General features: G+C 45.8%; 2 protein-coding genes across 2 annotated transcripts; one reads left to right on the forward strand and one right to left on the reverse strand.

Moving 5' to 3' along the window:
- Positions 1-11,049: 11,049 nt before the first annotated feature.
- On the forward strand, positions 11,050-28,417 carry LOC144106269 (uncharacterized). Its single transcript, XM_077639031.1, has 6 exons — positions 11,050-11,250; positions 16,487-16,652; positions 18,760-18,901; positions 23,078-23,243; positions 25,350-25,477; positions 27,929-28,417. Exons 1-6 carry the CDS (start codon positions 11,050-11,052, stop codon positions 28,050-28,052), a joined length of 927 nt encoding a protein of 308 aa, XP_077495157.1. The 3' UTR covers positions 28,053-28,417.
- A 19,593-nt stretch (positions 28,418-48,010) lies between these two features.
- bma (SCY1-like protein bma) lies at positions 48,011-231,351 on the reverse strand. Its single transcript, XM_077640381.1, has 20 exons — positions 231,184-231,351; positions 193,510-193,818; positions 191,100-191,234; positions 143,945-144,105; positions 132,403-132,550; positions 120,801-120,947; positions 103,083-103,298; positions 101,012-101,128; positions 80,350-80,475; positions 74,883-75,059; positions 73,997-74,119; positions 72,435-72,548; positions 69,459-69,591; positions 68,118-68,236; positions 65,833-65,936; positions 64,475-64,528; positions 60,348-60,478; positions 60,022-60,239; positions 55,744-55,890; positions 48,011-48,431 (listed from the first exon to the last, which is right to left on the reverse strand). Exons 1-20 carry the CDS (start codon positions 231,349-231,351, stop codon positions 48,141-48,143), a joined length of 3,138 nt encoding a protein of 1,045 aa, XP_077496507.1. The 3' UTR covers positions 48,011-48,140.
- Positions 231,352-262,068: the final 30,717 nt, after the last annotated feature.

Raw genomic sequence — 262,068 nt, forward strand, 5'->3', positions numbered from 1 at the left:
TTTACACTTTTAAGGAAATATGCGATTACTACAAATCCACCCACCAAACTCTTCCCACTCCTTGCAAAGGGCTGGGGAAGGCCAACGAGCGGGTACTCCTGCGCCTGCTCACTAACACGATGCTGTGCCCGGCAACTCTAAAGCATTTCAATCCTCAATTCGACGGGCGGTGCTCACACTGTGGGGAGGTGTCGGACACCTACCACATGGTGTGGGCCTGCCAGCAAAACCTATCCCAAACCCTACCCGAGAGGACTGGGAGGCGACCCTGTCCGGCTGCTGCACCCTCCAGGCCCAAAGGGCCTTAACGCAGCGTGCCCGGGCTGCGGCAACCGCCAATGGGGTGCCTGACTAGGCATCCCCACCTAGTGGTTGTAAGGCCGTGACCCTTCAGGTCACGGACCCCAACACCTCTCTCTGTAATTAATAAATGTTTTTACCACCACCACCACCACCGCCGCAACACCATCATTTTTTCACCGGGATCTCGCCACTTCCACCCATGGTTTCGTTCGCCGCGATGCTGTCCGAGCACCGCTCATCCCGGCTTACGACGAACCATTCCGCGTCCTTCGCCGCACCCTAAAAACTTACACCCTCCTTCAGATAGACCGCGAAGAGACAGTCAGTATGAACTGCCTCTAGCCGGCCTACGCGGAGACCTCCATTGAGTGCCTCTCCGTGCCTCCTTACATTGGCTGTCCCCCGTCTGCGGTCTCCGACTCCCATCTTCTCCACCTGCGCCGCCGGCCCTCAGTGCGATTTCGACTTGGTCTAGGCGGGGGGCACTGTAGCGTCCTCATTTGGCTGCGCCTAGAGCACGGCCAAAACGTGCCCGCGCGAGAAAGAGAGTAAAGAAGGCGCGGGGCGGAGGGGGGGGGGGGGGGTGTGCTCAGGCACGTGAAGCCACGGCCGGCTGTTCTATTCTTGCCTGCATCCGAGTCAGCTGCTCGTTCTTTCGCTGCTAAGGCATAGGCCTACAACGTCATTTCACGGGTGGGGCAAACGCTTTCTGAGGGCGCAGAAATTCTGCACACGCTGATGAGGCAAGTAACGCTTTTGCCTTAATATCTCGTCTCCCCTATGCGCAGACCGGCTACGGCAGGAACGCATTCGGCAGTTCCGCTACGCGCGCGGCACATTAGCGAAGTGTCAATTCGGATTCCGAAGTTCTGCGCCAGCGAACACGCGCTCTAATTCCTCCGTGTTCGCACCCTCTCCCCCGTAGTCTTACTCGGCAGGAGGAGGTATCCGTGCGCCGGATTCGGGCAGGGGTGGTTTGACACCACCTGTCCGTCATCGGTGGCATGCAAAAGATCTGCCAGCAACTGACAGGGCCCTCATTGTGGCGCTGCACCGGGCATTTGTGATGGGCGGCACGTGTTGTGGACGTGCCCAGCGACTGGTGCCATTAGAGAACCGCTCCTCTGAGAGGTGGGACTCTGGTGCAACCGCGAACGTGACTATGTGAAGTGGACTATCAACAATATCCCTTCATAGGCAACCTCTGCGACTACCTCAGCGAAGCTGGTCTTCACTCCTTCTTTTAACTTTCTGTCTCCTGCATTCCATTCACCCTTTCTCAAATTATGCCTCATGGTACACTTTTCGAGAAAAAAATGTCAGAGTTCGGTCCGCATTCTATATTCACGAGCTTCCGTGTACTCCGCGCTCCAGTGCACGGCGCTTGGGCGGGTGGCACACGTGCATTCAAGCTCTCAAATGAAGGAGTGAATGAACGATTATTGACAAATTCCGGTAAGTCCTGACAGACGTGTGGGCATCCCTCCGTCAAGAATCCCTGGGGCCTTCGCTGCGTCCCGGACGCGTCGGACCAGGTTGAGCTGGCCCTCTGCGTCCTCGGCCCGCAGCTGGTCGTTCCACTGGGACTGCGAAGGGGAGGGATTCGAGAGAGCACTGCCAGGTTGCCGTGGCAGGCTCAGGCGGTCTGGTAGAGCGTGGTAGGCGCGGACAGACGTAAACGGAGCGCGCCACAAAAAGAACTGCTTGTCAGCGCCGCCTAGCCGAGTCAGACGAGAGCTCGAAATCGCCACGAGCATGTGCAGGCCCCCTACCGGTGCAACCGTCTCATTGCTCCTCTTGCCTCGCATTCGACCGGCGTTAGTGTCGCGCTGACGATAATCATAATCGGATGGTTGTGCCCTTTGTAGCCAGCGTGAATTTCGGAACGCACATACCGCGACCTTGATGCCGCAGAGCCCGCTGGGGCGACGCTGCCATTATGCCGTTTCAGCTGAGAAAGCTGTAGGCGCGTTTCTATTGCCAATAGCCGGTGTCCTTCGAACATTCAGTTGTCTCTGGGATTAATTTCCGTCTCGCTATCGACAAAATATACTCAAAACACTCGGTCTGCCTCAGTTTCGGGTTCATTTAATATATAGTTACCGTTGATTTTCGCCTTGCTCCTACAGGGCACCGATGCATGCTGCAGAAGCAATGCATGCTCACTGCGTGTCTGTCCTGCAACACATGGCTCCTGCATTGCAGCATGGCCAAGGAGGTCAGCTTAAAATAATACGAAACGGCCACTCTTTGCGCTTTTTGCAGCGTGATCCAGCGTCGCAAGGATAGTGACTGCTTCCAAAGATGCTGGATGCTGCGGCTGGGTTGCCACGCCTGTATTGTAAAACAGACCGATATCTTTATGTAACCGATAGCAGTTAAGTAATATAGCTCGCGAAGAAGAGTTAGGATCGCTGTCCGGTCTCTGTCGTGGCTCATTATCTGATTAGTGGGCGCACACGGGTACTTATATGGCGAATTTCGCACGCGAGGCACGAAACAGTGACGCACCGCTGCCGCGGCATTCACGTGAGGAAGTTAAACAGCGCTGATTATAGCCACCCTAAGATCCGAACGGGCACGCAAAAGTAATTGCCCGAGGTTTGCTCCACACATGACAGCGCGATATGCAGCGCGCTGTCTCTGAAGCGATAAGAGCTGGTTCCAGTATAGGGAGAGTGTGTTTCGCGGGAGACAGGCCGGGTGCATGTACCGGTGCTTCGTCGGCGCCTCGCAGAGCCAAGGCGAATCATCGGCGATACCTGTAGGAAATGTACGCCAAGTGTTTTGAGAGCGTGTTTGGTTGCTAGCGAGATGCATACGAGTCCCAGCGGCAGCAAAAGTCCGAAACACGCGTGTTATTTGCGGCGTAAACGCGCCTCCAGCTGTCTCGCACAAAGCGGCTTAATGGTAGAGCTATAGTGTACTAGATTAGGACCTAGTAAACTACAGGAGAAAAATCCCCGAGCAATCTGCCTTATCAATACAGCGGCCTGTGTATACCGAAATGCTCGCTGGCTACATAGCGAGGGACCACCCGATTATGATCCTAATCAGCACGACATAGACACCGGCCGAATGCGAGGCAAGCGGAGGAATGATAGGGTCGCGCCAGTAGGAGGCCTGCACATGCACGTGGCGATTTTAGGGCGAAAGCCTTTAGTGGCTCATACTCCCTGTCGAGATCCTGTCCGTCCGTTACAACGCCAACCGGAAGTCACGACAACGGACGTGACGTCAAATCATGCGTCACGCTCTTCAACTCGGCAAAAAATTGTTTGTGCACGAATGCATTCGAACCACCAACCTTCTGTTCGGCAGGCGAGCGCGCTAATGACTACGCTACTTCCTGCCAACGCATGCGTAGTTCACCTTGTCTAGGACGCTGGAGAGTTTGCGGAAAGGCGTCGAATCAGACGGATGCATCCCAAGCGACCTTCAGTGTTTCCAGCATTTATTTATTTATTTATTTATTTCAGAATACTGCAGACCACTGCTTGGCCCAAGCAGGAATGAATTTACATTGTTACATAACCAAAAGAATACAATTATACAATATTAGCACCACACGGATGCCAAAAGAATAAAACTAAACAGTTAGGATTCACAAAAAATTGCATACTTAACATCTTAACCACACATCAGTGACACAAGCAGCAACACTGCGCTGAAGACTTTCGCCTCACCGCACTTTAGGTCAACAAAGTGTCCCCCTGAATTTCCGAGCTTTCGTCTGGTTCGGCTAGGTGGCGCTGACACGCACTCCTTTTTTGTGCGGCGCGCTCCGTCTACTTCTGTCCGCGCCTACGTCCGCCACTGAAAGGGCAGTATGGATCTAGGGTTACGTTACAGCTGAAGTTCAAATTAGTGCGCAGCAATGTGCGGTTCGCACCTAATAACAACAGGAAGAGCTTGTTCCTTTAAAGCCCTGTACTTAAAGTTAAAGAAAGCACGCTTCTGCTGCAACTTAATGTAATAATACAGGACCAGAAACAAAACAGGGCGCAGTGGCTCAGTGGTTAGGGCACTCGGCTACTCATGCGGAGTACCCGGGTTCGAACCCGACCGAGGAGGCCGCGTTTCGATGGGGGCGAAACGCAAAAGGCGCCCTTGTGCTGTACGATGTCAGTGCACGATAAAGATCCTCAGATGTTCGGAATTATTTCTGGAGCCCTCCACTATGGCACCTCCTTCTTCCTTTCGTCTCTCGGTTCCTCCTTTATCCCTTCCTTTACGGTGCGGTTCAGGTGTCCGCCGACGTGTGAGGCACATACTGGCCATTTCCTCTTCATCAAATTCAAAGACCGGGGTCTTGACGCGACAATATCTTGTTCTGCCCTATTTCTTGAGCGCCCTAATGCGTGCGCCGAGGCTCACCACGCATGGGCGCGCAGGGCATACGAGAGCGAAGCAGTACCTAGGCGGCAACGACGAACCGCGCGCACTCCCCTTCAGTAGGGCCGTGCGGCAAACAAGGTAAATGGAGGCGCGCTCCTTCATACTGACAGTCAGCCACGAAACAGCTGAATGGCGCACTTGAAGATCATCAGTCATGTGACGTGCCCAGGAGAGAGTGTGGGCGAAGTTTTGTCGTCACCCGATGCACCCTCGCAGCAAGCGCCCGAAGGAGATAGCAGTGCCGAGGTGCGGCCCGACGGCCGCTTCTCTCGCTGGAGGCGTGGGCCACGTATTAAGGCGAAGAAAGCCTCTAATGGCTCATACTCGTGGCCACGACCCTGTCTGTCCGTTGTCACGCACTTCAGTAACTTGATAAGAAAAAAAATCTTTGTGAACGATGCGATTCTAACCACCACCCTTCCCTTCCGCAGCCGAGCGTGCTAACGACTACGCTACTTCCTGCCAACGCATATGCAGTTCGCCCTGTCTAGGAAACTGGAGAGTGTTTGCGGAAAGGCGTCGAATCTGACGGATGCCTACCAAACGCTCTCCACTGCATCTTCAGCATTTAAGATTCACAAACAATTGTGTACTTAACATCTTAAACACACACAAGTAGCCGCACCGCGCTGAAGACTTTCGCCTCACCGCACTTTAGTTCAACGAAGTGCCCCCCTGAAATTTTTTTGACCCCGACTGTACCTACAGCGTCCTTGAGGCAATATGGTAGGTTATTTTTATAAGTCAACAATTTATACACATCCCTATATTACAGGCCAAGGTTAAAAGGTGACATATGACAGAGGCCTTCGCCCTGAAGTGGGCGTAGTCAGGCTGCTGCTTTTCGTGATGATGATATTATAGGAAAAATTTTATGGCTGGGTTTGGCTTATTGTTCAACTTCCCAGAGCCACTGGGCTATTAGGGATGCCGTAGTGAAGGGCTCCGGAATCACCCGGGGTTCCTTATCGGGCACTGACATCGCACAGTACACGGGCCTCTTAGAATTGTGCCGCCGTCAACATTCGACCGCTGCGGCCGGAATCGAACCCGCGTCTTTCGCGCCTTCAGCCCAGCGCCATAGCCACTGCGCCACCGCGGCGGCTATATAAAAAGTGAAGGAACAGAAAAAGTGCAAGATTACAAAGTGTGGCAACCTGCACAAAAAAATCAATAGTATTGTATTGTATGGCATTTTACTTTATTGTATTGTGTTACATTATATGAACGAGTCCAGTAATATGAGTCCAGTATTAAACGTTAACCCCTTGAAGGCGTCACGATTACCAAGAAAGTTTTATAAAGAAAGTCTGCTAGCTGGTGCTGCCCCCCTACCCTCCAGGGGACGTGCCATGATTTCAATGTACAGACTTTAGCTGAGCACTATGCTATACGAATGGAGTGATTTATTTCTGTGATGCTAGGAGATCGCAATTATGCCACAACGTTTGGAAAAAGGGGGAACACGATATAGAACTGAAGAGATCTTTGCAGAGAGTCCGTCGGAAGGACGTGATTGTGCTTGAATTTATTTTATTCCAAAGTATTCCGTACCTAAACAGGAATTTACCAAAATTTTCTCTCCATAAATAAAAACCTCACCAGAAAATAACATTCTTCTTTGTCTTTCGTGGCCTAAAAGCCTGTTGACTTCTTTGTAAAAAATATCTTAACAGGCCCCTGAATCCCCATATTCTTGGCTCTTCAGGGACACGCCAGGTATTAGAACATTAATGAGAAGTGAATGCTTATTTCTGAGGCTGAACCATTAGTCGGCGATCTTGACATGGCGCAGTACACACTGGACTGCCTGGATAGAAGTCCTGCGTTTTGGAAAGAGTCATACACTGCGTTCACGCAGGCGTGAATTAAACTGTTTGCATTCATGACTGGCTTAATAATAATAATAATAATTGGTTTTTTGGGGAAAGTAAATGGCGCAGTATCTGTCTCATATATCGTTGGACACCTGAACCTCGCCGTAAGATAAAGGAGGGAGAGAAAGGTAGAAAGAGGTGCCGTAGTGGAGGGCTCCGGAATGATTTCGACCACCGGGGGATCTTTAACGTGCACTGACATCGCACAGCACACGGACATCTTAGCGTTTTGCCTCCATAAAAACGCAGCCGCCAATTGACCTGGCTGGCTTGCCAATCCACCTTTTTCATATTCTTGTGCTGCCACCTCGCGTACAACGCTGGAAGCTGATTGCAAGGGTACCGTGCGCCCAACCCGGCCGAACTGAGTGCCGCTGCGGAGCTCGTTTTGCTGGAATCTGTCAACGATGGCGTGTCCTGGGCAGCACCTGGTACCTGGAGGATTTCTAGGATTGACCGATGGCTGGGTGCGAAGTCCGAAGTAGGCTGCTGTGCCCACCGAAGAGCAAATTCTTCAGTATCTTCGATCATCCGGCATGCGATGCGAACGCCAGCTGAACAAGGGCCGCCGCTTCAGAGATGAAGGCTACATTCGGAACATAATGTTCAATGAAATATCCCCGATCAGTGAGGTTGGCGTTTTCCGCTGTGTATGCCTGCCATCCATTAAAAGGTGGATACTACATCGTGCACGCCGTAGCAGTGCTGAAAACAACTGGGGACAGGTTTTCACAAGCAATCGGTGTGCTCAAGCGCTGCCGAATAGCTAGACGAACAACAAAAGCACAAGCGTACTCGCAACATGGCAGCTATGCTAGAATTTCACTTTATTTTCCCACACTTTATTTTCCGCTTTATAGGTTAAACAAGCATGCGCGTCCATAAAGACGAGCGCAAGGGGCGCACATTGAGTCATTCAGGCGATACCACGCAGCGCTCTTCATCACGGATATGATGTCCGTCACGGATATGATGCCCATGTCCGTACACGCATAACGCACCTCCTTCTTCTGCCTCTTAATACATGGCACATACCGACACCGGGGGATTGGCCAGGGTGTAGTGGCATAAACAAGGAAATTTACATATGAGATTATGACAAAATTTTAGCACCATACGTGAATGCTCTCGTAGCTTCTTTTTCGTTGTCCGCTCCATCGCGCGTTCAAAGCGGCTCACAGCACTTGCCCATTCGGCCTTCTTGCTTGAGAAAGCAAAAAGCGTCGGAACGAAGTCTAAATGCCGCGGTGACATTCGAGGCCTTCCTGCCCATGAATAAAGCCTTCCGTGATAGACTACACATGCATTTAAACGCAGTACCTCGTCCGTACCTGTCACAAAGTGATTCTTGCACAGTCTAATTGGCGTGCTTGGCGGTGCCCAAGGGTGGCCACGATCGTCGAGCCGGCGAACTGCTTTTATCCACGCTTTGCGTCGAAGGCGGTCCCGGGAAGCGTTCGGAAAGTGAAAAAATCCGATTTTTCTTCTTTTTACATACTGGGCATTGCAGCCGTATGCAACACATGTCGTATGCATCGCCAAATGCGTCGCGCTGAACGCCCGACGGCTGCAGCAACGCACCCCGCTTAAGAAGCCGGTTTGTTTCACTTCCACGGCTGATATCGAGTGGAGCGCGCGACCCTTCCAATATGTTTCGCGACACCGCCGCCAGGGGATGGGCGCATGCGCAGTCGCGTCGTGAAAAAGGCGGATTGACCTTTTCATGCCATTTCCCTGAATAAAATGATAAGATTTGAACAGTTTCAATCCGGAGTGCCGGGGACACATGACGGAAGCGAGCAGTCACCGAAGCCAAGGAGTTGGGAATGTCTTTTTTTATTCTGTAGTTTTTCATCAATGAGATATTTAATAAAACCAGAGCAAAATATAACGACATGCCACCGGTGGAATCCGAACCAGCGACCTTCGAACTGCGAGCTCGGTGCTCTACCAATGGAGCTACGCCGACGGCTGTCCGATACTCTGCTTTCGGGGGGTATTTATGTGTAGTGTAAGCGAACCTTTAGAGTGTTCACTGGCGCCACAATCGTCTATAGCGTGGACGTAGTAGGTCGTGTACAGGTATTACCGCGAGTTTCACGACGCGAAATTCGGACACGAAATTGGGAGGCCGTTGGTCCGGATCTCACTTGCGGCACCCGGCTGTTTTTTCTTCGGCTTTTATTACTCTCCCATTGATTAGAAACTACAAATTAAAAAAAAACACAACAAAGACGTCCCATACACTCCTTCGTATCGGCGGCTGCTGGCTTTCGTCATGTGAGCCATAACCAGCACCTGGTTTCCCTTTACTTGTAGGCTTATCCAGGGACAGTTTTATCAAAATAAACATTTCTAAAGCATCATGCTTTGCGAGTGCAACTTATCTCTCCAGTGTCTTAATAAAGGAGCAAAGCTATTTGCGTGAACGCCCATTCAGGCCTCATCGAGAAAGGTTTACTGACACACAACAAAATGCAACGCTGCGATGTATGCCACAGGCAGATTTATAAAAGCCTCGAAAGATACACATTTTGCTACCCGCCGACTGAATAAAAAATAAATTGCTTACTGCCGGCAGGAGTTATATTCAAAGGAGTCAATTTCATGGAAGAGAATGCCGCAAACAATGTCATCCTTATCGCAGTTAGAAATTTGGAAAATTTCATCGGTCTGCAAGTGCCGCCCATGAGACTAGAGTGTTTGACCACCACACGGCACGATGACCCAAACTCGCTTTCATTCCACGAGGATCGCTGGCATCGCGTGCCAAGGCGTCGGCATATTTTCCCGCGCGATCGCCCGTCCCAATGGGATCGCCACTGACAGGCTTCTTTCAGGGCGACGTGAGTTGTTTTCACGCCAATGCACCTGACACCCACTTTGTTATTGAAAGGAGCTTCCGAACAAGCATTGTCCCTTGCGGGGTCCCCACCAAGACGGCGGTGGTGGTGGTGGAGAGAAGGACCCGGCCGCCGCTGCGGCCCAGCCAGTGGTTGTCCGGTCTCGAACAGGTTCTTTTTCTCGATCAATCGGCCCAGGGCCCGGCCCAGCCGGTCCGGGCCCCCGTGACGCACGCTCCATCGACGGCAGTAGCTCGGGCGAAAAACAACATATTGATTGTGCTCGTGTAGTTTCAGTTCCTCTCCTCTTTCATCCATTCAACCCTCCCCTCTTTCTTCCGTCCTCGCTCTCTCCATACGCTCCGTTCCCGTTAGCACGAGGCATAGCAGTTTCCATGGAAAACGATGATGCGTAGGGAACAACAAAACTTTGCAATCGACGACCCCCCCTCCCCTCGGTCTACGTTTTCTCCACCTCGCGAACCCACCGCTTGCATAGCGAGCCAGCGAGTGCGGGTCAGCGAATCGATGTCACCACCACCGCAGCGGTGAGGGCGCACTACCCTCGCAGACGCACTTAGTCGCGAGGAAAAGCGGTGGTTTCAGTTGAGACGCACGAACACTCGCACGCGCGCCTGCACGCTGGGGTGGTTTGTAGGGAAGGGAGAAACGACGACGGCCGGATTTTCCCCCAGAACGTCCATTAGGTTTCGCGCTAATGGCGAAACGGTCGGCCACGCAGACCTGCCACGTCAGCCCTCGCGAGGTGGTGGTTTGAAATTAGTGAAAGCCATGTCTTGAGAGCAGCACTGTAGTGGCACCTCAATTAGTCCGTATTCAAGCTAGGGTTAGTAGTACCTTGATTTTACCTATTCTAGGGTTTCAGTAGTGAATGAATAGGGTACTTAGATGACACCTAGAGCATATGATTTGAGGTAAAGCATATCGTGTGGTCATTTCTGTAGATCTGCTTTCAGGTTCACTTTTCTAATCTCAGCGGTTTAGAGCATCGTATTAAGGTCTCGTATTCTCCTCCACATGTTTCAAAGAAGCCTTCCGCAACCGGCCTAGAACGAATCCTAGTCTAAGACTGCGCAGTAGTTAGAAATCGAACAAGGATCCATAGAATTAAAAACAATACTGCTTTTGCCCTCAGCGAGGTCGTTGAGCTGCGCCAAGCTACGCTTGAAGTTACCTGCACGTTCTTGTCTAAAGGTCCTACCTGACTCTTTTGCTGGACTTTTTCAACGCCCAAAATTCTTATATTCCGCCAGTTGTTATCTACAGAGGTTGCAAGTTACGTGAAAACAATGCAGTTAGGACAAAGGAAGACTCATTAAGCTACTGTCTGTCGTAGGAACGATGCATTGCGTGATCTGTGTGCTCCACGGTAAATTACTCGAGGAAACTAAAATTGTTTAATTTATCTGAACACCTTTGGGCGGAGAGTGCCGCATAGGCTTTCTGCAACAAGTGTGCGCTCGCGAAACTTCTCGACCTGTGCGAAAGCACCGCATGTTTCGTGGTAGCGGCGACTGGAAGCTACTACGAGCCATCGTTAGTGAATCGTCGTCCTTGAAGAAGACTTTTGCGAAAGCTGACACTGGGGCCCACTCAGACTCCTGGGCATGGGCTGTGTGCCGTCCACACGTGTTTCGTCCAGTGTGCCCAGAGCGGAGAGTGTCATCGTTAAGGACACCGGTTCCATACCGACAACCCCGGTGCTGACAAACCCTGCCGGTGATGTTCAGGATAAAGAGGACGTATCTGACGGAGACCCGGCGGGACCGGAAGAAGTGCCAGAAGAGGAACCCAAGGAACTCTTTCAGGTAAGGACGCATGCTGTACATAGGGAAGACATAAGGCAGTTACAAGACACCCAAGCAAGTTGTTTCCGGTGGTTGGGCCAGTCGGCAGCCAGTTAGGTCACTTGATATCGAAAGAGAATTAAAACTTGCAATCGCTCTTGGTGCGCAGCTTGTAAATATGTGTTACCATGCGCTCCGTCCGATTAGCACGGGTCCCTATAAGTGGATGGATATGCATGTGTGGCTAGTAAAAATTAATCTATCACGTGACCACCTGCGTTTGCAAAACAAAGCGCTGCCCTTAACCATGCTGTGCACCGAGCCACGAACACTATGCTTCATGTGGTATCGCGCTTAAGATGCACTAAATCGATATTCAGTACGATTACTAAGCCCGCACAGGGATGCCCTCAGTTGAGGCGTTAGCAATATGCAGTGTGTTATGCAAAAACGTTTAGGCAATTTTTTGTATTAGAGTATCAGTTGTCCAAAGGCAGAGGCACATGCACTTTGTTTTGCTGGTTCAAAAGTGTTGTCCGATCCAAAAAAAATGTTCGATAAGCAGGCTCAGAATACGCTGATAACATTCTAAAGATTCAAACGATCGCATGAGTGTTCTCGCGCGCGAATGGTTTTTAACTGTGTAAGCGGATGCACCTATAGCGGAAAGTTCACTTTAATCACTCTATAGATGCTTGCTTTCCTTTAGTGTCACTTATAGCATGCTGTAAACCGGGACGTAGAGTCCGTTGGACCTCCAGTTCTGGTTATCTGGACTGTTTTGTCGGCGAAATTTGGAGCGTTCACCAGCAAAGTGGATATCGCGACAAGCCTCCGTACTGAAAGCAGCCCCTGAAGTAGCTCCCAGCTTGCTTGGGGCACTCTCGCGTAATGCTCAACAGTTGTTCTTAATCTTGCTCTTCTTCGAAGCTCACTGGATAAAGACGTACAACTTACCTACCTACCAACGCAGCGATGCATACAGTGCAGGCTATTCCTGGCCGCATACACACTGCGTCGCTGGTCACCGGTTCATCACGTGACTCACGTCGCGTTTTCATGCATGCTGTGCAGCCGGGAATGCTCAGCTGGGCGACAGCTAAGAATTTTAAAAGATCCTCGGGAAAGCACACATGCCAGGTTGTTTTTGCCCTCTGTTGGCGGTTTCAAGAACGGGGCTTCGCCAATGGTTCACTTATGGGCCACAACGCCCCTAAATAAAATTTAAGGGTGCCCATCGGTTGGCCACGATGCACAGGGGTTAAGTCTGTGAAAATCGCTTCCGCAATGAACGTGCTAAAGACAACTGTGCCCTTTATTTATATCCAGGTGCGCTCTGTTGTGCGAACGCAAAATTGGATCTGCGAAAATCTGGCGCGAATAATAATAATAATAATAATAATAATAATAATAATAATAATAATAATAATAATAATAATAATAATAATAATAATAATAATAATAATAATAATAATAATAATAATAATAATAATTGGTTTTGAGGGGAAAGGAAATGGCGCAGTATCTGTCTCATATATCGTTGGACACCTGAACCGCGCCGTAAGGGAAGGGATAAAGGAGGGAGTGAAAGCAGAAAGGAAGGAAGAGGTGCCGTAGTGGAGGGCTCCGGAATAATTTCGACCACCTGGGGATCTTTAACGTGCACTGAGATCGCACAGCACACGGGCGCATTAGCGTTTTTCCTCCATAAAAACGCAGCCGCCGCGGTCGGGTTCGAACCCGGGAACTCCGGATCAGTAGTCGAGCGCCCTAACCACTGAGCCACCGCGGCGGTTGGCGCGAATCTCTAGAAAGCATTTCTGCGCTAACACTTCCGAATTTTTCTCTTTTCCCGGGTGAAATACTTACAGCGAGAGGTGTGCTCTATTCGCGGTCTCCGCAAGAAAATGCAAATTACAACCCGAGCAATTGTCGGTTTTCGTACGCTTCCCTTCCCTAGCGCGTTATTACGCGTTAACGTAAGGAGCTCGTTCGGCTGAAAAACCGACATCGTCGTCCGTCGGAAAAAAAAAAAATTCGAGAAGTTTCAAATGAAGCTCACGAATTGGGGGAGGGTCCAAATGACGCAAAGATTGGCGAAGAAGTTTGTCTAATGCAGGTATTTAAAAATATAGAAGTAATTCTTAAAAATAAATTAGCCGGAACTGGGGCTCGAGCCCTCGCACTCTGCCTGCCAGGCGGGCACGCAACGCGTAGGCCACGAAGAGATTTTTTTTTCGGCATGGTATTTTTTACACGCGTTTGTACGCAGGAAAAAGCTACGGAAACTGGAAAGCAGAGTCATACGGGCACCTTCGCACTCGTAAGCACGAAACCACCAAAATAGAATGAAAGCAAACAAACAAAGAAATCGTTGCTGTGTCACATGCACTTTCACATTTCCTTTGCTTGGCCTCCCCGTGCACAAGACAGAGGAAAGGAAAGAAGGAGTTGGGAAGACTAGGTTTTGATCTCATCGCTGTTCGTACTAACACGGCAAAAATACATGGCCGTAGTCGGCTAATATTTTTTTACCCTGTCCATTGCCCTGGCAGCGAGCTTCCGTATTAACAAGATGGCAACGCATCAAGAAAGTTCATTCGCCGGTTAAACTGCCCATCATTCGAGTCGTCCACATTAACGGGCGTCGTATTAACGAAGCACGACTCCTGCCTGATGCCGAACCTCTTGCGATTCTTTCGTCACGTGACAAGTTAGCCCGGGCTCCAGTCTTACCGTGTGTATTGATATTTACGAGGTCAAGAGCTACGTACAACGATTCTATTCTCGAGACCAGACTATTTCGATTAGATCTCCGGCCATTGTTCATCCAAGGTGCATGTGGCGTCTGCTAAGGATTTCGTTCATCATGGTATTCGTGACGATCGTTGGCCTCTTTTCTGGTGATAAGAAATTGCCGTGCAGCGGAGTATTGTCAGGGCAAGGATGTAGCTCTCTACAATGTCGTGCCAAGTCCACCGATTCAAGTCAAAACAGCATCTCGCAGCCACGACACATTTAGTGCGTGGGGCCGACGCCAGTAATAATTATAGCAGACATAATCAATACTTATAAAATAGGCATAGCCGGGGTTTCCATTCCTTTTTGACCTCTTCCGGCAGAGTTATTCTTTTCAGCGCCGACATTGTCGGGATATTTTGAGATTAATATTATGATCCGCGGTGTGTTTGAAGCTTAAGTCGTTATTATCGGTAATTTAGGGATATGCGAAGCGGCTTCCACAGAGCTCAATAGGTGCGCCCGCACCTGACTACGCGGCAAGAATGGAGGCTTGCAAAAATCACTTGCCCTGTACAGTCATTTTGTGATGCTTAGTCAAAGCTACTGCGCTGCAAAAAGGAGCCAGTTTGGAAAAAAGAGCGCCAAGGGTAAAGTATCTAGGAAGGTCGAGAGATGCTGATTTATAGTTGCGGCCTCTGCTCCAACTCGTTCCACTTTTGAAGACAATAATTCGCTGTAACCGGCGCCAAAAAGAGCTTTATGAGGTTGCGACCACAACAAAGCCTGTTTTGATTGTCCCTCAACCATCCCACAACTAGCTTCGTGCGGGCGATAAAAATGCGGCTACTTCCACAGCCATGTTTGCGCGAAGAATCTAGAACCCCCAAAAGATGTGCGGCGTCTGGTGAAAAATTGAGCCTCGCCTAATAGCTATTACCCGTTGGCAATGCGCTAGAATCCCATCTTTTTCTGGGTTAATTCACAACAATTGATTGTAAAACATTTATTCGTCGGAAAGAGCTTGGTGCTAAGTTATCGCGTTTAGTGGTCGAGAGTACATAGCCCTTGACGACTTTTTCAGCCCACTCCGCCGGCATAATAACTTGCGTTCTGGGGTCAGAGATAGCCAGCACGGCCTCCCACCGCTCGAGAGAAGGAGCGGTAACTAGGTCACCCGGAGGTGGCTCTATTTTGCAGTCCCATAGGATATGATCGTAGTTTGCTCGTCAATGATAGTTTAAGTTCTCGGTTTAGATCTCCCGCCACTAAGTGTGATTTCTTGCACGCTCGTCAGATGGCGCTTCCATGCGCCTCTCAATTCGATAGCTATAGCGGTCACAATCTCGAGGAAAGCCGGTGTTCATCTGCGCCTTAAAAGAGCAGGCGGCCCACTTGCCAAGGGGTTGTGGTCACTCTGCGCTCCATGGCAGGTTGCCATTTTGATTCGTTTATTAGGGTTTAACGTCCCAAAGCGACTCAAGCTATGAGGGACACCGTAGTGAAGGGCTCCGGGAATTTAACCACCCGGGGTTCTTTAACGTGCACTGACATCGCACAGTACACGGGCCTCTAGAATTTCGCCTTCATAGAAATTCCGCCGCCGCGGCCTTGGTCGAACCCACGTCCTGGTAGCGATTTTGAAATTTCTTCCTACCAACCATACATTGCGCAGCAGCTCATTGGTTGATAGATAGGCAGCCTTCCGAAGAACTGTCGGAGTGAATGTAAGCCTTAAATAAACTCGGGAAGAGCAGCCCAAGACTTATGGCAGCTTGGAAAGAGTAATATGGCTATCAGAAACCCCACCCGTGGCTGCGTTCGCAACAGCCACCTGTCATTGCAGTGGCACATCATTTAACCACTGTACCACTGCTCCTGTAGTGTACAGCTTCCCGCGATCTATTATTCTATAGAAACTAAGGAGTACTTGCGTGGGAGAGATCTGTATTGGTATTGTATTGTACTCTTAAGGGTAAATTAAGCGTAGTCCAAGCTTTGTTGTTTTTTTTTTGCCGACGTAATTCCGGCCACTCGTTCAGACTTCGGCTCACACGTGCAAGTGCCTGAGTTCTCTTACTCTTGGGCTTATGTATGCGCGGATGGAAGCGTATGAAGGCAACGACATATTAAGCACAGCGCAAGAAGCTAGCAGCTTTTACTTGCGGGACTTTGGGGTCGGCGATTGCGCACTTGTCTAAAGCGACGGGCCGCGAAAGTAATGTGTTTGTCCCGTCACTGGTTCGAATTCCGCTCTTGGCTGTGAGGTTGTTAAAGTTTTTTTTATATTCCTTGGACGTCACACCTCCTCGAGCAACTAGTGATATTTATGGGGAACCAACACCACCGGGTTTTTCCTCCGATGAGGCTTTGAATGCTATCGCATCGTTATGCCACGTCTGCAGTGAAAGGGCTATGAAGTTTTCCAGCCATGTGTAGCTGCACGCATGTTCCTTCATTTCATGCCTGAAAATATTCACCTGTGTGGCCTCTCCGCTCCTCCTCCCCCTCCCTTCAGCGCACGGCAACTCCGAGGCCACAGACGGGACAGGAGCAGCAGACACAGAGCCCGGACTCAGGCGTGCACGAGCTGTACGATGAGTACGCCGACGTGGTCACTGAATTTTCGGCGCCAGAGAAAGTGCGTGCCGTCGAGCTGGACTTCAAGCCACTTCACAACATAGGTAAGCGGATCGAAGTGGCGGTCGAAATAGGTATACGTTCTCTACTCTGTCTCGGTGTCATGGCTGAGGTTGGAAACTCTCGAACAACGAAAAAAAAGGAAAAATAGTAAAGCTTTGTGGCGATTCTCGTGAATAAATTTTCGGTGTGCGAAACATATTGGTTCATGTTGATTCAGTAATGTGTCACTAGTGTTGTCGAATTACCTGCAGGAAAAAAAAGAAATGCGTTTGTTTATGTTAGTTTAATAAAGAGACCTTCATTCACTACGGAAATGTAGCGGAGTGCCACGTTCACATTTGGCTTGCGCAGTGTTAGGACGAAAGCGATGATTAGGCTGCGTAATCGTGACTGCACCGCGATTCATGTTGTTGCATGCCCCCAAACGATTTTTATTAAAAACGAATAAAAAGGTAGGTACTTCCACAGTCACGATCGAAGCCTCTGGGACGTTACTACTGGTTGTTCAAGTATGACGGGCAGATTCCGAAAGTTACCCTCAAGAACAAACCCTGTTTTTTACAGCCTAAACCGCGGTTTCGACTACTTCATGCATTCTCTCATTGAAACAACGTTCTGCACTTATGCAGATGCTAGAAGCACAGCTTTGTATGGACGGAAATTGTACGGAGAAAAGTTGCGGACGGAGTTGGGCGGAAATGCAGCCCTTAAAAGAGCGTAGACACCTAATTTTGGTGGCATGTTTTCTTCTTTACAATGATACGGCAGACTCTACTACGAATGAATCGCCATGTGATATTCGCCTACGACCGCCAAATAATTTATAATGTATTTTTTTTGTCATGCTGTTTTGGCTTCGGTTCCGACAGCCGAACGATGGCCGTGACGTCAAATAGCACTTCTGTGTCACGTGAGACATAAAAAAAACGTCCATATAATCGCGGCTTCATCGTTATAATTTACTGCAGTGGTGTAGTCAGCCTTCCTCAAGAGCCGGAATGACAGCGTTTGCAGAAGCAGCGATTATATTGCAGTCTTTTTATGTCTCACGTGACCTGTAAGCAAACGTTGACGTCAAAGTCCTCATTCGGGCTGTTGAATCCGAAACAGCACGAGAAAGAAATGAGATTATAAATTATTTAGTGGCCGTAGGAAAATACCAGGTGGTAATCCATGTATATAAAGCCTTACGCATCATTGCAAACAAAAAACACGCACCCAAAAGTTAGGTGTCTATACTCCTTTAAATGCATTCCTGCATTAAAAGCTATTGCAATGTAATCGCTATATTATATCGGCCCAAATATATTTAACTTTTGTGTCCTGATTTTCTGCCAGCTCCGAAGAGGAAAAAAGGGGAGTTGCATTCTGAAATACGTTTACGTCTCTACTGTGGTCTGGATATTTGTCAGAAAGACGAGAAACACGTGCCAGTTATAAAATCCCGCCAGGGAAAAAAAAAGGCGCCATAATTAATTTTCAAACTATTAAATCAGAAACCGCGTTGCAGCCGTTTCTAAACAGAGTTCTTCCCTAAACGCTTTGGAGTGAGTCATCATTATCATCATCATCCTGACTAAGCCCACTACAGGGCAAAGGTCTATCCCATGTCTCGCCAACCGTATGCCCGCAAACTTCTTAATCTCATCCGGCCACCTAACTTTCTGCTGCCACCTGCAACGCTTGCCTTCTCCTTGAATCCACTCCGTTACCGTTAAGGACCAGCGGTTACCTTGCCTTCACATTACATGCCCTGCCCAAGCCCATTTCATCCTCTTGATTTCGACTAGGATGCCATTAACCCGCGTTTGTTCCCTCACCCACTCTGCCCACTTCCGGCCTCTCAACGTTACACCTATTACTTTTCTTTCCATAGCTCGCGGCGTTGTCCTTAACTTGAGCTGCAGCCTTTTCGTTAGCCTCCACATTTCTTCCACGTAGGTGAGCACCGGTACGATGCAGCTGTCGTATATTTCTCTCTTGAGGGATGCTGGTAAACTGCCATTCATGATCTGAGAAAACCTGCCTTGCACTCCATTCCATTCTAATTCTGGGAAGCACACGTCCCCTTGTACATGGCATGACGTGACCCGTACCAACCCGGCGCGGCAGCTTTGTTCACTGGTGCAACTGCTTTTCTTCCGGCAGAGCTGGTCGTGGAAGGCAAGCAGTGTCCACGGCGCCTGAGTGGCAAGGAGCGGGAGAGACACGAGCAGCAGGCTATCCTGGAGAAGCTCAGGAACGAAGGCCTTGTCCTCCGGCCCGAGAGCAAGGCCTCCGGTGGACTAGCGTACGTACACGTTTCTGTCTCTTTGTTTAATACCCCTGCTACACGGGCGTTTCGAATGCCTTCGAACCGAATGTCATTCGGCTCGACTGTCGAACTTCCGCTGCTACACGAAGTTTTTCAACGGCATTCGGTTCAGGTGACTATCGAGTCGACGGAGCTCCGCGGGGACATTCCAGAATTTGGAATGCCTTCTAAACGCGAACACAGCCCGAACCGACCAATAGGCGTCGCTGCCACCCACAGCCGCGCGACTGCTTTCGGCTCTGTGGCTGCTCATCCCGATATCCGCTGCTCGCTTTTTCTTGCTGTTTGTTTAGCAAATTGCCCCTCTTCTGTCTAAGTGCTTGCAGATAATAGTACACCAATGAACATTTACCGCGTGAGCATGAAATTTCCCCAAGAGTGCGCCGACGAGGACGGTTGGTTGCACTCATACTGTTGTTTACATCGCTGCGTACGAACAGCTAGCGCTCGTTTGCATGACATAAAACGCATTCTGCGCTTGAGTTCTATTAAATAATCTCTTTTCATTTGTACCGGTTGTGTCCGTGCTTGTTAACGCAGTGCGACAATCTGTGGGAAGCCCCGATACGATCGCTCGCCTGAGAAACACTTGACAGCCAGGCTTCCGATATCGCGTACGACCGGCGCTTGTCGCTAATTGTCCCGGCTTCTTCCGGCGTGGCCAGTACTTTATTTTAACCTACTTTATCCAGAAGTATGATTGGGGACCATTCGTGCTATTTGAAACGCATAACTTGTTATCCACAAAATAGTAACGGCGACGAGTGCTGCTGGCCGTAAAGCAGTGCTCGGCGGTCTGCATGGGTAACACCGGGGCTTCCCGTTCATCGTATGCGCGCCCTGCGATATGAGCAATAGTTTATTTCAGATCACTGTTTTAAAAACTACACTCTTTGATCATTTACATTCGCTTAAACTTGTGAATTCGCTGTTCACAACCGCCGAATTCACAGACGTAACACTGCGGACTGGCTAGGCCTAGTCAACGCCGAAGGGAATGGAGTCGCCGTAGATTAAAATAATTTGGCAAGCGCTTATCGCTGGTGAGTGTTCAAGTGTGCCCATGTGAAATATACCCGCTCGTTTCACTTATTTTCAATACGGATAAGGTAGAAGCGCGAATATATTCACACCGTCTGCTCATCAGCGTGTTTTCCCTCAGCCGCCGGTATGCCGATGACATGAAGGGTGACGTCCGCCGATAGGATTCGTCGGTGTCGTTGGCCTAGAAAACTTGTGCCACTACAATCATATGCTGCTGTTGACCGTGACAGTGTCGTTGTCGCACCAGTGTGACCGCAGTGACCACCGCCATTGTCATCGTCGTTGTACACTGAAAGCGAGCTGAGCAAATTTCAAATGCGTTCGGAAAGTGTCGTGTAGCACCGCGGGAGTCCGAATGTCATTCCAAGTCTCGAATGCCATTCGACTCAGATGTCATTCGAACGTGCCCGTGTAGCACAGGTATAAGATAACGGAAGTGAGGTTGCAACATAGAAGTTTATGTGATCTTGCCTTTATTAACGTTTCATCTTGCGACGGAGGACAGCTTGTGGTAAATAAGACATTTAGGGCTAGTTGATTCCTTCAGTGTTTGGTTTCAACTCCGTGTTGGACGTGATCTTCCTTTTGTATTCTCATTTTTCGCGCGCAGTTCAAGCCAACGCTTTGGGTGACGGGTAAGCTAAGGGGCGAGGGGGTAAATATATCTACATGTATCCTCACGTTGCCTGTAATGAGCAAAAGATTGGTTAGGCAGCATGAATTACAATATATTTCTCGAGTCTATGTGTTCCTGATCCCTAGACTCATAGATTCCTGAACCATCGATTTTAGAACCGAACGAAGGAATTTCGCAGCAAAAAGCCCAACATTTTTTTTGTGGCCTTTGTCAATGCTCTGTTGTGTGGGCCTCTTCGCTTCCAGAAAAATGCAGCAACGTTTCAGGCCGCATATTTAGCTAAAGGCATGGGTGGCATTTGAGTTTCAATCAAAATTACAAACTTTGCAGTTACGTTACCTCCTGTAGTTCAAAGCTCTTTTATACAACGCAGTAAGCCTCGAATCTAATTGAGGGCGCCCCTTCTTTCCTCGTATTTCTTGAAAAGCTAATTGCGGGAAAGCACGATCAGTTCACTATTATTTAAGGACGCATAGAGATTGCAGAACCGTTTTTCAAAATTAGCGTTATAAAGCTGTGCATTGAATGCACACGGGCTCTCAAGGGGACATGATAAATAGGCCGCTCAGTGCACAAAAGGGAAAACGCGAACTCTAATTATCCTCAATCGATAGGCTACCGCGCTCCGTTGCGAAAGAAGAGCGCGAAAAAACACAAGGACGAGACGATAGGAAGACACATGACAAGCCGCTGACTGTCAACTGGTTTCATTCGCCATGGTACAGAATTCTAATACGCATGAGCGACTGGAATCGCAGGGAAATAAAGAAAAGGGAAAGGTTTACAAGCATACAAGAATAAACATGGCAAGCAATTATTCGCAATCATATTATTTTCAATTTCGCTATGAATCGTTGCAAGCTAGGCAACCTCGGGCTTCTTCCACCACAGTATAATGACAAAGGGGCGGTTTTACTGAAAGCGGAGCTTTTATCAACCAGAAAATGTTAAAAATGAAAAACAGGTGTCACCACCATCGAACATTTTTACAAGCAAACTGCGTGGCGTCAATATAGTTTGTTGGGCGCGGATACTTGACGCTAGTCTACAACGTCATTCAGCGCCGAATAATGACCTCAGAGTGCATGTTGGTCTCGACATAGAGAGTTTGAGTGCAGTAGCAGGAACTTTTTGTTCTTTTTTTATATCCAAAGTTAGCAGCAATTAAGGCGCATTTTGCTGCCGGATAAATATGAGGCTAGGCAAAAATGGCGTGAAAATCAATTTTTCATTGTGAATAAAACTGCGATGGAGTTGTCCTGGGTCTCTCGAAGTTTAGACCACGGGAAGAAGAAAAAGAATGAAAAAATTAAAGGGTGGCACAAGTAATTTACCTGCCATTAAGTTGAGTGCACTGGTATTGTACAACAGAATGGTGACAAATAAGCTAAAAAGTGAATTAAAAAGAGAAGAAAATGAATGACGCTAAAGACAAAATAAATAAATAGCTGAAATCAGCTAATCTAATCTCTTTCATATTTCACTTCCCGACATGCATAATGCCTGTGTTCCTCGATGCAAAACGAAAGCGCACATATGCGCTGCGCGTTTTCCTTTCTACATCTGGCTGCGGATAGAATCGTTTTCTGCTTTCTTTTACCGTTGTCACCAGTTCACTCTTTTCTGGGACCATCACAACTTTCTTAATCTCTTATGACTGATGCTCGTGGTTGTGGCTGCTATAACGTCATATTTGTATATTCATCAAGTCAGAAATAATTGTGCATGTGTTGGATGCTGTTGAGTATTTGTGCACCTCGGCTTTCATGTTTCATGGGTGTTTGCTGAACCTTATATAGTTGTGGTACTGCGTTTTCTTTTGCAAGTATATTTTGTAACGCGCCGATGCTCTGGTTCTAACTGTTGTTACCGCCATGACTGCGATTTTATCTTTTGTGGCTTGTTTGGAGAGAACAATTAAAAAAAAAACTTTCGGAACACTTAACGCACTTTCAGAATAAATTGTCATAGCATCAGTGCTCCTCATGGTTACGGCTCTGGCGTTTCTAGGCCTTGTATCTGGTTCTAACCGAATTTTTCCCGCCATTTTTTCTTGCTTCTCTTTCTTTTCTGCTCGTTCCTGCTTCTTGCGTCTTCTCTCTCTTGCTTATCGTTCTTCTTTCTTCCGTGGGCAAGATGTGATGACGTCGCAAGGTCACGTAACCTCTCTCGACCAATGAGAGAATTTCGGGGCGCACGCCGTCATATTTGCGGAATATGGACTCTAATGCTATCGCATCCAAATTAGTTGAAACACGTAGTTCATCGCACGAGGGATGGTGGCATTCGCTGCGACGTACGAAGGTTATGGGCGCTGCCATCTAATTCGTCACAAGCAAAAGATCAGCTTTGAAACAAAACTTTCAGTCTGAAGCATATTTGAGAAACAAGGTTAAAGCTGGAAAATATGCAACAGCTGAGAACTTGTATGCGTCGGGTGTTGAGTAGCTTGTACTTCATTGTTTGTGCAGGTTCGAGCTGGTGTCCGCAGAGAACGAAGAGAAGCCTTCGAAAGGGGGCAAAGGGCGGAAACTGCCTCCTCTGCTTCAGAAGAAGAAGAGGAGAGGGAAGGAGAAGGGCGGAGTCACCAAGGAAAGCATCCGCGACAAACTGGAGAAAGCTGAAGACCGACGCCGGGTGAGTGGCCATAATATACTCTAAAGCCCCTACATAAGCCCCTATTTTTTTTTAAGAAACCTTGTTGGGCACTTTTCCCTATTTGAGCGGAAATAAAGAAGACGTGATCGGGCATCAAGTTGCTTTGAGGAAGAAGATATTGGTCTGAGCGCGTGAGGCGGGGAGGAGGTAACGGATGCACCACTTGGTGCGGGAGGGAGTCACAGCGCGCCAATGAGATAAGGAAATCATCGGACATTAATTGACCATTGCAAGCGCAGCGCAGAGCTGAGTAGAGAACATTAGAAGACTTTTTATCCTTTACTTAGCGTAACTGGTTTGATGACGGTGATCAAACAATTTTGTGGGCTATTTCTTGTGTTTCTTGAATGCATCGTCGTACTGCGCGGCTCTCTGGAATGTATATTTTTGCATCCTTGAAAACTATGTTATACCAGTGCCGCTTTGGTTCCTAACGCCATTTTCAGTGGTTGTTTACTGCGAAAGCAGTGCTACTATACCCTCCCGCTCCTCCCCCACCCCCGACCTGGAATTTGGTGTCTACTGAAGTGAAGCCTCAAGCCCAAGAGAGGACCTCCACCTCAGCTCTGCAAAAACACCACCCGGCAATCACTTTTCTAATTCACTCCAGTAGCTTGGAAGCTGCACACCCTCACACCGCCATCTTCGATCCATTGCGCACCCTACCCCGCCCAACTTACCTCTTCACAAGCGCCACCCATCCACCCCCTGCCCACTCCCCAACTCTACATTGCAGAAGCGACACCACCCATTAGCCAAACTACCTCCACCATTCAGAAGGCCTCCACCCACTAGAAGGCATAGTAGCATTTTAACAAAAAATTACCAAAGAAACTAAGCTATTGCTTAGTTAAACTGTCCGACTAGAGCCGTCATTGGTCGCTAATATGACGTAGCGGCTGCTTAAGGCCGATTCAGACGGCGAACCGTTGGCCGGCAGCCCAAGTGCCACGCGACGTCCCACTTCCGATCCGTCTAATGCACTCCTGGCCAACAATGTCGATATTCTAGCAGGGCGAATGACCGCGGGTATGCCTTATCCGCTGATCACCAAGTCGAAAAATCACTTATAAATGGTTTAGACATGGACGCACCCTTTCTTCCTACGAGGGGCAGGCAGAAAGAAGCCTTATAGAACGAACGTGGAGCGTCACGTAACGCCTGGTCCGCGGGAAAACAGTCTGTTGTGTGAATCAGTCGTCTGCACTGACGCCTCCTTCACTCTTACTGCTGAGTGGCCTTCCTCTTTCAAACCCCGTCCGAGATCGCAGTTCATGGCTCGCCTCCCCTGGCGTAGAAGGCTTGGTCTATGTGTGTGCGTGTGTGCATGTGTTTGATAATTTTCCACTGATCCAAAGATTCAAGTCGTCGTGCTTATTAAGGGCAGAGGAGGAAGGTTGGGTGGGTGTTATCCCCTCTGGAGAATAGCAGTGTGTGAGGTGTCAGCACACCCAGAGCACCTGGGAGATTGCAGCGGATCTGGGCAACTTTCGGGCAGCTTCTGGGCCTTCCTACGGTGGGTGCACCTCCAGGAACTTGCCAAATTTTACGCATCACGCTTGAGCGAAGGCCCAGGGTGGGCTCCGTATAACGGCTGTCGCCGTACAAGCGACGGCGAAATCGAATTCAAAGGCGCAATGCCCTCCAGAAGCATAAGTCACCTGCCTTCCCACCCACTTATTTAGGGCAACCCAACCACCTGCTTATCCACCGCCACCCTTAACCCATCTAGGCCCCCTTTCACACTCCCAAAAAATTTTGTTGCCTAGGATGAGAGTTGAAGCATTCAGTAAAGTAAAAGTATCAAAGTAATCATCGACTGTAAGTCCAACTGCTTTCCCAGAATTGTTACATCAGATGTCTGAGCGTCCAATAACTTCTCCCTCTGAAGTGACGGCCTTGTTGTAGCCAGAAGGTCCTTAATATGTTGCACAATTTGCTCGCGCTAATGAACAAATCCGCAACATTGTGGACAGCGCTCTCATTGTGCATGCTTTTGTTAAGAGGGATGGAGCAAGATCGCAAACTTCGAAAGAAGTACTGTCTTGAACTAAACCACTGTTCTTTCCATTCTAATTATTCCAGCAACAAGTTGAAGAAAAAGTAAGAAAGGCCAAGGCTTTCCTCGAAGAAACAGCTGTCCCGAAGAAACCAGCAGAGGAAGAGCCGGTGACCAAGCACTCTGTGAAAATGGCTTCCAAGACAGAGACCAGGTGAATGGAAGAGTGCGCATGGGTGGAACCCGCCGAGTGGGGTTTTCGCCTTGTCGGGAATTAGCGAGCACGCTAATTCTCAAAATGCCACTACGGGGTATAACCTAGTCCTTCACCGCAAAACAAATGAAAATGCTCTCCCCTGCTTGACAAAACCTGCATCATCAAGAAATATTTCAACCAGCATGCTCGAGAAATCTGGCAAGCTTTTATCATCAATAAGAAAGGTCACAGTTGTGTCAGTGCGCCGTCTATCACATTACTTTCAAAAGAAATCGCTTTTCTTGGGAATCAGTCCTGATACTCGCCAGCCGCCTCCCTGATGTGCCTTTACCCGTGTTGGTGTTCTTCTTGTCCGTTTTCACCAGATCATCTCCTTTTTTGTGTCGTTTTATCGCCCCCTTTTTTCTCCTTTTGAAATGAGCACGTGCCATTCGTCCCGCCACTTACTCTCATTTCATCCTTGATACCCGCCTGTAGCAGTTTAAAATTTTTTACCCTTGTTATCGTTTTTATTCTTTGTTTTCTCCCAGTCACCATAATAATGTTAATAATAATAACGTCACCTTTTTGCCGGTTCACCTCTTGTTGAGTTTCCTTTGTCGTGAGCTGAGCACGTCGCTTTTTTCGCGCAGCAAGTTGATGCTGCTGTTCTTGATTGCGGGGTTGGGGTATGCACACATATCTGTATCTGTGAAATAAACGCCAGTTTCTAGTCAGCGCCTGTGCTGCGCTCTCGCTTCGTCATGTGTTAGCGCTGTTCCCAACAGTATCGCTTTAAATTGAGGAACAACGAGCGAACTGTCAAAGCTGTCGCCATTGTCAATATCAGCGCCGAACAAGTCTAAGAGAGTGTTTGGTATGACCATTGCGTAGCTTTGTGCATTACATTAGACAGCCATGATTGATATTGGTAGTGTATTGTCATAGATTGCACTGAGCAATATCAATCAAGGTGTGTGAGGATTTACCTGCGGCTGGCAAGACGAACAGCGTACTCCGGTTTTAACCATTCCCACAGAAATCCTGTAAATAGATTTGTAGTCTTCGTCCCGATATACCTTAAAACAGGCATAATGCTACAAAATTTTTTAATGACATCATTTGCCATTTGTTGCTATCGGCACCGCCGAGTTGTTCCGTTATTTGTAGGTGCAAGTCAGCCTTATAGAAAGTTCGTTTAGGACAACTTCACTCTGCTCGTCCATCGTCCACGGCGTGTCAATATATTCAAGTGATGGTGTGGTGAATATCGTATATGTTGCGAAAACGCAGTGCTAGTTTTTTTTTGTTTAATTGTTCACTGCCTACAGACAAGATATTTTGCTGCCAGGAATTTTCCTTAGGGACACTGCATCGATGTTGACGCAGTTGCTGGTATTTGATCTAACAGCACTCTGACTGATTGCCTAATGTGTAAACACTCTTCAAAAGGCTTTCGCTTAAGAATGGTTGCCAATGAAATCTTGTACTCACTCCTCTCCTCCGCTTTGTAAAACACTCTCGTTAATATGAACGTGGCCAACAGTTATGAAATCAAGAAAAGCATAAGGGAGGGTTTCTTTAGTAAATTTGTGATGTTGAATCACGAAAAATTAGTAGTGCATAATAATTTCTTACCTCAAAAACAACTTGTCACAAAGTGAAAGGAACTAAACACATCCCGGCAGCAACATATGTAGGAATTTTTTTCTGCATTCTAATAAATTCTTTCTTTATGTGAGAAATTGTTGTACAGTTCCGCGTTTTCATGAATCAACGTTAAAAAGTAAAGAAAAGAAATATTCTCCTATGTTTATGTGGTTTCGAGGACTTCCTCTGTATGTACGCCATAACAAGCCCCTCATTTCCCTGTCTTGCCAGTCAGCACTCTCATGAAGGCCTTTAGGGATGCTATGGATAACAAAATCGTCATTACTGCCGCATTGCTTAAAGGACTGGTTCACGTGTTCTGAAGGCAATAAGAACTGGGCCTTTCCGTAGCTGACAGCGCTACAGCTATCAATTTTGCTTCTTTCCGAGGAAACATGTAGCCCGACCAAGACGGGGACAGGTGGGACACTTGTGCGCAGCGCTAACTTCCACGCTATCAACCAGTGCTCGAAGTTACCGCTACGTACTATTGGGGTGAAAAGTATAACTGAACCCCCCTCCCTCCAAGTTCTGAACCTTCCCTCACTGCATATGAGCGCCGCCTGGCAATGCTGTCCTGGTGTCAAGACCAACGCAGTTTAATCTCGACCTCGATAGTAGATATGTCCTATCTGTCCCTATCTTGGTCACTCGACGTATTTATTCGTATTATGCGCCACCAAACCAGGTGTCTACCCTTTCGCTTCAAAAAAAGAACGAAAAATACTTATTCGCGCTCTTATCGCAGCTATCATGTTACTCCATCAAGTGACTCTCCATGATTCCTAATATTTGTTTATCGGCCTTTCGCCCTAACAGGGAGAAGAGACTCGAGCAGATGGTGCTGAAGCTGCGCGCCAAGGAAGAGCACGCCGAACGGGTTAGGAGAAGGAAGCTCCTGCGACAAGCGACCATACAGGACTCCATGGAGATACCGGCCTAGCATTGGGGCCACGCGCGATGCATCATATTCGGGCAGTCCGCTCAGCATGTCATGAAAAAAAAAGACAGTGCGGTTGAAGAAAGCCTGTGTATTCGCATGAGAATACAACCGCCAGAAAAGACCAACTTTCAAAGCGAAGCGCTGAAGAGCTTCCTGAGAGAGGGAGGTCATGTGAATTGAGCGCTCATTTTGTGTAATTTACCTCGCGTGTTCTGTCTTTAGCGTTGGTAACGTAATTCATAAGGGCATTACCAAATCGTACCGTAGCAATGACGTAGCTTCATTACCCTCTATGGGAATCCATCTTAAGAAACAAATGCGGTCAAGTGCAGTTAGCGTTTGGATACCATCAAGATCTGGCCGTTGAAAAGCTCGCATCTTTTGGTTTGATTTGGTTTTATGGGGTTTAGCGTCCAAAAGCGACTCAGGTCATGACAGACGCCATAGTGGAGGGCTCACGGTAATTTCGCCCACCTGGGGTCCTTTAACGTACACTGACATAGCACAGTGCACAGGCCTCTAGCACCCTATCTCCTGAGCCAGCGCAGCGGCTTGCTGCTTATGTTGTGGTGTTACAACACTGGAAATTAAGATTCAGAAAAGCTGAATACTGAATATGAAGAAGGCGTTATGACCGGCGCTGGCTTTTAATAAAAAAAGACTCTTGCTGATAGATTTGTTTTCATTATGGTCAGTGGGCCTTTTTGATAAATTAGGGCTCTTGCTGAAAGAGTTTATTATATCTTGGGCGGGGAATACAAACGGCAAGGGATTGCAAAAAAAAAAGGCGACCAGAACAATCTGGCTAATGAAGCTTAATAGCTTGATAAGAAGGGACTGGCTCTGACATTACGACTAATAAATAGCGTATCGTGATGTAATGTTTCTTTCACACTGTAAAGGTTTCAGTTGCCAATGAGCGTACGTGAATATACACAACCCAATAGAGCCGTCGTCCCCTGAATGCACAGGCGAGCATTTAGACATAGGTTTTTTCTACCAGGGCATACCGAGGAAAGGAACAATGTTGTGGGTTGTGCTGCCGTCGTTGTTGATATACCAGCCAGTTTTGAAGGGCCAGCCGCAGTAGTATTTCTTGTATAGTCTATGAATAAATTTATAGGAAACCGCCTGTGTGAAAGACTTTAACTGGAACGCCTTGTGTGTGTGTGCCTTCATGTGTGCACGTTCCTTTTTTTTTTTGCGATTTCCTCTCTGTCATCTTTCTAACCCCTATCCCCCATCCTCAGTGTAGGGTAGCAAACCGGAGACTCACATCTGGTTAACCTCCCTGCGTTTCCTTTTCATTCTCTCTCTCTCTCTCTCTCTATAGGAAACGGCATTACGCGCATGTCGCACAGGCATCTCATCTCCCTAAAGAGGAATAAAAACTTCGTTATGTTACGTTAATGAAGAGTAGTATGGTGGACTTCTATCTTCAGTCGCACTTGTCTCCAGACTGCAAGTAGACGCGAGGTCTGCCTTCTTAGTAGTCTGTATGAGAGGACCTTTGACTAGCCTTCTTTAGTCTATATGAAATGACATTTGACTAGCCTTCTTTAGTCTGTATGAGAGGACCTTTGACTAGCCTTCTTTAGTCAAGGAAGCCCTGGTGGATGAAAACCCGATCAGGGATACGTGGTGGACAAAGAGGCTGGATAGTGTTGCCAGCACGTACTTGCCATAGTCGCAGCTAAGCGTTGCTTTGGCCTGATGCAATCAATCAATCAAAACAACTTCAAGAAAGCCATCGGTATCGAAATACATACATTTAAACCTTAGGGGCTTGTAGTGAGTAGCCCGTCATGTACAGTACTCACGGATTGAAATAGGACATTCGGAGCGCTAGCCTTGCAGTGCCACGCAGGCATGTGGTAAACCACAGGCCGGCTGATTGGCTACTGGAAGGAACAATTCTGCTTTGTAGATGTTCTCCCTCTCACGCCATACCACAATGCACCACCTTGGTTCCATGAGCGTCTACGGGCGGCGCTCCATGAAGCGACGGCCACGCGCTCCGAATGTCCTATTTCAATCCGTGAGTACTGTACTTTTCTTTTTGCGACCCTGCTTCATAGTGCAACATTCTTGCTTCGGTCGTAGCATCCCGTAGAGTAAGGCACGTTCCTCTTTTGACGCCATAGAATTTTTAAAGCGATAGCTTAAGGTTCCCATTCAGCGGAATATGTGGCATCCCTTTGGCAGCGTCCGGCGTTGTTGTGTCATGAAACCCCGGATTGGTCGAAAAGGTATGACGTCACACGTGGAGCGGCGAAGTTCGCAAGGTGATTAAAAGTTTACATAAGTTGTGATTACAAGGTCCCAACATGAGTCATTACAGCATGCAAGTATATAAAGTAGATCACTCGCGCAGAAAAGAAAATTGGAGTAATTAATGCACAATCGAACCCCTGAGCTCGAGGTCACACCAGCCCGTTTGTACGGCTTCGTTAAAGTGGGGTTTTATGTGTGTGCCGTGTGGCCTTTCAGGTACTGTGGTAGCTTACAACTTTATGCTAATGCGTACGTGTGTGATTATAGAGGATTTAACGGAGTTGTGATCCAAGGAGTAGCAAAGTGCATATTGGCAAGGGGTGAGGGTACTCGAGCGACTGCATGCATATGTCACGTGACATTGGCGTCTCTCATAATCTGGTAAGATTAGTAAAGCACGTGATCGGGTAGTATGCTAATGAGATCCAGTAGAGCCGCTGACGGGACCGATTAACGCTATCGCGTCATACCCATAAAGCCGGAGGTTAAGTCTCCACCGAATTTCGTTTTGTTACATACGCATATGTACGAAATTTTAATTGAAAATTCACAGGAAACACTGTTTTCAAAAGGAACAAAGGAAAACGGAGGTGATCACTTACTTGTGTCAGCTTGGTGCCTGGACTTGCGAAGCCTGCCACATAGCGCCACGCATGTGGGTATGCTAGGCATTGAAGCAGCTTCGGCAAGGTTCACAGCATAGGAAGAAACTGGGACGCAGAGCAGCTCTTTTCCAAACCTTTTTACTCAACAGCTGGATTCATAGTAGGCGCATGGACACTCGAGAATGCCTGTTACACACATGTATACTTTGAAAACACTGCCAAACAATGGAGGCGGTTCAATTTTGTCGGCCGAATCGGGGTTGAACGTTTCGGGTATTGTGACAAAACACACAAGTCAAGAAAGATAGAAAAAAAAACTGGAAACATCTCGAGGTTTACATACGTTGATAAGCAGCCTGGGTGGGAGACCGGAAGTAAAGGCGAAAAACACACATATTTGTGAACATCTGCAAGAAGCTTGAAGAGAGCAGGTGACAACGCATTCGAGTGATTATTCGCGGATATTGCCAACGTTCTGAAGAAGCAAAGGTGTACAGATGACAAACGGTATCTCGGAAACAAGCGTCCGGGAAAACAGAAACACCCACGATACATACGGTCCTACGCAAGAGCATGTGTTTATGCATGTATACCTGTGTATATTATCACCAGCTCGGCGGCCACAGCTATCAGATAATCTGCGTGTGTGTACGACAGGAAACAAAAACTCAACGAATGATGGCATGGCGTCTTCAGTTTTTTTTTTCTTCATCATGCGGCTGCACGCAAGGCTATGTACACAGAAACTACCGGAGAGGCAGATAAGATAGAGAGATGTTGAGAGTGAGCGCGGGCGATTCGGTATTTGTTTAACATGTATAAGAAAGGTCTCTCAACGGCACTTGCGACACTCAAGAGTTTCGGTTTAGTTTATCGGAAGTAGACTAAACGGGTCCGGGTAAAGAGATATAGACGAAGAGTAGCAGGAGCAGTGTGACGGCTCTACAGAGGCTGTCCCAGAGACATCGTTGTAGGCATATTTACTGAGAGGTCCACAGTGATTATCGAGCGTTAATGAAGCTAGAAATGATACAGGCTAATTGTTAAAGCTTTCTTTCAACAGACACGCGAGCCAATTTCCGAGTGAGTGGAACAGTCGCCGAGTCCTAATTGAGGTTATTATAGTGGCTTTTTTTTTGGCGTCCACATCTTCAGGTAAGAAAAGCAGAATGAAGAAAATGTATTCGTTTTTTTCGTGCCATGCCCTGAATGAGTGTGCTCAACTCTTCCAGTTGCGTTAGCGTGTATTCTGCAAGAAGCCTGTGAAAAAACAACTAGACACGCTATTGCATTTCCCGATAAAACTGGACTAAATGCAAGAGGACATTAACAAGAAGTGCTACAAGGGCAAAAGAAAAAAAAATATGTAGGCATCGTTTGCTTGCATGTGGAGCAAAAAATAAAAAAAAACTCCTTCTTGATGAGCAAGAAAATAACGTCGATGCACAAAGGCAAATGACGAAAATACAGGTGTTTGAATTGTACTGCATTTTAAACGCTGCTGCGTCCGCCTCGTGTGGAAAAGCCGCCCCTTGATTGAGCGCTCAAGGGCGAACGACTTCAATCAATTAAGTTTGTGGTTTGCGTTTTATCGAAAGAAAAATGAAAGCCGTGGCCTGAAATTGGGATTTATTGCTAGTGTGAAGTAAGTTATGTTTGCAAAGTTATGAAATTATCATTCTCAGCCCCTTAATTAAAACAATATTTGTCATCGGAGATTAAGTTACATAAAATTTAATGCTTCCCGAATGCAGCAATTTGAGTGTGAATTACTTATTTCAGAGAAAAATTTATCTTTACACGGTTTCATCCGATTCACGCACACTCCGTCGAACTGACGTGTTCGCTCGACGCAACTTGAAAAAGGGGCACTGGTGGTTGCAAAATGTTAGGCGTCGATTGGAAGAAAAAAAAAAACGCCAGAGGAGACGCGATAATAGAAGGAAAAATATTGGAGATGATCAAAAGGCGCATACGCACTTCTTCATATGCCTTGTGTCTTCTGGTGTGTCCCCTAGCACTTACAAGCTCAGCACGTGTAACCAAATTCGCCTAATCTCCGCATTACTGAGCTTGAAGAAATTCCTAAATTTAACGGTTCACTGCCCATCCCTCGTTATTATAAGAGCAAATATTAATCGCGCATCTCTTGCCTCGTACACTTACCTGTTACGGGTTCACTAATTCCTCATCTCCACCGTGGTGTCAGGGCACTAACATGTTACAATTTCGACTATTTTAGAGCCCCTGCCATGCATTGGAACAATGTCTCTGGGTAGCCAGCCTCCGTAGGGCGCCGATAGGTAGACCCGGTATAATAATCTAGCGCGGCTAGCCCCCAGGCCAAGCGGATCACAGTTGGCGGAACCACAACATGACAGAAGGGCGCGGGCCTAGAGGGGGCGCACCATTACGCGTGATATGCCCTAGAGCGACAGTGGCGGTACAGTATAGGCTAGAACTGTCGACGCGAGAAGAAAAAAAAAACACAAAACAGCGGAAAAGCAAGGCGCTAGATAAAACCGTATCAAGGTGAATAGCGACAACAACAAATCCGGACGCCTTGCTTTTCAAGAGGAGGGCACATTGCATGGTTTTCCAGTTCTGGGTCCAAGGGCGACACGCACACTCACACACAGCGGCGTGCCGAACCACGGTGGGAAATGAATGTTCCTTCAGGACCACTATGCGGAAGTGAGAGAGAGTTCTTTGAGCAGAGGGTATATAGGTGGCGCTCGCTCGCCTTGCTGGGGCCTTATCGTTCTTCCCTACTCCCAGTTCATTATCTCTCCATTCCCTCTCCTCTCGTCTTGACGCAGAGGGCGCTCGTGGCGTTGCGGAGAGACGTCTCTTCTACACTTTCCTTGTTTCGACGTCCTCCTGCTTCTTTCTGTATTCTGTCTCAGCGTACCGTCAGTCTCTTGCCAGCTGCGTTCGGCGTGGACTGTTGCATCGCACACGTTGAACACGCAAGGTCAGTGCGGCGAGCTCCGCGGGGATGTAGGTTACACTGGTGCAGCGAGTCTGGAAACGAGGGCTGCTTCAAGTGGGGGACTTCGGCTATGACGCGGTGCGAAGAGCGGCGGCTTTGGCTTGCGTTTTTTTATACATCTGCTTCTTGCTGCTGCAGTGATGAAGTCACGTGACGTGTCTTCGTCAAAGGAGAGTGAGTGCGTAGACACACGTGCCCAAACCAACAGGCTTGAGAACATTTGTCGCGTACGTACGCGGGTTCGGAGCGTGTTTTGGAGGGCTGCAGGTTGCGCTTGACATCGCGGGCACAATTTGGTTCGCGGTGTGTTACGGCATTTCGACGAGGTTTGTATTGAAAACGGGAGCGAGCTCAGACATCGATTCCATTCGCACGATCAATGCACAAACTAACAGCAAAAGAGCCATAGATTCCAGGGGCCATTCGACAGCAGAGATACATAGCACTTACACATAGCTTACTGCGTGACAAGTGCGCAGATTTTTTTTTACGAGTAGCGACAAAGGGTGCCGGTTTTTTAATAACACACTCCACAAGGACGTGAAAATTCATACGCCTGTATGCGCCAGTTTCTCCGAGTGCGGCACACAGCTTTCTAGGAGATACCTTCAAAGACGTAGTCTAACGTGTCACTAATACCATGACTGCAAACATTACGAGTAGTAGAAAACTGATTAGTATGGACAGATAACCCTTTTACTCCATCTGTCATAAAATTATGGCAAAATTACACAGAAAATGTTTTACTAACGTCACAAGTTGCTGCGTTTATGAGCAATGCCCTTAATTTTGCAGGGCCGCTTTCAGGTTTGAAGCCTCTGAGATTGGTTTTATTCTTTTCAAATGAACCAGGCTATTACCTCTTTTTTCTGAGTAGGAGAAACAATCCTACCAGCGTATAGCGAACGTGGAGAATTCCATTATGAATGGTGCTTGCAGGGCTTGCGAACTGCATAGTGACGTCAGCAGAGTTCAGCTTCAATGTTACGTCGCGACGTCACCAGAATTATTGTCCGAAGAGAATAGTCAGCGAAATATCTCCTTCTTGTCTAATGACCCCTGGATCGGCACACAGGATAGACATTTGCTAAGGAAAGTAAGTACATGGGAATCGCTCGACAGCAGCACAATTCGTATGAAACTTTACCGCCACGGAATATGCGAACGAACGCTTAACATAGCGGCATAATTACGTTTAGCTCATTTCTGTGTATCGAATGCATGCATACAGGGACAGTCACAGTCTTTCCTGATGAACTAAACACAAGTATTGCATTTGAGAACAATAACAATTTGTGCCCAGAGTTTCATGATCTTGCGTCGCGAACGGAACCGTTCGACAGGAGCGTTTAGCTCGCCGAGAAAGCGATATCATAGCACGCATTCGACAGACGCTAAATAGGTTTGTTCTCCAGGATTGAAGGCCATTGCAACAAAACTCAAGCAAGCGGAGGAGCGACACTCAGAGTGATCATGATGCAAGCACAAATGGAGCAGTACAATTTATATTATAGCGATATTTCTTCGGGCAAAGACCTTCAGCACGCGTTCGTTCCACGCAATGCCTGAATTAAACGATGGGAACTGCAGGGATTAGGCCACAGGGTTGCGGAATGTAGAGTATGCAGGTTACACAATTCACTCAGTCGACAATGTAGCAGCACGCAAGAGGCAAGCGCTGGTAACATCACCAAGGAAACAGTTGTGCGTAGGCGGATCACAGGACGTCAGTGACTTCATACGCACAAGTAATGCACGGGGTGTTGACATTGTGTTCTGTTACCATTTCAGACATGTACGCGGTGTCGTGCACCGTGTCCAGGCAATCATCACGACAAGGTGCAGAAGACGCTTACGAGAGTGCATCGGGATTTGAAGAGTTTACACACAACTGACACTTCAGTGTACACTGAAATCGGTTTTTGTAGTCATCACAGCTGTACAGAGAAGAGCTTAGATATTTCATCTAGTGACGAGTGAAAACAACACAAGGAATGGGAACAAAATATTTTAAGCTCCGTGGTGGAAGCTCGTGCTTGCTAAGAGCAACAAACCGCACAGTAGCAAGGCCAAGGAGCATGATGACGTAACTGCACGAGTGAGATGCCTGTCTAAACAATCCCTTGTAGTTATTGTGCGTTAAAAGTTTTCTTTGTTTTTGTATTGTAGAAAGATCGCCTAGGGTAAGGACGAAACATATGAAACAGGAGATCTCGCTGAGCAGCGATAGGAAGCTGCCTTTATGCAATAACTATTGGTGAAAGTTAAGAAACAACTAGCAATGCTAGGCTAATGACAACTTAAATCAGAGAGTAACATGTCGTTAAACACGAATAATTGTCCAGCCACTTAACACATTTTAGAGCTCGCGATCCGTATTAGTAGCTGCCTGTATGGTCATGCTGTTTGCTCAAAGAAAAATTTCTGGAATACCTTAATTAACTTTATTAATTAACTTGATTGATATTAAGCTCATTTTCTGCAATGACAACCTATCCTTGAGGTGTCTATTGTGTGATTGCGTGAAGTGTAACTTTCATAACGAAAATCTGTGTTTGTCTCAGAATATTGTTAACGGACATTAACCAAGCTGCGTATTAAGTTTTAAGATCAAGAAATTAATTAGGCGAAGTTATTATTAAATAAATTTTTCATATGAGTGGCATCATCATTAATCTTTGCACAGTCGAATAGAAGTGACTTCTTTTCGTCTTCTATACTGCCTGGTCGCAGATACGCAATCACATAGTGTGTAAGTTAATTAAGCAGGAGTGAGTACGGCTGTTAGTGAGCTTCGCTCATGCAAGTTCCTTGCCTTGTTTCTTGTGCAGTTTGTTTTCCATGAAAACGTTACCCAATAAGTGCAATAAAGTGTTGACAGCTCGGGTGATTTCTGTAAAAGTAGACGATAACCATAGCAACTGTAGTCAGAGGTACAAAGGTCGTCTACACACGAAACAACGGATATAAAAAGAAAGAACAAATACAATCGAAACCACGATAAACCCCTCTACAGGCAGTTGGCGATTGCGCAGGGCAAGGTACCAACTGTGAAAGTAACTGTACTTGCAGAAAGCATTAGCACGAGGAAAGGCTCATTTTCGGTGGTGGGCCTTTCGCATGAAGTTCTTTTCTGGCAAAAAAATACGCCTCGAGTCTGCAACTAAAGCTTAAACTTTAAGCACAGCAGATTCTGCACTTGGTCGGTGGCTATTTTCGCGAAGATTACTCACATAAAATAGATGCTCTCGTTCGCACACGGCTCATGCTGATGGTCCTCTCCGCTGCCTGTCGGGAAAGGCTGCAGAGTAATTCGTGGTCTAAATCACATCAATTTCCACTGCATATTTTCAGCTGCAACCATCTTTGAATCAGTTTTTAAAGATATATTGTGAAAGTTCATGGCTTGAATTCTGTGGTATGCTACCCTCCACGCTTCCTCTTGAAAGTGAGAGTCAAGTTACGAATTTTGCAGGAAAGCTGAAATATTGTCTTAAATTTCCACGCGCCGGCTGTTTTCGCTACGCAACTGAATTTCTCCACTACTTTCATGAACATTTTTTCTTGTTTTGCAGCTACCACACAAGTTAGGATTGCACACAATCCTGTTTTCCCAATCAGAATCAGTTAATTCGCATGGAAAAGAAACTATAACTCGAAAAAATTCATACCGAAGAAGGTTCTTTAGTCAGTGACTGTACTGGAACTTCCGAAGGGATAATGAAGTCCACCTTCCAGCGGACTTGTTGAAAACAGATGGTATCTCAAAATGAACGAGGGAAGATGTTTACAGTCACCTGAGAGACCTTGCCCTGCACATCGCCAACTCATGCCACGTACACCACCAGAGAGTGTGATAGATGCTTCTGCAGCGCGCCGAAAGGAGTCGCTGCTTTCGCGTTAAGATGATATGCATATTGAAGTTCCTGGTTTTTCAGTGCGTTCACGCATGCGCGCTAAAGCAGCCCTGGGTGGAACAACACAGGACAGGCTCTGGGAGCGAGGCTTGGAGGAAGAGAACACCGAGAAGTGGTGCCACGTGCCTTGAAGCTTAAAGCTCTTATCGGTTACCCTTCAATTCGCTTCAGTATATCCACACATTGCTTTTTCCACACCGCACAAGGTACCCATATAGAAGGCTGTGGTGTCGTTCCAGTGTTCTGCATCTTAGACCACGTCAGTCACGAAACAGCTGCGTCGTATAGGCTGATAACGTGTGAGCGTGCTTATCAATTACACCGGGCCAAACATACATGACAGAAGTCAACAGCCCCCGTCATGTATACCATAACGAGCACCTCTTTTCTCTTCAATGGTATGCGTACCGGGCCAAAGGGACATTTGAGGTTCAAATAATGAAAAAATGAATACAAAGAATCGAAGCCTATTCGTTAAAATTGAATCCATGTGCCGGATGCACTACCTAAAAATGTCTTAACCTCTAACAAACAATTTTTTTCTTCAAATATGGTACCAAAACGGCGATTTATTACCCGTGCTGCCATCTATCGGCAAACAAAAATATGCTTTGGCCGAGCCGTACTCCCATGGCCGGTTTATAACGAGCCTGACTTGTCGAAGTGCGCTAGGCGGTTATGCAGAGTTTGGCAGCAAGAGGCAGCGCGAAAATAATAATAATAAAAAACGTTACTAGGCTAATGTTTGTCAAATGAAACCTTAACAGTGTTTTGAATGCTGAAGTTTGGGTCTGGTACCAAGTGATGTTTTCTTCCTCTCCAAAGCGATGAGTAGAGCGCGGTCAACGCTTCCCTGTTCATACGCTTTCGCTTAGGTCGCGCGCGGTGGTGACAACAGGGATGGAGAACGGAACATGGGGGCCATATCACACGCGTAACAGGGGCCGATCAAACACAGTCATCCACGTGCGGCGAAACACACAAATTAGAATGACAACGCGTTCACACGTGTGGCCGAAATCGTCGCACGGTCGTCCCAGACAAAGTACATGCGTGCCTCTAGTTACAGCACTAGATCCAATGGCTGAACCACCTTGACAGCCGCAGCAATAGACACCGGCCTTCTTACTGGAAGGTTTGAAGTGAACTGAGAAGCGAAATGGATTTTTTTCTGCGCTTTTTGAGCAGCTCAGATCTTTACTGGCAACTGCGATGCATTGGTGGATACGTTATCGGATACAAAGAACTCGTCGCAATGTACTGCGGACGAAAATGCCGCACGTGTGAACGTGATAAAGCATACACAAGATTTCACAAGGACAGCCGCATCGCGGCTGTTCATATTAATGTGTGCGTGGTGGGGGTTACACAGAATTGAGAACACACACTGGCCACACGACACATGAGTCAGAAACAGATCGTATCGTACATGAAGTGCTCTGTACCCGAAGGTGTGCATGCGACAGCAGTTTGACGTCGACTCGACGCGGACACAACTGGTGAACAACAGTACACAAGTCAGATATGGGTGCTTGGTGATGCGTCCTCCAACCGAAAGAAACTCAGAAATAATGCGGCCTCAGGCGAGGCTGTACACGCGAAATCAGCAAATCCAGCAACGAATCCAGCATATCCAGAATTTTAGCATCACAGGCAACTGAGCATGCACAAAACGAATCCTGATACCTGGAGACATGGTGAGCGGAACGCAAGGGACTCGGCTTCATTTCATCCCGATGTGGATGGCTTTGACTCCGAACGCAGTTCACGAACGCCAAAGAACTTGAGAGACACAATATATGGAAAGGATAACAATAGGAGTCATAAATGTTTTTATATTTGGCATAGCAAGCCTTTCTGAGCTCAGTGCTGTGTTAATAATAAGCGTTTAAACTCGATATGGAGGTTTATTACGTAAATATAGGCTCAAACCACAACGCAAGGTGGCGGGACGCTGATATGTAGGATGCGGGGAAGCGTTAAGTCACAATGAATCGCTTTATGCGAACACTGGAGGGCGCAAAGAAAGGGCTTGGCGTTCAGAGCCGGTGCATAGATTACGTTTCTTGATCGAGGTAACTTGGAGAGACGGTGCACAACAATAGATTTTGCTTGCAGTTGTAATCATTATTATGTATGATGAGATACATAATTTGCGTTTATAAGAAGTAGATATCAAGAGCAAAGTTTTTATGCCTCTAGATGAATTAGCAGTGAACGCTATATCGTATCAGCATTACGAGTTCTATATTGTTCGCACATTCAAGACGAATTGCTCCCTGCGACCGATATGGTGTAAGTGATATGAACGCAGCTGAGATTTTCGCTGCGTAATCGAAAAAAGACTAAATGTTCGCATAGAAGGCCCGTTATTTTTGTGAGTACAGAACGATGGGCCATTTCACGAACGTACTCTGTAATTAATTAAAGCCTCGCTCATGCTTTTTTAGAATGAAGATATTTTGAAAATACGCGCGAGTGGATATGCGCATAGATATGGTGTCACTTGAGGATTTGTACATACACTGATAAGCCCACGCTGCAAAGAATACGCTAAGGGCACATGTCTTTGTGCTTTAAGACATTACCCAGCAGGTGTCTGGTAATTGGCGCGCTGAAAATTAGTCGCTGGCTTATAAAGGGAATAAAATTAAAGAACGCTGATTATAAGCAACTGCTTACCAATGTAAGTAAGTTATGACGTCGCCAGTTTGGAAAAACTTGATCGTAACAAATCTCTCAGCTCCCAGTCTGCTGTCGAACATATCTAAGAGCGGTTACTTTTGCTGCTTTGAGGCCGAGGTGGGGGAGGGGGGGAGTGAAAATGTTTAAAGAAATTTTCCCTTGGCACAGCACAGGGGCAAGAAAAACAAAACCAATTGCTTTGCACACAACGTTCAAGATTCCGCATCAAAATATCTCTTTAGATTGGAGAGATGTGAAACATCGATGAGGACTGAACAGGATTTGCACATCGGCTCTCTCAGTATTCGAAGTATGGGAAAGGGAACTGTCTTTTTTTTTTTTGGAAAGGCTTAAACATTTCCGAGTAATAGCGCACCTGAGACACTGGGATCTAACGGCCATCGTTAACAGAAACATCGAAAACACACGCAAAGCGGACTGTAACAAGAAATCTCGCATCAGCGCAGGTAGAGTGCGGATGCATGTACACAGACACATCAACGGCGAGCGCAAAACAGTGGTTCAACATCACAATCGCGTCAACAGGGCATTTTAACAGCAACTATAACAGCGTCTGTAACAGCGTCTATACAAATGATGGATACTAAGGCGGAGTAAAGCCCGTGGTTTTTCACGTCTTATCATATTTATTTCTTCCATCTTATGGCTGCTTTAGTTGCGTGATGTGCTGAAGGTGTTGGCAGAAAGAACGAAACACTCGTACTGCAGACATACCCTTAGTTTATGCTCTTAATTATGTTTAGTCAGCTTATGCTCAAGGATCGCGAAATTGCGACAGTTTCAGTGCGACCTCCGATGCTTCTAGCGAACTGAATGGCATTTGGTTTCCTTACAGGCATTCGTCTTATATTATTTCACTCCTTGCCAGTTGTCTTGAGTAGTGCTTTAGAAGCTACAAACGGTCTTGAACTAATCCGAAACGCAAAATATTTCCTTTATGAGTTTATTCGTGCTTTACCATCTGCTTGCATTTATTTAGCGGCATCTTCAGGGTTATCAGTGGAAGAGACTGACCACTGCCTTGCCGAGGCGAAGTTTAGGCAGTAAGCTGAAAAATATAAAAATATGCAAACCAAAAAAGCGCCTTTATAGATGAGAAAAAGTAGAGTAGCGCGTGTTAAAGGTATGATACTCCATCTCCAAGAAGTCACAACTGAGCCTTACTTCTAAGGCGTCTGTAGATTTGATGCTCCAAGTGCAAAGTTGTAAGTTGGTGAAGCGTTGGAGTCTTAAGTTCTTTAACTCAGTTTATTCGACCAAACTCGACTTTTCTGTTTGGTGGGAATGCCTCGATAAAACATGTCCTACCGTACAAATACGCGTCTGTCATCAAAGTAGTCACTAAACACCGAGGTCTCCGTTATTTTGCTTGTTTTCTTGAAGAGCGCACATGATAGTCTAGCGGCACGAGTGTTTCGTCTGTCTGAAAAAAAAAACGACTTTACAGTGACATCAGGATGAGGGAAACAATGTGACAGCGAGAAGAGTTATAAGCAGTAGAGTGGAAGGCATGAAGCCACAGTACCGCCGGATAATGCAGTGAATGCGGAAAGCTTGAGAAACTCGAGAAATTGAAGGGTTGCTTACTGGATTGTCAGACAAAACGTGCTCTGGCGTGCAACACCTATTCGCGGATGATAAATAAAGATAAAAATAAAGCGACGTATCGTTATCACCGCGATTTCAGTTTACGAGGACATCTGGCGGGCGGGGCTTCGACAATCCTTTCAGCACTATGACCGCAAGTGGCCAATTCTCGGCGTGGTATTTGCAGGCAATGCATTGTGGACAAGCCCTATGCTATGGTTCATGTTGCCGTGGCATTGGGTGCTTCTGTGTTCTAAATCATCTCGGTTATGTTTATTTTATAACGGAATAAGCGCAATACTTACGGATACATCTGACAGAGATTCTATACAGTCGCTTTAATATCCTGACAAATTTAGTGTACAGTTCACAAAGGCGTGCGAATAAATTTGGTCGTATATGCTGGCAGGAGCCTCGCAGAGCAGAGCACGAGTTATTGGACAGCACACGTGAAAGAATTGCAGAAAGTTAGGATAAGAGTAGAATATCCGAAAATACGATCATTTTTCCTTAAATAGCTCACGATTAAACTTAGCCTCAGCAATGTTAAGCTCAAAGGCAAACAGAAATTAACCAGACAAACAAATGAAATTTGAACTAGTGGTTCTCACACTGCACCTTTGATATATATATATATATATATATATATATATATATATATATATATATATATATATATATATATATAACTGGTGCTTCATATGCTGGTGATTACGCTCTGAGAACAAACATCTTTTCATGCTGTTCGAATAAATTCTAAAGGAATTCTTTCTACTCCTCGTAAAAACTTGCAACAGAATAAATATACAAGCGTGCGCAAAAAAGGACTAGGTTGACTATGAAACGACTATTGATATATTTTTGAGGCGTAGGCCATCAGATATAATTTTCAATATGTGTACGCTGAGAATTCGGTCACTGCGGTTTTGGTGCTTACAAGAACAAGAACGCCATGACGAGATAACGCCGAGCACTCCTCGCACAATGAAACCTTGCTCGTGAGCAACGCCGTACGCCTCATCAGGAAAGAAAAAAAAATCTCATCGCGCTCTCATGCTAAGTACTATGCTAACGCGCTTGCATAGACCTTGACAGTGGTTGCACAACATGAATAGGGAGACTAGGGAGATGCGAGAGCTGACTCTGACAATCGGAAAAAGTATTGTTTGCGTGTGGCCGCGGCTGACAAAAACCGCACGACGGATGCCGGCCTTTCAGCTCTACGAGGGATAGCACAGACATCGCAAGAAGTCACACACGTTCGCGGGACACAAGCTCGGGTTCCTTACACGCCCATGCTCATTACACAAAGGAATTGCTAAAACATAATCCTATTCTTTCCGCGAATTCTGAGTAGAAGTTTACAATTAGCATGCGTGTGTTGAAACACCGTTTGTCAGGACTTTAGAGACAGAAAAACAGCCGGCTTTGCCACATTGTTGTTCTTAATCTACTCAACGCGGGTCGGTTTAAAGGTTTGCCTGTTTCTCCTTGGCTTTGGTTACATGTGGAACAGCGCTGCTGGTGCTATGTGGGCGACACGTTGCCTTCGAGTGCACTGAGCCAGGGTTGGCTCTTGTTAGGGTCAACACTGTGGGTGTCGTAGACGTAGCGTGGACTTCCACCGCGCGCCTACGGAAAATGCTTGCGTTAAGTTCGATGATCGTCAAACCTGTGTAGCTTACGTCTAGGAATCAGCCGCCTTGTCGTTGCATTTAGAGCCTCAAGTCGCACATTAAGCAGGGCTCCTTGGTCATACCAGCTTCGAAATAGACTAGCAGACTGAGGCGCTACCTAGATGCTCAAATAAAACCTATGCCATCCGCCACCACATATTCTAGAAACGCTGAAGTGTATTACTTGTTTCAACATTTACTTCATCCGTGCTACTATTATATCAACGTATTTGATTACACCGTCTGTTTCACTTATCTTGCTGCCAGGCGCCGCCACGGTTATCAACAATCTCAGAGTCTGCAACTTGTACACAGTTTGTTTCACTGCCTACAGGCGGCGCGACAGTCTATTAGCCTGCGACTTTTGGCCCAATCAGGGTGCCGCATTTGAATAGGAGGACGCTGTGGGGACCGCGTCACCGCATTCATCCAACATTATACGCAGATACATGTTCTTGGTGTGGCGAAATTCCCACATCCATGCACATTACATGGACTTGTTCAGTTAAACCGAACCACTTAAAGCCACACAACGCGGCTCTGGAGCCGTGGGAGGTGACGCTGGCCAGCGGCACCCTGGAAGACCAGGAGGCGCTAGTCGCCATCGCCAAAGCGTCGGCGGAAGCCACTGGAGTCTTGCACTGAGGACCCCCCCCCCCCACCCCCCCCCCCCCCCCACACACACACACTCCGCTCCGGTATCCTTTTTTTACAATTAAATGTTTATTCTCTCTCTCTATCTCTGTGGGAAATTTCGTAGCTAGTATGGTTAAAGAGCCCTGAAAGGAAAGACGACAAAGAAACGCGATCAGTAACGGTTGCGATGTGCCCAGCGAAAAACAGCAGATTTCAGACCTACAGCTGCTTGGACTGCGGTTTGTTGAAGAGAGCCTGATAGGTGACGTACATTCGTGGACCAGTGAGAGGTCCCGTGCAAGAGTGTATGACTGTGGAGAATTAAACGGCTAAGGAATGCTTTCTGGAGCCGGTTGGAGCATCCTCCAATAATGTGAGAAGTGGTGCCCAAATGCCGGGATCACGAAAGCGTCACGCATTAGTGTGCTCACCAGCAACCGTATCATGAATTCCCCGTTAAAACCAGACGTATATATTTACACATACAAAACAAAATACGTCAGAAGAAAGAGCAGACCGAGCCAAAATTTCTGCAATAAATGTCCATTACACCCGGTTTCAGCAAAAAGAAAAGTCCTTTGACAAGGCCGTTTTGGATTCCCAACATGTATCCGGCTCCCATGGAGTAATAGAATTCAGAGTTGCTGGTTCGAGCACCTCACTCGCTTAGTTCTTTAATCCCGCCGTTTGAGCTATATTTTTTCCTTTCACACCTTTAGTGCTAGGAGGAATATATTACCGTGTCAACACTCTCCGCGGATATAAATACCCTGCAAAACTGTTTAAAGCGTTCCGTACACTTTGCCTTATACTTTCCACAAGAAGGACACAAGTGTAAATGTAGGATAAATTATGCAGATCGATTCATAGCACACCTGGAGGAATACTGGAACCGAATTATTAACAACCCTGTTTCTCGAAATTCTATGTAATTAGCTGTTATACAGAGCATGATTGTGTGTTTTTAGAAAAGTGTTAGTATTGCGAAACACACCTCCAAAAAACAAAAAAAAATGTTGGCAAGCAACAGGATTTGCAAATAATGTAAGACGAGCCGCAGTTTGCATATGAAGAAACATTATCAGTGATAGTCGCAAATGACGAAAAAAAAACACTAAATTAATGCTTTCCGTACTGAGTGGCTACTAGAGCGGTATTTCGACTTTTTTGCTCTGCTTGAAGAGGAGAGTGCTAAACCGAATGAAATCATGACAGGAAAACGGAACAAATTGCTAATAAGCTGTTCACCGAGTTCATTGCCGAACTTATGGGGAACCGTTTAAAAAGTGAATAACTACAGTTTCTTTTTCTGTAGAAACTTCCGGCGCTATTTCCTGCCTATTAAGCAGAAGAAAGCCGCCATCAGAAATAATAATTGTGCTCTAATAGCACTGACAGAGAATTCATAATTGTCTGAGTGCTACGCTATCGAACACAATAAAAAAAGTAAAAGACGTCGTTTTCTTTTCAAACTACCATTTTCGTGGCACTTCGAAAAGAAACGCTTGTACTTCCCACTAAGAACGCCTTTTTCGGAATAGTTTAATACTGACACTGCGTCATCACGGTGGTGGTTACGCTGGCTGAAAGGCAATTATCTATGTTTAGTTTTTAGTTTACATATGGGTAAGTGGTAGTCGTCAAGCAATTCTATTCGGCCTTATACTATCTATGGGTGTCCCTTGCCAGTCGGATTTTAAGAATGGGATTCCTTGTCTTATAAAACAATCGTACTCTTTGAGCAACATACGAATGCAGTCTCAGCCGCTACCACATGAATGGCCGTGTGACAGGGACAGCTTACAACGATAAGGAGCTGTTTTGTTTTCTTGTCGCAGCGTTAACTACTGAATGTGGAGTCGCTATCAAAGACGTGCAGAAATACTTTTCCTGTTGAGAGCTGTTACCAAGTTGTGCTTGAATTTAACACAAACGTAGTATAGCAGTGTCATTGCATTAATTACAGATTTGATCGCCTCACTTGGCAGGTTTACACATACAAAGACATCTTGTTGCCTTCGGGTAGGTGTTCGGCTAATGCAGGCGTGGTGCTGCCATCTGTCAGTAAGAAAGTCAACCTTTCGTGAGAAAAAGAAAGCGAATTAGGCAACAACTTTACACCTTTTTTTTCGATCGACAGGTGGCGCTTTAGTAAGAAGATGCCTGCCGGTGCACCGAGGCACGCTAAATGTGCGCGATTCCATGCATTTAGGTCTGACATCGCTTAAACCGAGGTATACTTCTGTTTCCTTTTCAAAAATGGCACTAAGTATTACAAGCAAATATGTTATTAAACCGAAGCTACCATTAAGCGATACTTCGTGGAAGCTTAGCGTAAAAGTAAGCGTCGCTCTGCAAGAAGTATTTGTGCCACGCTACGATAGGTGACGCCACATTTCCTAGACAATCACCGCCTGTAAACAAGGCGTCCCTGTGCCCGCGTTCAAAATCTAGGCGAAGGAAGTACATATGCGCAACTGGTTGTTCTGGGATGTACAGTGGTACCTTACGAGTAAAGCAAGTCATTTTCTGCAAAACATTAAACGCTAATGTGGTAGGAAGGACCCTGCGAGCTTTTTCCGCCGCTGTAGTCATTGTGGTAACGAACGTATCCTTAGTGAAAGTAGCGTTCATTTTCTCACGAAATTTCAGACGCAGAATGTCGCACTTAAGCTAATATTAGGAACAGTAGGAGAAGTAAACACATGGCGGCCACAGTCATTAAAAATTTCTAGCCACTGGCGCACGAGATTACACACGTAGCACCCGCTACTTTGCGTGCACACTGGGAATTTGTGAAACCCGCAGATATGCGGTGTCACAAGGGCCGACATACATACGACACTCACATCACTGCAACGCGTTCTGTCACATACGACTCAATATTACGACGAGAGTATCACGGGAGAATATCACACGTATGACAACGTTGTGAGGAGAGCCAATGCCAGTACCCATATTCGCTCGAACGCGAGTTCGCTTCGCACGTGACAGTTTGCGAAGCGATTACATTTATTTACGCCGCAACGCAAGCCCAACGCCAGCCCGGTAGTTGACCGCGGTTATTCCTCGAACAGCTCATAATTCAGAGCACTTCCAGATGCGCAAGGCTCAATGCGACATCTGTTAAAGAAAGGTCAAGAAACCAGGGGCCGTTCACCCGTATGTGATAAGCTCATAACCGAAGCTTATCCTCACCTATGTCGCAAATGTAGTCGTATGCGTTAAAATTTACAGAAGCTAAACTGAAACGCGTGACAGGCATTTGTTAGTCAGGGCAAGACACTGACGAATACCTTTCTGACATCGGTTGCCTGTCCGTGTTCCGGTTTCCTGAAAGCGAATTTAGGCTTACTGATGATACAAGCCGAAGTCGAGAACTCATTGCTCGAGTTTTGTGTGGGCAAACGGCCTCATTGTCCATGCTGTGAATCTATAAGCACCGCCTTTGGACTGACAATACATGCTGCGCTGAAAACACTTAGGCGCATTTTTGTTTTTTGCTTACACACAGCGAGTTACACGCTGGAAAAAGCATTCCGTTCTCATCGCTGTTTAACAAACGCACCAGGTGAGGCTTGCACAGCGGAGGGCCTGGCTACACGAGAACAACCGCTGATTGACATAAAGTGTCCACAGATGGCGCTGTTCTTCGACACGCTGGTGGCGCCGCTCTCGTGTTTCCTGGGCGGAGCTCACGCCTGCGTGGCGTTGCTGACGGCTGCCGGAGAGGGTATCCTGGGCTGCGGCAGAAGTCGCCTCGAGGTTCGAGGCGAGGGTGACCGGGACGCGGCCGGCGTCCTGGGCGGCGAAGACCGCAGCGACGGAGACCGCGACGACGCCGACCTCGACGACGCCGGGGACCTCGGCGAAAGGGACCGCGGCGACAGCGGAGACCTGGGCGACAGCGATCGCGGCGAGAGGGGCGACCTCGGCGAGTGGTGCGCGGTCGGAGACGTGGCCCTTTGCGGCGGCACTGGCAGATGCTGAGCGAGAGAGATAACGGAGATAGAGAGAGAGGGAGGACGGCCAGGAAAGGAGGTGGCGGTGGTGAGGAGGAAGAAGAAGAGGGTGACAGAGAGCGCAGATAGATCGGCATCGAGCTTTTTTCTCTTTTTTTTGTGCTTTTTTTTCTTCGCAATCTCGACGGCTCGGGATGCTGTCCTGTGTCCCCTTGTCTGCGTGCTCTTCCGAACCCTGGCCTGGGCGCGGATGCCCGCGGCTTCATGACGCGAGCTATTTGCTGGAAAACAGCTGCGACTGTGTTGGAGGAGGGGGAGAGCGGGAGTTGAGGAAGAGAGAGAAAGAGAGAAAAAAGAGAGGAAAGGAGCTGCGGCGGATCTGCTCCAGCAACGATTTTCTATATTGAGAGCGATACGAGCGAAGGGAGTGTGTACAGTACCAGGCTCAGTGCGGTTGCTTTGGTTAATATATATCTTTTTAGCTGTACACATTGGGTCGAATAGTCATTCTCCTCTCTCTATGGAACAGGGGACAACATCGATGCAGGCGTTGGGGGGTCGGGAGGCAAGCCTTTGGTATATTCCAAGAAGCGCCCTAGATCTTCTCTTTTTTTTTTTTTTGAAGATGGCTTGATGTAAGCCAATATAGAAGGGATCGAATTCCTGATGCCTAATTATTACGCCTTTCTTGATGCTGAAGCGTCAGGTGCCTGCAAAGCTTACTAATGGAGCTGTTCTCGCACACCGGCTGAAGGTTTTACTGGTCCCGTTAGTTGTTTTACTGTTAAATAATCAAACTACATAGTTTTGAGGAAAATTTCACCTGTATCTAAGAGGACTTCGTCCTAAAGCCTTTGGACGAAAGGCGTTAGGTATGAATTATTTCTAGCCTTTTTCATGCTATCAATTTTGTGCACCCCATACCTGCACGTTTCTAATGCGAACAACCTGAAACTTGAAATGAATGTTTTGCACACAATTGCGGCCTGATTTATAGCAATTTGAGATGGGACGCTCCAGTCGGCAGCATATCTACGAAGCTACACCTGATTAAGCTGCTGCGTGTGACGAATAGCCCTTAAATGTGCACTTAGATTCGGTACTTTTGCTTTCAGTGGTCTTGAAACTCATCCTGCAAGGGTTTATAACTCGGTAGTTAGGAATATTCTTATATGCTGGTAAATAAAGTTTGTTAGCGGTAGGAAAGATTCATGTTGGATGTTCATCTTTAAGATTCATGAACATACAGTGTCTCGTGATATCACGGCAAATTCAGGTGATGCATGATATGAGAGTAGCATTCATTTAAGCTTCCTTTGTTTAAAAAACAAGTGATGGCGCTGCACTGCAATAGGCAATTCGACATGGTAGTCCTCAGTTTAACAAGATTAAAGACCGAAAAATTACTCTTAGGGCCTGCCAACGATTCAAGTTTAACAAGATTAAAGACTGAAAAATTACTCTTGGTGCTGCCAGCATTTCAAGTTCAGGTTAAAAGCTGTATTTGTTTGTCACCTCTTGCCAGAACAATTTTTTTTGTAAATTTATGGGACAATTTTCTTCAATATTGAAGCACTGTGATAACCTTTCCGCTAGCGTATGGCCTATTTATAAGACTTTCAAAGTCATGATAAGCATTTTGAAACGTGAGGTGATTATTAACAGTCCTGAGTAGTGGGGTATCCTTGTAAAATAGAATAATAGTGGCCCCAGCGCCATTTGGAAACATTTATAGTTCGACTTCTTTGTTTTAGATTGCAGGCAACTTTACTTCGAAGAGAAGGCGAAGTGTGCCGATATATATCTAGATGGTGTGTTTCGCTCGACAGAAAGTGAAATTTTGCAGAAAAGCTCGTGCACATGCGGGACGATTGCAACCAATGCACTCACTTCAACGGTGAGCTCGAAAATGATGTACGAATTGCTTTCGATAACGTCAACACTTCCCTAAAAAAAACTGTGCAGATCAGCAAGATATAGGAAAAAGTATTTTGTGTACTGGAGAAGAAAAAGGTTAAAAAAAACTTCTCTCTCTTCATGTACACTCTAAAAATCTCCAGCGTCGTCTTAGTTGACCAAAATGTCTGGAGCGGGAAGTTCAAAAGATTTTCCAGAAGTTGTGATGTGCATATGAAATTCGATAGTACTCAATAAAAAGTCATACAGAACGCAACGCCGATCACTTGAATGCGTAAAAAATAATGACCATATATAATGGCACGTTATAAAATTTTGCAGTGTCTCCGAATATATTTTTTCTACGTTTGCTTGAAACCGGTTTATTTCACACGACTGAGCCCAAAAAAGAAAGGCCAGCCTAGCGTTTATTGCCCTGACGGTAAAAAAAAGAAAAAATCTGTGAAGCTATAAAACAAAAATAAAAAAATAGATGTAGCTCGGCATGTCAAAAATGCGACATGGTTGTGTTGGACAAACGTAATTTTTTGCGAATGTTTCTAATGGCGCTTTTTAGAGTGTAGCGTGCTTTCAGAGCAAGAAAACACAAGACAGCACAGAAGGAGCAAGATTACTGCATCTACGCACAGCCAGTTCGCATTCAGCCCAGAGTTGGAACACAGCTTCTCTCCGCGCAAGACGCGCACGTCTCCATGTTGCAAATTAAAGGGAATAACTTTCTCTATTTGATGCCCTTAACCTGTAGTTGGATCGTGGCATACCTGCCTTTTACTAACAGCAACATGACCTTGTTAACTTTGCTGCACAAACAGCCTACCACAAGAGGTTGAAACGGGCCGACATTGATGACAGAAATCTTCAGAGAAGCACTCGTACAACTTTAACAAATTTATCTCAGCAATGCTTGAGATGGCTTTAGTTGGTAACTGCACCCCTCACCACATTTACTGTTGAGCGACTTCACACAACAGAAAACCAACACTAACTCAGCGAGCGCAAATAGCAAGTGCTGATTAAAGCAGCTCAACCTAGTCGAAAATAATGACAGAACCCTTTCAAGAATTTTTTTGGTCGTTTTGTCGTAATGACAGACTTTTATGTAGCCTAGTAGTACTATTTTGCTGTCTGCAGCTTTGTAGCACTTTTCTGTGGTAACTTCACAAAATCCTTGTCGTTACAAAACCTTCTGTTGCTACTAGAAGTTCTTTGGCAGAAACAGCTCAAAGAGCCTGTTGTGACCACAGAATATTTTCTGTTGCGTTTTTTTTTTACTGGAAACTTTGAGTTTTGAAAGGTAGGTGCGATGACGTCGTCATGAAATTGAAAGAAAGGTCCGCGTTTTTGAGATTAGAGTTGAGCTGCTGAAATAAAGGTGCTAAAAAAGTTGCGTTTGTTGTGCGCGCAACGTTGCTTTTGATGTCCTATTTTGTCGAGTAGTTCTGCCTTCAGTAACCGGTTTTCGTCACTCATAAAAAACTGACAGGTATCGGTCAAGATGTAAACAGCAGGTTTCGACGCCACCGCTAAGAAGGTCAGTTAGGGATATACCTACTTAAAACTAAAAACTAAACACGTTTATTATGGAGCACAAAACGGGACAACACAGTTACAAGACAGACAGAGGTACGAACTAACGTAATTTGCAAACTTTAGATAAGTCTTGACCACTGTACATCATCACTGACAGCCAGAGAAGCAAAAAAGAAGACCAGGATGGGTAAAAATTCACACAACTGGCAACAAACGTTCTGTACATCTCCCAAGACATTTCCCATGCGTACCTCCAGCTATCATTTTGGTGAATTCTGTCAAATAGTTTTATCTACCCATAAATGAAATAAAAAGTGCATTAAACGTCCTCCACCACCTGCTGTGATTGCCATGTGGCGCTGATAGCAATTCTCCTTTCTTCTATTTAGACCCGTTAAAGGGACGAGGACAGCATCATGAAATCAATGTTATTCGTGAAAATTGATAATCTGACACTTTCTGTTTATGCGGATGTTTGTCTGGCAGCAAGAAAATGGTTTTATGGTAGGAAAAAGTCAGTTTAAAAATCTTGCCGTAGGTCGACTGAAACTCGTGACATCATTACCGAAAAGTGCGGGCTGTCACCGTTTTGAAGAAAACGGTGATGCAGCGGAGCGCTAAAATAGGCGTCGCCGCACGCATTTTTCATGCAGAAACGGTCTATAGAGAGTATATAGACTTCTTATAGACTCTATTGTCTTCCTGTAGGCATTTCTTTTTGTCTATTCATAGTCTATAGGATGTCTATAGAAATGTCTATGGCCAAAAATCTATAGTTTGTCTATAGACTGTCTATAGGATTTGTATTGCCTATAGAATGTATTCTAGGGTTTATCTATAGAGAATCTATAGACTTTATAGATAGAAGTCTGTGGACTGTCAAAAAATTTTTGTAAGGGCTTACTTGCAAAATCGACCTGTGTTGTGACGACACCTGTAGTATATCCTTTTTTCACGTTTCGTTGAAAGTGATCTTTTTATTAAAACGTGGTACCCTACCGATAGCGACCCGATTTATTTGGTCCTGAGTGTCCCTTTACAACTTACATTTTGAAACTACACTAAAAAACCCGTCCATCGTTTTGTGCTCCAAGACAGTGCGTTTAGAGCTAAGCACGATCATTAGGGTATCTCAGAAATTTCAAGCAAAGGCGTACAGGGAACTCTGCACGTCGAAACCCCCCCCTACCTTCCCTCATTCTTCATACCTTCATTTTTTTTTTTGAGTTCCGCAGTGAAAATTGCGCTACGTAAGATCAACCACATCGCCCATTCGCCCTTACGCTTTGGAAGAGGGCTCAAAATCGGGATGAGGCCTTTTTATGATTCGGGCGCGCCTTAGTTACCAATATGCGACTGTCCAAAAGAAGACATAATTAGGCAAAAATGTATGTTTTAATGTTTCAATTCATTTCTCCAATAGGAGTCAGCTAGGTTACGAAAAGCAGTTTTTTGTACAGATTCTTGCGTTCTATGTACATGACTATAGAAAATGAAACACTCAGTAAACTTTTCTACTCAATTTTTCTGTCTCTGTGCAGCATTATTTATTTAACTTAAGCCGATAGGCGTTATTATAAGCAGAAAAAGTAAGGTCATCCTCAAAAGGTAAACTACGTGTTTTCAATGTGGCTTCGCCAGTGGTGAGAGGTTCGCCATATCTCTAGCGACGGAGACTACATCTAAGGAGCGACTTGCAAGCGGTGCGATGCGTGGCACGGGGGAACGTGTGAGTGCCCGGCTATGCGTGGAGAGAACAGTGTTCTAACTTCGACAGAAACAGACAGCGACATCGAGGGCAAGGCCAACAGCAAGTACAACGCCTCTCGAGACAACGCCCACTACGACACAGTTGTCTACGGGTTGGCCGCAAACAGCACAGAGAAAGCAAGCGGTCAAGCGTGCCTTAGCTCGAGAAAACGTTCAGTTATAAGCAATTCCCCCCAAAACGTGCAGATAAATATAATGATGAAATAGATAAGAAGAACATTCGAATAGCATATGCAGTACTGTTCTTTGCATAATCTTGCAATTAAAGCAGTCTATATCCTTGATATAAATATTCTTTTACATGGTGTACATATTGTACAATAAAAGGAGGGGCAATAGATAGCTGCGGCTTTCAATAAAATATAGTTCTCTGTATGGCACGCGTGCTGTGCTTCGCTCTAAGGAAAGCATTGTGGTTATAAGTTAGTAGGATATTTATTTTACCGGCGTGTATTATTGCCATGTGGAAGGACAAATGGTACTGAAACGTTTTACTTACGCCGTGCAAGGATATCCGCACTTATGCAACAAAACATCTGCAACGAGACATTCCTTAAGTCGTACTTGAGATGTTCAGTCTTCTGGACCAAGGACGTAGGGAAGTTCCACACTATTTGCTAGTACCTGTTAAAGGCTGTTTTAACGTGGCAGGCTTAAACATCAGACTCGTTTACATACAACAAAGGAAAGTACAGAAAAAGCGCATTGAGAAAAGGCGCGCTGATCTAACTGAAAAGACAGCCCTTGCTACAATAGACATATTTTTATTCCTTTCGGAAATCGTTTCCGCACCTGCATTCTAAGCATCGTCGTTGCTCTTTTACTAGCACCACAAGGAAAGCTGTCAGCCCACTAGGTTTCTGCGCATGCAAATACACCGGTGAGGGAAAAAGCGTTTTGGCCCCTGCGCATTTAGCTATTCGTAAGCCCACTGAAGGACAAATAGCTGCAGCCAAAATGTTAGGCACAGGGCAAGCACACAATGACACACGTTTCCAAGCCGGACATGTGAAGTAGACCAGTGATGGGAATCATGCACTGTAAAATGCACGCCATGCAAAGGACATGGTCGGAACGCCCCGGCAGGATTCGCGCCAAAAGCACTGCCTGTGGTCTGACTTGTAACATGTAGAGTAGCAGGCAGGTGTAACAATGAATGTTGAATTGCACGCTGGCTGCCAGCGAGCGAATGATTAAATCTTCAGAGCCTCTCGCTAAGATTTAGCATTGCAGCAGCAAGGTTAATATCGCAGCTGAGTTCCCTGAAAGTGGCCTCCCAAGTAAGGTTCGAGCAAGACAATGCTGGGTAAAGCCAGGCAGGTGAGCTTGCAGCTGCACGTTACGTAAAGCAAACAATAAATTTGTTTATGCAATGGGTGTAGAGAATCTCTCTGCAAGAACAAGTAAATTAATTGAGAGGATAGTTAAATTTGACGCACCGATTCAAGAAACGTGGCCTTGTGACAAAGCAAAACATTAAGGAAGACAGAGGACTGCACTTGAAAGCAATATAGTCTGCTGATGGAAAACAGTGTAGTTCAGAATTTGATGCAGGTAAGATAGTGCTTCTGTAACAAAGTTTTTTAGTCAGTAAGACAGGTGCAATTTTTCGAGCACATGTCTCAGTTTACTTATACACGGAAGGCAAATTACCTCTGTGTCGAGTTCCTTAATCATGCGAGTTATCGGTAATTCGATACTTATCAGGCAAAACTTAAGCTCCTCGTATCGCATTGTTTTATTTCTTAGATTTGAAACCACAAAAGAGTCAGCAGTAGCCACAGGAAGGCAACACAAGCTGTCTTAAGTGATGCTTGCACTGTTACATGCCTAAGAACTCAAGCGATACTAGCAGGATTTTGCAGATTTTACGTCGGTTTCAAAAACCGCGTGTTCGTGCGCTACCAGGTTCCAAGCTGACAGTGGAAATGGCAGAACGCAGTTCCTGCCGAGGCGTTTCAAGGCGTGGGCGGGTGCCACACACACACAACACACGTTGTCAGCGGGAGGGGCGAGACAGTTGAGCGAAACCAGCAGTGTGAATAAGCACCACCAGGCGGGGGTAGAGACGCAGAGAGAGCGAAAGAGAGACGACGGATGACACGCTCCGTGTACGTACAACTCCAGAGCCAATTTGCTGCAGGAAGCTGGATGCCTGGTTGGCGGCGTTGGGCAGTCCCGCTGCGCCGCACACTGCAGCGGCGGAGTACCGCCTTACGTTGGCTCTGCTCGAGCTGAAGAAGTCCACGCCCAGGTTGGGGCTCGCCTGCGGCCAAAGGGGGGCAGCGGTAAACACCCAGCAGCCATCTCTTAAATCCGTGGCCTAGTTCACTCTGCGTCGCAGTTAGCGTTAAAGTTAAATCCTTATTTCGGTATGGAAATTCAAGTAGGTTACCGAAGGCAAAGTGCTACAGAAGTGCGAAGAAGCCTACCTTGCATTTCGGGACGGCGATATGCATCAACGCAGCATAATAAGTGTCAGAAATAACAAATATAGAGCAGTTTCAAAAGTTCTGAAGCCTCCTTATTACTCCTGGGCAGTGCCAGGGGGGGTCCTGGAATACCTTTTCTAGCGATTCATATATCTAGAATGTAAGCAGAACTTCCCTCGTCACATTTTAAGTGGTTTAGGGTTGCAGGGCCTTTACGAGACGTTTCTTGCATGGCCATGTACACTACTCGTTTGTATTTAAAGCTTTTAGCAAGAATTGTGCATATTACGTAGGCGAAGGGGTAGTTACAGCCTGGCGCGTCCATTTTGAAAGTACATGGAACAAGTAGAAGAATAAACAACATTGCTCTTCTGAATGTTTTGCAAAACTGAATACTAGCTGATAGTGTAGTAGGCGGATTGCATAAAAGAGTGTAAGGAAAGAAAAAAAAACATCAGAAAAGCAGTGCGCCTCTAACACTAGCAACATAAGAGCAGGGGCTTGTGCTTCTATTTATCTTTAATTATCTCAGTTCTGAAAATCTCAGTTCTGAAGAAACTCTAAAGGAGTTTAAAATATTGCGGAATAAGCTAAACGCTGAGCTTCGGAGAGCCAAATCTTTATACTATGAGCAGTTATTTGCAGACTGCGCTCGACAACGCCCGGATGCTGCATGGAAAGCAATAAACACTGTTTTGGGTCGTAAAAGTAAAAGTTCCCTTCCGGATGTTTTAACACATGAAGGTGTTGAATTGAGCGGTAAAGCGCTTGCGGATTACCTTAACAATTATTTTGTGAGTATTGGAAACCCTTGTGACTATCCTCCAGATACAACTGGAATCTCCACTAGTACAATGAAAACAATATACCTTCAGCCTACTGATGAGCAGGAGATTTATAACACTTTCATGTTGCTCCGAAACAGTAAGGCGCTTGATATTGAAAACATTCAAATCATGCCGATAAAGTATGTATTGACCTTACTTACATCCGTACTTGCTTACATATTTAATTTAATACTGGATTCGGGCGTCTTTCCTGAAAAAATGAAATGTGCCAGGGTTTCTGTAATCTTCAAGGGCGGCGACCCAAACTTGGCAACAAACTATCGCCCAATTTCAGTCCTCCCTGTATTTTCTAAGGCACTAGAAAAAATCATTTTTGCTCGTATAACTAACTTCTTTAACAAAGAAAACATAATAACAAATGCACAGTTCGGTTTTAGGAAGGATAGATCGACGGAAACTGCTTTAGTAACATTAAAAGAAAATATTTTACGAAACATAGAAAGTAATTTGTTCTCGTTGGCTGTTTTTATAGATTTCAGCAAGGCTTTTGACTGTCTGGACCATAACATTCTTCTATCCAAAATACAAGCTTACGGGATCCGCGGCACGTGTCTAGCTTTGCTGAAGTGCTACCTCAGCAACAGGTTTCAGAGAGTGTTTGTCAAAAACTGCAGCTCATCCCTTTTTCCGATAAAGAGTGGCGTACCCCAGGGAAGTGTGTTAGGTCCGCTGTTGTTCAATACATACGTTAATGACTTGGTGAATATTGATAATACAGTAAAACTAGTGATATATGCTGATGATAGTACTATTCTTATTTCTGGCCCAAATGCTGATGGTTTAATCATGCAATGTAATGAATTTTTAGCTAAGCTATCCACATGGTCCAAGTTAAACAGACTTCAAATCAATTGCACTAAAACTAAAGCTATTATATTCCGCGCTAAAAACAAATTAGTTGAAATAAATCACACTATAACCTATGAGCACCAAGAAATTGAAATCGTTGACAACCATAAAATATTAGGTGTACATTTTTCCTCACATCTAACCTGGGATGCTCACATTGATCACCTTTGTAAAAAACTTTCCTCGATTACAGGAGTTATATCGCGCTGTCGTACTGTACTTCCACCCAAGATAAAACTTCAAGTATATCATGCTTTTTTTAACTCTCATTTAAGATACTGCAGTCTAGTTTGGTGCACAACCACAAAAACCAATTTAAATAAACTCCTGGTTTTACAGAAAAAAATCATCCGTTACATAGCAAATATTGAGCCCATGGAAACTACAAAGGGTGCATTTGAATCATTCAATATCATAAGTGTAGACAAGTTGTATGAATTTCGCCTATTACAGTCAATCTACTTTTCCTCCCCTGAAGTTACTAACCTTCTAAAGTCCTTGGCATCCTTTGAGCGACGAAATATTAGCGTGCAAACAAGAAATGTTGATGCGTGGGCAGTTCCTCATTTTCGTACATTTTATAAATATCAGTCACTTACCCATAACCTCCCTACAATACTAAACAAATATAGACACACAGTGGGCTTGAACAAAAAACAATTACATTCCTGTTTTGTGCAGTTGTGATCCATTAATTTTTGTTTGTTGTTTCCGCGTATGTGCTTTTCAGTTGTTTTATTTTGGTTTCAGTTCATTACTGGTAGATTTATGTGATTGACATCATTATTACCTGTCACAGTAACTGTTTTATTTCCCTATTACTGTCTACCTATGTACTATTCATCTATTATGTTTCTATTCTTTACGCTGCTGCCTTGTAATGGTCTCTTGGGCCTCGTCAAGCTTTTGTGTAGCTTTTAGCCCAAGAGACCATCCAGTTGTCTTCTGGAAAATAAAGATGTATGTATGTATGTATGTATGTATGTATGTATGTATGTATGTATGTATGTATGTATGTATGTATGTATGTATGTATGTATGTATGTATGTATGTATGTATGTATGTATGTATGTATGTATGTATGTATGTATGTATGTATGTATGTATGTATGTATGTATGTATGTATGTATGTATGTATGTATGTATGTATGTATGTATGTATGTATGTATGTATGTATGTATGTATGTATGTATGTATGTATGTATGTATGTATGTATGTATGTATGTATGTATGTATGTATGTATGTATGTATGTATGTATGTATGTATGTATGTATGTATGTATGTATGTATGTATGTATGTATGTATGTATGTATGTATGTATGTATGTATGTATGTATGTATGTATGTAGAACCTGGTTTTTAAACTAAAAAAAATGTACAAAGGCGGACGAAAGAAGACAAACAAAAGCTCAAGACGCTACACTGAGCGCCCTGTACTCTGTAAACTTATTAGGCTGAGTGTTCCTTTAGTGAGCTTCATATTTTTTTTTTGGTGCTGCTAAGCAAAAAGAACTTCAATCATGTGAGCCTCGCCAATTAAAGTGGAAACTAGACCCAGACGAGGAAGAGCAGGCGCCAAGCTGCGATGAGTGTAATTATCGCAGTTAAAAATGAAAATTGGTTTTTAGGGAAAGGAAATGGCACAGTATCTGTCCCAGATATTGCCGGACACCTGAACTGCGCCTTAAGGGAAGGGATAAAGGAAGGAGTGAAAGAAGAAAGGAAGAAAGAGGTGCCGTAGTGTAGGGCTCCGGAATAATTTAGACCACCTGGGGATCTTTAACGTGCACTGACATCGCACAGCACACGGGCGTCTTAGCGTTTTTCCTCCATAAAAACACAGCCGATGCGATCGGGTTCCAACCCGGCAACTCCGGATCAGTAGCCGAGCGCCTTAACCACTGAGCCACTACGGCGGTTTTATTTTCCATCCGACAGCTCAGAAAACAATTCCGAACAAGGAAAGACGCAGTAGCTTTCCCAAGCTCGGAGCACACCTCAGGCGCTCCGTGAGAGAAAAGATGAAGGAGGGACTTTAAAAAGGAAGACAAAAAGAGACACCGATGTGCAGGGCTCTGGATCAGTTTCGACCATATCCCTAATGATACGGTTCAGGTCCCGACCTAATATGAGACAGTTCCCGCGGCGCTCATTTCTCGTAACTTCCTGCTCGTCCTCGCCATCTGCTGGAATTGAATCGAATACTTATCCATAGAGGCCAGAGGAAAGCAAAGAGGAAAGAGAAGTGCAGGGAAGCGTACCATCTTGGGCGAACTGAAGAATCCCGAAAAACGCGAGTCCTGCGTCCCGACACTGGAATGCCTGCGAACGGGGAGGCCCCCCGGGGTATAGCTGACGGTGCCCTCGGGCGAACAGGGGGCCACCAGGATCCTCGGGGGCTGGATCGTGTTGTCCGAGTGCCTCCGCCCTGGGAGCGTGGCCTGCACGCGCAGCAGGTTCGAGTCTGGCGACGACGAAGCTGCGAGAGAAAGGTTGGAAACTACGTGTGGCCGATGAAATGCCGATGCTTGGCCACACAACTGGCCGACGAAACGCCGATGAATGACCGAGGTATATAATGATGTACCTGAACTGCAGGTCCTGCGTACGACGTCGTCCATGCTGATGGACGTTCGCCGGGACTCGAGGCGGAGAGATGGTGGGCGGTGTGGATATCCTGTTGGCTGCTCCATGTTGTATTGCATCTGCACAGGAAGCCTGCGAACAGGCCCAGGTTCGTACGGGGACACAAATTACCACGGGGAAGGCACAGATACGGTTGGGCTTATTAACATCTACAACTCGTACATAACTTTTTGATGCGGCTCTGGAAGCGCAGGTCGCTAACACGCTTCTGTCACTTTTTAGTGTTACTGCCGGAAACGATAACTTTGTATCTTCGTATTGCCATAATAATTATATATGCTAAGTCAAAGGTAAAATGAAAACAGTCATACTTGATGTTTCTCTACGTATTTAGCTCTGTGGTATTGTTGATGTGTTTGCCGGCATTGATGGACGCTGAGTGGAGTGCGCACCTGATATCCCATGACAATTACGTGTTATTTAAAAAAAATAAAGGCAGTATCAAAGGCAGTGCGTGATTCAAATTGTGGTCAACATATGCACTGATACTTCAGATCGCGACGGGTGTTCATTATATGAAGCATCAATGCAAACGCTAGAACAGTTCTGGTGATACAGGAGGCAACTTAGAGGGGCGCGTTTAAAAGGCCAAACAAATGGTGAGTAGAAATATTTTTTAAACAGCCATACCTCTAACTTTATTCAGTAAGCTATACGGTTGGGGAGTAAACATGTTAGTATAGATTAAAAAAAAACTGAGTTTGGAATGTATATATTAAAGAGAAACTCAAGTCAACTACAGCCAATTACTGTTTTCATTAAAATTGATTACCTTGGTCTTTTGGCTATGTTATTTGTAATTGCTATTTGTTTTTTTTTGGCTCTCGATAGAGGTTGGTTTAATATTATTCTCAGTGCCCGTTTAAAGAATCGCTTAATGAGCTCAAATTTTTCTCTCCGCATTTACATAGATCATCATCTCCAGACGCTTGTACACACTGCAGGCCAAAACCCTGTCGCGTTGTCATCTGCTTAACCCTGTACTGTGGCAGCTGCAGCCAAATTCGTATCTCCATGTTCAGTAATTTCAAGACGATAGCAACGGTAAGAACAATACACATCACTGATAATCCGTGCATAAGGCTCGGAACGCACTCGCTACATTCTCATTTCATCAAACAGGCCAATGCGCAGTGTAGCTGGAAAGAAAGCATTTCGCTGGCAAAGCATTTGTAGCCGGGAGCAAGCTTCCCGAAAAGCAGTCAGGCTAAGGGCTAAGCGGAATGCACCACGATGCAGAAACAGTGCACTCATCTATTGCGGCCACAGGAAGCACGTGCAAAAAAACTGGAGAGTCAGCGCATAGCGCGGGATCTTTGCAGATGCTCTCGGTCCTTCGCCAAGCTTGGGGCAGAATGTAAGCAGCTCTAAAATGGCCATGCTAGAAGCAGCCAACCGCGAAGAAGAAGCTTTAGCTAGCGTAACGAATGCGGATACAAGATGCGATCAGATTACTCCTTAGGGTGGTTTTAGGCATAGGGAACGCGACATGAAACACTGGCGTCGTTTACATTTAGTTGGCCCTCTACGAACGAAACAGCAGTACGGAAGTCGCCGTATAGAGGGAATGGCAAGCGAATAATGCTTTTCCCTTTATCACTGTCTAAAGCCGTAAAGAAGAAAAGCGGATTTTGCACTTGCCTGTTTAAAAAGAACTATGATATCGGGGCATAATTTTACGAATTGGAAAAACAGCGCAATCAAAGACGAGACACAAGAGAAGCACAAAACACCAGCGCTGACTAACAACCAAATGGTTTATTGCTACAGGTGAGGCAGCATATAAATGAAATGGCACGAGTAACAACACAAAATAAGCATGAGAGAAAGATACCGCACAACCACACAACTTGACTAAAAAAAGGGGCACGTCACTGATTAAGATACGCAAGTTCCTTTGATAGTAGATTTATCGATGGGCTGCTGATACAGGTGTTACCGAGCTTTCTTGCGTATCTTAATCAGTGACGTGCCCCTTTTTTTAGTCAAGTTGTGTGGTTGTGCGGTATCTTGCTCTCATGCTTATTTTGTGTTGTTACTCGTGCCATTTCATTTATATGCTACCTCACCTGTAGCAATAAACCATTTGGTTGTTAGTCAGCGCTTGTGTTTTGTGCTTCTCTTGTGTCTCGTCTTTGATTGCGCTGTTTTTCCCATTCGTAAAACATGTACCAACCAGCCCGTATTTGCCCTCTTCTGGGGCATAATCATGGCATCTACCCGCCACTTGCTTACAGTTAGTGATCTCAAGTTAGTGAGACAAGAATAACGGCTATTCCGAGTTGTTTTCTTTCCTTTTGAAATTGCTCATTTCATATATTTTGCAACTTTATCGCTGTGAACTGTACTGGTGACATGACCGTTGTGGCATTCGCAGTAGTCCGGACTTGTTTTGAAACGAGGGTGCATGAACGCCTACCGTGATTGTGATTTCTGGTGCCATGCTCAGGGTCCATTTGTGGAGGATTGAATCTACAACGTGGGGATTCCTTTGGGTGCCGTAGTGCAGCCTTAATATCAACAATTCACGAACTGTTTCCTTCAAAGCGTTACCACACGCCCTAGTGAAAGCCGATATGAATTAACTTACATTCTTCTCCGAATGACGCTGAAGCCGGAATGATGCCACGTTTCAAATATTCCCAGTCGAAAAAAAAAAACAACGACCAAACTGTGTGAAAAATACGACACAATGGTGTAGTTTTTGGTGCAGCACATTTCTGTAGTATGCTGCTTTGTAGTGCTTTTGTGTAGCAAGTGCGCAAAATTTTGTTGTGAATACAAAATTTCCTGTTGCAAGTTCACGGGCATGGACATTACGGAATATTTGTTGTGGCGACAGAAAACTTTCTGCTGTGTTTTTTGAGTGGGGTGAAACAAAACATGCGTTGACGTCACTTCTTTCTAAGTCCAGACCACAAAATATGCTGCTGTCACAACAAATTTTCTGTAATGTTTTTGCCCACGGTCTTGTAAAAACAACAGAAATTTCTGTACGAACAACAACCGAATTTTTTGTTGTTACTAAAGAAAAAACCTTCAGATCTTTAAATTACAGAAATATAGTAAAAAAACAACAACGGTAATACAGATACTTATTAAAAAGAACATAAAGATTTGTCGGGCGAAAAGAAAAAAAATTTCGTTGAATTTTTGACACAATTCTGTCATTTTTTTTTCAACTGGGTTGTCCCTTGTGCGGTAGTGTGGAACTATTTTGTAAACGATGAACGAATGAGCCCAAGTGCCTACTTACATTAAGTAAAACCTTAATCTAGAAAATGCTTGCTCAATGTTTTGAAACAGCATAAGTCTCGCTTTTACGTAGAGCGAATGAGCAGAGAAGCCTAACGTGCGAATGGATGAGACCTAAACTGTCGCTAACACTCAGAAAAACTCCTTAACGCAATATGACGCGCGCAACATCTCTGCGGTTAATCCTTTCCCGAGTTTATCCTTCGGTGCAGGTGCAGAGGAGTGCACATGGTAGCATGCAAACGTCGTTAAGACCTCTATTAAGTAAATAGTGGCATTGCCCACGTGTAAACCGTGCCTCGTGACGAGCCGTCAATTGTAAAGTCCAAAAAAGAACAGGCGGCTTCATATCAGCAAGAGCAAATAAAAAAATAGCAAGAAAGAGTAAAAAAAAGATGGAATCAAAAAGGAAAACATTTGCATTGTATCAACCCCGAGCACGGGCTGAATTACTTTATCGTGAATTCCCCCCTCTCCTCAAGAAAGCGGAAAGTGCGTGCTAGAACAAAAAAAAATATGTGGCCGAGTCTTCTTGTCCAATGGGCACAAAAATTATTTGGACGTCCTATGGACGTCTAGGATGTCCATGGGACGTCCAAGGGAGTTTCAATGCCCATTGGGTTGCAATGCGCCAATGCATAAGAACTACGGTCAGGCGGCGTCCGGGGCGTTCCACTACAAAGTCCGGCAAAGCGCATAGCGGGGCGCGGTCAGGCTACGGGGGAGCGGCGAGCATTCGGGCGGGGGATGATGGGAAAGCCTTCTACTGGGCGCGGCTGTTGCGACGGCGGGCACTGGTCGCTCGGTACACACCTATCCGGCGGGCTCACGACCCGGTGCTGTTGCGCTTCGTCCGGTGTCGCTGCGCTGTTGTTTGGGGAAGAAACAACGCCGTTGCACAACCACTCATCACAGCCGTCGCTTTGTTTGCATTCCTGCATTTTTTTTGCATTACTGTTGCTGTTCGCGCTATAGCCATTGTATCTAACGCCTCCACATTTCTTGCTCTCTTCCTCAGCGACGTCAGCATTTGAAATGTTTGAAATGTTTTTTTTCTACAAGTTGCTATACATTTATGATTACTGCTGTTCTTTTCGTGCCTAATACGTACATTGTGGTGTTTTTCATTTTCGTTATGCCTAATCGTTTTCTTTAAACATATAATTTGTATCATATTGTTTTTATCGCCTGCTTCTTTATTTACTCTCTGGTGCTTAGTTATTTTTCCATGTTATACCTAGCCTGTTTATTGTACCTTTTCTTGTTAATGATGTTCCTTGTACATGCTTTTTACACTAACGCCCCCCTATGTAATACCACCGAAGGAGGGCATGTAGGGGTACGCTGAATAATAAAAAAATAAATATCTTAAGGGATCAATTGAAATCAGACATGAGTGAGCTCATTATTATTTTTTTTTTTTGCGAGAAAACTTTCTGCGCTGCGCCTCGTTAATACGGTGCAGCGTCATTAAGACTAGATTTTTTAAAGTCCATGCAATTGCTAGATGTGGTACAGTTGGCCATCAAGGGCATACACGGAAGCATCTGCTAATCGGGGAACGGAATCACAACAAAACTACTCGCAGGTATGAACGCTCCGCTATTGGCCAGTACAGTGCATGCGTTTACGAGTTGTGAATGGCTTTTAAGTGCGAACAGCTCAGTCTCTTTGGATCTCTATTGGCTGATGTCGCATCTCTTCTGCAATTAGCACAAACATAGTTTACCACAGCCTAGTGATAAGACCTTGATTCAATGCATAGGGCATGCGTAACAGCCCGCAGTTTAGAGCGATTCGCATTTATGGGGAATCTATACATATTTGGCATGGTGTTAAAAGACTAACCAGAAAAAACCTGCGGCAGCCGAGTGAGGAAGGGTATGTTAAGTTACCGTTCGTCAGAAACTGTATGCGGCGATCACCAAAGCTGTATCCATTCGATGAATTCAGCAGCCAGTTCATGATCGTAAGTTGCTATTACTCTCACGGTTCCTTGTCGAGTTGTTACCGAGATCTCAACAATCCGTCCGTGTGTTACCGTCAACTTTTCACAGAGGCCTGTGCCGGTGATTGTTTAGGCATCAACGGTGACCATCGCCTTCAGATGCTGCTATGAAAGCCTTATTTATGATATTGCGAATGGAAAGTAATCCGACGAAGGCACTTACATGTCCGTCGAAGGTATCGACAGCTTTTCCAACTTGAGCTTGTTTCGCTGGCTTTTAGAGACGTGCTCTAGCATTTCTTGCAGCAACTCTATAAGGCTGGTGAACTGAAAGCGGAAACAATCAGATGTTACGAAGTGCTCTTTGGGCATCACGATGAGAAGCAAGAAATTCTCGTAGCTTGATTGGACGCCCAAACCTCTCTTTTAAAGCACAGGCTGTTGCTTATTGCAAACGAAGATTTTGAGAATAGCACCCGAAAGATGCTGCATGTACGGGTCACCCGTGAGGGTCAGTGAAAAGAAAAAAAAAATAGAAGGATTGATACATATGCTTCGTTTTCTGAAACCATGGGGACTGTCCGGAAGAGATGCTTATTGTGATTAAAATATGTGAAAGGCATCCCCACAGCAACTGCCAGGAAACGATGCAATACGGTAATCCCCGTGTTTATCACCTTCATAATCAGCCAAAGCACATCCCATGCGGGAGCCTTATCTTCTATTGATCTCTTAACTTAGCTCCATGTGGCAGTAGCCGCTGCCACCGTATTGCAGCAAAGTTCCCAAACTAATCACCCCCCCCCCCCCCCCCCGCCTTCCCCACTCCCCATACTCTCGGGTACCTTCAGTTAGGTTTTCCTGCCACTGGAATTCTTTCTGCTGCCATCATTGACCAATGCTTATCTTTTCTCTATCGAAGACCATTTTCTTCGCTTAATTTCTACTAGAATACTGTCAACTCAAGTTTGCTCCCTCTCCCCAGTTGCCTTTCATCTTTCGTGGTTACTCCTGTCATTTTCCTTTGCATCGACTGCTGCTCAGTTCCAAGATTTGTTCCAAGCTTTTCCACCCGCCACGGTGGCTGAATGAATTTGGAGCTCTGCGTTTGATCCGAAGGTCGCGGGATCGCATCCGGACCACGGTAGGCCCACTTCGATGGAGGCCAAATGCAGGAACACCCGTGTGCCGCAATGTTAACGAATGTAAAACAAACCCTTGTGATCTAAATAAATCCGGCGCACTCCACTACCTCAAAGCTCATCAGTGGCTTCAGGACGCTAAGACCTTCAAACCATACCAGTTATTCAATTCCCTTTGTTAGTACCCATGCGGTTATATAGTATAGTAACGTTCGTTTCGTACGGAAGCAAGTGTACCACTTAGTCATGCAACAGGTACCTTCGCCTTGGTTTACAAATCCAATCTCCACGCTGATTTATTAATGCGAAAGAATTACTAGGCTATGTCCCGTGTTTCGTCTCCGCAAAACTTGTCCGCAGAATTACGTCGTTCTGTGAAGATAAATGTGCAAAAGTTTGATTGTGTTAGATAGGGCGTGATGAGATGTTGCTGTGGGAAAATTTTGATTGATGAGTTGAAATTAGTTAATTAAACATGAAAATTGAACTTAGACGTCACAATAGCCACGGACGTCGACATAACGCCTCGACGTAACCCGATGACATCATAAACGCGTACTGGCGTCGCGGAAAAATATTAGCAGCGGCTTAGATCGGCTATGCCAGGATATATATGTAGCGTGAGCTACGCTGAGCCGCTGAGCATCAATTGCTGCTGATAAGCAATCTCGCTCTCCTTCTCTGTGGCTATACTACACTGGCTATATGTGTACTCCCCCTGATACCTCTTCGGATGCGCACAAAATGAGAGGCGCTATCAAGCGGCTCCGGCGCAGCATCTGACTTGGCTACTGCGCAACGGAGGCGCACAGCTGGTCAAGCGCCGGTGCCAGTGCGTCTGCCGCGGCTATGACGTCACTCCTTTGGAATGCGCAGACCGGCGAGGCACGCGCGGCGGCGGCGGAGCGTGCGCCAGCTGTGCGTCTTGTGACGTCACTGCACCTTGCGCATGCGCAGCACGGCTCTCCAGGAGCCACGCGAAACTGCTCAACCTCGGCTAGTGTAGCTCACGCTACAAAAAACCTGCTTTCTAGAAACTTCCATGACGCTACATCCGCTAACGTCGCTACATGTCTATACATACAACCAACGCAATGCTTTCTCATTTCTCCAGTGCGAGTCACCGCAGTGATCTCAAAGTTTTATTTGTAGTATACACACATCAACTCGATGACATCGTTCCTAAATTGGATTGTGGCCGGCATTCGACTAGACGCTGAGCTTAAGCATGTAGAACGGGAGAGCGCTATGGAGGCTCTTTCTGTGTCGTCAGACGTTCTTCGTGGCGCCCCGATCACGCAAGCTTTCCGGTAGCGCCTAAGACGAAGCGCATCGACACGTGCGTGTAGCACAATGCAACGCCTACCTGGTCGAGTTTCAGGGCCGGGCTGACTACAACGGGTATCAGGGCTGGCATCACTTTGGTGGCGAGAAGGTTGACCGTTAGTCCGTATCGTTTGTCGCTCAGCATGTGCTTGTAGATCCCTGCGCACAAATGGCATTCACTTATTGCTTACACATGACGCGGGAGCGGTAGAAACTAGCGTGCATGATTTCTGGGCGCACATTGCACACCGCAATGTAGTAGCACTGTACCTCACGCAGTTCAGTTCAGCAGTCTTTTGACATCGCTGTAGACAACGCCTCGACCGTGTGATGGCCACAAATTGCACGGGGATTGACAGGACCTTATAATATTTTTAGTAGGTCTATGGATATTGTATTAAAGAAATAAGGGCACTGCGGATAGAATCGGGGGTTAAGATATGCCGGAGAAGACAGATGGATGCGAACGACATGGGTGAGTACATATCGAGTGCCTTGTTCAATCCTTTCTTCAGTTTGCTTGGAGTTTTCGCTGTTTCTTCGATTGTGCATTTAATTCACTTACTGGTGGCGTGTTTTTTACCACTCTAAGCATGAGCTAGGCTACATGGGAGTAAAAAGTGAGTACACTGATCTTGAGAGCACTACCTATTAAGGGCACGGTGCACTGCCCGAACCCTCTCTGGGGTAGATATTAATCACTAAAAACACTAATACTTACGGTTTGCAAAGGAAAAAATTCCCTGTTCAAAACAAGCAAACTAATAGCAGTTACGAAGATTATAACCGCCGTTTCAATCTCCTCTATTTACTAGACTTAAGCACTCCGATGCCGCGCATTAAAACCTCCTCTCATTACTATCTGCATCAAGTTTCTATGATTTGCTGGGACATATGCCTCCATTGACTGGAGTAAGCATTCCGTTTATTCAATAATCAAAATCCTCTCCTAGGCTTGCACAGCATACCTGACCCCTAAACGTGAGGGCGCTATAGGACAGCTTACTATCTTTTTACTCCTATATACCTTAATTCGTGTTCAGAATGTAGTCCCTCGAACTTGTCTGCAGGGAATGCAGTTCATATGTTTTCCGAAGACACTGCGCGAGACTCTTCTTGCTCTGTTTCATGGTGATCAGAGTTTGTGGAGAACATGGTGCAGCAACTTACCTGCCATTGTAGCATCCTGACGGCTGAAGCAACATGTCTACGGAAATCGCTAACACAAATATATCTATTCGCTTCATTATGTTTGCATGCCATCTGGATTCCTTGGCCTACAAGCCCGGCCGCTCACTCGAAGCTTAGGCAGCAGAGCGGGCATGTAAGTTAAGTGTTTGCGGTGCCAGAGAGAGTTCTCGGTGCGTGCGTGAATACGTACGGACGACCGGCATGAGTATGGCCGGGTCCTGGAGCTTGGCCTTGCCCAACATAGGTAGGACTTCATCCAAGATGTCAGTCTTCTCGAGCTTGTCAATTATCTTTTCGATGCAGGTCAGTGCATTGGCCTGCACCTGTTGGTTTCGGGAGAAAAAAAAAAAGGTAGACAAGGAATAATAATCGCCTTTCCGCCACAGTGCGGAGTACGTTTTCAGGAAACCATGCTTGTAAGCACCAGAGTTTGCACATATGTCGTTCGTATAAGCGCAGGAAAGTTCAGTACTAACGCTAAATAAGCACAGTTGGTGCAAGTTAGAGGAAAATTATTTATTTAAGCATGAAGAAAACGGGCCTTTTTCAAGTTATGTGAAACGGTAATGACAACACGCGGTGACCTTCGTTGGTCGACGAAACGGGAGTGATTTCTACTGATACGTTTTTGAGTAGGTGGTGATAAAATGTGGAAGAATTCGACGTATTTTGTCAAAAATTCTCTCTCACTCCATGCACTCACATCATAAAGATCAAAGAGACGTTAGAAATGCTGTGCAATAATCACTTTTTGTCGCCCATCATAGCAGACAAGAAATTAATTAATAAGTAAGAAGTATGAAATAACGCTGTGTGCCAGATTTGAAGTTTGTGGTCTGCTCAAGCGGTAGACGCTGTTGCCATGCCCTTCAAAGGCAGGACGCTAGTACTGCTTATTTGCACAAGTCAGGACTTGTGCAAACATGACCAAGATGTTATTAACGGAAGTCACAGCATTATAGAGATTTAGCACAGCGCACACGAAGCAGCGTAGACGCCTACGTGACCTACAGGGTGCCAAATGCGCATGGGCGGTGGTTAGCGGGAGGTATACAATGTTTTGGCAATGCACGTGTTTAGCCTACAGACGGATGGTTCAGCATTCGTGCAAGCTAGGACGTATTCAATGTTCTTAAACTCTCTAATGTTGCAGAGCTAACGTGACGTCAACGGCCAGGCAACCGCCTACACATCACACACGAAACCAGCATCGTCGGGAATGGTTCGTCATTTCGTAAGAAATAATGACGGTGGCGCTATTTATGGTTCCAGTTTTCCGAAAACTCTGCGATGCGTTTCTTTTGAATGTGCTTACGTAAAAAAATAGCGTCTCGATGTGGAATGGCCGATGAGAGTTATGCCTTTTTAATAACGTGTTTCTTTTAAATAGGCCCTCAATCCAGTGGGAAGAGAGCGTTAAAGGTCACATTCGAAACACGCTCCCCAAAGACGCCGCGACTCCGACTCTAAGCTTTTATCTCCTCCCTAGAGCTCTCTGTAACCGCTGTTCCTGAGCTTGCGACGAGGCAACATTATTCTTTTAAGCTACTTGTGTAACGTCAGGAAGCAATTTCCTTACGTAACAACTGAAAGACACCGTATCCAACGAAGCGACAGGGAGAGAAAAAAAACAAAAAAAGAATAGACCATCGCGCATAGAGCTACTTAGTATAAAATGCGTTCATGTTTTTTTCTTTTTTTTTTCGACACGTGTATTTCTTGAAACTGCGCCGCTCTCCTGCCTTGCGTAAGCCTTGGTTACGAAAAGCGATTACAGCTGCTCAGCCGACCGCAGGCTTACCGGGCGCACCTATGCGCTTTTAAAGAGTAAGACAGAACTTTTCCTGAAATGTAGATATGTTTATATGTTAGGGAAAAAAATCGTCTATTAAGGCCCTCTTCGCGCCATTTGTTGGCCGGTGTTTCTCGTAAGCGTTGGTTTCTTTTTTTCTTTTGTTCCTTTCCCTTTTTATCTTTTTATCAAGTACCCATTTTCTACTTCGTTTCTGTCTACTTGCAAGCCACACTTCCTTGTGGTTAAGCTCCATGACATCTCTTTTGATCCGTGCTCACTTGCTTTCGTTGCAACTGCTATTTTTTATGGCGTCAACCTCAACCGGAAGCTTTCAGTCCCGGTTGTTATTATTAACTTTATCTACCATCACTTTGCCAAAACACGCTAACTCACTTGTAGAGACTTATGTAAAGCGGCATGTGAGAATTTGTGCAAATCCTCGCCCTTTTTGCGTTAAAGTTGAAATTTTTTACTCTTCATTACGCGGGTTCTCATTTGAAACAGTCCAACAATTTGCACAAGTAAATTGCTCCTACAGTACAGACCGCCTGACTGTAAAACCGTGGCACAAACCTGGCGGCCACCACCCGTTCGACGATGTGCAACTTAAAATGTTCAAACAGTGCACAATGCTGGGTACTCGTGTATTAACTGGAGTGACCAATGGTAGAACTCTTACTTTACGGTTAACTTAGACTGACACTTCCCACCAGATCAAGCCTTATAGCGTTGCATTTAAGATGCCACAGGGGCCTAAAACTTGGGTAAAAACCTAATGATAACGCCAAATGGTTAGAACACCATGATTGAGGTTCACGCTCATCCAATCAACGCGCTTAATCTACGAAAAAAAACAGCAGCGGACATAAAGAACTGCTCGAAAATTCTCTGCAAACGCAAAGCTGTAGCACTCCCCGCCGCGGTGGCTCAGTGGTTAGGGCGCTCGGCTACTGATCCGGAGTTCCTGGATTCGAACCCGACCGCGGCGGCTGCGTTTTTACGGAGGAAAAACGCTAAGGCGCCCGTGTGCTGTGCGATGTCAGTGCACGTTAAAGATCCCCAGGTGGTCGAAATTATTCCGGAGCCCTCCACTACGGCACCTCCTTCTTCCTTTCTTTTTTCACTCCCTCCTTTATCCCTTCCCTTACGGCTCGGTTCAGGTGTCCAACGATATATGAGACAGATACTGCGCCATTTTCTTCCCCCGCCCCCCCAAAAAACAATTATTATTAAAGCTGTAGCACTAGAAATTGGTCGATCAATGACGCAGGACTCAGAAACAAAATTCCAAGAAGCACAAACATGCGTGCAGGTAGCAATTTCTGTTCTGACGAACGACATGCCAGAAATTTGTTACAAGAGTAATCTTACCTTGACTCCAGAGTTGTTCTCAAAGACTTGCTTCGTCCTCGGCAGCACCATTTTCCGTACGGCGCTTTCTTCCAGATAATCAGCGATTTGCGCTATCGCATGCATCGCTGCACACTGATAACAGGTGTGGGCAGAAGAGCAAGCAAAAAAAGCTCATGAGACTATGGCCGCGCATTGTAACTATGGAGGAACTTCGTAAATAAAGCCTAGAGGGCTGGGAAGACCCGTGGTTGTAACCTAGAATATCCCTGAAGAATTAGACAAAAAGTATTTGAGCATCCGTTTCAGTGTTTTGAAAGACGCCCACGGTCCTAGTAATCATGAAGATGAGCTGAAAACTTCAGTCCACAGTGTTAATATTTAAATACAAACAATTTTGTACCGGAAGTTTTTGGTCTCGTTCCGACGCCAGAGTTGGCGACGGCGTCGCTGGCAAGCACTAGTTTCTGCTGAAAACAAGCACTGTGTTTGGTGACGTCACAATAATTATAGGCTACTGCACATTGACGCCACCCGATTTGGGTAGAAATGCCGAGGGGCTTCTCATAAAACATTCAAATTCATATCATATTATGCTCCACTAAACGCCTGCTAATGAAACTTACTAGAAGACATCGCCTTACATCCAAGAAACAAATAATATTATTTGTTGGCTTCCTAAATTTTGTGTCTGCCCTCCTTTAAGTATCGCTTACGAACAAATCTTGGATAATTATTTCTGGAACAGTAATTGTGATACTTATGAATGCACAGAAATGTCTCCAAGATTAGTGATGGATTACTCCGAACTTAAAAAAAAGCTTACGATTTCATAAAACGAGTTTGCGCTTTTATTCACACAACGATCGGAAGTAACATTTAGCATTCTCTGTAGAATGCTAAAGGTTGTATATAGGTCGCTCGCATGCCGTTTAAAGCTGTCGCGAAGCATAGTGGTTGGTGTACTTGAGAAATTTATGACCTTTATATCGGTCTCTACTTAGGCTTACTAGCTTACATACACACATACACTGAGAGATAAGCGAAAATGCCATCTGTTATGACTGTCCGAGAAGGCTGAGGCCATTCCGTTGTCCACATGCATTGAAGGGCCGAATTAAAGTTGGAACTTTCACTTAGATCAATCATTTGTCTTTACAGTCGCTGAGAGGCATGGATATACAATAACCCTTACTTGAAGACAATGGTAAGATTATGAAGAACCGTCTCAAGCTGTGATAGTATACACAATTATCTTGTCTGATTTTTAGGTCATATAAACGCGAAGGAACTGTGAGTACGGCATGCTTTGGGAGACCTAGGGTCAGCCTTTCGTTACAGGTCAGTAGCAGTATGTACCCCATTACAAAGACATCACTCGGCATTCAAGAGAAATTTAATATCATAGTGATAAACGCCCGTTAAAGGCTGGGAAATGCTCTTGGACGCTCAGAAATGCATTCGCATGAGCAATTTTTCATAACCGGAAATCGATACCCCAACTTCGAAGTGGGGTATCGATTCCCGTGATCCACACGCTTAGAAGCTGCATCTTCACGGTGATGGTCCTTTGCGCTGCGTACCTGAATTTGCGGTGTGGTTGAATCAAACGAGTTGTATAGCATTGGAAGAACGTCCGCCTTGATGTCCGTCTTGGGGGTCTTCTTCATCAGGACGTCGAGATTTTCCAGTAGCGTTACCGTCGCCTGCGAGAGCAAGGGTTTCGCAACCAGATGTGGTGATTGAACACTCCAAACAGAAAGGTGTAAAAAAGGAGCAAAGCGTCCTCCAGTGCACACCCTTTCATAAAAGGTTCTGCGCTAGAGGAGAGCTTACTCCCTTTTTACTCCCATATAGGTGTACTGGTGTTTCGAGTGAACAATTGCCGTAACAGCCACTCGTGGCTGGGAATACTCTGTCGAATCTTTTGCTGATAAGCTGGTTCTTGCAATAATGATGGTTTTACTATGCCTGCCTGCTAATATTGTTTATACGGCAGCGATTGCAGCATTTCCACCGGGCCGCTTATACCCATAGCGCTATGTTCAATATCATATATAACTGCTACTACCATAGATTTTGCTACTATCAAAATTAAGCTAAAAACGCTACAAGAAGCATCCCTTATAGATTTCTTCAAGTGTGGCTAGTGTGGGTTAGAGGCGCCTAGCCTGAAAGGAATTGTGTCGTTCACAGCTTCATGCCCGCTAGAGCAATGCTGCATGAGCAGGTGGAAGAAGGGAATTAGGAAGGTTACAGGCCCGCTAGATCCTGCCATAGTACTTTTATCTTGGCCCTGATAAGTGAACATTCCTTTCAGCCACGAAACCCGTTTAGTAATCATTGCATTGTACTCGACGACATTACTGTCCCAGACTGGTGGGCTCAACACAGGAGAGACCTGGATAGAGGAGGGGGCAATAGGACGAGGAAATAAAGCAGATAAAAGAAGACAGGGGAGTCCGGCACCTGCACAGACTTGGGCATGCCGAAGACGCTTCGGAAGATGGGCAGGATGATGGTCTGGTACTCGTCCACCGTGCTCTCCTCGATGATGAACAGCAGCGGCTGCAGCGCCGCCGCCAGCACCTCGGGCGACTGGAGCTCCATCTTGAGAGAGGGTAGCACGTGCTGCCACCACAGTTTCTGCGAGGCGCCAAGAGCTCAACTTTCCCTACCAGCTATCCTCTACTTTCACATGTCAGCAACACAAATCAGGCTGTGTTGAGCAAATAAAACGAAGAGGAGTGGGATAGAAATAGTGCCGTAGTTTACTTTATACAGTCCGCACGAGGTGTAAAGTCCGCGGGGATCATGTTCTGCTAGACACCCCGCAAAAGCGAAGTGTGGAACCAGCGCATATAAATAAATGTCTGTCCATGCACAGGTCAATTTTCACGATACTTCGTAATAGAATAAGCCGTATATACATAGCGCAATTTTTGGTGGAATGAAAAAAATAATGCTGTGTTTTGCGCACAAATCCACAGTCCGCTAAACGCTAAATTTAAGCTCTTCAGTATGCGTCGTCCGTCGTGTGTATGCCGAAAATAAGATAGCTCACTATCATCAGTGTCGTCATGGTCATCATCATCATCATTATCGTCGTCGTCGAAAGCAGCCGCACGACCAAGAACGCCACCATTATCATTTTCATAGGCGAATATTTATTTGATTCTAAAAAAAAAACACTACCAAGAAAGCGCTCTTCGGTGAATCAGTGACTTTGACGGGCAGCTACTGATCCCCAAGTCATGGTTTCTAACCAGCCCACGGCGGCCGTATTTCGATTGAGGAAAAATACAAAAACGCCTGTCTGGTTTGCGATGCTAGCGCCCGTTAAAGAATTCCAGACGGTCTGAATGAACCCTGAGCCCTCTACTACTGCGTCACTCATAGCCCGAGCGCCACTTCGAGACGTCCAATCCTAAAATTTATTTCATTTTTTATTTTTATTCAGTGAGAAGGAACTATCTTCGATTGCTGGCGCTTAGGGTGATGAAAGCGTCCTTAAACCAGCCGTTCACAAAATATCTTGATGACAACAGTGCAACTTCTTGCGTATAAAGGACATTCGTTGTTCCATTTCACAATGTACTCTGGCTACAGAGCACCCCACCGTAGTTCTTTTCCTGCTTCTAGACTACTATGGCGCCCGAACTGTCACAACTACTCACATCGCTTCTCTTTATCTGAAGAATTCCTTCCCAACACCAAATCGTTAGTATTGGATGTCGCGCCGGAACATCTCGCGACAAAGTAACTTTCTCCGGGGACAGAAGGAAATTCTGATATGTACCAGATGCGAAAAAAAGGAAGCAAAAATTACAAAAAAAAAGCCTTTACGGTCTGGTGCATGGAAGAGCTGTCACCTTGTCACATTGCGAGACATGTCAATGAGCGCATGTGTTTCCCTGACCGAGCTTTTTTGTTTATTCGGAATAGGTAAACACATTTAGTCTGGAAACGGACTGGAAAGTAAGAAGATTATTTTATCCGCTGGAAAAACAGAGGAGCGCCAAATACAAACACGGAGGAACTCGTCCCGTTCCCTCACTACGTCCGTTCTCGTACGTTGCTCTCCTGTATCTTTCCTGAATATGCACCAAGAAGTTCAGAACAAGTATCGCTCTACTTTTCCTCTTTGCTTTCACGAATTTCCGGCATAACTCTGTCTTTAGGCTCTAAAAATACCCCTGTGGTATTTATTTACTTCATGCGCACTGTTGGGTAAATATCCGCCTGTCAACAAATGTATGGGTGATTTTTTTTTTCCCAACCTTCAAAAGACTCGGGAGAGGGAATATAATTTGGGGAACTTGGCGCTAACAGAAAACGACCATTGCCTTGAAACATGAAACCATGGTTCCAAAGAAAAGTATCCGTTAACACCGCTTGCAAGCTTAAACTGACTAACAGCAGAGGTAAACTTCATTCAGTTATTGTGCATGCAACTTGTAAAGAAAGCTGAAGGCCATAAACGTTGCTCGGATGCAGATTATATGTGTCAGCGAAATGGGATACAACAGGAAATATGCTATAAATACAGTGCTCACTCAGAGGAGCGATGAAGTCGGAAATTAGAAGCGAGATGCTATATAGTGCAATTTTGACTAATGCGAGTAGGGGGACGGGGCTGTACGGAGACCTTAAAGGACGTTCTTGATTGTAGGTGGCACTGCTCGTGATGAAGGGTTTTTGCAGAAATAATGCCCCTGGATCTCAATAAGCCTACCTTACTAGTAAATTGTTTCGACTGATAGTTTATTGAAACAAACGGTTGTCATTAAGTATTTTTGGCAGGAAGAATGGAGGAAAAAGAAAGTTAAGTAAATATTAATGAGGCTGTCTCGAGTTTACATTTTACCAAAAATTCATACGCAGAATGAAAGGAAATAAGTTAATGGTGTTTTCCAGCACTTTTAGTAATTTGCCTAATGATATACAGTTCCCTCAGGTTCTAAAGCTCAACAACTTACAGAGGTAATTCTGCTCTTTTATCACTGCTGAGTTATAGCACTACATGTAGGATAATTTTGCTTGCGATATTTTGCGGTATCCTGGTTTCTCTGCAAGTTCGCGTTAAGCGTTGCTGTCAGGCGTTGGTTCATCAGCCAACAAAATTCTTAAAAATGCAGCATCTCTATATTTCTTACAGATATGAATGTATAACTATTACTATTAATATTACACACTGAAATCTTGTGAATAATTTTTAACCTTACCAGCAGATTTTTTTTTCGTAGCTTTCACGAATTTGTTCTGAAACGACCTGCAGAAATTCCTTGATCTCTCAGGAACCGCATGTCAAGTTTTACGTGGTACCACGTACTTGATAGAAGGCTTTCTACCAGATGTTTCTCTTAAGACTGCCATTCGATTTTAAGATATGCTTTTGGGGGTATCAACAAGGCTCCTTCGGCATGACAACACATGTGTTGGTGGGCACCAGAAAACGTGAGATCGTGTTATATAGTTATCTGGTTAACTTATATATGATAGTTTAACTTTATAACTCTAATAGTTAGGTGACTGGTCGGAATTAGAGATTTGTAGCATGGCTTTAGTAGTACTGCCTAATAACCACAATAATTCGTTTTTGGGGAAAGGAAATGGAGCAGTATCTGTCTCATATATCGTTGGACACCTGAACCGCGCCGTAAGGTAAGGGATAAAGGAGGGAGTGAAAGAGGAAAGGAAGAAAGAGGTGCCGTAGTGGAGGGCTCCGGAATAATTTCGACCACCTGGGGATCTTTAACGTGCACTGACATCGCACAGCACGCGGGCGCCTTAGCGTTTTGCCTCCATAAAAACGCAGCCGCCGCGGTCGGGTTCGAACCCAGGAACTCCGGATCAGTAGCCGAGCGCCCTAACCACTGAGCCACCGGGGCGGGTGTTAATACCTATATCAACGTTTAGAAATTCGAAAACGCGATTACCCTCGGCGCTGCGGTTTAACAGGATTTGATCAGCTCGCGCCCAAAGCCGCGCTCTATCGCAAAGCGTGCTATCTTTAGCACGCGCAAAGCAACGTCCCCAAGGCACGTCACTCCGTGACGCACGTGTCACTTGACGTGCTCTATTCCGCGTGGGTGTGCCATTATAGTGCGGTGTAGAGGAGCGAGCAGCGACGGTCACCACCACGTGGGTGGCACAGAAAAGGTCACATGACACGTACGCCACTGAGTGACGTGCGCCAGGGATGTTGAAGGGGCCAAGAAAAACCTGGAAAACCTGCGCGCAAGCCCTATGCCACATCAAAAATGAACCAGGTCTTGGCGATGTATGAATTAAAATGAGCCAAATTCAGCCTTCTTTGCCAGCTTGAGCTTTAAAAGGTAGCACTGTTTCGAGCGCGGATTCATTTATTCCTTTCCCAGTGCTACCGTCCCATCGAGTGCCAAGGATATGAAGAGGTCGGCGAAAGATCTGAAATCAGAGATGAAGGATAATAAAGGGATCGTTAGCCCCGTCACCGATATAGCAAGGATACGCCTCGGCTACTGTGATCGTTAAAGTGTCTAGGTGTTTAGTTGGAAGTGGCTTTTTCAGTTCACTATCACAAGCGAAATAGCGGAGGCAGAGAAGAAACGAGCATACAAGCCGTTGTCCTGTAATACTGCGTCCTGCACACGCCAGCCATTTCGCTGTTACTCAATGAATTGAGAATGCAACAGTGAAGTGAAATATATTACCGGGCGTCCTTCCATTATGAAATGAGGTACTTATTTCCATGGTCATTCAAAGAGAAACGCATAAATTCAGGCAGTGACTAGACGCGCATATCGAGAAATAAAAACTACGCTTCAGTTTCTGCATGAAATTATTGTTCCGCGTTCCTGAGTGGCATCTTTTTTTTGTGGGCTTCATGTCGTTCTGAATTTAATGCATCGTTTTATTTCTATCACTTTTGTTGTCGTTTCTCTCAATACCCAGTGAACATTACATTGACACTTTGTTTTCACTTCTTCAATTGTAATATTAAGAACTGGTTCTTGTTTGTTGCCTTTGTGCTTTCTTATTTTGTGACTGGCCTCGTACTACTGACTGTTGTAATGTGTCATGAATGTTCCCCGCCCTCCTCACCATTATTTATTGCCCCAGGCTTAGGGCGTCGAAATGTAATTAAGTGATGAGGATTGTAAGCATTCTAGATAACATACATTCTGGCTAGTTCACTTTTCTGCTGTCGAGGAGTGAATGATGGATAAAAAGCTATCTTGCAAGTCTTCATAAAAGATGCTTGCTTTTCACATTTACTTGCTTATGTTGTAGCACAGAAGTGCCCCTGATTACACGGATTTGAAGTTGTAGTTCTTTTTCCGCCGTATACACAGAGTAATATGTTTAAGTATTATTTTCATAAACAAATTTGGAAAACAACTGTAGAAGAAAATTTCTGAACCAAACTAGGTCCGATCTAGACCTTCAAATCTAAAAGAGTCGAATACAAAGTTTACGTGCTGATATTGACTGAACTATTCGCGCATTTTTCATTACATCGCAGTGAAGAATTGCTTCAACTAACATGTAAAGCATATCATATAACAGAGTGGGTAGCTCTGAGGTTTATTTCGGATAACAGTTTCGCGTTTTTCTCGGTATGAATTGATTAAAAGAAAACTTTTGTGTTTTCATCAACAGTGATAGCGTTTTTTGAGTTCTAATAGCTGATAAAGTATTACTAATGTCCGACTACAAATTTCTAATCAGCAACGAGGCGCCTATCGTAATATTTCAAAAGTTAACTGTCAGAAATTACTTCGCCGGTTTACAAGATAACTTGACTCGCCTATTTTCTGATGTCCGCCAACACCGGTCATCTTGATACCTCAAAAGCCTGTTTTTCAAGATTAGTGGCGGGCTTTCCTGGAACACCTGGTACATCGCAAAAGTGTTCTTTTTAGGTGAAGAAGTGTCCGGTAGAGGCTCTCACCTTGGGAATATTAGGCAGCGCCGTCTTGAGGTTGTGGTAGAAGTGCGACTTGTGCGTCGAGTCCTTCATTTGGATGACGTCCAGGTACTGGAGGCCATGCACAGCAGGGTCCATGAAGTATTTGATCTGCGCACGTGGCCGGGTGCGCCAAAAAAAGAAAGAATTCGAAGAATCATTGGATTTGATTGGTTTAGATAACATCTGCTCTAGATAACATCTGGTTTAGATAACATCTGGTTTAGATAACAGAGTTTTTCCTATGCAGGGCCTGCGCACTCGAGTTGGATGTTATTTTTCATGTATTGCAGGAAAACTTTCAAAACGCAGGTTGTGCAGGATTGTGCGGTCTTTTATAATAGCCCCAGCTTGACTGGTCGCATCGTACTCAATGCATTTGTTTGTTTCTGCCGATTCGAAAAATGCTTAGTACAACTGTGGTGTGGTGAAGGAACGGATCGCTTGCTCTCTATTGGTAGTTTATTTCTCTATTTAGTGTTAGCCTTGAGCCAAAAGCGTGGCTCGCTTGGTAGCCAGCAAATTCTAAAGAAATTTAACCTTCTAACTCATGTGGGACGTAGTGAGTAGAAGAAACTTTGAGCCAATTGTTTACCTTTAGAGTGAAACGTCAATATATTTGTTGCGGTACGGTATGGTACGGTATGGTACGGTATGGTACGGTATGGTACGGTATGGTACGGTATGGTACGGTATGGTACGTTATGGTATGATCAGTGCTTAAAGTGTCCCTAGATCGATGGGGGTCTTTAGTAATTCGAGCACAGGGGAGAGTGAGATAAAGAGGGAGAGAGAGAAAGCGGCTGCGGGCTGGTTTTACCCATCGGTTTATACAAAGTTGAGAAATCATTTTGAAAGGTAACTGTTCGCTCAATTTATGACACAGGCCTGAATCAAGCAATACCCACGCTTTGTTGTGTAGCCTCGAAGCTGAGTGGCCAGAACTGGACTTACTCTAGGTGTGAGGGCACAGGTTTTTTTCTTCCAGAACGTTGTACAGTGCAGCCGACTTTTTATTTTTCTCAGTCTCGTGTTTCAGGAAAAGTGTTCATGATTCTTACTAAAATGACGGTGAAATTTTCAAAACGACAGAGAAGAAATGCTTGACCGCCACTGACAAGAAGTATAGAAAATAGTTGCCTGCTCCGGATTCATGCGGTCTCTGCATTATAGCAAGGGGGGGGGGGGGGGGGGTCTAGATGCCTTGTCAGTACTGACAGGGGGTCTGCGACCCCCCTGATTTTAAGCCCTGGGTACTATATGGTGTGCTATGGTATGGTATGGTATGGTATGGTATGGTAAATATGGTTTAACGTCCCAAAGTTGCACACAAGCTATGAGAGACGTTGTTGTGGAGTTCACCATTGACGGCGCCAGTTTCCAAGTGGTATGAGGGGAACACGGTTAAACAGCTCTGACCTTGTCTAGCATTCCGATCCGAACTTCTAGTTGTTTTATTTATTTTTACACTCAGGGCCTGTACAGGCATTACAGAGTGCTCATGTTGACTGTCAGGACACTTCGGGCGTTGTTTGAAATATTCAACTCTGCTCTTTCGATCAAACAATTCTTCAATTTCCAATCAGTAGTATTTATCTGCCGTGGTGGCTTTTATATGTTTCGAACGTCCTCGCAGTATTCGATGTACACGAGTGTCAGTTAAGCTGAATGCCATTAAACACCCCACGTCACACAAAATATTGTCAGGTGAGTCGATACGTAGTGGCCCCAATCACTTTGAAACGCGTGACAGTGTGTGCCAGCAGTAAGCAGACGTGCCAATTAATTTCCAGTGGCTGCGATGTGGCTTAGGGCCTACAGTACCTGACCCACCGCGGTGTCTCAGTGGTTAGGGCACTCGGCTACTGATCCAGAGTTCCCGGGTTCGAACCCGACTGCTGCGGCCGCGTTTCGATGGAGGCGAAACTCAAAGGCGCCCGTGTGCTGTGCGATGTCAGTGCACGTTAAAGATCCCCAGGTGGTTGAAATTATTCCGGAGCCCTCCACTACGCACCTCTTTCCTTCCTTCAGTTCCTCCTGTATCCCTTCCCTTACGGCGCGGTACATGTGTCCAACGATATATGAGACAGATGCTGCACCATTTCCATTCCCCAAAAATCAATTTTCACTGTCATTTTCCTATATTACCTAGACGAGCATTTACGCCAAATTTTTGGTTGCGTGCTTTCATCTTTGTAATGGTGCTTAAGATATCAGTATACATGGATCACCACATGGTATTCTCCTACGACTGCTAAATAATTTATAATCAAATTTTTTTATAATGCAGTTTCAGTTTCCTCAGCTGCGACATCTGCGACACAGATGCGAGCGATGGCTGCGATGACTATATAGGTCGCGCGATTCCGTAGAGATTCCTATACGGACATGCGTATAGTGTGTCCTTATAGGTCGCGCGAAGCATGAAGAGAGCTTCGCTGGCCACTGAATTGAACCACTGTCATCACCTCAGCCGAAAATCCCGCGTTCTTATTGATGGCCTCTGGTGGAGTGGCACAGACCCACAGCAGGGAATTGGCCACAGTTTGTTGTAAATTGAAACAAAACACACTGACATAATTGAGATAATTTGTAGGCATTGTTTAAATTTTTAGTTGATGATTATGATGATGACGTCCTTAGGCTTTGAAAGTATTTGTTTGAATGTTGTCGTCTTCACCAACTTTCATCCGTATGCAATAGGCCCAGAACACACCGCTATGTGCCATTCCACTTGAGGCCAACAAAAACACACCGCTATCGGTCTACCCTTCTACACCGGGCCCTGAACCGGAACCGAAGTGGAAACTGAAGCAACCGAAGTGCGAGCATGCTTGATTCGCATTTGGTCTAACGAGGCTATATCGTCCGTCATTTTTCTTGCCTAGAACGCTAAAGTCAGCATGCCTCAAGAGTCGATGGTGGTAGCAACTTTAATTCTAAGCAAATAATAAAAGATCTTCAGGGGTGAGTTCTGATTGGGCTGGGGGCATTCTCACAAATACTGTATGAGCCGGATTGACAAAGAATGAATCAGCAGAGACTACATTGCAGTTTTCCCACGCCTAACGTCACCTATACGTATCTTTGCTGTCACAGTGCCGTTGAAATCGAAACAGCATGAGAAAAAAAATTTGACTAAAAATTATTTAGCGGTCACAGTAACGTCTTACGAACTACCGCAAATGAGGAAATATGCAACCATAATTAGGTATCTACACTGCTTCAACTATAGGTCTCAAGAAGATTAAAAGCTGCTGATTTACACGACAGAGGGCCATTGGTTTAGGAGGCTGTAAAGAAAAAGGAAGGAGCAAAGGCAAGGATAGAAGAAGAAAGCGAGGAGTAATGGATGACGTCGCCAGCAGGCCTCGGCTCTTGGACAGAGAAAAGGCAGTTCCTCCTCAAGAGGCGCCCATTTCCCCGCGCAGTAAAGACGCTGAACCTCAGCTGCTGTTCCTGCTTTCCGGCGCAGCAGCCACAGCGACGCTAGTCGCCGTCGCTTTGACCGTCAGCGTCTACCTCATCAACCGCCGGAGGAAAGACAACGACGAAACGAAGGGTGCCTTCTGCTGCCCGGCTCAGGCCGCGCAACTGTTCGCGTACGTCAACACCAGCTTCAAACCTTGCAAGAATTTGTTCGCACACGTGTGCTCCAACGCCATTAGGTACGGGACCTCCAAGCACCACGCCCAAGACTCCGAGCTCGTGCATGCGTTGGTCACGGGCCTCATTCGCAAAGGCGTGGAGACGCGCGATGCTGGACAGTTCCTCACGGCCTACTACAAGTCGTGCGTGGGCACCATTCCGCACCGTGAGCTCTTCCTGACTACCCTGGCATCCGCGTTGATCCGGAACGCAGTGGAAAGTCCAGGAAAGCTTGACACCAGAGGAGCATTACGCTACATGATCACGGCATCAGCTAAGTATAAACTCCTGTCGGCAATATTCGTCGCCTTCAGGCCATACACGTCAACCATATCGCTGAAGGTAATTCCCATATGCGGTATCAGTGGTGTGTTCTCCGACGCAGTAGCTGCTACGACCAAGGTCTTGAAGGAGTACGTAAACACGACAGAAGTCGCACAACAGGGCGTAGCCAGTTTACAACAAGATGTGTGCCTGTCTGGAGTCCGCGGTCACGACGCAACGTACACAATGCCGTCAAGACGTGATGCCTTCAACCGAGAAGTCTGGGACATAGGTGACCTCGAAGTGGGCCTCAGCTCCGTGGATTACTCCCTGCAAGACCTGAGATCCGTCGAGGTAACGAAAGTACAGCCAATCCGGCTGATTCACGATCTTATCGCCGCAGTGAAGAAAGTCCCCAATGGCTTTGCCGCTGCGACGATGACTACGTTCCTCGTGTCGCACAGTGTGGCGCGAGCGGCGATGGGGTTCTACAGGGCTTACGGCACGTCTTCCCAGATACTCTTTCAGGTATGCACGAGGAGCGTGGCAGCCATGGGAAACGCCTGGTACAAGTTCACGTCAGAAGTATTCACCACCCGCTAAAAGGACGCCGAGGCTATTGCGATGTCCGCTTTCGTGAAAAGAGCCGTGTATTCAGACTGCCAGAAGAGCTCGCTCTTCGAGGCTGAAGACGCTGATCGGCTCAAAGCCGTCTTGAAAGATATGTCCCTGGTTATTCCACAGAACCTCAGTCGAGTCGTGGTGCCAAGACCATCACCCATTTTCGCGGAGAATCTGCTTAGAGGCCGTGCGTACAACATCGACGTTAACAGCGAGCGCATGCGAGGCGTGCGCGACCATAGTATCGTCACCTACGCCACCCTGAAATTTCTCGGGGAACAGCACTTGATAATTCCGGCTTCTATATACGGCTACATCTACACCGGCCCCGGCAATAACCAGCTTCCCAATGCCGCTGTTCTGGGCCAGCTATTGGCGGAGGGCCTCTGGCTCATGGTGCTCTACGGAATAGAGTGGAGACCACAGACGTCGGCCAACATTAACCGCTTCGCAGAGTGCTTCGTGCGCAACTATCTGGACGGAAACGACGCTTCCAGTCCAGAGGCTGTGGAAGCGTTGAGCATCAGGGCACTGGGCATGTGATCAGTCGCCAGGGCGCTTGAGCGGCCCGGATGGAACACTGTCAGGGTTGCCTGGAGTGCTTGGCGTCTATCTCATGCGCAGTTTTTCTACCTTTTCGGCACCCATCACCGCTGCCCGAGGGGATCCTCGCCTGCCGCAGTGAGCTACGTCAACACGCCGCTGACGTACGTCGACGACTTTACGAGGGCATTCCAGTGCACCCCTGGGACGCCGTTGACTAAGGCTCACCAATGTCTTCTCAAAGACGAGTCGCTCGCATCTTAAGGTATAGCGCTGCTTTCCGGAATGCCTAGCTTTCCTGTACAGTAGCCTATGTGTGTGTGTATGTGAGCTTCTCAGGAGGACATTTATTTCTGATGGAGTGGTGGCAAAGGCTATCGACGCCACCGGCGGCGTACTTTCCATGTTCTGGAACAGGCGTACATCTCTGGAAACTTTTTCGCAGAATCATATAACACTGCAGGATCGTATATCGGGAGCTTAAAGGCAGGATATTTCGCGAATTGGTTTTTTCAAGCATCCTGCTTTTGAAAATATATGTGTACGGTAATTTAGGGAAGTGATAGTTCCTTGATGAAAAAAAACGAATTTGGTTATCCAATCAGACCTGGATGTGTGTGCCCGTAATAAGGGGAATTTGTGATATTTGTTTATTCCATGTTACACATCACGAGCCAGGAGCGTCCATTGCGTACAACTACTGCACCCTAGACTATTCTGGAACGAAGTGTGTCTACGAGTGTACAAGCCCTGGTCACACGGACTGCGAATCAAACTTCGAATCAAAGGGGACGTTAATTGTTGGCGCACAATTTATGAACATTTATTTTTAACCTGACAGCCAAAATATTTACAGTAGCGGCTTTAATACGTCGAGTGAGAACATTTCTTTTCCTTTCCCTTCGTAAGCTTTGAAAACATTTGATTTTCCACGCCATATCTGATGATCCCCTCTGCACCCTGCATATCCAGAGATCTGTACTTCCCATATATACTCCTACTTAATATGCTTTCTTTAGGCGCCGTTATAAAATACACATACGACATGGTATTTAGTTTCGTAACTCAGTGCGTATGTTTTTTTGCTTGAAAATGATTTACATTTGCTGCTGGGAGCATAACGTTAATATTTATTCATCCCTCTGTGCGCCGAGGTCATTTGTATACCGACTTCAAGTCTTGCTGTGTCTAAGACATGTATTGTTTTCGGGCGAAATGGTGGATTCACTGTTTCCGCTTGAATCCACTCCGCGCGGAAACATCCACCGACAGATGGAAACATGAGAGAACTCCTGTTTTGTCCTTTTACGTAATCTTCTGTTCCTATCTTTTGTTTTCGAGAGGCAGGGTGAATTCAATGCTGCTCTTCACCATTCGGTCAATGAAATCGGACTCGAGGGCGAGCTCGCTACGTGCATGGTCATCTAGCAGGTAGGCGGTGCGCATAGACAAACTGTCGGGCTCCTCTGAAGGTGTTATTTCGAGACGTCCTGGACTTGTCTGAGGACGCCGCCGTAGTTCAGGGCTTCCTGAAGGGCGGTAGGCCGATGCATAGCCCCCAGGTGCTATACAGTACCGAGGAGGCAATTGCGGCTGCGAATGCAGTGGTCAGTAGCTATTGTAAGCCAATTTGCATCTATGAGACCTTGTCTTGCATCCGTCGGTTCATCGACGTCCTCGGATTATGGAGTTTAGAGGAATATGTAATTCTCCGCGGTCTTCAGGGAGGACAGGCGCCCAAGCTGTTAATCAGGAGTCTGCTAAAAATGTGAAGTTACCGCCCACTGTGGACTGTATTAGGAGCATCACGGAGTTCAAATTCCATACTTTCGATGACCCCGAAGTCGATTTCAAAAATTTCAGGCTTTTAATGTGCGTTGCTACCTCTGTGCATCGTTTCGGGAATGAATAATAATAGCATCCCTTTGGCGAGTAACATTCTGTGCTCAGCCGACTGCAACGGTTTTCGAGGGACAGCGAAAAAAGAAAAAATTTACAGGGGCACAAAATACCTTCTGCGTTGACAATGCGACAGAATTCGAAGCTGTTGATGCCTTTACTGCAAGCGACGCCACTTAATCCAGCCAGTGGGAATTATGCAGTCTGGTGACGTCCTTCCCTCCAGCAAATCAGAGAACTTTATTGGCCATGACCACTTTTTTTCCCCAATGAGGCATCTAGTGCTATCAGATTAAAAGAAACGTACCAGCCGGGAAACGTAGTAGCCGAACACACTGAAAACCGAAGCGGGAGGAGGGAAATGAGCGATAGCACGTGAAAAAGTCGTATGCCGCTGTCTGCCAGATTTTTATCTCCTCATTTCGTGAAAGTCAACACACCTTCGAAATCGGCACTCGAGATCTTTCTGCGTGCCCCATACGCCGGAGCGGCTGTCAACAGAAGGGAGCGCGCGAATTCTTGCGCGCTGTCCCCGCTGCGACCGTTTTAATCCTACCCATTTCTCAACGCGGAAGACCAAAATAAAAAGTGGCAGGGTTCTAACGAAGTTAAAACACGCGAAAGCACGCGTTCAGTCTCTTTGGATCATGCCTTTGCTGTGCTGGGTCTTCGGCACGTCTGGCGACAGTATTAGACTCACGCTAAGCTCTGATCAAGGTTAAGCTGATCTGATCTATTCGCGCCGTAGATGGAAGCTGGCGAAGACGACTATGGGCAACGCACAGCGCGAGAGTGTGTTGCAGTTTAAAACGAGGCGTGATTGGCTGCGGCGACAGCATAGTGCTCTCGTGCAGTGGTTAGCGAAGCTGACCTGTTCGGGCCGCCACAGGTTCTAAACCTAGTAACGGCAATATTTACTTTATTTCTGCGTGGGGTGTAGTTATGCCAGGTTTTGCCAAGGTCACCTTGAAGGTCAAGGTTCACACAAACTCGGTCAGTCGGTTAGACTTCGTGAAGTAGGGCTTTCGCACTAAAACGGTGGAGACCCTGTGCAGGGTAGCAAACCGGCTTTTTTCTGGTTAACCTCCCTGCCCCTCCTCCTCCTCCTTCTCCTCCTTTTCCTCCCACGCCGTTGCTTTCGTTTCGTTTGCGGGCTTTCGGTGGCTTCCTCTTGCTTAACTGCGGCGATGCAACTTCAGCTGCAAGACAATTCACGCTGCCTGTAAGCGCACGATTCGTCGGGGTAGTCGGGGTACGTTGGAAGCTGCCCGATATTCTGGAGTGCGGTCAAGCTTTGATGGACATCACAAGGTGCCGGTATGGCCAGTGTGCCGCACCTGTGCCATGAGCACATGGTAAACGTGCCTCGAGACGTGTGAAGCCTCTGTAGTACTGGCTGCGGTCGACACTTGCAAAGTCACGCCAGGCCGACGCCTCTCAAAATTTATTCTGGCACTCGTTGCACGCCCACGAAGGCTCCCACGTTTACGATCCAACCTGTTTTTATTGCATGAAAATGTACAGAAGCTATAGTGGGGCCGGTCCGAAAGACTGTAGCAGCCAGAAAAACACAGGAGCTCGAAAAAAAAAACACATCTTGGTGCTATGCATTGGGAGGCGCTGGTCCCAAGGGGAGGCGCTGGTCCCGGGTTGCAACCCTAAAATAGGGTGAATTTTTTTTCAACGAAGAAGTTCCCGTGAAAGCTGTATAACTGTCCGTTGTAGCCTTATGGCTGTGCTCGGGTGGTAGCTTATGGGTAATTACTCTCTTATTATAATTATGCCCTTGGTCTAACCGTGTTTGTTTTGTATGAATTTTGTACAATTCAGTTCGACCTCTTCTGTCCTCTGCTTTCATGGTGACCGGGCTACGACGACCATAGGATAAAGCAAACCTCTGTAGTCAACTGCAGTCACAGAAGTTGGGCACTGAAAGCGAAAATCGCCCAACAAACGAAAACAATAAAATCTTCAATAATTAGGCTTAGTTAGCCGAAAGTACGCAGTCCGTGTCAGCGCGCTCAGCAAAGCCATTCCAGGACATTTGCTTTCTTCCTTCTTCTTATCTTCTCCAGATAGAACGGCAGGCAATCGAGCGTGTTCCCGAATAAGGCGTCTGTTTTCCCCAGAGCAAATGACGCACTAGCGGTGCCATCTAGCGCTAAGAGAGCGCATCCAATACAGTAGGCTTTTTCTCTCTTTCTCACTCACTCCGCTTCGATTAGAGGGAGACTCGCTCGGTGGCAGCCTTAACGGGCGGGAGCTCGACTGGTCCGGGATTACGACGTGTCCGTGACTTCCTCCAGCGTCCGGCCGCCGGGGGACACAAACAACCGACTCTGTCGCTGTACGACGAATCCCAGCGCCCCACGCTTTTGCCGCCCGTGGAGAATTACCGGATTGCTGCGGTAGTGCAGGCGTGCGTTTGTATAAGTACCGCATTTGCAAGAGCGTAGGTTGTGCCACGTGCTGGCTATGGCTGCCCTCATGCGGACGTACGCGGCAATCAATGTGTTCTTTTGAATCCTACTCCACAGCTGGGACGCAATTGTCCAACTTCGTTCCCACTTCGAGGAGTTGTTGATTGCATACGGTATCACCCTGGCGTGAGCGTAGCCAGCCTGGTTAGCTCTGTAGTTTGTTGAGCGGCGGTCACGGCATGTTGGTTGCTACAGGTTCGCGGACCGGACCCGTATGATTTATTTGTTTTAACTAGACAGGTAAGAACAGCTGGTTTAGTTCTCGTTTGTAGGGATGTGGTTGCGCTCACGCAGGTGCTAGGGGTAATTATATGCTTGCTTGAATCAAACTCCGCCTACTCAGTCGTCCTGAAACACACTTAAAGGGTGCACTAAAGAGGAATCTGAACACGTATTTTTACCGCGTGAACTCTATGTACACGTTCCGGACATTCTTAGAAAATTTGAATTATTTTACAGTGCGGCCGATTGCCCTAATTAAATCGAATTAAACGCACCGGCTACCGCCTTTTTTTTTTTTTGAACTCAGCGCTGTAGGTAGGAGGAGTCAACCAACGCGTCAGCCAGTCCCGTGGTGGCTTGCCTCTCTGCCATCGGCGGAGTGATACGTAAATCAAAGAGTCCACGTGTATTTTTATTTCCGTGGGCTTAATTTGCAGCTATATTGTCTGTGACAGAAACTGTTTATGCACTGAAACCTAAAAAAACAAAATAAAGTCATAGTGAAGCCGCCAATGGACTGGATGAAAGGCACTCCACGCGTTGGTTGACTCCGGCTATACCTACCGCGTTGAGTTCAAAAAAGGCGGGAGCCGGGACGTTTAATCCGGTTTACTTAGAGATATCGGCCGCACAGGCCAATAATTCGAAGTTTCTAAGCATGCCCGGAACGTGTAGATAGAGTTCCCGCGGTAAGAAGATGAGTTCAGATTCCTCTTCAGTTCACCTCTAAGTACTGCCTGACACCACAGTGGCCGCCCTTAACTTTTCGGACGTCTCCGTGTCAGAACCAAGAAATTCGGTTTTTCTGCGTGAGATTAAACTGTTTCAGCAAGTGACTTTGTTCTAGTTTTAAAAGGTACGTAATTAAAGTTGTAGCAGCTTTTTTCAAAACTCAAATTTTTCAGAGCGCAGTTCTAGGTGCCGTTCCTGCGTTCCCCGTTAACGTCGGCATAGTCGACGAAACACACCACCTGACAGGTGGCGTGTTACGGCGTTCTACGGCGTGTTGGGTTGCGTGATGACAGGTGGCGTGTAGGCAGGTGCCACGGCAAGAGCGGAGGAATGTATAACCGGATGGTGCCTACCACGGGAACACTCTGGAGGGTGGCTTCCAGCGTAACATGCCATCTGCTATCAGCACAGGGGGTGTCTAAAGAGCTGCGCTCAAATTTCGCATTACCGACCCCCGTAATCGTCAGCCAGTTCCTTTTTATCGCAGCAGCATAGCACTACCCAAGCTTGTTCCATCTACTGTAACTTGTATTCTCTGAATCCAACTGCTCATTGTTCCTTCCCCGTTTTCCTCGACCTTTACAAAAATTTCTTTAGACAGGCTGTAGACTGTCCATAGACTTCTCTCTATAACGTCTATGGAATCACTATAGAGAAACCCTAGAGAACTGTCTATAGGCAATACAATTCCTATAGACAGTCTATAGACAATCTATAGATTTATGGCCATACACATTTAATAGACGTTTGTCTATAGACAGTTCAGAGACTATGAATAGAGAAAAAGAAATATCTTTAATAGTCTATAAGAAGTTTATAGACTGTCTACAGACCATTTTTGTAAGAGGAGAGAGACAGTCGTAGCAGAGAGAGATAAAAAAAGTCCCTAATATATGTTTACCTTTGAAATATGGGCCATTCAGACACAATGTGCACTTAGAAGAGCGTTAACTGTGCACTAGTTGTGGTTTGAAAGCCGCTATTTATGGCATATTGAGAGCGCCAGCCGCACACACTTCTGACAAAGTAAACAGAGATGCTGTCGCTTTTAATGCGAGCTGGCTCGACTCGCAATTTAACATCGCTCACCTTTTCTTCTGATGGCATTCTCTGCCGGCGGAGTTTTCAACAAGTAATTTCGGAAGTGGAAGTTTCTCATTAAAGTTAAAGGGCACGCACGCATTTGTGAAGGGCTGTGCGAATGTCGCGGTATTACATCGAGACAACGTGTAGTAAAAACTGAAGGCGCTATCGCGTAAGATAACGCGTTTCATTGTTAGCTGTTAAGCTGGTGATGGTCATGTGCCCTTTGGCAATGGCAGTGTGCTGTGCATAACCTGAAGGTTTGGTGCACTGGTGTTTTAGTTTAATGTCCATGCCTACTGAGTGTTCATGAGTTAAGGTACACAAACTTCTCTTATTTCCTTTCCAATAATAGCGTACTGTTTTCAGTACCAGTGTGCCCTTCTCTCGACTGTCTCTAATGCATACATTTGTGTAGCGCCTAATTCCAGGAACATCTCAACATCATGTTTGGTCCCGGAAGTTCTGCATCTTCATGTTATGTAAACACTTGCTTGTGCCATTGTGACGATAATATACAGAATGATGAATTAAAGAATAGGTGGATAAATTAATAAACAAACAAATAAATAAATTAATGCACTGAAAAAAAAACATTACAATGAAAGAATATTGTTGGTCATGTGATTTTTATTACGTATTTAAAAAGGCCATGAGGCCTTTTTGAAAAACACGGGCATTTCAGCACATGACCCAGTCATGACTGAGTCACGTGCAGAACTGCCCGTCCTTTCCAAAGTTAAAAATGCGATGTGATTTCAGTGCGCACGTGAGACCAAACCCCGAGTGAAACATGGCGAAGCGGGCCTGTCAACTGAGCGCACTCTCCGCTTCGGTCAGACACAGGTGAAAGATAAGTGAAATCGAAATGTGCTCCAGCTATTGTCAGCTGCCGCAAACATACCAAGAGCACTGTCTCGGCTCCAGCGGCCTTTAACGCTATTGCGTTAAAAGTGTACTCTTAAAAGTAAGCTTTGTCACCATTGTTTCCGTGCAGATATACCTCTCAGTAGTTCATACCTGTTGTACTCCAAAATGCTCTATGCCTCATTATCGCACCATATCCTCCTTCTTTTGCTCCAGTACTCTTTCCGTGCTTTTGCGCCGGATGGCTTAGTCGAGCTAATATCTTCATCCTCCGACATGGCAGTGAGCGGACGCCTTGCAGTCGCAGAAATGCGGCAGCAGTCTGGACAAAAGTGCGACAGAAGCTGATAGAAATGGGGTCGGCTGGGCGCTGTGGGGGTTATCCGGGGGTTCCTAATGCCCCGTCCCGGGAGACCACTGCCAGCTCTAATGAGCGCCAGTCTCCTCAGCCGCCGGCGCCCACGCCAAGCAAATCGGCTACACACGTGGCGCTTGTAGGCGACTCCGGCTCCCGGAGATGGGTCGCGTCCGATGTCCACTACGGCCGCCAGTGCTGCTCGACGGCGCTGGTGAAAAACATTTCTTGCCAAACAAATGCAGAGCGGGGAAAACCCCCTCTTCCCCCCCCCCCCCCTCCCTCTCTTAGGCGACGGCTGACAGCGTCCGGTCTCGAGCTGCGAGCGACGGGTGTGACGCCCTTTGAAACAACGGCACGCTCTGTTTTCTTTTTCTTCTCCCCCTTTTTTTTCTCTTTCTGCCTCGCTTGTTTTTTTTTGTCTGCCGTTATAAGCTTTTCTTTTCTTTCTCTTCATATTATCTGTCCTCCACTCTGTTTTGATGATGATTATGATGACCTTAGGCTTAATGGCACAAGCCCATGGCGGGGGACTGGCCAGGGTGCATTGCTGATACAAACGCACTCATGGGCAGGGAGTGGAGTAATTGGGTAATTTTGTGTCGAATAGAGTCGATTTGGGATTAAACATGCAGATTAAAAAACTTAAAACGAAAAAAGCACAGAATTCTCATTCTAGTAGAGGACTCTACCTGATGCAATTATACATTCTTGAATGAAATCGCACACCCGGGTCAGGCCCTTGGCAATCACGTAAGGAAGAGCTCAGAAATAATTCGGACTGTCAGTGACTGAACGTACGAAAGAGCACTTAATTCGATGTAATTTAAAATTAAAGACCACCTGATTGGATTAATTACTTTTAATTAATTTATTGATTAATCATTCAATTCGTAAGCCGACTGAATGAAGGCACGAAGGAACAAAGGAACGAAGAAAAACGATAATCGAAAAAGCAATATTCGCCCACTGAGAAAATTGCAAAGGTTCTATCCCTCGAGGCGACCTTACGCCGCACTATTACACACGTTAACCCGAATAGCAGTACTTCCCCTCCGTACTGCGCCGGCGAATAGCTCACCTCCCGGACAACGGGAAAGCACGGGTTATGCCCGGAGGCACGCGGAGAGCGCGACGTGGAGGGCCAAGCGTCCAAGGGAGTGGAGGGGATCTTCCCGCATCCGCATCCGTCGCGGTGTAATTGTACGACGCATCGTCGCATAAATCGGGACAGCGCCGCCGGCGAAGGCAGTGATCCGCGCGGTGTACTTCCCCGTCTCCTCATCCCTCCCCCCCTTCGCATCGTGCGCGCAGTTTGAAAGCCGTATCACGGTCTTCGCCGCTGTATGTGCACGCTAGCGACTTCGTCTGTGTGTATGCCTGAGACGCCGATAGAGCGTGTTCTGCAAAGGTGCTTTGCTTGCGCCCCCCCCCCCCCCCCTTCCACCTCCTTTCTCCCCTCTCTATATACACGCACACTTCCACGCCGAAGTGAGGAGTCGGTCGGCTTAGCCCGTGTGCTCACCCGCGTGTGCAAAGCTGTACTGGGACAGACGCACTGCGCACGGCAATTAGTCGTCGCGATGGTGAGCTTTCTCAATGGCTATGCCGCTTGTTACTGTGGTCCCTGAGGCAGTTTATGAAATGGGGCGCCAACTACCTTCATGCGCCGACTCCCTCCAGCTATATTTGTTCATTTGCGCCCAGATTTTGTTCGCTGGCTCGATTTTTTTATCCCCGTTTAGAGGCCATGGCGAAGGCGGTTGCATGCAGAGATATTTTGAGGCTTCGTTCGCTACCAGGAATTGAACTTCACGCCACTGCTGTGATCAGGCTATTGAAACATCTCGTTCATGCCGGTTTATGCCTTAATGCGCACCTGATGCAGAGCTGAGCTACCCGCTTTCGTGGCCTGGTTAAGTTTAGCTCGATGCCCTCCACGCGACTAACGTCGAAGCGAGTAGGACTCGATAGTTATAGAGTTATTTGTTGCTGAAGTTATCAGTTTTTTATTGCGAAAAGGTATCAACAAATCCCGCGATGTTTTCTTGGAATACCCAGGCAAGCTAAGCGGTTGGTCTCGCATGATCACAAAGTTTGGCACTCGATAAACGCCTACAAATCTTTGGCTCAAATTATGATATTCTCAGAAAGAAGGCTTTTATAAATCCCCATTTCAGACTTTCTTAGGCTTTCTTAACCCGACCGCGGCGGCTACGTTTTTATGCAGGCAAAACGCTAACGTGCCCGTGTGCTGTGCGATGTCAGTGCACGTTAAAGATCCCCAGGTGGTCAAACTTATTCCGGAGCCCTCCACTATGGAACCTCTAATTCTTCCTTTCGTCTTTCACCCCCTCCTTTATCCCTTCCCTTAAGGCGCGGTTCAGGTGTCCGCCGATATACGAGACAGATACCGCGCCATTTTATTTCTCCAAAAACCAATTATTATAAGACTTTGTTAGCAGAACCAACGCGCTCTTTGATAGCTCTAATGTGGCTCGAGGAATCTTTTGGGCTGGAGTGCATTTTAATTATGGGTATAATTCAGGGAGTAAGGAAGTAATTTGCAGCTGTTTTTGTGCCTTCATCTGGAAGTTAATGAAAAAAACAACGGTTCCTTGATCGGCGGCTCTCCTCACAAAGTCTAAGTTTGAGCAGAGTGTACGAAGTTCTCTGTTTATTGTATTTCAACCTGAATCCCTAACTATTAATCTTTTCTCCATTAAAATTTAGCTGCGAGCGCAAATGCCCCTGTGTTTTATACTGCCTGCCATTCTTCCGTGCACTAAAAATAGCCTTTGCAGCCAACTAATTCAACTCGCGATCGTAGCTGAGTAGAAGGTGCTACGCTTTCGATTCGCGAATCCACACAAAATTTAAAATTTCATGATTATGGCTTTCACGTTAGGATGAGTTCGGGTATTTTTGCTTGGAAATATTGCGCACTGAAATTAGTTTTGTGTTGCTTGTAATTTAACAAGAGCAAGTTCTGCACAGTTTATTAATTTTTGGGAAGTCTACCAACCGACCATTTATTGCTAACATGCCAGACGAGACGAAGACAAGTTCTTTTGTCGAAACGCTGGCTAAGCATCCTGAGCCTTTCCCTTTCCTTGGCCACTTTGCTTGTGATGTAAGGTTTGTAGTTAGACGCTCCTTGCAGTCGTCATGACGTTTAAAATATGAATCGACCGCTCTATGACAAAGTTTGCATCAACCTATAGGATTGCAGCTCTGTCAAAGCTAGTGCCATTATATCAGTAAGTCAAGAGTCAGTTTCAAAAAGGCAATCCCACGTACGAACCCCTCGTAGTGATCGAACTCCCATCCTAACACACAATAATAAACAACTGACAAGGCACGTTTTGTCGCCTGGTCTGCTATTATTGCCACAGCTGAATGATCCTGCTAATGCTGAGTGGTCTTGCTGTCACTGCTCTTGCAGAGTACGCGTTACAAGTTTTGTAAGTAGTGTTTTCTTTTCTGGTTTTAAAATAATATTTTGCTGTTGTTGGCTAGTGATAGGTATTGTCCACGTGCTTAGCCGTAACGCTTCAGTATACTGTAAATAAACAAACAAGTAACTAATTAAAAGCTTCGCTCAACGATCAGCACGTTATATGACGCCAGTTTTGAGTGTTCTTCGGTGCAGCACCGTTCTAGGAACAGCGTCGCTTAGCGCGGAATGCGTCCACGCCGCGTCGTCACGGACATAACGAACGAGCGAGGAAAAGCAGAAAAATGCGCGACTGGACAAATTAATGGCGGAATTTATTGCTGCAGCGCCGCTGCTTGGCCGTCCCAGTTCATTCCCCATGGCTCAACTCAGCTTTAGCTCGGACAGAACCGTTTTGCCTTGCGTCGGATTCCAACATTTCTTTCTATCTCTCTCTTTCTCACCGAATTTCGCGCTTTTTCTCTTTTCATGAGAAAGGGAGGGATTCACTTGCTCGCGGGCGCTTCGTCCCCCTTTGCGAGCGGGCGACGGCGCTGCGTGCCGTCGAGCGTCGCGCGGGATGAATTATTGAGTCCCGTCCGCGCGCGACACAACAGCACGCCTGAAGCGGCTGCCCGATGACGTCGGCGTCGGAAGCGCGCGGGACGCCGTCGCGCGCTCATTAAAGGCGCGATGCTCTAATGATTTTGTTATAGCGTGGCGTGACGACTGCTGACTGCTCGTTACCGTCCGCGACGCCGCCACCCTGAAGCGTGTTTTGTGTGCCCAGCATCTGCTGCTGTTTTTGTTTGCCTGTTATTCTCTCCCTCTCTCTCCTCCTTCCTTCTCTCGTCTGCAGCCACTGACGTGAGCCCCGCCTTCGACGCTGCTCGCGTTCCTCTGCTGCCTCGCTAGAATTGTGCACACCGTTGTGAGGGCTGCCGGAGCCGCTGAAGTCGCTTTTTCGATGGCGGAATACGCGAACCGAGTCGGGTGTGTTCTGATATATACATTAGTGTACAGTGAATATGTAATCGATAAATAACCTCGGTAATAACCAGCCTGAACTCAGCATTACGTCAACGGCACCGCGGCGGCCGCGTTTTGATGGAGGCGAAACGCAAAAGCTGCCCGTGTGCTGTGCGACGTCAATGCACGTTAAAGACCTCCAGGTGGTTAAAATTATTCCGGAGACCACCACTACAGCACCACTTTCATCCTTTCTTCTTTCCTTCCCTCCTTTATCTCTTTCCTTATGGCGCGGTTCAGGTGTCCGCCGATATACGTGAGACAATTACTGCCTCGTTTCCTTTCCTGAAAACCAATTTTCATTTTCATTTTTACTTCAACCGCTTTTTACCCGAACCGGCTTCTTGTTTTTCTTTCTCTACACCACCGTGACAGGGGTGGAGCCTGGCATGCGAAATAAATGATGCCGGCATATATATAGGTTCGTGCTTGGAGAAGGCAGAGGTTTAAAATGTTACCCCGTTAAGTTCACTTTGTTAAGAACTGTGAATTAGAGAAAATCTAGCGCCAAAACCATGCAAACCACAAGGACGAACAACAATGAGACACAAGCGCTATTAGACATAGCGCTTGTGTCTCGTCGTCGTTCGTCCTTGTGGGTTGCATGGTTTTGGCGCTAGGTTTTCTCTAATTCAGTATGCACCAACTAGCCCAAAAAGAGGTGTTAACAAAAACTGTGAAGAGGCGACATATGTATGCTGTCTTCCTTCTCAGCGATATAGCAGCTGCGAGGTTGGTTTTTATCGTAACTGTTCGTCTCTCATGAATTGACAATATGAATGTATTATTAATCTCGAAATGATCAACGCCACAATAAGAAATATAGAAACATCTCCTACGCTCCTTGGCCACGGTGACTATTGGCTTCTGGCATGTATCTCATAACGAGTTCCTCTTTTTTCCTTCCCTTGTCTACTCAGACAGTAGGCTATTCGTCAACAGGAACAATTCGTGATCGCTCGGAGCATCAGCTGCACTGGATCTTTTAGAGTCGTGAGAAACCAGCTTAAAACTGTGACCAGCCAGCCATAAAGCAGCCGCCGCTAATAAGAACAGAGACGGAATAATACTGAACATAAGTACAAACCAATCTTACCCACTAACTACTCTAAAAAGCCGGCTGCTCGTCGTCTGACGCCACGCCCAGCGTCCACAACTGTGCACTGTTTTTTTCTGCGGGACGGAGCAAAGCTGTCTTGTTTGTGTTCTTATTTCTTCTACAATTGTGTGCTTGTCTGCATTGTTTACGCCCCGCTGCCGCCACCTCTGTGCGTCAGGCGTTGCATTTTGTTTCTTTTTTTTTATTCTGCAAGCGTGACAGTGGCGGCCTCGTCTGGTTTTTCCGCCAGCCATTTAGCGAAGCGCGCGTGCGCTGTGTTAATGAAACTGTGTCGGCTCCCTGGCGGGACAAATAGCAGAAGCCAACGGGCGATACGACTCTGCGCGTCTCTTTTTTAGCTTCTGCCGTGGCTACCGGCTCTAATAGCAGTCTCCACGAGAGCACAGTGGCGACGAGTGACTTTAATCGCGTCACGCTCTAACGTTGAAGCTGTTCGCTACATCGTCGTACTTTACCTGAGCAAAACTTTGGCTACAATGCGAGCGTACTCTGCTGCTTAAATTAAACGCGCGCGTGCCCAGTGAAATGGGAATACTAAAACGTAAAAGTTTGTGTCGACGGAGCCCGAAAAACAACATGGATTCATTTTTCATTTAATCTGTGACGTGCAGGAAGCGACAGATCATTGGGAATCAAAATAAATTGCACTGTGTGTGATGCACCATCAAGAAAAACTGCCTCTTTTCTGTCCTTAGGTTTTCGTCGCTTGTATTTGAGTTATTAATAATGTATGAGGAGTTTAACGTCCATAGGCGACACAAAGACTGCGACGGATGCCATAGTGGGAAGCTCCGGATTATTCAAGATCACTATGGGTTCTTGACCTTGTGCTCACATTGCACAGCACACGGGCGTATTTGTGTTTCGCCTCCGTCGCAATCTAGTCGCCGCAGCCTGGATTCGATCGCGAGCTCTTTGTGATCACTAACCGAACGCCACGCCAAGTGAGCCGCTGCGGTGAGTCAGTAGTTTGCTAGCTCCGGCATATTAGCACCATTCTTTCATCAGCTTGAGATTACGTCACGTGTCTAATTAGTTGTGCGGGTGGCGACACTGCACGAGCTGGTTGTATCGTGTGCCATAACAAGCTAGCAAGGTTACGTCCTTCGACTGCGTATCATTAGAGACATGTTAACATTTAAGTTCTGCGTTCTCTAAAATCAGCGGGCACTATTATTAGAGTGGGTGTGAATGACGATGATGACTGAGGAGAGGACGATGACGTTAATGATGATGACATTGGAGGCGACCATAATTGCTTATTAATGATGACGAGGCAGACGCGAACATTGCTATCATGGCCCGGTGAGACTCCTTTATATGCGAGCCTGTTTTTCAGCTGATGAGCATAATGGAAGGGAAAAGCTGCACATTTAATGCCGATCAGATGGAACCGCCAGAGCTACAGTGAATATTTTATGAGATTTTTGTTTTGAACTGCCGCGGAGCACAGTGAAGAGTGCATGAGATGGGACGATTCATTGAAGCGAACGCATCGCTCTTAACGCGGGGTAATTTTAATCTTTCCTGACCTTTAAGTGGATCGAAATGGCTGTCTTTGTTGCGATGCATAGAACTTATCCATTAGTGTATTCGTGAAATTCTATGAACTTTTTAGAACTTCATGTCAACTAAGGCAGTTATTTATTTAGTTGTCCGATAATTACCGTCATTACTCCTGAAATGTAATGTACATCGAAAGGTAGGGCGGATACAACAAAGTCATAATCCGATCTTCCTACCATAGTTCTGCAGGCAGGAACTTATTGTTCTGATGTCACAGTTGTGAATACATGAAACATCATACTGAATATCTTTACCGTGTTTAGGTGAACGAACGAGAGCGCAGGTGACGGTATTCTTTTGGATACGACCACAAAACAGTGCTATTAACGGACAAATAAGGGCGACACAGGCGTATCCAACAACTGGACAGTTACTGTGTAAAACACTGAATACGAACGAATTAGAAAGAAAAACACCCGCACAAACGAAGCAGAACGCTGTAATTTTTGTATGTGGCGTTATTATGCTAAAATCGTAACAGAATGAACAGCCACAAGGTAATAATTCTGTGCCGCGTCAGTGTGGCAGGTACATTTAACTCACCTCTGCCAGTAAAAACATGCTGAAATGATTTGAAATTATTCCAACAGCCCCAATAACCGGAATAGTTCGGAAATTCTGCAAAGTAATGATGGCTAGTAACGTTGCAGGTACTAAATCATGCTGCCATACTCCTGATAATCATAAGTGCGATTGTTGTGCGGATGGCAAAGGCTCTAGCTCGAAGTCAACTGATTTATCGGCCCTTACGAATCCTCCCGAGGAGGAAAAAGTGGGCTCACCATGGAGAAGTTCTGTGCGTTGGGCCTCCTCCTGGGGTCCACCTGCAGGAGTCCCTGCAGAGGCTCTTGGAGGTGGTGCGGCACCCGGTCTAACAGGTTGTGAAGGCTGCCTTCAAGCTGAGCACGCAAACACAAAACAAGAAGCAAGGATGGGTTAGCTGGTATAAGTACATGACTTAGATAACAGCGCAACAGATTCGGACGACACAGCTTCTGTATTGCGTTCTTCCAAATGGACTTTAAACTCCCATGGACGTCTTGCGGACATATAGGACATCCGCAGGACATCCAAGAGACTTCCAGTGCCCTTTGGGTTGCGTGTTGCCCGTGTTCGTGGCGCTCTAGCATTAATTACACAAAACATAAAGTTATGTGTGAGCGAAAACACCAGCAGTCTTGAGAAGCGAGACGCGCCTGTAATTAGTTTTCTATGCGAGGCCTCGCTATGGAGAGGCTTCCAGTGCGAGAGCACGTGATAGGCGTGAGTGAGTGTTCGTTTTTGCGATGTTTTTAAAACTTGCATGTGCTTATGCGACAAACGTGACAGGCGAAAACATAGCTGTTGGATTTCCTCGTTCTTTTCTAGCATGTCTTTTTCTGTTACGGCTGAAAACATCCACCGAACTATTCATGCATTAGGCAGGCAACGTTTCTGCTTAAGCTGCGCCACTTCTGCCACTTGTCCTTTCTTTCATTTTTCATTTTCTACATCTGAGCACTCTGTTAGTCCGCATGTTCCGTAAGGTGCACACTTTACTTTCACATTGTTCTGCCGTTGTTCCGGAAACGCATTCAATCCTCCAAAACCATATGAGCATTCCATATGCCGAAGACAGAGCTTGTTACCGTAAATGAACGGCGCACATCACTTGGTGTATAGGCATGCTTCTAATTAAAACTCTCGGGAACGTCAAAAATCATGTTCAGCTTTTCAAGTGCTTGTTACTTCTGTTTTTCATTCTTAAATTTTTTAACGTTTTTTCAGTGCTCATTACTGTTGTATTTTTCACTATTAATTTGTATCTTTGAGTGGAGAAAACAATTTCATCTGTACCGCGCTGTTTCCCCTGTGTACAGGTTGTATGGGGCCCTGAACCTAGTAAGGTGCAAGGAAGCACCTTTTGTTCGGGGTGCTTTAGTTTCTGTATGACGAAACTGAGAATAAACTTCAACTTTAACTTCTTCCTGCCTGACGTATATTTTAGTTACGTTAGTAGGAACTGGCGACCCACTTAGTGATAACATGGGTACGAGAGCCCACACAAATATTCCTAACGTGGAAGAGAGGACAATATACAATGGCTTTACACTGTAAGCTTACTGCAAGTAGTCCCCAAGAGTGATGCCCAAAGGGCCAATATACGTCGGGACCAGTATCCCCCCACCCCCCTTCATAGCAACAACCACCACCATCACAAGTGGCATAAGTTTGTGCTGCGCGATTTTCTACCGACGGTACCTGCACACCGTAATTTTCTGTGAGCCTGTGCATGCTGGCAGTAATTAAATTTAATCTTTTTGATGCGATAGCATTAGAGTCCACATTCTGCAGAAATGGCAGCATGTGTCAAAAATTTCATTGATTGGGCGAGAGAGGTCACGTGACCGCGTGACATCATCACAACCTGTCCATCGTGGCAGGTTAAAATCCGTCCAGTGCAATAGAAGGCCCCATGACCTTGTAACCTGATCACAACCTGCCTGCCTGCCTGCCGGCGTTGGTGGCAACCGGTCCACCGTATTGTGAGCAACCTTCCCACGGGGGCAGGTGGGTTTTAAACTAATGATTGGTAGAGAGAAGTTGCGTTACCTGGTGACGTCCTCAAAACCTACCCATGGAAGAAAGTAGAAATAGAAGCAAGAAAAATTGCGAGAAAACCCTGTTAGAACCAGTTCTTGGCTCCTGCTGCACAAAAATATAAAAAAGGGGGTCTCTAACGCTTTCGCATTCCACTCTTAAGGTGCCTTAAGAGTTCCCCAAATTTCATTTTGGCTGCTTCGCAGTTTCGAAAAATTCTCTAGCCACGCGTGCCAGTTTGCTTCTCTCGTACAGCGGGAGAGAGACTCGTACCACTTCTAGCTGCTTGTTGTAGGTGGTGGTGGAGAGGTTGCCCTCGATGATGGAGCGGCCGTTGTTGAAGAGCGCGCAGATGACCAGCCCCAGCGAGAACATGTCCGACAGGGGCGAGCAGCTCGAGGTGGCCTGCACCTCGGGCGCAGTGTAGTCCAGGTCCGGCTGACCCATCTTGGGCAGCTTGGATGTGAACGGCTGGCAGCTCACGGGACTCTGCGTTGTTTCAGTGCGAAAGCTCTACTTCACAACCAAAGCTGCAAAAGGCCGATTAATCGCTGAAGCCTCCAACAAATATTGCCGCGACCGGGATTCGAACACGCGGCGACGTGAACAGAGCACCTTCGGTGGCCACCGCATTGGAACATTATGCTGTTGCCACAGCTGATCGCCCCTCCTGTTAAACTGCAACACACTCTCCCACTGTGAATTGTTGTTGTTGTTGTCTTTGTGACATGGCAGATACCCACGACGGGGGATTGGCCAGGGTTCAGTGGGGAGACCCCATAGAATAGAGGTTTTCATCAACTTCCGTCTGGGGCACGAACACATCAGATCAACTTAACCTCGACCAGGGCTTAATCTGAGTCTAATATCGTCTCCAGACGTGCCGAAGACCCAGCAAAGCAAAACCATGAGCCATGCAGGCCAAAAACACATGCTTTATCACCTCTACTCGGTTTAAATACGTTAATATCCTACCATCTTTTTTTTTTTTTTCACGGCATTGGAAATATTCAACAACCGCGAACGCTTGCAGGCTTTCTATGAATAGGGTACGCAAGTGCCTCGTTTTGTGTGGCTGAGTCACGTGGGATTTTTAAGTTTAAATAGTACAGGCCCGTTGAAATGCGTGGCTCTACAGAAATCATTCGAGAGAAAAAAAATGACATTACTCTCCCTTCTAAATTACTCGCCAGTTCTGTCCGGTCAACGCTGCTGCCATGAGCATGCGTCAAACATGATTATTGTTCTCCGGAAGGCCATGCTTTCAGCCAGCTGGTGTTACATACTGAAAAGAATTTGGCGGAAAAGCATACACAAAGGACAATGGAGGAGACGCATATGACGGTTAACAAGCGCTTTTCAATTGTGTGTGTCTCCTTCCTTGTCCTTTGTCTCTGTTTTTGTGCCAAACTCCTGATGCATATTGTTCTTGTTCTTCAGCGAGAACTTTCTGGGGGACAAGCGGACTGATCTGAATTGATTGAAAACTACAAAAAGTACACAATCCTCTCTCGCGCTAACAAAAGTGAGTCATAGTAGTTGTTAAAGCCGCTGCAATTCAAAATTTCTGGAGGAAACAAGTGCCAGAAAGAAATTGAAGGGGACTGGACGTACATGAACTACTAAACAATGTTTCTTAAACAGAGGTCATAAAATAAGATAGCAGGTAATAGATCTTACACGAAACGAACTACTACTACTACTAATATTACTACAACCACTACTACTACTACCAACATCACCGCCACCACCACTACTACTACTACCGCCACCACCACTAGTACTACTACTACTACTACTACTACTACTACTACTGCTACTACTACTACTACTACTAACACCACCACTACTACTACTACCACCACCACTATTACTACTACTACCACCACTAATTCTACTACCACTACTACTAGTTCTACTACTACTACTACTACTGCTACTATCGCTGCTATTACTGTTACTATTATTGTAATTATTTATTACTGGACTACTTCTATACTTTCGCGAATACTAAGAACTACAGCTGAAATTACCGTAACTACACAACGTAAACCGCCCAAAAAACCTCCGTAGTGCAGCAATCACCGCTGAACACACGCAAAAAAAAAAGAAATGGCACACTTGTCACGCTTTTATTTAACGCAAGTGCCGTGCGTCTGCCCTCCGCCTCAACCCCGAGCCATTAGAGGCTCCGTGCGAGTGAAATCAGGCCCTGTTTGCTGGAAGGCGTTTAAAAGGCGGTTGGAAATTGCCCGCTGCTCAACGTCTCCGTTTCGCCGCCTGTTCCTGGAGCTCAGACGGGAGCGCTAGGGACGCGGAGGGCGTCGTTTTAATTGCGTGGAAAGACGCAGCGCCCCGCAGGACACGCAAGGAATGTCTGTCTTTGCGCAGCTCTTTCGGAGGTGGTTAGTGTGGTAGTTAAGCGCTTACGCAAACCGCGGCATTCTTAACTAAGGGACAATACAAGGAAATGCGTCAAGGCTCATTCCGGCCGGTTTAGCGACCAAACGTCTTCATTTCTTGAAGGCATTCCTTTCGTGTCTTCTTAAGTCACAGATCTGCGGATCAGTTTTAACTGCACCCACAGTCTACAGGTTCAGTGCACAGCATTGATGACAGCACGCTATTTTTTAATGTTGCTTGATTATGAGACATAAACTTCAAGGCTTTTTTGTCTATTTTGTCTGGTGTTTCTAACTTTTATATATTCCGGGTGTTTCAGAGAAAACTTTGAGTAATTTTCAAAAAAGAAAGGTGTTTCAGGTAAAAATATGGATTTCGCGGCTTGGTATTGCCACGGCTGACGGACACGCGAAGAGCGGTGAATCTTATTAACTAAGGAAGCTCGTTAACTAATTTTCAATATATAACTTTTTATCTATTAGATATCGGCACCTGGTTGCAATTAAAGACTTGTATCCGATCGTTAGTAACCACAATACCAGTTTTTAGAGTTTCGAAAACGGGATTACCCTAGGCGCTGTGGCTCGACAAAATTTGGCTATTTAGACTAGTTTCGTGCACTGGACGGGTTGCTATGCCTGCATGTTCTTCGAACGGGCATGCATTTTGGCACAATGTAGATAAAAATTTGTCGGGCCATAGTCCGAGAATAATCGCGTTTTCGAAATTATAAAACTAATGTACCAGTTACTAACAACCGGCTACAAATTTCTAATTGCACTCAGGCTCTTACTCTAATAGTTCAAAAGTTATTATCGGAAATTAGTTAACCAGCTTACTAGTTGAGATAGTCGAGATGATTCACCGGTTTTCTGGTATTCGCCAAATGTGGCAATACCATGCCGCAAAAACCATATATTGACCTCAAAAATTCTATTTTTGAAAATTACTTAAAATCTTCCCTGAAACATCAGGCCTGTGCATTGAATATTACATTAAATACAAAATGACATTCTGCTGTAAATATATTCATTTGTAGTTAGTATACGGGACTGCATGCAGCAGTATTAGCTGCAGAGTCTGCCAGATTATTTTTATCGATTGAGGGTAGCTTATCAGTGTATGCTTAACGAGCTGAACTCGTTAAGCTGCTAAAACAGCTATAGATAGGTTTGACTCGTGGACACGTGAGTTGTTTCAGAGGTGTAGTTTACCTTTTCTCAGTGAACTGTACGGCTTTTTTACGATCCTAAAATACTTCTCCAACGTACACTAATGCATGTGTACGTTTGATACTTGAATAAGTGTTCTTTTCACGGCCCCGAAGAAACTTAGCCCGCTGTGAAAGGCACTGTTTCAAAAATCGAGATGAATTTTGCTCCTGATTTGTCGAGTATAGGTAACGAAGTTGCTCTTGGTTGACTGGGCAGATCGCTGAAAGCAGAAAGGAAAAAAAAAGATGGTTTGTCCTTGACTGTTTAATCATGATAATTAAGCAATGGACGAAGCAACGAGGCAAAAAAACAAATCTCCGCTAACGGTGTAAAAACCCATGACACGCGTACGCGACGTGTCCAGTGGTTACCCAGGTAACTTGAGATGGACATTGGTCTCGCCGGAAAGTGCAATTAGTGCCACTAAATCTAATTAGAAACGCGTTTTTTCTTCTTCGGTATATTGCAGGATAATTAGTTGAAGAACGGACTGGTAAGATAGAGGGTTCTAATGAAGAAACTGGACTAAAATTGACTTACAAATTCAATGCTATTAGCATAATGAAGCTTTTAAAGAGAACATTGGATCGACAGTGCAGCCTCTAAAAGGACGTACGGAATGATATCTTTTTCTTCTAGAAATTAAACTCAATTTTGAACTTCAAAGTTGTCTTTTTGCTTGCCCTGTTTGATGTCGGGCGGTCAAGCTCCATCTCCGGTGAGGCACGGACAGCGAAACGATAGTCATAAAGGCAAGTGAGCATTTCTGAGGCCGTTCACTTCATTTGCTAATCCCTTCAGAGTACTCGACTGGAGTGAAAAACGCGTTTCAAGTCCTTTTCTATGTCTTCTGGAGACAATCATATTTCAAGCATCCCGAATTAACCAAGTAAAAACAAAACTCAGGGTTCCATTTAGTTACAGCGTGATCGCTAAGACTTAAAATTTTCAACTGCCGCTGTCTTGGTGTAATCTGAGCTGACTTTTTTTTTCTTTTAGAGGTGCAGGTTGTATGTCTGACTCCGCCACAAGTTTCACATTTCTGAAAAACCTAAATTTTCACCGCAACCCTTGACATATGGCTGCCAGGGTTAACCTCTTGCGAAAGCTTTTCGTAGAGTTTTAAAGGCCGACGGAACCCTCCCCGTGTTCAACGCCAATGAGTAGTTCGCGCGCAACGCTCGGCAACGGACGCGTAACCTCGAGGTCGCGCAAGTGTATTACATAAAAAGCGCTTCTGCGGTTAGACACTGAAAAGAAATGGTTTACACATTCGCGAAGCTCGACATTTCGCGTAGAGTTCTTAGTTTGCGAGTTTTACACCAAGAATATTTCACAATGCCTTTGTACGCTACCAGAGAACAGTTGTCTAATTTGCAGAGTCCCACGCGTGCCATGCGATCCGCAAAGAATGGACGGCGCGTCGCGTTTGCGGTTTTACGCCCCAGAAACACCTCTGCATAGCATGAGTTGCGTCAGGTTTTTAAGAGTTTTGAATTGAAAGTCACGGTTTTCTTAGCACCATGAGGACTATCCAGTGTTTTCTGTAGTACTTAACGTGGCGTTGCATAGCTTTATAACTATTGCCAGAGGCAGGCTGGAATGACTGCCAATAGTAGCAGTTCTACTAACTAACTATATATATATATACTACTCATCTGATCAACACCCACTAGTATCCCCACACGAAAATTGTTTCGAGCACTCTGTGGCTTCGTGAGCATTGCAGAGGGCTTATAGATTATCGAGATGAGTAGTGAGCTCAGAATAACCTTGTGGTGTCCGCTCAAATAACACTGGGTGAACAACGAGCTAAAGGTGACTCAAGCTGCTCCTCTACACCATATATTCTCGACTTATGATTGTACTCCTGCGTGGGTACCTAAAATCTGGCATCGTTTCAGTTCTGTGCACGTCTTGTCGTTATGTTCCCTTGTCTATTTTAAAGAAAATAGATTATTGATTGATTGATTGATTGATTGATTGAGTGATTGATTGATCTGATCAAGTGATTGACTGATTGACTCACAGGCTGATTCATTGAGTTATTGATTGCGTCTGCGGTGATTCAAACGATTTGTCACGTTCTGTCATCGTTAAAGCGCGAAGAGGCAGCTCGTGATGGTTTCTCTGAACGGGATGTAACGAGGTTCTCTGCAATACCTTGTTTCATCATAATCATCGTCAGCCTGACTACGCCCAAGCAGGACGAAGACCTCTCCCATGTCTCTCCAATTTACTCTCTGCTGTTCTTTGCCAGCTGCACCCACCGTATCCCCGCAAACTTCTTAATCTCATCCGAATACTCAACTTTCTGCCGACCCCTGCTACGCTTGCCTTCTCTTCGAATCCACTCCGTTAACCACAAGGACCAGTGATTATCTTGCCTTCGAATCACATGCCCTGTCCAAGCTCATTTCTTCCTCTTGATTTCGACAAGGATTTCATTAACCCGCGTTTGTTCCCTCACCCACTATGCCCGCCTCCGGTCTCTTAACATTACACCTATCATTTTTCTTTTTTATAGATCGCTGTGTTTTCCTCAACTTAATCGGAACCATTTTCGTTAGCCTCCACTTTTCTGCCCCATATGTGAGCACCGGTAAGATACAGCTATTTTACTATTTTACACTTTTCTCTTGAGGGATACTGGGAAACTGCTATTCATGATCTGAGAGAACTTCCCCCCCATTCTTATTCTTATAGTTATTCTCCTCTCATGATTCGGATCAGCGGTCACTGCCTGCCCTTAGTAGATGTGTATCCTTACGACTTCTCTTACCTCGTTTTCCTTACCTTGGAAAACGGTCAGTCAAGAGGGAGGTTTGCCGAATTCATGAATTATTTCAAGCCACTGAACTCGACATCAAACAATGAGAGTGGCAGCTGGCTATTGTGGTGGTCTGGGTTTTTGACTAGTTCACAGAAATGTGTCATGAACTCTAGTCCGTGTATACTTAATTGTAGCTTCTGTGAATCGATTTCCGCTGAGTAACCTCAAGGCTAATCCCGCCTGTACCTCAGAGCAGCCACAGCATCAAGCCCCGTATAGTCTCGAGCATGTTTCTTTTTTCTTTGTTGATGCCTGCTTCACGGTAGTGTTTGCAGCCTTTTAGGGGACAGTGAAGTGGACGCAACCATTGGCTTATTCCGTCACTGATGAACTCGAGTACCAGGTGTGTGAAGAAAAGAATAAGATACTTGGCCGCTATTACAGAACCGCGCGAAACCACTGCAAGATGTTAGCCTTGCAAAAGGTATGAAAGTATTGAGACAGAGAGTATCGAAAAGCTTGAAAAGAGGGCTAGTAGGAAACACGATTTCTATAAGTATCGTCGAAAGTTGGTCAATATTTTTTTTTCTTTCCAGAATGAACTGAGCAGAGCGATTCCTTCTCGCAGCGTGATGGTAGAATCAAACAAAAGAAGAGGAACGAGAGAGGCCTACGACGAAGCGGAGCCGACACAGAAAATCCGCTTCATCTTTTCGTCGGAAAAGCGCAGAAGCGTTCGCGTCACTGCGTAGGCCAGGAGGTGCGGCGAGGCAGCATCTTATCGGGGATCCCGTCAAAATATGAGAGAAGTCGGAGGTGTTCTAGGGTGGCTGTACTGTGCCGTAAAAGGGACAGAAAAAAAAAACGAGCAGGAGGAAAAGAGGTAGGAAAAGGGAAGAAATGTGGAAAGCACTCTCTGCGCACATCGACCTGCCTGCGGCGAGGGCGCTTTTCACGCATGTAGAGCCTGCATGCGGAGTGCCATTGAGCGCTCCTTGCATGCTTTGCCGCTGTTGATGCGGAAGTGAGCTAGCACCCTTCAGACCTCTTCCATTTTGCACACTGCAAACATGAATTACCCTATAAGCGAGTAAAATGGAGCAAACAGCCTTATATGCGCACTCCTTTCAAGAGTCTGGGTATGCTCCTGAAGTATACTTTGATCGCTAAATATACGAAATGCTGACTACTGGCAATAGAGATGTATTCCCGCTTGAAAGCACAGTATATTGATGCATTTATCAACGGAAGGAGACCTTTAAAGGCAGCGCTGGAGGTCTAAAGGGTAAGGATACAGAAAATTGAAACCATAAATAAAATATTGCTAGCTGCCAGAACTTTGTATGTTTTGAAGAGGAGATCTGTTTGCGTTGGTGGTGGTGGTAAACGTTAACTAATTTTCAGCCATATATTAGGGTATTCTTGAATTGGCTCTTGGCCTCGTGAAGTGGCCGGCAGTCGGTTACACCCGGCGACTTCCGAAGCCCAACAGCTGCTTTTGGTCAGCTGGGTAGGAGCTGGACACCGCGACCTCACATCGCTCGAGGTCGGTGAGTTGTCAATCTGATGGCGGCTGGAACTAGAAAAATATGTAGAGTATGTGTGATGGAAATCAGCTCTTGGTGCTCCGCATAGGGTGCAATCTGAAGAGAGCAGCCCTGGGTGCATTAGTGCTGAAAGGGCGGGGAAGAGAAAGGTGCTAGATTGTAGCTGACGTCACGTCACTTGCTCTAATTGAGTGAGTGATTTGTGAGGCAGAAGATAGTGGAGTCGTTGCTCCCCGTAGCGGAGTGAAATCTCGTGGTATGTGATCATTCGGTCACGCGTGCTCTCTGGCTCGGCAACTTGTCCTGCTCGGTTGACGTACGCTCGAGAGGTGTCATGGGGGGGGGGGGGGGGGGGAAGGGGGGGGGGGGGGGGGGGCTTCGTTGCCGGGATGGTCCGCGTGCGCGAGGGCCCATATGAGTTGAATGGGCCTTTGGCGGGAGAGGGGGGGGGGGATGCGTCTGCTTTTTGGCGAATAATAATAATAATAATTGGTTTTTAGTGGAAAGGAAATGGCGCAGTACCTGTCTCATATATCGTTGGACACCTGAACCGCGCCGTAAGGGAAAGGATAAAGGAGGGAGTGAAAGAAGAGAGGAACAAATAGGTCCGTAGTGGAGGGCTCCAGAATAATTTCAACCACCTGGGGATCTTTAACGTGCACTGACATCGCACAGGACACGGGCGCCTTAGCGTTTTTCCGCCATAAAAACGCAGCCGCCGCGGTCGGGTTCGAACCCGGGAACTCCGGATCAGTAGTCGAGCGTCCTAACCACTGAGCCACCGCGGCGGGTTTTGGCGAAGTTTCTGATCGCGGTTTTGGAGTGGTGAAGGAGATCACAAGGGCAATTGCAGCTACTACGGCTTCCAGCGATGTGTGCGTTAGAACCGATGCGGCTGCTAGAGGTGAAAGATTGTGGCCGATTGCGGAAATGGCAAAGGCCGGCTGAGTGGTGCATTCCGCGGCATCTACATAGACAGCCCCCGTGTGTTGGTTGCAACGTTTATGTAGTGCCTGAGTTCTTGCTGCGGGTCGTTGCCAACCATAAGTATTCGTTATTTTTAGTGACCCTGCCCCATTAAGGAATGCCCTAGGGGACCGTTTAATCCCTTTTTCCTTCCTTATAGGTTTACTCGTATTTAGAATTTAGCGAGTCTAGTTTCATGGACCCGCATCGGTGTGATCTGTAACCTGTCCCACTACAAAACAGTGCGCAGTATTAAATTAACGAGAACTTTTCTATGCACAAAGGTGTACGCGGTAATTGTTGAAATACTATGACGACGCGCACAATAACCGTCTTAGAATAAGTCTCCGACATTTCTCTCTCTCTGAAAAGAAACAAAGAAAACATCAAAGGAACTAATAAAATAAATAAAGCCTTGTTGATTTCATTTATGGGGTTTAACACCCCAAAGCGACTCAGGCTGTGAGCGACGCCGTATTGAAGGGCTCCGGAAATTTCGACCACCTGAGGTTCTTTAACGGCTCCACTACGGCACCTCTTTCTTCCTTTCTCCTCTCAGGCCCTCCTTTATCCCTCCCCTTACGGCGCGGTTCAGGTGTCCGCTGAGATTTGAGACAGATACTGCGCCATTTCTTTTCCCCTAAAAAAACAATTTTCGATAGTTTTATTTAACGTGCACTGACATCGCACAGCACACTTGCTTCTAGTATTTCGCGTCCATCGAAAATGGGACCGCCGCGCCCGGGATCAAACCTGCGCCTTTCTAGTCAGTTGCCGAGCGCCATAACCACTGAGCCACCGCGGCGGTCAACAAAACCGTGACTGTCTCGATATTGAGGTTGAGGTTGTTGTAAGTTGCGACTTTAGCGTTGCGGGGCTTAGACAACTGTAACAGCCGACCGCTTCTTGCATAGTTCTCTGACCTAGAAGTCCTCTGTCTCTACACCAAGAGGTACCCTGAAAAGTCTCAAGCTGCGCCTATCTAGCATGTGCTGACAAGTTCAGTGTATTGAAGGATTTTTAGAATAAGCTGAGAGGCACTTCCTCCAGACAGTCCGGTTAACACCCTGGGAGTATAAACTGTGTTTTTTTGAGGGAATCGTATGGCGCCCGTATACTCACTTCATAAAATTGAGCAGGGCTCGCCTCTCAGGTAATGGTGTAAATCTCCGCACAAAGCGCCGGAGTCGCACAGCGGAGCCTATTCTCGCACTGCATGATGTAAGGATCGATCGGTTCAGCCTGAGCAGCTCACAGCGAGCATAGCGGCCATAATAAGTGTTCACATTTCTAGTGTGTGACGTACAGCCTACGCGATCGCGGCGGACGACACAATTGCGGAGGACGGGCTTCAATAAACATCTGCCGAGTTGCGATGCGACAAGAGCAGATATAACGGAAACCGCAAGAGTTTCCCGTTTTTTCGGGCCCGTCTATCGATTCTCGAGCGTTGACGACAACCACCGTCGCGCAGTGGATCCTTTTTAAAGAGGCCCCGAAAAGACTAAAATCTGAAAGGAGCTCGCCCGATTCTATTGGTATATAAGACGCGCGTAGGACGGTGTCTTTCAAGAAATGCGTCATTGCACCGTCGTTGAAAAGGACGTTTTTGCGAGGAATGACTGGTGGGTGGAAACTGCGTCATGAACACGTGTGGTGCGGCAAGTAGCTTTTGGTATTTTGAAAGAGAGTCCATCCGTTTTGTACCGCTCGGCGAGCTAATTTACACGGGAGAGAGCCTGGCTGTTCCCCACTTTTTCACTAACAATTTAGTACTGAACTATTTCTAAACGGAGATTCATTTGTCTTGGAGACCAAACAGTCGCGCGTGCAAAGAGACATAGACATACAGGGAATGTGTTTCTCAGCAGGCGACATTTGAAAAACGCCTCATTTGTATCTGAAGTCTCGTTACTAGTCGATGTCTTTCTTGTTGGTTTTTAATGCTAGGATGTTGTCCCTTTGGTTATTATGATAACCAACGAAAGACACATTGATCTTACAAGCAATGCAGTTATCCGAGGTGATTTTTGTTATATTTTAGCAGATACCTTTTTAAAAATGTGTAAGAGATTCAGTGGCGCCGTCTTTACATGTAGATTGCAACAATAAGGCGGAAATTATATGCCTGATATGGACCAAGACCTAGCCGATCAGTGAACTAAAATTAGGTAATAAACTTTTTTTGATATTTTAGGCGGTAAGGTTATATTGAGTAATTGAGCGCCATCAGAATAGAAAGTGTGGCCTGTTTTGAATTTCTTTTTTTTTACATGGCAATGTGGTTCCAAATACCTAACGTCAAAAATATACATTTGAAAGTATGAAAGTTTCAAATTTGCATTTGAAGTTTGAGGTGACTTTCCCGCAATGCCTATTTATAAAAAAGGCGTCACTCGCATTTGTCTTGCATGAAATAAAGACCTAGTGTTTGTTTTTCATGATGTAAAAGAAGTTAGCTTTATTTCGGAGAGGATACCAGGCACAGCGACCCACATTTAGGATTATGCAATGCGGAAAAGTCAACTCAACGAGCTGTCAAACTCGAATTTTTGGCGTCCAATATTTCGAACCATGTTGATGATTCACGATGTTTAAAAATCAGGCACAACTTTGATTGGGACGACGTTCTATTTCGCATTATAATCTTAACCCATGAAATCTACTATAAAATGTTTATCAGTTAATTATAGTTCATTAATAATCATTTATTGAGGTCTAGCACTTACATAACGTTCACCTTTTTGCTGAAAAATCCGCCTGTACAGACCACACCAACGAATCTATCGGAGTTTTTGAAATAAATATCTCTAGATAAAAAATTTTTGCGACGGAAATGTTTCGTGAAAATATTTCCTTAAACTACAGCTTGTTAATCTGCTTATCATACCTCCTTTTCAATATTTATTTTTATCCGAATCTGTGCGGGCTTCCCATAAAAGTAAAGCTTAGTTGTACGCTGCACTTCCCGTCATAAGGGACGCCGTAGTGAAGGCTCCGGAAATTTCGACCACCTGGGGATCTTTAACGCTCACTGACATCGCACAGCACACGGGCCTCTAGAATTTCGCCTCCACCGAAATTCGACCACCGCGGCCGGGATCTAACCCGCGTCTTTCCGGTCAGAAGCCGAGTGCCATAACCGGCTAAGTACTGAGGCCTGAAATCTAGGGTTTTATAGACGACATGGATAAGAATTATCTGTTGGCAAATAATCGTACATGCACGAGACAAAACGAGACTGCCCTTTTCTTTTATGCGTGCTCTTTTATTGCCAATGTTCGTTTTAGACCTACTGAAGACGGTGGTATGAGAGAGTTATTTTTTCCTTATTGGTACCAAACGAGGGGACAATTTCAGAATGGTTAGAAAACTTCCGGCTTCAATTTTCGGCTTCAATTCTTGGCTTCAATTTTCGGCTTCAATTTTCGGCTTCACCTTTCGGCCTCAACTTTCGGCTTCAATTTCCAGCTTCAATTCTTGGCTTCAATTCTAGGCTTCAATTCTCGGCTTCAATTCTCGGCTTCAGTTTTCAGCTTCAGTTTTTCGCTTGAGTTTCTGCATAACCTACAGCTTCAATTGTGACATCCGCTTCGCAGGGTTTCGGGACGCTGGTCGCTTGAGTTTGGCAAGACTAGGACTATAAAGCAATCTGCATCTAAATGAACCTGATTAACAATTGAGAACATTCTAATTCTGAAGCGTTACAGCAGCGCACGAATACCAGAGCGCATAAGGTGTGCACCACACTCATTAGGTTCCACATGGCGGTGACGGCAACAATAAAAAAAAAAGCCGGGAAAACAAAGGCCTCGAGCGTCAACGGGCATCTTAAGCCCGTTTTAATACTGAGGTTTCCTCGTTTTCTATGCGAATGAACGCACTGCTTGTTGCCTGGATTGCATGTTTTGACATGGTGCTTCTCAAAGTGGGTTTAGTGTGTTTGTGTATCCGTGCGTTTGCCTGCGCCAGGCGCAAAACTCGGCAAGAACGGGTTTCGCTGCGCTGAACGACATCAGTGCCTAATGAAGACACAGCATGAATTCCTGCACCAGTCCTCTTCTCATAGTCTCCTCATCGCAACACAGCCCGTCTGAACTCGAGTGCATAATTTCGACGCCTCGGTTCTTTTACAGCGCCTTTCTACTTGCTCCTCTAAGCCACCTACTTTGCACAAAGCATAGCGCGAGAGAGCTCGAACGCTATTGCGTCATTGGTCTCGTCATAACCACGTCACTGTTAGCGAACATTTCCCCTCCAGTAAAAGCCTAATGATCCGATCGACTGCAGTGCTTGTGTGCTGTGCAATGTCAGGAACACCAGGTGTTCTAATTTAGTCTGAAGTGCTGATCCACAACAGCGCCTCTGTCTGTTCACCTCCTTTCAGCACCTTCTAGCCTTTTACGGCCATCACACCTTTCGCTGTGGCTCAGTGGTTAGTGTGCGCGGCTACTGAGCCGGAGTACCCGGGTTCGAACCCGGCCGCGGCGGCCGCATTTCGAAAGAGGTGACACGCAAAGGGCGCCCGTGTGCTGTGCGATGTCAGTGCACGTTAAAGATGTCCAGGTGGTCGAAATTGTTCCGGAGCCCTCCACTACAGCACCTCTTCTTCCTTTATTCTTTCATTCCCTCCTTTATCCCTTCCCTTACGGCGCGGTTCAGGTGTCCAACAATATGAGACAGATACTGCGGCATTTCCTTTCCCCATACACCAATTATTATTATTATATTATTTCTTCACTATGGTCGGCCACATCCGGTGCTGTGGCCTGGGTAGCCTTGAAGAGGACACTTGATCTATGCCATGAATTAGATAAGTAATTTGTGGTTTTTAAGAAAGGAAATGGCGTAGAAACTGTCTCACTTCTCAGTGGACACCTCAACCATGCCGCGAGGGAAGGGAGAAAAGCTGGAGTGAAAGAAGAAATTGAGAAAGAGGTCAACATGAAAAGAAAAAGCACACAGCGAAATTGGGAGGAGAGAAAGAAGCAACATTCCCGGCATGGTAGGAAGCGTGCAACATTGATTCCGACACGGAAGGCAGGAAACTAATAAGAGCATGTTTCAAAACTGCTCTGACGAAGTCAGTGCTCGTTAAAGATCCCAGGGTGGTTGAGATTATTCCGGAGCCCTCCACTGCGGCACCTAATAATAATTGGTTTTTTGGGGAAAGGAAATGGCGCAGTATGTGTCTCATATATCATTGGACACCTGAACAGCGCCATAAGGGAAGGGGAAAGGAGGGAGTGAAAGAAGACAAGGAAGAAAGAGGTGTCGTAGTGGAGGGCTCCGGAATAATTTCGACCACCTGGGGATCTTTAACGTGCACTGACATTGCAAAGCACACGGGCGCCTTAGCGTTATTCCTCCATAAAAACGCAGTCGCCTCGCCTCTTTCTGCCTTTCCTCTCTTAGTCCCTCCTTTATCCCTTCCCTTACGGAGCGGTGCAGTTGTCCGCCGATATGTGAGACAGGTACTGCGCCATTTCTTTTCCTGAAAACCCAAAACTAAATTTTCAGTTTTGACGAAGACGTCGTGACGGACACAACCTTCTGTCACGAAACTGGCCGGCCATTAACCGCTCGCTACCCATTGGCGGGAAAGAGACGACACATAAAGCGTCAAAAACAAAAAAATAGTGGTGGTTCGAATAACTCTTCAACATAATCTATTTCAACACAAAATGACTCTTAAAGCCTGTGCCTTACCAAATGGCTTATGCAAGCCTCAAGGTCTCCACGGAACCGCACTTAACAACGTGCTGGTAATGAGCGCCTTTCACCACAACCCTGAAAAATGCAGTCCTTTTATGCATATAGCATTCGTGTTTGTGGCGCAGTTCAACTTCTGGAGGTACTGAGTACGAATGAGCCAGATACCACGGTTGAGGTCATTCAGCAAGCTTTGAGATGGAGGCAGTGCATTAGGTGGAGGCGCTCTCAAAATCCTCCTAGAACTGTTCGAGGCCAGCATGGTGCTTGTGAGTGCTCGGCTATACTGTTACGGGGAAGAGTGCACTATGCACTGAAACCGGGGAGAAACTGTGCAGCGGGATAGAAGCCACAGATAGCGCCAGTAAATAAGAATCCTTTTTTCGCTGAAAGGCTCATAAGTAGCGAATGTCCGCGCGGCTCAAACCTTGTCGCGCGCTGTACAACTGGGATAACCAATGGCGCTCTTCGTAATTGGTCGCGTCTCTAGCCAATCATAGGCCGGTAGCACTACGCTAACAATTCCTGTGAACTAAGTATCCAGGCCTAGTAAGATTTGCAGTACCTCTCTAGGCGCGTTAAACGCAGAACTGCCTTCTGTTGGCTTGAATATGCGTGCTTACCAATTGCGATACAGATGGTACGATGGCTAAGAGAACGACCAACCACGAGGAAATGCTACCTAGTTTGAAACAGCTACAGATATCGCAGTTCATTCCATGAAGCTGGCTTGAAAAGACAAGAATATCTATCGGCCTGGTGTCATCTGTCACAATGCCGCTGTTTTCTGAAGTCCTTACAGAGATGGTCGTGCCGGGACGACAAGGAATCGCGAAACGCTAAAGAAAATGCTCTCCCTAGAACGAGAACCTTTAAGAGCAAGTTCTTGTTCGAGTAGCAAGCAAAAATTTTTGTTGTCGCGACGAGAAACGTTTTTTGTCGTGTTTTTCGCTGTCCCATGCCTGTAGCACGTAAACCTCGCGCAAAATTTGTTGAAGCCACCTGCTGCCTTCGTCATACTGCACTGATTTAAGTACGAGTTCTAAGCGTATTTCGGAGAATTCATTTAGGGCTTTCCGCATGGCGAAGTACAAAGTGGCGGTGTGGTTAAAGCTTGGCTGCCGCGATGAAACGTTTCGACAGAGGCTCCTAAAGAGCTCCCAAGAAACCTTTTAGTGGAATTCGTAAAAGGCTCCTCGCGCTTCGCTGCCGACCTGCGGTCTGGTTTCGTGGGCTTTGAATAAAGACTCCTTCGTGGGCAGGCCGAAATTTTTCTAACTCTCGCTTATGCAAAGTTTCGGCCCGTCATTCCCACCGGTTTCTTTGTAAGTGAGCGGCGTTTGGGCAAACTTAGGCTTTCTATCACAAACAGCCGAGCCTCGCTAAGTAGTTTCTTGCCTGAGTACCCAATTTAGTACGCTGAATCTAGTCACAAAGAAAACGAAATAAAATTTAAATTAACTGGTATACTGACTGATATTTATTAGTCTTCAGAACATTTTCGTTGAGAATTCAGGAACCAAAGGTAAAGCCTCCTTAAAATATTCGAAATATTCATCTAGAATGATGGTAACATTATCATTTACTTTTCGAACCTGAAAACAAAGGATTTGCGGTTTGCTGTAGAGGTTCATGTCACTTGCAGCTATTGCTGATAGCTCTTGAGTCTATTAATTTGCACTGCTTTCCATAATTCATCGGGCGGGCCGCGTTTCTAAACATGGCACGTCTTCCTTTATTATGTTGGCCGTTATGCACGCCTCGCTAAAGTATGCGGCTCTTGCCAAGAAAAACCTTCTACGTCATTCTTAGACGCCGCGGAAATTGAGGCCAGCGCACCTAACACGCAAAGAAACAAAAATTGAAAAAGAAATCAGCGCAGTTCCTTCGTTGGTGAAATATTACTGCCCAATGAAAAAAAAAGCCGATTATAAAATGTAATTCTCATGCGCGATAATACGTGAGACGTACCAGATGAATGCTTGTGGTTTAATGCGCGGTCTGACCAGTTGCAAAGAATGCCACAGCTTTACTAAAACGATTGTGCAAACTTTCATTTCCAGGTAGGCAGAGTGGATTGGGACGCAAAAGAAGAAAATAATCAACGTGGCTAAAGAAAAGAATTATAATTTTTTCTGACATTAGCTTCATGTTTCGCTAAAGTGGATCTCCACTTTCGGTCTTAAGTTTCTCAGCTCTACAAATGGTAAATATTGACTGCCTGGTTTTCACTTCGACACATCCACCCTTCTAATAAAGAATTCCCTTCTAAAGTCTATGCCCCCTGCACCCCTGGTCATGCTCTTGTTAAATCACTAAAATGTGTACTTTCACACTCAGACGAAGTCTGACTTTACCGGTAAAATCTTTTCTCAAAATCTCTACGCCGACTTGTTTGATGCTTTGCAAAAAGCGACCTTTTTTTTTTTACTTTGGCAGTTGGTTAACATGCATTCTAGATAGTAACAGGTCAATGCGAAAGGCAAAAAAAAATCGAGGAAAAGCGCTAAACTTGTCGTTCCTAGTGTGTCTTGTATCTTCACGTGCTGTTGTCACAATGCATGTTAACCATTTAGGAGAGCAGAAAGTTGGGCTAGTTGGTTGATATGCCTACGCAAGAAGTTGGCGCCGAACAACGAGGAGAAAGCGCTCGTCTTTGTTTGTCTCGCTTGTCCTCGTTGTTCCGCGCCAACTTCTTCAGTATGCATATCAACCAACTAGCCCAACTTTCTACTCTTATCATACCAGCCCGTATACATATTTCTCTCGCGCAAAAATAACGTGATAATAATTTATTACTATTTTGTAATTGTCCACTTACCCTGAGTGGGCTCGAACTGACCGCTGCAATTAGCTACATTTCAAATGAAGCAATTTATATTGTAATCACCCGGCATTGTGGCTCAGTGGTTAGGGCGCTCGGCTATTGATCCAGAGTTCCTGGGTCTGAACCCGACCACTGCGGTTGAGTTTCGATGGAGGCGAAACGCTAAGGCGCCCGTGTGCTGTGCGATGTCAGTGCACGTTAAAGATCCCCAGGTGGTCGAAGCTATTCCGGAGCCCTCCATTACGGCACCTCTTTCTTCCTTTCTTCTTTCACTCCCTGCTTTATCCCTTCCTTTACGGCGCGGTTCAGGTGTCCGCCGTTATGTGAGACGGATACTGCGCCATTTCCTTTGCCCAAAAACCAATTTATTTATTTATATTGTAATCGGTTGCTTCTTTTCTATAACGCGTAAAAGAGCGGTCTTGAACGACCTCATGTGTACAAGGTGGCCGTAAGTGTTCCGGAACATAATTTGCATAGTTTGACTGAGTAATGCACATTTTTCGAGGGACGAGGAACCACGTGCCAATGCACATTCGCCGCCCTCACCAGTAGGTCGGTGTCGCTGCACTTTTCAGTGAACTCCAGGCCAGCCAGCTTCCATGTTCCCCGCTTGTTGACGATCACCGACTGAGGACACAGGTTCCGATGAATGAGCTTGCACGAGTAGTGGAGGAACGACAGCGCCTCCGTCAGCTGCGCAGGCAGAGAACACAAGTAGACGCACTAGCAGCGGATTAAAGGAATCCAAAGAGCCAGACCACACTGCACGGTGATTGATCACTACAGATCACGCCATACTCAGTAGACAAGAAACCGAGTCGGTGAAAGCAAGAAAAGAAAAACGAAATGGTGTTTCCTAATGCTGATGAGCAGAATTTTATTGGGAAATAATTTCAGAACAAAATTTGATAGCAACTACACGAAAAGGCACATATATGCAGCCAGTGGGACCCAAACCTACGCGCTCCGCATGTCGCGTGCAGTGCTTTGCCTTCTTCTTTCGAAGGTACTCTTATTTTGTATTACGTGTGTGCATATATATATATATATATATTTCCCTTAACTTGGCTGCTAATATATATATATATATAAGACCGCACCGCGGTCGAAACGTTGATAAATAAAAGTGTCTTTGTAGAAGTGCCCACTTCTCTTATATATATATATATATATATATATATATATATATATATATATATATATATATATATATATATATATATATATATATATATATATATATATATATATATATATATATATTAGCAGACAAGTTAAGGGAAATGGGGGCTCGTTTTGACAAATACATGAAAGAAGCCAACAGTCACCGAAACCAAGGTGCATTGGGGAATGTTATCTTTTTTTTTAATTTATAGTGCGGATTAGTGGGAGACAAATACTTGAATTAAGCTTTGATTTTTAAAGAAAACTAGGTTCGTTTACACGCAATAAACATAAATACCCACGAGAGCAGCAGATTGGACAGCCGTCGCCGTAGCTCAGTTGGTAAGAGCACCGGACGCGATATTCGGAGGTCATGGGTTCGGATCCCACCGGCGGCATGGTTGTTCTTTCTGCTGCTTTATAACTAGTTTTCTTTAAAAATCAATGCTTAATTCAAGTATTTGTCTCCCACTAATCCGCACTATAAATTAAAGAAAAAGATAACATTCCCCAATGCACCTTGGTTTCGGTGACTGTTGGCTTCTTTCATGTATATATATATATATATATATATATATATATATATATATATATATAAAGGCTACAAACAGCCTGCACGCAGCCACGTCCACCAGCCGTATATATATATATATATATATATATATATATATATATATATATATATATATATATATATATATATATATATATATATATATATATATATATATATATATATATATATATATATATATATATATATATATATATATATATATATATATATATATAAAGGCTACAAACAGCCTGCACGCAGCCACGTCCACCAGCCGTTGATGTGAGAACACGTGGCTTCGACGCGAGCTGCCTACGGCTGTACGCCAGTTTTCCCAAACCGGGCTCAATCGCTCTATGCCTGGCGTTCAGGTGTCCTGGTATTGTGCGTATGGTTATACAGCACAGTTGTTTTGATCCTCACGTGGCAGAGGTGGATTTTAATAGCGAAAAAGAAATATGAGGACGAAGGAAAAACAAAGAAAGGCAAACAATCAAAAGTGTGCTCAAGCAGTTTGATCATAATGAAGTTAGAGTGAATGAAGTTACGCTGTCTCACCCGGAAAAGAGAAGTAACAAGGTGGGCGGAAAGATAAACAAGAAAAAAGCGACGCGTTCTGGATTTGCTCCAGTAAGGAACCACCGTGCTCAGGTTGCGAAGAGGCAACAAACACGTAACTCAGGCAAACAAGGGAGAAGAAAGAGCCACCAAAATATCGACAAGCAAAGAAAACGGCCTGATCAGGAACGGCAAGACTGAAGAGAGACAATGTTTAAGACGCGTCGCGCCATTTTTCTTTAGCGGCTCATTTAAATCTCATCTGGGATGCGAGGAGCTCGTCGCGCGCCGAGCGCCACTCCCCATGCACATCGCTCTATTCCAGAACAGATTTCAGCCAGGCACGTCACGCCTGATAGCAGAAATAACGAGAAGAGAAAAACACGACTGTTTTCGCGAAATGGGAGGAGGGGCATCAGGAACAGATGCGCTGCTGTCACGCCAAACTTTATTGCGAGTCCGGCTACAAAGCGGCGGATGGCTTACTTTACTCCACAGCCTTTGATCGGTTCTTTTATCAAACAGTCTCGTATTTTCCGTTATTCTTCTTGCGAATTTCTAAACAGCGGTGCCTGTGCATTATTTGACTCCCTAGTGTCAGGGTGGTGAGTCAGAAGCCGTTGGTTCAGTCTTTGCATTAAGCGTTTCTTTACTCAAGATTGATTTGGGATGTCTACGACATTCTTACCTTCCTGTGCTTTGAAATGAATGAATGAATGAATGAATGAAAGAATGAATGAATGAATGAATGAATGCAATAATGAATGAATTGACTCAACTTGCACTGTTTCTGACGTTTATTGCGCTATGCTTGTAACGCGAAGTATATTCAAAGGTGTGCATGCTCATACGAAATATATGATACTCCTTAAAAGGTTAGCGGACGGATGTCGTCGTGTGCGCCGGATTTAACGCGTGTATAATTCCTTTATAACTTGCCTATACCTCGTGTAGCGCTCATATCCCTAAAGCCTTGCTGAGGCTTTCTACATAGACCCCATTTTCAAGCCGTGCTTTCCACCATTGGTTTCGATGGGAGGGAATTGCTTAGCCAGGAAATCGTCATCGTGTTCTAAATAGTCGCTCCCGGAAAAGGTAAGCACAATATTTTATATATTTTACTCAGCCGCAAGGTGATAGTGAAGAATATTTGCCGTGCGATTCCATTAGCCGAAATTTTCGATTTCAATTTTCGATTTCCGATTCAGAAGGTGTTCACAAATACCAGCCAGTTGAAGTAAGTCCGTCGACAGACTTTCAATTCGAGCTAATCATTCAAAACCAGTTGCCTTAAAACGTTGTACAAAATTTGAAAGTACAGTTTTTCTCTGTTGCAGTGGTATCATGACAACGTTCGCCATGTGAACATCCTTCTGCGCATTTATGGGAGGTTAGGATCGTTGGCGTCTATGAAGAAGCGGCTAGAGCCTGCAGATGAAACGAAGAGGAGGAGGAGAAAACAATTTATTTAAATCCTGCTTTGGCCACTCCCTCGTAGTGGGTATGTGCCATGTTTATTTGAGGCCAACCAACAAACCACAAAGTACCAGTGAAAACAGTGCTTAGTCCGCTAACGCCCGTAGTTCATCCTGCGATCCCGACAGAAGCCAAGCACTCTAGGAGAAAGGGGAAGGCAAGGGAAATAAGGAGAGAGCATGGCAGGGTTACAGGAGTACAAAATGTGTTCTGCATCTGCTCCGATATCCAGACAGTTGAGGCAGTGAGCTCTGTCACGCCATCCAAAGTTGCTGAGGTATAAGGAGAGTGCTAGAGTTGAATCTTGAGAAGCACTTGTGCTTGTTTCGTGTTGAGCGACGGCTTGAGTTTAGGTAGGATTGTGCGGTTTTTTCTGATGTTCTGGTAGTGTTAAGCTATTTTCTGCTTGTATGTTTCGCAGTCTTCCGTTGTCATCAAATTTGGCGAGGTGATCAAGAGAAAGCGAATATCAGCACACAGAGCTGCGTGTAGTTGAGCAATATCTAGAACGCAAGCCCCTATTAGTTATCGCGAATATTTGATTGTATTTTCTTACTTCGCGCAGTTCATCACTGTTCATCAGGTTTGATGTTTCATCAGGTTTATAATAGGCTTGGAATAGTTTCTGTAATTAACTGCCGTTTTGGTCACGTTTCGGGTTAGGGAAATAGCCAGATCTAATAATGATGCGCGAATATTCTTGTGCAAGTAAACTGTCACAGATAGGAAACATATTCTAGACGTCCTTACAACCGCGTTTCTTCTCGTCAGACCGAGAGGCAAGCGTGCATTACTTTTACTTCAATAAAATTATTAACCAGAACATACTTTGTGAACTAGTCGACGGAAACTTTTGCCAACAGGAGGGGGGGGGGGGGGGGAGGGGGTATTAGGGACGATTCACAGATGCGCATTTAGCACACTGGAACCTTTGCCGTCGGACTCTTTAAGTTCTAATTCAAGATTGACGAAAAAAACACCAGTTCACCAGCTTTCCCGTACCGTTTCCGGAAATCTTTCACTTTCGCTGCGCGGAAGAGCTGTCACAATAGATCACTTCACAGCTCGCACGCTCTTCTCTGCTTCTTGTGCTGTCTTTTAACAGCGCAGCTCTCTCTTCGTTCCTAATGCCCCGAATAGTCATTTACGCTGCGGGCGTAAATCGTCTCACAGACCCTGGCACCAGCGCTCACCGCCAACGCTCCCTTAAATTGCATTCCACGAGTCATCCAAACACCCGCCTGACGTTCCAGCAATGGAGGAACTGGGGACGTATGGAACTTCGTCGAGATAACGAACAAATGGGAAGCGAGCGCAGAAGCAGGCCAAGAAGCGGCTCTGAGCCTCTCCCCCCCCCCCCCCCCCCCTCCGCCCTCCTTCTTGCAACGCGAGAAGAAAGGTGAGCCTTTTCGGCGCTCATTTAAACGCGCGCTCTCTTGCGTCCGCGTATCCCTCGGTTCCCCTTTTGTTGAATAAAGGTAACGCTTGAGGTGGCGATTCTGTTCATCGATTTTCCGGAGTCTTGCCTTGATCGAGGAAACAGGAAAGAGATTCCGTCAGCTCGAGCGTTGTGAGGTTTGGGGATCCGTGAGGAGCTTGGTGTTATTCACGCACAGGTGGACTTAACGACACAAGCTGCGAAGCCAACGTTCAGCCCTTAAGTTTGAAGAACACGGCGAGGTGATTGTTTCCACTTTCGGAGAAGCAAACAGCTGCTCCGCCGCTGGTGGTCAGGCGGGCTAAAGTGCTAAGAGAGCAAAAAAACTGGTTTGACGGCGTAAGTAATTAAGTCTTAAGCCAACAGATGGAGCGTGTGTCTCCTAGTTTCAAGAAACGTCTAGGAAAGTTGTGTGTATATTAAAGCGCAGTTTAGCAAAACACTTTGCTTTTTTCGCTCGCTTTTCCCAGCTGTCCAAACGTATAAACGCGAACTGCACAGTATACGTCAATTAAATTTAATGCAGCAACCAACAAACCATCCGAGAAATGGCAGAAGAGAATAACACTCCAAATTACCCCACTGTCCTTATGGTGGCTCTGTGATTAAAGGGACAGATTTATTTTTTTTGTTACTGCTTCAGTGCATTTTCGTACCTCATATAGTCTCTTTATGTTAGTTTGCTGACTTCGGTCTTGAGAATGTATAAAGAAATGTAATGTTTCGTTACGTCATTACGCCTGTAGTCATGTGAAAGCCATATCTTGTGTTGCAAAAACAAGTCTACAGTCAGAGAAACTTGTCTGCTACCAGACACACCGAGGGGTTTCTTGTGTGCTAGTGAAATGAGGGTGCTGCATAGAGCCACCCATAGCCGATAGTTGTTCGTACGCTTACAGTTCTATTAACGAGGTTACACGCGTTGTCACGTTGCAAAAACAAGCAATATTTTCGCAAGGTGACCGTAGCGAGGCACTCTGGCATTGGCTTACACTTTTGTTGTTTTTTTTTATTACAGAAGAAAAAAACCATTTCGTTTAGAAGAAGTCATGTTGTCAGGCCAGAATTGTGAAAAAAATCCTATATTTAGCAAAACACAAGTATTTATAATCTACTCCCTCTGCCTACGTGCACATGAAAGAAGAGACGCTGGGAATTGTCAGCCTTTTTTCACGTGCCTAATGGCTGCCGTGGCGAGTTTTTCACCATGGAAAAGATTAACAAACAGCCCTAAAAAGTAAAAAAAAAATTACTCACTTCTCGTGGACAACTAATAATGTGAATTTTCGCTAGTTAATCTATAGGTTCATTCTGAAAGCGAACGACCGAGTTAAATGCGGTATATAAGTTTCCAACTAGGTAACGGCGAATAAAAGAATTTTCTGAGCAGGAAAAGTTAAGGAATGCGTTTGAAAAAGCGCAAAAAACAGAATCACTCGTTGTGCACGGTCTGTCGAAGGCTTTAATAAAAGCGCGATTCAAACGTTTTGCACATTGCGTGCTGGTAGTTTCGCAATCGTTAGACAAGCGAATGTTAGCCTAAATTCCTTGCAAATGGATCAGTATGGCGGCGTCACGTCTTGAACATTAAAAAGACGACCACAGGGATCGACCACTGATTCGTATAATCGGCGTATCATTAATAAGGAAACCAGCTGTGGTGGCATCTGTTCTGCCAGATATATATATTTCAAGCAAAAAAAAAAGAACTCAGCCTACAACAACTTGATAGTGCACTAGCTTCGTATAAATATATTATTGGTTAGTCACCAGAATAATCACCCAAAAAGTATCGCGTCACGAAGCAAAAATACACACGCTGATAAATTCGACCTCGGCTGGTCGTCAGCAATTAACCAGAGAGAGAGAGAGAGACAGAGAAAATATAATTATTAAAGCAGTCTTGGGTTATCGAAGCCCACACTTAACAACAACGATCTCTTCCTAGCTAAATGAATAATGGCGGCGAACAAAACGAGACACAGTCATCGTGTGTAAGCAGCTTTGCATGTATGAGTAATAAGTAATTAACTGTGCACCAGCGAAATGTTAACCAGGAACAGTGTTCCCGCATTCACTAAAAATAAACATAACAATAGCCTCCTCACAACATCCCTGCCAAATCAGATTCCCCGTAACCAGTGTGCTGTTGTTACAGCTAAGGCTCGCAGCAGCTGGGCTCCAATATTTACGATCCATGGACCGGCACGTATGTTTGCTAATGTGATCGATGTGCAAAGGCAAAGCTTGTCGTTCTTTTATACGCTCATTTATAGCACCAGGCGCAAAGCCTGGGTGCGCATTGACGTACTCATTAATACAAACCGTGTGCCTAACGCGAAACGCTCAACAATCGATGCACCGTGCTCTCAGGAGAGACGAGCACGCGAAAGTATCCGGCGCGGATAATCTAATACTCAGCGCACTCTGAGCGCGTGGCACGCTTTGTTCGGACAGTGAGCCAGCGCGGATTAACTGGCCGGGGAACCGCGGCTGGGTACGGTTTCCAGTTGTGTTAAGCCCCACGGGACTGAACTGAATTAGATTTCAGGTATGCGCGCACGAGATTGAAGGGAATGCGAAGGTTGGCGACAATACCGGGCGGAAAAGGCTGTTATGTTGTTTGTCGGGGAGGAAGTGGTTTGTTTCCGCTTTTGAAACAAACTGCCAAACAAAAAGTCTAGGCAGTGTTTAGAAATCTAGACCTCGCTTTATCTGATCTAGGATCTAACGCACCAATAGCCTACTGTGCTCCGAACGGTAGGCTGGACCAGTCAGGCTAACCGACAATGTACTACGGATAAGGCCACGGCTAGACGCCCGCTTTTCTTATAAGTGCGACCACCCTGGTGAATGTGTGCTCTCATTACTTTACTCAAAATGTATAGCCGTCACAGTACTGCGTGCTTTATTTTTACCTGATGGAGTGTTCGCGTTCGTTTAACTGGCCTATGAGCGCGCATACTTAATCGCAGCTGAGTTCGACCTTGGCCGAGATTATTTTGGCGCCTGCCCGCTGCACCAGAAAGAGGGCGCTTTCAGGACCGACAAGTGCCGAGAGAATGCCCGTCCGTTTTGTTCCGCTTGGCACAGCGTTGTTCGGAGGACGTCCCGTTACCGTGCAAGCGTGACAATGAAGTGTGCCATTGTGTGCCTCTATCCAGAAGGGCACAAAAGCGCAAAGAAACTGAAATTAGCGCACGAGGCTTTGTTCTTTTTTTGGCCATGCTCTGTGCCCACGGTGCGCAGCGATTGAACGCCATTGGGATGCGATGTTAGAGGAGAAGAAGAAAATAGAATAAAAAAGAGCAAAGACAAACGCGGTAGAGGGGACACAATGAGAGGTTCCGGGCCATTCTGTGTAATGAATAAAAGCCCGGTTTTCCGGGTTGTGCGCCCGCGTTCATGGCAGAGGAAGAAGATTTGAGAAAAAGTCGGGGAATTTAAAGGCGTTTTCGTAGCTGCGGAGATGGGAAGTCTAAGCGAGAGTTTGGGGCGACATTGCCGTAACCTGTAAGCACATTACGAAAAAATCAGTTCAACTGAGAATGCAGGCCAGATTGCAATATCTGCAAAAAAAGAAGGGAGCAGCAAATTAGCTTGAAAATTATGTAGCTGTAATCTGCAACGCCTGGATGACTGAATCTCTCTTCATTCTTGCGGCTTTCATGGGTTCCTTGTGCAAGTTGGGACGATTTGACGGTATATTCATTTCGAAAAAAAAGTTCTAAAATTTCTACGTTGCTAACCCTGCTCCATTTGAGATCCCTGCAGCTTGCTTTAACGAAACATGCGCAAAAGTAGCCGCTATTCAACCCTCCCTCCTCCCCCAACTACCACGCCTGAATTGCTGCCGCAAGAAAACGAGGTTTTTCTTTTATGCAATAATACACAAAGTGCTTCGTCCGAAGAGTTCTTAAAAGCAATTCCAGATGCCAAAACACTATACCATTTGCATAAAACATACTTGGGCACCCATGTCAGCACTAATGCATGTTCTTGTATCCTAAATGAGGCACCGGACCTTCCGCCCCACCTTATTCCTCCTCTCCCCATTTTGTTGCGCGCTTGGGTCACACATCTAAGTTTGAGCCTTGATACAGAGCGCTTCTGTCGACGGGGAAAATTTACGATTACTTTTGATCATGAACTTCACTTTCTTGTGAAAACACACAAACTTGTGAAAAGAAAAAGAAGGAAAGAAAAATAAGGAACGAAAGAAGAAAGAAATGGAAAAGAAGAAACCTAGGAAGATAGAAAAAGATGGAATAGAACAAAGAAAGAATGAGACAAACAGAGAAAGAAAGAAATCATAGATCTGCTTAAATTCCACCATGCACCTCTCTTTAGAGCTGCGTTTATTCTCATGCGCTTTTTTAATGCAAAAGTGAGCTCTTTACAGAAGAAATCTTTTTTTCTATAAATCGAGAGTACAGGCACCACCAAATCCTCGCAGACGGGAAAAATTTTAGATTTATTCTAATAGTGAGATGTGTTGTCGAAAATTAGCATGGCACTGTGACGCGAATAATAATAATTGTTTTTTTGGGGAAGGGAATGGCGCAGTATCTGTCTCATATATCGTTGGACACCAGAACCGCGCCGTAAGGGAAGGGTAAAGGAGGGAGTGAAAGAAGAAAGGAAGAGAGAGGTGCCGTAGTGGAGGGCTCCGGAATAATTTTGACCACCTGGGGATCTTTAACGTGCACTGACATCGCACAGCACACGGGCGCCTTAGCGTTTTTCCTCCATAAATACGCAGCCGCCGCGATCGGGTTCGAACCCGGGAACTCCGGATCAGTAGTTGAGCGCCCTAACCACTTAGCCAACGCGGCGGGACGACGCGAATAACTGAAAAGAAAAAATTAGCATACGATTATGCTTTCTGGTAAGGCGAGTTTTGAGCGCAGCTGTTCCGGTTCGCCAACCGCAGGCGGCCGCATACAGAACACGGAGTGCCGAACGGAGGCTGCTCTGAGTTTCGACTTGGAACGCGCGAACAGCGTTCCTCCGCCAATGAGCCTCGCCGCGAGTGAACGGCCAGGGCTTTTACACTGCGCACTACTCTGGCGAGCGATGTTCACCTTACTAAGGCCGTCGTCGGCGACCAGACGACGGCACGCGCTACTCTGGTGTTGCGGGTCGCTGCTGAAGAACCTGCCTTCACGCTACCGCCGCACACTCCTCCTCTACTTTCTTCCTCGCGCTCTCTTCACTATCGTCGTCTTGTATCCTGTGCTGCACTCCGCGCTCGTTTCGAAAGAAAGAAAGAAAGAAAGAAAGAGAGAAAGAAAAAAGGAAAGAAAGGAAGAGAGAAAGGAGGAAAGGAAGAAAAAATGAAGGAAGGAAATTAAGGAAGAAAGAAAAGAAGAAAGAAAGAAAGAAAGGAAGAAAGAAAGAGAAAAGGAAAGAAAGGAAGAGAGAAAGGAGGAAAGAAAGAAAGAAGGAAAGGAAAGAAATTAAGGAAGAAAGAAGGAAGAAAGAAAGAAAGAAAGAAGGAGAGAAAGAAAGAAAGAAAGAAAGAAAAGAAGGAAGAAAGAAAGAAAGAAAGAAAGAGAGAAAGAAAGAGAGAAATAAATAAAGAAAGAAAGAAAAAGAAAATTTGCTTACAGCACAGAATGCGCCTCTCCTTTGAGTTGCGTTTTTTCTCGCGCACACTCTTAATGCAGGAGAGCAGCCTTTACAGAAAACATTTTTTTTCCTGTCCTATAAATCAGTGATCGTATTCCATAAATGCCAATCGTCGACTCGTCCACTTGGTCCGGTGTCACTGGTGACTCACACACGCCTGCGGCTTTCAAGCGTCCGTGAGAATCGACCCAACCATTAGGGGGTTCAAACACGCAATGTTTAGTTCGCTTCCCACACACGTTGGGAAGCCGCAGGTATATCTGAGTGAACAATGACAGACGACCAAATTGACGCGAAATGGACAATGGAAAATGTACAGCTTATAAAATACGGCCCCAGGAGTACGGGCACCACGACAGCCGCCATCGTCACCTAGGTGACCGCACTGAAAACTCAGGTAAATGAAGAAATATTCAAAACTACCCCTGCATATAAAAAACGCCGGATAATATAAAACACAAAGCGCAACACAGGATGGGTACTTTGGAATAACGTGCGGCTGGCTAGTGAACGCATTCCTCGAGTGGAAGGAGGTTTAATGCTGCGGTAGTCTTGAGATAACTACCCTGGGCATCATTACAAGACTAAATCTTTATCCTTATAGACTGTTGCGCCTACATAAAGTTGAGCAAAAACGACGTATCGACACCATTTCCTGTCTGGCCCCTTTGCATCAGTCTGATTCGCCCTATCCGCACCACCATAAAGAACAGTGGGTTTCACCATTTACAAGAACCAACTATGGCCGTCAAATAGTTAATTATCCGTTACCGCTCGCACTAAACAAGCTAACTGAAGCTAGCGATAGCTTTCCCGATATTACTCTCTCCTCTCTGCGAAATATTCTAGTTCATCTCAGTTACCACTATTACACCAACCGTTTTGTATGATGGATCTTCTACTCTTATTTGTTGTTTGATGCTTAGCCGCCTATTTTATTTCGTTCCTTATAATTCCTTGTATTTTTGTGTGAATGCGCACACTATGGTGTTTATTTTCTTGACTGTATACTATTGTATATTGAAGCTGACTGTTATCCTAAAAAAATTGTTTCTCGTCCATGTCACTGCCGCCTGAACAGGAAGTGATAACTATGTCAAGCGGAATGCCGCTTTTTTCTCCCCTCCTCAATCAAATTGCATTTGATCTGATGGAAATAAACTTATTATTATTATTATTATTATTATTATTATTATTATTATTATTATTATTATTATTATTATTATTATTATTATTAATTTTATTATCATTATTATTATCATCATTATTATTATTATTATTATTATTATTATTATTATTATTATGCTTGGAAGTCTCCCGCTTACCTGTAGGAGTCCATACTTGATCTCGATGTCTAGGAACTGGTAGTCCCTGACCTCCTGCGGTAAGCACTGCGGCAGGCGATCCTCGAGGCAGTTGAGGATGTTGGCCAAGCTGCCAAGCACTGGCTCCGTGGCGAAGGCAAGGGTCTCACTGGGGAAGAAGAGAACGAGAAGCACAAGAAGTCACACCAGGCTGGCAGCAAGACTTGACACCACAATGATGTACAGTTGTGAACAAACTGAGCTGAAGCGACAGAAGGGTTCCCGAAAACTATCGAATGGCGTGGTACAACAGAGAGAATAACATCTGCACGGGAGGGGATACAATTGCACCTAGATTACTACAATGGTACGTCTGAGATGAGACAAACGGTGACTTTTAGTGGCACTTTATTTGATCTTCGTTTGATCCATCATTAAGAGCTTTCTGCTTTCGAAGAATTTATGAAAAGGGTGTTTCTACCATCATGAATTATTTATGTATGTCAGTATCCTGTCAGGAGTGCAAGAAAATGCATGTGCTTTCCTTATGTTTTTCCGCATGGCTTCCGCATGACGCTGTACTATCGAAGAAATAGTCGCGCCGTTATCTCTTGCTCGGAACCTGCGCACCGGCCATTCTCTTCTGTGAACGCGATTGAGGCCAAGGCGCTAGCCAATCGTGAACCTTTAGCAATGAGTGCAGTCCCTACTTAAATTACACTGGCCGCTCTAAATTTCACAATTGTAGCTTTCACGGCAATAGCATCTTTCATGGTTTTTAAGAATGAAAGGGGACTGACCAAGCGCCCCCCCCCCCCCTCCCCAAAAAAATATAAACAAGGATAAGAAGCCAAAAAGAAGAACAATGAGGGCTGAATGCCGCTCCGACAAAACAACATATTTATCTCCGAGTAGACGAGGTATAAATGTGTTAGGTTAGCTGATCGTAGCAGGGTTTAGGAGATAATCAGGTGGGCAGATGAGATTATGAAGTTTAAGAATAGGAAAACCGAAGCTGGTAGATTACAAGGTTAATTAAAGGTCTTTGGGAAAAGCCTTTGTTCTGCAGTAGACGAACTTAGGCTGCTAAGGATGTTGATGAACAACTTTAACCATCTGTTTTCCTTCTCTTTATTTCTCTTCTGTCAGACTAGCAGCCTTCTGAATATAAGCTGTGTTAACCTTCGCCAGCCTTTGCTTTCGTTATGCATTCTCACTACTTTCCTTTCTGTCTAGCATTGGTTGCACTGCGGAGCTTGAAGCGATTATCAAAATGGAGCGCTGAATTCACAAAGCTATTCGCAAGTGAAGACGGCTTAAAACATACTGAATGTCGTGCGATGACTAGTCAAGTTCATCCGGCTACAAAATAGTACTTGAAAAGCGAATTCCGTATCCGTTTATTGCGTATTTTGTTCTCGAATGCAGCAAGCATTCAAGTGCAAAATTAGGTACCCAAGTGACGTAGAAAAGGCGAATGCACAAAAACATAATTAGAACCTCTAACCACCTTCAACCACCTCTGTCATGGAAACTGAGTTGCCGAATTTTTTAGGCCATCCTATATTGGCCTGCAAGCAATTTGCAATACAAGTAGTCACCACTTGGTTATGGCCGATCCCCCTTGTGGGTATGTGCCAATTTGTGCTGCAAACAACAACAACAACAACATAGAGATGAACCCGCCATCCTGGGCAAGTGCCAGCAGGCAAAGCAATAGGAGGGTGACTTTAGAGCGAGTAAGTCAGAACAATACCAGCAAAGCTACATTGAAAGAAAGAGGACAATTTAGGCGAGGAGGCAGATGCTAATACCCGAGACCAATGTAAAAGAAAACAAACTCTGAATGAGTTCAGCTCAATTTGCTGAGTTCGGGCAAGCGTCTAGCTTGATAAGCGGCGTGTCCAGTAAAGGCCCCCCACGGACGATCTAGACGACACGTGTCAGCCTCGAAGCCTACGCAAGTTTCTGAGGCGTGCAAGCCAATGGGCGAGAAGCAAGGAAGGGTCGATGACGTCAAACTGAACGTGCGCGTGGCCAGATCGTCAGCTGTCTTGACGTGCGCCGCCGCGTAAGTAGCAGCACAGGAGTGACGCCGCCGAGCGCTTCAATGAATGGCTTCAGTACGTTCCGCTAATTTTCAGGAACCGGACTGGCCCGTTCCAACAGACACCCTCTATTTGCCCCGCATCTCCACCGCGATGGTATTTACCCTTTTAAGGTCTTCCTACGCACTGCATCGGTGTCTTTCTTTTGCTGTCGTGATTAAGTATGTGGTTGCTTTTTAAAGCCTCAGCATCCCCTGGGCACTCCGAAGCAGAGGGTGGAAATTAGGACCTGCGTGCGGTTTCCCTGCGCTGGTTGCACTACAGCCGGAGGCTGAGCGATGAACAACGAGAATCCAAAAAAATAAGCTCCCTGCTTTCTAATAAATTATATTTCAGGTAAACAGTCGTTACACTGCTAATTTTTAAGATATTAATACTCTGATATACATCCCTCGGTTTCAGAGGCAGTTGAGGTTATTCATATGTGTGTCGTCCTGAGCCCCTTATGTCCCTATCCTTATCTGCAACATACATACATACATACATACATACATACATACATACATACATACATACATACATACATACATAAGAATAATGAAGTAGGGAAAAAGAAATTGCGTGAATGCGACAAATGACATTCCCCTTATATATATATATATATATATATATATATATATATATATATATATATATATATATATATATATATATATATATATATATATATATATAGTCAATGCACCGTATGGTAAGGTAAGTGATGTCAGACTTCATAAGAAAACCTGCTAATGAAACTTATGCATGCGTACACTAGTTGCCTTCAATTATCTGTTCTCCGTGAGGAGAAACGGAAACGTTTGTTAGTTTTTCTATTTAACCCCTTCCTAGTATGTGTGATTTCTCAACCGACTTTTCAAAGTTACGCTATCTTGAAGCGCAAGTTTGAAGGTTCTGAGCTTTTTCTCCAATCTATTGCGGTCTTAAGCACGCGCCAGTGGTATTTGGTGGCCTAACACAGAAACCGGCAAAACCGGGCAGCCCTAAAGCCCCGTTGGTTAGGGCTAACAAATCGAGTTAGCCCTAAACTACCGGACTTGCAGCGAGCAGGCATGCAGAATTGATCCGACAGGAGGCTAAGAGCGCCATATTCCATCAAGACAAGTGAGCGCATCTGAATAAAGAAAAAGAGAAAGGTGCACAGAGGGAAGGGAGAGAAAGATGTCGAAGAGAGAAGGAAGGAGTGCTTCGGAAATATGGTCGGCAGGTGGCGCAGGCACGTGCTTGCGGGTTCTACCAAGCCCCTGCTAGGAGAGCATGTATTTTTCTACATCTTCCGTCTATGGGAGAAGGACGGAGCAGCACTGGTAGACATCACGAGCGGCAGTGAGCAAGATCTTTCCATTCAGCTAACATTTTTCTTTTCCTTTTTCATCTCGACGTTGTCGGCGACGGTGGCAACGGTGGTGGTGGAGGGGTGCTCTCCAGATCTGAAGGGTGGTGGCGGCTTCAGTAAGGAACGGCCGCACCGGTGCGTGCGTTCGTGCGTTTCCTTGCAAGTGCGTGTGAGTTCGTACGCGTGTGCGGTCGAGAGAAATGCCTCGCAATAACCTCGCGCGTTCAAGGGAAACTCTTCTTCGGTGAGAACGGAGCCTCCGCTGCTCTGCGCACGGATCGACCTTTTTCCCTCTGGTTCTCTCTGTGCTTCTTCGCAGTATTTATCTTTTTTTGTGTGTGTTAGCCCTCGAAGAGCGCTTTTCTCTCATTCTGCTTGTTTTTTTTTTTTCACTCGACTGCCTGCTTCTCTTTCGGTGACGTTCGACCGCCGACGAGCACCTAGCGATTGAGAAATGGGCTCCTGCGCCCACTCCTCTCCCCTTCCATATTTTCCTTTTTTCCTTCTTTCCCATTTTCCCATCCTTCCCTTCCATGCGTCATCCTCCTCCCTTATACTCGTTGCCCGCCTCCTATGCTCTCTACTTACTGCCATTCATACACGCTATTCCTGCTTCGTGACCGTCTGTTATTTTTTTTTTTAGCCCGCTCTTTGCTTCGCCGTCTCCCGCCGATTCCGATTAATTTCGCCGCGAGGGTGCGCATCTGCTTGGCCTTTGTCTTCCAGACGTTCGATCTGTACACGTGTCCAATCTAAATTTCACTCCGGCGGTCGGAAAATATCAGTGCTCTTGAAGGGGAATCGAAATGTTTCTTTTAATAGCGGAGAGCGAAAGGAGGTTTGAGGCTGAATTCCTATTATTGGCGATTTGGTGATAGGGAGCTGTGCGACCCCTCTGTTGAATAGAAACGCTTGAATAACTTTTGCGCGGTAACGTCTTCGTGATTCGTTTTGCGTTTTGGATGAATCGGTTTCGAGACGTTTTCCTGTTGCTGCTCAACAGAATCAATCTTCTGTGAATTCTGGAACGGCTGTGCTATCCCAGAACATCATAGCACGAGTTATACTATAATGTAGTTAATCAGATGAAGCAGAGGGTAATTTGTTGCTGATCGATACGAAGAATGTCATTAATAAAGCAGGCGTACAAAGGCAAGGACTGACAGACGGCGAATAACACGAGTTGTGAAAGGCAGCTGTACGTAAATGCGTTTTTTTTTCGGTAAATTCCTGTCATACGTTAGCCAGCCCTTGAGTTAGTCCTGTGTCAGGTAACGTTAAGATTGCGTGGTATTTTTATAATATAAAACTAGAACTGAACAGTTTAGGGAGGATAAGAATGGGTGAAGCATGTAGTCCCGAAATCCATCAATCATGAACTTGTTTGATTTATTCGATACGGCCGCTCTGTTGTCTCCGTAGCAGAAAAGCGTGTTCATCCACGTTCGATTTTAGAATTTGATATTATTTTTTATTTCGAGCATTTAAGCCCAGATTCCGAGAAGTATGTATTACCAGCTCATCATGGACATGCTTTTCCGAATGTACATGTTTTTCCGGACGTTCACTCTTCCTTAGAATTATTATGCCGTATGCAGCGGTCGGCACCACTGTACACAAGTGATCTTTTTTTTACACATCTGCCGGTCTATGTTGATGTTCACGTTCAGATTTATTGATTGAATAAGTACACATATGCGACGCATGAAATTTAATTGCTACAGAAGTAGGTCCCAAAGTAAAAACTGTCAGGGGTCCTCCTGTTAGCAAGCGCCAGTATAGAATGCGTACAAGTATGGCAGATGACTGATACATTTAGGAAATCGTAGAGAATACAGAATGCGACAAGTAAACAATATGAAATAAGCATGTTGAATATTGAAAAAAAACGATAATTTTAAGACAATATGAAAAAAATACACTACTGTACACAAGCACAGAAGCCAAAAGCAGCCCACATAATATACATGGCTTGAGGAAATGGCAATGCTAGACAGTTAGCAAACAGGTGTTTTTTTTAAGGCAATTACAGACTGAATGCTTCCAAAGAGATGATTTGATAAATATGGGTAGCGATATCCCAAGTGTGATTGCAGAAAATAAAGCAGATTTTTATGTTTTTTTCAAGAAATATTAAGGTTAACATTGAAAAAATACGATGTCGAACAAATAGAGTTCATGATGCTATGATGACGAGCACGAAAGATCAAGAATTATAATTTTAGTTGCAGTGAACACTTGAAAGGCAAAATAATGAGTACAGGATAAATAGGAGAACTGTATAGTGTGTACGAAGATAAGGTGATTATTTAAACAGTTTACTTTTGAAGACGTCACAGAGATGACAGATGACAGTAATATGTGTTACCTCAAGATAATATACAGTAATTAAGGAATGACTATGAACGAAAACACATTAAAGTGCCCGAAGAACATTTTGCTGAAAGTAATACCGCGTTATAATCGGTACTCGTGTGCCAAATGCAGGTTTTTGGTAATTGTTTTAATGGGGAGGCTAAATTTGAGATGTGAAGCAACTCTCACGCCAAGGTCACATAATGTGTGTAGCCGGCTGTAAGTGAACACTTCAAGTCTCTCGGCAAACATCAAAAAGTCTAAGCTCCCTTTCTGTTCATCGACCAAAGAAACAAAAAGTTCACGGTGATAACTTTGGTTTTAATCTACGGCCAAAACATTCCAAAAAATCCTCCCACGTCATACGCGTGCGTGCAGAAGCTTGCTTGGGAGTAATGACCACTCATGACTCCCGCAGAGAAGACGGTCTGATCAGAGCATATTGACTAGCGCATACACAGACAGGGACCAAAGTAAGAGTAAGAGACAGGGCACACGCTAGACTTGCAACTGCAAGTCTAGCGTATGTCCTGTCTCAAACTTTTACTTTGGTCCCTGTCTGTGCATGCGCTAGTCAATATGTTTCACTGCTACAATCAACTAGCCCAAATGAAAGTCTTAGCATTTACTGATCAGAACAGCCAAGAACAAAGCTGTCATTCAATTACGTGTGAAAGAAACATTGTCTATCTGGCCGCATCCTACTGATCTTTAGTGGCCGCATCCTACTGATCTTTAGTAAGAAGCCGACGTATTCATGCTACACGAGTGTGGCGGTCGGACAACGACGCACCCCACAAACCTCTAAGCATATCGTAGGGAACGATGGTCGTTTATTTTACGTGCGTATAGCGCTGTGCATATATTAAGAAGCAAATTAGGCACCATCACGTGCTAATTGTTAAGTGCTTACAGCTACCGACTTAATCAGTCCAGAACATGTGGTTAGGGAAGATTCCACTGTCCGATTTAGGAAGAATACAGATTAAAAAATCTATTTCGTAAAATGACACGGCGTCTTGTCGTTTTTCACCCCTCCTGCTCTTGTTTCATGATCCTTAATCAACTGGATAACAGACAACTCACTGTCTGCTCCCGCTCTCTTACTTAGCCCCATACGAGGACAAGGAACAGCCTCAAAGATTTTAGAGCCCTAGGTTTTAGTAGGACGCGGTGTGGTGTATCAGCGTCCGAAGCCGTGTGTTTTTTATGACGTCAGCATCACATGGTGCACGGCTTGTAGGGGCGCCGTCGCTCCGCCACTCGCTAATATATCGGAGAACATTGGTGACGCGAAGCAGTACCGTAAATTTCGGTATGCAGCCTGCCGGCTATATTTGTTTCAAAGTTAAAATACTGGGCTTTGCATTTTATCTATGGGTGCAGGCTCTACAGCTTTTTTTTTTGTCAATATTACAGCATGCAGCCCAATACGATTAAATCTACCTGCTGCAGGCTATACAAAGGGTGCAGCCTATGTAACGGGTGCGGGAAATATAATGAAAGGTCGTTTTTTTTTTCAGCCAGAACTAAGCTCTGTGGACTAACACCAGGCGCTGGCAGTATACTGGAAATTCCGGCATTCGGAAGAAGAGAGTCCAAGCGCCGACTACCTGACGTTTCAAGTTGCACGCCTGTGAAGTGGGGCGAAGCCATCCACGGCAAGATAATCCTGACGTGCCAGCTTGCGATGCCGTCCAGATAAGGCAACGGTGGCAGAATCAGGATGTGCGTGTGACCGCCAAGCCGAGGCCGCTGGACTTAAGAGACAGGCGGACCAGGGTGGGCCTCACTAGGGTGCTTAGGTGTCAGCTCAGCGCCAACCCGTCCGACTACACTTGTAGGATGAGCGACACGATGTCAAAGGTGTTGGAGATATTAAAGGAAAGTGCACGCTTAGTAGCCTCGTTCTTTTCTAACCTAATAGGGCCGCGGGGCTCAAAACAGATAATCTCAATTTATTTTCAATCTTGCAATATAGATGGAGGGGTTGTAGAAAGCAAATACTCCTTGTAATATCTTTTATGGTGTCCTGGTTTTTTTTTTGCTTTTAAACGAATCTTTTTGGCGTCTTGAAACAGAAGCATATTAATGTTTGTTAAAATAACAGTTAAACTGTTAACTAGGCAGAACGTAAGACAGCTTTTGTCTTCCTTAAAGCGCGGGACGCGAGGACGCCTTGCTAAAACGTTCATCACACGGCTTGTTTCTCGAAATTGCGCAACCAATATTTTTTTGGACGCCTCACGTTCACGCTTCATAACAGGGGAAGCCGGGACTACAAACAAACGAAGTACTGACCTCATCACAGCCGCCATGCGTTCAAGGTCAAAATTCAGCGTCAACAGGTCGCATGAGTAGTAGCTCAAGAGCCCAGAATATAATGTTGCGTCGTGGTTACACACCTTCCAAACAAAATGGTTTAAAACAAGTTAACAGCGATAGCTCAATGCCATTCCTATATACCTTGTTTTTCGACAACCTGTAGTCGAGCGCCCCCGAGGACACTATTTTGCTCTCATATTAGGCGTGAAGGCACCGTCTTTTAATCCACTCTGAAACGTGTCTTAACGGCGACGTGTGCTGGAAATTCCGAAGCCCTCTACACCCTTCCGCGGGTCGTCATTACGCATTCTCAGGCTGTACCCTATTACTACCTCCCTCCTCCTTCTTCACCTATTCTCTCCCCCGTTGTCCTCAGCCAACACCTTTGTCTCTCGACCCGTTCTTGCCGCAACCCCGCTTCAGCCACGAGTCCATGGCCCTGCCAGCACCCGTTCCAGTTCCGAGACCAAATGAAGCTCCGTTTCTTTTCTTACTTCCCCATACATCTCTCTGCGCTCCTCGGGAAAATGACGTCCCGACAGAGAGCTTAGAAAATATATAAACGAAGGCGGGAAAAAGAATGCGATATGTGGAGAAAAATATGAACCATTGGGATGAAAGGAAGTGCATGCAGACGTTCCGCAAGGCTGCTGAGGGAAAGGAGAGCGTAATAAAGGATGACAGCGGCCGAGAAATGAAAGCCTCTCGACGCGGAACGGAAAGGGGTTTATCCAGGGAAGGTTGACGGGGAGGTGGGAAAGAGTCGTTCGATGGCAGCAAGGGAGAGAGAGACCAGGCAGTCATGGGGACGATGGGAAGGGAGCTATGAGGTAGGGGAGGGGACGCCGTGGGATTCGGGGGGCTGTTCAGACAGGACGAGGGAAAAATATGAGGGAAATGAGGGAAAGGCGGCCGTTCATTCCGCAATTACGGGGACGAAGACGGCAAAGAGAGGAAAAAAAAGAGAGAGAGAACTGGGCCAGTTCAGCCAGTGCAATAGTTCATCTCGCGCACTTATCTCCCATGCACGCGTATTGATATTCAAGAAGGGTGGACTTGGCTGAATCCTATGGCTCGCCCGGGGGCTGTACAGCTATGCCTTGTTTTTACGTGCATGCGCGACTCGATATGAAGAGCGAACAGAAAGAGCGAGCTAAGAAGAAATAATGCTCAGCTCCTCCGATCCCCGTGACGTTCTCGACGTTTATTGTGCCCGCCACAGGGCTTCTGAAATTGACGTCGCGGCGGCTGAGTTACAAAAGCAGGAAGAAGCGCAGACCATTGATCGAGAGCGGTGTGGTGCGAAAGGGTGAGCGTATAGTTTGTTCTTCGTTTAACTAAGAGAAATGAGAGCGGGCAACCAGGAAGACTTGCTGTTGCCCTCCAGCTGTATTCCTTATACGACTCACTATTCGCCTTTAACGTACCTTCAGCTTCCTCATTCAACGTCTTCCGCAGACTTGTGATTACTCTCCGCGAAGTAAGGAAAACTACTTTCGCGATAACGAAACTATGAGCGTTTCGAACAGTGTACACAATTTGTCTCTGGAAAAAGACAAGAACAGTTTTTTTCTTTCCGTAGGCGGATATTTTATGCTCGCCATTCCATTCTCATCCCAACCATATTTCTTCAACTCACTTCCCGATGTAATCAACCGAAAGGGATTGCTAAAAAATATGGCAGTTAAGCTTGTGACTTGACTCGAATAATTCAGTGAGAAGATGACGCCTGTGCTTGGTTTAGTCACACACGTTATCAAGTTTGCGGTCAGATTCACGCACGGTTGGGTCTGGTCGTCGGTCACGCTTTCGCCTCCTGTCAGGGGTACGAAACTTCGGCCAGTTTCGGTTTCGACTAATTCTGTGCACCTGGTGAGTGGAGAAGTCACGTTTAGAAACCAATAATTTCTTTACATGCAGCATACGTGTTTTACTTTAAACGAAGGCACTAAATTTCTAAAGTGAACTTAAGTTATTAAAGTGACATCTTTTCACTATTTTCGTTTACTATGGCGTCCTACGGAAGAAATACAGTTTATTATGCGATGATTCGGATGAAGCTTTTGTCTGCGTTATTCCGAGGAGCGACACACTACTATTACCCATTCGGCGAAACACCTCTATAGTTGCGCCTCGATGTGAAAGGACAAACCCGGGCTAATTAGCATTTGCGCCAAACCGCACTTATTCGCTCAGCTTGTGCCATCATTTTCTACCGAGAGAGTGCGCTCATTCCTACACTGTGTTGAGGCTTCCCGCAAGGTAAACACTGCTGCTAATATCTGGACTGCTTATTTTGTTGCTATGACGAAAAACATATTCCTTGCTCTTTGCAGTGCTGGATGTTCCCAGATTTTGCCCTTTGCCATTTGCATCTTTTCAGTCTGCTTAATAAGCACGCTGTGACAACCCGTGTCCGTTTGCCTGGATGTATCCGTTGACGCAAATATTCAGGCAATTCTGGTAAGTGCGCACATTTCACTACCAACAGGCAGGCGTGTAAAAATAATGTTTTTTTTTTCTTTTGCTGCGAAAAATTCGTGGTTCCATAGTGATCGAGCGCGGGGATGCGACCTGCCCTAGGTAGTTGCTATTTAGATAAGCTAACCGGAAGTGCACGAGGTGGTAGGGCAGCGCGAGGGCACATTAACCAGCAACGGCTTGCATGTGCAAGCTTCCAAGAAAGTATAATAAGCAAATCGTGTGAGCACACAAAATTTTCTAGTTGACGCCAGTTAAAAAAAAAACAACTTTTGCGGCTTTTCTTAGGATAGTTCGATTGATTGCCTTTATGCTCGCAGCGCTCCAAATTAGTTATTTACCGAACATTGCGGTCTCAAGTGCCGGGCTTGTGGTCCCATCAGTTAAAAAGGGGGTCACCGCAGAAATCAGGTAGTAGCATTATGTCTACTCCTCAATGAAGGCCGATTATTTTTTGACAGCGACAGCTGTTAAGGACATGTTTCCCGTTTATGCGGAGTTGGGGTCGTTGGCGTCATAACGCACGTTGATCAGAATGGAGGGACATCACGCATGATGCCATGGCCACCTTCCACACTGTTCGACCGGAGTGCCAATTACTGATTGGTCCAAATACTATTATCACTCGTGGCGTCAAAATGCGTTCTCTAGCGCGTATGCCCGCGGCTCTAATGCGAATGCAGTGGCACAAACGCAGCAGCCGTCCTACACCCGTACCCAGAGTTACCGAGCTCTTCGACAGGCACCGCATCTTGCACCATCACAGCCCACGCTGAAGCTCGCACTATCGCAATAGAAAACATCCGTTGTTTTTATGCGTAAGCATTACTTGGCTCATGCATGACGTCCACGGGAAGTGCGTTGTTGTTGTTTTCAGTATTGGCCCAATATAACGGACTTTTTTTTCACCTTAGGTTTTTTTTTTGTCTCCGGCGAGAGAAGTGAGCAGCACACTAACCTCGCCTCCTCGATGGGGTGGTAGATGGTGAGCAACTTCGGGTGCTTGAAGCGGTCCAGCTGCCTCACGCTGAAGCGGAGGATCTCGGTGACGGTCTCCTTGCGTTTGGGCTTGTGCAGCTTTTCGGCCACTCGCTTCTCGAACACGAACACCGACGCTTCCTGCATCAAGCGAGATGTTAGCGGACAAGTTATGGGCCAAGACGCTCAGTTTAAAGCGCGTCTATGGAGTTTAGATAGCGACAAGATTATATATATAATTCTATAATTGGTTTTTGGGGAAAGGAAATGGCGCAGTATCTGTCTCATATATCGTTGGACACCTGAACCGCGCCGTAAGGGAAGGGATAAAGGAGGGAGTGAAAGAAGAACGGAAGAGAGAGGCGCCATAGTGGAGGGTTCCGGAATAATTTCGACCACCTGGGGATGTTTAACGTGCACTGACATCGCACAGCACACGGGCGCCTTAGCGTCTTTCCTCCATAAAAACGCAGCCTCCGCGGTCGGGTTCGAACCCGGGAACTCCGGATCAGTAGCCGAGCGCCCTAACCACTGAGCCACCGCGGCGGGTACCCGGACTTTAAAATATACCCTTATAGTATTCCACTACCGTTACCACCACCATCATTCGCTAGCCATGCTTTCAGTTCTTCGAAGGTAAGGCGACCTTAGCTATAGCATGGTAACAGTAATTTGATATATTCTAATAAGAAAAATCTGTTTTTTAAACATCGTTGGCAATGACGAAGTTTCGAGTGCTTAGCGAATTGCTCCTACCCACGTCCTATTGGACCGCAGGTAAATGTCAAAGCATAATTTTTCTTGTCTCTTGAAGTGGGAAACCGACGTGAAGTGAAAATTTTCCCACTAGAGCTGTTTTGTGGTGGTGCCGGCCTAACAGCATGATAGATAAGATGTTCGGGTAATAATAACAAGTCGACAAGTTCAGGCACAAGTTCCAGTTCTATTTTTACCAAATAGCAAATACTGTACCAGTGTTCACGGTATTAGGGCGCATGAATTATTATCAGTAACCCACCTAACCCTCCTTCTCGAATGGCTCACTCGAATGGCTGGGCGCTGCCTACGGCAAACAATCATAGAGTGAAAACGGTACAGACGAAAAGTTATAGAGTGACCGTTTTTTCTGCTTTCAAAGAGGTTTACGGGGCTAGTGGTCATAGAAATGAGCTCAAAAACACTAGCGCGCAGAGTGAATAATTAACTACAAACGATTTTGTACCGTCAGTTTCCATCTAGGTCGGCCAGCGCAGAAGTACACATTGACGGCACTGCCAACCGGCCAACCTGGACTACCCCATTGTTGATGACGTACGCATCGTCGGCAACTGGTTGTGTCTGTGAACAATCACCGGGTTCGGTGACGTCACAGTAGGTAGTGCACGCGCATCTTGAAATCCCTGGTTGTGGTTGGAAACGCCAAGTGACTTTCGGAGAACACTGAAAATCATTATAAATTATGTTCCCCTCAACGCCTCTTACTGATCGAAACTTGTTATAAGGTTCTCTTTGCGCCCACTAAACAAAACGAATCGTTTGTTAGCAGTCAAAATTTTGTGCCAGTACCTATTAATTTATAAATTTCACAGGCGAACAGAAGCCGCTTTCTATAAACTCTAATTAGCTCTGATTCGCTGTAGGCTTGCTGTTTCAGAAAAAAATATGAACCTTTTCAAACTCAATTCATTCTTTTGTTCCAAAACAAATATTTTTTGCAAGAACAGTCGCTCCAGGTCTTGAAAAAAGCTTATTTGCTCTTTTTCTATGCAAACCAACAACACTCAAGTTATTTCACGGATATACAGTATTTTGCACAGTGTGTCAGAACGTTTCTAAATTGTAAAATAAAAGGATCAGTATTTGTGAGAAAAAAAACCGATGGCTTTTAAAATATCTTTTCGTTTCGACGATGCACATGGCGCTGAAAATCTACAGACAGCAATTTTATTAATAATGGCCAAATATGTACGCATTGAAGTGGCGGAAAACGCGTTACCGTGCTCTCTGTTTCCGAAGATATTTTCTGCGTTCGCTAGTTGGCATGAAAGTAAACCGTCTATTCCCATTATAAATAGTGACGAATTAAACTGAAAAAAAGGTGGAGTTTTAACGTAGTTAAACCGACGAGACGCGCAAAAGCGTGTGTTTAGCCTGACTGGCGCTCATGGTTTTGCTAAGACCCCTGGGAGGGGCATTACATAAGGGGGGGTGTGGAAGGGGCGGAACATCGAAAACAACAACGTAGGCCACTGTCAAACATTGTCACAATCAGTGATCTGCAGGATATATGCAAAACCTTTAAATGAGCATTAACAAAGCATGAAAACAGCAACAGTAAAGTAAACAGAGGCAAACAGAAGCAGGCAAGAATTTCTCCACATCATGTTTTAAAATAGGATGCCAGCAACTGCCGGAACTTTTATGGATCGCGTTCTATTACAATATGGTCTGGTAATGAATTCCATTCTTCAATTGCGAGAGGCAGGAATGACTAGTTAAATGCTTTTGAAGAGCCGTACAGACGTAGAATGCTCATGGAGTTGAAGAGACGGCGTGATGTTCGGAAAGGTGGAAGGAGAAGAGAATCCCGAAGCGAAGGAAAACAGAAGTATAGCTTATGAAATAATGACAAACGGGAGATTTGGCGTCTGTGCGTCAGGGGCTCAATGTCAAGCGATACTTTTATATTGGTAACATTGGAGTCGGTGTCGTAGTCGGATGAAATATATCGAGCTGCACGGTTTTGAATGACATCTGGGCTATCGATTAGGTAAGCCTGATGTGGATTCCAAAGGTTAAGCTGTTAAGCTGGTCTGATCTATTCGCGCCGCAGATGGAAGTTGATGAAGACGACGTTTTGCAATGCACAGTGCGAGAGTGTGCTGCAGAGAGTGTGTAGTGAGTGAAGACCTCCTGGCGCTTGCCGTTCCACAGGACATCGTTCGACCCAGTGGCGTTCGTCCTGTTCATCGCTGCCCCGACGGCTCTGCTCTGCTGGGAACGATCGGCTAAGTTTCGGGTGGCTGATTGTGGTATTTTCTCTCTGCTTCTTTGCGCGGTAAGGCAGTAAGCCCGGACTATGTCCACCCAGTCTTCCGGCCAGGGGAGTTCCCTCTGGTCGGCTTCTCTGTCAACTGATCTCCTACCGTTGGAAGCTTTTTTGCGCAGTGGTGTCGGCAGTATCCCTGTCGCGCTGGTGCCTAAGGATGGTGGTGCTATAAGGTTGAACAACCCTGGTGCTGTTCGGGCTGCTCTCCAGTCGACGACTTCTCATTATGAGTCAATCTCAGAGGTTCGCCAGTTTGGACGCGGTGGGATTCTGTGCAGATCGCCAGACCTCGCCTGTGTAAGAGATTTACTAAACTCCTCATCCTTTGCCTCCCTTCGGGTAAGTTCTTTCATCCCTTCTCATCTGGCGTGCACGAAAGGTATTGTACGAGGCGTAGACTCTTCCCTGTCTCCGGCAGAGACTCTTGAGCTTCTGTCGGCTGCAGGTGTTGCTGTGCACCGCTGTAGCCGGGATGTGAAGAACGTGCGGATGCCCACTGAATCAGTGATTGCTACCTTTGCCGGCACTTCCTGCCCATCTGAAATCAAGGCATGGCCTCTAATTTTTCGGGTAGACCCATTATCATCTCGGCCTCTGCAGTGTAACAACTGCTGGCGTTATGGACATAGCGCTGGCGGTTGCAAATCCAACTTGAGGTGTTGCAACTGTGGGGATGGTCATGCAACAAGCACCTGCACTGAGAAGAATGAGAAGTGTTGCCTTTGCGGTGGTGCGCACTCTGCAAACTACTCAAATTGTCCCTCTCGAGCTCAGGAAATTCAAATTCTGGAAATAATTGACAGGAAACGCTGTTCGCGCCGTGACGCTATTTCAGAGGTCAAAGAACGTGCCCGCGGTTATGCCGGTGTGACCGCTCGGCAAGGTGTCATGCTAGACTCAACGCTGTCCCAGGCAATTGCGGCTGCTGTGGAGGCTTCGATGTCTAAAATGGTAGAAAAGATTGTCGCAAGTGTGTCGGAGTGCTTTACAAATGTTCTGGCGACTCAGATTACACATGCCGTGCAGGCTAGTTTGGCACCTCTTTCCACAACAATTCCCTCCCCTCTTATCCGGTCTCAAATTCTAGTAGCATCACAACCCCAGGAACAAACTTCTGTCACTTCCGCTGTACCTACCTCGGGTACTTCGAGGGATGTTGATATAATGTATGATTCCGAGATGGTGGAGCCTGATGCGCGGCTTCTTAAGCGCAGTGGGTCCCCCATGTCTCATTCGTTGTCTTCTCAGGGCACCCAGCCCAAATCAAAGAAGAAGCAGCTTGGCACTAAACCCAAGGATACCATTTTGGAGCAGGCAGTTGCTGCTGCTAGACTTTCGCAACCATAGCGTCGTTGCGAGTTCTGCAGTGGAACTGTCGCTCTATTCTTTCCGCTTCCACAGATTTACACTGCCTTTCTACTCAGCTTAATCCGGATGTCATAATTCTGCAAGAAACGTGGCTTTCAACCGACAAACATTTTCATATCAAAAATTATCGGTCACTTCGCCTAGACCGCCAGTCAAGAGGCGGGGGTTTACTAACTTTAGTCTCTTCAAAATTTTGCCACAGGGCTGTGGTATCTTTTCAACAAATGTCTCCTGACTGTGAGATTTGGGCAATAGACTTTGTACTTCCTGGGTGCTCTCCATTTTCAATAGCAAATTGTTATTTCCCCAATAGAGTCCAGGATGTTAGACCTCTGGATTTTTTACTCGTAAACTGTAAAAACCCAGTTCTCGTGGCTGGGGACTTCAATTCTCACCATGTGTCTTGGGGTTTTAGGACTAATTCATGCGGCAAGCGCCTTTGGCACTGGGTTTCTGATCACAACCTGATGAGCTTAAATTCAGGATCGGCCACTTATCTTCGCTCACACACTCAATCTGTTTTAGATCTCACGTTCATTAGTCCTGGAATTGGCGTAAAGAATTGGTCGACAGTTGATAGCTGCACTTCAAGTGATCATGTACCTATTCATTTTGATATCATATGTCGTGTTACTCCGGCGTCTTCTCAGTTGCGGTCACATGTAAATTATGACAGATTTCAGACGGCGTTGCGCTCTGCCCTTGCTCCAGTGTCTAACATCGCCGAGGTCCACCAGTCAGCAAGCATATGTCTGGCTATTGAGGAAAGCCGTAAAAAGTCGTAGTTCCTGGTGAGGCCAATAAAAGGGAATTCTTCTAAATGGTGGAATGCGGACTGTACAACAGATTACAGGCGGAGGAAGGCAGCATGGAAAAAGCTTCTTCATAACCAATGTCCGAATAACTGGAGTGATTATAAATTTATTGCAGCCACCTTTAAACGCACAGTTTCTCGCGCAAAGGAAAAATATGGCTCAGAACACTTAGATTATCTTTCAAAGGCGGGCAACCGACGTGCACTATTCGGTTTTCTACGGTCTAGGAAACAGCTCATGTCCTCTCATAATTTTCAGTCATTAGTTATGTCACCTGTAGAAGCTATCCAGGCGGTTGAATTAATAGCCACAGGCCTGCAAAAGCGGTTCTCGTCTTTACTACCTATGCGACCATTGTTGTTTGCACCAGTCGTACCAAATCATAATGCCTCACAAGTAAATCTATCAGAGCTCTCACAAGTTGTCCAGAGATTGCCAGCTGCTGCTCCTGGCCCTGATGGTGTTACCACAAAGATGCTCAAGATTCTATTTGAAGAGTCTCCCAACTCCTTATTGCACCTAATAAACTACTCTCTCAAACACGCTTGGATACCATCTGAGTGGAAGCTGTCCAAGGTGATCCCTTTACTTAAAAATCAGGGTGGAGGCTATGAATTGGATAATATTAGGCCAATTTCTTTAACATCAAACGTGGTAAAGTTGATAGAAAGGTTGTTACTAATTCGGGTGTCAGCCATTCTGGACCGCAAAAGTATACTCAGCCCGTGCCAACTCGGTTTCCGGCCACGGTGTTCGATATGGAATGTACATGCTGATCTTGAGAGCAGAATTCTCCTTGCTCGTCGTCAACGCCTGGTCGCGGCTTTGGTTACGTTAGATGTCGCCAAAGCTTATGACAGTGTAGAACACTCCATCCTGATACATAAGCTACAGTCTCTTCAATTTCCAGATTAAATAGTTGCATGGATATCTGCATTTCTTCATAACAGGGAATTCTTTTGCGTCCATAACGGTGTTCACTCAGAGAGGTATAGACAAACGCGAGGTGTACCGCAAGGAGCTGTTCTTTCTCCTGTGCTCTTTAATATTCTGTTAAGCTCAATTCCTCTCCACCGCCATGTACGCACTTACGTCTATGCGGACGACATTGAGTTTTTTGCTGCTGCGCCGGATATACATTCTCTGTATGGTCTGTTGCAGTCATATTTGAATACACTTGAGCACTGGTTGAGCGCATTACACCTGAAGTTAAATGTTGGCAAGTGCGCTACTCTTGTTTTCCCTCTATTCACTCCTGTAGTGGTCTCTCTCACTTGCCAGTTAAAAATAAAACCGCAGGTTCAATCCCTAAAATACCTAGGGGTCATTTATGACAACAAACTCACCTGGCGACCTCACATTGACCATGTCGCGGCGAAAGGGGCTCGTGCCGTGGCATGTTACGGAGATTATGTCATCACCGGTACGGCATGCGCAGAGATGCGCTATTAATGATCTACATAATGTATGTCAGGCCAATTTTAGAATTTGGATCAGTGTTGTTTTCAGGCTCGGCTACATATAAACTTCGCCCTCTCGTCCTTTTAGAGAGGGAAGCACTTCGCATGTGCCTCGGCCTTCCAAAATTTGTGGCTATCAATGTGCTGTACCTTGAAGCCCGCATTCCGTCTATCTTATCACGACTTCAATTTTTAACTGTGCAAACTTACCTCAGGATCTATGAATCCTATTTCCACCGTTTCCAAAGCATTTTCTGTTCTCAGCCGACCTCCTTTTTTGGTGTCCCCTGGTCTCGTTTCAATTCCCCTCAGGTAGTGTTTGTGCAAAGATTACTTCAGCCTTTAGATGTAAACATTTATGATATACTTCCTGCGCTTCGGAATGGGCCCACTATACACATTGTTTTCGACGACATATTCCCAAAAAATGCAAAACTTTTGCCACCGAGTATTCTAAATGGCCTTCTAGAAGATCATCTGAGGACCCTACCAACCGATATAGCAATAGCCACTGATGCATCACAATGCAATGAAAAAGCAGGTGTGGGAATATTTTGCTCCCATTTAGACTGGTCCTTTTCTCTGCGCCTTCCAGATTTCACCCCTATTTTTCAAGCAGAGTTTCTAGCAGTTGTACTTGCTGTACGCAAGCTAGACCCCTCTATTACAGCAGTTGCAGTAATTACTGATTCTTTATCTTTGTGTTCGTCCCTCGCTGCACAGGTTGACGGTCCCATTTTATCAACTTTCTTATCCCTACTTCCTCCGCATTTGAGCCTTGTTCATTTAGTATGGGTTCCCGGCCACAGCAGTGTGACAGTAAATGAGATTGCTGATAATCTCGCAAAGGCTTCCCTCAGCGGCCCCGTGTTGCCAATCATCCCGGCTACAGCCTACATTACAGCATCTAATTTCGGCGACGTGCGTTTTTAAGCACGCAAGACACATCACTTTTAACATCGGCGGATTATGAGCACCTTAAATATTATTGGAACAGGAAAATTTGTTGCTCTCGGCAGCTTGAAGTATCACTGACGAGGCTGCGCTGCCGCATCCCCCCCTCTAAATTTCTATTTACACAAGTCGGGTTTGGCGCTCTCTCCCCTTTGTGCATTTTGCCGTGAGCCTGAATCTATTGAACATTTTTGGCTGTATTGTCGCCGATTCAGCTCACTGAGAAAAAGGTTGCTGGAGGAGCCCTTGCAGCATCTTGGCCTTAGTTTGAGCAGCCCGCTCTTGCTATCATTTGGCGCCGCCACATTTGGGTTCAGCCACAGATCTGTTTGCACCGCTGTTCAAAATTTCCTGATAGAATCTCACCGACTGCCTTGCTAAGTGTTCCAACCTTTTCTTTTCTATTAATTATTACATTTTGACTAAATCGTTAATATTTAATCACTCTCTTTATTATTATTCTTAAAATTTTAATATCAAAACACTCATCCCTTTTCTGTTCAAGACGAAAAATTCACCGGTGTTATGCTCCCACGTGCTTTTCCTTTTCGTTAACTGCGTTCAGGTGAATAGCCACCCGATTCTTGGCCGATCCCCCAGTGTGGGTATGTGCCATCTTTTGATAGGCTAACAACAACAACAACAACAGTTTAACACGAGGCGTTATAGGCTGCGGCGATAGCATAGTGCTCTCGTGCAGTGGCCAGCGCAGCTCATCTGTTCGCACTGCCGCGGGCTGGAGCCCCAATCACGACAATATTTGGTTTCTTTATTTGTTGGTTTGTTTATTCAAAGTCAAAACTTCACCAATGGCCCGGCGTTTGCTGCTTTGGTCGCGAAGGAGAGCTTTCGCTCTAGAAAAATTACTGCTTAGCGTAGGGCCCTGAGAGAAAGTTGAGTTCTCTATGTACAGTCTTTGTGAAAAATATACCGATCAAGGGGTTTGTTAACAAAATGTATAGCTTGGCACTAAAGAACATTTGACTGTTCCAAGTTTATGAGGGTTGAGGGATTAGGTTCCTCCCGCTTTCCTGAGGTTAGAGTCTCTGAGTATACAAGAGGAGCTACGCTACGGGGCTCAGAAGCAGACCCCGTGGTTTGTGTACTTTTGACAAAGACTGTACACAATAGTGTGCATAGGCCTCAAAAGGTTAATCTGCAGTACCGGGGATAGATGTCGCTGGTGTGATCGTCATTCATTTAATACCCGGCTGTACTACTTCCGATGAAACTAATTTTTCTTCCAGAGAACACCTTTCTGCGCCAAGGTGGGCGTGACGTGGTTGCGGTTGCTTTCGTAACCGGGCCGCCGTCACCCCAAGTCAAAGTGATGGCGTCTGGAGCGACAACAGTCCACGCCGGACAAAAAGAAATCCTCATTGTTGCCGGGGACAAATTGCGCGCGCAAATCTTCTTGGCGGGACACACGCTGTCGGCCGTCCATTAGGCGAGTGACTTCGTGCGGTGTCCCCGACCGTTTGTCTCGGCCGCTGCGCATTGGCCCGCGACCGAGCGAACCTCGATTGATGAGGACGCTCCATCCTGTGTCAACTCTTCTTGAAAGAGAAAGTAAAAAAAAAGTTGCCCCTCATTTTTCGGTCTCTCTTTGCGTGCTTTCCTCTTTGGTGCTTCGCGGTACAACGTTGTACTAGCGGGAGACCGATTTGCCAGCAGAAATGCAGTACCGCTTTGAAGACATATTGCATGCCACAGGGAAGGCTTTTTTCATCGGTACACTCATCCTGATTAGAACTTTCATTCTCCCACGATAGTACTTACCTTCTGTCAGCAGCATTGTTTGTATCTTTCTTAATAGTTGGTATTTATTTATTTTACCCTCAAGGCCTGGGGCATTACAGAGGGGAGTGGTTGAATGAGATAAATACAATGCAGAAAAGATAACGCGAAGCAGACAAATTAATGATCGACATATACAATGGTGGCTAATGCGGTTCTAAATAGAGTAACGTCTACAATGCTGGCAATGGATCCGGGAAGGTGGCTCCAGTCTTTGAATGTTCGAGGAATGAAGGAGTTGCTGCATGTTTTCGTCCTGAGTGAAGCAATTCCAACCTTGTGTGCGTGGTCAAGACGAGATGAGATGTACGAAGGCGAACGGATCAGTGCGCTATAAATCTTGGCACAAATATGAAAAATTTTATGGAATAAGCAAATTCGAGAAAATTTCCGACGAGAAGCTAATGAAGGAAGGTTTAAAATGCGTTTCATCGATGATATGCTAGCAGTACGATGGTAGTTATGCAGAATGAAACGAAGTGAGTTATGCTGGACAAGCTCCAGGGCATAGGATAGGTTAGCACAGCCAGGGTCCCAAATGGACGCAGCGTATTCTAGTTTGCTACGGATTAGTGTCTTGTACAGGAGAACTTTAAGTGAAGATAACCAAGCATGTGATTAGCATTGTTACTGAACACAATGATTTGGCCTAGACAGACCAAGATTAAGTCTTTTATTTATCAATGTCTTAGTGTAACATAGGCTGGGCAAATAACGATACGGGATGTTTACAGGCGTTGTTTTTGCTCTGCTCGTGTCACGCTGAAATTTTTAGAATTATGCTAAATTATCTCGCGCAGCAGCATGCTTCACTTAAGGAGCCTTTCGCCTATTTGGAAATTGAAGACCAAGTCCGTATCATATAACAAATTTCACTGGAAAGAATGTGACGCTGCGTTTATACGCCCTACCTGAACTACTTCACGACATGCGCATGAAGTGGGCTAGAAAAGGCTTGGGGTCTTCGAAAACAGTATTTCAGTATTGCGTACTTTGAAAAAAAAAAAACTAAATGAGGCGTTAAAAAAAAAAAGGTGGCTATATGGAGTTCGGTTTAATAATTCACGTTTTCACTACAGCTAGCTGGCACTTTCCACGACGAAATTAAAACGCAACAGAAGAGTGGTATAAATGATCGCTGACAGGTTGTGGTCATTTAAGCTTACACTACGGCAATTTCGTTCACTCGTTCTGATTACTCATTTTTAATTAAACACGACGGAATGACATAATCTGGGAAGGCCAAACAAGTTCGCAAGGGAGACAAGCGCAACCCCAGTGGCAAACAGCTTGCGAACTAAGTGGTGTGAAAGTAGTTAACTTGCTACTAGGTCAACAATTCTATCTTTTAATCGAAAGCCTGTCTTTCCAGAAGCACCAGCAAGTAAGTGTATTAAACTCGAGACCCCTTAATCTCCCAAGTTTAGTTATAATCTTAACAAAAATCGCCTCTGTGATAGAGAACACAAGCCCGAATTTGAATTGTGATAGTTTGCGTCGCGTTATTTACTTCAAACCAAAAGCCAGAATTATTACCGCAGAGTTATTGGCATTCACTTTACGTGTCACGGCAATTTTGTAGACGCCTTAATTTTACTTAGTTTTTCACCCCATAAAAAATTTTTTTACCTGCTGTGCTGCTGTTTTAACAATACTAACTTAACTTTTAGAGGAGCACACATACCACAGCTTAACTGGGCACAAGCGCAAAGCGTATCATACAAACTACAAAAAAAATATAAGACAGAGTTGGTTAAATTAAGGTATGGCTCAGAACAAAAGCTATACCTAAAAACTCCTGAGCCAATAAACAAGCAACACGTGCAAATTGATTGGAGAGAGCTACGATTACTCGCCGATTGGGTTATCTAATTTTCTTAAATTAGATTAGCATATTCTTAGTTTGTAGATCAAACCAGCACCTTTAGGAAACTGTCTTTTCAAACTCGTTGGTCTGAAAGAGTCGCTTTTGTTCTATTTTATTTCGCATAACCGCCACGTTATGCTCATAAGGGCGCAAAGAAAACAAACTTCCCCCAGAAAAGCAATAAAAATGAAAGACTTCGCGCCGCATGTTTACATTAGAAACCTCGCCTCCGTTCTCACTTTTCTGTTCGCGGTGCGCAAACACGCCTTCGCGCCATAATGCTCGCCGCCGCCCGACCTGATCAAGGCATTAAAGGAAGAGAACGGAATAAACAACAGGAAGCGCGCGCTATATGTTTCAAAGTTTGTGTACGTTAAACCAACCTTTGTTTCCTTTTCTCTTTCTTTACTTTCTGCCTTTGTGTGAGCCATCCTCTCCTTTAAAAGCGAGGCTTCTTTTCTGAAGCTCGAGTAGCAACTTTCTTGCTGCCGCCTCCACAGGCTGGGAAGTTCTCGTGCAAACAAGGGGAATTACGCTACGGGTGTTACTTCCATCGCGTTGAGGGCGCGATAATACAGCGACCGTGTTGTTTCGAGCGAAACTTTTATTCTTGGGATAGCGACGAAGGTTAATGCGAGAGCCACATTTTAAGCAACATCAGAATAAACAGAGGCGGATGAGACCGTTATTTCAAAAGAGTTGCGTCCACTCATACATCAGCTGCCTTCGAGATTAGAGGAAGAGAGTTTCAGAAAAAACAACGATCTTTTTTTTTTTTTCAGAAAAGAGGAGTTTCTGGCGGCTTTTTTGGTGCCATGCACTGTGTTCACTGAATTTCTTAATACACAAATATTGCATGCAGACCATCGTCAGAAGCATAAGGTATATTTTCCATTTTTTCTAGTGTACTGCAAAGTTACTACCACCTGCATAAGCTTAATAAACTTTTCAAGCGCTGTTCGTGCATACTTTCGCTATCGGTTACATTCTTCGGATAGAAATGTCTACAACGCAAAATGTCGCGAAAATTGGGTCCTAGTAAGATATTAAATAATTTGTCATTTAGCTGACCCACTTCGAAAGAGTACTTATTCTCAACACAAGTCGACTTCAGGAGAAAGCATGTGAACTTTCAAGGTTCATATTAGTTGGATTGTACATTTCACATCGAATATCATTGCGTACCTACCAGAATGTCATGAACGTTTCCTCTATGTTCGCTGCTTCCGGTATTTAAGTATTTTTTAATACGTATTTCTCTTAGTATTGTTTTACGCGTTGCATATTGCAATCACTCAGTTCAGCCCTTGGGCGCGACCGGGCAGCCACCAAACCACGTGACGTGACGTCACGACAGCCGGAGGAAAAGCTGGGCCCCAATTCGCGCGGTCGCGCGCGGCCGCAGCCACCACCTGACTCCCGCTCCTCCCGCTAGGGGCGCTGCGCTGGCGCGTGACGTCACGGAGGAAAAGCTTGGCCCCAACTGGCGCGGTCGCGCGCGGCCGCAGCCACCACCTGACTCCCGCTCCTCCCGCTAGGGGCTCTGCGCTATGATTGACGTCACGGCATATGTATAAAAGAGCTGAACTCCTTCGCCGGGACAGTCTTATACCTTTGTCACACGGGCACTTGTAAGAACTTAGAAATTAAGGTCCTTTGCCCCAAAGGCGCGTCACGCGCATCTACACGGCAAAGCGTCGAGACCTTTGCGATAAAGGTCCGTAGCAATAAAGGCGGCCGTCAGCGGCCTTAAAGTTGCTTAAAGGAGCAACCCAGACGGCAGCGCCAGCTAGCGAGCTCAAAGAATAAAAAATTGACGCAACATTTAGTCTTGAAACCGTAAAAAAATATCTAATTTATCTTATTTAATGGTTAATTTTGCGTTACAGTGCAGTTTACCCGTAGAGGAGGCTATGACTAAAGACATCCACACTGCTAAGAAAGGACTTGAACGCTTTTCAGCAGCCGCATCGACACGCACGTGCTTGCGCATCTTGCTTTGCTGTTTTTTCTTTGTTTGCTCTTTGTTGTGTGCGTGTTTTGAGTTTGCTTGTGTGCATAAAGACACAAGCAACAAAGCACGCTTCTCGAACACGACGAGGAGCCGAACGGAAAAGTGCGCCTACCGTGGTCGGACCGAGAATGATGAAAAAAAAAAGGAACTTTGTTTCAAAATATTCGTTTCTCACCGTCAGAACGCTCGTTTATTATCGTGATAGCTACTTTTTCCAACATAACCGAAAGCACTCTTAGCTGAAGTGCTACCGTCTGCTTTAATTTCATAATGTTACTAGCGCCGCTTCACACACAGCGGTGACTTTTGGCATTCACGGAGGCCGCGTTCTAGCTCCTTTGGATTTGCCGTGTAGCAGCGTCGCTGCTCCTTTTCGGTTTTCATCCTTTAGTGCAATAAGACAACTTTACGGCAAAGGCCGAGAAGAAGTCCCGTGTGACAGGGGTATTATACCCTGTCACACGGGCATTTCGAGGGCCCTCGAACCGATAGTCTATCGACTCAAAGGCGATCGAGCGCTGCTACACGGGCAGTTTCAATGGCGATCGAGTCAATAGCCTATCGAGTCAACGGAGCAGCACGGAACTCCATCGAAATATGCAACGCATTCTAAGCTTAACCAAGCTAAGCCTGGCCATTTTTTTATTGTTGACTGACCTAACTATAGCACAACTAAGTCAATAACTTAACAAACATATATTACCATACTCAGTAAAATTATTAGAAATGAGCACAGTCATAAACGCATTCAGCGCTCGAGTTTCTTCTGAAATAACAACTGCTTTAATAAGAGCTTGTTATCAAAGTTTGGGACAACGGACCACGAGATGCGAAACAAAAAAAATGATGATGACCTAACCTTGTTAGGCAAGGTATACGTAGCGTAAGCGCGGTGACATGTGGTTCGGAAGAGTTAATATATGAAAGGCGCGCATTCACTACATGCGTCTTTATTCAGTGTGGAACCTTGAGCCGTCGTGGCGGAGTGGCAGCGTCTCCGCCACAAACGTCAAAGGCCCTGGCTCGATTCCCAGCCTCGACACCAGGATTTTTTTTTATTCAGTGAGTGTGGGGAATTGACCACGTGGTCGGTCACGTGGTGCGGAGCAGCTGTCGGCGGCGCGGTGACGTGGCTGGTCACGTGGCTCGTCACGCGGTTGGTCACGTGACCAGACATTTGGTTAGTCACGTGGTGCGGTTTCCTGAGAATGCGCAGACCGGCGAGGCGCGCGCTGCGGCGGCTCTGGCTCGCCATCTGTGCGTCGTGTGACGTCACTGCACCTCGCGCATGCGCAGCACGGCTCTCCAGGAGCCACGCGAAACTGCTCAACCTCGGCCAGTGTAGCTTACGCTACAAAAGAAAATGCGAGGTGGCAGCTTGCGTACGAAGGTCCTACAAAAACATCGAAGAGCCTGGCAACAATGTGCAGTCACCTCGCACAACAATGTCGAAGAAAAACGAAAATTCGTTAGAAGTGTTTCTCCTTCGTCGCACTAACCTTCCCCGTTGTCTTTATGTTTCCATTTCACGACAGGTTTTTATTTTCTTTTTTCTCAGCTACGTTCCATGAGCGGCTTGAAGGCCGCACTTTTCCTCACACGTTTATAAACTCGATAATTTTATCACGGTAGCCTGTTTTCTTCGTTCAGAGATCGACCTACATGCGCCGTCGAACTAAAAGATAAGCGCGTTAAAGAAGCTATGGAGCACTGTTATCGCAATGCTAGCCGCGCACAACAGCAATTCGTTAGGGCCGATACCCTCCCCTGTAGTATTATCGCTTATCATCATTAAGCATGAGCTTCGATCGGTAACCAACCGGAAAACGCGGCTCAGAGAAGCGTGGAATGGGGTTTGCAGAGTGGTAATCTAAATATGGTATGCTGGAAAGTATATCGGAAGTGTTAATTGTTGGGCTGGTTGGTACTGTAGTTGGGACGACTCGTAGACAACAGCGTAACAGCTCTAGGCCAAACAAGATACACAGAAGGAAGCGCAGAAAGGACGAACAGAGCTCGTATCCTTGTCTTATGCAGTGTCGGTCATTGCCCGGCGCCTATTTGTAAGCGTTTTTATCATTCGCCTGACGTCACACTAACTATCAGTGTAACAGCCTTGCCGATGAGCAAGACCTAAATATAGTGGATTCATGGCATTGTAAATCAATGAAAGACGAAACAGTAAGATTGCATAGAACTTTGCACAGAATTATTATGCTATGCCAGCCAAAGACGAATTCTCGAATAACGCGAATGACTGTGTCCGGAATAATGCTCTGTAAATCCAGGTCGGTGGCTGCCTGTCGTCAGCTGTGCAGCTTCTCAAGTACTGCCCCGATTTGTATGGACACAGTGAGTGTGTAGACAGCCATGCTCCACGAAGCAGTAACGGAGCCTTCGTTAACCCGGGAAACTCGGGCGCAGGCTTCGATCTCTCCTGCGCCTCTGCCTTCCAGTTTCGTTAACGCTCTGCTCCCCGCGAACAGGGCTTCGATTACCGGTAGGAAAGTGAAAACTTTTAAATTGTTCTTTTTTCTTCTTCTTCCCGCTGCTGTGTTATCGTTATAACTGGATCTTTTCGAGGCGAGCCGTTCTACAACACGCTGTTTTATCTCAGAAGGCGCTCCAAGACCGCGCGGGTCTGCCTCTGGCACCTTGGAAGCTTAATCTTTCACTTCGTGAACGTAGAACATCGTGGCAGCTGCAGCGTAATTAGGGTTGGCTGCTTAAGACCGGTGGAGTCGATAAGTTTATCGTGGGAGAGCTTAATAAAAATCGCCCCCAGGAAAGTGTAAAGTTTCTCGATTTCTTCTGGAGTTATTTGTGTTCCCCGATTATTCGGTGATTTATTAAATAATTAGGGGTTGGATGTTTCGATTTAAGCCGATACAAAAACCTATATAAGTACACTGAGCTCAATTTTCGAAATTCCGTTTTAACTGAAAACGTAAATATCCTTGATATGATAGCTAGATAGCTAGCTATCGGGGAGTAGGAGTTTCACTGAGTGAAAAGAGAACAATAACAAAACGCGGAAGAGAGGGGGGGGGGGGGGGGAGTGAGACGGTGTACTGATGAATTATGTAGCACAGTTGTGCGTTTTGAGGTATCGCTTCGCAACATTGCCCGCCACTGCAAATTGGGAGGTTACATGCCTTGGCTAAACGTCGTCATCTATAGCGTCGTGCCAAACACTGTCATTTACTTGGTTGTAAGTTTTCTCCACTGTATATAATGACACTTGAAACCGTTCTCAGCGTCGAGAAAAAGAGTATAAATTTAGATGTCCCGACTTTTAAACGGCACTTCCATCACTGGCGTGAACACCAAGGCGACGTGATGCCCCATCCTTTCGCTCACCCGTGCGCAACAACCCAGTGGTAAGACGGCAACGCACATTTTAAGAATCGAGAACCATTTGCGTTTTCGTCTGAACTTTACATCATTTACTTCCGTTACCTTTTTAACTGGCGATAGCATTTCCTTCTGCAAGCGCGGCGATAAGGGTTTTACTTCCAATTTAATTTACATATTTCCTTAATTACTGCTAAACCGAAACCTCAGGCAAACAAACAGCCAAGATAAACTCAAAGCGAATTTACATTACACAGGAATGCCACATATATCACGAAATAAAATATCGATAATTACACAGTGGAAAATAATTTCAGCGTAAAAAAAGCGATAATCGCGTTCTGAAATGAACACTTTATAAAGACAGCTGAATTCTCAAAAATCCAAACTAAAAACTCCAACCCGTGCAAGTAATGAATGCTGCGCTATTCGTGAGCTCCCTACTTTTGAACTACACCTTGTAGATACACTCCTTTGATGTACTGCCTTATTTACCATGTTGATATAAGGCAAAAATTGTGATTGTGCTGTGTGGAGACGAAGCTGGAATAATAAATTTAAGATCAAAGGCCAGATTGCTTCAATATCAGTTGCATTCCAGTGCTGATCGGGTCTTCTCACTTCACGCACTACTGTCGAATCCACTTCAGTACACTCTCGGGCACTGCAGTTTGTGTGCTCCACTGAAAGGTTGAAAATAATACGAGAGAAAAATGCTTTCTAAGTATAGATAATTAAAAATAGTACGCTAGCCGGGCAAAAAAAAGAAAGGTAGGGTTTTAGCGTAGTTAGACCGAGTAGACGGGATAAAAAACGTGTTTAGCCTGGCTGGCTCATGGTTTTGCTGTGTCTGGTCGTCGGCACGTCTGACGACGACACTAGTCCTAGGTTAATCTCTGATCGAATTTAAGCTGATCACTGAAATTACATCCGGGAAGCTAGTGTCACGGAATAGTAGCAGAACTATTATGGCACTGTTCATCGTTCGTGGGACGGATTAAATTTTTATTTACTAATTATTTTATTTACAGAACACTGCAGGCCCTTCTGGGCCCTAGCAAGAGGGGCAATACAATGCAACACAAATATATAAAAAAACACCGAAATAAATTCGAAACACAAATCCAATAAGTTTGATGGCGTCAATCTTCTATTTCTTCAATGGAGTATATGTCACGTAGTGCTGTCAAAGATTAAGCATTCCATTCAGTTAAGGTGTGAGGGAAGAAGGAGTATTTAAATAGGTTAGCTCTGGCGGTGAATGGAGTTAGTAAATCAGAGTGGCGATGTATTGTTGGCCGTGGAGAGGAAAATGGCTTGACGTAGGGATCCGGGCACATTGACAACTTGTTATGTTTCAGAAGGAAAAGAAATGTTAATCTGAGAATTTTACGTCTTGCCTGCAATGTTTGAATCCGGTGTGCTCGCATTACGGCAGTAGGTCAGTCGGTTGAACGGTATTTTGAAAAGATGAATTGAATGGCCTTGCGCTGGATTGTTTCAAGTGCTTGAACATTATTTTTAGTAAATGGTCCCAGACGACGAAAGAGTATTCCAACTTGGGTCTGATTAATGATTAATATGCTAAAAATTTCAACTCTGCAGGAGCATTATTCAGTTTGTGCTTGAGGACGCAAAGTTTACGAAAACCCGATGCACATACGTTACTTATATGTTTATTCCAGCTTAGGTTATTAGTTATCGTCACGCCAAGACATTTATATTCAGTTACCTCCGAAAGTGGAAATGATGGAAGAGCGTAGGGGTACAATAGGCTGCACCTATAGTCACTTGCTCGCAACTCAGGCGGCGTTCTGCTGGTCTGCTCTGGCTCGTCTGCGAAGTTCGGTCACGTCTGCTGCAGCCATCTGCTTACGCGGCAGTCTTGACAAACGCAGACGTTGGCACACGTACTACGCAAGAAGGAAACGCGGGTAATCGACCTTCAACCCGACGGCGTCCGTTGTCAGTACGGAACTACCTTCCCTCCGACAAGAAGGAAGAATAACACAGAACTCTAGATTCACTTCTTCTTACATCGTTTGTGTCTGGTCATGCGCCGATGCCGTTGTCACGTGTTGCTGCGCAAGCTTTACGGACGATTGGAATTGCGGAACGGAGAACGGTGCATTTTTTTTTATCACCTGGCCTAATACCGTTCTTTATGTTCAGTGGGAGGCATTCATTCGCTTATTTATCGATTAAAAATATAGTAAAAGCTATCGCGTTATTAGAAGAATGAACGTATCAACGAACGTTAAAAAAAGCGTAGTACATATCGAAAAAACAACAACAGAAGCAACATAACACATCTGGACAGCATAAACTTGAAATAAAGAAGATTAAAGAGACCCTGAAGTTAACTAGAATGAGTTATAATTTCAAAGATGCGACCACATACACACAAAGATACAAAAACAAAAACAAAGCTGCTATAAGCTAGAAAAGACAAAAAAAACACGAAATACAGGTGGCGCCATCACCGACCGATTTCGGAAGTGAAATGCATGTGCCGACACCAATTTTTCTTCGCCGATCTCAGAGGCTACGCTACACCATTATTCACGTCGAAACGGTCGTAACCAATGCATTGCGCTGTAGAAGTCACCAGTTTGAATGCAGCGGAGGGAAAATTTTTAAGTTAATTTTCTCAGCAATCAAGGCATCTTTCGGTGTCGAACAAATGTCAACAAAGCCAGAAAAAGTCAAGAAATAAATTTTTACACATAAGAATAATTAAATAACCGAATAATTGATTATGTGTGCCATCAAAATCTGCCCATTACGGCTGGTAGCAACCTGGCCACAACGTTGTGATCAACCTGCACACCGTGGCACATGGAAATAAAATTTATGATTAGTCTAGAGAGGTCACGTGACCTTTGTGACGTCATCAAACCTTGCCCATCCGGTTGTGAGCAACCTAGATAGAAAACAAATATAAAAAATTAGAAAAATAGTGACATATACAAATTTTGCCGCAACAGAACAGCGAATACCTGCCACTGCCGCCAACAGTCTGAATAAGCCGGTGGGGAACGATGACTGGAAATAAACTTATGGGGACTTAAGCGTCCCCATAAGTTTTATAGCGGCTGTGGCTTTCTGCAACCGAGCTTGAGGTAGCGGACTATTTCCCGGGAGTTCCTTTACAAGTGGGGCTATTCGAAGACATTGGCTGTAGTGAACGGCTTCACTTACGGCTTGGTAAAAGCATGATCGCGCGGATTGAACACGTTCTCTGAATCAACACGAATTAAAACGGGACAATATTTTATTACGTTAGCCATCACAGGTAGAGCAAAAAATAGTACTAAAACGATAATTTTCTGCGGAACGACTTCTTCCGTTACGAGAATACATGAATAACACGAGCCGGAACCACACCGTTGCGATCGGCCCTTCGAGATTTACTCGTGCTAAATTCGATCACATCAACTAAGCACAATTTCGGGAGAATTTTTACACCGCTCACCTTACTTGAGCGACCTCCTTACTCACGTTGTTGCTGTTGCCTCAAATACGAGGCAACAACAACAACTTGAGCACATTTTTGAGCGCTTCGCACTCCAGAGCGCAGAAATTTTGTCAATTTTTCTCTTTCTTCACAGCAACCATTTTACACGTCTGGACGATACTGGAGACAGACATGCCGCCCATGGGCGACAGTTGAAACTTCGTTAAACAGAGAACACAGCATCGATTACTGCGCCAACTTAATCTTCGCATGGCCACCTCGTGACAGTTCTGTATTTTTATAGTTTTGTTCAAATCAGCATAACCTTCGAGATTTCTCACTACAGAGGTTTCTTTCTAATCTATGCCCAGCTTTCTCGGGCAAAAATTTTGAAAACTGGAATATTGCAAGACACTGTTAAGGAATTATTGAAGGCAATGGTCCATTGTTCGGACATGTAGCAAAAGTTTTTTTTTTTAAGTGTTTCCATGGATCGCATCGAACAGTTAAGACTGCCATAGAAAATCAAAAGGGAAACCTTTTGACGACAGTAAAAACGTGAATAGCACAAAAAAAATACAAGACTGCCGTCGGGTGATCGGCGGATATCTAGTGAAGTGTTTCGTTTTATTAAGTCAATTGCGTCCATAAACGGTTCCACACTCAAAAATACTTTTGTTCAGAATTGCTGGATACGAGAGTATTTGGGAAAATTTTATCGCGATGCTTATTACGAAACATTTTCTGAGCAAACGCCCGTATGCGCTTTAGAATGCACGGCAACGATAGCCCGCGAATAGACGCCCACGGGTGGCAGCCAAAAAGAGAAAGAGTCAGAGACGAAAAACAAAAAAAAAAGGCGGTGATTTTAACCAGAATTGGTTTTGTTAGGTTACACGTACTGCACCACGCGAAAGCAACTACTTGATGAGAAAGTCAAAGGGGAGAGAGAAGAAAGAAGTAAGCACGAGGGACGTCAATTATGCACGTGGGAGTGGCGCTTTGATAACCTGTCGCGCAAACACGGCGCCCTCAGGAAGCAGACCACTGGCGCCCCCTGGGGTGTCCCAAAATGAACACAGGGAGCAAAGGGGCGTTCAAAAGCGCAGAACCGCCTCTACTGCGAAAGAAGAAAGGCCTACAGGCGCCTGTTGCTGACAGCGGACGTCACGGCCGCGACGGGATGGGGGACGTCAACGACTTTGAAGGCGTCTCTGAAGCTTTGAAGGTGTCTGTGAACTGAAGCAAGGCGTTAATCGCTCTTTAAAACTTTTCTGTCTTTCTAGTTGCTAACAATAATAAAGTAGGAGCAGAGGAAGGCAGCGACACGACACAGGTAGAAAAGAAAGAAGAGGAATATTTTCTTGCGCAGTTAATTTATCTTCTCGTTTTCGCCATGCAACCCAGCCATCAGGCGGGACGAAATCAGGCCGCGTCTGGGTTTTAACGCGAGTTTTGTGGGACTGGACGAACAGCCGACGCGTCCTATACGCGGACGCCTCCCCATAATCCCAACACGAGGGATTCGTAACGGCAGTACTCAACACGTCCATCGACACCAGCCTCGTAAGCCACTATCTTCACCACGGGCGTCGCAGCCTTTGAGTAAGAGATGATCTCACAATGGCAGTCTGTTCTCGCCAGCTTGGACCCCGAGGTTCAGTCCAGGGCGAAGACGAGAGCGCAAGAGGTCGCCGACAGGCTACAACTGCCGGCCACCTGGAACGGCTGAAGAGGCGCCCAGTAGACCCGCCATTTGATCTGCTGCTAAATAAAGCTGTTTTTCTCTCTCTCTCTCTCTATCTCTTTCTCTCTCTATCTATCTATCTATCTATCTCTCTCTCTCTCTCTCATTGCACGCACTTCGTACCTTCCAAGACCTAGCCGGTGAAGGGAGCACGGTCGTCAGGGGTTCACGAAGGGACTGAAGGGCCTGTTAAGCCGGACCCGTGTACCCACACTCATCATGCCCTTCATACGCCCTTCCCATTCCTCACCTTCTCACCCGTCACATGCATCGCCCGGACTCCTAGACATGCTTCTCTCTATGGTAATGAGCGCGTACATGCGTTGGACCGAACACGTTCCCACTGGGTCCCGTTGGAAGACTTGGACAACCCAGACGGCGCGGATAATCCCTCGACTTCCCCTCCAAAACACAATTCCTACTCGGACGTTTTCTGTATCCATCGCTGAATCCGTCGCGCACTCCTGTCGCCGCACAATGGCCTGTAACTGCAAGAAGCCAGAGTGTCGCATGCTGGAGACGGGCTCTTACCCCAAACTGCACATCTGGCGCCATCTCTACACCATCCACTGTCCGCTACCTGCCATTTGCGATTTTAGTGTGTTCATTAGTGGAGGCCAACAGATGACGCCAGTTGGCGATTATCTACAGAAGTTGGGAATGAGTTTTAGCCAGTTTGGTGCAATTAGATTGACATAACAAAGAGCTACTAGCCATAAGAATGGGTTCACTCCGAAAGAAATGCTGACACGCTAGTTACTGTTTACCAAGTCTCCTGTAAGTTCTTGAGGAGAGGTTCACCAAGCTTTTAAGCCATAATGAGACGGATAATTTCACGACTGATCATCCTAGTCGTCTGTGTTCTTTTGCCTATGTCGAACAGCAAAATGTTCATTCTGATAAAGATTTCTAACTCACTTAAATATGAACAGTTCTGAGCTTCTCTTTCGTGAGTCCGGTTCGTGATTGAGTAAGGACTATCTCGCCATCTAACATGAGGGGGATGTCGTCACTTTGCCTATCATGATTAGCCGACACTAGTTGCTCATAATTGAACCAGTAATCCAGTGAATTTACTAGGGATAGGCTTTGTGAGGACGACTCTGAGATTTGCAGGGCACTATTGTTGCACAATGCCCCTGCTCTAAATGTCCCATCTCGGTTTAGTGAATTCCCCAAGGTATTCAAAACGAACGCGTTCCTGTCGAGAACCGCGATGTGAAACTAGGCCGTCTAATATTCATGCGACTTTGAGCCCATCTGCCCGATACAGGTAAGCACCAACGTGTTCTAAAGCAGTGCTGTTTGAAAGTCCGCGAAGCTCCGGCGAACGCAGCAGTGACGTCACAGAGTCAGCCCGAATCGAGAGCATGACTGTCATTCTCCCGGGGTCGAAATGGTCGTATCGCTAAGCAGGAGCCATGGGCCGGGATAGAGGAGCCTAATCGCAGCAACAATTAGGGGGTAATCATTCGCAGGCCCGGATAGGTAAGTCTTCGGGCTTCTTTCGCTCTCGGCTCCTGGTCATTAGGAGCGTCTCGAGCCCTGATCTGAATTCATGATGAAAGGAATGGGGCTGGGAGTGCAATGTTCGGACGTGGTTGTCTTTCTCAGAGGCGCTTCGCCAAAATTATTTTATGGTGGTTAGTGGTTAAGCATTAGGCGGAGACACAGGAGATCGAAATGAGGATTTAGAATGGTTGGCGCACTTTTGGCTTGTATGAGGTTATCGAAAACTACGTGGAGAGGGATACCTCTGACGACGATAAGCGCTGTCGCTCATAACACTTATCTGCTGTAATATGCGTAATTGTTCAAGTTCCCGGCAAGACTGATGTGGCCTCCAACGAGTGACATTCATTTAACGTCATTTTCCACGCAGCCTTCCAGAGGACGTCATGAAAACGTAATTTGCCAAGAGAAGCAATGATGGCTACTAGAGCACCACTTAAAAGAAAAAAAATTAAATACGCTCGACGGAAATGTTATATGTAATAGAAAGGGTGTCGCTATTGCCCAACCCTTAAAAAACTAGTAATGAAGCTTTACAGCCAATAAATGGGGCTTGAAACACCTTCTGAGGAGAGTACATAGCCTCGCTCAATAACTATATTTTGTTGCCATGAACACCTGAGCCAAAGAGTACACTTCTCCTAGCAGCAGAGAACACACAATCACGCACAGCATCAAGCCGCTTGTGAGCATTAATTAACGCGCTTATAAGATGCAGCGGAGAACAGATCTCTTGTATTCGGGACATACAAACATTCTCTCCCGTCCACTCATGTAAACTCCCTTGAGTGGCTGACGCTTGGCTCATGCCTCTTCACCTCCCCCCCCCCCCCCCGCCCCCCCCCCCCTCCCGTCAACGCCTCCCTGACAAGCTGTACACCTTTGCGAGAGTTGGCGCTGGTTGCTGAAAAGTAAAAGCAAAGGCAAACAAAAAGACGACAGCGGTAGCGGGGGCCACAGGGTGCGCACGGCTCGTACTCCGAAAAGTGCCTCCCTATGTGCAAAACTCGGCTGGCAGGTTGTAACGACGTCACAAGGTCACGTGATCTCTCTCGCCCAATTAGCGCGTTTCGTCACGTAGTATGGCGGAATTCGTTCCCGACGTGAACTACATTGCTATCGAAATAAAAGTTCTACGGAGTTTGGAAGACTACAAAAGGGTAGTTCTGTCCTTAGATTTTATTTCCTTAATTTGTTTTCGTTAGTCCCAAAATAATTTTTCTCCTTCGTTGTTTTCATGTCTCGAGCTATTTGTTACTGTTATAATTGACACTGCCAGCTCAGATGTTGCTGACGTTTTTTTTTCTTGCGGTAATCATACTCAATGAGTTCTTATTGATTCTTCCAACCCGGCCTCGTCGAGGTGTGATCGCTGCTGGCCGTCACACCTCAAGATTTCTCCCCTCAGCTATTGATGGTTATTCTTTCGCGTTGCGACAGAGAAGTGACGTTAGAAAAGTCTGCAGTCCGCGCTTTACTGGCATGCAGACAAAGGCGACGGAGACTTCCAGTTTTCGCTTACTCACGCATCTTCCACGCTAACGCAATGCCGCTGATGACGCACACAATAAATGATCGCGACAGCAATGACGCAACAAGATGTGCGTGCAACAGACCCATAAAATACATACACTGACGCCGCCTGCATCTGCCATGCGACTAGAGCAGCACCTTGAGCTAACGGTGCGTCTGACGCACACAAACTAGTGACCCTGCCCCGTGTACACCTTCTCCCCCTTTGCACGCGTGCAATGAGATAGAGGAGAAAGTTCGAGTAGAGCGCCGAAAGGACAGGGTAGTCCACAAACAACGAAGGATTGCGTCTGATTAGTTCCGTGCGCTGAGCCAATTACGACAGAAAACAATCGACGCGACGGTCATGGCGTGAGTCAATAATATGTGTCGTTCTGGCGATCGCGACACTTTGTGAAACCGGGAGACTCCACATCAGCGGACGCCAGCCAGGGCTTTCGCGGCACTGCACAGATTTCAGTGGCAGTAGAACCGGTGGAGAAGATCAAAGCGCACTAGAAAGCAACTTGCCCTGAGAGGAACACTGAACCACAAAATCTGCCGGGCAGCGTCAGCGGTAAAGAAGCAGATTGGTTAGCGGAGTCGACCGGAGAGTAACAGAAAAGAAAAGAGGGAATGAAAGCACAACCAGGAAAACAGAAGAGGTGAAAAAGAAGAAAGGAGACCAGAGGAGAGCTCAAGTGGCTGAAACTCGAGCGATCTCCCCGAAATAGCTCCTGCGCGTAGTCTTAAGCCTTAGACTGAGTCGAGGGGAAGCTGCCGCCGGAGTGGCCAGCTACATGGCGGCACAGCTGACCTTCTAATTGGCTGGGCACGTACGTTAGCGGCTCGCTAATGAGCGTGGCGGGCCAGTAGTGCGCAGCTTGTTTTGAAAGGCCGGGTTATTAGCATCAGTGTGCGGAGTGCGGCGGCGGCAATGAGAAGGACGGGCTCTCATTTGAGCTGCAGCGGTGGGGAAGAGGTTTCTCTTGCAGGTCGCCGTTTAATTCTTGATGTCCTCTTCCTTTGCTTGCCCTTCTGTCGATGGCGGCGTGTTTGAAAGTGCTTTTTTCTATCGCTGTTCTTTTTGGGGGAGACCCTGAGCGCGGTGCACTGCTGGCTCCTCGGTGTTCCCGACGCTCGGCTCAAATGACCCACATAGTCGAGGGCTGTTGTCTCCGTATTGTTCGTTGTTGCAGTCGTTGCTTCTAGATGGCGCTATCGCTGTTTCTTGCTCCGCAGCGCCATCTAGCATCAACAGAAGCGGCGACGTACGAACCGTGTGTTTCTGTTATGCATGGGTGAGCATAATAAGCATGAAATGAGTGCAGTGCGTAAAAGAAAACCTTCGTTCGGGCGCTCCTGTCTATGTGTATGTGGGAGCGGGTAAGCGGTTTTGCTCGGCAACCGCTGAATCGATTTGGACGGAATTCATTGTATTTGCGAGAACGTTCAAAACTATGATGTTTTTTGGAAGCAGGACATTTTGATTTGCGCCCAGGGTTTTGTGCACAGATTGTCGAAATTTGGAGGATATGAAAATTTATATCTTCGCTTTGTTTTTTACAACTCTACATCTCCGCAGAACAGCAGAGAAGTTAAAGGTTTGTAACAAAAATTTGAAAAAAACACCTAACGCGCCAAAAAATGACGCCCTACATTGGATTGTGCTCCCTTTATTTCCTATAGGCGAGACTTTCGCAGAACTCTAAGAGCTGAAATATTAATATCAGTCGTAGTGCAATAAGCGTGCTAGCTTGTTCAGTTTAAGCACTGTGTAATGTTACAGCTCAAGCGTTTTCGTTTGGTTCTGATTACGGAAGGGAAGAGTTGTGAAATGTAATTCTTCCAAAATGTCGCGTTTCGAAAAACTTCTGCCAGTCTTTTAGCGGCCTATAAGTACAGCAACTAAATCGACATTCCGCTTCTATCAGCCAGGTTAGTTTGAGATGAAAAATTACACCCTTCTCTGACACTCTGGTTTCGTCATCTGAAGAACGCTTGCAGACTTGCTTCCACAAATTATCGCCTTTTATCTTTCACCTAAGGTCCTAAGCATAAAGAAATTGGAACTAATGTGATGGAGTTGGAAGGAAACAATATTGAAACTTGGTGCTAAAAAGTAATGTTGAACCGCGGCCTTGCTCTTCGTCTTAGATGTTCGCAAAAGAGATTTGACAAACGCACTAAAAGAGGGCGCTGTTGGGAGGGAATAAGAAAACTGGCGACAACCTTTCTCTATGGTGAAAAAATTTCTGACGGTAATCTCCACATGCCTTTTTTACGGGGCACGCAAATGCTGACAAAATAAAAAACGAAACAATATAGACAAGCGCAGAAAGCCCGGAGATTCTGACGTTCGCATTTTGCTATCTCTGACAGTTAATTTATGGTCAACGTACCAAATATACCGCTTAAAATGACTTCCGCAGCTTTTTCACGAAGAGGCTTACAACACAATTCGCACACAAAGAAGAGATTTAAGATTTAATTTATCGGTAGCTTCTAAGTTTGTGAAAAAAGGGGGCTAAAATAACATGCTGCTTTCAAGCAAACAACAAGAAAAGAAACAAAAATGCCTTAATCTATAATCTTAGTTGGTGCAGAAAATCCGCTAGCCTGTCTCTACGCCTTAGCCGCACGAAGCGTTTGAATAACTGGGCCGCTCTTGAGAATTGAAAACGGCCTTTTTGGTTGTTTTGTACTGTTTTGTTTTGTTTTGAAAGAAAGTCACTATCTCATTCGTCGGCTTGTTCGCCGCATTCGAAACATTTTTAACCTGAAGCAAGAGTGATAAAGGGAGAATGAATGCGCGAAAAAAGGACGCAAAAAAAGCGAATTTGTGAGAAAAATGTTATGAAAGCAAGAATGGGCAAAAAGAACCTGACTCCATTTTTTCCCCCACAGAACCAGACCAAATAAATTGCGCCTGCCTTTACTTGAGTGGTGTATTCAAGTCAGCAACAAAAGACCATTTTACATCATAAGTGAAGACAGCAAATGGCTAGGAATATTTGGCACAAATAAATAATTGGTAATAAAACACGCTTAGAAAGCGTAGAAAATACGCGAAGTCAAGATGTTGCGCCGGCACAGAGTGCTATCAATCTTTTCTTCATCAGCCAGCCATGCTTGGTTGTAGTGCAAAATCTAGGGACAGCAGGAAAAAATATGGTAGAAAGCGAAATAAATGTGACAAATTTTGCTTCAGGACTAAAAAGCGCATAGGAGAAAATCATTTAAAAAATACAATTGAAGAGAATTAAATTGTCGGCACAGAATTAGGAGCGACGAGGAAAACTTGAAAATGCATAGGAGAGCAACGCAGCCTGGCTTCGGTGGCACGAAAAAAAAAAAAAGAAAGACCTCAAATCCCTGCATAGAATCGTGACAGTGGAAACAAGAAAGGTGGGAAAGCGCAAGTCTGAAGCGTAATTGAAAATTTCGTGGCGAAGCCTGGGCCTTCTCACTTTGTATAATTTTATTTTTGTTTTGATTTCTCTCCGAAGCACCTGAAGAAGGGCGGTTCTACACATTGTAGCAGCAGGTTGGATGAAGCGACCCAATTCCTTCCCGTTCTCCTAAACAGGTTTTTCGCGCTAAAGAGAAACAGTAGAAATTTACGATACAATCTTTCAATTTTGTTTCATTAAATTTTCATAGCCCAGAAGTTTCTGATCTTATAATCATCGAGTACCTGTGCGGGACCACCGGCGGGACGGCGAGCGTGTGCCGAGAGCACGCGGAGAGCAATCAAAATTTATAGACGCTGATTAACGTCCTCGTTTTAAAGCACCCCATGAATAAAAGCTAATATACAAACCCACGCTTGACACTAAAACTCTTGTATCATTTCTTCTGGGCTCTCCGTTTCGAGCGATTGATAGTTTCCTTAACGTTTATTTTAAGGAAATCTTCCTCGTGCCATGCGACGCACTGGCACCGCGATTCTAGATGTAAACCTTATTTTGTTGTTAATGTGCTGCTCTGAATTCATTAGCCTATATGCCTACACAGACACCACGGTTAATAATAATTGGTTTTTGGGGGAAAGGAAATGGCGCAGTATCTGTCTCATATATCGTTGGACACCTGAACCGCGCCGTAAGGTTAAGGGATAAGAGAGGGAGTGAAAGAAGAAAGGAAGAATTAGGTGCCGTAGTGGAGGGCTCCGGAATAATTTCGACCACCTGGGGATCTTTAACGTGCACTGACATCGCACAGCACACGGGCGCCTTAGCGTTTTGCCTCCATAAAAACGCAGCCGCCGCGGTCGGGTTCGAACCCGGGAACTACGGATCAGTAGCCGAGCGCCCTAACCACTGAACCACCGCGGCGGGGAACACCACGGTTACGCCAAATTGAGTTTCAAAGTGAGTTTCAATGCCTTCACCCGTGCGCGACAATGGTTTTGCAGAAGCGGTGGGTGGCGATGGCGCGGTGGTCACCCTCTCCCAGCCATCCTTTTTTTTTTCGGCTGCTGAAAGACTGGAGAATTATCGACTGCCATCGATTTTTTTGCGAAGCGCGCTTTCTCTTGTTCTCTACGTATGCCTCGGTCGTCAATCTATATACCGGCTCTTTTACTGACTCACTGTATTCTTCGGCCGACGCCTTAAGCGAGCGGCCCTCCGCAACACCCCAGTATCGCGGTCGGAACTTTGTCTCTATCGATTCATAATGGCAGGCGTGGAAGTTGTTTATAAGTCTGTAAAATGAGGGGCACCAAGGGTTGTTTCAATTTATTTCCCCCAATATTGTTTTTTTTTCTTCTGATTACACTAAAAAGTTTTCAGTATTTTGCAGAGGAAGGTACTGATATGAATTGGACGACGTTTTTGTATTTTTAGGCTTTAAGCAAGGCCGCAGATGTCCATCGATGTCAGTCCTATGTCTTTGGATTGCACTTCACTAGCCAGCCTCTGCTACCAACGCATAAATTTAGTATATTTATTACAGTGCTTCTCACGTCCACTATAGTAACAAAGCTAGCGTTATCTTCCTTGCCTACAATTCGCAGATAAAATTGTACAGTGTAATGAGATTCGAAATTTCAATCGGCTAGACAACGTTTCAACAAGAGCACTTCTTTTTCTGGAAACTTGCCCAGACAAAGACAAGTCCTCTTGCCGAAACGTCGGCTAGCGGATTAATGGCACATTCACAGTTGGGCATTCGACTTCAAGATGAGCGAAATCCGCTGTTGTGGCGTAGATTCGGCCGATAAATACTCTTGAAAGCGCGACTGGTCCGGAACCGATTTCTTCCGGAGGAAAACCGGTTGCTTGCCAAGAGCCAACAGGAACACGAGGGTAAGGTTGCGCTCGCCACCGCCCCATTCGCGTATCGTACAACTCCAAGTTCGAGCTGGTGACCTGGATCAAGTGTGAATGTCTTATAGTTCTATCATCATCATCATCATCATCATCATCATCATCATCATCATCATCATCATCATCATCATCATCATCATCATCATCATCATCACCACCACCACCACCAGCCTGGCTACGCCCACTGCAGGGCAAGGGCCTCTCCCATGTCTTTCCAATTAACCCTGTCCTTCTCCGGCTGCATCCACCCTATGCCCGCAAACTTCTTAATCTCGTCTGCCCACCTAACTTTCTGCCGCCCCCTGCTACGCTTGCATTCTCTTGGAATCCAGTCCTTTACCCTTAAGAACCAGCGCTTGTCTTGCCTTCGCATTACATGCCCTGCCCAAGCCCATTTCTTCCTCTTGATTTCGACTAGAATGTCAATTATCCGCGTTTGTTTCATCAACGCATAATTGCGGTGGCTGCAAATTTCGCTCGTTCTTAACACCGAATGCGCAAGTGTGAACGTACCATCACGTTTTCCTGCCGCCCCTCGTTCATTTAGTGTAGTCAAGCACACCGTCTTTTCTACCTTGTCTATGACGTGACTTAAAGCAGTCGGTTTTAAGTGCAGAAATGTTGACTTTATCCAAATAATTGAGCTCCGCAACACATTTCTTGTTCTGTAAGAAAGATCAGGGCGCCACGCACATGGCAGCAGAATTTCATTCCCTTCAGGCTGCCCTTTCTTCCAGAGAACAAAGAGGAAGAAACTTTATGCAACCAAGTGTAGAGAGCATGAATTCTAGCACATTGCTGGCATTTCCTTTCCTGACACAATTCTGACAAAGGTTATATTGAAGTTAATGACACGACGACGCGAAAGGAACAAGGAAGAGAGAGGCACAAGACCACAACAGGACAGGCGCCATCCTGACATCCTCTTGTGCCGTCCTGACATCAACTACAGCTATGAACCAACTAGCCCAAACCAAAGTACTTCTTGGGTATACTGAAACTTTCCTTCTGTTTTGGAGAAAAAACTTCTGAGAGTTGGTTAAGTGTAAAAAAATGTCTGCCTCACAGGATACAAGTTCATGGGACGAATTCCACAAGTGGCGATGGCCCTGTTGGTTTTCAGAGGCGTAAAAGCGCTCCTATTCAGAAGTGGCACCTTTCCAAGCGCTTCATCACTGAGAAAACCGAGAAACTTGCTTGTGTATGCTTGAACACAATAAAAAATAGCGTGGTCCTCCAAGGTACTGGGATTCAACAATCAGGCTCTCTGGAGGACGAAACGGTGGTCTGAATTTGCTATACTGTAACAGCGTGAGAGATGACAGAAAAGAAACAGGCAGGTCACCACAGGCTCTGCGTTGTCTTGCCTCTTTCTTGTGTGTCGTCTTTCACGCTCTTAGACAGAGTATGGTAAAATATACACCCAACATACCAAGAAGCGTTATGATGTTTTATTAGTTTTCCTAATCATTTTAGGCAAGAAAATTACCAGCGCAACCGGTAGCAGACAGGCGTATACGACACTGTTAGAATGAAGAGGTTTGGCTTAGTGGAAAACGCTCAAGGCCTTTGTCTGTTAGTCCGTTACGCGTGAGGTTGCACGATGCGTGAGGCACGAGCTGTGTGCTGAGGAAGTGTCACGTGATCGCGTACCTTGAGTGAGTACAATTCAGAGGCGGAAGCAGAACTAATAACAGCTCTCGCTGTCCTATCCGGCTCGGACCCGAGCGGCCAGAAATCGCTGATCGAGCGCCGCACCGGATCGCGTCAGCCGTCGGCGTCCTGGAATGAGAGCTCCGACCATCGTGGAGGGCTACTCTAAATAAATGTTTCTGCTCCCCCCATCCCCCCGAAACGCGCAGCGAAGCAAGGGATTAAGCAAGCGCTGAGAAGGAAGCGGATGAAAAAAAGAACTGACATCGTTTACGCTACATCTCGCTGGTTTCGCAACTTTCACAGAGCAACCGTTCTCAGTTATCTTTGAGCGCCTTCGATGCTCTCATCGGTGCGCTTATCTCTTCGCGGGCGCAATAAAAAAAAGGAGCCAACCAGTGGTAGCACTAATAAAAGGGCGCCCGCCTACTGAGCCGGAGTACAGGGGTTCGAACCCGGCGGTGGCGGTCCGCGTTTCGATGGAAGTGAAACACAAAAAAATTGGCGGTGCTTTAGCTCTGGTTAATTCTGGAGTGACGCGATAGCTACAGCTGGCCGAGTGGAACTTGCTCAGTCGAATTGAAAAGTCAGTCTTTCGCCGCTCCGTTTCGCTGGGCGTTCCTTCTTCATCTTCGTCCCACATGAGACGGCGCATGCTCACAACTGTTGCAGCTCGGTTTCGCCAGCGCGCAACGCCGCTGGCAGCAGCAGCTGCGCCGCACCACGTGACCAACCACGTGACCACGTGCGGTGGCGGCGCCGCCACGCCTTGGCTGCGCCGCCACCGCCACGGCGCCGCCACGCTGAAGGCTCGAAATGCTACCGTAATGTACCTATCGCTATAAAATGAGCCCGTGCGATGTGCGATGTCAATGCAGGTTCTTTAAAGATCCCCATGTGGTTGAAATTATTCCGAAGCCCTCCACTACGGCGGATATTTCTTGCTTTCTTCCTTCCCTCCCACCAACCGCCCTTCTATCACGGCGTGGTTGAGGTGTCAACCAAAAGGTGAGACAGTTACTGCGCCTTTGATTTTCTGATAATAAATCAAAGTAAAAGCTATCCTCTTCCTCGTTTAAGTTCCCTTTTAAGTTCCGGCAACCGGTAACAAGTGTTCCATCTCCCTCATGAAAACCGATAGGTCAGTAAATTGGCGCTGGTTCAGTCCGACATAACGCACCGCGAACAAGAAGAATAGAGAGCAGCAGAAAATCGCCATAGGCTCTACACTTATCCTGCGTTTTTCTCAGTGTTTAATACCGTATGATATACCTGTTGCATTCGAAACAGCTAGAAACTTTACGAAATCTGAGGAAATAGATTAAAGAGCGCTTCAGAGTCTCGCGAATAATCATCGTCGAAATCCCAACCAACACTATGCATTCCCAAAACGGACCCATTAGCACTGTACACTCTGGAACAGGCGACCAGATAATGATAAAACTTGCGACCATCATTTCTTTCTTTTCTTACATCTAATTCCTCGTTTTTAACCTAACTTGATCAGAACTGTTTCAAATGAGCGCGATTGCTTACTTATTATTATCTATTAGTGTTTTCTTCTCTCTTTAAAGCAATTATCCATGACTCTTTAGGGGGCAAGAGATTCGCTCTTATTCCTCATTCTTAATTGTTCCTCAGATTTACTTCTCATACAGCGGGCGGCGCTTTCGTTCAAGCGTTGGAAGGAATGCGCACACCTGAACACACGTAACGCAACTAGGGAGCACTCTCAGTAAGAGCAAGGCTGCAGCGGAGGAGGGAATGACAGAAAACTGAAAGAAACGGCAAAGCTGGGGGAGAGGCGGAGGCTAAAGGGAAAAGCGGAGTGGCGGCGGCGGCACACACACAGAGACAGCGGCGCCTATTTTTGTCCGTTGCCATGGCAACGGACCAGGTTGATCCTGAGCGCCGCCGCCGCCGAACCAAGGTGAGTTCCCGGGGAAGCGGCCCGGGCCTCTCCGCCGCGTGAGCCCAGCTCTGGCTCTTTTCCGCGCACGAGACGGAGGAACAGGTCTTCATCTCTCTCTCTCTCTCTCTTTTCTATCTCTCTCTTTCGGGGCAGCCCGCGGCGCGTTTGTCCGCGCTAGGAGAAAAGAAGCGAGCGTCCCTGTGTGCCTCGCTCTGCTGCTCAGACTAATCCCCCGCCGACATCATTGCTCTCATATCGACGTCTTGAGAACGTGCCCGATCAACAGACAGCCGAGGAAGAAGCGCTCAGCTGGGCCGGGTATGGGAACTTGCTCTCATCGCCGCTGAAACAAAAAGCAGTGTTCTTGCCTCCAAAAAAGCCACTCCTTTGTTGCGAAGGGCCTATTTGAGAAAGACTCCTCAGTATTTTCAGCTATAATTTTAAGCTCGCACAGATTTTTCAACTTCAACCTCAATACCAATGCTGTTGAGTACTATAGACAAATTATCTCAAGATGGTGTTGACGTGGTGCTTGGCCTCGTGTACTGTGCGGTCTTTGTCAAAAATATACAGCCGAAGGGGTCTGCTGTCAAGCTGTGTAGCGGGGCTCATTAGCACATTTCAGAGTCCTAAGCTTGGGAGGTTTGAGGACTTAAATTTCTCCTGCCTTCGTGAGATTTATATACACACTCTACACTCGCAGAGTCCACTGATAGCCACAGTGACCAATCTGACACATCCTTATCTCTGAGAGGGGAATGCAGAAATGCTCGTTTCTTATCGTGCAGACGACGATGCCGTCATAGCTGGAGTTGCGACGTATTGGAAATCTCGATTACGATTGCCATACAACTACCGCAGCCACAATGATGACGTATCCACCAGGAAGCCTCCTTAACTGCGCCATGACTGTGGAAGTCTGTAGCAGGATAAGGTTTCTAAAAGAGTGCACATTAGCAGCAGTGCTGCAATCGCTTTACAAGGACCCGCACACGTATAATTCAGAACTGTGAAGCAATTTCGAGGGGAAAAAGAACGCATCAAAGGCGGAGAAGCAGCATCTTCTGCTGCTGATGATGATGATAATGATGATGATAAATTTTTATGGCGCAAGGGCGTCTGTGGCCAAAGAGTACATGGCACAAGGTTGCTTCCTCTACTCAAGGTGGGATGAGAGACCCATTTCCCAAGCATTTCACCCTAAAGAAGCCGAGCAACAGGCAGGGGAAAGCTTGTACCCATTGTATCGCCGGTAGTTGCACTGCGGTACTGGGGATCGAACCCCGCACCACCGGCATGCGAGATGGATGCTCAGGCCACTAGGTCATCGCTGCGGTGTGAAGCAGAATCGGCAGACGACAAGTAATTCAGGAAATATTTGTTACACGGCAATGTGACCACGCCGGTACCTTCACACTGTGTAGTGCTTTGTGTACCAGCAGCACGGCTTTGCCTGGAGCTGGCTCAAGATTTGTACTTTCCAACCACTCCATCCCAAACAAGGATGGGAAATTGGGCTCGTCGGTGGCCGCTAATCGAATGAGACTGAATGAGTAGAGCTCACTTATTTAATGATCGAGTAGACAAAAAAGTGGAACTACTCAAGTTCTAGCTGAAATCAAGATAATGAAATGAAGTTGGGCAGGAGAAGGGATCGACAGCTGATGGCCCTTTAGGGTAAGTGAGTGAATTTCGTGGGAAAGAAAATCAAGCCAGGAGTGACAAAACGTAGACTTGGGAGATAAGATCTGGGACAATTTGAGGATAATACGTTGTCCGCGGCTGGCAGTAGATAGAAACGACTAGAGACCAGTGGAAGAGGCATTTCTACTACTGTGGATGTAGCCGGACTGATTTCCACGATGAAGACCATTGATTGCATAATTATTTGTGCTTTAAGATACCAAGGGGAGACGCAATTCTTCCACCGTTGGCCGTGGGCAGTTGCGTTCTGCTCACCATCTCTTAATCGCTTAATGGCCTTAGACAAGCTTTGTTCACTTCCGGCCAAAACTGCTGTTTTGCCTCTTGACAAGTCTGCCTCGTCCGACGTATTCTGGGACTGTTGCTGGGGTGTTTGACGAACTTAGCGGGTGAAACAGTTTCGTAGGCGCCATTCGATGCAACAGTTCGCATTAAGGGTTCTGGCGACTGCCCGTGCTTGTCAAACTTCGGACTGCCATGACTGCCCGCAAGGGAAGAAGTCTGATGTCAGCTGCTAAATGGAGGGGAGGCGGCGTGATTGTTAAACTCCATGTGTACATTCCCGTGTTTTGAGCAGTATTATATGACTGAAAAGTTGGGTTGACGTGCGGAAAGTTCGGTTGTCATTATTATGACATCACCGATCACCTCGCGCGCTTCCCCTCGAGAGTTTTAAGAATCTATTCCAGTTATTTCATGACATATACAAGAGGTGGCGTTGAGTTCGCAATGTGACCGATAAAGCTTGTTTTACTATAACTACGCAGTCCTTGTCATGGTTTAAATGCCTTGAGAGGCTTTGTTTGTAGCTTACAGCCGTAAATCTATACAACTATTTTGGCGTCTTTTTTGGTGTGAAGGTTTGGCATTAAAGGGGCTAAATCGCTGGAGGGGCTAAATCGCATTCCTCCCTTACAAGGACTTTTTAGACAGTCTATAGACTGTTCATAGATTTCTGCCTACAAAGTCTATAGACTCACTATAGAAAAACAGTAAAGAATAGTCTATAGGCAATACAAATCTCACAGATAGCCTATAGACAATCTAAAGATTTATGGCCATACACTTTTAGTAGACTTTTGTCTATAGACTATGAATAGAAAGAAAGAAATATCTCTAGGAAGGCAATAGAGTCTATAAGAAGCCTATAGACTGCCTATAAACCATTTTTGTAAGGGCTCAAACCCAGTCTTGAACATGCCAGCAGCTTAACATAGGCGTTACCTGCACACACGCTACCAGTATAAGATATTTCTCCCTAAACGATAGAGTACTGCGCAAGAATAGCTCCTTCGCGTAAAGAGCCGAAGTCACTTCAAGCAATTTTACTCAAATTTCGAAATTTGGAAAGGTTGGAAAGCGCTTTCTTTCTGAGCAGCTTTTTATGTTAGCTGATCAGCAGGTTTATTGCGCCCCCACAGAGCAAGCGCAAGCACGCGTTAGAATTAGAAAGTCCGTGGCTAACGATGAGGGCTGTCGTCGCACGCTCCGCTTCACACCACGATCCGCCGTCTATAAATGAGGGCGACACACTACATTGTGTTCTTCTTCTGTACCTTTTTTCTAATTTCGTGACCTGTGTTTTTTCTACTGTTTTAATACGATAGAAGTTCCTCATAAAAAAGTGTAATGATGCCTCTGTTCTTTAATATGCATTCTTTTCTATTTACTCTTATAAAAAAAAAGGACAGGATAACTGCCTCCAGCTGCTCGGTAAGAATTGATTAAGGGGATTTTTCCGGCTATGTATTATTAATCGACAGGGAAAGACGCAGTTATCCTCGAATAATTTTGATTTCGAAATTTTCCCGACCTTCAATTTAAACACCGGACATCATACCAAAAATCATTTCTTAATCACAGTCTGGCAGTGAATGAAGGTGTCGCTATCATCTGGGATAGGCGCAAAAACAAACAAAAAAACGTTCTCAACGAACCGCGATTTGCTTGCGAGATCGGGCGATAGTGGCGACAACTGCACTTCTGTTTTTTTACCTTTTCTAGCGTTTAGAAGCTACGTTTTCAGGGAAAGTGGCGCCTTTATCATTAAAACGCGGATATCTATCGATATAGGCTGACTACACTTTGTCCGAAATGCCCTTGAAATGTGAACATTTCGCTAACTTTTCCTTTGCTTCTCCTTTTCTTAGTGCAGCATTGTTGTCCAGACTGCCTTACCACTACTCATGCTATCAGAAGACGTATGCACCACAAAAAGGAGAGTGATAGCACAGGTTCACTTCCCGGAGGTGATCCTCGAAGCTGGTGAAGGCTGCGGCAACCAGCTGGCTTTTTTTGTAGATGATGGTAGCAGTGTTGTGTTTGGCAAAGAGGGTGCCTTCAACAAACGTAGGAGACCGGCGATGACATTGCATTCTTTCGAGTTTGATGTTAACTAGAGTTGTGTGTTCATGAGGTGGTAGCATTTTCTGTCGGCGAAAAAAAAAAAAAACTTTTGAGACAACAAACTTTGTTTTTCAGGAGTTCAAGACTTGCGAGATTTTTTTACCGGGAGAGTAAATAACTAATCCATAATTAGCTCCACCTCCACACCTTGTTCCCGTTATTTACTTGCTCACACCGATCAAGTTTTAAGTGTTCGCCGCATTCATTCATTGCCAAACCCACTAAAGCGAGGCTGAAGTTCCAAAAAAAGTTAAAGCCCCAGCAAATGCCACCGTAAGTTTAAAGCCCCGCGTGAATGCTCTTAAATCACTCGATTGTGTAAGTGCCGCGGCAAAGCGTGTGTGCAACGCAGTGCGCATTATCCTTTATTGTTGAAAACGTTTTGGGACAGCTCTAGGGCAGAACTGCTACGCAAACAAGCTAGTTCATTAACCAGTGCTTGTTATAACAGTACGCATCGTTAACCTCTCTCGGAAGCCTCTGTTATGGGAGGTTATTTCAGGCCCAGTTTAACGGGTTAAGCTCTCTGCGACGCAACTTTACTGAGTCGTACTTCCGGAATCAGCACAGTTCTGTGGATGTCGACAGGGTTGTTTAAAAATGCCTGCAATTTACCTTGTCACTTCAGTAATCTCACTAAGGGTGTATTAATCAAATATAGTGCGTAGTAGGAGGCTTTTTTTATTTCTAAAAAAATATTTTACCGAATTTACAAATACAAAATCGGCCTATATTATATGTAAGAGTTTTATGTGCAAAGTTCTACGACTTCATTGTTCCTGAAATATTCAGTCGTTCAATTCATTATCCAAACTGCAGGAACCTCTTCCCGCCAGTGAAAAAACTTCAGTGCACCGTAGTTTCATTTGTGTGGTGACGGCGACACATGCGGCTACAGCATGACTACCGCTGCTATGGGCCCTATTTTCGCTATAGGCGCACAGAGCCGCTATAACTAGTAAACTGAGTAAACAACTCGGATTTTGCAAATCGTCGCTGGGCTTATGCCAGCCCACTGCATCAAAACGCAGCCAAGATTATTCTCACCAGAAGTTATCTATGTGGCCTTCCTTCCATTTGTCCAGCGGATTCAATTTCATTTAATTACTCGACAAAGTAAATGAATTAAACTAAATCACGTTAAATAATAGTTATTTTCTGATAACTTTAAAATTTTATTTCTTACCACGATAGAATTAATAAAAAGGGTAGCAAAATGTAATTAAAAATAGCGCTCATTTACTATTCCTAACCGAGAGTTCTAGAATAGCGTATTCGCGCATACCAAGGCTAGGCGCAACCATACTGCGGGGAGTTACGCTGTATGTCTCATACACGCACTTCATGCAGCAGATGCAAGCAGAGAAACAGACTTCATCCATAGTGGCGCAACCTGGTTTTCAGAACCGGAATCATTTTTCTCAAAAACTGACGCTTATGGTTAGGCCTAGCTAGTAACACCAGACTCATATAACGTATTTATAATTGAGAGCAAATTTATCACTGGCACACTTTCTATAGGTGAGATGAGACGAAGCGGAAACCTCGTACACCATTTATAATTACAGCACTTAAAAACGCATTAACAACAACAAATTCACGCCAAAGCCAGGTATCCTGCTTCGAGACGCGCCGCCATATTGAAACGGTATCTTTTTTGTGTGGGCAAAAGCCACACACGGTAAATTCGCTTTAAAGCGAGCGTGCTTAAGGCATTATTTTCAATAGCGCTTGACGCATGCGCACTGCAAAAAACGTTATTTGATTGCGTGTGCTTTTTCGAATGCCCGCGTATACGCGCTGTGTTAAAACTGCCTCATGTTGTACAAGACCGGTTTAACGTACCTTAAGGGTAGTTTTTAAGACCGTTATTCTTTTGATATCGGTGCGGCTTGACCTGCCTCCTGTAACGGCGTTTAGCTCCATCTCATCCATCCCTTCCCTCACCCCTTTCCCATTGGCGTCGATGACAAGTGCACACACTCCCGAGAGCGCGCTAAGTCGATTAGGCGGTAGCCGATGCTCCTGGGGAAAAAAGAAGAAACATAGTCCCGTCATGGTTCCCCTGGTTCTCACACCAGTGGCGCATAAAATAAGCACAACTCTGTCACGGTACTCACGCCTACAAGGCCTCACTAACCGGCCTATATAGGGCCGCTCTTGTTCACCCATGCACAATGCTAGGAGGTGCGCGGTATGTACATTAACTAACTACTCTTTTTTGTTCTTTCATATAAATCTCGTTAGCCTTTATCCCCTTCCCTCGGCTTAGGTTGTCTAACCTCATTAAGTTGTGGCCAGCCACCTGTCTGTGCTTGTGGCATTATATGGCTCTCCATAGTCAGACCAAGCACGTAGGAAAAGGAGGCCACCTGCTTCATCGAAGGTAATCCTAGAAAACTTAGAGGTAGCGCGCATGAGAGAAGGTTTAGCAACGAAACCAAAGTCTGCGTGATAATTTCAGTGCCTGCATTGGGCGAACTAGCAGCTTTCTTTTTTCCCGCGTTCTGCATTAAAGCGGTTCTTAAGTCGTTTTGATGGTTACAATCCAATAAAAGAAATTTCTACAGGTTGCCTTTGTGAGCGTTCGAGTGAAATTCTGAAAGCTCTGCTTGGAATCCGTCAGTTACAAATAAGTTTTAAAAATTGCTGACTGGAACTGATTAGTGCAACACTTCACCGCGCTTCTCAGCCACACCTACCTCGATGACGTGAATGAGCAGTCTGGGCGAAATTTCTCATTGGGCGTGTTCAGTTGACGTGGGCGGGATGGGACGCGGAGGGTGAAGTACCAGCCTGTCTCCTTTATTTATTTCTTTTGAGCACACCAGAGTGTATGAGACGAGGAGGGAAAGGAAGTGCATCATTTGTGATCGTGATGAAGGTTCCGCGAGTGAAGATTCTAGAATTTGAAACATCTGTTGCTATAGGTAACTGCCAATCTAGATAACTAGATTAGTTCTGCATAAGCGTCCGCCTTGAGAGTCGTAGCCTAAAGCAGTCGTTTCACTACTTTTTGCGCATATCTGTAGCCGTCATGTAACATGTTGTTTCAGAAAGCGGATTTTGAAGTTACTCTTTTGAACGAAAAATATTACCGAACGAACATTCTGGAAGATACTCAATTGATGCATGATGCTCAACACATTTTTTTCATATTTACCGGGCAGTCTTTATTATTTAACCACGATTTAACCTGTGGCATAGAGAAAACTTCATCCTTGGCGCCTTCACTAGAAGAGCAACCCGCCGCGGAGGCTGAGTGGCTTTGGCGCTCAGCTACTGATCCCAAAGTCACGGGTTATATATTCCGACCACAGTTGAGTTGCCCCATGTCCATGGAAGCGAACTACAACAACGACGGTGTGTTATGTGATGTCAGTGAACGTTATAGAACCCCGGGCAGTCTGAATTCATCCGGAGCCCACGACTACAGCGCCCCTCATAGCTTGAGTCGCTTTGGAACGTTAAGACCCGACAACCCCCTGCAACACGCCTCAGCAAGTGACTGAACCGGATGCTCCACTAAGACGTCGAAATGTCCTTCTCTGTATTTGGGATAAGTGCTGTATTGCATTTGCTCTATTAGGCAAATAACTGGGGCTACATACTTCGGAATCCATTGTGGTTAACAGCGCTTAGACACAGGGACAGGGGACAGAAACAGAAAAGACGACGGCACAGGCGCTGAAGTTCAACTTTATTCCAGAACCTCCGAAACACTGCGTGTATACCCAGAACACAGGCGCCAACAGGCGGCGATTTTATGCACTCGTGGCAACTTCATCTCTGTTTGTCTATATGTCTTAGTTCCATGTTATCGGACCATGCAGTTCTTGAAAATTCTTTTTGTCAAACCGCTCCACTGTTTCACATGTTGGCGTTTTTTTAAAAGTGGCTTGCTTACAATTCTTTTTTCTCACCCTGTTCTGGTTTTATCCTTTCCTGTTCTATCCTTGGCTTTCTATTTCTAGTTTTTGTTGTTTTACCACTACTTGTCATATCACTTCTAGTTGCCACGAGTGCTTAAAATCCCCGCGTGTTTGCGCTTGTGTTTTGGGCATATATGCAGTGTCTCGGCGGTTCTCGAATAAAGTTGGAGTTCAGCGCCTGTGTCGTTGTCTTTTCTGCTTCTGTCCCCTGTCCGCGTGTCGAAGCGCTGTCAACCGCAATGGATCAGCACCAACTATAGCCTGACAGCTTGTCCTATTCAAGTTCTGATCCTTTGGAAGCTCGGCAATATGTGTCGGCTCTGGACGAGACAAGGGAAGGCAAAGAGGAGCGGTGGTGAGACGCGTGCGCCGGATGCCCGACTCACTTGGTACAGCCTGCGCCTCATCTCTTATAAAATCTAGAACGCGAGAAGCGCTGGTGCCGGGTACTATCAGGGCGCGGGATCATGAACGTTTGAATGTGACAGTACACAGCAGATTGAGAAATCGAGCAACTCCGCCGCCGTGTTGGGCAGTGCACTGGCATTACGGGACAACAATCACCGGCCGTGATGGCATTGAACTTCAAATTTTTTTTTTTTGCCGAATGCAAAAATTTGTGTGATAAAATTCACTGAGCACAATTTGCCTCATGTCAGCTATGCAGTGAGCCAAATTTAGGATTTTTACTCGGTAGACCTCAGCACAGAATTTACGGCTACATACTAAAAATTTGCACTTTTTTTAGTTTCAGAGTTTCCTTTTTCTATCCTGTAGGACTCCACAGATTTTAACCAAGTATTGCATGTTCCCGGTAGCCGATGAAGCGTTTTATATTCCTCAAAATTGCAGGTGATTTAGCGCGGTTAGGTCAAATTCTTATCAGCTAGCTCGGCTAGAACTTCACTTGTCACCTGGGTTTTGTGTTTCGAGGCTAGGATTTCTAGGTCAAGCGTGCTTCCAACAAATATCGGTGAAATCGGACTTGGGCTGCTCCAGAAGAATATGACGTTATAGCGTTAATGGGTCAATGCACATATATGTGGAATTGGTCACATTCTATGTTACATTCACAGTTTGGTGAGAGTCCGCATACCCCTCCTGGAGCAGCGGTTAAACAATGGGCCAATGCCCTGCGATGGCAGGTGCCGCCACCGATGGGGCTTGTGAGACACAGGTTATTGCATCCCGAAAAAAATTCAAAGTTACGTGGAGAGACTTGATACAAACACCGGCGAAACCTGAAGTTTAGGATTTTAGCGCTGGCACACTAAATAGAGGAAATGCAATGCCCACACTGCATGCCGAGTGTAAGCGTGTCAGAGGAAGGCACAGAGCACGGGATACCCCACCCCTTATTTTCACGGGAGAAAGGTAGCGTTAAAACCTTAATTGGATAGTCTATAGACTGTCCATTCATAGACTTTTCTCTATAAATTCCATAGCCTGTCTATAGACAAAGCCTTAATATTAGTCTATAGGCAATGCAAATTTCATGGACACTCTATGACAATCTATACATTTAAGCAGTGCACTTTGAGTAGACTTTTGTCTATAGACAGTCTATAGATTTTGAATAGAACAAAATAAATATTTACAGGAAAGCAGTATAGAGTCTAGAAATCCATAGACTATCTACAGACTACTTTTATAAGGGTCCGATTATCTCAGCCTAGACCGAAATTGCGCCTAGCAATGTCCAAACAAGGCAAGGAAGGCAAAAATGAAAAAAAAAAACACCAAGAAAGCTGCCAATAAAGCAGCAAATACGAGGTGGGAAAATAATATGTTTGTTCTCTAGCCGGCTACAGTTACGGATAGAAGATTCGGCGAACAAAATCGAGAAACAGGCGCGAGAAAAAAAAAAGCATCAAACTGACACCCGAAATAGGTGCATCAGAGAAGAGGGTCTCGCTTTATTGCCGTTCTTTGAACGAACACGGACACGGGAGGCCTTTCAGTCGGTCGGCGTCAACGCCAGGTGAACCTTAAGCAACTCCGCCTGTTACCTGGTCGAATTGCTCGGAAAGTTTGCCCACTTCAATGCCGACACGCCTGCTTTCTATCTTTGTAACTGCGTGGTCTGCGTGTCACAACTTTGTTTTTTTTTGCCTTTCACGAAGCGCGATCCCCCCACCTTCTACTAGTTTTTAGCAAGGGCCTGCTTTGTTTGGAATTTCGCCAGAGCAGGACTTTTCGAAACCAAATGCTTGAAATGAAGTGTCTTGCCCTTATTCCTTTGTTTCTGCTTTTTCTTCGTTCTTGCAGAAAGCTTCGATCTTCCTTGCTTTTACTTCAGGTAACCATAGCAGAAAACTTTTTACGGCCCTTCTTCGATGGCTTAAAGTGACTTGGGGGTATTGCAAAGTTAGGTAGGCATCGTCGTGCTGAAGATGCGTTGCAAAAAAGCGCACCTTTTTTTTCTGTCACCTTTGTCATTAATAACTAAAACGCTTGGCATTCTAGGCGTAGAAACTTTGCAGCGGCCGAATATATCAAAATATATGAGAAACCACATTTATATGTTTTAATGCAGTAACATACTTGTACCTAATGCCCATCGAAAATACAGGCAGTTTGCCTTCGCAATTTGTATTGGGCGTGATGGAATAGTTCTGTTTTTGTTTTATTTTTCTTCGTTACTGCCAGCAACATGAACCGTGAACTCCCGACTTTGACATTCTCAGCTTTAATACCAGAGCATTTTCGATGATTATATGCAAAAGAGATTAAATTATTAAAATGGAGTAATTCGCTTCTGGAGCCGAATTAATACATACACAGCTTTCTGTCTTACTTCAGCTCGTTCAACTATAACTTCGCCTTATAAATGATTACAAGCTGCATTATAGCGGTGTTCAGAAAATTAATATTCTCGCACTGGAAGTCACTGTAAGCAGGAACATAGAATAATTAAGCGCAAAAAAAGCCGAATCGTATGGCGAGGCGTCCTGACAACAAAATAGTTCAACTGCATTAGTGTGCTTATATTTCAGGCGTACTGTATGTAGCAGTCAGTGTCTCTATGGTAGCTACTAAGCTAAAACAGGCAGGAATAATAGAAGCATTCAGAGGACAAAGAGCGACAATGTCGTTCACGAGATTCATTGCTTGTGGGTAAAAGTTAATACCTTTATAATTCCTTAGTTATCAAGGTCAGTGTGAAAAACAAGAGCCGTACCGGCATAAGTGCTGAAAAATGCTTATTTTATTTATTCCATTGTTAAAATATTTTTCTTGAAACGAAAATGCCTCCTTGCAGTGCCTTGTCGTCAAGAGCAGCTGGGTCTGGGATAATGCAACGAATTTCTTAAAAATCTTTTCTATGTCAATATTCCCCAACACTCGTCATTACCTCGAGTGACGGCATACCCGTATGTTGTGTCTACCGGCGTGGCCAAACTTAAAAGTAGAGCGGAACTTAAATGCAAGCTTCTGTGTACTACACTGGAGCTGGTCTCGAAGCTTCGCAGCGAGCACACATTCTTGTTGAGGCAGCTTCGACTGTGCCCGTCTACATTCGACGTTGCCATCGGCCAACGCCGACTTTCTACGGGAGGAGTCGAGATAAATTATTTAACTGCACCACGCTGCAAACAGTCACGCCAGCGTGTGGTGATTTCAGTTCAGCTCGCTGTGCTACTCGGCTTCACCGACCTAACAGGAGAGTCGAAAGTCAAACTAAGCATCGCCCTTCTGGGCACCGCTGTCGTTAAGATGTTTTCCATTGGCCTGAAAGGTTCCTTATGTATACGAAGTAAAGGTATTCGAAACCAACATAGTCCGCGCACAACTTGATCAACTGAAGGAAGTTGCAAGCACGGAGCAGTGCAGAAGGAAGAAAGCCAAAACAAGTCAATGAAACTCGTTATATAAGTCTAAAAAAATAAACTACTGCTCTAACAGAAAAGGGCAAGAACGCGAAAGTTTACAACACTGAGCGGGCCCTGTCCACTTCCGTCTTGTTGTCCGCATCTGTCAGCACAGTGCAGTTTTTTCACAAGGTGGATTTGCAACAACCAGCTCAAGTTGACGCTGTACTGCCGTTCGAGAAGCCTTGAGAATGTATGCATGTTTCGGAGGTGTCCCACGTATGCCCAAAGCACGCTGAATATCCACGCAATAAATTTTTTTTATCTCCGTTTTGCTGTCGCTATGTTGGTGGCAAAAGAATGGCAAGTGTTCTGGGGGCTATTGGTTGAAGTGCTTTCGCGCTGCCTACAAATGATAACGTTTTGCAATGAATGTGTATAAGTAGGGAAATTTATGCGGCAATAAATTTTGATTTTTGATTACTTAAAAATAACTAACATATTGATTGACTAGTTGATTCTCATTAATTGATTGATCAATAAATTGGTTGGTTGGTTGATTTAGATTGATTGATTGATTGATTGTCTGACTGACTGACTGACTGACCGACCGATTGATTGATTGATTGATTGATTGATTGATTGATTGATAATGGAGGACAACAAACACAAGCCATATAATTTTACGTCCTGTGTCTACTGAACCTTACTTGAAGGGCAACTGCATAGGTTATAGAAATCGACGAGCTAAAAGGAGTTGAATGCGTGAAACTTGCATGTAAAGCATGCGAAGTTCATTCGGGATAGCATTTGAAATAGTGACGTAATCGCCGGTTAAAATCGCGACGGGCTTCAAGCTTCTCCGCGTCGCACCGCGCCAAGAAAAAGGGGGGGGGGGGGCATAATGACGTTATCGAAGGTGTCGGTACATTTTCAACGCACAAACGCTTGGTTTGAACGGGAAAAAAACCGGCGCCACTGAAGGTAAAGCCCGCCGAGCGTTGTTTGGCAGCATCCAACGAGGCATGGCGGGGTGTGGTTGACGGCAGCGGTGATTTGAGATCTTGCCTTCCGTGACGTCACACTCAATTTCCCCGCACTCCTTCGGTGCTGTGAGGAGAAGCCTAAAATTCAATCGTTCACAACGTCACTATTTTAAGTGCTAATGCAAAAACACTTGGCATACTTCACCTACAGCCTATATAGGTTTGAATCCTAAAATGCCGCGGAATTCTCAAAAAATGGTGCAGTTGCCCTTTAAGTAATGTTCAGAGCGACTGGTGCAGCAAGGATGGACGACACTTATGTAAACAAGACTCCCTTATATTATCACTGCACCCTGCAACGGTGAGTGTGCTGTCCATGTTGTTTAGGTGAGTAGCGCGCAACTCAGAAATAGAAAGCACTCATGGCGACCGAAATTACGCTGTTAGCTGCCCACAAATCTGCCGCATCCCAGCCAGGCGAGAGCACTCACCCTTTTGTCAGACTTGCGCTGCGCGTCGTAGATTTTCCATATGAGTTCGGGTCCCGCAGAAGCGGTCTGGCGGCCGATCTCGTAGAACTGGGATATGGGGTTTGCCTCCAGTGGCGTGGTAGGCCGGGCGCGTAGCTGGACGCATGGAGAACAAAATAAAAAAAATACATCACTACAAATGTCGCTTTAAAATGAAGGAGTATGCGTAGTGTACGTTCACATCTCAGAAACTGAAGACTCCTTATGTACACTCTTTTTTGTAATCCACCAAACGGGGTCTTAAAAGAATAAAATGAAATGAAACCGCTTTATGTTTTTACTCTGCACTATTTGTGCTACGGTCACACCTCTTCATACTACAACACGGCCATTGGACAGAAAAAAGTAACAGTAAATGCCCTGTACCGCATTTAGACTGAATGCACAAAATCTAACATGAAAATGTAAACCCGCTCCTTCAACGTGACATTGGCAGAGACCTGAAGAGGTCTCCTGAAAAGGTGAAGGTAGAGACTTTCTTCCTGGCCCTCCGGCCCTTTAGAACTTGACACGCGAACTTCGAAAAAGGATTGGTTGTGGTACCGGACAGTGTAGTAAAGTCATGTCCGAGTGCGCTCACGAATCATTTTCACCTGAATAGTTATGAAGGTGAGTACTGCAGGACGTGCCCGCAAATGTCACTGATGCATGAACACAAAAGCTGCTAAATTAGAACTTTAGTTTGAGCTTGGTCTTCATAAGTGAAGTGCGGCAGCCCGAGGAAACAAGGACAAACACGAAAGCAGCAACAGGACACGCACTGACGCACCTGTTCTGTGAGTTGTTTCATGCTCGTCCTCAATGCCCGTGCTTCCACTATCCGCTAACCGAAACTGTTGCCGCGAACTGCGGATTCAAGACTGTTGGCTCGAATTGCCGAGTCAGCAGTGTTATCGTGAATGCGGACTCAAGAGTGTTGCTGCGAAGGGCGGACTCTATAGGACTTAAACTAAATGCGGAAACGTGTGAGGGCCCCATGTAAGGACTCAACAGAGCTAACAGAAAATAATAATTTGTTTCTGAGCTAGTTGGTGGAGCATGACCAGAAATAGAGCCGACAAGTAAACACCACGCAGGAAGAAAGGACGTGCACGAGGCTGGCACGTCCTTTCTTCCTGTGTGGTGTTTACTTGTCGGCTGTATTGATGGTCAAGCTAACAGAAAGGTCTGGACTGAAGAGTGTTGTCTGCAAGTGTTGATTAAATAATGTGGCCAAAAGTATAGATGAATTTGTGTTGTTCCAAGAAGCAGACTCATTAGTGTTGCCCCAAAATGTGGTGCCAGCAGTGTTTACGCAATGTTCAGACTCAATGGTGCTGCCGAGAAATGCGGACTTGGCAGTTTTCTCGCAGAGTGCAGACCCAGTAGTGTTGCGCCAAACTGAGGACTCAGCATTGTTATCGCAGAGTGTATAATAGTGTTGCAGGGAAGTGCGGAATCAACAGTGTTTGGCAGAGGGCAGACTCAATCATGTTGCCGTGCAGTGCGAAATAATGAGCGGTGTTTTGGCAGAAGGTGGGCTCCAATAATGTTTCGACAAAGTGAGGACTCAGCAGTGTTTCGGCAAAGTCGGGACTCAGTAATGCTCCCAGCGAATCGCGGACTCGGAAGTTTTTTTTTTTTTGTAGAGTGCGGACCCTGTAGTCTCGCCAAGAAATGACGACTGTGTATGCATGACGACTGTGTATGCATAATGATGACTGTGTATGCATAATAGTGTTGCAGGGAGGTGTGGACTCAACAGTATATTCGTTAAGTCTGGCCTTCACCGTGTTGGCTGGAAGATTTACTCAGCAGTGCTGCCAGGATTAGCGGATGCAGAATTTTTCCTGTGAAGTGCGGACGCGAAAACTATTGCGCGACAATGTAGCCAGGCTGGTTTAGGAATGGATAACCGCATTGGAAATGGTGTTTAGCCGTGGGATGACCGCTGGATTTACAATGCATAACAGCGTTGGAAATGGTGTTTAGCCGTGGGATGACCGCTGGGTTTACAATGCATAACCGCTTTGGAAATGGTGTTTAGCCGAGGGCAGACCGTTGGGTTTACAGTGCATAACCGCATTAGAAATGGTGTTAAGCCGTAGGATGACCGCTAGGTTTACAATGCATAACCGCGTTGGAAATGGTGTTTAGCCGTAGGATTACCGCTGGGTTTACAATGCATAACCGCGTTGGAAATGGTGTTTAGCCGTAGGATGACCGCTGGGTTTACAATGCATAACCACGTTGGAAATGGTGTTTATCCGTAGGATGACCGCTGGGTTTACAATGCATAACCGCGTTAGAAATGGTGTTTAGCCGTAGGATGACCGCTGGGTTTACAATGCATAACCGCATTGGGAATGGTGTTTAGCCGTGTGATGCGCACCTTGTCTCCTCCGCCGGGGTTGACGAGTTCGGCGATGACCGAGCGTCGGCGTCCGCCCTTGGGGCTCACGGGCAGGCCGGCCACGGACAGCTTGCCCCGCTCCTCGGCGGCAAGGGAGGCCGGCAGCGTGGCCGGGGACGGAGCCAGGGCCGGCGGAGCCGAGGAGGCGGCGGCGGCCAGGCTGCCCACCCCCGCCAGCGTGCCCGCGCTGGGGGCAGCGGCCGACGGCGGCGAGCCGGCGGCGGCCGCAGCCGACGCCAGCTGCAGCACATGCGGCGAGCTGGGCGTCCTCGGGAATATGGTGGAGACCTTTTACGGGGCCCTGCACACATTGGGGGATGGGACGGAAACAAAGAGAAAAGGCGCGATGAAGAGTGAGCCTTCTGTTCGGTATTCAAGGAAAAGACAGAAGAAAGAAATTCATACATCTGTCCTATACTTCACGGTGCGCCTAAACAGCTAGGTGTGTTCCTTCGGACGGCCTTACAATACCAGGATACACGCTTAGCAGGAGAAAAAAAAAATGTTCTCAACTTTCACTTTCTGTTCCCGTCTAAATCAGCAACAAGGTTGGTGCGCCCGGCAACTATACTAAGCGACTTAACCGACATCAACGCCTTGCCTCTTAACGGAGGAAACCATAAACGTCTCGCTCACGATGCAAACGCGAAATCCGACAGTGAGTCCCGCTTTCCCTCGTCCAGGGTACTTTGCAGCGCTTTAAGACCCTTGCTTATTTAGACGCTGAAAAGCCAGGGATAACTAATAACGCGTCAGTTATGTTCCTCAATAACGCCGTTTGCGGCTTCTAACGTGCAGGAGATTCGCTGGCATGGAAGAGCTTGTTGTTTTTATTTCGGCGTCACAAAGGCAAAGGCGAAATATGCTTAGGTGCTTAGCCGCTCTCTGCCGCTGTTGGAATGGAATCGCAGCCGTCATGCGGTGGCGCCATCTCAACGGGAATATTGAAAACTGCGGCAGCGCTCAATGTCCGATAGGGTAGGGCGTCTCTTAGAGTCGTTGCCATGAAAGGCATTAGCTGGTAATGCGGAAGAACAGTATCCGAATGAATCAGCGTACTTTTTACAATGCTGCTGCTCATTAATAAAAAAAAAAACCGGTACTCTGACCTATTGTCCGGTTAGAGTTTCTAGAACGGAATTTATAGTAATCGCGAGAGTCGCTCTCTTTCTTGACCGGTCTAGTGATGAGAATCGTGATGAAGGTTCTCTTCCTTCCTGTCTTCTTTCACTCCCTCCTTTATCTCTTCCCTTACGGCGCGGTTCAGGTGTCCGCCTTGATGTGAGACTGATATTGCGTCATGTCCTTTCGCCAACAACCAATTTAATTTAATAGTAATTGCGAGAGTCGCTCTCTTGACCGGTCTAGTGAGGAGAATAATGATGAACGTCCCACTGCCTAATGTACAGCTGAACGTCAAATGTCGAAAAAAAAAACACGTCATATATGGCCACAAGTTGTAACCATTCACTGTGTGCGCAGCTTCAATGCCACCAGTACAATGCTGTGTTCAGACGCGATGCGTAAAATCTGTTTTCTTTAATCCTTTATTTTTTATTTTGCCCCACCCTCCACGCACAACATATTCGACGGCCTGAGGTTGCTTATAATGAGTCGGCAAAAAAAATGGAACACGAAAATGATTTCCTTTGCAGGACATCCTGCGGCAGATTCATCAGTTCTTTGTCTGAGGTCAAGTGGAGGACCGCGTTCAGGAAATACTCTGTTATGAAAGTTTGAAAACCGCTGTAAAAATAGTTGCTTTTGCGGAGCTCAGCTGACACACGCTTATCTCCTGTATACATTTCACTCTTAACGTACGGATAGTTGAATCGATCTCCTTTTGTTTTCCGACCGACTAACGTGCGTTAATGAGAGATCAAGGTATAAGGAGCAAATCTAAGCGCATCCTATTCGCCGTTGCACGGTTATCAAAAAGAACAAACTTTCGTCGAAAGTTAAGGGCCTCTGCAGAGAGATAAGAATCGAGCCAAGCAGTTATTATCGTGGATTAGGCTCAACAGATCGAAACATCAATCTCACGTACCAATGGCTTCACATTTAACAACTTAGACACTGCACTATAGAAGGCCGTTCTCTCTCAGCTTTACGCCACCACCGCCCACTCGAGAGACTTCAGGAAAAGCTGAGCTTGTTTCGTGGCTAAATTGAAAGCCTGGATTTTAGGGAGGATCTCAGTAAAGAGCAGACTTGTGCATTACAGTGTACAGACAATCAGATTGCGAGGAAATACAAAGTTAGGTAAAGAGGTTTAGAAGACGCCACTTACGACTAAACAAGGCCGCAACTAAGATCCTACAGAACATAATGTGCGCGCGATTTGAAAAATCTCGTTTAGTTTTGAAGAAAGCAGTAGCACAGAGGAAAGTATTTGGAGTTGCCGTTCCGAAACTTGACAGATACTTCTATGGAGTCGAATTCGATGCGGCGCTTTTGCTCTTACTTTGATTATTGAGTGGACTTGATATTTTTTTGTTTTTGGTGATATCCTTGAGAATCAGTTAGTGAGAATGTCCGCTAATATTTTCTCGAAAGCTGCACGCACTCTTGACATGCATAGAATCGGAGCATGCACAATAAAAAACTGAAAGGAGACCACAATGCTAAGTTATGCGCCTTGAATCGCTGGCGTGATGATCAGTTTCGCCAAAGTGAATATCTTGAGGTTCAAGTTTTCTAGACATTAGATCAGCACTCTGTTTCCTTATTAGGTATTTGGTTGCGGTGATGAATGCTGAATTAATGATTTCGTACCAAGCTGTGTAATATATGAAGAATCAAAAAATATTTTGATTGCCCACAGCATCGCTTCGTGATGCAAAGCCGATGAAGAGAGAATTATATGACGGATGAGGAAGTCATGATATATTTCCTGCGGATCATGCTAGAGAGGTAGGTCCGCAAACTAGGCTACGCCTCAGTTAAAACATTCGGCGAAATCTGATGCTGCTGTTGCTAAGTCGTTGCATGACCAAAGCCAGACAAACAGTGTGACAAAGAGCAAGCAGGATAAAGAAACCACAGCAACACCGTCCATACAACACAGCCAGAGCAGAGTCCTTCCATTTTCTACCGCCGCTTCCTCTCTTCTTCTTTCTTCTTTTCCAATAATTTTTCTTTCTTCGCCGCTTGGATTGGCTTATATTGGCTTGAAGCGTTGCCAAAAGTTGCGACGGGCTACATTAACACGGCAGGTCAATGTGGACCCTAAACAACGGCTCTCGACGCACAATACCTGACTACTTCGCACTACCGGGTATGCTCAAAAATATGTATTCTCAGCGAGAGCACTACCTTTTTCAATGTCTTCTTAGCCTCCCGAATCATGCTGTAAATGCCTTTGGCTCATGTGCAAGAACCGTCGGAAATGCGTCAAAATGCGGGAGTTTAGCCTTCGTGCCTCTAAAACTTTCTTTCGCTGCTCTTAGCCAACCATGCGAGACAACCTCGGCATCATCGTGCTTTCTTCGAAATGGCCTTCGCCTGTTTTATAATCTCTTTTCACAAACTGTCCGTAAATTTCCCATCGTCCGAGCGACTCTTGAACTTTCTCACCCCCTTTCACACGTATCACCTGTTTAAATCTGTCCGACTTGAATTTGCTGTGTAAAGGAAGCGTGCTCATGCGCTTGCGTGTGGGCTTACGAGTACACTCATTTACGCACACTCGTGCAGAGCCAGTACAGATCACCGCCTGCGCAAGAAAACGAAATCAAACAGCAAGCACGTAAAGAGAACGATCAACTAATGGTTCGAAATTAAAAAAAAGATCTGGTTGAGGAATGGGACGTCGCGACCCTAATTAGGTGACCGCTGTCCAGCAGAGAACACCATTGTTTTATGAGGAGCCGTTTAACACGGTCCATTGCCTCGCCAGAAGGCATTTTTGATGCGAGAAGGCGACTGCTCCAGTGAGCCTTAATTTCTATCTCGTCCACCGCACTTTATGCACCGAGTACTTAGGGGAAACAAAAAAATAAAACAAATGTTCTACGTTCTTCAGCGACTGGCCGCAAGCAAATCAGAGCTGCACGACGTCCACGCTAAATAAATAGATTTCAAAGAGCCGAACAATCTCAGGTATAAAATCTTGGACGTAGAAACCATAGATTTCTTTCCATTGATGGGGAAAAAAAGTTAAAGCTTTAAAAAGCGTGTAAAATAGTTTAAAAGAAGAGCATTTACGTCGACGAGTAAACTTTAATGCCTTATATATATAGCGGAGCCCTTGAATATTACAGTGTGTCATAGAGGTCCTAAGCTGCTAAATAGAGGGGCTAACACGTTTCACACCGAGTCTGAAATTTATCTGATGCACCCTGCGTGCTCACCGAAGTTCCAGAACGGCCGCTAACGAATATCGTGAGTAGGCTAAGAGAAAGGAAACAAACAATTACAGGACAAATTAGGTTCTCCCATGTGGCATGCGGAAAACGCTCGTTCAGATCACACCTGGGGGTTGCTACTTTCTTATTGTTTATCTCAATCTACTTGGAAATAAAAAGGGGGAATAAAAGCCACTTGGTAGTGCTATGTGAACAGCTTTCCAAACTGGGCTATTTGGTGTTTCGCTAGACACTAAGACAGTGCTTTAGTGTAAAAACAAAATTCAGGGGGGCACTTCGTAGGCCTAAAGTGCGGTGAGGAGAAAGCCTGTAGCGCTGTGTTACTACTTGTGTCACTGATGGGTGGTTAAGGTGTTAAATAGGTACACTATTATTTCTAAATCTTAAATGCTGGAGACACTGGAGGGCGCTTGGGAGGCATCCGTCTGATTGGACGCCTCTCCGCAAACACTCTCCAGCGTCCTAGACAAGGAGAACTACATATGCGTTGGCAGGAAGTAGAGTATTCGTTAGCACGCTCGGCTGTTGAACGGGAGGATGGTGGTTCGAATACCACCGTGCAGAAGTATTTTTTTATCGACTTGCTGGATGTAACGCCGGACGGACGGGACGCCATTAAAGTCTTTCGCCTTAAAATATAACACTGATATGTTATCGTTCTTACAACCAAGCCTTGTTAAGAGCGCAAGAGAGTAAATGCTATTTCTCTGATCATGGTTGCCGTGGGTGGCCGAACACGTCGCCTCCAACGTTATCTTACCTAACATAGCCTCTTTTAAATTTCACTGCACATTCTTTAAAATAAGGATAGCAGCAGTGTGGACTGACAACCTGGTTCTTAAATCAGGAGTCGGACTACGAAGGTTCATGAGAACGTGACGTAAGATCGCTTCGTGACTGGCTTGTAGCCGCAGCGACAACATTCCCGATTATCCTGGTGCGCGATGGTGGAGACGATAGGTAGCCATGAATAATTGGAGAAATCATCGCCCTTGAGTAATAATCTCCGGATATGATGGCGCAAGCGTTTGAGGCGTTCTAGGCTGGCGCGGCATAGAATCAGGTTTATGTGTTGACGCTGCGTCATTCGGAACGAGCTCTCACGTGACCTGGCAACATGAGGGGCAATCTTCTATTCTTGATTTTGTTATCTTTTATTGCATTGTTTTTTCTACAAGTAAGTGCTGTTGCTACCAACGCATCTCAAAATCTTTTTTTTTTCTTTTCCATGCTCTTGTTGGACTGCGCTAATGAGCTTGTTAGTTAGAAATTCGTGAGCGGAAACTTGAATAGTAGTAAATTAGGCGGAAACCATCGTCAAAGATAAAGAAGAGGTTCAATGAAACCAAATAACAAGTGCTAATAAAAAAAGGCACAAATCAGAGTTACTTAAACGGCTGCTCCCGCTGGCATAAAAGGAACATGAAAAACACAAAGCATTGAATTCACCGCGATGAATAAGCCTAACCTTGGCTGTCGAAAGACTAGGCGTCTTATTACTGGTCCAGGAAATATGAGCAACGAATAAGCGGAACTCAACAGAAAAGCCAGCTTCCATTAAGACCAGTGTCTGTTAACAGCAGTGAGTGTGAGAGTTTCCTTCTGGCTAGGTGGTTGGGGCCGCAGTGATGTTGCAGAAAAAGAAATGGGCACGTGAGTGAGGAATTTTCTGATTAAGCTTTCGCGCATAAACAAGTAAGAATTTTTGAACAGGAGCTGGTGAGCAAAGGAAAGCGACTGCCCCGAATTCCAAAAATAAAGGCTAATGGATGGATAGTGGTTAGAGTGTAGTTGCGGGGAAGTCTAGATTAGGTTTCAAGCGAAGGTTAAAGCGCCAGATTTATGTTTGCTAGGTTCTAAGAAAGGAATGGAGAAAAAAAATAACGCATGCTGCTTTCAACCTCACGGATTTCACATGTCTGCTACCAAAAACTACAATTATTCGGCAGGTTCTTTTGAAAGCAGCCATATATTTTGGGCTATCAAAAGAAAAGCAGAGTTCAGATAGATAAATGGGATCACTGCTGTGCTGAAGTGTGTTATTTTATCAGTTTCTGGAACAGGATCTAATATTCTTTGAAAGTCATCCATTCCATGAGAACCCGTTCTGTATTTTGTTAATCTGACAGCCCTATATTACACCACCTCTTTTGCGACGACCAAATATTAGCGAACTTTTTGTTTGAAGCGAAAAATACAAGTAAATGAATTAATACGGTTTCACTTGTTGTAGTACGAATTATGCGAGCTTAATTAAGAGGCACTCAGGCACTTTGACATTCACCGGAATCTCAGAATGTTGACGTATCTGCAGTCAGCACTTGCAGGCAACAGACTTCTGTGAGCAGGTGCTCAAATAGTTCTCAAACGAAGGTATCGTCAGTGCTCGTTACCTAGTGCTCTGATCTGCGTGTCAGAGCTTGAAACCTTCCTGAGTTAGCACGTCCTTACGCTTCAATGCTCCAGCGGGGACGCGCGTGAAACGACACGTCCTCGTTTTGCCAAGCCTGTAGATATTTGCTGGAAATTAAGTCAACGTCAGTCAGCTGCGGCGGCTCAAAATCACAACTGTTCTTGTTAAGTTGGTCGCTCATGATTTCTCCAAGGGCTACCATCTCAAGAAGCTAAGGAATACGGACTGAAGAAACGAGCAGACGGAGAGACCGCTGACTGAATAATATTATTTTTATCTTTTACAAATGACCGACATGTGCAGTTCCCGCTTCGGAGACTGATATTTTCGTCTTCAAAGTGTAGCGGGACGTCACTGATGCGATGTTATGCTACAGGTTGAAGATGAAAAGAACTGGTTGCATAGCGACCAGCCCCCGGAGTCTTTCTTTAAGAAAAAAAAGTCACTCAAAAGTCAGGACCTGTCCCGTCTTCGACTTCTCGTTCCTTCAGTCTCTGTAGGAAGAGGAAGGAGGGGAGAAGGAGGAGGAGGAGGAGGAGGAGGAGGAGGAACAGCTTCATTTGATGGGAGCGGCCTCACCTGCGGGCCGCTGGGCCCTGGACCCGACGCTGGCGGTGCTGACGATGCCGATGACGCCTGCGCTGTTGTCGCTCACGATGGGGCTGCTCCTTCGTCGCTTCGTGCGGGGACGGGGGCGGCCGCATAGGGGGTCTGTCGTCGGTCTCGCTCCTCACGAACGGCACGGCGTCGCTTGCTGCGCAAAACGGGAGACGGCGATGGCAGGAATTAGCGAAATACGACATTGCTGTTATCGCTATCACCCACACAAAGAATCACTACTGCATTGTCACGCTCGAGTTTGCCTATATAGGTACAGTCGGCACAAAATTTGACGAACCGTAAATAACAAAAGCTACACGCAAATTACACACGATCATTGCATTACTCCTTTCGTGTGGTAGACGTGGAAATGGGCGCGTAGAGGCACGAGCAAATATATTTGTTATTCTTATACCTCTGCTTAGCGCTTGTTTATCTTTATAATCGTCTTCTATTCGGCACAGAAAACACGACTGTTTCCTGTTATACTGTTTATGATGAAATCATAGCTTGAAGAAACGGCATAGGTACACAGAAATGTCATCGCATCCAGCTTCCACAGAATACGGCTGAAATGAAAATGTGCCTTAGTGTCCTTGGCACAAATATATATTATAGTCTCATGCCATGAACAGCACTAGTAAAGGGGCCCTGAAATGATTTTGATGATCATATGCTAATGGGACAGATCTGTATAGGTTGTATTTGTGAGCTAAGGGTCAGGTTTAAAAGCCCTGCGTGGACCGTATAATTTACAAATAATTACAAAGAAGTGCTGCTTGCAGCCGACAATGACGACAGCTGACTGCACGTTCTTAGCCGCCCTTCCCACCGTGACGCAGAGGGGGGGGGGGGGGGAATCTGGGCAAGCCTTCTTATTGGGCGTGCCCAAGTGACGTAGGGGCGATGGGACATGGCGAGGTACAGTTTTTATGTTATTTTAACCTGCCGACTTTGTGTGTATGAGTTAAGAGGAAAAAGGAGGAGCATCATTTTTAATCGCCGATATTTTCGATGCTATTCAAGCCAGCTTAAATATTTTTTGATGCAATGACTAGTCATAGAGTACTGATCGCTCGTGCTCTTCTCGTAACCTGAGTAGATATCTGTCCGCGCTCTGTTTGACAAAAATTCAAAGATATTTTTCGGCAGTACGTCCTGTTGCATATCGTTAAACGTTCTAAACGAATTTGTTCGATGCTCTGCACGGTACAATTGTTCCGATGTCTAGGTGATAATTCTGTGGAAACAGTACACCGTGGAAAGGCCGAAAACTTAGGGAAGATGTTGACAGAAGCAAGGAATATTCTTTATGTGTTTCCTTTTATGTTCTACTCTTTACGTTCAACGCAGCAGTACCGCATAAGGCCACCAAATACACAAGTAGACGTCGACACTAAGAAGTTGTTGATCCAAACACGTTGTTTACGTAAACGATTAGAGCGCCTTGCTCGCGTTGATATCGCTGACGAAAGAAGAAGGCGCCGACCAAAAGAAAAGATGGGATGACATTTCGCTACTTTAGTATTCTTTCGCATATGCACTTTATTGCTCTACTGCTTCGCATTGCGGAATACCAACTTAATCTATCTAACACAAATTTACAAAAAATGCGCTATGCATTTAAGGAACTCGAAGCACCAGGTATAAAGCCAGTTGAATGTTAATGCGCTCGTCGCTTTAAAGGCATTTATGAACACTTTCAACACTTTTTCACGCGAATCTTAAGAACCGGAGTAGTCAAAGCGTAATCACCACACACAATGCTTGCCTCCAAACATTACTACTCCAGCTTAAACAAACAAAACTGGCATCGCGCAAATCTTTCAAGCTTTAGAAACAAACATATATCCTTAACGAAAATCCCTAGTTAAACTTCCTGCAGGCGGCCGATCATTTTAACGGGCACCACAGACGGAACAAATCACCGTCTCCACGACGCACATCTGCTTCAGATGATTCCCGCCTTTCCGCAGACGAAGCTCTCCCGATCATTTCGCAGTGCAGTCACGTCCGTGGCGGAAACCAGACGTGTTCTCCGCTGCCCAGGCAAACAACTGGGACCGAGCGTGCGCCGGGATTTTCTCCGCGCTCGCTCGGTTTACTCAAAGACGGGAGGCACGAGGGAAACACGTAGAGCGTATTGGGGAGTTCTCGTGCGCACCTGACGTCGGGCGTATAATTGCGAGCTGTATCGCGTAGGAGCGAGTGCTCGGGCAGAAGACTTGTTGGTTTACACTGGAGGACTTTCGAATGGAGAGAGCGGGCATGTTTTGAGCGCTCCAAAAGACAAGGACCACGGGCAGGAAGCGAACGCAGGCGTTACGCAGAACGTGCACGACCGGTACCAACTAGCCCAGTTTTTCTTTTTATTAAAAGAAGAGAGACGCGAGATTTCCTTGGTTGGCTCGTGAAAGGCGAAAGCAGACCTTGTGTAACAATCGCTTCGCTGCATAATTCATTGCGAGAAAAACGAATTCCTAAAGTGAGGAACGGCAGAAACGGAAGCGTGAAGAACACGTGTCTGGCCTGTTGCTTCACACTGTACAAGAAAATGTCGTATAGCAGAAAGGCTTAACCTACTAGGACAATATGATACTCGTGTTGTATACGGCGGGCGAAGGCCGGGGAGCGGAGGGGGGGGGGGGGGGACGTTTACACCGGCAATATATTAAAAAAAAAGTTTCGTTGACACCACCGCTCCATCTGAGACATTCCCCCTCCCTCCCTTCCCTCTCTTCTTCTTTCTTACCCTCCCTTTCTTCTTTAAGAATAACTTTTGTTTATAGGTACCCAGACACTCTCAAAGTGCTTAGTTTTTGCTTTTTGTGGGTCTGTCCCACCACGTGTACGTGATTGTCACTTTCGCCTCTTTTGCAAATCGCGCGAACATTTTGTGTCGAAAGATCACCTTGCTGGTCCTGAAAAAGTTTTAATGATTTAGTCTCGAGTGACGAGTATCTTCTGTCGCTTTTATATTGAAGGTTTCAAACCAGAATAATCCAAACGTTTCTGTCTTAGCGAGCATTGGCTTCTTGGAAAAATCATGTTTTCCAAACGACTGCATTTATAGAGCCCTCAAGGCAGGATATAGAAAGTTCTAATTAGTAGAGGGCTGAAAGCGCAGCGCAGTTGTTATTCTGTGACTTAAATACCATTTGCACACCATGCATTCATTTAACAATTCAATACTTAAATTTATTTCTTATTTCGTGCCACTTACTTCTGCGGACTAGATGAAAGCGTCAGTATGGCGTGGCATTTGATTCAATGATGTTTACTCTCAATTGTAAGAATCTCTGGTGGGTGTGATGATGCATACTGCACTTAGAAGTAGATGGGTATTACTTTAATGGGACAGAAAATCTACAGATTGTTACATCTCATAGAAGTTCTACAAGACTCGATTCAAAGCTGGTCCCAGCAGTATTTGAACTAAAATATGCGAAGAAGTTTCCAGGTAAGCTGCAGAAATCACCAACAACAATCTCGAGATAGCGTCGCGGAAACATTTGAGCTTGGCACCATCTTTCCAGAAAAATCTGGTCGTGCTTTGTGCAGCAAGCAAGGTGGCAAGACAACGTGCAAGGTACAAAGAATGCGGCAAATGAAACATTAAAGACATCATAGCACAATATACACTGTGTTTAAAAAGCCATCGGAATTTTTTGACAATAATGCCAACCATAGAGACAGCATTGCGCGATGCGCTTTTTTTTTTTGCAGAAACGCACAGAAAAACACAAAATGTTTGCAATAGCAAAAAATTTAATTGCCTCATTTCTTACTGATAAGTGGCGCGGTAGCGCCACTGTGCAATCTGCTGACAAAACCCGGAAGCTAATCCACCAACTGTCGGTTGCAAAATTAACTATCTTAGAAATAATTTTTTTCATTATGCTTTTTAAACAATTTCATGTCCTTCTGCGTATGTTTTTGAAATCCGCATCACTCTGCTGGCTCTAGTTTTTTTGAATTACTGAATTATCACTTTTTTCGTGAGTTCCGGATTATCTGGTATATTGCTTGCTTTTGAATAAATTTCCAGCTGTATACGATAGCACGTGTGAGTCTCTTTTGCCTTGGTATACCCGTGCTTTGCAACCCTAATATGTCTTATCCACGCACCCAAACAACTGCTTCTGTCTTTCTTATTGTGTTTACACAATCCGTTAGAGGATTACCATTGAAAAGTCGTTCGTCCTCACTGTTATTTTCCCCGCGTCGATGTGAAGTAAGGTCGTCGGTAGATGAAATACCAAGCGAGTTCAAAGCAGGCTTGTTTCGCATCCAGACGGGTGTAATACCTTGATTCGCGCACTTCGAAATTCTGCGACATTTATCTGACGGTGCTATTAAAAGCTAATCAGCGTTTCACTGACCTAATAATATAAAACTAACTTTACAGTTCAATAGATGCCACAAGGTAATGCCCCATTGGGCAGCAATAGATAAAAACTCATTTTTCAGCTTCATGATAGGAGGTCTTAGGCTGGAGATAAGTTTTGGAGAGCAAGCGTGAAATAAGTTTTCATGTCTCCTGCTTAAAAAAGAAAACTAAGACGATATTGTATTCAAGGTGCTGAAGGTTCCCATTCTGGCGCAATGAAACACGGTACCAGCGTTCGTGGTGTCTACTCTTCCTTTGTTCCTTGTCCTTTCGCGCTGGCAGCGTGTTTCGTTGTGTAAAAAAACAGCAAATAGCCCAACTACGGGCTCTTAGTTCATATAAATAAATAAATAAATAAATAAATAAATAAATAAATAAATAAATAAATAAATAAATAAATCAATCAATCAATCAATCAATCAATCAATCAATCAATCAATCAATCATCAATTAAAGTTGAGCGCTGCAGCTGCGCAACAAGTTAATTTCTACTACACAATGCATGCCGTCTAGAGCTCACAGGTGCAGGCTGCGTTGAAAAGTGCGACAAACGCAGCGCATATAAAGCATTATGGCTGTGCTCTGCTGCACGAAACAACGATCTATCGTTTGGATTTATTTTCTTCTCCGCGATCTAATTTTTAGCTTTGAAATTGCTTGCAGCCCGTGCAGTGTTCTTATCTCTCCTATCTACAGAAACAACGCAGTAAAAAAAAATGCCGTTTTGTTCAGGGCTCTGCGCTCCATAAACTTTCGCAGCCGAGAGTGCTTTTACTTAACGAAGGGTAAAAAACAATGATGGCAGCAAAACTCACGAATTAATCTCAGCAAGTATCAAGTGCGCATACAAAATTCAATCGTGTCGAGTTTTAAATGCAGCAAGCACAGCACAAAATAAACTTGAGATGGAGTTCCTTGACGCGGTAGCCTTTCGTGAGGAGCGAATCCCTGACAAAACAGGGAGGTCTGCTTACACGGCGGGAGAGGCATACAGCGAAAGAGAGAAGGACCATTGAAACTCGGACAAGAACGTACGACCCAAACGGTTCGCCGGACTCTCAATATTCCGGCGGTGGGCTTGCAGCAACTGGTGACGTGAGAAGCATACCGTTTAGGGAAGTTCGAAAGAACGAGAAGAGAATCGGAGAGCATTTTCGGACTGCTCGATTTGCATGCAGTCAGCGACACATGTGTTGGCACTCTTTGCACATCTAAAGAGGGAGGGCCGGTCATCCCCTTCACAGCCTTCCCACTCAAAGCCAAAGCGTCTCTGCTGTACACGTTCTCCCAGTAAATGTGTGCGGCATTGTGGAGGCTGAAGCTGTGGCGGCAGCTGTCGAAATTGTTTAGATAGGGACAGATTTTTTGCACACAAATGACCTCTATGGCTGGCACAAAGAAATGATTTTTTTCTTCAGTTTTATTCCGTTCTTGACGCCCGTTCTGGCGGCGTGCTCAAAATGACGTTAGCTAGGGCGTCAGTTTCGTCTTGACCAAGAGAGAGAACAATCAGAACGGTACATACTGATGCCAATTAAAACGTAAATATTCTTTTCAATCTATTATATTCCCTCCTTATCGTCCACTCCAGTGACTGTCAGGCCCCGTAATGAAGGGAGAGTGGCAGTGGTTCAGTCCATTCAGATAAAAGCAATAGAATTTGAACAGAATCGATGCATCTGTCCGTCCGCGTATTTTGGATAATTTAGATTAGTTGTTAATTGCTAAACCAATCCCAAAACTGGTTTTTTTTTATTTGTCCTGCTTATATCGGCATTTTAACAGAAATCACTGGTTCCTCCATAATTCGATTACCTAAATTTGGCTCCTCCAAACTCTTTTTCTTATTGCGAGCAGGATTGGGATCGGGGCATAGGAAGCCTGTCGATTTAGCGCTCGACTTATATTGCAGTCAGTACTATAACCAAGTAAATAGTCGCCAGCGCTATTTGCAAGAACAAAAAAGGCTGGCATAAATTGGTGTCCTTAAGTGTCGTACTCATTGTTGAGGTGCTTAGCCAAATCTACTCATTGTTGACAGCCAGTCGCAGACCATTCATTCGACCAGTGGACAGCTTTGTGAGTCCGGTTTCTGACTAGCTGGCGAAAGCTGTGTCGCTTCCACACCACTGCACCGCTTTCGGAGAGGAGTGCCCCGCGATCCGCATTCGGCTCGCGTCCCGCCTGTTTGACACTGCCGCCGAACGAAGCTGGAACGACCGCCTCGGGGCATCCGAGCGTGCGTGGACCTGCAAAAGCGCCCCCTGCACGCCGCAAAACAAGCAGCAGCGTGAATAGTATGGCTCCCATTGAAGGGCGAGCTAACTTCGGGGGCTTTTTTTTTATTCCTTTCTGTTATTTCTACTCTTCAGATAGGCTCGCACTTACTGCACCAGCCGGACCTACTTTTTGTACATATGAAGCATTTTCCCAACTCGCTCTCCTCTTCCAACCTGCTTGCTTTTTGTCAATAGCTCTTTCACTAAGGTCATGATATTGTGTTCTACTTGTTTTTATTATGGTGATAAGGTAAAAATGAAGTCATGCGAGTGAGTTTGCGGGAACAACTTTCTTGAACACACCCAGCTGTCTTTATGAGCCAAACATTGAACTCGTGACCGAGTTGGAGGGTTAGCACCAACACAGGAATCCCCCCAAAAATGATGCAACAACTCCCCAGCAACATACTGAAAGCAAACAGGATGGTAGTAGGTGAGGCAAGCAGAAGAGTTCATGATTTGTCAGCACAATGGAATGTCTTGTTACGTGACAAAGAATTGCGGCTTGGGCTCGTTGTTGAAACGACAAAGTATATTGGCGAGCGATGTCACTGCGATGTGTATGCAACGTTGCTGGTGGACAAGGATTTGAATAAAGAAAACAAGAACGATTGTGAACTACTATAGCACAACCGTACAGCCTCAACAAAAGGGCAACAGTTCTTTCAAATTCTAATAATCGAAGAAAAATTTATCCCAGTGCACAGTTTGGACACAGAACCACCACCACATCACAGCAGTTACACTAATAAAACAAAAACGGCTGAAATGTCGTTATCGGTTCAAAGCATTGATCACTTCGTCTCACCTTGCTATTCTCTAGTTATTTAGATAAGATTAGTTTTATGGAATTGCTTACCTAGATGGTGCGACGGTTCTGGGCTCGAATTCTAGGCCAACATGAATTTTTTTCCATAACTCTCCCGATTTTTAAAACCTACGAAACTTTTTTTTTTGCAGCTGCACAGCTGCGTTCGCGTGGATATAATCGCTTTATTGTTCTTCTGATGGGTGAGCTGCTACTTGGCGATAAAGAACTGCAGGGTAAGATTATAGGATGTCATCAAGAAAAGAAGTGTTTCACCAAGCAATAACATCTCCTCTTTCGCCTTTTTACGTATGTGGCCATCAAAAGCCCGCACACCCAAAAACATGCAACCAGACGCTAAAGCATTCGTAAAAGGCTCTTGGTCGTGAACGGCCCATTATCAATAAGGAACCTCAGAAGCACCCGACATATAAGCCTGATTTAGCTTAGCACGTGTTTCAGAGTTGCGCCATTGCAAAAAGAAACGTTTGGTTTGAGTTCTGCAAGAAGTCCTGTACTAAGAAGACTTGCTCATCATAAACATATGTCGGCCACTTCGTACACACCAGTGCTGAGCTATTCAGCAGCAAAAATGGGACGCTTGGCACCCAATCCACGTTTATTTAACGAGACCTTTTCATGGACGCCTTTGATCGCCTCAAGAGAATGGCCAGCAAAGAGTTCGTGACAGGAAGGCCCAAGAAAGGCAGCATGACAGCATGGAACTGCATTCGTGAACGTAGAGCCGAGAAAACAGGGCAGCGAACCATCTGAGCTATAAGTCGACCAAATAAGAGATGGCAGGATTCGATTCCCTTCGCAAGTGCGGCACGGAGTATTTGTAAGTTTATCGGCTCCTTCCATGACTACATGGTTTCGCTGTCTTTTATGTTTGCATCGGTCGGCTCTGCTCGAAAGAATACCAGTGTTATATTTATTTCTTTTTATTTCTTCCCAGATGTTTTTTTTTTCCTGCGCAACAACGTCCATCTGCGGGAGAGATGCAGCAAGCGTTTCAGGCTGATTCCTTTTCTGCCCCAGTTCTGCGCTGTTGACACGAACTGAGCCAGCGTCGAGTAGGACGTCGGGAAGCCTGGATGACGTGCCTTGGTTCGACGACTGAGTTCTTCGCCCGTCTACACCTGTCGCGCAATTTTTCTCTTTTTTTTCTTGCTGATAAAAGATGGACGTCGGTGCCAAGAAGGGATTTGGACCTCTTGTTTTGATAAAGAAATAGGCGCTTTATCTTCTAGGCTGATGACAGAGCGACGATGGAACGAGGGTGTTAATAGGTAAGAACATGAAAAATTTAACGCTTGTATAATAATAATAATAATAATAATAATAATAATAATAATAATAATAATAATAATAATAATAATAATAATAATAATAATAATAATAATAATAATAATAATAATAATAATAATTGGTTTTTGGTGGAAAGGAAATGGCGCAGTATCTGTCTCATATATCGTTGGACACTGAACCGCGCCGTAAGGGAAGGGATAAAGGAGGGAGTGAAAGAAGAGAGGAACAAATAGGTCCGTGGTGGAGGGCTTCGGAATAATTTCGTCCACCTGGGGATCTTTAACGTGCGCTGACATCGCACAGCACACGGGCGCCTTAGCGTTTTTCCTCCATAAAAACGCAGCCGCCGCGGTCGGGTTCGAACCCGGGAACTCCGGATCAGTAGTCGAGCGCCCTAACCACTGAGCCACCGCGGCGGGGCAACGCTTGTATGCGCATTTATTATTTTTATATCGTGAACTTCCTGCGCATTACATGAGAAAAAACTTCTTTATTGCTGATGAACCTTTCATTTTAAAAGAAGTTCAACGTGTCTATTATATCTCACAGCTGTACTTCTGTATATCGGGAAATCCTTCTTGTAGTTAAGGTGTGTATTATTTTGTTTTTTGTTCATTGTGTAACCTTTTTCTTGGTTCTGCAACCTGAGTGTGCTTCATTATGTCAACTCTGAGCCGGTCTGGCATTTGTACATGATGCAGGCCTCCCAATGCAGCTTCAGCCTATTTCATTGCCTCCTAATCATCACACTTTACCAGTGAGCGTGAGCTGCCGAAAATAAACTTCACCTTACGCACTCTAGGCTTGCTTTTTGTGTAGAAAACTCCGTCGTGAACTCGAATTGGCTTTTGAATGCCCTGTAAAAAACTCGTTTATTTTCAGTCCCTCTGTATCAAGTGTTGAGAACTGCCAAAGAAAACTGGATGTATTGATAACGCCTAATAACGCGGCATTATTACGACCTGAACGAGAGAAAAAAAAGTAAGTTTTTTACTTTTGCGCGAAGGATGCGCAGTGACTGCAGCTGACGTCATCTCTGTCCTCCGTTTGTTGACTCGAGGGGAAGCTAAACCAGCGAGTGTGTGATAGGTAAACGTGACAGTATTTACGGAGGGTGTAGGCAGTTCTACCTAACTCGACGAAGTGTAAATGCCAGAGCTTTGCAAGGAGCCGTGTGTGCTCATCAGATTAAAGTGCGCAGTGAAGTAAGAGGTCCAAGATAGGGCGTTGCTGGGTGCCTTTTCACGACAGGATGTCCGCTGTACTCCTCAAACGGAGTGCAGCGATGTGATTGGCTGCCGCCTTGCTTTGAATGTTGTAGATTTTGATGACGATATGTGTGAAATGCGCGCGCAGTCTGACTGCTCAGTTCGAAAGCCTTGTATTTGAATTAAATACAAATGTTTATTTTTAAATTAGAAATTTAAAATTACCAATCAAAATTTTTAATCCAAATTTAATTATGGGCTTGTCAGGCGGTCGCGAGGACTGCTTTTTCCTGCCGCCCTCAGTTTTTTGCAAAGAAAACTGAATCGATTGTTTGATTAGTTAATTAAATAATTAATTTATTGATCTATCGACCGACTGATTGATTAATTAATTAATTGATTGATTGATTGATTGATTGATTGCTAAGCTGATGGTTATGTGAATGTGATGTGTCCTGCCTTTAATGTGACGGCCGTTAAGGGCATGTTCCTCAAACATGCGGCGTTGCTTAACCCAAAGGAGAGTAGGGAGTAAAGGGGACGGGAAGGAAAGCGAAGCAAGTGCACCATGTCAGATGATTGGTAAGCATGGAGTGACGTCATACACGGCATCACTGCACAGCGCTGCGTTCAGTGGTCTCGACAAAGTGACGTCACGAGTAATATCATGGTGACGTCACAAATACGCTAACAGGGAAGATGGCAAATAATAGTAAATTAATATTCTCCATCGCAAGCAAAAGTCGCTGTGTCTCACGTCAAAAAGCGGTAAACGCCCTGTGTCGTACTTCACTATGTGAAGAGAATGATCGGTTTATGGTTCGTTGGGGTTTAGCGTCCCAAAGCGACTCAGGCTATGAGGAACACCGTAGTGAAGTGCTCCGGAAATTTCGACAAACTGCGGTTCTTTAACGTGCACTGACATCGCACAGTCCACGGACCTCTAGAATTTTGTCTCCACCGAAATTCAGCCGCCGCGGCCGGTATCGAACCCGCGTCTTTCGGGTCAGTAGCCGAGCGCCATAATCACTGAGCCACCGCAGCGGCAGAAGAGAATTAAACACAGCACCATACCCCTGGTGCAAATATTGCCACAACAGAAAACAAGATATATTTAGAAAGCTTATTAGGGTGGAAGACACGAGGACAAAATAAATTTTCCGTGACGAAAGGTCAACAATCTCAAGAGCTATCCGGTGAGTGGAGTTGGTTAGAGAGGGTGACTGTGGCTGCTGCCCTACACTGCACCCCACAGGCGAACGGGTTTTCCCGGCCTCTATATAAGTCTTTGTGCACCCCGACCCCCTGGTATGTTTTATGTATTTCGAGCTCTGGCTCAATGTCGCGTCAAGGCTTGCGAGGTGTTCAGGCCATTGAACAGATCGAATAACGCCGCGGACGTGCGCGGGTTAAGGCAGCCGCGCCAACATCTGGCCAGTAAATTCGGCACGGCTGCGGAGAGCTTCCCTATGATTTTTTTAGGCCCCGAAATCCCCGAAACAGACCAGCGTTTCTTCGAAAGCGCTTGAGATTCCTGACTCTGTTTAATGGCGCGTTTCCAAGAAGAAGCCGCCGTTCATGTGTGATGTTTGAAAGTTTACGGAAACAAATCCAGAATATACATAAGTTCTGTAGGCGTCAAGAAGTGGCTGGAGTTACGGTTGTTCAGCGGTGCTCGTAACCTGGTTACTCGTCAACATATAAAAAAAAGGTTAGGTTATTAGATGCCATAAAAGGTTCTGCGCATAAAAGACGACGTGAAGAGAGAAGACACAGCAGGACGTTTTTTTGTGGTCTTGTATGCGCATAACCTTTGATGGCGTTTCAATTATCAACCCAACTAGCCCGACAACAACTCTTGCTGAAATTAGGTTAAGACTTTAAAAAAAGGCCCGAAAAAAGTTTAAAACTAGAAAAAAAGAAATCAATGTTTAAACAACAAAGAATTAGCTCAGATTTTGAGTAATAGCACCACGCATAGACGAAAAGTTCGCTTTTCTTGGAGGCATACACTGCGTTGCGCTTTCCTCGAGAGTGCGAGGTGGCGTGAGTTTTTGCATCGCACCGCGTCAGGAACAGTTTTAGCGTTGCGCCAACACTAGGTTCATTTTTATAACACTGTTTAAAAGCAGGCTCCTCGAAATTTACGCGTTCCTAGACTGTGCTGTTGATAGAGAGCTATGCTGCAATCACTGAATTTATCTTTCAATACCAGGTCAACACGCACGCATACATGCACGTACATTCAAACGCATATTGACATTTAGATGCGCACTCACGAACACGAACAACCTGACTCTATTTGAAGCTATATTTCTCGACAGAAAGGCAAGTTGGCGTGCCTTGTTTTTGTAACTGCAAGAACTATCCCAGGAAAAAGTACTACTTGAATTCATCCAGTGGTGCTGTAAGCTATGGTTAGGCAATTGCCCGACTTATAAGGAGCAAAGTTAGATCATTTATCGAATACCTGACTATGAATCTATTCATAAAAAAATATCGTAAACAGCTCCAACCCTTTCACCATTCTCGCGCAGCTCCGGACTTCAAAACTTCTCGTTTCCGGAAAGTCAACGAGGCAGGTAAAAAGTGAGAGGTTCGGTCCCCTACAATCTTGACTTTTCCTTTACTCCACCTACTCCATTTTCCGCGCTTAAAGCTTTATCGCACGCTACACTTTTATTTTTTTCAAAGAGAACGGCACTGACTCTACTAAAACACAAAGCGCGCACACAGCGGGGAACACCTTGGCTAAGCGCAAAGGAAAGCGCGCACACAGCACCGCGTTCAGCCCGAGGTGCTCACCGCTCCAGACGCCGCCAAGAATGACAGACTGCACGCTTCACGTGGCAGTCTCCATGGCTTTTCCTTTGACTTGCGAACAAAGGACTCGAATCGACGCGGCCCAATAACAAAAACGCGGAACAAGTGCCGTTCAAGTACCGCTTCTTCTTTACCTTTCTTTTTTCTTTGTTCGTTACACAGTCTTTCGAGAGGAGAACGGTTTGAGGCGGCGCTGGATAAGGCAGCCCAAGGATCGATTACGCAAGAAACGCGGGGAAGCATCTTTCTCCATTCTTCTTCCTTTATTTTTCCCGCCGATCATCGATCTTGCCAGTGAATGCATTCGTCGAAGAGTTCGCATTGTGTGTCCTCTTGCAAAGCGCGCCTTTGCTTCCGGTCCTGAGGGTGGAGTCCGACATTTTTCCAATAATCCGCTCCTCTGCTAGGTTATAGATATTGCCCGAAAATAGCAGGCGTATCTCCTTCGAAGAGTGTTTGTGCAGCAAAAGTGGAAATAGGACCATGATGACAAAATTACACGCATTTATCAGCTGAGGGGTTATGTATAAAGGATTCGAGGAATTGCCTTAGCAGACGAGCCGGAATAACCGTAAGATGTCGTTCTGCCTGAACAAATAATGAATACACGTATAACTCTGAAAAACAGGATACTGAAAATTTATAGAAATCGTGCGCATATCGAGAAAAATGTCTGCTTAGATGCGAAAATCGAATACTTGCTGCTCTGTGCCGTCTACATCACAACTCAGGCAGGAAAAAAAAGCCTCTCTTGTATGACATTGTAGAACGCACTGTAGGAGATAAACGTCTATACAACTCTTCACAGTGATGTTTCCAATAAAATTGGAGTGATTTGTTTCCGTGTTCCATTGATTTTCGAGAAGGCGGTGCGATAATCGTATTTCGGATTCAGAGCGGATGTAATACGCGTGTTCTTGGTCACATAGTTTCCTTAAATATCGATTTTGAGAGATAACCTTATGTTGTTCTTGAGAGCGTTATGCCTTTCTCTCAATTGTTTTTTCCACGTTGTCGGTTCTTGGGCATAACTGCCCATCTTTCCCCCGCACAGAGGAGCTGTATACTGATGGAAGAACGAATTCCGATATCACCTTCGGAAGATGTAGCTTGCCTACGAGCCATTTCATGCGAATTTTACTACCTGCGAGTTGAGAGAAGCCAGAGGCTGCCTTACTCATTCTGACAGCGCACAACTGCAGAGTGCACTCATACATCGCATGACTACCTATGACAGCAGCGGGAGGACGAAACATAAAGTCCGAAAAGCCGCTTTTTTGGTCCTCTGCGCTTCTAAGCATCGATTGGCCACTCGTCTGCGAACATCTGACAGACTGGCTTGCCAATAGAAAAAATTTGGAGATCACTGCAGAGGCTGCATTCAACAAATATGAAAACATTGGCGTTTGCGTCAACCTTGGTGGCTCGTAGTTGACATCTTTCTACACCTACTTACCCAATCCGTTAAGACCCGACCGCCACTATTCAATCTCAGATGATACCACTCGACGATGTGTACTTTTCTTTGCTGTACTCTGATTGGTTGCACACGTGACGTCATCAGACGCGTGGATAACGGCACGGTCTTATGACGTCACATGGCCTCACTAATTATCCCATTTTATCTAACCGATTAATTACCATAATTGGTTAGTGTTGTTGATCATGATCATAAATTAGGGTTATTAGTGTCAGATGTTAATGACCAGTGACTAATGAATCGTACTAGATACTGTTTAATCACTCACTTTATATACTTCACCACACAACTCTCCAGGTCACAACTGATGACGTCACATCATGCGACACATTTTGCTGGCGCGTTTTGCGGGCACAACATGGTCTAATAATTCTTTCCCATTAACAACAGTCACAAGAGTGCTGTTCTCCGGTTTTTCACTCACGGCGGCCTTGGTGAACCCGCAGTCAGCTGTTTTCGCTGTTGTGAATATATCAAAGCTGGCCAAAACATTAAATATCTGTGTCATGGCATCGAGTTTCAATATTTGGGCCCAGTCGGATCATCGATCATAGCGCGACACAAATTCGCCTTTCGCGGTGAATATACTCTTACAGTTATTTCACCGCTTGTGTAAGACTCGCATGGTTGAAAATAGCAAAAAAAAAATAAATAAAGGTGGCAGAAAGCTCGCGCCTAACACACTGTTGTACCAGCCAACTGAGCATTTCACCCAAGAAGAGCCGAGAAAAAGGCCGGGGGCTGCTGTATATTCATACGAAAACCGGTTTGCCCTCAGTGGCACTGGGGATAGAACCTGATACCTCCAGAATGCGTGGCGGATGGTGCGACTTAATATCTTACGCTCATCTATGGGTATTTTTTAACGCTGTTGAACACGCTGGAACAATAGTTCACACGGTACAGCTTCCCCGTTCTCTACATCAGATGCGGAAAGAACAAAAACTGCTCAGGTATTTTACTTGTTATCATTTTCTATACTAGTAGTTTCTTTTCTTGAGTAATGACGATAACTACCTCGCAGCTACCCCATTTCACATTCTATGACTGCCCGCCGCAAAATGTAAGTTATCTAAATAGGCTATAGAAGTTTGTTATCTCTTTTTTCTTATCTCAGAGCGATCTCTACCAGCCCTTGCTCATCCGCTTACCACGTAAAAACGGTCTAAACGAATGGCCGCGTTCAGTAGGGACTTGGCGGGCGCTCATAACTTTCGCGTCGCGCGATTGCGCCTACTGGCGGATAAACAAGGCTCTACCTACATCCAGGTCTTCCGCTTTCTCTCTCTCTCTTCCCTCGCTAAACCTAATTAACACCCAAGCCACGAGCTCGGCGAGTGCTTTGCCTCCGTGGGGCTCTAACGGCTGCCCTCTGTTGTCCCTCGCACTGTGGCCGCGTTACCGCGAGCGGGCACCGTTTATCAGCGGCCTCTCGGCGAGCGAACACTGGGCCAAGAAGGGGCGAAAGGAAAGGGAAGCGCGTGCGCTACGAGCAACACAGCCATCCGGTGCATTTTGTGAGCATCGAGTTCCCACCTGCGGCTCACAAAGCACCAAGGCTATTTTCCTCTCTCTCTTTCTCTTTCTCTGTTTCTTTGTAGTTCACCTCATTTTTTATTCTATTCCTAGGGACCGGAATACGAAGCGCTTAATTACCTATTATGAGCTAACTCTAGGTGTGCAGCGTTTTGGAGGGTACAGCTGGCATCAACCAACCAGGCGTCGAGCCGACATGGATTGTCGCTCGAGAGAACGGTTCGTGATTGGCTAGTTTAGGTTTCGTTTATGGAGGTTTAACGTCCAAAAGCGACTCAGGCTATGAGAGACGCCGTAGTGAAGGGCTCCGGAAATTTCGACCACCTGGGGTTTTTTAACGTGCGCTGGCATCATACAGTACACGGGCCTCTAGAATTTCGCCTCCATCAAAATTCGACCGCCGCGGCCGGGATTGAACCCGCGTCTTTTGGGCCAACATCCGGGAGCCGTAACCGCTCTGCCACCACGGCGGCTGATTGGCTAGTTTAATGACGCTGTTCGATGATTGGTCGGGACTAAGGACCATGCCCAATCAACAAACGAGCGAAGCTGTTAGTGATCGGTGGGTCCTTTTGCACCGGCCAATCAGTGAGCATCTCTGTCAGTTCGGCATCTCATTGGATTTCCCCGGCTCTACTTACGCAGTCCAGAACGGAAGTTTGTGAAGAGTGTGCAGAGGGTTGCAAAACGCTTCGCTTAAAACGGGGGTCGGGACAATAGCGACCGCGTCTGTCTGTCAAGCAGCGCTTTTATGTACTGAAACTCGTTTTGTGTTCGGCCGCTGAATAGTTGATGCTAGCTGCAACCTCTACAGCAGTGCACGCATTTTGAGAGGAAAAGCGTAACACCGCCAGAAAAGGCCGGATGGAACAGAGTGTGTACCTGTTTCTGGCCGCTTTGGGTGGGCTTTCAATATGGATGACGAGCTGTTTTACTGCCTAGATAACGTTGCCGGAAGTGCATGGCTCGTTTGGGCGACCGGAAGTTGGAGCACCTGTGCTTATCTGCCTTCACCTTCGTTAAAATGTTTTGAGTTACATTTGCCACTTTCTCTTTCCCGCTGGCCATGCACGTGCACCGCACAAATTAGTAGTCATAATTTAGGCAGCGATGCTAGCATTATCGCAATAGGGGCAGCTTAATGAGTTAATGCCCATATATGCGGAATTGGTATTTTTTGACTCTGCATTCAAAGATCGCTGGGAGTCCTCATACCACACCTGGCGCAGCGGTGCGACTGTTAAGCGATGCGCCGCTGCCCTGCGATGGCAGGTGCTGCCATCTGTGGGGCTTGTGTGACTTAGGTTGTTCTTCCCGAGCAGACTCTCGCGTCCAAACATTAATTTAACTGCCCCCTGCAACGGTGGTCCATTTGCTCACAATCCGGTCGGCAGGTTGTGATGACGCTACAAAGTCACGTGACATAGGTGGCTCATCCAGGTTGCCGGAGCGGATGGTTGCTCCGGCCGCTCCGGCTGCGAGCCTTCAAACGGTCCCCAAAGCCGACAACGATGACGCCGGACAAATTTTTCCGACATGGGAAAACTAAAGCTATCGCGTTAAAGCAGCAGCGTGAACTGACGGCTTCGTTCTGTTAATCATTTAAAGATCATGCTACGTAGTCTAAGGTGATATCCGCTTAGTAACGTTGCCACAATAATTCGACATTTTATTGAAGCAAATTATACCTGAACTCTGTGTGACGGAGTCAATCCTGATAAATGGTACACTGTGCCGATGAAACAGCTTTTCTCTCTATTTAGTTACCAATATGCCTAGCGCTGCAGGAATTGGCAGCTGAACTTGCTTGCAGATAAAAGAGAAGTGCAAGAACATTGCCGTACAATATAAAGCTGTAAACGGGAAACCGCAGTTAAACCAAAGTGAGAGGAGTTAGTGCTTGCCGAAATTGAGACAAGAAAGAAGGAAACGAGGCAAGAAAGACGGAAATGAGCGGAGTTTAAATGAGATTTCGGCAAGTTACCAGCTCAGATCGGTTCAAGAAACCTATCTCCGCTTTTCGAGGAAAAAAAAACAAGCCGCAAATATCTTAGTTTTTTGCAGCCTAATTTGAGTTCCGTGATGGAACACTTGTTTCTTGTTTTGGCCCGATCTCAGTGCAAGCCGTTTAGCTTCCTGTTTTTTTTTCGAGTACTAATACTGCTAGCGGTATCTGCCTTGAAAGCAGAGTTAATTCAATTTCTGGAGACACTTAGATTGTCTGTCCAGTTTTTTTTTTGCTTTACCGTTTTGGTCCGGCTCATTGTTGCGTAAAATTATGTACTGTCTTTTCCGTTGGGGTCCTTAACCTCTCTCCTGGTTTATATTTCTCAATAGAACTAAAAAAACAAACCCCCCCAGACAAAAAAAAAAGTCTAAAAGCGTAATGCGAGAAAGTTCTAACTTCATACAGTCCAGATCTAATTTTGAGAAGTTGCTACATTTCAGCGAAAGAAGCGGTGGTACAAAGTTTTCAAGTGACTAACGTAACATCGTATTACTGATACGGCAATTTTTTCTAGACGTATTTTACTTTGCTAGTGCATTCCGTCTGTCTGCGTGCCAGAGACCTGTCTGGAAATCTCTGGCGCGGGTTGGGACCTAAGTACGCTTTTGTGACTGTGTGGGCTGACGTCAGGCGTTGTTATACATGTGCCCAAATTCGATGTAGATACTTGCTTAGCCGCTTTTGTAAGCCGCGTCCTCCGTTTTTTAGGATTACCTTCAGTTTCGCAATAACAGTCGCATGTTTAGAAAAACCCCATCGCGCCCTAAATTTGCCTTTGCTCCCCCCCCCCCCTCCTCCCCTCCAGATGCTGCAGGTAGCAATGTCGCGGAAGGGACTATTTCCTTCGCCATATCTTCTTCGTGCCACTTAACAAAATAAAAGTTTGCTAAGTAACCAAGAAATGCTTTATATAAAGCATGAATGGTCCTGGAAGGTCTGATTCAGTGCTTCTAACATCGATGTCCACGTGCAGTAGGTTCTCACGAAGGAGGCGCAAATATTTTTCCTCCTATTCAATATGCGTAAATTCCGGCTTGTGGCGTCAAGGCTCCAAGCTTAGGCCAAGGAACGACGTATCGCCTTCTCGCCTTCGGCAACTGAAGTTTTGCTTTCTCCGAGTCTTATACGTTTCCGCACTCGGTCACAGTTTAGGGGCTGACAGCTCGGCAAGTGTCGAAATTCTAGCTCCGTCTCCGAAACCGCGAGTAAAAAGAGATAGATATATTAAAAACAGCAAAAAAAAAAGCTGCGAGACGCGCCAATAGAAAACGTATAAAAAGGATAAATAAAAAGGTAAGTAGTGACATCGAGTGCACGTCGGCAGCACCCGAAGGGCTCACGTCGCGAGCCGTCCCCACCTATTGTGTTGTTTAGGCGAACGCGGTACGGGGAAGAAAATGAAAGGCGTGCAAACAACGGCAGGGAGGGAGAAAAAACCTTTCGCTTGGCTTCATTGTGTGGCGTGCGACGCGAACGCCGCCACAAGGACCACGGCCGCACAATAAACTTTCGCCCGGGACAGGCTCTCTCATATCCTTTCTCGCGCGCCGGCCCGAGTCGCCCGTGTCTTGATTTTATCTCTGCATTTCTTCTATCTTTACTCGTCGTGAAATGCGTTCACTCTTTCTTAGTCTCGTTTTTGCCTCGTCTCCTGGGCGATAGCATCTATTTCTTGGTCGCTTTCCCCGAAAAACGACAGCCAAAAAAAAAAAGAAAGGGTTTTCTTTCCAAGACACAGCCGCGGGCAGGCCGCCATTGCACCTGTGTTTGTTCCTGCTCTTCTAGCTTTATTCGGTCGTGTGAATTCGACGCACTCTCTATAGTTTCTGCTCGTGTTCAGTTTCCCCGAATGCAACTTACGCGCTTTTATTTTCTCGCCAACACACTTTCTCTGCGTGCTCCATAGAGGCGCCTAAGTGTGCAGTTCATAGTATTGCTTCGTCACCCTCTCGCTTTATTTGGTGTATTTTTCGCGCAGTTTCAACACAGTAGCCTCCCAGGTTTTCTTCATAAAACCTTCCTATTCTCCGGTCGTTCGCGGAACCACGACCCGGGTACGTTTGACACTGCAATTTCTTCCTGTACCTCCATGGAAGGTATGTGCTTGTGGAGAAGTGCGCCAACTATCAACAGACAGTAAACAGGACGCTTTCGAAAGTATACTGAAAGTTGGCAAATGTTTGTGCAACGTTGTGCATAGCACGAGCGGTGCCTCCGCTTTTCAGACACTGCTCCCTGCTGCGCCAATAGGAGTCAACAGAAGTGTGACCACGAGCACCTCTTTCTCTCGGTCTCATCGCTTCGAACTACACAGGTCTCCCTCCCAAAGGCCGCGCCAGGTTCTCACCTCGGTAGCGTGGGGTAACTTATGTCTCCGGGCGAAATGACACAACCCCCCCCCCCCTTCTCCCCATTCAGACATTTGGGGGCAGAGGCGCCCGGAGGCAGGTGCGCAAAACGGGAAGAGCGGAAGATGCGGAAAGAACGAAATCCCATGATCGAGTGGGAAGAGAAGAGAAGAGAGAGGAGGCAGAAGAGAGGGGGGGGGGGGGGAGGTGCTGTGCACAACTTCTCCAAACCTCAGTCGAGAGTTATTTGTTTATTTATTTGTTGTTTCTGCGGTCCGCATTTCGCCCAGGGCCTTTCCATTTATGAGCGTCGAGGACAACACAGAGAAAGGAGAATGTTCCACACCTCCGCCACTCATAGCAGGATCGTAAAATAGGTCCGCACAGAGGCTACGCTGAATTGAGAAATGCCCCATAGAGAGAAAGAGAGAGAGCGATGAAGCCAACTGTCCAAAGCACACAGAAAGAGCTGAACCACCCGGGACCTGAAAACTGACACACAATCTCAATGCCGAGTTGCGGTGGTTTGGGAGGGTCGCCTACGGGCCATAAACCCGACGAGGGTAGTTGTAAAAACGCCCTTCGCGAGATGGACGCGGTTCCTGCGTCTCTTCAGCGGTGAGAGATCGTATATTTCGCAGCTGAGCGCTACTGCGGCGTCCATGTCGCTAGGTGCATCCGATTGTGCCCTGGGTGCATTCATTCGGATGTCCGACGCTCACCGAGAAACTGCCTCTTAGTTCGAGAGTGCACTGCAGGGATTTCGGGGATGCATTAAGTATGAATAATGCTCGTAGCACGAGTAAACTTTTAAAAGGCTCTTTCAGGGCTTCTTCAGCTTTCCCTGCAAAGTTAGGTAAGGGGACTTCTGAAAAGAAGTGTACCTCTTAGCGTGGTGCAAAATTTGTCTACACTTCGGAAGGTTGATTCGAAACAATAGTTTGTTGCTTCTATTTCTACTGCAGGTCGCGCACTTCTATGATGAGAATATCAAGATTGGAACCCGAACAAACAAAATAGGAAAACACTGTTTCCTGGAGAGAGTCGATACAGCCAGGGTCTATTAGGACTTCAAGAGAACGGTCATGCTGTCTTCGGAGTAAAACTATACAAGGCAAGAATTCAGTGCCCCTTAGCGAAAACGTTCTACATTTGTTGCTTGCGATTGAGTTGTATTGTCCACATTTCAATCGTGGCCATAATGTGATAAGAAACAATGTCACTTAGATCATAAATTGCACTTCCGGGAAAATGTGCAATTAATTGCCTTTCATTCTCATTTATTTGAGGCTTTCATTGTCCTTGAAACTATGTAACATGTTATGCAAATCGTACATTTTATGCGTGGCTGCTTCTGGCTATTGTATGTGTACATATGAGGTTTTTGACTCGTAACCCACGCTTCATGCTGCTACGTGCCTGCTGACGTGCTCTGTTGCATGTGTCAACTGTGGTACTGAAGGCCCAGTGATGTGACCTGTACGCAACACATGGCTCGGTACCACCGGAAAACTGTATTTTTCGAAAACTCCAATAAAACTCTATCTCAAGCTGATATTTGCACCATCCAGATATTAAAGGGATTTTTCAGTGTTTAAAAATTTATTGACGATCGATGCGTGTGATGCTCCAAAGTGCGCATGCGTTAGCATTAGTGCGCCTCCAGGACGGTGCAACCACTGCCGCTAAGGAGTTCAGACAGTGCGAGCTGGTAGCGTGATCCAGTCCGTCATTCCCTCTGTGACACACCACTCTCTCCACTCTTCCGCTACCTGTTTCCTCACACCCACTCTTCATCTCCTCACTGCCACTTTTCCGCTCCCCCCCCCCTCCTGAAATGAAAGAGGGGAATTTACTTCTCTCCACTTTGCCGCCTCCCAATCGTGGCTTGAGACAGAAGAAGGGCGGGGGCTCTAATCCTCAGGCATTAAGAAGAATACGACCTTTCCAGGCGCCATACTGTCTCGGTAGTACCAAGGTGTGCAGATTCGAAGTCACTGACCTGTATTCTACATTCTCTTAGAGTCCCCCTTTACTGTTTTCTTCTTTGTTCATGAATTTCATTAGAGAACACTAAGCTTGTTCGATACCCTCTGATAGCTGGCATTGACTGCAAACACAGAGATAAAAAAGTCAGAACAAATTATGGAAAACAAGATCTGGAATACCAGGTAATAGACATGTTAAATAACTGCTTCTATTTCTGATTTCTGCCTGCCCAGAAAAGCGTTCAACCGTGAACTGCGGGCAATTTTGTTTTCTGTTGAGATTGTTAAGTAAGAATGATAAATGTAAATTTTCTTTTCAATTGTTGGCTTCTTTTAACGTGTTTTTGTGATATTTGAGCGAACTTTCAATGTGATTTAAAAAAAAAACAACTGCCCATAGTGCTTGAGTACTGCCATGTTGTATAGGATGCGTGTACCATCTGTAACGCAGCCTCTTTTTTTTTTGTACCAGCTCTCTGCTGTACTGCTGTAGGCTGCTCCCTTTGTTACGGGGGTAGAGACCTCGTCAGGCAACCATGCCTTTAGTCTCTGCCACCCTCAGGACGATGTGATTTCCCTGCAAATAAAAACTGACTGACTGACTGACTTCATCGCAGTGCCTTGAGGGTTTCAGGAAACAGGTTATCGGATCTTAAGTGTAGCTTTGCGTATTATAGCTTGTGTACCATTTTGTTTTTTGAAGGTCACGTATTCTTGCTCACTTGTCATTATTATGCATGATCGACACTGCTTGTATGGAATTAAGTCCACACAACCAAACTCGGTCATGGGTCCAAATATATTTTGGTTACCACAAACTTATGCTCACCTGCGTATAGCCTAAGCACTATAATAAGAGATCGTGAGGGGACACAGCTATTCATTACAAGCTATAATTGGAGCTGTATAAATTTCATTCAAGTCTATGCAAGAAAACAAAGAAAAAATTAGAGATAACACCTAGAACTACCGAGCGGAATTAAAGGTCACAAGAGAATAAAATGTCGATACTTTCGCTGCTAGCGAGAGCGCAAAAGGAACCAATCAGCAGTTTAGAAACGATTTATTCGTACCTAAGCAAATCAGAAATCCACAGCAAACATAACACGGCATGGAACCTGTCCCAAGTTTGTTGCAGTGGAAAGAGGCCCTTCGCCAACCGAACGGCATTCGTTTCGGGACTGGCAGAAAGTGGAGAAGGCAGTATCTCGACCAACAGTGCAGGAATGAGGGGGGGGGGGGGGGGGGCAACACCGGCTGCTTCTCAGCAGCTCGAGCGTGAACGAAAGGCAATCTCGCTGGGGAGGGAGCCACTCTGCTGCGTCTGTTCGCCGTTGGGGCGCCTCTCGAAAAGCCGTCCGGGGTCTGATTGTTTCGTGAAGGCACGGGGGCAAAGTATACCACTGTGGACGTAGCGCCAGCACTGTATCTAGACTAAAGGAGCCGCCGCCCTCTCGGCGCTTTGACAATAGAGGAGCCCTGGAACTAAAGGGGCGTTAATCCTTATAAAAATGGTTTATAGACAGTCTAAAGACTTCTTATAGACTCTATTGCCTTCCTTTAGATATTTTATTTTGTCTATTCATAGTCTATAGATTGCGTGTATAAAAAATCTACTAAAAGTGTATGGCCATAAATATAGAGATTGTCGATTGACTATCAATACGATTTGTATTGCCTTACACTGTTCTCTAGGGTTTGTCTGTAGAAAGTCTGTAGATCTTATAAATAGAAGTCTTTGGGGAGTCTATAGACTGTCTAAAACATTTTGTAAGGGTTGCTTTCACCTTGAACGGGGCGTGAGTTATACCCGTGAAATAAATTAGGGATATGAGCTTACCAGGAAAAGTCAGGCGCAGGCATGATAATATACGCAATTAGCGGCCGATCATGTATGAGCGAGCTGTGTTTTTAAAGAGATACTGTAGATGACTCCATCCTAATTTTTACCTCAACAAATCTCAATCCCGTCGCTTTTTCCGGGTATGTTGATTTTGACCAAGCACTAACAGGCTCATTTGTTGCGAAGGAAATTGCATTCGAAGTTTACATGCAACTTATTGGAAACCTTAGAAGCCAAGGCAGAGAAGGACTCCGTGATAACAGAAGGAAGTAAATGGCGGCTTAGCTTAGCCTCAGAGATCCACGCTAAAAATTATTGACGCCAGAGCAGTTTGCGTGTGGGCCCTTGCTGGCCACATTTCTTTTTTTTATACCTTATACAAGCTCTGTTTGTAGTGAAAGCAGCTTTTTTTGTCATTACGAGGCTGTAATCTGTCGATTCAGGGCAACTGCAATTTTCCCTTACTACCCCTATAGCATGCGCGTGCATTCAACGAGTGCCATCAACGATATCCCTGTCCGTTCCATGTCATGCAAAATCAGCCAGCAGAAAAAATCCGCCCATATTATACCTGGTAGACTTGACCGTACCCCTACACAGGTTATATCACTGAAAAGTAAAAGACGACATAAATTTACTGCAGTGAGATTTGTATTAATGCCTTGATATCGGGGTAACGCGGAAGTAAGTTGATGTGAGCAATACAAGTTCTTTAGTTTTCCTCGCATTCGGACGGTATGAGGTCGTCGCAAAAAAATGAAGTCAGTGACTGACTGGGGACGTCACAAGGTGGTAGCCAGCTTACCGACCTGCGCCAAGCGTAGCACAGCATATCGCCCAACTGTCGTCTCTCAGCTTACCTTAGTTTCCCTCCCAGCATCCTCTGCCCGCAAACAACTAAAGTTGACAGCTTCACTAAAGCATTACCGCGCAAAATCACTGCGTATTACAGCTATTACTGTGAACGAATATTTTTTTGACGCAAGTGACGCTACTCGACACAGTTATTCTTTAATATTTCTTCTTTGAAATTTTCTTGACTATTTAGTTGTCTCACAAAAGAGTAGACAATTTCACACAGTTTCCAGCTGCTTCCCAACTTCAAGGACCATTCCTCGAAGGAGAGAGGAAATTACTTTATGCACAAATATGTGCAGCCACTCTCCCTCAAACCTTCTCACTCATTTCTCGAGGGAAAAGGTTTAGGCTGCAATCACCGCACGTTCATAATCCACTCGGTACGCAAGGATTTAGCTCTCATTCATGGTTCCCATAAAGCGCTGAGCGGTGGGCTTCACGGCAAATCTCCCTTCGTCCAATAACTACGTCGTAGAAAGGGCAAGGTTATTCCTGCGTCGCTTATTTCATTCGGCGCCGAAAGTTCTTTCATAAGGAAGTTTACCAGCATCTATAAGACTATGGTAGAACTTGCACCTATAGCGCCGCTCATCGGCTCGACTTATCATCAGCGGCCGACCGTGGAAAATGCGAGAACCGGTCATACCACGGGTCAGCGTCAAATTTCGTTGCATATGCACGACCAGGTACAAAGCGTTCTCGGCCCGATGTAATCAAGGGCCTACGTTGCTGGCATCAGAGTTGAAAGCAGAGACTTGAGGAGGCCAGAAAAAGTTCCCGCTGGCTTTGCCCTGTAGGAAAGTTAATACCAGCGAGCCATGCGGCCCAGCTTCCAAGCTCCGTGGAAAGGGTATTCTAAGGCACAGCTACTCCTTTCTTCACCTGCCCACCGTTGTCATTATCTCGCAACGCTGCCTGCTCCAAGGGGGGCTTTAGGAATGTGCTCCCAGCGCACCTGAACCCCTCGGGCACTTTGAAAACTTTTCACTGCGTCATCGTTGGCGGATCAGTTTCGCTTGTTACAGCCGCCTCACTTCGTGAGTTTGCCAGTCGAGGGCTCCGTCTTTTTAGCCGAAATATATTCGCTCCTAGCTAATCCTTTGTTCATACTGGAACTCCGGGTCGTTCCAGGCAGAGTGTTTCGGGATTGCCATAACATTTTTGGTATTCAGTTTTGTTTCATTATTAGCTAGAGGCGGAGGCTTTCTTAGTCAGGTTTTTTAATATTCTGTGACATTACGGTTCTTATTTCTATATATCGGTTAGGTGATTTTAAAATTGTGAAAAAAACTAATTATTTCCCAGCGCTTAATAATCGGCTAATTTATTTACGACAGCGGAGTGATACAAACTGCTGTTTGAACGAACATCCTTCAGACACCAAGGGTGGTATGATAAGAATGTCTTTTTTCACGGATAATATTTTATGGTGAAACGAGCCACGCTACGACTGGCAAATCCCAGCCATACACCAAGATTAAAAATAAATAAAAATGGGATGCAAATGAAATCCCGTCGGGCCACTATTCCGGCTCCAGCGCTGAAGCTACGATATCGTGCTGTGTCGAGCTGCATAAATTTCATTCCCTAAAGCGCACTTGGCAAAAGATATTAAGAACTCCTAACAATCGCTGCTATCGCAAACTCGGTAGTCGTAAAAGCAAACTTTTAGGGGTATTTACAGCGTCCTCCCCTCGCAATGTTTTCGGAGTCCGGTATATAGCGAGCAGGCGCCTAGCATGTTTTCGCGCCGTAAGCACCTCTCTGTCTGATCCGATTCGTCCTTAGCGTTGCACTTGAATACCTCTTACGTTTCCTCGCGGTTTAAGCCAACCGGTCTCCCGTTTTCTCGAAATCCTCGCAGTCTTCCCCTCTCTAGCCTCGGCTCTCAAGCTTGAAGAGGCGAGGATTAAGGCGCGTCGCTGCTGGCACTTGTAGTCACGTACAGCCTTCCACTCTTAATCCCGAAGAAGTGAGTGCAAGGAGGGAGGGAGGGGGAAGGAATAAGTTCTTTTTGGCGCGCTTAAGCTCTTCGCTAAGCCCAGAGCGCGTCAGGACCAACTAAAACCAAACAAAACAATCAAAACTGCGAAAAGAGTACAAGAGCGGTGGGAACTGAACCCCACATGCAAACACACTAAGACCGACACTGTGACGCACCTACGTGGACAAACACACGAGGACATGCATACACACAAACGAGCGGCACTGAACCCTAGTGAAAAGAAAGAAAAAAGAATAAAAGAAAGAACTGCGAGGAAGACGAAAGAATGAAAATTACCGTCCGAGCAAAGCGTTCCACACAGAGAGGGCTCTCCAAGTGGCGCGACGTACGACCGGACCACTTTTCCTTCGTCTCAGCTATTTGCATAACACATTCGGCCGGCTGTATTTACATAAATGCACAGCAGGCAAACACGCCGGGCACTACCAAAGACAGAAGGGGAGCGGGCGAAGGGGAGATGAGGAAAAGGATAGGGAAAACGGGGATGGCTCTCGGGAGCATCCCGCTCAAACTGCGCCCCCCCTCTCTCATTCGCTCCGCGCTCGGTTTCCCCGCGAGCTATGGCACAGTTTTCTTCCCGGACTTCCCGCATGTGCGCGCTTCGCTGGAGCTCTCCCCATCTCCGCCGCTCCCAACCTTTCCCTACTGCGTTGATTATTGTCTCCCGGTCGGCTCCGGTCTCATTTCGTGCTGAAGAGTAACAGTTTATCTTGCCCCGGCAGGAAACCCGCGAGCGCCGACCGCGCTCTCTGGCTTCCCGCGAGGGCGGCAGAAAATTTGACGGGGAAAAAAGGTATTCAGAGAACAAACGGTCGTCGTCGCCGTAGCCTTCTGTGTACGTAGCCCCAGGCTAAGCTCACAATACCCTATGTGTTTGGCAGCCGAGGTTATTCTTCGGTCCTTAGCGAAAATATTCTGCCAGAATAAAGGACAGAGGCTGATGTATAGTTTGTGAGCAGGGTAATACAAGGAAGGTTATGGTCAAGCGCTTGGGAATAGTGTGCTTGGTTAATTTCAGTGTTTTCAAATGAAAAACTTTACTGTTAAAGAGGTTTCTTGCGGCGTAGGTGGGTCCCTCATTCCAGGGCCCCAGTAGCCTCTGCAGTCTTGCGAGCCCTGTCGATCAGCTTGAGCTGTTCTTGCTCCGGTGTTGGTGTGTTGTTTATTGGCGCAGCCTGCGTTTTTTTTCACAGGGCCGTGGAATATGATAAAGAGTTGAGTGTTCCCCGCAGAGCGGCCATTTGCTGTCATATGTTGAAGGAAGCAGGTTTGATTATTTCATCTAGAAAGCCCTGGTGAGAATACTTCCTTCCGGTTTTAATAATCTTTGTACGATCACTACATAGATTGCTTTTGGAAATGCATATGTTTCGACCAACGTACAATTCCCATTCGAATAGGACCGCTTGACTTTCTTCTAGTGCAGAAATTTTTTCTCATTCTTTGCTGAGCAGTATTGCATTTTATGACTCGTTTCTTTTGAATATCAGGGCAACAGGCAGTTTCATAGGGTGACAGCTTAAGCGGTGATTTGTACACAATTTGTGCAAGGTGTAGCAACCTTAGAGACTGACCGAGCTCTGTGGTATTTCGCTGCAGTCACTTTATTCCGATTTCCTATTCATTCTTTTGCTTGCAGTCTATTCTTTTTCTGTCTTCTTTCGATTCCATTCCTTCCGTGACCTCCGCCGACACGTCTGTCAGGTGCTCAAAGTCCCATGCGGCAAACCTTTGTTCGCTTCCAGGAGAGGGCGAAGTAAATAGGCGGTATAATTACTGTAACGCCATTCTAATTGAGATCTCAACGACATCCCCACACCAAGGACAAGAAGAGTAGATATTAAAGAAGATTTAAAAATTAGTTACATTAGTAAAACCCGCGCTTAATTCAGCCTCGCTTTTCGAGACCGCTTGCACAAGACGCTCATGCACTTAAGGCCCGCCCCGCAGCGCCATCTAAGTATATTATGTGTCAGCACTGCGATATCATTACTGGCTGCCAATGCCTTTACCGGAAGTAACGTCCCTTCCATCCAGCCAAAGGGAATGCTCCTGTCTGGGGCAGTCCCAGTGGCAATATATTCTTCCGGTTCGATGACGTTATTTCTCTCCAGCCATTCAGCCAATGGAAATGCTCACATGTGGTGACATCACTTTTCCCCAGCCAATTAGCACAATTTAGTTTCAGACGACGCATTTACGTCGCACTGAGGCTTCTAATGCTATTGCTTTGAAAATACGCGTAAGTCATCAAGCTGAATATAGCAACATTGAACTCTACGCTGTCAAAAACCGTGCGTTACCTGGCGAGCGATATGCCAATAATTTTTTAGCTTTTACTGCATGATTACTCATCATTTCCAATGACAAATGTCACACCCATCGCGTTTAGTGGTTGCGCTGTCTTTTTTTTCATATTGTTGGAGGAAAGCCGGAACCACTCCCTAGGTACCTATTGAAGATGGCCCGATTAGCAAACGTTGATACCATCCGCGCCCCATTGCGAAGGGAAGAGCCAACGTCTCGGAGATAGAACGTAGTGCAAGCAACAAGCGAAAAATAGTAATAGGTTTATTCATAATTAAGCGGTGCGTTCATTGATTAACCAGCCTGCATAATAATCTACATGGCTCGTGTTTCAAAAGAAAATGTCTCGATGCAGCAGAGAGAAAATCGATTAGGACTGATTAAAGCGCGTAATTCGATGACGCAACCAGTTCCTATACAATGCCGCTTAATGGTTTGTTCCGGTTCCGAGTGCGAGATCGGCTGGAATACTTTGGCTAGCGTTTGGATGAAACGAAGTTTCCTTCGCGAATTCCAGTTTTTCGAGTAATTTGACTGATCCATCGATTGGTTTTATCTATCCACTAAAGGCAAAATTGTAATGTGACAAGAACTGCGTGCACGCGTCAACGCCCAAGGCTTCGCCTTTAAAGTTGCTCATTTTCTTACGTTTCACGTCGAGATTTATAAATACGCCTCGAATATCAAACTTTTTTTAATGCCAACAACTTTTGGGCCGTTAACATCAATATTATTGTCTTAGAAGAAATCTGTAAGGAAATAGGGCTGAGGAGGGATGCCTTAAACGTGCGAATAAATATTTCTATGCATTTAAGCGGAGCTCAGCGGCTGACACGGGCTGTCCCTGCTGCGACTTGTGCAAACTGTTGCCAACATGTGGCTTTACATTGTTTCTAAGCGGCTAACGGGTCGAATCCAGACGGAGCGCAATGGTCACCTAGAGGCAAAAAACGTGCCACTGTTGGTCCTCCCTCTACAGTAAATAATAAAGCGGGTCACACTTGTTTTAGTTCAGCACTTTCTATATTTTTAGCAATCGTTTCCTAGGGCTCATCCTACTTTAGTAACGTTATATCCGTACAGCCTCGCACAGCAAAATAACACTGCCGATCTCCCTCTGGGACCTCTCGGCATGGGCGTAGTTGTAGGCGATAGAAGGAAGGCATTTGAGCCAGTCAACTGTGACTGCCCCCGTTTTGAGCGAGAGCGTGCCTTCCTGGCTGCTACACGTCACTGCTTCGAGTCTCATCCTCTTAGAGAAACCAAGATTCTGGGGCCTCGGACAAAACCTTCATCACAAAGGACAGCGCTGAACGAGCAGCTGAAGTTCTTAAAAGATTCGGGGTTGAGTTCCCGACTATCAACTTTAAACTTTAAGTGTGTGCCCTCTGTTTCCTTGTCATAGTGGTCGGCGGAAATTGAAAAACTCATTTCGTTGCCGCTTTTTTTCCCCTGTGTTCCCTACCTCACGTGTAGGGTAGCTTAATGGGCGTCGCCTGGTTAACCTCCCTGCCTTCCCGTTCTTCTGTTTTTCTCTCTCTCTTGTAGGCGTGGTTTGAGGCTGGAGGCCCCCGTAACAAAGATGAAAAAAATAAAGAAGGTATTATTGCTTCCGGCTATATAATTTCTAGAGCTAGCGTTCATACGAACCGAAAGCCGCTTAATGCAATACCAGCGGCGCCACTAAACGAGTACTTAAACGCGCTGCGAAAGTAGCTCACTTCACAGGAGTCGCAATCTCATAACAAACGTTCGCTGCATCAGAGTCACCGCCTCTGACAGTATTCTCTAATACGTTAACATACTCTGCGCGCTTCGTATTGTTCAAAGCCGCGAAGCTTACTAATGACATTCAAGCTTTTAATGACTAAAACGAAGCTAGTGCTACTGCCACTCCATTCAGTGCGGCCCTTATAATAAACACGTCCGTCAGCCGAGGCGACGCCAACGCCATAACGAGCCCTTCAAATCGCCTGTCAATTTTGAGGCCGCTGTACACGCTTCAAGAGCGATCAATTTCCCGAGTCACCGAGCAACTCGGCCCCTAAGCTCCTCTCTCTCAAGCCACTCCTATGGTCGCCAAAACAGTTGCGCTCACAAATAAGAAAAATTCGTAGAGTCAACGTCACCCACAAAAAGGCAGGCCCAGAACCTGGCGACCAAAATGCGCTCGCATCAGCGAACGATCCTCCTTCACCTCTCTGCTCCACAATTCTCTACTCTCTCCCCCTCTCCACCCCATTTTCTCGCACCCTTCTTTTCTTTCACCGCCGCAGCCACAAGCTCTGGATGCGTTCCCGGCTCCATCCATTTTCTTCGAAGCGTCACTGCCGCCTTTTTTTTTTTTTTAACCGCCTGCCACTTTCCTGAGTCAAGCGAAACTGAAAAGTGCCAAACTTGCTACTTTCGGCTCTCTCGTTCGACGGCGTTGCGCAAGCGAACCTCCACCCGGAGGCGGTAGAAACTGCAACCGCGCTCAAAAAAACAAACCTCTCCACTTAACCTCTCTGTTGTGCCTTTTAATATCCTTTCTTATTCTCTCTTCTCAGTCAGAGAGGAGAGGCTGCGGAAAGAATGATGCGGAGGGGTTGCCTTCGTTAGGCGTAGGCGCATGCCCAAATCAAGAGACGTGCGAGCTCTAAGAAAAACAACACGTGGCCGTCAAGTCTGTTGCGCAGGAGAGCGTGTTTAAAATCCGGGCTCCCCGTATATGCGTTCCTATTGTAACGCCAAGAAAATAAATGGGCACTTAAGCTCCACCTTAAAGGCATGACGCGATATCGTTAATGAGAATCTGCTGCTTTCTTTCTTTATTAGAGCCTTTTTCTAATTGCATAGAATACTTAGCATGCATCAGTGGGCATACTGAACCGCGTGACACGCCACAAGAGACATCTCCCTTTAACGAAATCGAACAAACGTGCCTCGATGGCCTTGGGGTCATGTGTCTGGCTAGAAACTAGTTTCCTTTTTATGTTTACATGTCATAACGAAGAATGGTGCTCCCGCCTCATTATAATAATTTAACTCCAGTTTTAATCTTTTTGGTGTCACAACTCAATATGTGACGTCACTAGCCTCTCGAGCAATCGAAATTTTCTCGACATGCTCCCACCAATTGCGACGGGAGCGTACTGCTGTCGCGTGAAACAAAGTGCGCATGTGGGATTATAGAACAAACAGGAGTTAAGAATATCGTAGCTGAATTTAAATATATAAGGTGGACGTTGGCAGCTTATGTAATGCGCAGAGTGGACATTCAGCAGAGTGTTGCAATTGCAGAACGGGCACAGAATAAAGGAAACCGAACAGGAGTCGATTCAGTCCGAGGTGGAGCGATGCGTTCAGAATATTTCCCATTGGTTGCAACCTCGAGAGAAAAATAATTTGAGATCATTTAAAAGAGGTATTGTCTGGCCGAGTAATTGACTCGGCCGATGGTGACAATTATAATGATGAGGCCGAAGCCCATTAGCGGTAGCGCATGAATAATAAAGATGGAATTCCACCTGAATTTCACTGCTCAGACGCATTCGACTGGGGCACTGTCTCTATTGAACTTCGGACGCACCAAAAAAAAAAAACAACTAACACTGAAAGAAATAAAGGCTGGTTTCTGGTCGTTTAAGTATAAACTATTTAGATGCTATTGTACTCTTGCATTCATGTAGAAATCCTGAGACATTGAGTTTTACATACACACAAATCTCAAAAGCGTGGACGCAACACGAACCGTAATATATTGATCGTTTGTTTGTATGTTCGTTTGTGCTTTTGTTCTTATTTACCTCAATGACCATTCCGGCAGCTACAGAAGAAAGGGGGGGGGGGGCTACGCTACGCTTGTTAGAGCTGATAATTCAACAAATGAGCCAACCCAATCAATCAAAGCGCAGGCGTTTCAAGCCACGCTTCTGGCTAGTAGGCCAAGAAAGACTCAAGGCGCGGCTCTCAGCGTGCATAGGAACGACAGAGCCTCTCTAAATGGATTGTAACCAAGATCACGGATGGCATTCTCATTTCGCGTTACGATTGCAACAAGGGTTGCTTGGCTACTTATTTGCATCAGCAGCATCCTAACGTGCTCCGCTATTTATCTTATTTCTTGCTGTTATTTCCTCACATTCCTTCCGACTGTTGATTTTATAAAGGCTTTTGACGTGACACGTTTAGTCAATGCGCAAAATACAATTCGTGAAGCAGCTCCAGCAACTGCAGGGGACTTAGCGGAGGAGCCGCTCATTGGCAGCGATGGCGAGAGTTAAGCTGAAGGTGGCATGTACGTTATTAATATGGCCACTTTCGATGTATAGAAAATGCATACAAAAGACATAGGTTCTGCCTCTTCCAAAACCTTTTTTACCATGCTCAAGACGCGCGTTAGCGTCGATGAACTTGAATTCGCTTATTTACATTACATTCAATGTTTTATTCAATTATTATTTTTGGCCATAAAAATATTAAATGCAGATGGCGGTAGCAGAGCGCAAAGCCCAAGGAGGACATCCTGTCAAGAAATACAAAGAAAGCATATACATAGGACTACTGCCACACAACAGATATAGTACGAATTATCTGCATAATGCGAATAGTTTTGAGACTATCTACGTTAATTAGGCACGTCATTATAAACTCAGTGAGAATTCTAGGCAGATCGTTTTTGAAAGTAAGTAAAAAACTATTGTGTAATAAATGTCGCAATATGATTCCATAATAATAAGGTATTAAATAAACTTCAATCTGCCCTTAACTTTTTCCTTGTAGAAGTAACATTAAATTGAAATTTGAGGCAAGTCTATTTGAGTCAGTATTGATGAGAATCGCATTGAGAAATGCCCGAAAATTCTGGACAAATGCATTTTTTTTAACGGGAAGTTATATATGAACGCATTTTTTTCCATCGTAAGATTCGGCTACAACAATCAATGTATCCAGAGATCTCCCCTAAGAAAGTTCTTGTTTTCTTGCTAATAATGCTTTTGTTACCATCAAAAAGGGTACCAATAGTTTGTTTTTTATAGCGGTCTTACCTGGTCGAAGCGAGCGATGGAGAGAGTTTGAAACAAAATTTCCCTACATATTATAAGAATAGACCTTTGCCTTCACTATATGTATAACAGTTCCTTACAATATTCCGGTTGCCTCACAACTGATATTGATGCCAAAGAATCCTGCAACTGTCAAATTGGTGACATAAAATTATTCATATATTTAAATAAGATGATAGGCAGGTTCAATTTCAACAACTAGGTAATTGTTAATATTCAGGCATCGTGCCCCTGTAATGCAGAATTTTAATGCAATGAATTTAAGGTGAGTATTCGTATAGATTTCCAAGAGCTGAATCGGGCTAGAAAAGTAGAAAATACTCGCTTACAGGTAGTTTTGGGGAATAAAAATCCCAATATAATTTGAATAAACTGGAGAGCCATGGAATGTTTACGATTCCTAAGATTATCGTCATATTCAGGTTCGGTTCAGGCAGCGAAGTCAAACTTTCTCACCGTAATCTTTCGATACACTTTGCTTCGTGTCTGTCACACTCTTTTTTTCTTCGTTTACTTCGTTGTATTTGGACATATGCGACCTTGTTGTTCTGGCTTAACAACTTTCTTTTTTTCTTTCATCATTTATCGTCATTATGCGCACGTGATGGCACGTATGCGCGCGGGCGTCGCAAGGATTTAAATTTTTTGCATTATCCATTTTTCTGTCTAACCCTGACCCGATCCGCCACTCTTTTTTTTCCAATTATTTATTCACCGTCCTGATTCCTCTCCTGCCAACCTTCTATTCCAGTCCCTTTGTCATTGTTTTTTTTTCTCTCTATGACCTATGCAGGAAGCGAGGAGCCTCTTTTCTTTAAAAGAGAGCAAGTGCACGTTTGAATTCCATGACATGAGTTAAAATAAAATCGGCCCCCTTTTGAAAAACCCAGCATTCCTAGGAAGCTCTCACCTGCTTGTTCTCCAGTGCAGGACCCTCGTTTCTAGGCGATCTCTGGAGATTCGACTGTGGGCTATTCCTTTTCCTTTTTTTTCTTTTTCATTTCGCCCACTCATCATTATTCGAGCCGTCTAGCCCGATTCTCGACATGGTTTCGCTGAATTCATCTTCATTCATCGTTCTTTCGTATTTTCTACATTTTTTTATCTCCACACTCGTAAAATTGTAGTGTTTTCGGCTCTCGTAACATGCTCGAGGGGCTGCATAAGCGTACAGATTATGCTAAATTACTCAGAATCTAGCTCTGACTTTCTCATTTTTCTTGTGGCCCTTTTGGATCTGACTTCAGTTCAGTCCAACTATCATCTTGTCTTCCCCCTCTTATATCTTCATCTACTCGTGCGCTGGAGCTGCGCTGTGCTCGAATTCTGTGGTGCGCCGCTCCGCTTTGGAGGACGTTGAGGAGACGGCTTCGCTTGCGCTCTGGGAGGCATGCCTTAGGCCTAACACTACTACGACTACGCTTCGAGAAAAGGCTTCGCGTTGGCAGCGGGGAGGGGTGTGGGCGGGTAAGAGGGACATAGGGAAGGAGGAAAAGGAGAGGGTTGCGAAGGAAATCTCAACCCCTACTTCGTCCTCCCCTGTAACCTCCTTTCCACTCCCTTGCTCCACTTTCTCCTCCAGTGGGCGGCGATCTCTCGTGTTTAATCTTTCCGCCTTTTCTGCGGATGAACTCAAGATTAATGCCTACGCAGGCGTTCCGGCCTCGGCAGTCATTAATATCACTTAGGCCGCCCCTGTGGCGCCACCTGGAGCCGCGAGCGTGCGCTTCGCCGCTGCGAGCCAGGCGGACAAGGGTGAGAGTGCCGCGGACGGAGAACGTGTTGCCTCCATTCGTCTGCTTTCCTATTTACTCTCTCTCCCTCCCCTCGCTTTGTGTGTGAACGTGCTCATTCTTGCGTGTTTGTGTGCGCTCATGAGGGTTAATTTTGCTTATGTGCACATTTGCGTTCCTTTGCGCTTAAAAGAGTTCGTATGCGTTTGCTTCATTTGTTTTCATGACCCGCAACGGAGGCCTAATCGCTACGGAGTTCGGCTACGGAGCACGGCGGCTGCGGTTGCATTTTGAGGCAGGCGAAACGTAAAAAACTCGTGTGCTGAGGAATGTCAGTGCACGTTTAAAGGGACACTGAGGAGAAATTCAACTTGGCTTGTATCAATAGAATACAAGCTCCTAACCCCAAAAAGATAACTCTTACTGATAACGAACAGAGAAGAGCAGTGAGTAATATACAGGTATCGCTGGCACAGGCCAATCTCGTAAGTACAAGCGCGCGATGACGAAATAACCGAAAACAATCACAGATCTCTGAGGCTGATCTCTAATAGCTGTGAAATCTGTTAAGATACGCGTCATGCTCAGTGACCAGACTGCAATGTTTGATTACACGATTTATTTTATTGGAGCTACAATGTTTTATATACTAAATATCCTGATTTTGAGCGCTTCTGCAGCGCATGTGTGAGCATGTCAGTTTCGTTGTTATGCTCTGTTTATTTCGAGGTGTCTACATTGAAGTGTTTTCAAGTTCACCACACCCTGCCTTGTAATGGTCACCTGGGCCTCGCCAAGGTGCCTCGAGCAGCTTTCAGCCCAGAGGCTCCAACCAGTAAATATCTGGTGAAAATAAAACGATTTCATTTGATTTTCGAATACGTGCATTAAGGTGACGTGTTTTCGACACTGAAGTATGTCAGTTTTGTTTTGAAACCGTTAGTGCAGTTTCATCACACGAGGAACACCGAAAAAAAAAACCTGAATGTTGAAAGAAAAAGAAAACCATTACTTGGCGGCGCCGCACGCGGTCAGCTGAGCTGCTATATGTTTTGGTGCTTCTCGGCTGTGCGCCTTGCGTGTCAGCGTGGTTTTGTTTTTGAAGCACCCGAAAGTGCGAGTGCGATGCAGCCGTTCATGCCGCGGCAAGCACCTGCGACGAGGAAAACGCCTGTGGCTAGCTTACGTTGCACGATCCTCCACGTTAACAAACGCACCGCTCGGCGCTTTCGCTTCGTTAACGTACCAGCCCGCTGGGCTGCATAACCAGGCCTGCGAGGGTTGCTATTACAGAATTGAAGTCTTTCCTCACGTACGAGTGTCTATTCATCAAGCTTAGCTAACAATCAAAACAAAAAATTTGACTAAGCATGGTCATTTTAACAAATACATTTAGAATCACGGCGAAAAAAAGAGCACAATACTATACCAAACCACTCCAGCAATAAAAGTGTGATGAATAAATGCTGGGTTCAGTGGCACAACAAATGAGGAAAAATAAAGAGTACAGGATTGGTCAAAAGTTCCCAGGCCACAGGGTCTGCTTTGCAGCGCTATGGTCTGACATTTACGACACCTCCGAAGTGCTTTCTCGAAGAATCTCTGTAGAGGACAGGAGAAGTATCATTCTCGACACCGAGAAACTAGATAGCGATCATAAATTACAGGATATGGCGCTGAAAAGCAGACCCTGTGGACTGAGAACTTTTGACCAACCCTGTACATACTTTTTCATCTTTTTATGGACTGATGCCTCGGCACGGAATGATTACCATTTTACTGATTACCATTTTTTTTACCGTTTTTCCTCTGTCTGTCCGTTCGTTCGTGTGCATCCATGCGTGGACAGTACGGTGTATTCGTTTGGGAGTGCGTTTATTTTCACGACAGCACACGCGTCCGTTTGTCAGTGCATGTGTGTGTGTTCATGTGTGCGCAGCCTGCCATCAGTGTCATGGCCGCTTCGCCGACTTCCACCGCCTCGCGACAGCGGTGCGTACCTGACGTTGTGTGACACGAGCGCGCCGGAATCGATGCGCTCGCCCGTCCGCCGCTGTCGGCCGCGCGCTGAAAAATACATAATGGCCAAGGGAGAGGGAAGCGCGAAACGTTCGCCACCAAGCGGAATGGGGGCGCTGGCTCCGCGTGTTGTCAGTGCTCACGCTGGTATTGTGGGCATGCAAATAATGCGGTGAGACAAACTGGCTACGACGTTTGCCATCCGAAGAAGTGCGGCGGGCCGTGTTTTTGCCCAAGATTGACTTTCACGTGTTTTCCAAATGACGCGCGCTGCCGCGTCTGAAATGAGCGAAAAAGAAGTAAAAAAAATTATGTAAAATAAAATCGAAAAGATATTGCACCTGTGAAGCTCTCCATTCTAAACATTTCACCCAGAACAGAACTGGAAATACACGGCAAAACAATACAAGTCGTGCCCTCACGAAATGAAAGACAGTTTCTGTGAGCAAGTGAACAGAGTAAGATTGGCTGGATTTCCAGAGGACGTGTTGTTTCTAGCTTCTAACAAGGTGCTCAAAAAAGTAGAAGAGTTCAAAAGGTCACTTCTTAATGGTTCTGAGGAGAAAAAAAAAATATTGCAGTCATACCTTATGTTCATCGGTTTTCTCATCAACTAAAAAACGTGGGTAACAGATATGGTGTTAATGTTCTCTTCTCTGCCCCTCAGAAAGTTAGTAGTGTTTGTGCGAAGGTTGCTGCGCGCTCTAGCAGCGGTGTATGTGATGTGATAAAAGAAAGCGGTGCACTGTGAATCACGGGAACCGCTATGTCAGATGTTCAAAAGGAGTGGTGTATCACATTCCCTTTTTGTTGTGGCCGGACCTATAACGGTCAAGCGGGCCGCTGCCTTAATGTGCGCTTGCAAGAGCATATTTTGTCATTGAATAAGTCGCCTTCATCTAATCTCGCCGAGCACTGTTCGAAACGCAGCGGCTGCAAGCCTTTGCTTGACCAAACTAAAATCTTGTTCCGACACCCTAATCAGCTAACCAGAGAGATTTCAGAGGCCTATCACATCCGTAAGAATCAGCACACGTGTGTTGCCGACCCTACGGTGGTTTTGCATGAAAGAGAGTTTTGTTATCTTGACGCACCTGTATGAGCACTTTTCCTGTCACGCCTGCGCGATGGCTTTTGTCTTGTTTGTGATTGTTCTTCCATTTGTGTGTTTCTCGAATAAACGCGCAGTTGCGAGTAAGCGCTTGTGTTGTTTGGTCTCCCTTGTCTGTTGTCCTAAGTGCGCTTTATATAATTTCTGAAAATAGAAAACCAACTAGCTCAGATGTCAATTCTGCCTCAATACAACTAAGTCGTGCAATTAAAACAGAAACATAAGGTAGCCGCGTACTTATAATAATTTCTTGACTCGGAATCTTTGAATCATGCAGTATCTACTATTATAGGCAATACGCCGCATGTACTCCGTAGTTTTCCGCAGCAAAGCATGTGCGCATGTATGGTACGGCTATGAATCTAGTCTTTTAACTAAAGGATGTAACTGCATCCAGAAAATTTCTGAACAAACACATATGATTGAAATTGTTTGCTGTGATTTTTGTTTGCGAAGCAAAGTTATGACTCAACCAAATTATTAGATGCTGAGCCACAACCACAATCTAGCTAACATAAATCAGTAGCACAGCTCTATCTCCACCTGTTCGCGCATCAACAAACTGCAGAACAGGAAACAGTTTGATACAATATGGCACCGGAGCTTAGGAGGAGACAAACCGCGTACGGAACTACTGAAATACGCAACTCAACAGTAAAAATGACTTCTCGCATAAAATTTTGATCAGCGCGAAATAGACAACCCCCTGCGACGGCTCATTGGTTAGAGCACTCGGCTACTGATCCGGAGTTCCCGGGTTCGAACCCGACCGCGACTGCTGCATTTTTATGGAGGCAAAACGCTATGGCTCCCGTGTGCTGTGCGATGTCAGTGCACGTTAAAGATTCCCAGGTGGTCGAAATTATTCCGGAGCCCTCCACTACGGCACCTCTTTCTTCCTTCTTTCACTCCGTCCTTTATCCCTTCCTTTGCGTCCAAAAATAGATCAGACAGATACTGCGGCATTTCCTCCCCAAAACCAATTATTATTATTATTATTATTATTATTATTATTATTATTATTATTATTATTATTATTATTATTATTATTATTATTATTATTATTATTATTATTATTATTATTATTATTAAATAGGCCGGCCAATATTCCGCCCATAAATCAAGCATCCGTCGTCAATAATATCGTGCCGGTGCCTTCAATACTGACGAACCAAATCAATTTTGATTTTATTTTCTCTTCCCTTGCCTGAAAGGATAACTCATCGAGCTTACCAAAAGCTGTCACAGATGAACGCAGCAACAGATGTCCAGGCTCAACAGGTGGCTTGAAATTAAAGTCCCTACCGCGAGAGAGAACACTGGCGCATTAAAGAGAAGATCGCTTAGCCACCCGGCGCGCCAAAGACTCGGAAGTGTCGCTCCGGTGATGCGCACTCCCTAATGCACTCGCTGTCTGATCACCCGCTCGCGAGCTTCGCTGCTTTTCACCCGCGAAAAAACGACGAAGCCTAAAAACAGGACGCAGACACGGGAGACCTGGGGAAAGAGGACGAAGTCTCCGCAGAGCCGCGACAAGGAGGAGTCAAGAAGGAGGATGTGTGAGAGAATTGAAAGAGAGAAAGAAAGAGAGAAAGAAAGCGAAGGAAGTGCATTTTACAGCGGCGACGTCGGGCCGAGGCGGCAAACAGCTGCCATCGTGTATCTCGAGCCAGCGTGATTGATATGAATGGGAGCTGCGCCGGCGGCCGTGGCGGAGGCGCCCTCTCTCTGCTGTCGTTGCTGCTGCCACCTATGGAACGGCAGCAACGCGTGTTTGTCACGATCTCTCCTTCCCTTTTCTCCTTTCTTTCCCCTTTCTCCCGTTCCTCTCGCCTCGTCACTTCCTTACACCTCCTTTCACGTGCCGGCACCCGACTGCGGCCTAGTTTTCCCGACTTCCCTGCCTAAACTCCTTTAGTCCTCCAAATCTCTCTACCTTCCTCTTTACTCCTTTTCCATCGCTCTCTACTTTTTTTTTACTGGATTTCAACTCTTTCTAACTTTTTAACCATGTCCTTCGTTTTCGGATTCGTTTCTTTTTATTGGTACGAACCCAAGTTCTTCCTCTCTCAGCCTGTGGTATCCAACGCCTATCTCACGCCGCGCCTCACCCTTCCTTCCCCATTTCTTGCTTTCCCCTTTGGCTCCCGGTGTCACCGCTGCTTTTGGTGTGGAGTTCTTCGGTGTCCGCATTCTCGGCCAGCCCACACAAGCAGCAGTGCAGGACAGCGCACTAAATTTCACTACACGGAGAGGCCCATCGATTAGGTCGGCAGGCGGCGCGTTCACAGCGGCTGAGGCCGGCCTGGGGCTGTTTCGGGACGCCCGTAGGGAAAATTAGCTCCCCGCATTCTTTCCCTACTCCACCTCCCCCTTTTTTTTGCGAACTTGGCGTGGCTTCAGTTTGCTTGGCCTTTAACGGGAAAAGAAGGACAGAAAATAAAAACAACAATCAGAGGGTCAAGAATGGAAGGGACTTGTCTTAAGAGCAAGGAGCAAGAAAGAAGATTCGCGGCGAAAAACAAACAGCAGCAGCACAGCGTCCTGTTGAAAAGATTGCTGCTTGCGTGTCTAATCTTACGACGCTTGAATTCGAAAGACCGCATCGAGACCACCTCACTTTAACATCGCAGGTTTGGTTATTACCTTTACTTGTGGAGCTGATAGAACCTATAGAGGGAGTACAATACAATATGCGAACAGCCAATGAAGTCACAAAGCTGACTAGACTTTATCTGCAGCCTGATCACGTTATTTCTGTCTTTTGGGGGTTTAAATTCAATCTGCATTTCGTTTGAATAATTTTTAAGAACGGTAGGGGAGGTGACGCAAAAAGCTGCAGCCTCAGCTGGACTAATCTCTTCCCCTGGAATGGAAGGAAGCAACAGTACACTCTAAACATTAATCCACCTATATGGAGTAAAAAGGGATTAAGTTGTCTTTGGGAATGCGCTAGAGGAAAGCTTACTTCCTTTTTACTCTTATCTGTTTAGAGTGCATACAATTAACAAATGCGCGCATAGTAGAACTGTGGAAATGAACTGCCGCTGGCTTGTACATTACACAAGGGAGTTTATGAAAACGGTAACACACTGTTAATGTGCCAGCCAAAATGGACTCAATGAAGAAGCTTATAAAAAAAACAGAGAAAAAACACTTCTTCAGAACCAGAAACGGAATTTAGAACGAGATTTTCACTGCATCGCTCAAAGTTTATTATACAGCAACATTTTTCTTCACCATATTTTGTAAATACTTTGGAATGATGACACAAGTTTATCACTCTTCGTTTTACGTAATCTTAATTAGTTCCCTTTATCAGACCCGCCGCGGTGGCTCAGTGGTTAGGGCGCACGGCTACTGATCCGGAGTACCCGGGTTAGAACCCGACCGCGGAGGCAGCGTTTCGATGGAGGCGGAACGCGAAGACGCCCCTGCGCTGTGCGATGTCAGTGCACGTTAAAGATCCCCAGGTGGTCTAAATTATTCCGGAGCCCTCCCCTATACGGCACCTCTTTCCCTCTTTCTTCTTTCACTCCCTATTTACGTCTTTCCTTACGGCGGGGTTCAGGTGTCCGTCGAGATGTGAGACAGATATTGCGGCACCTCTTTTCCCTCAATACCTATTTCAGTTTCATTTTCTTTTATCAGTCTTTTCTTCTCCTCGAACTTTGCAGAAATGTTTTCTGTCAAGTGTTCTAATCTGCTGGCAGATGGGCCGGGCAAGAACTAAAAATATATTCTAGCCAATCACTCTCGAAGCACGCTGGACAATAAAGTTTGAAATCCCAGCGACACAATGAGCGCGCCGAAACGCCGCCTCTAATAGATAACGGCTATCTTGGTCATTCTGTGCTGGTAGTAAGGAGCTTAGATTAAACCCGCCGGGCTCACTTGCCCTGGCTGTCTAAAAGATAATTTTAATTGAAACCTGTCAGATTCCCCAACGGGAAGACAAGTTGAAGGCAATTACATCATGATCCTTACTCTACAGTCTGCTAACTCTAAGAGCGCGAAGCTATCTTGCTTGTCCAGTAGTAGTTATGCGTTGCGGAAGCAGATCTCAGTTAGCAAAGTAAACAAAACAAGTTCCCTCGAACACCCCAAAATCATTAACCCTCACCAGTATAACAAAACTATAGCGAAAATTCGACTATGGTGAAAGCCCTATGCGAAAGCCCAGACTTAACGACCTCTTGCTGCTCGTCTAAAGCACGTGCCGTGACACTGAATGGCTTCTTGGTTACAAGTCAAAACATAAAAAAGCGCTGCTGATTAGTCGTCCGAGGCAGATTCTTGCAGGCGGTGGCTCTTGGCTTTGGAGGCTATTACAAATAGTTGCCCCGCCTAGTGGTCCGTTCCACACCGATGTTTTCGCAGAACAGGTGGTTATGGCAGAAAACGAAGTGCGGTGGAGAGCCGAAATTTATAAGCGGCGCAGAACTTCCTGCACACTAAGGAAATGAGCCGTGCAGCCGCAACTTAGAGGGGAGACCGCTGTAAGCTGGCTGGTCATTGTTACTAAGTGGTTCCCTAAGGCGACTAAGCAGCTGAGAACATGGATTAATGATGCAGCCTACACCCACACATGTACACGCATGTGGTGGTGGGGGTGCAGTCTTCGCTAGATTATGGACAATTTTACTTGTTAGTTATCTATAGTCGCACAATAGTACATGCACATCTAATAAAAAAAATGCTTAAGAGTGTTGCTAGGCCTGTATCTGATTGTAGGCAGCGAATCCAAAGGTTTTGAGCCAAGGAACCCAGGCTAGCGGCTCCAGATAGCAATCCAATCATTTCTTGAGAGGCCATATTCGCATTCCGATTGCTTACAATTTATTAGGGGTTGGTCAAAACGCGGTAGAAAGACTACAATTACCAACAAACAGTTTCGTATTTTCGTTATCGCAGTCATTCTCGTAAATTTATTTCTTACTTTCTTGCTGTCTTGGTCTAAAAACACTTGCCTGGCTAAACCTAGTATGCAAGGATAATAGCCTAAGTTATAAAAAGATAACCACATGCCTAAGGCAACTCCATGGTGAATCCAGTGGGTTTTGTTAATACCGAGAGTTTTTTCCGTAATATGACCCATGTTGATGAATACATACTGTAAGATAGCAGTTTAGGCTAAAGCTTATGAGGAATTGTGCTGTCAAGGCTTATGTAACGGTAAACTAGTGAGAAGTAGGTGACCGGGTCTTATCATTACGCCCCAAGGAACTGTAACCACATTGAGGTTGTGCGCGCGCTGCCTGGGTGCCTCCAGTTTCATGTTGTTTAGCCCGTGTGTGAATAGCTTTATTTGTTTTTACGTCATCACTGCACCTGACCGTCTTTGGTCACCTTGAAATAGCACTTTAATCGCGCATATTTGCATCACGGTGTATCCGCAGCATTGGAAGGACGTGTGGTTCCGAATTCCTGCAAACAGCCAAATAATGTGCTCTACGGGCGAGAAAAAGATTACTGGAGGGTATAATATCAAATGGAGAGATTACGACGCTAAGCGCTATATCTTGGTATCACCTGCTGTCCCCCGCTTCCTTCATAACTTGTGTGTGTGTTCCCTCCGATTCTTGGTCCTGGTTCTGAAGCGCTGTTCCGAAGTCATGAAGGATTACCAAAACACCCAATTCACCGTTCTTCTCAGTGCATTGCATCCTACTGACAGCTCTTTAGCTGCACCAGTTGCGGTCGTGTACAGAGAAAGATTGATATGGCCCCTGATTATAGACCCATTTTATACAAAATAAACCCTAAGTCTCGGTATCTACCCTAAGTGTGCTCTTGGGTTTGCTAATCGTCTTTCTCTTGCGGTTTCATTTATGTGGGACCGGCGCGGCGCTGTATTAACAGTCGTTTAAAGGAACCTTTTAGGAACCACACTCAATCGTTCGCTACTCGAAGGGTCGCTGACTAGGGCGACACTTGTAGCAGGCGAATCAACTACAGGTAAAGATGAATGGCGCGAGAGAACGAACACAGGAAGACACAAAGACATAAAAAGCGCCAGATAAAGGCGCGCTTTCTGTCTCTGTGTCTTCCTGTGTTCGTTTCCTTGCGCCATTCAACGTTATGATGAACCAGCTAGCCCAACAGCAAGTACTTCTGCAACTACAGGTATAGCTCAGAACCAGGAGTGGTAAGCTAATCTGGGGCCGCAGATGCCGAAATACTAAGCTCTCACGTGGCGCTAACATCTACTTAGGAACCTCGCGATACTGGCAGCAGGACGTGCCGGGTGTGGACCAATAGGCGGTCCGTCAGAGGTACGATTCGAAAACTTTGCTTGCCCCTCTTTCCCGCATGCTTCTCTTCTGATCTGTTCCTCGCTATCGTTTCCGTTCCTTGATTTTCATTTCATGGCCCGGAAATAGCACCATTTTATATTTTTCGCTTTTTTCATGAAAGTATACCACGACCTTTGTAATCATTTAGTTATTTCTGTACTTTGAGCAAAAATTCTGCTGAGTTTGTTCCCCTTTTCACAGATATTGTGCACACTTTAACGAGGATGAGTGAGGAGGCCAACGCACCTGTCTTAGTGCGCATGCGCGCTGCTTTTGCAGGCACTGCTCCCGCACTGAGTTACCACTGGGGTGCGTTCTCCGGAATCCTTAGACAAGTTCCAAATTTAGTTACAACGAGCTCTCCCGAAGATGGGTGCGTCGGTTGGTCATCTCTGGGGAGCATAAAGTGGAATAGGTCTCAAAGGATGCTTTTCAAGAAGGAGCCACAATGATTATTACATGATTGCATGCCCGTCGTAGTAAAAACCCGGGCTCACATACGGGCAGCCCTCTCAGCAGTCTTGTTTTCACTCACGCCGCATTCGCTTCATTACCGGACTCGTCTGGCCGTTTACTCGAGCCCTATAAATGTGTGTGCCACCCTACACGCATTTCCTAATTTGAGAAAAGTCTCTGGTTTAATATGAACCCCCTAATAACATCGCCTAATGAAGAACATTGTTGATGTTCCAAACAAGCAAGCTTGCAGCACGAACTAAAGGCAGTGAACGAAATAACCGACGTAACTATCGATTGAGCACAAACCACACAAATCGTTACCCGTGCCAGGCACTATGCAATGTGCGGTTTAGCGTTAGTTTCGTACTGCTTGCTCGAATAGGTTCAGCACCATCCGCGTAGCTAGAAGCGCCGCCTGCTAGCCCCAGCGAATGCAGAGTCAGTTCCGGCAGCGTCGACGTCCCAATCACTGCGTTTTCTGAATTTCCCCGTGGCCCAAAAATGCTCCTATAACAAAAGGAAAGGACCGAGAAAGATAGGCCTTTGCGGCGCGCGCAATCACTGCCTGTCGCAATGCGTCCCCAGCTATAGCAGTCGGCCAGGCGCACGCTGAGGAGGCAGCGCTAAAAAGCATGCCCGTAAGGAAGAGGAAGAGAAGGAGAAGGAGGAAGAGAGAGAGAGATGAGGATCATCGTTGCACAAGGAAAGAGTGAAACGAGGAAAGGGTACCACCTGGCGCACGCTCGCGCCCAGGGGCGGCGGCGATAAAAGCGGCGCCGTGCTCCCCCGGGCACCGAGCGTAGCGCATCGAACGCTGGCGGCGTCACGCGCCGCCCATCGAACAGCGCCGCTAGACTGGGCTGCGAGCACGTAGCGCCGGTCGGGACAGCTGCGACCCCCCTCCTTCTGCACTCGGCAGTACGGGTGTGCTACATCACGGGAGGAGTTGCGTACAGCGTTGTACTACTACGGCTCACCAGCTAAGCCTGCTTGGATGCCCGACAGGGCCGATATTTTATACGAGGCCGGGGGAAAAACAAACCAAAGGATTGCAGCAGCCTTGTTCGCTCGCAGACAGCAGCACTTGGATGATATAGCGCTTGAATTCAGATTTCGCTTCTTGCATTTTCTCATTGGATGAGGCGCCTCCGATCCTTCGTTATTACCGCGATTCGTTATATCAGGGATTTGAGGATTATATAACTCAAAATTTATTCGTTTGGGATTATTTTTTTATAATCAAATAACCCAGCTCGCTTTAAGGGCACAGCTCCTCTCGTTTTATTCTGCAGCTACCTTATCGTGACCGTCTCAGTAGACGCTACAGATTAAGTTCAAATGCTCAGAAAAGTAGGACGTTAGGTCACTCTAAAGGAGAGTGTCGACAGGTAAAATGAGGCTATGTTTTCACTCGCCTAAAATATGCATAATGACTACTTTTACTCGTATTTGAGCTACTTGATTCATACTTCATTTAGGTAGAAGCAGAACTGAGTGGGGGAGGGGGGGGGCTCTCGTGCACCCATCTTGTAGCTGTTGTTCTCCGACATCTAAACGAAGTACGTAAAACCCTTCGTACGTTTCTCTTCGAAGGTCCTCTCAAAATGGCGCACAGCGGACACACTTCGGTATGGCACCAGTTACAACCAGGAAAACCATTAAGTCCTCCAAGCAGCCTCTGCTTCCAGCACATGCATTGATTGTGGAGGTAAATGTGGTCAACGCAACATTAGATCTTCGTTCAGATTGTTTGAGCCCTTCGTCGTCGGTTGAAGTCGCAGCATAGCCCACCTATATTTCTGGCGTCGGCCAGAGAGCTCGGTTCACAGTGGGAATGAAACAACATTATCTTTATCCTTAACCTCGTCAGCCCCGTAAACGTCACTGGAGATGTTTTCCATCGATCGCCAGTTAACCAGTGCTTTTTCCCGCCAGCCAGCTACCAAGTTAACCCAACTAATTTCCTCACGGCACCCACTCTCTGTACTCTCCGCTCCCTCCTTCGAGCATGTGTGTTCTTGAAATCCATACACTTCGCTACCTAAAGGGACTGTCGGCTATGTACTTTCTGCATTGCTTGTCCGCCGAGTTACATTTTCTGTTCATGATTTCCGCTAAGATATCAATAACGGCAGTTGTTTCTCTAGTCCAATCTGCTCTCTCATTGTCTGTTAACGTAACCCTTTTCATTTTCGTTGCTACAGCTCTCTGCCCTGTCCTCAATTCAATTTTATGCCTGTGTTTAGCGCACTGGGGCAGCGCCTTAGGTGATTGCTGGCAAGGTAGAATTAATGTATTCCGTTCTTTTCACTGACACTGGTAATAAGTTGCTTGAGGGGCATTGTCAAGTGGTTGGAACAGAACAGGAGACAAAAAAACTACAGATTTTCCGCGCTGCCACGAACCGAAGACGAGGCAGCATAAAGGCCGGGATACATGGAGCGTTTTCTGGGCGATTTTCGCCCGACGGCGCGCATTTGACGCCCGGCCTCGAAAAAAACGCCCGCCGCCGCCCTTCTGGCCCCGCCAGATATTGACGCGCGGCGTCCGGCTTGACCGGAAGCGGCAGCCGAAGCAAGCCAATAGCAGCGCAGAAAGCCCGCTCTTCAGGTTTGGCCGCCTCCGCTGCCGCCGCCGCCAACATGGCCGTCATGGCCGACGGGCACTGCTGTGTTTATTGCACGGAAATGTTATTATCGTGAAAATAAACGCTTCACGAGACATGAAATGTCCCTTTTTTTGGAGAACACGGCCGAATGTTGGATCGAAATGACCACTTTTCCTCCCTGAAGCGAAGGTGCCGAAGAAAACCGCAGCCGATGGTAGCCACGGCTGAGCGGGCATCGAAAGGTACGCGACCGCACGCATTCGAGCGCGCAAAACCTTGTAGGTATCTATGCACGCGTGCTGCAATCAGTACAGTGGTGTCTAAATGAACAATTTCGTTAATCTGAATAAGGAGTCAGCGTCGCTGCTCTCAAAGAGCTCCCCGCTCAATGGTATTTGCCACTTGTTGATCACATTGCTTTCACGCTGAGATACGCGGCGGCGGGCTGCCGCTTTTTCGCTCCATGTATCTCCGGCCGGGCGTCGCGCCGCCACGACGTTTTCTGCCGCGCGAACATCGTCGGAAAAAACGTCGCATGTATCCCGGGCTTAAGGCGCACCGCGCGCCCACTCCCTCACCTTCCCCTTCCTCCTTGTGGGTGCTGTTGTGATCGCGCTTCCTTCCTGCTGTGGAATTCGGCGAAGAGGCGTGACTGCAGGACCGCCAGAGGGAACGACAACAATAGCGTCCCCACGTGTTCGAACAGGAAGGCCGGAAGCAGCGACGATAGCGTCCCCATAGCGTCGATAGAGTTCAACAGGAATGCCAGCGACGACCATAAGCGTATTCGTTGCGGTCCTCGCCACGACGAAGTGCGGTATCAGTGTGGTCCCCTTCAGTCACGCTGGATTTGAACAATTGCCCGAGTGCCGCACCTGCGACAGAGCCTCCGTGTTCCGGGCACCAGTCAAGCTCTTTCGACACCTGCGGGGAGACAGCCTGCATTCCTGTGTCATGCAGCTGCCCTCCGGACGCACGTGCGCGGCCACCTGGAAGCTGCGGGGACGACAACGTGACCGGGTCCTGTTCCCTTTCCCTCGACCGAGCTGCGAGAGAACATCAGGACCGCCCTGCCGTGGGTGGTACCATCAGTGCCATCGTGTGATTGGACATTATTCTTCGAACTGTATTCCCCTGCTAGGGTGCTGGGGAATACGAAGAGTATTTAAGGAGATGCTGGTTTGATGCCAGGGAGAGCCCCCCTTCTTGAGAGGTATCAGAGACTCCCGACTCCTAAGAATCTCTCTTTACTAAGAAGCCCTCTCAGTTACCCGTACTTGTACATACTGTAAATAGTCCTTGTATAAAGTTTTCCCAGTTTTCTTCCTCCGATCGTCCTCGTCTCTTCTCCGGCCCAGTCAGGCTACCTGAATCCCAACAACTGGTGGCAGCGGTGGGATGCTGCTACCTGAGATCCAACAGTGGTTACTCCATAGACAACCTTAATTCATGACAACAGGTGGCACACTCAAGTAGGCTCACCCTATGATCGGCATACCCCTTATAGCTTAGGCCTACGTGGTATATGTTCTTTTGGGGTAGCATGTGAAAATATGATTTTGTGATTCTGACGCTCGACGACGCCCGCACCAACGAATGCGGATTTTTAAATGCAGATTAACCCCTTGTGTATCCTTCGCAGTAAAACCTAATCAACTCGTAGAGCCGTCTACACACTTGTCAACAGAGTTCGAACTGCACACAGGAGTGTACACTGGCGTCATTTATCAGAGGCCTAAGGCTCGAAAGAACACCTTATCATTTATGCGCATTCCTAAGGACCATATTCAACTCTTCGTGTCTTTAAAAGCCACATCATACTCGCAAGGCAGCGGCGAACCTAATAAATGCTCATCAGAGCGCGCCGTGTGTGGACGACTGTTCTCTCCTAAGCCTGAGCGCGTTGTGTGCTCGAAAGCCGCATGGCTTAGGCGAAAGGAAGCAAATATTTTTTTATTCGGACTACGCCATGCCTCAGCAAAATATTTTGTGCCGTTCAAATAGGAATGTATTAAATAACGCACACAATGGGAGGGACGCTCTTTAAAAAAAATGCTTAAATATCCAATGTAGGAGATTTCCTTACGACATGAAGCATCAACTACCAATACGAAATTTTTCTGAAACGCTTGAAATCTCAGCGGCTTAGATCTTCGAAGGGAATACGTGGGCGATGTGGAAAGTAATGCCTAGGGAGCCACGTCTGATGGCAGCTGCGCCTGCAGCGGTGGCTCAGTGGTTAGGGCGCTCAGCTACTGATCCGAAATACCCGGGATCGAACCCAACCGCGGCAGCAGCACTTCGATGGAGGCAAAACACAAAAGGCGCCCGTGTGCTGTGCGATGTCACTGCAAGTTAGATCCCCGGGTGGTCGAAATTATTCCGGAGACCTCCACTACAGCACCCCTTCCTTCTTTGAGTCCCTTCTTTATCCCTTCACTTACGGCGCGGTTCAGGTGTCCGCCGAGATGTGAGACAGATACTGAGCCATTTCTTTTCCCCAATGTCCAATTTTCAATTTTTTCAGCCGGAGTGTTGGAAATAAGGGTCTCCTGTTCTTCGTGGCTAGCTTGTCTTTGTCATCACTGCAAAGTATTTCACCGGAATCTGAACTGCTACAGAAATATCTTGCTTTTTTTTTTTGCTGCTTAGTAGAGCACCACTCACGCGCAATGTATTCGGGCAGAGTGCCGTTCAGCAATTCGCTCTGCGAAGCGCATCTACATACGTGCATCGGTTTTCGGTGCCAGCTTTCACATACCACTTTTCCATGCCCATGCAGACTTAGGATTGCCAAACCGTTGTTGCCATGATGGCTCAACAATGTTTCGCCATTTCGGGAGCGCGGTCGATACAGCAATGTGCAGTGGTGGTGCTTGCCATGATGTTCGCGGCACGCTCACTACAAAGAAACCGTGAGAAGACCACACGTTTGGGTGCTGCATTGCACAAAACTCGGATTAGCACTAGCAGAGGAGAAAAATATTGCGCTTGTCTCTAGCCGCAGGAAACTTAGGCCAGTGAAGCGTGGCCGCTGCGGTCTCATTGTGTCGCAGTGTGCTTAGTGTGAAGTGTCATTTGTGTTTCCTTTGGTCTTCTGTACCGTTCATGCCAAATTATTAAAGTTTTCTCATTATAGCCTTGGGACTTTCACCTTTAACGCGGCACTCTTTGTGCGGTCACAGGAAAATTTGATCTCACGGTATAATTCGGTTTCTTGGTAATAGCGCCAAACGAATTAATATCATCGACAGATTGTCACAGCGTTATGTAACACAAACACAAAAAAAAGACCGGCAAGACAGAACTGGCGCTGGTCCTGTCTTGTGCCCGGCGTGTCTTGCGTGTCTTCTTGTGTCCGCGTTACATAGTACTGCGGTTATCCGTCGCCGAAAAAATGATGAACAAACTAGCCAAGACCAAAACCCTAATTCAAGGTATTAATATCCCCTGCCGTCCCCCGTGTGTACAACTAGCTGTCTACGATCGTACGTTGAAGCCGAAGACGGGGACCCGGCGCCTCTGGTGTGCATTAGAGCCAACCAAATATGTAACAACATGGAAAAAAAAGTCGCGTGTAAGTGCTCTCTACTTTCGCTAAGCCGAATAAAAACTAGCAGTCACTCATAAAAAGACAAATTCGAGGAGTCATTGAGGCACAATTTTGCCTAGCACGACGGCTGACTCAACGTGCTCTTGTTAATTCTAGGTATGCTAACCTAACACAGTTAGCCTAATGAGAAAGTTACTGGACCAATCATTTTGTACAGAAAATAACTTATCAAAAATCAAAACAAAAAACAAACGAAGCTTTGAGTGTGGTGGTACGCTTCCAGAGAGCAGTTTTTTGTCAAAGGAATACTGCACCAAATTGCGCCGTTTACAGCGTCGTCGTGCCGAGCGAACTCTCTAATGCTGCATAGAAACGGCGTTCTGAGGCGTGGACAGGCGTCAAGTGCAGCCCTGTAGGGGAGGTTAGGGATGCCTCCTCACCGCTCCCCAGGGCCTGCCGCGGAGAAGCATCGGTGGCGTCGTGCTCTTCGGCGTCCCGTCGGCCAAAGGGGACGAAAAACGGGAAAGCGGGAAAACGGACGGCAGACACGCACGGCCGAAGCGAGCCTTACGAAGATCGTTACCGCGACACCCCTCTCCCCCCCTTCCCCCAACCCTCTCTCTACCGCACGTACCCCGAAGCTCGCGGCATCGATTTACGAAGCAGGGGTCTCCCGCCGTGCTGTTGCACACCGGTGTGTTGCGCCGCTTGCACGTCCTCCGTTCCCTGTCCCATTCTATCGGGCTTTTCTCTGTCTCACTGCTCGTGGACTCGGAGAACAAAGTGTTGCCAACGCTAGGCTCCTTCTTCTATTGGCATTCCCGGCGCACAGAGAGAACAGCGCTGGCACGCTGCAAGATAAGAGTTCAAGCGCCCAGAGACCAGTGGCAAAGCGAAACAGTACAAGTCCCGTTGAAGTGAACAATGTGCAACATCGCTTTGTTCTCTGCCTTCAGCGGACATTGTATTACATTCTTGTATCCAGTGTTTGCAGTGTTTTCACAGACGGTACCAGTGATTTCGTTACTTTGTGCGAGCACTGTATAGGAACTTGTAGAGCCTTATACACGTGCGCAACGCGTTCACTCGAACTCTATGCATTTGCTCATCAACTACATTTAGAATTCAGAAGCGGTTTGGTGTGTTTCTGAAAGTTCCTATATACCTACAAGGATGGGCTGGTTGCAGCACTCCTAGGTCCACAAAAACATTCCTTAATATAAAACTTAAAAACTAGCTAAAAGACACGAGACGCGTGCAATAGAAGCTTATGTTGTTTGAATTTTAACAGCATCGTGAGAGGTGTGACTGACGACGTCATCCCCTTAATCGACATTCCATGAGTGCAACAATACTGCGTAACCAATCCAAGTACCAAAGTCTAGAGCTTTGATTCAAAGCACATCTATGACTTGCAAAAGATGAAGATGCAGGAATGAAGGTTTGCGGGCAAGAATCCTTCTCATACAGTTCTCTCCTCAACCTGCTCCTTATAAGCCGCTGATTTCTACCGTAAGCCTTTCTCTCGAAGAGTGAAAACTAGTTGTAAGTGAAACTAGCCGTTATACGGGCAGGGTTTACGTGGATGTCACGCTCTAAAGGAATTATTTTTAAACATGCACGAAGCCGAAGATTGCAGCGCCATCTATGATGCAGATTTTTAAACAATATATATGTGATACAATTCCGGACTAATTAAATGAAGAAAATGGGATCAAATGACGTGATGCGATAAATCTGCGACAGTAGTACTGGCTCTAAATACCGCGTTTGCTTTGACTGCTTTCCAGTTACGACTTGGAACTTGATTTCGCCGTCGCTTTTTCCTATACCGCAGCTCCGTGGGCTTCTTGTGGGCAGAGGCTTTCTGGGAGATGGAGGTGGATGGGTGGTTGAGTGAAGGGCAGTGGCTTCTAGGTGGTAAATGCACGATGGGTGCCCCTCCGATCCCCCACCGGCGCAGCACACTTTGGTTGAATGGAGGCGGAGTGATTTGCGCGTCCACCTCGAATACGAGAAGTTCTGAGTTCGTCAACCAGTGCCGCCGGGTGCGCGCAGGTTTTCTAAGGGGTACGAACTGACCGCTGGCATAATTTTTGGGGTGAGATGCGAAAAGGAGTAACCTAAGAGACAAATATAGGTCAGCTGTGAGCTGAAAAGACACTCCAGGTATTCATAGCTCAGCAGAAACGAAGAAAAATTATCACAAATTTGTTTTTACAGCGCAGAGTTGCATCTGTTGCATTCCACGAATCTTTTTTGACCTATTATATAATCTCCAGCTCCAGCTCTCCAGGTGGGCGAACTGGGAAAGGACAGGGTTAATTGCAGAGACATAGGAGATGCCTTTGCCCTGCACTGGACAGAGTCAGGCTGATGATGATCTCTCCTTCTTTGGTCAATGCGGGTAGTTCTGGTGTGCGTAGTTCACCCAATCGAATTCGTTAAATATTTGCGGAATTTACTAGCAGAAAGTGTTCTCGGATGCGCTTGTGGGGCGCCATGACCCTCTTTTTGCCTGTTAAGACCTTGCACTCATCCCATTCTTCTTCTTTTAAGCATTTTCACTATTTCCACGCCCTTATTCGGTCATCTTTTCTCATCATCCTTTTCCAAGAGGCGCCAAAGCTTCTAACACCAGGAGCCAGACGCTGAACAGCGGGCACGTTAATTAGAAAAGGGTAGCACATGTCACGTGAGGAAGTGATAGGCGGTGATCATTTAAGGTAACATCGTGGATTGCCAGGAACGAATATGCAGTCAGGAGCGAATGATATTTTGACGGGGCGATGATATCAGCAAATTTGCGCAGATATGTTGGGATTATTACACTGCAATCATTCGGGCCAAAGAGAGCGGCCTTTTTACTGCAGAAGCCAGAACCGTGGTGGTGGCAGCTGTGGTAATGAAACAATGAAACTGAAAGCAGGAAAAGCGAGAATAATGAAAAAATGAAGACCTCAGTAATGTCGTCAAAGACGGATGGTAGATTCATGGCGAAAGCGTATGAATAATCAATTTTAGCGCAGTGATTCAACCGCTCTGATGCCTAATACACACTCATTCGTTGAACTTAAGCTCCACACGCTGAAAAATTTATCCGCGGTGAACGAAAGGGACATGAGCTTGAGAGGAAAAAATAATTAGCTTGTCGCCTTACGGGCATGGTAAATCAGTTGTGGACTTAATTTTGTTAATCTGGCGTACATTTAAAGCGTCAGCCGTTTGACAATGCACGTATTACCGAACGTTGAAACAAGGTCAGCCTAAAGTACATGAGCACTCGCAAATGCATTTATATAGTAAATGACGTTTTCGCCTGCACTTGAGACTTCACAGAACCTTTCTTAACAAGGATTATGATAATTAGTCTATAGCCATCATGCTCACGGTATAGGCGACAGTATAAGAGCCACCTGATCAAGCCCTTGTCCCCGCGAGAGCAGTAGAACTCCAAGCAAACAACCTTGAGTCCATATTCCTCTTAAAAAAACGGTTTGTATGTCATAGGAAGAGAAGACCTTTATTGCAACCTAACAAAATGAGTTTTGTTTCTACACAAATGCACCTAATATTCTGCAGGTTTTAAGCCATACTGTTTTCATTTTATATCAAGAGCGCAGCCCATTTAACTCAACAAATTTCCCCTCAAAGCAAAAGAGGGTTTCCAATTCATGTCGATATGTAACCACATCTTCAATTTAGCGTCAGCTCAATGCAAGTCGTTTTTATTTACGCGAGGCCGATGTGGGTAGGACCGAACAAAATATTAAAATACATTTTAATTCAAAGCACCATGAGCCTCTTTGCTCATTGCAAAATATAGCGAAGATGATAGAGCCTGCATGATAACTATCCTGGTGCATTATCAAAAGAGAATGCACCAGTATGATTGAGTGGGAAGTGCATTTGCAGGAATGGCCACTCTGAGGCAGTGTACTTGTAGAAGCCTACATTGCTGTTATCCGACCAATTTTATTTATGCATCCAAATGAAAGCGGAAAGCTTTCATTTGGAACATATATATTCTTGTATGTTGGCCTGCGCTTTATTGCTCCGTATCAAGGAGCAGTAATTCAAATTTGGTAGAAACGATTTGTTGTAAATCATCTTTTTAAGAGGCGTTGAAAGAACAAGCTCTAAGTTGCAGGAGGGTACCTCTAAATATGCAAATTTCTACAGTCATAACTCACAGTGGCCACAAGAAACGCCATTCCCTAATATTTCATGGGCGTTAAAAGCCTTCCCTCTCCATTTTCTCCGTTGGAAGACACCGGGGCATGTTAGCCCCGAAGTCCGAACTTTGTTCCTTACGATGTATCAAAAGAATCCGTTGAGCGACACGCTAAGATAAGTAGGAGGAATGCAACAAAGTAAGAAAGAAAGGACTAAAGGACCGACGCGAAACAAAACCGCAGCACCGTCTCCAAGGAGTGGCGAGTCGGGATGATAATGGTGCGACACAGCCTATACCATAGAACAACAGCCATTCGCCCCCCACTCTCCCCACATGGGCACGAACGACCAAAGCGGAAGACAGCGCGAGACACATGGACTCCCACCATGGACACCCAGCGAGAAACGACGAGGAAGGGTGGTGGTCGCGAGCCAGGCCGAGACAAGTCGAGCCCCAAATTGGCGCTCGCAGCCCAGCGGACCCCTTTCTCCACGCCCCCGAAGTGCGGCCATTAGTCTCTCTCGCGGCGCCGCTAACCGCTTGTGCTGCTGCTCCCAGCTGAGGACGGGCACATTATGCTGCCGGCGACAGACGCCCCTGACACACAGCACCCAGGGGCTCGATGGGGCGCACGGAAAAGAGCGCTGGACAAAAGGGCGCTGCTAAGAGGAGAGGGAGAGGAGGGCGATGGAAACAGAGGGAGGGGGGGGGAGAAGGGCGTGTGTAGTCGGTGAAGAATGGATCCAGGCTAAGATGGAGAGGAGAACTTGGCCGTGCCCAGCGGCGACAGCGGACACGACGGGACCCAGATAAGAGAACCTGGTAGTGGTCCCCTGGCCGCAGCATGGAGGTTCTGGCCACACGAGAACTGAAGCACCAAGGCCACCTATTTTTTTTTAGCGTCACTGACTCCTTTGGGGAAACAGCCGTTCTCTGGCCCGTCACTGGCCTAAATGAAAGCGCCAAGGGTTGTGGTTGCGATTACTTTTCATGTGGACGCTTCTGTCAATGCCTAGACATGCCTTGTAAATTCATTCTTTGATAGTTTGGCGCTCACACGGTAAGGATATATTGCGATCATTCTCGGCCGATAGAAAGCAGGCCAAGTGCAATTATTGACAGCACAAAAGTAACCAAAGGGCGACAATAATACCTCGGCCCATTGACCTCAGTAAGCAGACAGGCTTCTGGTTGGCTCAAATATTTGCTCTTTAATCAGTTCCTATCGCTACAGCGCAGTGAAAAGACGTCGACCAGTCATGAGTTCTTCTTTCCCGTGATCAGCTTTGTCAGCATAGGCTGTTAGTGGCTGTGAAATTTTAGCAGCACTCCAAAGTTTTATGAAACAGAGTACATGTGAAATCTGCCGCACCGTGCAGTGCCAAGCAATAACCACGGGCAGAAGAAAAACACGGATACAAGAAAAACGCGGACACACGTGGCCTGTTATCCCAGAACAGACCGAGGATGGGCGCTGTGGGCCATTCCTCATGGGGAGAATCAGTGAGAAGCAGGGGGCTCAGTGCGCCGTCGAACCGACGGGATGCGCAGCCTCTTCCTTCTTCTATCCTCGTCTATTGCTACTCTTTCCTTCTTTGCATTTTCGCGCTCATACTGGTCTCGGCCTGCCGTGGCTGGAACAGTATACGGGGCGCCCGCATATTCTTGGGACGACGGGCACATATCTGCGATGCTGAGCAATCCATCAGGGAAAGGTCTCCCTCGGTAGCAGCGGCTTTGGCGGCAAAAAAAAAAAGAAAACATTTCCTCCCTTCTTCTCTCATTCTTGTCGCTTCCCGTTTTTCCTATCTTTCTTTTCGTCTTCCTTCCTTCTCTGGGTAAAAGCCTCAGTTGCTCCGCTGTTTGCGCAAGCCGGGAAAGCGTTGCGATGCGTCACGTCTGCCGGGTAATGGGGAATTTCTCTCGCGGGACAGGTGTTCCGACGGCGCAGACTGCCGAGCGACACCCCTGCTAGGAAGGAAGGCTACGGAAAGGTGGATAGGGACGCATATGCAATCCGCATCCGTTACGTCCTGCCTCGGTCACCTACGCTGCTGCCTGGGGAATATTGTCAGGAGCCAGGAGCTCAGTTCACGGCACAGTGCGAGCCCAGTTGTGCTGCAGATAGATGCATTTAACCACCGATGCAAATAATAAAGTACACTGAATGAGGGACAAGCTGGGTGCTATGTGTGAAGACGCACTGATCTGCCATATGAAGCGAAAGCTTCATTTGCCTCACCTCCGAAGCGCCGAAAGCGTAATGAGCGCTCTAGTAGACGATGGAAATCGCACTTAGTGGCTAGGAAGGAAGGATGTCACACTTCCATAGCATTTATTCTAAGGCAGTAGTCGCAGGATTTTATTTAAATACAACTGTATTTATATCTATTAAATTTATTTCCTTCACAGCGCTCCCGACTTTCAAAACGCAACTTGAATGTTGTATTTTTAAAGCAGTTATTGTATACGATACAAAGACAGTAGAATAACAAATAAAACAATGTTGTTACAAACAGAAAATATTTCAGCGCTAAAGATTAAAATATAAACAAGGCAACCTGTACAAAAGAAAGTGACTTGAGGGTGGTCATTTTAAGCTTAACCTGAGTGGTATGAAATTATAAACCACATTAACGAGAAAAGAAACAAGTTGAGTAGTATAGCCTGCTACACTGGATGAAATTCGTGGCAGCAATATTCACACTGCAAAATGGTGATTTTTTAAAAATATTGCGCTAAGCAGTTAAAGAAGGGGCACTTCTTTGTTTTCAGTGCAACCTTCCAGTGTCGATGTTTGAGACCACTTCCTGCAAATAATGCAAGCAGGGATCAGCAACAGGAATTGCTTTATTTTGAGTGCGTTGTTTCGGCTTTTAAACGAGTCATCAGAAGTAAGAATTTAACGAGGGTTGATGTCTTCGATTCACAAGTTGGCAAACCAATGAATGATGTTGTACAGCCTTTGCTAAAAGTATCCTGGCAGCGATGTTTCATTCTTAGTCTTGTAGTGGAGCACTTGTGGCGCAATTTAAGGCATAAATCTCTGCAAGACAACAAGGAACCCTTTTCTCATCTTTCTAGACCCTTTGGGTCCTAAGGTGGGCCGTAGAAGTTCCAGTACATGTCTGAAAAGCAAGCGCCATTGTCTGGCTACTTTTAGCAAATTAGGTACATGCAATGAACGAAGCATTTACGGACTTTATTTACGCTATTCGTGGGAACTGCAATAATCTTTGGCGTTATTTTTTTTCAGAGTGCCATGTTGCGTACTGATTTTCCGCGCCCAATGAAAGATGGCATAAAAGCTCCTACCAAGTGAACTGGTACGGCGATCACGTGTTGTAATTGATTTCGCTTATGAGGCTTCGCTAAAAGTCGCGCACAGAACCTATAATCATTTGATGCCTCTAGCTATTAAGCGATCAATGCATGCATTTATCTCCCAGTATTTTCCATAATCTCTACAGCACCTTAAATGCCAGCCATGCTGGATTATTCGGCGAGCTTTATTTTTTCTTAGAATTCGAGACTTAAGAAAAAAAAAAAAAAAACTCTATCGTGTTTTTCCTGTAAAGGGTGCACCGCCACAATAAGCCGCATACTGAGGCAAAACTACGCCGTGAGTTATTCTTTGTAAAGAGTGCACCGCCACACTAAGACTCGACATGAGGCAAAGCTAGCCCATGAACATAGGTTTCGCAAAGCGACGTTTCAAGGATAGAGAAGCTGTGTTCTAAAAATATAACACCAGGAACATATCCTTCAGGCGAAATAAAGAAAACAAGTACCAATTCATCCCTTGGCTTTCATAACGGGCTAATACAAGCTTACGGCACATTACAGGGCACGGAAGGGAAGGAAGGACAGCGTTGATTTGTTTTTCCTGTCGCCTGTTCTGTGAGCGCTGCAAGCTTTCTTTTTTAAAATAGCCCGCCAATTAGCTTTAAAGATGTCTTAATGAGCTTGATAAGCTTTAAAGAATTGCTTCTTTTTGACGTAAGATTGCATCGGTCAAGGTTTCACTGTTTCCTCTAACGAGAACAAGAAGGAAACTATAACGGGTAGAATTCTGCCCTCCAATTCTTACACAGTTCGCTTGATATGTAGAAAATATGTATCCAAAATAAACAAACCATCAAAACTGAAACGCATTTCTCGCTTCAGCGAATACATGATAAAACAATGAAAACTCCTATCTAAAAGAGCGAGAAAGCTTAAGAGTGCATGCGTGCGCGAGTGAGTGAGTTATTGAGTGATTGAGTGAGTGAGTGAGTGAGTGAGTGAGTGAGTGAGTGAGTGAGTGAGTGAGTGAGTGAGTGAGTGAGTGAGTGAGTGAGTGAGTGAGTGAGTGAGTGAGTGAGTGAGTGAGTGAGTGAGTGAGTGAGTGAGTGAGTGAGTGAGCGAGTGGAGTCAGTGAGTGAGTAAGTGGGTGAGTGAAACTTCGAGCAGAATAAAGGCACAATCCGAGTCCTATTTCCTCACGCGAAAGTTAGCGTTCCGTGGATTGTGTTCACGTGGACGACGATGAAACCAGGCAGTGCTGAACGAAAGGGCCTTCGATTTCGGCCGCAAACAATTAATTTTTTTTCAGTACCACAGCAGCAGGCGGCTTTGCTCGAGAATAATAATAATAATAATAATAATAATAATAATAATAATAATAATAATAATAATAATAATAATAATAATAATAATAATAATAATAATAATAATAATAATAATAATAATAATAATAATAATAATAATAATTGGTTTTGGGCGAAAGGAAATGGCACAGTATCTGTCTCATATATCGTTGGACACCTGAACCGCGCCGTAAGGGAAGGGATAAAGGAGGGAGTGAAAGAAGAAAGAAAGAGGTGCCGTAGTGAAGAGCTCTGGAATAATTTCGACCACCTGGGGATCTCTAACGTGCACGGACGTCGCACAGCACACGGGCGCCTTAGCGTTTTTCCTCCA

Source organism: Amblyomma americanum, chromosome 10 (genome assembly GCF_052857255.1).
Source record: "Amblyomma americanum isolate KBUSLIRL-KWMA chromosome 10, ASM5285725v1, whole genome shotgun sequence".
Taxonomy (NCBI): Eukaryota; Metazoa; Arthropoda; class Arachnida; order Ixodida; family Ixodidae; genus Amblyomma; species Amblyomma americanum.

Bases quoted from the DNA above. Each gene is read 5' to 3' on its own strand.
- bma (XM_077640381.1), bottom strand. From the start codon at position 231,351: ATGAGACTCGAAGCAGTGACGTGTAGCAGCCAGGAAGGCACGCTCTCG. The intron at 144,106-191,099 runs GTGAGTGCTCTC...CGCTTGATGCAG, and splicing joins AGCGCAAGTCTGACAAAAGG to GAAGCGTCGGTGTTCGTGTT. The intron at 60,479-64,474 runs GTGTGTACCGAG...GCCTGTTCGCAG, and splicing joins GTCGTGAGCCCGCCGGATAG to GCTTCCTGTGCAGATGCAAT.
- LOC144106269 (XM_077639031.1), top strand. From the start codon at position 11,050: ATGGGCTGTGTGCCGTCCACACGTGTTTCGTCCAGTGTGCCCAGAGCG. The intron at 11,251-16,486 runs GTAAGGACGCAT...CCCTCCCTTCAG, and splicing joins AACCCAAGGAACTCTTTCAG to CGCACGGCAACTCCGAGGCC. The intron at 23,244-25,349 runs GTGAGTGGCCAT...TAATTATTCCAG, and splicing joins AAGCTGAAGACCGACGCCGG to CAACAAGTTGAAGAAAAAGT.